Consider the following 276788-nt stretch of genomic DNA (forward strand, 5'->3'; position numbering starts at 1 on the left):
CCTATCATGAGGATGGACTGTCAGAAAGATATTCATCTCTGCCATTGTAACCACTCAGATCTGGAGGATATTTGGCACAGCAGCATATCCTGGCCTCTCTAAACCCATTTTAGGAGGCAAGTCCTACTATTGTTCTCCTTTTGAGGATGAGGAAACTGAAACCCAGTGATATTAAGTAACTTGCCCCAGGTTACACCACTAGTAAGCAGTGGGGTTACTTTTTGAATGCAGATGGTTTGGGAAGGAATTCATCTAACTGATCTTTCAGCAGGGGATGCTTGCCACTGCCCAGGCATCCACAGAGGTTTAGGCTGCTGCCTGTGCACAAAGTGGGTGGCTTACCACAACAGATATTTATACTCTCACGGGCTAGAAGTCCAAGATCAAGGTATCAGCAGGACCATGCTTCCTCTGCAGGTTCTAGGGGAGAATCCGTTCCTTGCCTATTCTAGCTTCTCATGGCTCCAGGGATTCCTTAACTCATGGCCACATCATTCCAATCTCTGCTTCCATTACCACATGGCCTTCTCCTCTTCTTATATGTCTCTCCTCTGTGTGTCTTTTATAAGGACACTTGTCATTGGATTTAGAGCTCACCTGAATAATCCAGTATGATGTCCTCCTCTCAAGATCTTGACTTAGGAACGTTCGCAAAGACACTATTTTCCAAAAAGGTCACATTCTGGGGTTTGGGGTAACATTAATTTGGGGATACACTATTCAAGCCATATAAGATAAGGGAAATATCAGACACCTACTCAGAACACTGCCTCTACTACCATTCCCAGAACTAAGTGGACACTGACACTAATAAAAGTTTAAACTACAAAACAATTTCAGATATTGTCAAAAGTTGTACACAGTTGGAGATGAAGGGTTGTGGGCATTGAGTGAAGAGGAAGGAGAAGAATCAGGAGTTGGGTTCTTGGTCTGGTTAAGCCTCTTCACTCTTTGAAACCATAGAGATGATGAGCTTTTGCTGCTTAGACCTCAGTTCCTTTAGATATCTTCTTGTGTTGGACAAAATTCTGCAACAATGGGCATCCACTCAATGTCATAGGCTCGTCTCCCCTTCTCACGTAGAGGGGAGAGCTGGCTCCAGTTGGTCTTCCAGTTTCCTCAGGGAGAACAAACATGAGCTCTTGCTTTATGACTGGGGAGAATGTAGCTCTTTGGTTCTGGAGATAGGAATAGAAAACTAGTGTTCTCAAAAACTTGGCCTTCAAATGTCTTGTTTGGCTAGACTCCACAGTTCTCCAGAATAGCCTTGATTCTCCACTACCCTATACACAGCCAGCTCACTCACTTATCTTACTTTCATGGCCCCCAAAGCTTTAGAGTTTAAGTCTCTCTGCAATATATAAAATCAAACACACCTCATCACAAAAATGATTAATTTCTGAAAATTCTTGTCTGGCCTACATTAAAAATTCATAATCCTGCTCCTATCATAATTGACCTCATTTCTTGGGCATGAATAACCTTAGCTTTATTATGCATTTGCTTGTCCTCATCTTCTCTGCCAACTCCACCTCCTCCTTTTTATCTTGAGTCACCTTACAATGGCTCCAACATTGAAAGACCCCATGTTCTAAGAGTTTCTCTCTAATTAGATTGTCCTACTCACTACAAGAGAGAAGATCAAAGAAGAGTTTCTGCTAGCCCCGAATGTCAGTGATTTTTGCAACCTGCTGAAATGCACCAGTACCATAGCAGGATGTCTATTGCACAGGAATAGCTAGAGGAACCAGACAGATCCAGCCTTTGTACTTGGCTTGCTGTGAAAGCTTGCACAGAGAAATCCCAAGTCTTAGTGCCTCTAAGCATCATATCTAAATGAAGATAGAAGTACTCTACTTATAAAAGTTAGATAAGATCATGAAAATAAAAGCACTTTTTATGCTGTAAAAACTATATAAATATACAAGATTACTGTTATTTTTCAATCTGTACACCTCTAGTCTCCTCCTACATGGATGACTTTTCTGTCCACATCCAGAGCTGTCAACCAACCCTTGGTTTCTTCGGTTTGCAAAAGCTGTTGACAAGCCTGTTGGAAGGCAGATGTGGATAATCAGAGACATGACTTCAAAGGGAAACACCAACACCACCATCATTATGGTCCTGGTATGATTTCAGGAGAAGGGCTTCCTTCCTGTCACATCTGCCCCCAGCAATTACTTTCAGATTCCCTTCACATAATGATTATAACTTGATCCCCAATATGACTGCTTATGTCAATGATAATAATCTCCATTGTCAGAAACCAAGATGGCAGCATAGGTAAACACCTGAAATTGCTGCCTCGCACAACCACTTTAAAAATACAACTAAAAGACAAAACAGACATCATCCAGAACCACAGGAAGGCTGGCTGAGTGGAAATTCTACAACTAGAAGGAAAGAGAAAAGCACACTGAGACTCAGAGGAGGTGCGGAAGTAAAGAGCAGAGGTACAGAGGAGTGCGCCTGCAGAAAGGGCTGGCAATGAAGGACACGGGTGTCTTTTTCAACCAGGAGGGAGTCTCAAGCTCCTGACTGCTCTGAACTCCAGTTCTGGGTGAGTCTCTGGGGACCCAGACTCATACGGGGAGAAACTGGACTGTCTGGCAGTGGGCAGAACTCGAGGGCGGCTTTCTCTCAGGTGCTTGCAGCGATTACCATGGGACACTGAGATGATTCACTGAGACTTGGGGGCCTCTTAGAGCTGGGCTGAAGATCAGCCATAGCTGTTTTCTCCACCCTGTTGATTCCCTGAGACCCCGCCCCACCCAAGCTGCTAGCAGAGGCTTTTGCATATGAATGGCTGGCCCTTTGCAATCTAAAATTACCTAACAAACTGCAGCTGGGCCAGACAGACCCAGAACATCCAAAAGAAGGCCCAAGGCCCCACAGCAGCTTGCATTGCTTCACAGCTGGGCCTCATCTGGGCACCTCCAAACCCCAAACAAAGAAAAGGAATCTGCAGATCTCTCCATAGCTCCTGCTGGGTAGCCTCAGGAAGAGGCTAAATTAGCACCTCCTTAGAGATCCAAGGGCAAGTGTACCCAGTGGTCAGAGTGGGACCATCCAGATTACAACTCCTCAGATCCATAAGGGACATACTCAAGAGGCAGACTCAGTGAACACCAAAGCCCCATTGAAGCAAGTCTTGCCCCATAAGGGTGTCTTCAGCACAGAAGTTCTCCCACTGTAGACACAGCTGATTCTCACAGACAATTGGCTTGGAGGTCAATTCCTCCCAGTGATACCAACAACAATCAAGGCTTAACTACAAAAGGCTGTGCACACAGCCCACAAAGGAGTGCACCAAGATTTTATACCTCAGGTAATTGGGGAGGTTGAGCCACTGGGCCCTATAGGACACCTAGCACACAAAGCCACTCTATCAACACAGGGAAGCAGCCAAAATGCGGAGACAAAGAAACAGATCACAAATGACAGAAATGGAAGGAAGCAAACTACTGGATATAGATTTCAAAACCACAGTTATAAGGTTTCTCAAGAATTTTCTAGAAACCGCCAATAAATTTAGTGAGACCTTCGAGGATATGAAAAAGGACCAACTAGAAATTAAGCATACACTGACTGAAATAAAGAATAATATGCAGAGATCCAACAGCAGACAAGAGGATCCCAAGAATCAAGTCAAGGATTTGAAATACGAAGAAGCAAAAAACACCGAACTGGAAAAGCAAAAAGAAAAAAGAATCTAAAAATATGAAGATAGTATAAGGAGCCCCTGGGACAACTTCAAGTGTACCAACATCCAAACTATAGGGGTGCCAGAAGAAGAGAGAGAGCAAGATATTGAAAACCTATTTGAAGAAATAATGACAGAAAACTTCCCCTACGTGGTGAAAGAAATAGACTTACAAGTCCAGGAAGTGCAGAGAACCCCAAACAAAAGGAATCCAAAGAGGACCACACCAAGACACATCATAATTAAAATGCCAAGGGCAAAAGACAAAGAGAGAATCTTAAAAGCAGCAAGAGAAAAACAGTCAGTTACCTACAAGGGAGTACCCATACGACTGTCAGCTGATTTCTCAACAGAAACTTTGCAGGCCAGAAGGGAGTGGCAAGAAATATTCAAAGTGATGAATACCAAGAACCTACAACCAAGACTACTTTATCCAGCAAAGCTATCATTCAGAATTGAAGGTCAGATAAAGTGCTTCACTGATAAGAAAAAGCTAAAGGAGTTCATCACCACCAAACCAGTATTATATGAAATGCTGAAAGGTATTCTTTAAGAAGAGGAAGAAGAAAAAGGTAAAGATAAAAATTATGAACAACAAATACATATCTATCAGCAAGTGAATCTAAAAATCAAGTTAATAAAAAATCTGATGAACAGAATAAACTGGTGAATATAATAGAATCAGGGGCATAGAAAGGGAGTGGACTAACTATTCTCGGAGGGGGGAAAGGGGTGCGGGGGGTGCGGGAAGAGACCGGACAAAAATCGTGCACCTATGCATGAGGACAGTGGGGGTGGTAAGGGCAGAGGGTGGGGTGGGAACCGGGCGGAGAGGAGCTATGTGGGGGGGGGGGGGGAGGGAAGAGGAACAACTGTAATAATCTGAACAATAAATATTAAAAATAAATAAAAAAACTAATCTCCATTGTCTGTAATTATTGAAAATGATCTCCACCACCACCCACCCTTGGAATAGGAAAAAGAATTAACCACATCACCAACAGATGTGACCAAATGAGGGGGAAAAATATGGAAATCCAAAATAAACTCTTCCTGTCATACATCCCTCCATCTGTTTTACTGATACATGAGCAGATACAAATTAAAAACAATAATAAACATTTACTCATGCCACCAATGTGCCATTATGTTTCTTAATCCCTGTGGATTAGTCAGGGTTCTCTAGAGAAGCAGAACCAAAAGATATCTACTAGTATATCTATATTGATGTACATAAACCCTTGAAGGATGCTGGGGTTAGCCTACAGTTGACCAGAAGCCTTACCAATAATATAGTCAATTAATACATAGTTTATGTTATATATATATATATATATATATATATATATATATATATATATATAATATTCTTATATGAAAGTAAGCTACAGAAATATGTTTTTAAGAAAATGATCAGGAAGAGAAAATATATTTACAGTATTTACTGAAAATAATCTGCATAAGTGGACCCACACAGTTCAAACCCATTGTTCAAGGGTCAACTGTGTGCATGTGTATATATATATACACACACACACATACATGCACATATATACATATATACATGCATATATACATATATACATACATACACATATATACACATATATACATATATACATATATTAGTGTATGTACATATACTAGTATGTACATATATACACACATGTATATACATATATGTACATACTAGTAGCCCTGCACACAAATCCGTCTGCCAGTAGCTCACAAGTAGCTTGCTGCCAGCCTCTGATAGCTCTCTGCCCACTGCCCCGCCCTCCTGTAACTCCCCCAACCCCCCTCCCACCTGCCCCCCCATAGCTTGCTGCCCTGCCCCCTCCTGTAGCTCTCTGCCACCCTCTTGTAGCTCGCTGCCTTACTCTCCTGCTGATTCGTGATCCTGTCGTTACATGGTCAGTCATTATGCTTCATTTGCATATTACATCTTTATTATATAGGATCATTATCCTATATAATAAAGATGACCCTAATATGCAAATCAACTGAACCGAAAGACCAGTGGAACGACTAGTCGCTATGATGCACACTGCCCACCAAGAGGGAAGTGACCAGTGGCAGCAACCAGAGGGCAGGGCCAGCCAGCGGGTGGTGCCAGGCTGCCAGCCAAGGCTGGTGCCAGCAGGGGCCCCAATCACCCCACCCGCCGGTTGCCCCACAGATGGCCCTGATCGCCAGCCAGGCCTAGAGACCCTACCCTATATATTGGGAATAGTCACTTAGACTTAAAAATTAAAACCTGGCAAGGTTACTCTAACACTGAAAAAACAGGATGATGCAGCAATGACACGTATGGACTCTGGCTTGCACATTTTGTGGTCAGCTCTGATTCTGACACTTATAACTGTATGACAAAGCCAATTACTTAACTTCTCTCTGCTTCAGTTTTTCCACCCATAAGATGGGGAAAATGGTTCCACTGCCTCAGAAGAATCATGTTATGTACTACTTTTTAAAATCAGGGCAAAAAAATGTAGCTGCCCATACAACAGCAGGGTGCCTTTCACCTGTATGAAAAGTATGGTCACTGGTGCATGTAGCATCCAGGATTGCGAGGGCGTGTCTGACTGCTAGTTTAGGCCCAACATCCCCTGAGGGGCCCCGAATTGTGAGAGGGTGCAGGCTGGGCTGAGGGACCCCCTACCCCATGCATGAATTTCATGCACCTGGCCTCTAGTATATGTATATACAAATATACAATGATTGTTTCCTATATATTTGTATGTATCTAGATCTATATATCTATATATAGATTTAAATAGATCTATAGATTATAGAGATATAGATATAGATATAGATATAGATATAGATATAGATATAGATATAGATATAGATATTTGTTTTGTTTCTAAGGAATTGGCTTATGGGCCCAGGAATTGGCTCACAGGAATTGGAGACTGCCAATCCCAAAATCTATAGGGCAGCCCAGAAAGCTGGAAAATCTGTCAGGATTTCTGTATTACAGTCTTGAGGCAGAATTCCTTCTTCTCTAGTAAACTTCAATTTTTGCATTTAAGGCCTTCAACTGATTGGATGAGAGCCACTCACATTATAGAAGCTAGTCTCCCTTATGTACAGTCAACTAATTATAGATGTTAGTCCATGTACAAAACACCTTTCCAGCAACATCTAAACTGGTGTTTGATAAAACAACTGCATCATAGCCCAGTCAAACTGAGAAATAAGAGTGACCATCATCCCTGTGAGGAAGGCTGTCATGGGCCCATTAGTGTGGGGAGTGGGGATAGGAAGCTCCTGGACATTAGACAATTTATCCAAGGTTACACCACCAATAAAAATAGGAGACAGAATCTGACCCTGGATAGAGCCACTCAAAGTCCTTGCTATCTTCTCCATGTCAGCACATTATGTCCTGGAGAGACGACTAGATTTTTTAAAAAAAAGAAACCTACAGAAATGATCTTAGGAAAAGGATCATAAGGAAAAGAGTATGGCTAATAATAAAAATCATTTTTTTTAGATGGCATAATATAGGTGGAAAAAAAGAGTTTGATCAACTTTACTGGAATGCTATGTTTGTTAGATTCTTGCTGCCCAACGTTTACTCTCCACCCAGCAGCCCTCAGATCACCTGGAAGCTTGTGAGAAATGCAGAATCCCATAGCAGACCTGAGAAATCAGATTTTTTACATAACAAATCACCACAAACTTAGGGACTGGAAACAACACCCTTTTATTAGTTCACAGTTCTATAGATCAGAACTTGGGATAGGTGGGGTGGTGAGTCAGCTGGATTTCATAGTCAGAGTCTTATAGGCCCCCAAATCAAGGTATTAGTCTTGTGGTTCCTGAGGAAGAATCTGCATCAAGCTCATTCAAAATTGTCATGATGTATTGCCATACTGTTGTAAGACTGATATCCTAGCTTCTTCACTGGCTAGGAGCTGGGGTCCACACTCTGCTCCTACAGATTGCCTGAATTTGCATCCCTTCTCAGATAGCACCCTCTAAATCCAAGCAGCAATAGCAAATTGAATCCTTCATCACACACATACTTTGAATCAACACATCCTATGGTGCCACCAAGCAGCCAGAAGAAGCTCTCTGCTTCTCAGGTCTCCTGTGATCAGATGAGGCCCACCTAGATAACTTCCTTCTCTGAGGTCGTTTGTGCCATATCATAAAACACAAGCACTGAAATGATAGCTCATCACATTCACAGGCTCCAGGGATTCAGGTGTCAGATGGGTGTTTTTTTCAATGCCACCAAGCAAATTTCCACTTCTCAGTGAACACTGGCTACATGTTCCACAAATTTAACTTAATTCTGACACTATCTACCAAGAAATAGGGGCAGATCCCATAGGCTCAGGGCTCAGCCTCACAAGACTCTTCCTACCCCCTTCAGATACCAATTGTTAATGCAGGTTGTTACCTGGGCTTCTGACAGACTGGCTACAAATCAGAGGTTCCCATGGTCTCCTCTTCCTCAGGTCCCATTAATTTGTCAGAGCAGTTCACAGAACTCAGAGAAATATTTTACTTATTAAATTACCAGTTTGTTGTGAAAGAAAGGACATAACTCGGAAACAGCCAGATGGAAGAGATTTGTAAGACAAGTTATGTGGGAAGGGTACAGAGCTTCCATAACTTCTCCAGGTGTGCATCAGTCTGGAAGCTCTCTGAAGTCCATCCTTTTGGGCTTCATTACATAGACATAATCAATTAAATCATTGGCCATTAGATATTCATTTAACCTACAGCCCCTTTCCCCTCCCTAGGAGTAGGGGTGTCACTGAAAGTTTCAACTGCCTGATCACGTGGCTGTTTCTCCAGACAACCAGCCCCCATCCTTAGAAAATTCTCAGGGTTTTAAGAGTTCTGTGTTTAGAAATGGGGGCAAGATCACACATATATTTCTTATTATACATCACGATTATGACAAGCTGGGACACCTTTGGGAGGCTGGGAGTTCATCTTGGAATTCTGCCTACCGTGCCATGATTCCCATGAATAACATTAAAACTTGAGAAGTATCATTTTAGATTGTTTAGAATTGTGATTCACACTGTCCATTCTTAAAATGAATGGCCCAAGAGGCCATATATAGCTTGTTTTAGATTGCACGTGCATTCTCTCATTTAATTTTTCCACAGTTTATGTAGAGTAATGGACACTTCACTCCTGAGAATGAAGAAACCAAGACTCAGAGAGCCTCAGTATTCTGTGAAGGTTACTCAAGTGCACAGAAATGCTGATATTTGAACCTGAACTCCTGCTTAAATGTCAATCCTGCTTCCTCCCTTTCTCCTTCCTCCAAATAATAATTCCCTATACTCAGGCTAGTTTTTATCTATTATTAGAAAAATAACTCTAGTATTAAGCTCATTTTTGCTAAAGCACAAAAGACTGATAGAATGATGCCGGAAGCCGGTCCATCCTTGCTGCTTGACACAGTCGCTGCAGGAAAGAAACATCTGCACAGCATATGTTTCAAGGGACCTGGCGAATATAGCATACTGTTCTTAATATGTTTGCTCCCCTTAGCGCTGTGTGTTTTAACCAAGGTCACCTCTCCGAGAAAGGTTGTTTCCCCACGTAGGAATTTTTCCCTGAAGTCAGGGAGGGGATGCCTCTCCTAGAAAGGTTGTTTCCCCAGGTAGGGATTTTTCCCTGAAGTCAGGGAGGGGATGAAACTCCTTAACTAAGTGCCAGGCAGGTAGTTAATCACTACAATCATGCTTAAGCTAAATAATCTTTACTCCCTGGAATGGAGATAAGAAACGCCCTAACCTTTGTAATAGAAATTGACAGGATTAAAATCAACTGGGATAAATACGGATGTAACAAGACAATAAACAGCAGAACCTCTCTGGAGATCCAGACCAGAACTTGGCTGAAGATCCTGGCTGGAGATCCTGGCTAGGCTGCTGATCAACTGAACACTGTCTCCTTGTCCTTCCTTCTTCGCCGACTCCGTCTACGCCTTTGGGAACCCCTGGACCTGCTGGGGTTGGACCCCGGCAGAATGATTAATTAGTTCAGTATTTAGTGAGTGACTTGCTAGTGTGTGACACACTTGTTCTTTGGTGGACAAGGCTGATAATATCTGTCTTCACTGGAGTAGGATGTCATCAGTTTTCAGACAGGGTACTCTGGGAGCTAATGGCCAGGGTGATAGTGAGAGATTCTAACCTAATTTAGGAGACTCAGGAAATCCTTCCAGAATGCCTTGCAAATTATGATTATGCAATTCAAAAAGAGAGACCCAAATAGCATTTTTGAGGAGATATTTTTAGATCAAGGACTTTTCCTCTGAAATTCTTCCAACTACACACACCCTGGGGGTGATGTAGGCATACTGTGTGTAAGGTAATGAACTTTGGAGGAAAGTTTGGGATTTGAATGACAGGCCTTTAACCTGGTATCAGCAGCTGCCTTTGGGGGTCTCATGTATTAGCTCTGAGCCTCAGTTTTTGGAAAACCTTGATGGATAAAATAACTCTATGATTCTTCTGTTCAAAGACGATGCCCTAGAGACAATGGGGTATAATGGGAAGCCTTTGAAAGGAGAGGACTAAATACCTAGAAACCATGTATTGGAAATCAGGCCAGCCCCGGGGGCCCCAGCCTCTACTCTCAACCCACAGGGCTGGGTGGAGAACTGGATCTAAGTCACTGAGCAAAAGCCAGGACAGATGGTGGCATCTGAGTGAGCCAAGAAGAGTGGCCTGGGGGAACTCTGCTGTTGACAACTTTCTACATGGTCCCACCACATGCCTGTAGGGCAGCTGGGTTCGGTAATGGTATGGATCTCTTCCAGCTATTGGACTGGAGTCCTTCTGAAAACTCTGAACCAGGTCCTCCGTGCCCACCATCAGCCACTTTCTCCCTTGACATTTTAACAGCTTAAATGGAAACTCTTGGGGACCCATTTTCTGAAGCAGATGAGTCATGCTGTCAAGTTAAGTGATGCCACCTGCAAGCTTTGTTTCCTCTGGAAGACTTTTAAAGTCTGTTTTTGTAAAGAGTCTGCACAGCTGGCCACCAGATGCCAGTCCCCAGCCCTTGAGTTGTGTTGGCAGCTTAGAGCTGGGATAATTTCATGACCCATCCTCACTTAAGTTGGTGCATGGTTATTTCCATGTGGGACTTTTATTATTACATGGCATTTAAATCCATGTTACCTGGGCTTCTGGAGGCTTAATGAAAGAGGACTATGGGAGGCTTAATGAAAGAAGGTAAATTGTTCAAAAGTTGTACAATTTTTATTTTAGAGCCTTGTGCCTAGGTAAGTAAACAAATGGCAATAAATATATAAAAATAAGATCAGCTTTCAGATAATAACTCAAAACAAGTACCAAATTACAGTACATTTCAAGACTCTCTAACATTTATCAGATTTATATCTATGGTACAATGAACTGAAGACAACTCAAGGCATGTTTGAACATCAACAGATAGTCATAATTTTTGCCTTACTACTGCATCATTCAATGTTCTAAAAAGAATATGGAAGCTGAAGGGAAGAGTCAACATTCTCAAAATAATTGCAGAAGTTATTTTTAGTCTTTTTAAATCAACTTTATTTAGGTATAATTTAAATATAACAAAATGCAACCATTTTAGGGGAATGGTTCAATGAGTTGCAACAACTGTCTATCATTGTAACCACCACCAAATTTCCTTGGAGGTCTTCTCTGCAGCCCCTTTGCTTTCAGTTCCCACTATCACCCCAGTCCAGTCCAGACAACTACTGCTCTGCTTTGTCCCTATAGATTGGTTTCCCTGCTCTAGAATTTCTTATAAATGGAATTACACAGTAGACATTTTTTTTGGTATATGGTTTCTTTGACTCAGCACAGTGCTTTTGAGAATGTTGTGACATTTATCAGCCCTTCATCCATTGTGTGTGTTTGGTATTCCATTGTATAAATTTACTACAATTGATTTGTTCATTCACCTATTGATAGGTACTTGGATTGTTTCCAGTTACTTTGCTGAGTAGTATTCTATCATATGTATATACTTCAAATTGTGTTTATTCATTCAATTACAAATGGATATTTTGTTTCCATTTATTGGATATCATGAAATAGGCTGCTATGAATACTTGGGCATTAATATATATTTATATATATTATTTGGGGATGATAAATAACCTAGAAATGGAATTACTGGGTTTGATAATACAGGTATTGTTAACTTTACATGAAGATGTTTGTACAGTTTTTCTCTCCCACCAGTCTTGTACAAGCATTCTAGTTGCTCTACATACTTGTTGACTCATCGCACCATTAGTGTTACACATTTTATCCATGAAAGGGGGTGTGTGGTGTTACTTTACTGTGTTTTTAATTTTTATGTCCCTGGTGGCATGAACATTTGAGACATTTTTAAGGTAGGTAGAGAGGATACTTTGGCTCAGGTACAAAGAGAAAAGGCAAATGGGCAGAGTCAACATATATTCCAGCATGCTTAGGGCAGTCGTGATTTATACCTAATGTTTTAATGTAATTACCAATAGCACACCTATTTTAATGGGTTTGGGCTACTATGACACAATACTGTAGACTGGGTGGCTTGAACAACAGAAATTTATTTCTCACAGTTCTGTAGACTAAGAAGTCCATGATCAAGGTTATGGCAAACTTGGTTTCACAATTATGCCCCTCTTACTGGCTTTTGGATGATCACCTTCTCCATGTCCTCACATGGTGGAAAGAGAGAGAGGAAGCAAGCCCTCTTAGTGTCTCTATGAGGGCACTAATCCTATCATGGGAGTACCCTCTTGACCTCATCTAAACCTAATTACCTCCTAAAGGGCCCATCTCAAAATATAATCCCATTGGGTTTAGGGTTTCAACATATAAATTTAAAAGGGGACACATTACAGCAGCCCTGTGATTTGGATTAAGTTTTACTTTTGAATGTGTGATGTACTTGTCTCCTCCAGATCTTCACAAAATCTGCAGTAAATTTCCATTTCTCAACCAAAATATTTGCAATTACATTTGTGTTTGTAAGTCAAGTATCAAGAGCAGAAGTTACTCAAAGAGACCGCATAACATTTATGCAACTATTATTATAAACTTTGATAACATTAAAATGTATGCTGTACTATATGCATCATATTATTAAACTATTAGCTTTCTTCCAGTCTAGTATTTTAAAGAATGAAGATGAAGGATGAATATCTTAGTAGAAGATATACCACTATTGTCAATGAAAATATATTACTTCAAGTTCTGGCCAATGCTAACATAAATTTGAAGATTTATCCTTTAACATTTTATTTTGACCTTTTGTGAATTGAAAGAATCACACTTCAATTCACTAGTTTATGCATGAAGGCAAAATAAAAGCTGAGCCAGGGATTCTGTCTGTCCTTGAAACCAAACCCATGCACAAATGTTTTCTTGACTTCACTCCCATTTTCCTTCTTCATCCTGGCAATAAACTACCATCAGAATAAAATATTTTTATGTTCTCATAGTCTACCCTTTTCCTTGTTAGGATTCACAATATGATAACATCAAGTTCTAAGCATTATATCTGATAACTAGCCCTTCATGACTGTTTGAAAATGGCGGAAAGCATTCATGCATACCTTAATTTGCTTCATGACTCTGAACACATTTTCACAACATAAATTTTCAAGTGGTTTTATCTTTATGTGGTTTCATTTGGCAATTTTTTTAGTATATACATAACCACAGGATATTCTATGAAGCACCATGGATAATAAAAAGTTACAACAAAGTTTAGACATGATTCCAGCCTTTGAGAAACTTAAACTTTAGTATGAAAAAAGGCTCTCATATAAAGAATGACATAAAAGGGATTGTGATAAGTACCCTGTGAGTAACATAACAGACTACAGCTTGAAAGCACTGAGTGTTCTTGTAGGCAGGGATTTTCCCTGCCAAGAGAACCATGCATGCAAGAATTAGTAGCAAAGTGGAGGATAAAGTGATGTTTAATAGCTTTGCAAGTGCCTATTCATACCAATCCCTGTTTGGGGAGAATAGCACTGATCTTTTCTGATTCTTAGTGTGGAGGCACAGGTTTATGCCTCAATACAAAATGACCTTTGCTACACCCCATTCCCACCTGCAAATCTACTTGCCTGTTACTACACAGAAATTTGAAAGTCATGTACCTCACCAGAGCACAGGAGTGAAAGGGTAGACAAGAGAATTGTCCTTACCTAGCTCTGAGGAAATAGGTCATTCCTTGGTCTGCCCCAAAATCAGAAGAGGCTCAGCCAGAAAAGTAACAGGCTGTCAAGGTTGTATCTCTACCCGCTAGTGAAACTGTGGCCAGTAAATTTCAGTCTTGGCTCAAGCAGATTATAACTCTCCATCAGAGAGAAACTAGACAAGTAAAGGGAAGGCAATAGCATTATCCCTTTCTCTCCTGTGGGCTAAAGATGAGATGTGAGCAGAGGGATAGAAAACTTCTCCCTCTCCCCACATGTGTTATTACCTTAGAATAGCCTCTTCCTGAATGTGCTTTAGACCATGTTTGTACCATAATTTTTTCCTCAAAATAAAACTTGCTTGAATCAAGTATTTCTTTGGAAAACACAGAATATTTTACCCCTTAGTGGAAGATTGATTGCACCCATGGTACAGATTGCTCATACTTTCTTGTATTCATGTCTCTTGTATCTCACACTAACCCTGGACTTGATTGAGCATGTGACTTGCTTTGGTCGGCGGGCCAGTAGCAAACTTGATCCAAGCAAAAACTTAAAAAAAAAACACTTGAATATTTCCACTACTCTTGAACTCTTACAATTGCCTGAGGACACAACCAGACTATCCTTGTGGAGAATGAGATACATAGAACAGAGTCAGGTGCTTCAGCTAAGGCCATCCCAGATCAGCCAACAGTCAGCAGATTGCAAGATATATGTATCACCTACTGCCAAGACCAGAAGAGGTGCCTGGCCCAGCATAGCCAAGATCAATGGTACTGCCCCGTCAAACCATATATTCTTGGGGAATAATATTTGGCTGTTGTTTTAAGCCACTAAGTTTTGTTTTTTTAAGCATAGAAAAAGCTAAGTGAACTACCCTTCTTAGAGATTGCTATGGACTAAATTATGTCACCCCAGAATTTGTATGTTGAAGCCCTCCTGTGGGAAACTGTTTATTGCCTTCACTATCTAATAAGCATAGACAGAGACCCCCCCCCCCCCCCCCAAGGCTGGGTGCCTTTGAAGCCCTAGCAAAGGTCGGAGCTAGGCGCCACCTCTGTTTGTCCAGACAGTGGTAGCTGAAACTACTCCCCCATTTATTATTATGTAAATCCTTGCTGATGGGCTAGTCTGCCTGTTGCAGGGGGTCACCTGCCTAAGGGCTATGCTATGGGTGCATCCCAGATCAATAAAAGCTTGGTGAGGCCTGAGCAGGAAAGAAGTCCTTCGGGACCCCAATATTGCAAAATTATCTTGTGTCTTTTTCTCTCATTTGTTGTGTGGCTCCTCTTTCAGATACCGAGCCCTACTCCACGCAGAACGTGGAGGGAGTCTTACTCGACACCCTCCCCCACCCCAATGTGACAGTATTTGAAGATGGAAGCCTTTGGGAGATAATTAAGTGTAAATGAGTTCATGAGAATGGGGACTTCATAATGGAATTAGGGTCCTTGAGAAGAGGAGGAAAGATCAGAGTTCTCTCGCACCAAGTGAGTACACAGTGAGAAGGTAGTCATCTAAAAGCCAAGAAGAGAGCTCTCACCAGAGCATGGCAATACTGGTCCCAATCTCAGATATGCAGCCTACAAAACTGTGAGAAAATAAATGTCTGTTGCTTAAGCTATTAGTTTATGGTATTTTGTATGGCAGCTCGAGCAGATTAAGATTAAAATTGCCATATATAACTAGTATCATCCAAAATTACATACTATTATATACTTATTCTCTTTCCATGGAACATTTCAGAATACAATTTCAAAAACAGTCTGGGGAGATGCTGGGGTAAATAAATTGTGATAATATAAGTGCCCCAGGATGCCAGATTTTAGAGACATGACGAAAAGATAATCAGAATTTGATGGTGAAAAGTTTTAGGGAAGTAGAAGAGGAGGGAGTAAAAGTAATGACATATGTTTAAAGTCCTAAGATTCTGAGAGGACTATGGGATTATTAGGCAACTCAGGGAAAGTGGGGTTGAGGAAAAGTAGTTTTGCTTTAGAAATATTAAACCTGATGGGAACATGCTATCTCTAGAAAGTGAAATCCAGCAGGCACCAGAATGATGCCAGGAAAGGGGAGAGAGTAGATCTGTTCTGTAGGTTTTGTGAGTTGATGAATGATAACTCATGAAGGAGAATCCTACAGAGGGAGGAGAGTCCAGAGCTAAGTGAGGGACCCCCACAATGCTCTGACGGAGGTGGGCCATGCACACAGAGACCAAGAGTTGAGAAATAACTTCATAAGCCCAATAGCAGAGTTGAGACTGTAACTCAAACTGTTGACTTCTCGGTAACCTTACCACAGTGCCTATGAGTCACCCAGCCATTAACTGAATAGTAGTTCACGGGAGGGCAACCAACCACAATGACAATCTAATTGAAATCATGTTGCATGAAGAACAGTTGAAAGAGCCAGACACATTGAACTTGGAAAAAGGAAGATGAATTTGTGGGGGAAGAGGAAGTCTAAGCATTGCCTTCAGATATTGTAAAGACTCTTTTGTGTGAAAAATGGAGCAGGAATATTCACTGTTGCTCAGAAAGTTCTTCTGTGTTTTGTGAAGTTGCGGCTCCCTCTTTCCCTGGGAGCCACAAGCAGGAGTGGAGTAGCCATCTGTCTGGGCTGTGCAGATAGATTTTGAATAGAGTGAGAGAGTGAATAATAAAACTCACAAGTCTTCTTCCAAATCTAAGATCTGGAGATCTACTAATAGGTCATTACCTTTTCCAGTTTTGACTATTTTCAATAAGTTGATTTGTTTCCCTAAATTACCAAGAAAGTAAAAAAGGGCCTTCAGATCTTCTCAGCATGACCAAAATCCAAGAGAGGTGAACCAGAGACTGCAAACTTAAAGAAATGGCTTCTGCCCCTTTGCATCCTTGGTGCCCAACCGTGAGGAGCACACAGTAGGCATCTTTATACCATCTGAGAATTTAAAGGAGGGTCAATACTTTATGTGTGGCTTCACTTTGAAGGTGGATTGGATTATTTCCTGCCACTCTCAATAAAGAACATTTTATTTGATCTCTAAACATTGTTAAAAATTGAACTATAGTTGACATACAATATTATATTAGTTTCAGGTATACAAATTAGTGATTTGATATTTTTATATCTTTAATAACCTCTCCCAATAGGAGGATAAAGTTTCCCAACTAGGGTCATTTCTCCTTTGGCCTCTTTCTTGATGTTGTCACATGTTTGATAGAATTCAGAGAAGGCTGTGTTATAAATTCCAGATGAAGCCACCTGGGTTTCAGGATATAATTTGAAACTTGGCTGCTTCATGCATGCAAAGGAGAAGAAATAAAGTCAACTAGAAGAACACAAAGCTTAAAAATGAAAAATGTTCAAATTTAATCATTGCACTCAGAAAGGGGAAGTGCATATTTTCCAAGAAAAACAATCTGCTGTCCATAAGAGTTTAGAGTGTGTTTCAGAAGTAATCTGTAATAATCTCAAATTCAATGATGATAAGGTAAACTACACAGTGTAAGCATGTTCTCTTCATTTGGCATGGAGAACATGTTTTAACCACCTTTTAACTGTTCAGGTACTAGAACCACACAAATAGGCTTATATCCTAGCTTTGCTACTTACTGGCTGTGTGACCTTGAGCTAGTCCCTTAACCTCTCTGTGCTTCAGATTCCCCATCTGTAAAATGATGATAATGTTAGTGTCTACCTCATCGGATTTTTGAAAAGATAAGATAGTTAATATATTTATACAGCACATAAAATGGTGCCTAGTAAATAGTTCATGCTCAACAAATGTTTTTAATTATTATCATTGCTGCTTTAAACTGGTAGAAAAGAGTATGAACCCTTTAAAAGGGTTTGTGGAATGAAGGAAGCCACATTTCTAGTAGGAGGTGCCCGAAATACCTGCGGTAGAAACAAAATGTATGAACTAGAACCTTCTGTATCTGTGTTTAGAGCAGTTCAAAGCCAGTAGGAAAAACATACAGTCTGAATAGAGAACAATTTTTCGAAAAATTAGTGTTCAACTAGTATTAATGAGATGTTTACCCCGTTTGTACTGAGCAGCTTGGACCAGTCAATGTCAGGACCATGGCTTTCTTCTGCACACACAGTACAACAAACATTTGGGTAAGTGGAGTTTACACTCATTAAATGCTAAGCCAAGTGCTTCACTTGGACTTTGAAGTTTATAACTTCCTTTAGCCCCTGCTTTGCAGGTTGCTTGTAAAATTTGACAATAACCCATTGGACAATTTTCTTAATAAATGCATGTATTTTGAGAGATGGGTAATAAATTTTGCTTTCAAAATCTATTTCTGTCACTAAGATTTCCATGGTTTCAAATTTAGTTAGTCAGGTAGCACACAATTTATACACCTTAAATTTATAGAAGTACTCACAACTTTTTTTGCTACAGAACAAAAAGTTGGAATTTATGGTTAGTATAAAAATAACTACCATTTCTGAGCACTTATTGTGTCAGGTCTGTTCTGCATTCTTTCCATATAACTTAATCTTCCAATTATAGGTAGCTATCTATAGTGGAGTAATTGACTTAGCTGTGACAAATACACCCCCACACTCAGTGGAGGGACACAATATAAATTTATATATTAGTCAACAATGTCTGATTCTTATCCTTTAGGGTTTGGGGTTCTTTCTATTACGGGGCTCCAGCGCCTCTTTTGCTTCCTGCCACATGAACAGAGGAGAGAGACAGAATGTGAAGTGGGTATACCAGTTCTTCATCTCCTCAGCTCAGAATTAACCCTATGTAACTTCTGATTACATCCCATTGGCCAGAAATCAGTCACAAGGTCAAATGAACTGCAAGGGAAGCTGGGAAATGGTGGGGACAATGTAGACATCAGTAAACACTAAAACGCACCTGTCATAGTTTACCTTTCTGGCCACCAAATATCTATCTCCTTCCCTCTTTCCAAACACTGAGCACACTGATCCCTCCCCAAAGGAAATAATGTCAAATTCCATGCAGTGGCTGCGAGCAACTCAAAGTGCAGGAATTCTGGCTATGTGGGGTTTTCCTTGTAAGTCTGATTTGGCATCTCTTGACCCAGTGACCTATGAACTAGAAGGAAAATAAGGTATAAAGCAAAGGACAAGTCCCTCTCTCTCTCCCCCCCTCTCTCTCTCTCTCTCTCTCTCTCTCTCTCTCTCACACACACACACACACACACACAATATAAATGGTGCAACAGTGGTAAGATAACCACAAAAAAATTCCCATTCAGAAAATGAAAAGAAAGAATGAGAGCTACACAGCCACCATTGATTTCATGCAATGCTCCCGTTAAAAATTTAAAATTAGTATACATTATATTTTCATAAAAGGGGAAAATACCTAAACTGGTGTTATTGGTCTTATTTTAACCTTCATCCTGCTTGCCAATCACCATCCCCAGAAAGGTTGCTTGCTTTGCAGAATTCGTCCACGCAGCTGAATACATTTTCTGACATTTAGTTTGTAACTGGTGATACCAGTTTTACTGAAAGCACCCTTCCCTAACTGACATATCCATCTCTCTCTCTCTCTCTCTCTCTCTCTCTCTCTCTCTCTCTCTCTCTCCCTCCCTCCCTCCCTCCCTCACACACACACATACACACACACTTGTGAATTAAAATTATAGCCAACTTAAAGTGTGGTCAACTGAAATTGGTGATTTAAAATGTTTATAGTATATCTTCAAAAAAATTTTCAACTACAATCTACATTTAATACTATTCTGCATCCGTCTCAGATGCACAGCACAGTGGCCAGTCACACACTCTACAGTGTGGTCCGGTCCCCAACATACCAAGCAGCCACCTGGCCCCATACATAAGTCATTACCATATTATTGAATACCTTCACTATGCTGTAATTTACATTTCTGTGACTATTCTGTAACTACCAATTTGTAATTCTTAATTCCTTCATCTTTTCTACCCAGTCCCTCAACCTCCCTCCCCTCTGTCAAATGTTAACCTGTCCTGCTTTTTAATTTTATTCTTTAGGTTTCATATGTAAAGTGAAATCATATGGTATTTGTCTTTCTATATCTTAAATCAGGGATTGCTCAGTACATGATAAATAGTAAGTGCTCAATAAACACTTACTGAATGAATAAAACAGTGCATAGGTCCAGACCAATCAACTGTTTTGACGATCTTGGTTTTCAGATCTTGGTTCCCATCAGGCAAGGTTAATATGACAAAGCTTCTACAGATAGTAAAGGTCAGATAATGTATGCCCTTGTTAGACTTAATGAATGGTTATAATATAATGAAATCCCCTAAATGACTATAGAAAACATCTATTAAATAAATGAAACCATTTGGTGGAGAAAGTAAATGTTGACACAGGCACAATCTATTAGGTATTCTCACTGTGTAAATTTATGCAAACAAGTTATAGCACAAAAAGTCTCATTCATCAATTAAAAAGCTATAGATTATTTTTTACTGTGATTTCTGAAGTCACCCAAAGTAACTATTATTCTATGGCCAGAAGATAACACTTCTGATTGAAATGGTGCAAAGAGAAAGAATCTCACACCACAGGGAGGGGTCAGGTTTCAGACTTAATGTGCTGTGAAGGCAGAGACAAAGGTGGAGTTGATTTTTGCTCTGGCTTCTCCTGGGGAGATGTCTGGAGACACAAGCACACATAGTGTCCTAGACACGGATCCACCATGCTCCAGTTGTATGACTTCCGATGTGTTACTTCATTTCTGTAAGTGTTGGTTTCCTTAGTGATGAAATATTTAATGTAGGTATGTTAAAACAACCTATTTACATATACACAGAACACTGCATTTATTCAACACAGTAGAGGTGTACTGCCCTGTGGGAGGAGGAGGTTCTGGGTAGGGCGCTGGCTCCGCCCTCTGGGAAACTCCCTTTTCCATCATCTCTATGGCCACCAGGTCCTCCTCCTGAGAGGCTCCCCTGGCCCACCTCTGAGGTGCGTGTTGAGGAGCCGGCCCTTTGTGCAGCCAACGGTCCACTTCCTTAATCTAGAGGAAGACGTTATTTTCAGTCTTGAAAGACATATTTAGCACAGGCTTACAGTTATTTTAGCAATGTAAGTCCTGCCAAAAATTAGTAGGCTTCTGCAAGCCATCAAATGTAATTTAGACATATTTCTTCTAGGCTCATCTCATTCTTGAAAGACCTTGTCAAGTGCTGTTGATAGTAGCCAACACACACCACTATTTCTTCCCCATCCTCCTCTCTTAGACCTACAATGTTACGTGGCACATGTGGCCTTTCAAGTTGTCACAGATGTCAGTTTCACTGAATGTTTCACCATTGCAAAGCATGCTTTTCACCTTTCCAGCCTCTGGTCTCAGTTTCCTTAGCACTCACCTCCTATTAGGCCAGCGCCACTGAGTTGAAGTTAGTGTTAGAGCAGGATCCCATGTCCATGACCAATCACAATGTTCATCATGTGACTCATAAATAGGTCTTTCAAAATACCAGGTACACAATGAGGTGCTTAATTAATATTTGTTGAATAAATGCAATATTATGTATATATGTAAATAGGTTGTTTTAACATACCTACATTAAATCTTTCACTACTAAGGAAACCAACACTTACAGAAATGAAGTAACACATCGGAAGTCATACAACTGGAGCATGGTGGATCCGTGTCTAGGACACTATGTGTGCTTGTGTCTCCAGACATCTCCCCAGGAGAAGCCAGAGCAAAAATCAACTCCACCTTTGTCTCTGCCTTCACAGCACATTAAGTCTGAAACCTGACCCCTCCCTGTAGTGTGAGATTCTTTCTCTTTGCACTATTTCAATCAGAAGTGTTATCTTCTGGCCATAGAATAATAGTTACTTTGGGTGACTTCAGAAATCACAGTAAAAAATAATCTATAGCTTTTTAATTGATGAATGAGACTTTTTGTGCTATAACTTGTTTGCATAAATTTACACAGTGAGAATACCTAATAGATTGTGCCTGTGTCAACATTTACTTTCTCCACCAAATGGTTTCATTTATTTAATAGATGTTCTCTATAGTCATTTAGGGGATTTCATTATATTATAACCATTCATTAAGTCTAACAAGGGCATACATTATCTGACCTTTACTATCTGTAGAAGCTTTGTCATATTAACCTTGCCTGATGGGAACCAAGATCTGAAAACCAAGATCGTCAAAACAGTTGATTGGTCTGGACCTATGCACTGTTTTATTCATTCAGTAAGTGTTTATTGAGCACTTACTATTTATCATGTACTGAGCAATCCCTGATTTAAGATATAGAAAGACAAATACCATATGATTTCACTTTACATATGAAACCTAAAGAATAAAATTAAAAAGTAGAACAGATTAACATTTGACAGAGGGGAGAGAGGTTGGGGGACCGGGTAGAAAAGATGAAGGAATTAAGAATTACAAATTGGTAGTTACAGAATAGTCACAGAAATGTAAATTACAGCATAGTGAAGGTATTAAATAATATGGTAATGACTTATGTATGGGGCCAGGTGGCTGCTTGGTATGTCGGGGACCGGACCACACTGTAGAGTGTGTGACTGGCCACTGTGCTGTGCATCTGAGATGGATGCAGAATAGCATTGAATGTAGATTGTAGTTGAAAATTTTATTAAAAGACATACTATAAAAATTTTAAAACACCAATTTCAGTTGGCCACACTTTAAGTTGGCTATAATTTTAATTCACAAGTGTGTGTGTGTGTGAGAGAGAGAGAGAGGAGAGGGAGAGAGAGAGAGAGAGAGAGAGAGAGAGAGAGAGAGAGAGAGAGAGAGATGGATATGTCAGTTAGGGAAGGGTGCTTTCAGTAAAACTGGTAACACCAGTTACAAACTAAATGTCAGAAAATGTATTCAGCTGCGTGGACGAACTCTGCAAAGCAAGTAACCTTTCTGGGGATGGTGATTTGCAAACAGGATGAAGGTTAAAATAAGACCAATAATACCAGTTTAGGTATTTCCCCCTTTTATGAAAATATAATGTATACTAATTTTAAAATTTCAAACAGGAGCATTTCATGAAATCATTGTGATAGCGAAGAGCTGTTTTAACACAATTTCACCAGCATCATCGTTCCCTGAGTTGGGACGTAAACTTTCCTATGTACTTTTTGCTCCCAGTGAAGTGATGCCATTCATTCTCAAGGCACCACTTGAAAAGGCAACAGCAACTGGAAGTAACAGGGTAAGAAGATCCAAGGATAAAAGAGGGAAACAGAAGGGTTTAGACACCTGAAACCCTTGCTGCTCATTTGCCTCCATCTGGGTTTGTGGAGGAACGTCACCCACTTGTATTCATTCCTAACGAGAGTATATACTGAGCTCTTTGAAATGTGAGTATTATGGGAAGGATCGCAGTTGCTTTAAATTACAGGAGCTGGCAAGTGCCTGGGAGGAGCAGGAGGTTGTTTAAACTGAGGAAGACAGTTGCAAAACCTCCTACAACAGCATGAACTCCGAGCTTCAAACGCGTTCTCATGCTCAGACGAGCGCTTCATTTTTCATCAAGTTATTTTTTATATTGTTTTGAAGCAGCTTTGGATAATAAACACGTATGCTCTACATTTTTTTAATGGTTTCTAACTTCATGGGACAACCAAAGCCAGAAAGCTTCATGTTTAGGGGGAACGTGTGATGTCAGCAATGCCTAAACAAGGTAAGCTACCATCTTCACTGTGGCCTTTGTCAAAAATATTTATTAGAGGAACTTAAGACAGCTACTTATAAAGAAATGAGGGGCTTGTAGAAAGTATATCAATAAATGAATCAGAGGGTGGAAAACTCAGCGGTGGTGCTTTCTCCTACTTTCTATTCTGCTTGACGCACGAACCTCTGTGAAGTATCTTTTGACTGCATGAAAAATGCCATTTCCTTTAGAACCTGTGTGCGGCTCTTCAAAATATCTATTCTGGTGCACTTGGCATTTGCTAGTGTGGCGATGGGCTAACATACTGCCGAGGTCAGAGTATCTACATTTTCTCATTCGGTTATATGCAGCTCAACTTCCTGCACTATAATCTTGCTATTAACTCAGAAATCTTTCCCATGGACGTTTTTAATAACGTTCCAAAAATCCTCTAAATACGGTTTCTATGGCTTCTTATAAACTTGTTTTGCAGGATGTGTTTTCAAAAGTTAAATAAATCATTTGATTTTTCCCTTTGTAACCACATGGAGGAGGTTGCAGTTATTATGTCTTGGGGAGAAAAAAAGTTCAACTCCAAGTTTATTCAATCAAGTTGACTGACGGTGCTATTATCTGAATGGGGTGGCTTTGTCTTCTTGATTGTGCCTCAGAAGCAGGTAGCGAGCAGAGAGGAGAAACTGTTCTTTGTTTTGCCATGCGTTGACCAGATAAGTTTCTTGTGGTTTTAAGAGGAAGGGCACGTAAATGTGTGATGTGTTCTTTCAATTTCTCTGAAAAAGTATGTTATCAGTGTTCCCATCTTTTCGAGGCAGACTTCCAGGTGCAAAAAAAAAAACCCTAGATATTTGTGGAGGTCTGCAAATTCTTCCAGCAGGCTGCAATTTAGCAGAGCCCGTATTCATTCCTTTACGCACACATATGGACTCACAAGCAGAAACTCACAAGCAGCAACTTAAAAGCCCTGTGGGTTTGACCAAGCATTTGAGTGGCTTGGGACATCTAAGCAACCTCAGCCTGCAAACCCCGCCGATCTAGAAACACTGGCAGACACTCCTGTTAGGCCTGGGTGAGAACATGGATGCTCCCCCGGGGCGCTGGGCTTGGGTTGAGAAGGACTCTGTCTTTGCTGTAGCAACTGCTGTTCTGTAACTGGGATAGGTTCCCCTTCTGTGTTAAATTCTGATTACTTTTGGTGGATGATCGTGACTTCCCCTGCCTTTTGTAGTCTCCGTGAAAGGAAAGCGATAAGATAGAGAAAGGACGTTATTGTAGAAAAGGGAGAAGGCAGTTCCATCAGCTCATTGCGAGGTGGTCAAGAGCAACTGTGAGTTCCTTTCTCCATCCGTCATTGGTAATGGAGGAACTGAGGGACCCGTGCCTACCAGGTCCTTGTCCTTCTCCTGTCCGTATCTTCTCTCGTCTCCCTTTGTCTCTCTCCATGCCGGCCATACGGCATCAAGAGAGGCAGCAGTGGGTTGGACATTCGAGAGTAATATCATCTCCTCCTTCTCGTCCTCTCGGCCATTCCCAAGCCAGTTGAGGAAGCCCCCACCCCATTTGGAGGGGGTCTCCGGGACCCCACCCCATGACCTCATCACAGGCAGCTGGAGGGCTGGGATGGCCAGCGGTTACGTGGCGCCTGAGTGCGCCCTGGGGAAGGGTGCGGCCAAGAAAAGCGCACTGTGGCATGACGTGACTGCTGCGGAGCCCAGCGAGGACTTTCCATCCCGGGTTCCCACGGAGGCTGGCGGCCTCTCTGGAAGCCAGACCGGCCAGGCCCCGCCTCTGGGACCTTCAGAGGCCCCAATGAGGAAGAAAACAAAAGGCAATTAGAGTTGCTAATGAAACCCAAGCCAGCTGACTCATCTGAGGCGCAGCCACTGGGGGGTTAGGTGATGAAACCTGGACAGCGCCCTGGAAAGGACAGGTCAGGGTTGTCCCAAAAAGGACGGTGATGAGAGGGCCCATGCGACCTAATCATGTCTGTTCACCTCGAAGAGGCTGGGAGAGAGGACGGAGGGAGGAGAGTATTAACCGATGAGCTGCCAGGGAGTGTGGGAGCCATGCTGTCTGAACTGGAAAGGATTTTAGTTTAAACCCCTTAGTCCAGTGGTCAGCAAACTCATTAGTCAACAGAGCCAAATATCAACAGTACAATGATTGAAATTTCTTTTGAGAGCCAAATTTTTTAAACTTAAACTATATAAGTAGGTACATTGTTATTGACTTAATTAGGGCACTCCTAAGCTGGCCTTTGCTAAAAACATCCTCCAATCTGATTGAGGCACGTTCGCTGAGGTTGACCCCTTTCAACTCTCCCATCCACATTCATCTTGTATACTTGTTTCGTTCATCCTCTCTATATGTCCAAACCATCTCAACATATCTTCCTCAATCCTCGACACTACATCTTCTTTCACTCCACAGTGTTCCCTGTACGTGGGCGCCCGCACGTGGTATTTTGTGGAAGAGTCACACTCAAGGGGCCAAAGAGCTGCATGTGGCTCACGAGCTATGGTTTGCCGACCACTGCCTTAGCCCATCTTGCCTGCTACTGCCACACACCCCAGATCTGTGAACCAGGACCTGTGAACCATGACCAGGCTCAGGAATCACACCCTGGAGAGACTAGGAAAGAGATACCCTTACCTGGGTGTCCACTCTGTGCCAAAACCTCAACAAGGTTCTGAACTTGGCCCTTGACAGAGAGAAGGAAGGCACTCAACCCTGTAGGAAGTAGATGGAGAAGAGTTTAGAGAGAGGCTTTAGAAATCAGCCTGCTGACCTCAAAGACAGCTTCTCATAGCATGCTTTTGAATAGACCTTAGAGGAGGATTGAAATATTGTGAGAGAAGCAAGACGGGCAAGAAAGTGCAAGCAGAGGCCAGTGAGCAAAAGCACAGAGGTGGGAAACATGGCTGCTCCCATGAACCAAGCAGACTGAGGGAATCAAGACTCTACTTCCCAAAATGCATCCCAAGGCACACCCGTGGCCTGGGTCATTAGTGAGAGGATGACCAAAGGTGTGATGAGGAAAGCTGGGCACCTTGTGAAACAGAACTTAGGTCTGGGGTCACAGACATCCTACTTCAAACACAGCTCCACCTTTAACTGCCCTGAGTGCCCAGAACCATTCAAGCATCAGTTTCTTCATCTGTTAAACGAAGATAATAACTCTACCTATTCTTTTAGGGGCATCTTGAGGATTAAATTAGAAATTCATGCAAAGGGTCTGCTATCAGAGTATCTGGCATATAAGAGATCAATGAATATGAGCTCTTATTAGCTATTAAATGCTGCTTTCTTCACTGCAGGGCTTCTCACACATTTTAGCTTTTCATTTTATTTTTTGAATACTCTATTTGCAAGTATTTGTACTAATAAAAACATATTAATTTATAACCTTTTATTGACTACTTATTTTGCATCAAGCATTATTCTAGGCACTTTATTTGATAGTTTCATTTAAAATGCACAACCTATTGGTGATATTCTACTGTCATCTTTACTTTATAATTTGAGAAAATTGTAGTTCAGAAAGGTTAAATAATTTGCTCAAATTTATCTCAGTAACTTCATATGGAGCTCTAGTAATCAAAACTTTTTGATCGTCACACATGCTAGAAATTTTATCTGTTCTCCCATGTTTTTGTTTTTTAATGTGTCCTCTATCTCTTTAGGAGTGGGTCATTAGAATCTAATGTTTCACAAACACAGTAGAACATGAAACCAATTTTTCCCAAGGAGTGGCACACAGCACATGGAATGTGGAATGTGTGCTGAAAAATGGTGAGATTGAGTTCAAGAAACATGGCCTTCAAGAGTGTGAAGTTTCCCAAGATTTAATTAAAATTTATTAATCTCCATGAGCCACTTCATGAATTGACTTTCCAGATTTCTCTGAAACAGGAGCCCAGCAACTAGGATTCTCATATCTAAGCAAAATTAACTTTTAAAAATATTGCCAATTTTTAGAAGAAATAATGAGAGGGAAGCAAATTCTCATTAGCAGTTTCACACCCGAAAGGTCAGCCTTCGCTTATGGTTCAGAGGCCTGCTGTATAGAGGGCATTGCAAAGGACGTCAGAATAAAACATGATCCCACCTTCAAGGAGTTATCATTCCAATGGGGAAAATAAAACACGTGTTCCAACATGTAAAATGCAAAATCAGATTTACAAGAAAGAATATAAGAGAGGCTCAAGGTGAGTGGGAATTCAGAGAAAAGGAGACCTCGGGTCCATGGAAAAAATCAGAGTAATGTGTAACATTCTTTGCTATTTACCATGTACAAGGAACTGTGCTAAGTACTTTACAACATGACTAACCCATGTGTACTTTACAAGGCTGCAAGGTGGGTGTTAACTTACCCATTTCACAGATGAGAAAACTGAGCCCTAAAGAAATGCAGTAACCACCTGAAGTCTTTTAAGAAGTAAGTCGATGAGTATGATCTCAAACTCGGGTCCATCTGATGCTCAGGGAAGACTCCTCAGAGGAGGTCACATGCAATCTGACCTTGACAGATGGATAAGGATTGGTGGTAGGAGCATTCCAGGCAGTGAGAAAATATTAGGAAAACCATGAAAGATACCAGAGTTGAGAGGAACAGGAAAGCTTCCCTGGCAGAACAAGTACAGCATGGAGAGCAAAGGTAATAAGCTCAAAAGGCTTGATTGGGGGAGCAGTGGCAGGGGGGTGGGGGGTAGTTGATTGAAATCATGTCATAAGGAAGCCTTGAATGCCAAACCACAAAATTTGGATTTTTTTAAAGCTGTGATTATTGAAGTTTGTAAACAAGAAAGTAACGCCCTAGCAGTTCAGTAGTAAAATGATTTAAGATGATTAATCAGTATTTAGAAGGGACAGAGACTAAACCTCCAGTTAGGAAGTGATATTTGTCCAGGTTTTTATTCACATGGCAATTAAGGGATGGAGATAAATATTGGGCCCAGTCTCCTAAACCTGCTACACCAAGACCCTGACCATCACAGTGGTCTTTCAAACAACAACTTTGAGGTCATGCTCAAGTTGATTTGACCCTGGGAAATAAGAGGGGTTGGGGAATGGAAGGGACAGGAGGAGCTAGCTGTCCTCCAGGGGCCTTCTCAGCTCCCAGACTCCATGAAGACAAACCTGTGAGCAATTTTATGGAAATCATTAACTCTACAGTTTCTTATTCCATCACCAGTTTCTGGACTTCTCCTTCATATCAAGTGGGCATATTTCCAAAAACACATTAGCGTCTATAAAATTTTATGAGTTTACAGCTATGGCAATTAGAAATTGTGATATTGGCATGCAGTGATAGAGAGTGTATTTTAATATATCCCTTCAGGAGAAATTCTTATCCATCAATCTGCCTGGCTGCCTTTTGCATCTTTCAACTGTCTGCCTCTTTTGACTGAGAATTCTTACACACCATGGAGGGTCTTGCCAGGCTCTGAGTTATTTATGAGGTGTCATATGACATCCTCCAGCTCCCAAATAGGTGGAAAGCTTCTAAAGAGTAGACATGAATTAATCTTTAGCTCTCCAATGGCTTACAGCTATAGCAAGTGCCAATCTAATAACACGGGTCTGTAAGAAATGTCACTTTTCTTTCTTTTCTTTCACTCAACTTGACTTGATTCAGATTCCAAGAGTCTATGTCTACAGGAAACGCAGTTTTAGAAATGATTAGGCTCTTACCCCCACCACCGCCAACACCAGTGAGATCTTCCTTCACCACCTTTGACAGTTCTTATAAATTGCCTGTCCCTGATGTCTGTGGAATCTCCTGTTTAGGATCTGAGAATCACCATCCAGGCCAGGCACCCTGTGTCTGAGCCACACAGGGAGTGTTTCTGCCGGGGTGTTATCCTGAATCTACTAGGATTCAGGAATCTGGAGAAGGGGCTGCGAGTAAATTAAATAAACTAGACATGAAATATAAATTTGGGAGGCATTTTGGGGGAGCCAGGGAAGGCTTAGCTTGAGACGCTGAGCTCTCTGAATCTCTGGACCCCTCGCTTTTTATTAACACACTAGAGGTCCGGTACATGAAATTCATGCACGGGGCGGTAGGGGGGGGGGGGGGCGGGGGGCGGGGTTGTCTCTCAGCCCAGCCTGCACCCTCTCCAATCTGGGATCCCTCTCACAATCCAGGACTGCTAGCTCCCAACCGCTCGCCTGCCTGCCTGCCTGATTGCCCCTAACTGCTTCTTCCTGCCAGCCTGATTGCCCCTAACTGCCCTCCTCTGCTGGCCTGGTCATCACTAACTGCCCTCCCCTGCCAGCCTGGTCACCCCTAACTGCCCTCCCCTGCAGGTCTGATCACTCCCAACTGCCCTCCCTTGCAGGCCTGGTCCCTCCCAACTGCCCTCTCTTGCTGGCCTGATTGCCCACAACTGCCTTCCCCTCCTGGCCATCTTGTGGCAGCCATCTTGTTTCCACATGGGGGTGGCCATCTTGTGTGTTGGAGTGATGGTCAATTTGCATATTACCTCTTTATTATATAGGATTTTGCCCTATAGCAAAGCAGATATACATATCAAAGGTAAGGCTTGGTAAACAGTAAGATTATCAGATTGGGGAAATTGCCCTCAGCTGTCTGGCAGCAGGCAATAATATATGCAGACTTTCAGCCCTGCTAAAAGAGTCCATTAAACCTTTTGAGGACTTCTCACATTTATTATGACCCTGCTGGAATTAGCTTCCAGCATGTTTCCATTTCTCCCAAGTGCACTGATCGCCGACCACCAATCACTGCAGGTCTGGTGGGAAACGTCCCATCAGAGATCTCTTATTCCCCCTCTTCCATGGACTCATGGACTTGAACTTTCAGGGGGAAAAAAAAAGGGAAATGTGTTTTCAAGAAACTTCTGCTTCCTGGTCTGCACAACTCTGAAACATATACACACAAGGGATCAGACAACATTCTTGGAAGCATTTGGGGATGAAGAACACACAAAGTTATCTCTCACACACCCAGTAGGTATTCAATAATTGTCAGTGAAAGGTGGGCCCCAGTAACTGATGAAATGGCTCCTCCAAAGTTGCTCAGTTGGCCAGAGGAAGTGTTTTATGACCAGCTTAATAGACTATTTTTATTAAGCACCTAGCCTGTGCCAATATTTCATGTATACTTGCTCCATATCACCATTTTGTAGATGAGAAGTGGTGAGTAACTTACCTAAGATCTGACAAGTGCTAGGAGATGGAGCATGTATTTAAACTCAAAGTGTCCCAGTCTCAATAACCCACACTCTTTCCACCTGCCACATGGACCCTGGAAGGATTCCTTACTTTCTGCCTAGCAGTCCAGAGGTCTTGACTAGTCTTTCAGTTCTACATAGAGATTTTTTTCACTATGAACATAGTGTGCCTCTGCTCTGTATCATAATAATCCCATAGGATGGTTTATTACCCCATCTTATCATTCATCTGGAAGGGAGCAGGGAGGAAGATTTAATCCTATTTAAAAGAGGAGAGCGAGGTAAAGTGACTTGTCCAAGGCCACAGAGCTAGACAGGAGCTCAAATGCCAACACGTTTGTCTGTTTGTCTGTCTCTGCCTCAAAATCAAGAGGATGGAGTTAGTCCTAATTAATGAAAGACTAATTATAGAATAGTATTAAATATTTGCATTTTCAGAGCCTTTTCTACAAATAACAGCAAAACAGAGCTCATGTAGCTGCCCTAAAATGCCCCCTACAAAGTGTACTCTACCAGCATTTGAGAGTTTTCACTAAGACATTCTTGGTATCCTTGCCAGTTGCTAACATTCCTGAAACAGCTTATTCTCTTAAATTGGTCAAGTGATTTTTATTTCAGTTTCATTTTTGGACCATTAATTTTTTTTTTAGAAAATAAAATGTTATTGGATTTATTGGGGTGACATTTAATAAAAGCATACCATTTTCAGGTGTTCAATTCTACTAGTATGATACATCATCTGTTATTATATTGTGTGTTCATCACCCCAAGTCAAGTCTCCTTCCATCACCTCTCTTTCCTCTTTTAAATAGGATTAAGTCTCCCTCCATACTACCTCCCAGATGAATGATAAGATGGGGTAATAAACCATCCTATTCTACCTCCCTCTACCCCCTTTCCTTCTGGTAATCACTAGACTGTTGTCTGTCTGTGAGGGATTTTTTTCTTTCCTTGTTTAATCCCATCACCTTTTTCACCAAGCCCCCCTACCTCCTCTCCTCTGACAGTTGTCAGTCTGTTTTCTGTATCTGTATGTTTCTATTTTGTTAGTTTATTTTGTACATTAGATTCCACATTAAAGTGAGATCATATTATATTTGTCTTGTTCTGACTGACTTATCTCACTTAGCATAATCCATGCTGTTTCAAAAAGCTGTGGTACATTTACACAATGGAATACTACTCAGCCATAAAAAGTCGGAAATCTTACCTTTTGTGACAAAAATAAATTTATGAAGTAATAATTTGTATCCCATTTCACTCTAAAATCTAATTTGACATCAATAGAATTCTAGTTAAGGGATTGGATTCTTTAAATTTATCAACCCATTTTACCTATGATATAAATATCATAGGTATTTATATCAATTTCTCAGATCATTAACATCTTCTCTTTTCCTTCACAACTGAAACCATATTCCTTGGCATGGTCTTCAGGTGACTTTGAAAATCTGTCTCGTCAGAGCCCTCTTTGTCCATCTTTACCCCTATAGTCATCCTCCATATACCATAGACTCATGCATTCCAAATACCACAGATTGGGTGGCTTAAACAACATATACTAATTTTCTCACAGTTCCAGAGGCTAGAAGTCCAAGACCAGTGATGGCGAACCTTATGACACTCGTGTCAGAGGTGACACGCGAACTCATTTTTTTTGTTGATTTTTCTTTGTTAAATGGCATTTAAGTATATAAAATAAATATCAAAAATATAAATCTTCGTTTTACTATGGTTGCAAATATCAAAAAATTTCTATATGTGACACGGCATCAGAGTTAAGTTAGGGTTTTTCAAAATGCTGACATGCCGAGCTCAAAAGGTTTGCCATCACTGTCCAAGACTAAGGTGTTGATTGATTTGGTTCTTTCCAAGGCCATTCCCCTTAGTGTGTGTAGATGGTTGCCTTCTTGCTGTGTCCTCACATGGCCTTTTCTCTTGCAGACACCCTGGTTTCTCCTTGTGTGTCAAAATCTCTTCTTATAAGGGCACCAGTCTAATTGGATTAGGGCCCACCCTCAGGGCCTCACTTTAACTTCATCACCTCTTTAAAGGCCTTATCTTCAAACGTAGTCATATGCTGAAGTACTAAAACTTTGAACTTGGCGGCTGGGGGACATAATTCAACCCAGAACAGTGCAATACCTATGCACAGTGACCTCCGCACAGTTTCTTGGGCATCTTTTCTCTGTGTAACCCAGGTCTAAAGAATCAAGTCTATTCCTTTGCCTTTATATGAATTACACTGAACTATATAAAACTGCTGACCTTCAACCATTTTATTACCTACAAAATGGCAATTTTATGTGATTCCAATATAGTGTGGATATTTCACAAAAACTCTCATTTCCTGAAGACAACTTATATGACAGGCCCTTAAAATGTCACAGAAATTGTTGATCATATTCATGTTTGTCCCTGACGCTGAGATGGGATGCTATTCAAACAGGCTTTTATTTTTTTTAATATATTTTATTGATTTTTTTATAGAGAGGAAAAGAGAGGGATAGAGAGTTAGAAACATCGATGAGAGAGAAACATCAATCAGCTGCCTCCTGCACGCCTCCCACTGGGGATGTGCCTGCAACCAAGGTACATGCCCTTGACCAGAATCGAACCTGGGACCCTTCAGTCCGCAGGCTAACGCTCTATCCACTGAGCCAAACCGGTTAGGGCGAAAAAGGCTTGTAGAATTTATCTACATGTCAGATCTCACATCCAGCCTCAATGCCAACAGTACTAAAATGCTCATACTGATCAAGGTAACCTCTTCCATTAAAACAGCACTGGCCATCAGAATCTTGCCATTCTTAATGTCTTTCCATTGGTCCTTATTCTTCTTTCAAAGGTAGCATGAAGTCCATCTCTTTTTTCTTGTGTTTTAAATATTAGAAGACTGTCACCCTCTACCCTCCCAAAGCCCCCCAGGGTCTCCCTGCACTGGCAGGGAGGAATTTTCCCTGGGTACCGTGTGGTCCACCAAGAATAGCCAGACCCTTCTTGAAATGGACATCAGACCTGGACACCAGATTCCAGATGATTTCACCACTACTGCTTATTCCATGTCAGTTTCCTGGGATGAATAGTAACACCCTTATTGAGAAAGAATCTGAACCCAACCTCTGGTTAGTAGAAAAGAAGGTAGAGTTCAATTAGTGATACCTAAGGAAAACCAGGTCTTTTCCAGGGTTGCTCTCACTGCTAATCTGGATTCTGTCTGACACCCAGACTACAGGGAAACTATTATTCTCTCTGATTTAAGTACTTCTTTTCCCTTAATGCGAACTTTTCATTGCCAGTAAGCTCATCTCATAAAAAGGCCAACTAAGACACTCAGATTTTTAAAACAAGACTTAGTTACAACGAAGCCTATTTTCACCCATGCTATGATGCTGCTTTTCTTTGTAATTAACTAAAAAGAAAGAAGAATCTGGAATTATGATCTATTTGTGTGCCAGTTCCAACCCTAACCCTTCCTGGCTGTATGAGTGTGGGAAAGTTATTTGAATTCTCTGAGCCTTTGGAGTCCATCATTGAAATGGGAATGATTTGTTCCTAGTGCAGTGGACACATTGGTAACATTTATTTTATTGTTATTAATCCTCACCTGAGGATATTTTCCATTGATTTTTAGGTAGAGTGGAAGAGAGAGGGAATGACAAAGAGAAACATTAATGTGAGAGAAACACATCGATTGGTTGCCTCCAACATTAGCCCCGACCTGGGCCAAGGCACAGGAGGAGCCTGCAAATAATGTGTGTGCCCTTGACCAGATTGAACCTGGGACCCTTTGTTCTGCAGGCTGATGCTCTATCCACTGAGCCAAACCATCTAGGGCCCCATTGGTAGTATTACTGAGCCAAACCATTGGTATTAAATGAGATACTAGGTAAGATAAAACATGCAGTCCAGAAGGTAAAATACACATGCCAGTTGTGAAGGACCTGATGTTTTTGGACAGCCAGCTAATATTTCCATAGACCTCTTTGTTTTAGATGTGGTCGGCAAACTGCGGCTCGCGAGCCACATGGGGCTCTTTGGCCCCTTGAGTGTGGCTCTTCCTAAGCCTTAGAAGTATCCTAATTAAGTTGATAACAATGCACCTACCTATAGAGTTTAAGTTTAAAAAATTTGGCTCTCAAAAGAAATTTCAATCATTGTACTGTTGACATTTGGCTCTGTTGGCTAATGAGTTTGCCGACCACTGTTTTAGGGGATTTCTTCTCACTGGACAAATTGACATCTGGTAGATGATTTAAAAGAAAAGCACAAGCAAGAGAAAAGAACACACATAGATGCTCAGGGAAGGGACTTGCATGTGAATGTAAACAAATCCAAGGAAACGATTTCATCCCATATGGAATTGTTTCTGTGATGCCTCAAAGGAGTGACAAGCAAATTCCATAATGGCTTTCCCTGGTTTACTTTAATTATCCTGGGCCTCAGATGTTGGATTTGAGATGATTTTGCTTGCCATTTGCTAACTCAAATCTACATTGCTGTTTTAATGCTAATGCCTCTAAATGTATATAGCCATTTCTCAGGGTACATCATCAGCAACACCATAGATCCAGGCTATAACTCTCATCCTATAGGACCTAACAGGATCCTATAGGACCTAACAGGGTGTGGCTGAGACCCTGGGGGCCTGGGGTAGAGTGTTCCACCTCAAGTGGCCATCAGCACTTGCTCCAGTGAGTGCTGTCCAGGGAAATGTGGCCCAATAGTGTCGTATCTTAAGATTTTGAAATAAAATCCATGTATCTGGATTTTTATGTGAAATGTTCCTATTTTTAAAATACTTGTATATTTTGCACCTATAGAAATGGCGATTTCATGTGGTTCAACTCAATACAATCTGTGGACAGACATAGAGTTCAAATTTTCTTGCTGTGTGGGAAATCTCAAGAGACCTTCCCCTTCCAAAAATGTCCTAAATAAACATGGCAAGCACATGCACACACAGTATTAACAGCAAAAGCTCACAGAGCACCCTCCCTACACAGAAGGTATGTGTGTAGGCAAACCCTCATTTAATTCTCCCAATGCCCCTATAAAGGTTGTACTGTGTTTATCCCTACTTTACAAATGAGACCTGAAGCCTCACCTTCAGTTACTAGTGACACACCTGTACATGTTATATTAGCCCCTTGCCAAGAGATCCAGTGCCTTCATGTCTATTAGATTAAAGGAAGAAAGTTGGGATGCATATTACTGCCCACTCTCCCCCCCCCCCCCCCGAAAAATGGTCTTCCTGGATCCTTTTGGTTACTTTATATCTTCATATCACTTGTATTGGCTCGCTCAGGCAGCCATAACAGAATAATAACAGAGACTGAATGGTTTAAGCAATGGAAGTTTATTTTCTCACTGTTCTGAGGCTGTGAGTCCAAGATCAAGTTGTCTGTAGAATTGGTTCCTGGTAAAAATGCCTTTCTTGGTTTGCAGATGGCGACCTTGTAGCTATACCTTGACATGAGATGAGAGAGAGAGAGAGAGAGAGAGAGAGAGAGAGAGAGAGAGAGAGAGAGAGAAAGAAATGGTGTTTCTTTCTCTTCTTATAAGGACACCGGTCCTATTGGATAGGGCACCACCCTCATGACCTCATTTAACCTCAATTACCTCCTTGAAGGTCCTATCTCCAAATATAGTCACAATGAGGTTTAGAGCTTTAACATATGAATTGAGGGGGACACAGTTAAGTGTCCATAACCCCATAGCCCTTCTATAGAGAATCAGCCTCTCCTACCTTTTTCTTCTTTTCCAGTCTTTGCCCTTAGTCCTCTTCCTTCCCGGCCCATTTCATTCAGCCATTTCCTGCTTTTCACCCCAATCTTTGTTGCCTGAAGTTCTTTCATTGTCCACAACCTCTCCTGTGTCACTTTCTATAACCTCCTCTCTTCACACATTCTCCTTTCTCTCTTCCTCTGCTTCTCTTTCCTGCACCTTCACTCCAACCATCCTCTTCTCCAAAGTCTTTTCCTCTCCCCTCCTTCCTTTCTTGCCCTCTTCTCCACCACAAGCCTTCGCATCATAATACTCTTTCTGTTTATATTTAAGCTTTATTCCCTGCAGTGTAGATGCCCCTGATAACTGAGGCACCACACACAGTGCCTCCTCCACAGTAAAAGCCCCATGCATGTCAGCGCGCCCCTCTACACAGGGTTCCAGGCAAGTTCAAAGGAATGTGCAAGATGAAGCAGTAGAAATGGAAAAAAAAAATCAAAGCCTTGAGATGGAGGAGGAACAAAATATGTGAACCACAACGCCCCATCTAGTTACTATGATTGAGTGTGAAATTTCGTCTCCTGGCAGCCAGACCCAGAGCCTTTCAGATTTAAAGTGACCCGTGTGTTCTCTGATATGCTCAGGGTGAAGGGCTGGAGGACTGGAAATGAATTCCTTATCTTTTTTCTTTTGATTTATCTAACATACATTTTTTATTATTTTTTATTTTTATTATATATTTTTTTAATTCTCACCCTAGGACATTTTTCTATTACATTTTTTAATTTTATTGTTTAAGGTATTACAAATAGTAATACATATGTCTCCCCTCCCCCACCTCCCCAACCCCCAGCACTTGCCCTCACCACCCCCGCCACCAGTGTCTTGCGTCCATTGGTTATGCTTACATGCATGCATACAAGTCCTTTCCTGTGATTTCCTTTTCTTTTGCCCCACCCCAGGTCCTGCTTTAAACAACTGTTTCCCCCCTCCTCCCCCGCATCTAGCAGCATATTTTTTCAGCTTTGCATTGCTTTCTCCCTGGCTAGCGAGGGCTGCACTAAAATCTCACTCAGATCCTATTTAGAACATTGTTTTGTGCAGTAGAGAATGCAAATCTTATAATTAAGGCAATTTGTAGTTGGTGTTGTTTCTATGGTGTTGTTCAAGGAAATCTGAAATTTTGATTAATCAGAAAGTTTACTGAATGCAGGTTCAAGTGAAAGCTAGGTGATTTGGGTTGGAAGGTAGCAGATAACATCTTTTCCTCATCTTTCCTTGCACTGTGCTCTTCCGGCTTTCCCGTCACCTTCCCCCTGAGCCCTGCAGAGAAACCCACATCTCCATCTCCAGCCACTCCTTTTCAATGAAAACCTAGCCTTTTATTTCCAACATCTTCTCTTGAACATAGAAATCTAGCCACCATCACAAATACTGTTCTGTTACTGACCCAGCCATCCTCCCAGAATGCACTTGATAACTGGTCAGTGCCCAACACTCTCACTGTTATCTCAGTCTGGATACCCACATCAATAGGGACCTTGTCAAGCTGAACTAGAGGTGGCTCAGGTAACCAGAAATGAAAAGTATTAAACCAAAGCACAGGAAGAAAGAGTTCAGGGTCCTGCCCTAGGGAGAGGAATACTTGAAGGGAGTTACAAGACTGATTTCGAGTATTTCAATATCTCCCTCAAATATGACTTCTGGAGAAATTCCCCAACATTTGGCATCAATTACTTAAGATTCTAATCCAGAGAGGATCTGACCTGAGTTAAAACCACAGCTCTGTCATTTTGTAGGCTTGTGTCCCTGGACAACTAACTCTCCCATCTCCATTATTTCTGTGCTGTAAAATGAGGCTAATAGTTTCCATCTCATTGCAGTTATAATGTATGCATGTGATACATCCATGTGAGGTTATAACATGGTGCTCAATCAACCATCACTAAGATGAATATTCCTGATACTTCTGATGAAACACAATGGAAGAGAAAGCATTAGACATACAGGGTTATTAAGTTGTTTGGATAAAAAAACATCAGATCCTTCCTTCTTTTCCCATACCCACCCAGTCAGCCCTACCTTGAACCTGCATTCAGTTAGCTTTCTTATTAACCAAGAATTGCAGAATTCCTTTAACAATACCATAGCAACAACTCCAACTATAACTTACTTTAATTGCAACGCTTGCATCCTTTACTACATAAAACTACATTCTAAGCAGGATTTGACTACAACTCCAAAAGAGAGTCAGATGTGTTTGGCACGTGGGAGAAACAAGACTTTGCAATATTATATAAACCAAGGAGAGAGAGAGTCTTAGTAGAAGTTGTCAATCTTAGCTGCTCTTAAATCAGCAATGAGGGGGCTTTGAAAAATCTCAAAGCCCAGGTTGCACCCTGGACCATTACATCAGACTTTCTGGTGGTGGGGTCCAAGCATAAATAATTTTATAAAAACCCCACATCATTCTAACATGCAGTGGTTGAGAATTGCTGTTTTAGAGGAAGTGGTGGCTAATGGGGTGAAAAGCCACAGACTTGACAAGGCCATATGCCTTATGGCAGTCTGGAGCATGTTGATGGCTTTCTAGACTCCAGAGCAGCAATTTTCAACCTTTTTTATCTTGTGGAACATCAACTAATTACTAAAGTTCTGCAGCACATCAAAAAATATATCCTATTTTTTTGCCCATCTGACAAAAAGAAAGAGGCATACGTTTTTATTCATTCACACTGGATAGCTACTATTGTGTTGGCTGTTGTCATTTTTTATTTGACAATCTAAGGGAAAACAGGTCAGTGCCCCTGACTATAGAGCCAGGTATTGCATGTTTTAAAAATTCTTGCGGCACACCAGTGTTTTTGCTGCTCTAGGAGGATTTTCAGGAGACTTGTGAAACAGAAATTAGGCTGTGAAAGGATGGATGGATTGCTAGGATGAATCCACAGCAGGCATGGCTGAATCCTTCAACAAATGTAGAGCCTGGAAGGGGAGAGTGAGGAAGGCAGCTTGAGGGGTTAGCAAAAGCACAATAATATATTTATAGAATGTGGGAGACCTAAACATATTTGAACCAAAGGTGAGCCCACCATATCCTGTATACTTGCAATTTAAATGTTGGAAAATAGTGAGAAATGTATCTTGATGATGTCCGATCCATGACAGTATCTTGACCAAATACCCCCTCTGTTTTACATCTCACTTCTCATTTTAACTGCCATTTGTTAAATTTTCTGCTCTGTGTCAAATATGTCATTTGATTACCTCTCTTAATCCTCACAAAATCCTATAAAATGGGCGAGAAAACTTTTCAGATGAGAAGAGATTTACAGAGGTTTGGTGGTTTGCTCAGTGTCAGTAGCGGCAAAACTAGGATTCAGATCTGGACCTGTATGACCCCAAACCCACAGTCTTTTCACCTTGCCAAGGTGCCTCCAGATAAAGCACAAATTGAATCCTTAGAGATCTGCATGCTTCCATCAAATCCTGCTGAATGACAAAAACTGTGCCCTGAAAAGTCATGTCCCAGCACCAGGGCCTGAAATGAAATGAATGAAAAAGTAAAAATGTACCAAAGGTTACAGCTCCTACTTTGGGTTGCAAAGGCTTCAGCAAGGTGCAAAGCATTTTTTAAAGGAATGGGCCTGGCTGGCATGGCTCAGTGGTTGACCTTTGGCAAAAGAACTAGGAGGGCATGGTTCAGTCCCTGGTTGGGGCATATGCCTGGGTTGCAGGCTCTATCCTCAGTGGGGGACATGCAGGAAGCAGCCGATCAATGATTCTCTCTCATCATTGATATTTCTAGCTCTCTCTCCTTCTCCCTTCCTCTCTGGAATCAATAAAAATATTTTGAAAAGGGTGGGCATGAGGTCTTTGTCATCATTGCCACCGATGCCCAGGAAGGTGGTGGAGGAGAAGCCAGAATTGGGATTGCCCACACTGGCACTAATTTGAAAACACTGTGTCCTGAGCTGCACACTCAGGTGCAGTGGAGTTTGGACAAGACCAGCCACTCTCCACTCTGTCCCACTCCACCATCTGCCCACTCCTTCCTCCTTCCCTGGACACGCGGTCCTTGCTGACCTCTGCCTGTCCTGTCATATGGCCAGCTCCAGTTCATTTGGCCTTCTTATCTTCCTGAAACTGGTTTTCCACATCCCTTGATTGCCCCTGAAAACTGATTAGTATCCATTTGCAAGCATATTTTCCTCCTAGTACATCCAGGTCCAGAGGGCTGCTTTGATTTCTAGAATATTAGCTTAGAGGAGAATAAAATCTAATAAAAAACATTAAAATCAGTGTCAAAGAGATGATTTCCATTTGGGCTTCTATCTGTAGATATTATTACTAGTTATTCTTTGCACCCAGATAAGGGAGTGAGCAAAACACTGCTTTCCCTCACAATCAAAAGGCTTAGAAATTGCTGATGCAATGTCTGCATGAAAGAGCCAGTGACATTTTCTGTTGCTGCTTAAAAAAATATTTTAAAAATTTATCTTAAAAGAAACTGGCCAGTAAGTTCACTCTAGGACAAGGTTTTGATTTTTTGAGAATAAACTTGGGTAAGACCATAACAGAGACTGTTTAGTTTGGACAGACAAATTGCCAACATGCCCATAAAAAGGAGAATCAGCTGAGTATTTTTCTTTCAGCTCTTAGTTTTAGATTTTTTTTTCAAAAGATAGTCACACAAACAGTTTGAAAGAATCCATGTGATGTGCTGATAAGACAGGAACACCTCAAAGACATTTTGTGTCTCTGACTGAAATGGTCCAGGGAGTTTGCAGTGACAGATGCATGCATGGTGGCTCTAATTGATTACAAACATCCTCAGAAGATAGGACAGGTGAGGCATTTGCTGAGCACCCTCTGTGTCTGCTATGTGCCAAATGTCCTATCTAGGGAGTGGACACTCATGATCTCATTCAGTCCTCCAATCGCCCCTTGAGGTAGGTATAATCTCCATTCACCAAGAAAGGAAGAGGGGCTGAGGACGATGAATGAACAGGACAGCAGGGCAAGGGGCAGGGTGAGATACCTGTTGGAGAATGAGGCTGAAACTACTCTTTGTCCAAAATGCATTTGAGTCAATGAATAAACGAATCTTGGAACATAATAAGAGAAGAAGTAGATTATATAAGGACTCTATGGGCCCTGTATCCATTCCCACCCTAGGAAATTGGAAGCTGATGTTTCATGTGAGTCTAAAGCTTCAGTCAAGGTCCATCCCAATATCTGAGGATCTGGTGAAGAAGTATCATCACCCCCTCTTCCTCCACAGCTGTTCGTAGAAAGCTGGGTATGTGCACTTAATCCTCATTGAAATCCCTTCATCCAGGGAGATTGCGGCCCAGAAGTCTCAGACTTCAAAAGAGAGAAACTTGGACAGAAATCTCTAAGGAATGCAAGGACCCATATCCAGTGGGGAGAACAAAAGGAAAAGATTCACATATGGAGTCCTCAGTGAAGGCTCAGCATCCCCACTTGCTCAGAGAAGAATGTTCTGGAATGAAAGCAATAAAAAGTTAGGTGAGGGTTGGATAAGAGTTCAAACTGCGAAGAACTCAGAAAACAGGGGAGGTGATTTTTACTTTCTTTTCAAGGAAAGGGAAAGCCATCAAAGGCTCTAAGTGAGAGAGCCATTGGAAACAGAATTTCAGAAGGATGAAGCTGGCCAAAGTGTGGGGGAGGGACTGGAAGTGAGGGCACTAGGGGACTTTCCTCCCTGGAATTCCAGTACATCACGAAGGCCACTCTCGTCGCGGTTCCGTGTGTTACTTGGGCTCTGCTGGATCCTGTTTGGATGAAGCAGGCATCTTTGGGTTGCTTGTGCTATGCATAATGGGTTCATTTTTAATATGTAAATCCAGTGGCCTTTGAGTGAATTCCAGGAAATCTTTCAGCAGAGACTGAGCCCACAGATAAGGAAGTCCCCCTCCCCTGCTACAGGCATATAGACCTTAGGAACTAGGAGATGAGGGGAAAGCACTAGGGAAATGAATGTGCTTGCCTCTTAAGAAATTGTTTCCATGCTGTGGATGCAAATTTAAATGGTAGCTCTTAAGCAGAAATGATAGAATATGAAGGGCTCAATTAGACTCTGTTTGTACTTAAGGAAAGATTTCCTATAGAAATATTGTCTCCTGCCCCTGACCCAACTCATGTCTGGCCTCCCCGCACCCCTGGATTCTTGCTTTCCTCAAAAATCAGTGCCTGAGAAATGTCCTAACCAGGCCTTGCTTTGTGGAGGTAAAAGTTTACAGGCTGTAAAATTTCCAGGAGGCTGTGTGGAAAAGGGGCTGGAGAACTGCATTGAATCTCAGTTCACTTAGCCGTATGGTGTTGAGTAAATTCATTCAGTAACAGAATAGTAATAAAACCATGAGGATCAGGTGAACTTATGTAGATGACAGGATCATACTCAAAAAAAGGAGCTTACACAGTGCAGAATAAGATCAAATCAATGTCTCCAGAGCCAAGCAGGCAATGCAGAGGTTGCAACGGACTGGAGGAAGCCCTAAGACAGAGAGAAACATTGATTGGCCACCTCCTGTACACCCCCTTCTGAGGACTGAGCCTGAAATCTGGACATGTGCACTGACCTGGAATCAAACCTGTGACCTCCTGGTTCATGGGTCTACACTCAACCACTGAGCCACACCAGCAGGGCTATGATAGTTACTGTTCAGGCTCAACTAAGGTTCCTTTTTTTTGCCTGCTCCTTACCATCCAGAATGGTTTTCATGCCACTCAAAACTGTGCTCCATGTTTAGAAGGATAAAATATAAAAAAAGGCGGGTCTTGACTATTAGAGGATATATGACGTTTAAATGACCCATCACAAGATAGGGCAATGTGGTTAGACACGACTCATCTCTACAGCCAATGGAACCCTGACATTCTTGGGTTTGGCCTCGTTCATCAAGGATCTGGCTGGTAAAAGCAATGGTCTGGCCTGCTGCATAGGCCTTCAGGTGGTCCCCACTTTTAGGGTCAGTCATCCTTTGAATAGCCAGTGCTTTGGGATCAAGGCAGGTGACCAGGCATTTGAGAGTTGGGTTCCATGGGCAAAAGTAATCCATCCGTCATTTCAAAGTACATACAGTCAATTCTGTTCTATTTAGTCATTCCAAAGAGTGAAGGAACACTGATCCATTGTTCCTAAGAAAAGTACAGGATCAGGGTCCTGCAAGCCTCTGGTGACAGCACTTTCAACAATTGTTCATTATATAACTTTGTTTTACATGTATTTCTGTTTAAAGACACTTTATTTCATGCACATTGTTGACTCAGTAACATTAAACTCATGTCCAGCAGCACTAGAACTCATATCTGAATGAAGCTTACCTAATACACCTAGTTTTCTCCATAAGGAACAGCACACAGTCTCACAGCCTTCTCACATGTAGGACCTCTAGATACCACTTCTATGGTTGGGGGCCACTTTAAAAAGCAAAATCACCAACCAAATCCAAAGAGTGCAAAACACATGGCACTACACAGACTGTAAAAAGGATACTTGTTTGTACCCTGAGAGCTGAAAGAAGGCAAAGCATTGCCGTGTTTGACCTCAACTAGAACTGTGCACGGCGGCCACCCACATTTTTTGCAATTCTGTGCTTACCCTCAAATGACTGAGAAAGTACCATGGATATTGATTTGGGGGTTTCAAATACAGATCAGAAAATGGGTGAATTTGCAAATGCAGAATCTGCAAATGACAAGTACTGACTGCATCTAAAAGTCATCCATGCACTTATGTATCAGACCCAAAATGTGCACTTGAACTCGGCCTGTAAGGGCTCCTGTCAATTCTCATCAGCTTGGTTTATATCTAAAAACCACAAGTATTAACTAGCCCAGACGACACCATGGTTTCAAAGAAAATAAAATGTTTTATTGTAGAGTTATTGTTTTTTCCACCTCTAAAGGACACAGATCCCAAATAGAGACATCTTTCCAAGATTAGTCACTGTATATTTTAGCGTTAAATTGATATGAAGGCAGACTTGTTTCTAGAACTTATACTCATTGGGGATTACGCAGAACAAGGTCAGCCCTTCTTCCACATGATGGTTTCTTGAATATTTGAAGATGCTACCATCCCCTCCTCTAAGATGGCAATTGTCCACATTTGACATCCCCATTCCTCATAATCTCACCATCTTTGTCACTTTCTTGGAACAATGTTGTAATCTATCAGAAATTAACTGCCATCTCCTGCTTAGGCTCTAGAATAAAATAAGTAGGACAGTTAATTTAGACAATTTTACTGGGGAGTAATTTGGCAATATACATGAAATTCCTTAAAGAAAGTATATCCTTCCATGTCTCAAAATGTATTTTAAGGAAATATTCATGCAAAGATGTGGTGAGGAGAATGTTCCTCCAATGGGTTCATTATAATTCCAGCATGTGGAAGCAATTGAAACACCAAAGGATCAAACACTATTAAAGAAATGATGGCACATCCATACAGCCACTAAGTACCATGTGGCCATTAAAATGACAAAAAGGGGGTAAGAGATCAACCGAAGGACTTGTATGCATGCATATAAGCATAACCAATGGACATAAGACACTGGGGGGTAGGGGAGTCCAGGGTATTGTCAAGGGCGGGGGGAAAAAGGACACATATGTAATACCCTTTGTAATACCTTAAGCAATAAAAAAAAAAGAAAATGGCAAAAAAATAAAAATTAAAAAAATGACAAAAAGCACACCTCTATACTGACTTACATCTGTATTTCTATAATCAGAACACAAAAGAAAATTATAAAAGAGTGGGAACAATCTGACTAGAGTTTTTATTAAAATGTCTGACTACAAAAAAAATCCAACTACAAGAAAGAACTACATTCTCAAGAAGTTAACAATCTCTTGAAGTATGATTCACTTTCAAGTGTTTCCCTTCTTCTTCATCATTTTTTTTCTACAATAACCCATTAAATTAGTAATAGGGAAAAGTAATTCTGTTTGGTGCCTAAAAAATTAAAAGGAAAACAACCCTTTGGTAGTTCCCTATTGCTTTCAGGAAAGAGTCCAAACACCCTGGTTTGGAGCACAAGACCTTTTATGATATTACCCTCTTGGCTTTCATCCCTACCAGTCCTCACAAGCACTTTCCACTTTGGCCATAAGGAACCATTAAAAATTCCCCAGAGTTGTTTCACGGCTTTCCCCCTTCTGCTAGAGACGGCCTCTCGGTTCAGAAACTGGATTGGGGAGCTTGTCTGAAATTATACAACTCACAAAATGGCAAAGCCAGTCCAGGTTATCTGTCCCTGAATCCCATGGTGTCCCCCCAGGATCACAATGACAAACTGGGACTGTCACCATAAGATCTTTGTATCATATTTAATCTCAGTACAGGCAAGTTAACCGCTTATGCTGTTTAAAGCATTATCTGGGGAAAAGAAAGCCCTGAAATGTAGTCCTTTCTATTGTCTTACACACAGAGCATCGAGATAACTCCAGTGAGGTGTCTTTCCCTTTTGAGAGGCATGATCCAGGGTGTTTGGAGCAATATTTTAGCCAGACATTAAAGCCCGGTTTGCAAACTCATGCCCTGAATAGTCAGGTTTTGCTAATATGATCTACTCTGACTTCTTTGTCTCTTTCATTATAAAACTTTAATATTGAATTTTAAACCCCAAATTCCATAAATAGATTCCAGATGTCTCCCAAATCCCTAAATCCCCCATTAAAGTAAGGAGAGACATTGCTATTTGTGAATAGAGGGTTACATTTTCATTCACTAAAACACCAAAAGGATCTCTTGGGCAGGTCTGCAGCCTTTCTTCCCTGAAGAAAACACATGAGCTCTTCCGTGTTTGTCAAGGAGCTGAGTCCTCAGGATTCATAGCCCAGCTGTCTCACATATGTTCTTCTTTATTTATTTCTCCCCCTCAAAGGGTGAAATCACATCATCACGAATGCAGGGCCTTGGGGCCAGACTGCCTCGATTCCAGTCCTATGAGATGTCTGTGGGCAAGTCACTTAACCTCTGTATTCCTCAGTTTTCTCATCTATAAAATGAGGATAATCATAGTACTTACTTAGGGTTGTTGTGAGGGGATGAATGAGTTAATTATTTGAAGAATTTAGTACAATGCCAGCCACCCAGCAAAATGTTTGCACTAATTATTTCCTGAGAAGTGTGTCTATAAAGAGCTGATGTAAGAGGTCTCCATGTCTAGAAATTTCATTCCCCTTTTCCCTCCAGATATACAAAGCTAAGTCTCTTTAACCTTGCATTAAGAAGAATTTCATCTTTCTGAGAGTGAATAATAAGCTAACTCCATGAAAGGCCTTCATTGCTAACCTTCGATATTCTGTTTCACACCTGTATACCATGCATCTGGATCAGATGGTCCACTAGACAAACGTGGCTCTACTTCACACTTGATTTACCTTTTCACTTCTCCATAGCAATGAAAGCATGTGTAATATTTACAGATCCCTTATACATATGTCACCTTACTTACTCTTCGTATCAACTCTGTAAGTAGGTATTATTATGTTGTTTCTGTTATTATCATCATGATTTTGCTGTAAAAAACTAAAACCTGACATATTTTTAAAACTTAACCAGAATTATGCATCTGGTAAATGACTCAGTGGGGATTTGAACCTGGATTCTCTGCCTTGAAATTCTGCACTTTTTTCCTACCCAACATCACTGCTAAAGGTATAGAATTAAAGCGTGAAGACCTTAAAATAAGCTTCACTAATTCTTTGCTTACATCACTTCCATTGGATTTCTTTTTTCATTTTAAGCTTTGATTTTTCTGTTTCCTCTGATGTTGCCATGGTTGGTAAGATATAGCCCAGCAGAGCCATACTGCCAGGTTGAAGCTATTGCTGTAGGCTGTAATGATTGTGTGTTGGTTTATTTAAAACAAAAGAAGAAAAAGCAAAAGGCATGTTTAATTGGGGTTTACTTTCAAGCAGAACTTTGTTATAATATAGCCAAATAATGCCTCATCTAGTAAGAAAAATGAGCTATTTTAGAAAATTTGTTCAGAAAGAAGCCAAATCTTTTGCAACAGTGAAGTATTATATACAAATCTGAAAATCTTCCATATTGAGACTGGGGTAGAGATGTGGGGTAGAGCTGTGTCAGTTAAGGAATATGTTTGATTCATGCAACAGAAACCCAGCTTTAGTGAGCTGGTCAAACCAAGGTGTCTTGATATGTTTTCATCTGAAAAGAAGTTGGTTTGAAGATATGCAGTCATGGGTGGGTTCAATGGCTTATCATTGTCATCAGAGACCCAGGTTCCTTCTACCTTCCTGCTCTCCTTTATGAAGATTACAATATGTCTACACCACATTAATGTCATGACTGCATTCTTGGTAAATGGCAAAATCTAAGAACAAAACCTGAAGAGGTGGCACCAGCTATCTTTCCCTTGTAGGATGTATTACCAGCAACCTCTTCATTTGATCTCTACTTAAATATTGTCCAGACTGGGGAGGTTACATGGTCTTTCCTGGCCACAGGGAGTAGAGAAAGGGGGGTACTCACCAGTTACATTAGCTCCCCAAAGGAACAAGGCCTCCGTTAGTAAGAAAGAAGGGCAAAATGAACATTTGAAAGCAACTAACTGAATCTGCCAAGAGAATTACCATTCACTGAGGGTCTGCAATGTGTTAGGTGTGAACTGAGTCAAAGCTAAGAAAGAAATAATACTATCCTTGCATTAGACATAAAGAAAATGATATCCAGAGAGTTGTAAAGTATGAAATGAAGTGTACTTTTTGAAGAAGATCCACACATAGATTCTTCTCATGGGCCACTGCCTGGCACTGAGAAGACACCCCCCCCCCCAAAAAAAAAAAATGATTTCAAATGTTTCTCCTCTCCTGTTCCCTCTCTTAAATAAAATTAGAGATACAACATCAACTTCCACTGAGAATGCCTTTATATCTACATTGTTTAATTAATCTTGTTATGATCTAATTATGGTCCATGTCTTTCCAACCCATGGCAACCATGTCATTGTTGACTTTATGAGATCCTGCCAAGTATTTCCTGCTTGATATGTTCTTTCTTTCCGATAGACTCTCCAGAGCTATAATGAGATTGTTTTCCCTTTTATGTTCATCAGCTAAGACCTAAATAGTCTTTGGTTTGGTGGTTTATCAACCTTTCTATAATGCTTGGCACTCAGTAGGAGCTCAGTGGTATCTTTTAAATGAATAATACTCAGCTTCATCGTTCACCAGCATTGTGAGCTTGGGCACATTTCATAACCTATCACGGGGGGTGTGGGGAGATAAATGTTTGGTGTTACTAGCCACTGAAATTTGAGAGTTGTTTATTATTATAGTGCAGTATTAGAGCTGCAATAGCTGATAGCCACAGCCTGTCACCATGTCATGGGGGAGGGAAATTCAAGGAAAAAAGATGCTCATCAGATAATGCCTAAGGCAAAGACGATAGAAGAGCATCCACGCAGTAGGACACCTTGTTTCTCTAGAATGCACTAAAATTAACAACCTTAAATTTCAGTAACTTCACATATAATAAATACTAGTAAAATAACACACAAATCTTCCCAAATCATATTCTGAGGGGTTTAGAGCATGTATAGAAACCATCATGGAAAAGAAGAAATGTTTTCTGGCCAAGCATTATTTTGTTTCATCAGTGGGCAAGCACATGGGATGGCGATAATAGACAATAGCCTGAATGCTCATCTTGCCAACACAGCTGCGTTATAAATGAATTAGGTTTGAGTTATGGGAAACAATTGAACAATCTTTCTGTACCAAGAGTAGAATGAATAATAAATCTTTCCCTTGTGAGGTGAAAATCACATCTTTTGATTGTCAGTAAAAACCAAAGCTGGGTAAATTTGGAAACCCAACATCGCCCACCCAGAGCTTTATCCCTACCGAAATGTAAATACTCAGCAGATTAGAGGGCAGATTCCCTTCTTGCTTGACACACTCAAGTATCTGATTTCCTTTTGTGAAATGGGAATTTGGGGATCAACAATCAGGTGTTTGGCACCACATCTAAGTCCATACATAGTGTGTGAATCACAAACTAGTGTCATTTCAAAGCATTTGCCAGATAGCAAAAGATAGCTCTCAAGAGATTTCTTTTTCTCAAGCAACATAAGCAACTAGAAATCTATGTATTTGTGTTCCTTAGACTCAGACAGACGTGGATTTGATTCCTAGGACTGCTGTCTAGTAAATGTACATTAGTACACATACTGCTTATCACCAGTGAGTTCTCTCCTCATCTGTAAAATGGAAATACTATTTAAATAGAACCAAGTGAAATTACCACATATAAAGTCAAAAGAAGTTGAATATTGGTGATTTTATATCGTTCAACCTATCTCTGTTTCATAAGACTGAATTCAGAATAGAAAACTAAGTCCATATATGTCTACTGGTCACAACTCCTTTGTTACACATGACAGACTCAAAACTCAAGATAGCTTAAGAAAAAAAAATGCAGTAGCTCAGGTAACTGGTCAATCTATGAATGGTATTATCTTCCTCTTGGCAGGATCCAGGGACTCAAGTGATCTTTTTCTCTCTCTCTTTCTCTCTCTCCCTCCCTCCCTCCTGCCCCACTTTTTCCTGTGTCTGTTGAGTGTGTCATACATAATGACCAAGATGACCAATGGCAGTCTTCACTAGAAGCAAAGCAGACATTTCTTTCCCAAAGCCTGTCTTTCTTGAGCTACATGCTCACCCCTCAAATACCCACTGCTTCCAGGTGCATCAGATGGCTACTATGCTTGGCTCACCTAAAGAAAGTTGGCACAAATAAAGGGCACTATACATGAAAGACTAATTAGAATCACCTAAGACAGGGAAAGAGTTACCCAAGGATATCAGGGTACCAGGTAGGCAGAAAATAATAATGTCTACTACATTGTGTACAACACTTAGCACAGATTCTGGCTCACAGAAGATGTGCTAAAATTAGCTGGTTTCTTACTAGTACACAACACTCAAACATAACAGGTCAGATTTACTGTTTCATCCAAAGATAACATGACCAACTTTTCTCAATTTGCCCGGGACTTTCCAGGTATTAACACTATAAGTCTCTTGCCCTGGAAAACTCCTTGTCATAAGCAAACTATCTTGGTTTGTCTGAACTGTCCTCGTTCTAAAACTGAAAGTTTCCACATCTGGGGAATGCCCTCAGTCCCCAGCAAACCAGGAAAGCTGGTCACCCTGTCCAAAGAAGGCACTTCTAAGTGTAAATCTTAGCTGCAGTTGAAGTCTTGTTAAGTCAGTTTATGAGTCACTACATCGATAAAGAATGAAGTGGTATGGTACATCCAAAACCATAGAGCTGCATGGAAAATGCACCGACCATGTCTGTTTTATTTGCAGTTACCGGATCTGTCCCTTTGCTTTGCCTTTCTCCTGCTTTCTTTGTTTTTCTTTCATGGTGTCTTTCTCCTTTTCCCATTTTCTTTCTTCCTTCTTTCCTTCCTCCATTCCTTCCTTCTTTCTTCCCTCCCTTCCTTCCTTCTCTCTATTTTCTTCTTTCTTTTCTACTTTCTTTTTTGGCAACATATTTACATTTCAAATAGCATCTAACTTAGATCTCATTTGTGATCGTCCAAGGATCTTCCAAACAAGCTGTCTTGTTTGACTAAAATAATCCAGCTTCAGTAAATACATTTATCCTGGATAATCCACCAAGTAAGTGGACACTTTGTTGTTAATTAAGACAAGAAATGTATGTGCAATAATTATGGTTTCTAAGACAGCACAGTCATGATTCTGGACATAAAAAATGAAAAAATGGAGGGAGGGGCAAAAAAGCTGATGATAGTTAAATGAGGAGCTTGGAAGGGCTAGAGATTTAGTTGTTTTGAGGGTCATTTTGGTTTAACTGTTTACATAGAAGTTGCATCTACTAACAATGAAAATTCTTGAGATTTGGAAACTCTTTCCTCTTTTGAATCAGTATCATTATTAATTCAACAATGTAAACCAGAAAATTCTTTTTAGTTACAAACTATGCTTTGAAGTCAGGCCTGCGTTTTAATGTTTTCAATCAAAATCTTAAAATAAGAGTTGAAAGAAAAACAATTTTTAGTCTTCAAGGGAGTGCTATCATTGGGGAAACAAAGACTCTTGAATTATACTTTTGACAAAGATGTAAATTTTATTGCCCTTATTAAAAGTGCTAAAGAATTAACTCCACTTAGGAGACAAATCAAATGCTCCCACATGGCAAGGTTTCCATCTACAAGTCAGGGTCATTACTTGGTACTTCTCCTACATTTGGGTTTTCCAAATATTACCATTTGTATTATATTGGGGGGGGGGGATTAAATTTGTAGGAAAATATTAGGTAAATACATCTCACATTTCTTGTCATTACAGATTATCACCTGTGCCATGTATTTACCTAATATTTTCCTACAAATTTACTTTTCTTAATTAGATAGTCTAAACTGGTACAGGCAGTGCAGCTAATGGGGCTGTTGTTTAACCCATAAGTCTATATTTTGTTATAGCAACCCAAGCCAACTATGACAACGCTGAATTAGAAAACTGCTCTTATAGATAATAAAGTTCAAATCTTAACTGCAATGACATTTAATGAATGAATTTTTAAAAGGGCAAAGGAAGTGAATGGAATATTTAAATATGAGCTGGATTTGGAGCTCGAGCATTCTCAAAAATGAGGCTGACTTTGATTCACTCGGTGCTTGGTTGTGGCTATTTCCAGGGTAAACTCTGCAGATGCTTCTCTATGTGGCTGAGCAAATGTTTTCTCTCTTTTTTTCATTCTTACTGTTGCATGAGAAATAGAAGGACATTTAAACTCTACGAAAGGAAACCAGTAATGGGAAAGAAGTGCCAAGAGATGGGATGACAGGGAAGAAAGGTGAAATGTACTCCTTAAAAGGAGGGGGGAAAGGCCAAGAACCCAGGAGCTCTGGCACTCAGGGAAGTTAGCCAGCATCACAGATGAAATGGAAAATGGCCGTGGCACATCACATCAACAGTGTTTTCTGTGTGAAATTCTGTGCTGGATGCTGGAAAGTACTACTTTACAATGGCTAAGCCTGCCGTTGCTGATAAGCACTATCTCAATGAAGACCTTATTGGAATCTCACTCCAGCAAAATGAGCTAAGCACAGCAGACAGGGATTATGTCCCTAGTAAGGACACTGTGGTTTGGTATGTTTACATGGGATCCCTTTCCTTGGCTGGTGTCAGAAGCAGTGGTAAGCCTTGATTTTCTGGTGTCAGACCCATTGTCATTGCCATGGCAAATGTCAAAACATACCTTTTCATCTGGTCTTGATCTGGTTTTCCAAGGTCAAAGTTTATCCATATCCAATCCCATTCCCTGACCAATATTTTCCTCCCCCCAAAATCACCTGATGGCTTCTTGCAACAATGACAACAACAGCAACAGCAACATTATATGAGAGTCTAAAGGAGAAGAGAAGCATGTAGATTGGGACCTGTTGAAAAAATTTCCTCACATAACACAATCGGTTTCATCCTCGGCAGAGCTCTTTCCCAGTGATCACAATGTATGACCAAACAGAAGTAACTTTTATAATCCCCATTTTGCAGCTGTGAGAACTCAAATATTAAGGACCTCAACCAGTGCCAGGGAGCCTAAAGATCCAGAGTCAGATCTCAAACCTTTGTGTCTGTATCCACCTCCATGGAGGGGACAAAACCTTGGTGTGGCCACCAGGAAGCTCTTTGGTTCCCATCCTTCCTCTCATTTCCTGTGTGAACCTGCTCCAGACAGGTAGCCCCGGGCTTCATTTCCTTCCACTATAAACTGAAGGGGCTGAACTGCAGGGTCTCTAGGAACATTCTGTCCAGTGGCTGGTAATAAAGCAATCACAACGTGCCTTGAAGACCAAAGGTGCCTTGATTTCCCCCAACAACAAGAAAAATGAGAAAACATTCAACTTGAATTTTATACTTAAAACAAATATCATCCAGACTCTTTGTGCTGTGTTTCAAATATGATCTGGGGAGCGAGCCAACAGAGGAGGCTATTTATTTTTGTTCGTGAGATCAAAAATACGTCTTTGGGGCTCCATCAAACACATAGGAGGTCTGTGTAGGCCACAGCGTCCCTTCATTGTATGCTGAGGGCTTTGCGTGCTGTTGCCTCTCTCCCTGCCACTGCCCAAAGCTTGGGAGAATGCTTTTGAAACAAATCAGGAAATTACTTATCAGTCTGAAGCCCCAAAGAGTAATGAGCATGCCTTGCTGCCAAAGGGAAGGGGATTTCAAGAGAAAGCTCCACAGCTGTGCAAAGATTCCAGCTGTTGGAAGGTCTTGCAAGCAATGTAAGTAAAGAGCCCGCCGTCCCGATTGAAGTGAGCTTCTTTGGGCTTTTCTTCGTCGAGAGATGAGTCTTTTGGCTCAGGTTGGTGTTACTCTTTCTCTGTTCTTCTCTGAGGTTTGGGGGTGTGTACTGGCTGGGGCTTACTCACTAAAACATCTCCTCTGAGGCTTCTGCTGAACAGAAGAGAGAAAGCGAAAGCCGTCAGCTTCGGCTTTGCTTGGGAAGAGGTAGTTCTGACAACAGCCCTCGGCGATAATGCTCCTTAATGGCTATAAATCCATATTCAAGAGAATAAGGCTGACAGGGACACTTGTGGGAGCAAACAGAAATGGCTCTATAGCCTCACCAAGAAGAAACAGAATTGTCATCAAGTCCGCGCCTACGTAATTAAAGTTTAAGGTGTTTCAAGTTGATAGACTGTGTAGGCTATTAATAGAGGAAAAGAACACATTAAGGCTAATATTGTTCCTTGGAGATTTCCCTGTTGTAGTATAAATCTCAGGCTCAATTTATTTTTAGTTAAGTGTGCTGATTTATTTACTGTTTATTTTTTAAAACAAGTGTGCTCATCACTCCATATGGCTATGGGGGTGGAAATGCATTCCTTGCAATGTAGGATTGTAAACATCTAGACTTAGTAAAACAATGGGTTTGTATTAATTGTAATTATATTAATGAATTGCATAATTTCATAAATAATGCATTGTGCTAGTGTATGTTTCTTTCACGGGTATTTCAAATCACTGGGAAGTGATTGTGGAGATATAGCTAATTTAAAGGAAATGGGTTTTTTTAATGAGCCTTTGTTCTGTGAAACCCTAAATCTTGCCTGGGAACTCCAGTGTCCTTTTCCAGGGTTCTTCATTCTAAGTGAGCCCTTAAAACTACAGGAAACTCCACCCATCATCACACTATGCCTCTCCCAGTATGGCCTGATTTTAGTAAGAAGGCCTTGCCTCCTTGGGCTGCAGGCTGTGCTGTCTTCTCCTGACACCCTAGAAAGATCCCAAAATGAGAATGTTGCCCTTAACTCTAGTTGAGATTTGACTTCTTTTCTTCTCTTTGAATAACTTCGGTTCCCACTCTGACATCTTGTGAGGATAAGACTGGTCTTGCTGGTCTTGTTGCTGATTATGTGGGTAATGGTCAGTCCATATGTAAGGTGATCTCTAACCTTTATTTAACAAATATATATTTTATGTCCAATGCTCTGAAAGCAATAAAGACCAACAATACTCCCCTCCCAGCATAAATGCATCTGTAGTTTACACAGCCCAAGTGAGCTTTTCTTCTCATGGGCAATAACTATGTAAGTCTGGGTACTGGCTGTGTGGTGCAATGGATCATAAATTGGAGGGATGCACATTTGGAATGTGAAAGGAACTTATTAAAATGTTAGGAAACGTTACTGAGCACTGGCCATCGGCTCAGCCCTCTGCTCCCTATGTCTCATAGGGTCTTCAGAGCTGGCAGCTCACTGGTTAGAAGTGGTGGCTCTGCACCCAGAGCACCTGAGGACATGTCCTAAATGGGTCTTTGTGTGGTTTAGAGTTAATGACTTAACCCTTGTGTGTCTTGGTTTCCTTACTATGAAATAAAGGCAATGACAGCAGGATTTGTGTGAAGCTTGAGAATTAATGCAGGTAAAGGATTGGTTTTGTCTCTCTCACGTATGAGAAACTGAGGCTAGGGATAACTAAGTAACTTCCCCGCTGCCACACAGGTGATGGCTGGCTGGCAGGGTGAGATTTGGAAGTAAAAGACCTAGCTTTATGGCCCCACTGGTGTGGCTCAGTGGTTGAGCATTGACCCCTGAACCAGGATGTAATGGTTCAATTCCTGGTCAGGGCACATGCTTGGGTTGTGGGCTCTATTCCCAGTGGGGGATATGCAGGAGGAAGCCAATCAATGATTCTCTCTCATCATTGATGTTTCTATCTCTCTCTCCCTCCCCCTTCCTCCCTCTGAAATAAATAAAAAACATATTTTTTAAAAAGCTATCCTTGGACCCAATATTTTTTTAAAAAAAAGATCTAATTTATCATTTTATTATAACAGAAAAAGTCCACATTTTAAACCACCACCTCCTTCCCTTCCCTTGCATTTAGTTCTTTCACATGCATTCCTTTATCCAATCCTCACAATGGCCAGTAACCATGCAGGTTTCAGGCAAGAAAACTGAAGCTCAAAGACATGAAGTAACTCAACGGAAGTCACACACCTAGGAATTAGTGCAGAGAGCTAAGCACAGGTTTTCAAAACCCATTTCCCGTGCTCTTTTCCTGACCCTATGCTTTTGAAAGGGTCAGCCCACACTGGCCCCTGCAGGGCAAAGTGAGCTAGTGAAGGCTGATAACGCCCACCATCTTAAGCCCCCAGTGCTTGGAATCCAGCCTCATTAAAGCAGGTACCAAGGCCCATTTGTTAATAATTCTCCAGAATCAGGATTCAGATGTGCATCAAAGTTTGACCATCACTTTCCTCAGCCTGTTCTGCAATCGAGGAAAAAATGGATTGATGTATCCCATATGACCTTCACCTGGAAAAGGTGACAATTTTGTTAAAGACAAGAGCTTGGGCATTTTCCCCAATTCTAATTTTTGGATTACCCTGTGGTTGGAATCAAGACTGTTTCATTTTTTTTTTTTAGTGTCTTGTTTATAACCCAGTGCTTTCTTCATCTTTTGGCACATGTCACTTTCTAAGCCCTCTGACCTTCTGAACTTTTTGACACCAACCCCTTTGATTGCATTAGGCTTCAATGATCAGTAGATGGGTAGATTTCTTCCCTTTGTAGGCTTTTTATTATAAATCAGTACAACTGTGTGGAATTCACCATATTAGAGTAACATGAATGATATCTATAATATGAGCAATGTACCCAATAAACTTTACAGAGAGAAACCAGCAATGCAGTCTTTCCTGTGCTGCATAAAATATAATCAGATTGATTTCTCTGAAGACTGCTGCATCAGAGGTAGATTACCAGCCAACAGGAGGATGCCAAAACACATACTGGGAACTGTAGATGCCTTGGAAAGAGGTCATGGAGGGCGTAATAGAATAGGAACTATCAAACAATGGAAATAATTTCTTATGGTGACAAATGTCAGGATTTGAAGTGAAATATCCCTGGCTTTGGGGTTCTGGCTTCACCACTTTCTAACTGCAAGACTCCAATAAGGTGCCTACCTCTCAAGCACATGTTACAGACATAAACAACTCAGCATTCAATCCACAAATATTTACTGAGCACCTACTATGTGCCAGGCATAGAGCAGTGAAACGAGCCAACGTTTCTGCCATCAGACCTCTAACGGGGGAGACAACTGAATCGTAAATCAGAATATAACTTTGGAGACTGCTAAGTGCCCAGAAGAAAATAGACTATGGTAATGAGATAGAGTGACTGGCAGGTGCAGGTAAGGGAATACTTCTTCAGCTAAGGTGCTCAGGGACAACCTCATTGAGAAAGTGGTATTTAGCACAGACTCCAGTAATAAGAAAACCATAAAAGCCATAGTTAAGCAACTAACTAACCATGTGTACACTAGACTAGCCATTGAAACTTTTTAGGCCTCAGTTTCATCACCTCAAAACTACAGAGCTGGAGTGAATCTATGGGGCTCCATTTATCCCTGAAACTGTCATTTTCTTCCCTTGGCTTAGCATCGTATGCTATGTGTATAAAAAAAAAGAAAGAAAGAAAAAAACATCTCTGATCTAAAGTATACTGCAGTTATTTTATTCTTTTATTCTACTTTCTGGATTGTTTTCAGAATGCTCTTCATTATCAAAGATAAATTAGGAGGTTCTGAGTAAAGGAAGATGAATTAATAGTTCTTCTTTGAGAGCTCAAATCATCACAACTCCTAGAGATGACACCGTTGGAGAAGACAAGAACCACCACACAGCAGATGTTTAGGATGATCTGTGCAGCCTCACAATGACTTCATGTGTGGCTTCAAGTCTGAAATTGTCCATATGTTAGTGGAGCCAGCAGGCAAAGCTGCCAAATTCGGCCGATCCAACACTCTATTAGCCAAGATTCATGTGCATGGCTTAAAAAAACAAACCCCGGTCTGAAATATTTCCTTTCTTAAAATGGTGCAGCAGACTTCACTTGGGTCTGAGACAACATCCAAAGTTAAGGTCATAATGCAGATAACTTGTACTGGAAGAGTCTTTGTCTTTCAATCTGCCACATATTTGTGGTCAGAATATTCTTGGCTGTAACGATCCAGATAATGGCCTTCTTCCTCCATGTTCCCTTTATCACCATAGTGTAAACCTCAGTGGTGGATCCACAACCCAGAAGGAGAATTCTGTGTGCACTGCAACAGAAAATGTACAGGTTAATGTTTTCAATTTTCAAATGCTGATTTTTTTTGCTTAATTTTTAAAAATGTGATCTCTCCAAGTTGCAAACATATTTTTAAAATCATTTTTAAAACAAAGTCCAAAGTTGAGATCCAAGGAACTGAAAAATCTAAGCAAAGAGAATGAGCTTAGAACATTGGAGTTAATTAACCCGTAGGAGAGAGAGTTTTGGGGCAATCCAATGATTATCCTTGGGACTCTGAAAAAAACTTCACCCAGAGAATGGTGGTGAGTGCTGTCCAGTGGGGAGAGTAGGAGTAAGGGTAGTATAATTCTGCCCTTACTTTTATGGCAAATAATATTCTCAGCATTTTTAAGACATTAGCTCCTCACCACACCTAAGTGTAGTATGCCTATAACTCTGCTTATTTGACAGATGAGCAACTGAGACTTGGTGCAGTTAAGTAATGGGAGCTCTGAGGCTAGAAATGCCAGAACTACAATTTGAACCCAGGACTGCCCTCCTCCACCACCCAGAAATGTTCCATTCTACCACTCTGCCTCAGAAAGATAACAGGCTTTTTTTTTCTTTTTCGCATGCAATAGACATTCTGCTTAAGTTAAAAACAAAGAATCTACTGCAAGTTTTTAAGTGTTGAAATGGCCTCCTGAGAGAAGAGGCTGAGAAATGTCTTCTCTGGAGGTGAATTAAAACCAGATTGGTTATTATATGTGTCTAATATGACTTTAGGCTGGTCCTCCCCAAGGTAAAAAGATAGACAAAACAATTCCGCAAGTTCCTTTCTAGTTCTCCCAACCAAAGGCCAAGTCTACATCCAGGCAAAGTGGTGGTGACATGTCAAGTTTAGCCATCCTACTCTCCCTCCCCAACTCTGTGCCCATCACTCTGGCTGAAGTGATGTCTGGACTTTCTGGAAGAACCATAGTCTCTCAGATCACAAGCTCTGCTGGCCATTTTGCCCACAACCAGGAAGGGGATCCAACTCTGTTCTAGTTTGTGCCCAACCAAATGAACACCATTCCAATGACTATTATCTAATTTGATGACTGTACTTCCAATGTTTCAGAACGACGTATTGGGAAGAAAACAGCATAAAATAGATGTTTTTAAATTTCTGGCTATTATGTGTATCAGGATTACATTTTTATCAGAAAGCCTAGTTTCTTTCATATGTAAGGGGTCTATCTCTCCCACAGAACAAGAAGCCCAGAGATAGGTGATCCAAAGATGTCACCAGGAAACTAGGCTTTTCTATGTTCCTGCTTCACCAGCATTAGCTGTGGCTTTGTCCTTATTATGACAAGACAGCTGCTGCACCTCCAGGGGTCGAGTTCATATTCCAGGCAGGCAGGCAAAATCCTTCTCCTTGTCAAATTTTGTCTTTTTTTTTTTTAGAGGTGGGGGAGGAAGCCCTGTTCTGGGACTTCCCAGGTGCATCTCATTGGCCAAACTGTCACATGGCCACACTTAGCTGCAAAGGAATCTAGAAGTTAGTATATTCAGCTTTTCAGTCTTTAATATAGAAAAGAGCAAGGGAGAAGTGTATTGGGGTAGGTTTTGAGTAAATAAACCCACAGTACTTGTCAAAATATGCCAGAGATTCCAATCTGAAAGCAATACATTTGGAATCTGACACATGCATGACTATTTTGCAGACATTTGCTGGCTGCATCTATTTTAATACTTAACTGTGAACAGAAAAAAAATACTTTTAAATCAAGTATTAAGGAGTAGGTAGGAATAGCATTCTGCCTGAAGTACCACAGGGCAATGGAAATAAATGGGCTTGAATGTCAGATCAAAGTCTGAATTCCAACTCTATACCTAATTAGGTGTGGGATGTCTCTGGACCTCAATTTCTTTATATTTAAAATAGGAGTAATAAAGCTACTCATAGAATTGCTTTAGAATTAAATTCTATAGAAAGAGTTTGACACATTATAGGTATTCAAGAAATAGTAGTTCTCTTCTTTTTGCTTTGCACCTTCTAGTCAGCAAGTGCATAAATCTTCATGAAATTCAGCTCAGCTAGAGCCAACAGTTGAAGAATCCGCTCTTTGATTGAAAAAAGAAATTAGAGCAAAAGCCTCCGAATGGTGTGTAGTTTCTCTATCCATGCATGCCAAGAACCTTTCCTGTGGGGCTTCAGCACATTATCTGAGCAAGCCAGACAAAAATGTCTAAGTGATTTTGTTTTCTAAACTGCGTTGTGTGCTTCAAAGTGCCATCTGCTTGTGACTTGTTACAAAACAGGATCGATGAAGCCATTTGGTGACATTTTACAAAGTGACTTCAGTGTTTGTTACCAAGGGATATAATTCCTAGAATTTGTGCAATTTGTTCTGTGTTGTTGAGATGTGAAATGAAGCCGACACAGAGATTTCAGCTGTTTCAATACATGATCCTCATCTTAACTGGTGAAGCCAGGTTTTAAATTGGGTTTCTTTCCATTTTCATTATCTTCCCATGTCCCTCTGACCTTTTCAGTCCAAGACGGATGTTTAAAGTTTATCACCTCATATTCACCACCTCAAAATTTAAAAGAGGAAACAAAACAAAAAGAGTTTGCAGATTTGCAGAGTTCAAATCTATTCATCAGCCAAAATCTCATTTCTTCACAATGGTAAGGTGGGAAAAAATGATGGAATCCAATGAAAAGCCATGAGTTCTTCTTTATATATGAATTTTGTGACCTTCAGCAAACTATTCTCTGTTCTCACCTGGGAAAAACGAATGCATATACCTGCCCCTCCTATTTCACCTAATTGATATGAAGATCATTGAGATATGTACTAAATATGCCATTCAAAATAATCCATAATATACTGAAGCCTATTATGGTATTTCCCATTGATTATAGTACAGTTTGTACCATGTTATCCCACACAATGAATCCCAAAACCTTCTCAGATTTCCATCTGAACTCTCCCCTTATCTTTACAGCTAAACCTTCTTGACAAGAATCCATAGCTCTTCCTTCACTTTCTCTTCCATGCCCTTCATCTAAATTTAGCCAATTCTTCCTGGATGCTACCCAATTCTAGCTTTTCAGACTAAATATTCAGCTCTCTGCAGGCTGACTACCTTTTCCTGACAGAAATGCAGCCAGATTTATCTCAAGATCATTAAATATACATTTTTTATTGGATCAGAAGTGATCCAAATACACAAAAATTCCTGCCCTCCTAGAGATTACATTTCTGCCCTCTGGCCTCACTAGCCAGGGCATACTGATAAGGACATCCAAACATCAACAAACCAATGTTATGCTCTCTCCTGTCACTGAGATCCCCCATGTGTTTCTATGCTGTGCCCACATATGTTCATGAATTTTTACGCAACACTCACTATGTAAATCATGATTCAAATCCCAGTCCTCTATGCAAATCATGGACCTTAATGGTGTCCATCTTGGGAATGGTAACATTCACATGAACAATGTAATCTCCTGGCTCCTCCAAAGTTGATCATCTTTAAGCAGTAGGAGTATTGCTAAATTTCAGGCAGAGAGAGAGAGAAAGTCACCTCCCATATTGAGTCACCCTGGACCCAAAATCATTGTGTTCTACCCAGAGACTCAAGTCTTGACTGGAAATGTCTTCCTGAAAAGTTTTCCTGGAAGAGTTTCTTTTAGCAGCTGACATAAACAAATTTCTTCATAAAGCCTTAAAACCAATCCCTCGCCAGAGACTAGAAACTATTTATACCCTCTACTGACTGTTCCTTATCTATCCACTTTTTGATTCAGATACTTGTGCATACTCATTCCCCACACTTCTCACCTTTAATGGTCAATCTCCAACTTCTAGCTGGCTTTAGATGGAACACTATAGAGACCAATAAAATTTAGCCAATCTATCTAAAATTTAGTCCCTTTTATGGTCAATTAATATTTGACAAAGAAGGTAAAACATGCGATGGGGTAAAGATAGTCTATCCAATAAGTGGTATTAGGAAAATTGGACAGATGGGTGCAAAAAAAAACTAGACCGCCTTCTTACATGCACACAAGACTAAATTCAAAATGAATTAAAGAGTAAGATGTAATACTTGAAATCATTAAAATTCTAGAAGAAACATAGGCAGTAAAATCTCAGACATTTCTAGTAGCAAATGTTTTCTGATATATTGTCTTAGGCAAGGGAAACAAAAGAAAAATAAACAAATTGGACTACATCAAACTAAAAAGTTTTTGCACAGCAAAGAAAACCATCAATAAATTGAAAAGGTAACCCTCTGAATGGAAGTACAAAATATTCGCTAATGATACATCTGATAAGGGGTTGATATTCAAAACTTATAAAGAAAACTCAACACACACACACACAAACACAAAACAATCCCATTAAAAAAACATGGACAAAGGACCTGAATAGACACTTCTCCAAAGAAGACAAAGAGATGGCCAATAGACATATAAAAAGATGCTCAACATCACTAATCATCATAGAAATGTAAATTAAAGCCACAATGAGATATCACCTTACATCTGGCAGAATGTCTATCATCAATAGATCAACAAAAAACAAGTGTTGGTGAGGATTCGAAGAAAAGGGAACCCTTGTGCACTGTTGGTGGGAATGCAGGTTGGTACATCCACTGTGGAAAGCAGTATGGAGTTACCTCAATAAATTAAAATGGAACTGCATTATGACCCAGTAATTCCACTTCTGGGAATACATCCGAAGAAACCCGAAATTACTAATTCAAAAGAATATATGTACTCCTACGTTCATTGCGGTGTTATTTACAATAGCCAAGATTTGGAAGCAGCCCAAGTACCCATCAGTGGTTGAGTGAATAAAAAAAGCTGTGGTACATTTACACAATGGAATACTACTCAGCCATAAAAACTAAGGAAATATGATCCCTTGTGACAACATAATTGGACCTGGAGAATAATATGCTAAGTGAAGTAAGTTAGTTTGATAAAGACAAGTACCATTATTTCATATATATATATTCTAATGAACAAAATATGCTAGCAAACAAAACAGGCTCATAGAGACAGAACAAACTAACAGCTGTCAGAGTGAAAAGGGTGAAGGCATTAAGCAAAGGGAAAAAACTTATAGATAGCAGTATGGTGATTACCAGAGGGGTGTGGTGGGGAAGTAGAAGAGGGTAACGGTGGGATAAATGTTGATGGAAGGAGACTTGACTTAGATTGGTGAACACATAATACAATATACCAATAAATGATGTATTATATAATTGTACACCTGAAACCTATATAATTTTATTAACCAATGTTACCCCCAATAAGTTCAATAACATTTTTTTAAATGAGTATAATTTGGACATGATTATGACCATCTATTTCCAAGCACAGCATGGCCAGACACACCTATGCTTTCATATAGTGGCTTCTGAAGCATCCTTGGGGAAAGCTGACTTCTTTCCCCCAAGTATTGGTTCTGCAAGATGCTTTAACCTACCAGGTCCACTTTCTTGGAAAGGACAGGGTTGCATAGTAGTTAAAGGTGGGTCAGGGGAGCCAACTCAAGGTTATTTCAGAATGGAAAAGACTTGAACATTTGTACAGGTTGAGAGCAACTAGCCATTGATCTCTCAGGCAATCTAGAAGGGAAAAGAAGTTGGTCAAAGCATCCAGCAGTGGGAGTGGGTGGTCTTGAATGAGCCTGGATTCTGACTCACACCTGTGTTCATTGAGATAGACAGAAGGCAAGTGAGGATGGGTAGGGATGGGGATAAATTAGGGATGTGGAGAAATTGAGAGGAGCATAATGATGCTCTCTGTTTTTCTCTAGGAGGTTGGAACTGGGATCATTGCATAAGATAAGGACAGTGAGCTGATGAGACGTGTGCCTCAAGCACCCAGCCCATTCTTGTCATAGAGTAAACACTAAGGAAAATTATATTCACTTCCCCCCACCCGACATATTGAAATGTGTAGCAAATGTTTATCTCCAAGAGATCTCATATAAAATTAGCCACAATGACACTCACCATATATTTTGCGTAAATGAAATATATGAGCCTTCCAGAAAATTTTCATTTTAACCCTGACCCCTAATGACCTCTCTAAACTCATCTCAGTTTTGAAAATAACTTGGTCCAGGTGCAGACTGTCAGAGAAGCCCTCTGACTACCCATTGCCCCTTCTGTGACCACAAGCCTGGAGAATGTCCTGGAACCTTGCCAGCAGAGAGGTGTTTGCAGAAAGAACACGGGACTCTTGGAGCTTTTGATTTCAGGGTTGTAAGAATGGTTCCAGATATGACAAATGTTTGGGAGATAATCTAAAACATGGATTGTTTGTGACTTCCTTTGAAGATTTTAATAACCATCAGCTTTCCTGGGCTAAATCAGGATCTTAGCTTCCAAATGTTTCAGATTTAGACTGTCTTCCTTTGTTTGTTTGAAATCATAAGGGTCGGTGTGGGGAGGCTTTATGCTCAGACTTGAGAGCAGCTGACAGGCAAACTACAGCAGGTAGTGGCCTCTGGGGGGAACTCAGGCCTCTCCTTCCCCTTAACCACGAATACCGATTGACCAGGCCCAGGCTCAGCCAGTGCTTTGGGGCTCCCAAGAGGAGAGTTCTCATGCAAGAACAAGGGTTTAGAGTTTCTTACTCTCTCTCTCTCTCTCTCTCTCTCTCTCTCTCTCTCTCTCTCTCTCTCTCACACACACACACACACACACACACACACACACATAAACACACACATCTCTTGTAAGTACTGGTCTCTTAGGAAGTTAGGAATTCTGGTCACCCACAGGACAAGTATGATCGTAGGGAGCCAGGATTAAGTACCCACAAAGTGCCTGGCACTATTCTAGGCTCTTGAGACACAGTTGTAATCAAAACAGACAAACTCTTTCCTGCCAGGCCCCTGCAGTCCAGTGCGGGGCAGATAATCGAAGCTAACACAAAGATGTGTGTCTTAGGAGGTAAGGAAGACCATGAGGAAGGAAGTGGAATAAGTGAGCAGGTTGTGCTTTAAACAGGTGTGTCAGAAAAGGCTGGGGCCATGGAAGGCCAACATTCGAGCAGGTTTTTGAAGGTAGAGAGGATGAGCCATGACAGCATCTTGAAGAAGAGCATTCCAGATTGAGCCGTTACAAGCAGGAGAGAAGGCAGGATTGGTGGTGCTTGAGTAACTGCAGGGACACAAGGATGCCTGAGGGCTGGGGCGCATGCATGAGGTGGAGAGAGGATAGCAGAAGGGAGTGGGCATAAGAGCATCTCCAGTCTTGCAAAGGATCTGAGCTTTACCCCAAGGCATGTGGAAGGTTGTTGCAGGGTTTTGAGCAAGCGAGTGACTGGCAGGTTCTAACTTTAATTCTGAAAGATGATTCCGACTGATGTTTAGAAAATGGATTGTCAGGAGACAAGGCTAGATAAGTTATGTCATCCCCGCTTAGCTCTCAGTAGGCTTGCCAGGCCTATTGTTTCAACAACAATAGCAGGCTCATGTGATAAAGGATTCTCATGCAGAATAAAAGGGGCATGAATAAAAAGTTTGACAACAATCCACCTTACAGCTTATATTTTACATTCCATGGCTCAGTTTGAAGACAGACAAACCCCATCACAGAACAGTAATAAAATGTAATCAATTGGCCTAACAACATTTCTATTTGTGGCATTTTATTTCATCAGCCAGAAAAGCTCAAATACCAGACTGTTGTGTTCAAAACTAGACCTGGAAGGCAAAGAAAAGAGGAAGGCAAAGAACAAAAATGTCTGTTACTGCTGTTTTCCCTGAACCTGCCTTTCCTGGCAGTCATAGGGACATTCCCCAGCAAGTGAGGAGGACCACTGTTGAGTGGGCTGCAGGGACAGAGAGGCCCTCAGGGGACAGCCCAGCTTCAGTCAGAATGAGAGAGTGAAAGAACATTCAGAAAGGAGGATGAAGATAGAGAACTTTGCTGATGAGTGACCTAGAGTTTTAAGAAACACCAGGAAAGGACTTCTGAAGTCAGGAAGGGGTGGGAGATGGGTCACGAAAGGGACCACAGGGATGAGAGTCCATGGGATAAGTGATGTCCTGGAGCTTGAAGGACATGAACTGAAATGAAGGGTGTGATAAGACTCCTGATGGTCTCAAGGCAGAGAGGGTGGTAGTGAGGTTGTAAGTGGGAGGGAGGAGCCAGGCAGGGTCTATAAGAATCTTGACAGGTCCTTGGAGGCTGGGAGGTAGGAGAGTGAACAGCCTTATTTGGAGCACCCAGAAAGCTCTGTTTTCATGCACTATCTTGAGAGACCCAGGTGCACTGATAATCCTGGATGATAAAATGTGAGGAGGATGAGGAGGATGAGGTGGTCAGCGGGGGCAGGTTATAGAGAACTGTATTGAAGATATCAGTCTTCACCCAACAGACCAGGGTTTTCAGTCTTTGGGCTGTGACAGTGAACTAGTGAACCATGAAGATTGTGGTCTATTTCAACTCCCACATAACCCTACATATCCATTGTGTCTACAATTCAAGAAGTTTAGAAGTTGTCAGTTGTAGATGTCAGTGTTCAACCCAGGAAACAGAACCAGTGGGAAGTAATACACATTAAGAGATGTACTGTAGGTGGAGGAGTGGTGGGGGAGAGGTCAATGGGAGTAAAAAGAAGACTCATGTAATATTTTAAACAATAAAGAATTTTTTTTTTTTAAAAAAAAGAGATGTACTATAAGGAATTGGACTGTGCAATTGTAAGGATTCTCTAGAGCAGTGGTCGCCAACCTTTCGGACCTCACAGACCACCAGTCGTCCGCAGACCACCAGTTGGCAAGCACTGCTCTAGAGAGTCTGAAATCTATAGGGGAGACCTCCAAGGAAGGATATACTGGAATGCTTAGGCATGGGCTAATGCCAAAGTGCATAGGTGAGCTTTCTTCTATTTTAGGGAAGACTTAGCTACTACCTAAAACCTTTAAACTGATGAAATCATGCCCACTCCAAATATCTAGAAAAACCTCCCTTACTTATAGTCAACTGGTTATAGACTGTAATCACAGCTAAAAAATACCTTCTAGGCAAAACCTAGATGAGTGCTTGGTGAAAAACTGGGGATTGATAGATAAAAGTTAAGTTGATATATAAAAGTTAAGTTGATATATAAAGCTGAACATGTCAGCGTGTTCCCTAAAACCTAGTGATCCATTGCTGGCAAGAAGGAGTCCATGATGCTTTATAGGGAAAGGAGGAATATTGATCACCTTGGGTTTCTGAAAGATTAGCTCATGCTTAAGTGGTAAAAAAAATTCACAGAAAATTCCAGTGAACAGTACTAAAAATAAAATATGACTTTTTCCAGTGAAAATCCGTGTGAATTACAGTTGGTCTCAGTGGGAAGTAAAGCAAGTTGGAAATAACCGCAAAGAAAAGTTATTCCAAGCTTCCCTGCCTGTTTCAAGAAAGAAAATATTTGTCCAGTGTACAAGGATGGTTAAGTAATAGTTCAAAATTCCCAGTAACTATCCCATCTTCCACTGAATTTATGATTAATGAATTGGAAATATTTATGGGCACCTAATTAGCACCCAGTATTCTCATAAAAAATAGAAAAAAATAGCTCATCGTTCCTGCTCCTCCCCGGGAAGCACTCAGGAGCCCATCTTTTCCATTCTTTTCATTGAAAGTGACAGAACACCCAACTCAAGATGCTTCAAAGAAAAGCAAAACAAAAAAGGGGGGTGGCGTGGGGGGAAGGGACCTATTAATGCACAGAACTAAAGTTGGGATAGCTGGCTTCAGTTTCTGTTGCATCTAGGGACTCTAAGAATATAGTCAGGACTCTCGTCTCCCTACATCTTTCGGTTCTGCTTTTCTCTGAGTTGGCTTTGCTATGGGTCTGGTATCTCCTTGCATTGGCAAAGAAGGTCACCAACATAATCAATGCAGGTGATCCTTCCTTTATTCAGAATTCTCATCTGTTAAGGATGAATTGAGCTCTGGCCACTGTGGTTCTATTGGCTGAGTGTTGCCCTGTGCACTAAAGGGTTGCCGGTTTGATTCCTGGTCAGGTTACATGCCTAGGTTGTGGGTTCGGTCCCCAGTATGGGAGGTGGCTGATGTTTATTTCTCACATTGATATTTATCTCTCTCCCTCCATTTCCCTCCTCTCTCTTTAAAATCAATTTTTAAAAAATTTTTGAAGAATGAATTGAAATAAGAGTAGTGAGAGTTATAGATGTGTTCCTTACTAGCTGTGTAACTTTGGGCAAGTTCCTTAACCTCTCACTGTGTCAGTTTCCTCAACTGTAAAGGGGGATAATAATATAGTGCTTACCTCATAGGATTAAATGTCTTAATATAGATGAAGTGTTAGGCATACACTAAGTGTTCTATAAATAATGACTATTGTATTGGACTTCAAAATCATCTGGATTTGAAGATATTCTTATCATCATGTTTTTTTCTGGATTAAAAAACTGATGAATAAAGGAATTACATAGGTAAGAGAAGGTCTGATGGACTCGAAATCTCAGGTTCTTTGTTGCAACAAGGACCTCATAAACACAGGTGGGCAGGGAAGGAGGTCAGGAGTGTGAAGAGAAGGAGACAGAGAAGGAAGGAGGCAGGAAAAAAGCATTCCTGAGTATTCAGGTCCTTAACCTGGATTTACTTTACACAGGAATCAATCATGTATTCTAGAATAGTCCTTTAGCATCAGATTCAGTGATAGTGATTTGAATGGATTTGTTAGAGGGAGTTTTAGCCAGCACTAAAAGAACTGAATATTTTTAAAATGTGCCATAGACACAATCATGTTCATCTGGCCCCAGCTTGGCCTCTTCAGGGATGCTTCCCTACATCCTTCCTTCTCAGGGCTAGACTGATGCCAGGAGGCTCAAGGAGAGTGGAGGGTGTAACAGGCCAGGGCATTAAGCCAGGAATTCCCTGGGAGTCCTCTTTGCCTCTCTGTAGGCTTATTTCCTTTCTCTATCTTCAACAATAAACAGCAATAATTACCATAGAAGGAAAAAAGGAAGGAAGGAAGGAAGGAAGGAAGGAAGGAAGGAAGGAAGGAAGGAAGGAAGGAAGGAAGGAAGGAAGGAAATAGCAGTTGAATTGGCACAAAACTAAAGATCACTTACGGTAAATGCCCATTATTGGGAGAATGCCAAAAAACCTCATATCCACTCAACTACGGAAAACCCTGGGCAGAGACAGATATTCCCAAATATTGTTGAATGAAAAAAAGTATGTTGCAGAAAATAGTTATGTTTGGATCCCATTTTTAAAAGAAATTTATTTCCATATGTGTTTATACACGTTGTGTAAAGTAAAAAAGTATGAAAGAGTGTGCACACAGGACGGTGAGTGGAAATCTTTGAGGATTAGCATTCAAAGAAGGATATTTTCAGAGAGAGACTCATTTTACTTAATGCACGTCTATATCATTTTAATTTTTACAGAAAATATAAGGTGTCCCAAAAAATGTATACATATACATTTTTCATAGCTCAATTGATGTTCTTTTTTTTCAGATTTAACCCATGGGAATTAATAATTATTCAAAGTGAGTATACATTTTTGGAATACCCTAAATATATATTTTATAAATTTCAAAAAACACAAAATATGTGTTGATCCAAACTGAATTGTAATCTACTTTTCACAGTTCAGGGATGACAGATGAGATCATGGGAAGGCTCATGGAACATGAGCCATAAAACATGGCTCTGGCATTTTTTTTTACCAAGGTGTCTTAGCTAAGAAATCTGCACCCAATCATATTAGACTCATGCTTAACATCAATCACTGTTCCAAGCTCCTTTATTTGACATCTAAGCCTCTTGATCAGACTCAGGTTTTGCCTCCAATGTTGCCCCTCACCGATGCTTGCAGTATTGTCTGGGCCAGGGGTGGGCAAACTTTTTGACTCGAGGGCCACAATGGGTTCTTAAACTGGACCTGAACTGGAACAAAAGCATGGATGGAGTGTTTGTGTGAACTAATATAAATTCAAAGTAAACATCATTACATAAAAGGGTACGGTCTTTTTTTTTTTTTTAGTTTTATTCATTTCAAATGGGCCGGATCCGGCCCACGGGCCGTAGTTTGCCCACAGCTGGTCTGGGCCAATTGGTGTTCCTGTTCAGGTCTCCTCTGAGTGGGACCCCTATTCAGATGTCAGGGCTGAACTCAAACATTCTTTTTTCCAAATGGCCTTTTCAACCCTCCACCCTGAGGCAGCAGTCCACTCCTGGCCCCTGTGGCTACCTCTACAGGTGCTTTACCTAGGTGTTGCTCACATGCCTCTGATTCACACTGCCTAAAGTCCCAGTTTCAACTCTGCTCTGACACCTGAGGCAGGTCACTCACAGCTGGAAGCCTGCTTCCTTGCAGGGGTAATGTTATAATATATGTAGAGTTGTTGTACGAAGTCAATGAGATGGCTCATGTCAACACTTAGCCCAGTGCTTGAGCATATAGTAGCTAACTCAAATGTTAGCTACTGTCATCTCGAAAGATGGATGACACTTGGTTACAGCTGTTGCCTTCATTTCGCTGTCACCTCCTTATAGGGAGGGGGGAAGGAAGGAAGTTTTGACATGCGCTATCTCATTGAATTCATACAACTCTACATATATTATAGCATTATCCCCATAAGGAAATGGGCTTTCATAACTGTAGTAACTACATGGGTGTTGAGTACATAGATAAATGAAGTGATATGTCACTTGCAAGATTCACAAGGTGCTTGTGTGTAACGTGTACTGAGCACTCTCATGGGACCAGCCACCACTCTGGAGGCTTTCGCATGTATTAGCTCATCAGCTGGTCCCAATAGTTCTGTGAGATTAAAATGTCTACTGCTATTATCACATTTTCACAGATGAGAAAATGAGCTCCAAAAGTTTATGCAATTTTTTCCGAGGCCATTGCCATTGAAGACTGGCAAGGCGGAGATTTGAGGCTGGGTTGTTAGGTTCTGGGAAAGAAACATCACTGGTGCTAACATGCATGCTGGATTTTAGGGAAACCAGACTAGAGTGATGATATTTTCAGTTGTAGCTAGGTAAATGGCAATTCAAAGATGCAAGATTTGATTTTGAGACAATGTCTAGGATTGTACACACATTTTTTCCCTAATTATAGAGAAGAGAAATAACAAACAAACAACCAAAAAGAAAAAACATTTCCAGGCTATAAACCACAAGAAGATCTGAAGGCAGCAGCTCCCATGGCTCTTTGAGGGAAGATGATCAGTGAAACTCATCAGAACTCCACCAAACTTGTTCAGAGGTAGTAAATAATGCTGTTGATAGCACTGAGTTCCATACAAAGGAAGAAATATGAAAGGAAGCAGAGAGAGGCAGAAAGGGATTAAGTTCCATTGTTTTGTTTCCTGGTGAACACAAGAAATCTGAAACCCTCTGCAACAAGACACCTTAACTTTGCAGATTCTATAAGATTTCCTCTACAACATTCAGGGAAGCCATTGAAGTTAGTCCGTTTCCTGGACAGGTGATACGTGATCTGCTCTGAGGCACAGCTTCCAGCCAGCCCTCACCTGTTCACCTTAATGTCCATGCTTCCTCATCTTTGATGCAGAAATAGGTGGCTTTTCTTGCCTTGTACTAGCCAAAGAAGCGAGGCTAGACAGGAGTAACAAGCAAATCCTGACTCTCAAAGGCTTAAAACAGCAAGTTTATGCATTTTTTAAAAAATGTATCTTTATTGTTGAAAATGTTACAGATGTGCCTTTTTTTTCCCTATTGACCCCCTCCACCTTGTACCCACCCCTCCCAGCCTTCACCATACTATTGTCTGTGTCCATGGGTTATGCATATATGCATATAAATTCTTCCGTTAATCTCTTCCCACCCACCACCCACCCCCACCTTTCCTCAGATTTGTCAGTCTGTTCCATGTTTCTCTGTCATTGGACCTATTTTGTTCATCAGTTTATTGTTCATTAGAATCCACATATGAGTGAGATCTTATGATACTTGTCTTTCTCTGACTTACTTATTTACTTAACATGATACTCTCCAAGTCCCTCCATGCTGTCTCAAAGGGTAAGAGATCCTTCTTTTTTACAGCTGCATATTATTCCATGGTGTAAATTATGTTGCTATGAACATTGGGGTGCATATATTCTTTCTGATTGGTGTTTTGGGTTTCTTAGGATTTATTTTTAGAAGTGGGGTTACTGAGACAAATGGTAGTCCCATTTTTTTATTTTTTGAGGAAACTCCAACTGTTTTCCATAGTGGCTGCCCCAGTCTGTAGTACCACCAGCAGTGTACTAGGATTCCCTTTTCTCTACATCCTTGCCAGCACTTGTCATTTGTTGATTTGTTGACGGTAGCCATTCTGACAGGTGTGAGGTGATACCTCATTGTCATTTATCATTATTACTGCTACATATTGTTGTTGCTACAATATTGTTATTACAACATGTTCAATGTGGCCAACTTTGCCAGCTTCCTATGCCACCATCATTACATGAGGCTTCCTTGTTCATCATGAAAAGGGAAGAGAGCATGTAGGTAACTCAGGTTACTTCCACTCACATTTGCTGTGGAAGGTGGGCAGGTTTCAGAAGAGGACAGAACCAGAAACACTGGTGTATATCAGGGCTGTGTACCTCACATAGGATGTCAGAATGTTTCCACATTGCAGATAGGTCGGGGGGAGAGGGGGGGCCATGAATGGCAAATAAATGAAGAGGAACCAGGAAGACACGCCATGTTTGCTGTTGAGGAAGAGTCTCTGGTTGGGAGAGCCTAACTGGTGGGAAAAGGGATGTATAGGGCTTGGGAGGGGCAACCCATAACTTCATGGATTGGAGCCAAGCTGACCTCCTGGAGACCAAATTCTGAGGGAGACATTTCATGGTTGATAGGATGGCAGAGACCACAACCTACTTTGGAGCCCAATTAAGCAAGCCTCTCTGCCTCCTCTGCACAGTTGTTGGTCAAGCAGCTGGATGCACCTGTTCATATTGAAATAATACCACAAAAGGAATCAGGCTGTGAGGGCCCCAGCATATTGCAAGAGGGGGGGAAATAGGAAGATAAACAAGTGCCTATGGCAGATTAAAAAAATATAGATCATAAATAATCCATTCCTGAGAACAAAGAGATTAGGCTCTTCAATCTTAAATGAATCAACAACATGGTTTTGCAGTAAAGTTCAAAGAAGAAATATGGGATCAAAAAAGAAATAAGAAGAAAACTCGTTAAAAAGTAAACTGGCAGAGCTCAGAAAATAAATAAAAGATAAAAAATAAAGCAATTATAGAGATGAAAGTCAACTCAGAAGCAACAGAAAATAGGTAAGTACTGTTGAAAGCACAAGCCAAGCTTAAGAAATCATACAAAATAGAAAGGAACAATGAGCTAAAAGTGATTACAGACAAGACAAAAACGAACTGAAGCAAAGGAAGCTGATATGCACAAATTCGTATCCTGAACAGAGGAACAAAAGGGAATAGGAAAAAACTTAAGCAAATTCAGAAAAGTTTCTTGAAGTAAAGGAAGCTAGGTAACTCTAGATTGAAGGGGCACACCATATGCCAGGAAAAATAAGCAAAATTGGCAACATCAGTAAACGTACTGTGAAGAGACTGAAATTCAATGGCAATTGTCCAGTTTGTTTTGTGAGGGAGCATAAATTATATAATCCCTCTCTCTTAATACAATCCTTAGCACTACAACAACAGAATAACATTGACCAAGTTCCAAGGGAAAAAAATGGTGGCTCAAGAGTTTCCTACGCAGCCAAATTATACTGTGACTATGAAAGAAAGAGACAAACATTCTTAAACACACAAAAAGTCAAGGACTATAATAACAAAGCTCTTCTTGAAAAATGTTTGATGATAAAATCCATCATAACAAGACATGAATCAAAATTAAACACCCAGCACTAGGGACATCACCATAAAGGACAATAGTCAGAATTGGATCCATTTAAACATAGAACCAAGACTAAGTAACAGTGGAAATGAGTTGACAGGACAGAATATAAATATTACAGTTCCAGGCAATCCAAAAATAATAATGTAACTAAACAAAAATTGGGAGGCTGAGGGTGGAAGGGAAAAAGGAAGTGCATAAAATCTTCTTTCATGACAGAAAGTAAATGCATATCATATTAAGCAAAAGCATGCAGAGTTTTTAAAAAGTGAAATACTGCCAAACTCTTAATATTTTTTTTTTATAATTACCTTTTAACCTCAAATACATCTCTTCTGAACTAATATCTCTCATTTTGAACAAATATTTATCTGATGTTTAACAACTCTTTCAGTTTGATTCTCATTTATTTCAATTCTGGTAAACTCAGGTAGACTTATGTTTAATAGTTCTTATAAAAATAGCATGCATAATCTGAATCTATTTTTGTAAAATTATATCTACCAAGGCTTCTGGCTAAATATGTGCCTCGAGGGAAGTCTGGGGTAATGTTCATCAATGTTGGCAAAATCATTTCTGAGAGATGGAGGTTATGGTTTGCTTTGTTTTTCCTTTGCTCTTTTCTGAAATTCTTTGAAATTTTTATAACAAGCAGACACATTTTCACACAGATTACCCCAGTCTCAAACAAGTCAGAAGTCATCTACTTACCTACCTCCAGAAGTCCCCCAAACCCTATACAAGACTAGAAGTCCACTCAGCTCAGGGAGAATGCCTCGCCAGCATAGCTCTTCCTTACTGTAGTCAGCAACAACTTAGCTCTGTGGTCCTTATTTCAGACACTGAGTGTTGGTCTCATTCTGTCTCATCCTCTTATATTAGTAATGAGTAATGTGATATTTGTTTCCTGTGGCTGCCATAACAAATGACCACATCCTTGGTGTTCAAAACAACACAAATTTATTCTATCACAGTTCTGTAGACCAGAAGTCTAAAACCAAGGTTTTGGCTTGATTTGGATCTTCCTTGAGCCTCTGAGGAAGAATCCATTCTATGCCTCTCTCCTAGCCTCTGGGAGCCACCACCAGTCTCTGGCCTATAGACACATCCCTCCAATCTCTACCTCCATCTTCAGGTCATCGTCTACCATTCTCTTCTAAGCACACATTGGGTTTTAGGGACACCCTAAACCAGGAAAATCTCATCTGAAGATTCTTAACTTAATTCTATTTGCAAAATCCCTTTTCCACACTCACAGACTTTGGGTGGATATGCCTTTTGGGAGCCACCATTCAACCCTCTACCAATGCTTTCTGAATGATGGGAAAACCAAGCTGTGTGCTACTGCCTCTGTGGTTCATGGAAGCCACGAGCAACCCCCCTAGATGAGAGTTTCACACAACGCACAAGGCCCAATGATCTCTAACAAGCACAAACATTGGTACCTGGTCTGAGTACAAGCTCCTTTTGTCCACTTAATTAGCTATAGGAGTTTGGGAAAAGTAACAACTTTTTTGAGTCTTGATTTTTACCAGGAAAATCATCTCTAGTCTACAAATCATGGTGAAGATTAAATGAGAGTTAGAGTCTTTCAACCAGAACCATCATCTTCCAGTAATTTGCCAAAATGACTAACACAAAGGGAAAAAGGAGAGGCACCCACTATATGTTCTCTAGGCCTTTAGAAAACATGGAGTTGTTTCTTTGGCCACATACATGCAAATGTAAAAGGAAGGTGACATTGTGGACATCAAGGGAATGGACACTGTTCAAACAGTAATGCCCCACAAATGTTAGCATGGCAAAACTGGAAGAGTCCACAATACCGTGGGCATTGTTACGAACAAGCAAGTTAAGGGCAAGATTCTTGCCAAGAGAATTAACGTACATATTGAGCATATTAAGCACTCTAAGAGCCAAGATAGCTTCCTAAAACATCTGAAGGGAAATAATCAGAAAAAGAAGGAAGCCAGAGAGAAAGGTACTTGGGTTCAACTGAAGCGTCAGCCTGCTCTACCCAGAGAAGCACACTTTGTGAGAACCAATGGAAAAGATCCTGAGCTGCTGGAACCCATTCCCTATGAATTCATGGCATGATAAGTGAATTTTTTTTTTTTTAAAAAAAGAGCTCTGTGCTGATAAAAATGTTTCTCTTAATTGAGTGGATGTGTGGCGTTCTTTCCCCCCCAAAAAATAATTAAAGAAAATTTTGTGTCCTAAAAAAAAATGAGGTTTAGAGATAATGTTTATAAAATGCTTCATGAAGTGCCTAGAATACAGTAGGTACTTCTGATGCTCATGTTGTAAATTCTACTTTAGAGGGATTACCCAGGGAGACCCACTTCAGTAATTGTACCAATGAAAAGGGGATGGCTCTGACTCAAAGGCATTGGAATGAATCAGCTCTGAGATCAGGATCAGTTAAAAGTGTGTTCTCTGGATCTGTTTTTGTTCATCAGTTTATGTTGTTCATTATATTCCATAAATGAGTGAGATCATGTGGTATTTATCTTTCTCTGACTGGCTTATTTCACTTAACATAATGCTCTCCAGTTCCATCCATGCTGTTGCAAATGGTAAGAACTCCTTCTTTTTTACCGCAGCATAGTATTCCATTGTGTAGATGTACCACAGTTTTTTAATCCACTCATCTACTGATGGGCATTTAGGCTGTTTCCAGAGAAGCATCAATCAGACCATCAAACTTCAGAGGGAAGGTAGAGGAGGGTGGGGGTAAGGGAGAAAGGTCAACCAAGGACTTATATGCAAGCATCTAGGCCTAACCAATGGACACAGACAACTGGGAGGTGAGGGCATGAGTGGCAGAGGGGGAAATAGGGGGTAACGTGGGGATAAGGACACATGTGTAATAACTTAATAAAAAATTTAAAAAATTAAAAATAATATAAAAAACAACAAAAAAGTGTGTTCTCTGATCTGAGATACACACTTGGGACTTTAAATGGCATAGTCAGGGCAGGCCTGCCTGGGGCAAGGGTGTTGTTTCATCTTTCATAGGAACTGAGATAATGGGAACCAAACAATCTGAGAGAGAAAGAAATCCCAACCATCTTTGCAGCAAAACCTTTGGCAGGAGTCACCTCTTAGGTAAAGGATGTGTACAGAGCATTACAGAAATCTTTCTTATATTGCATGACCATTGACTAGCACATTCCCATATCATCGAGATCATGAGCCCTAATCCACAACACCCAAGCTTCCCATGCGAGGTTCAGTAATCATTTCAATTTAAATATACACTGGGATTTTCAGAATTTTTATGATTTGCCTAATATTCTGTGGAATTACTAATGGAATCAGTTCCCACTTTCCCTCAATGATAAGCATTAGTTGGGAATGCTTTGGCTGCAATCAACAGAATGCCTGAGTAATAGCAGCTTGAACTAGTAGGGTTTCTTTATTTCTTCACAACAAAAAGTCAGGGGGGTGCTGGCATTGGTTCAGCTGCTCACTAAAGCCACAGAGACCCAAGCTGCTTCTCTCTTCCCACTCTTTCATTCTTACTATGGTATCTTTCATCCTCACGCTTTTCATTGAAGGATAGCAAGATGGCTCTGTGCTTTGAGATATCACCTCTGTGTTAGTCAGTTGTGTCTGTGTCCTTCCATCAGGAAAGTAAGAACCTTTCCAGGATTCTTCACACCATATTTTCTTATACCTGATTGGCTATAATTATGTCACAGGCCTCCCAAGGCCACCCACAAAGGAGTCTGGAAAGTGGGCATATATGGCCACCTGACAAAACCAGAACTCTGGTATTAAAGGTAAAGGGGGAATGGGAATCAATTTAATAACAGCATCTGCTGAATTGAGAAACCTGAAAAGCTCAGGAAGCTAAAATTCCAAAAACCATGTTCCGTCTTCCTAGTCAGTATCTCTTGAGAAGCTATCGCTTTCCCTGATGCGGGTCTATAATCTGGATAATTTTGTCTTAGTATAAAATTTGAGTAGAGTGATTTTTTAAAAAATGAAAACCAGATCAAGTTCCTCTCTTGCTTCCTTCAGAGCTTCCTGCTGAACTTCAAATAACATCTAAACTCCTCCCCACAGCTCTTGAGATCCAGCATGATCTAGCCCCTCTCCAGCCCCTCGGGGCTCATCCTAACACCCTTGCTCCCTCCTGACCGACTCATCTCCTTCTTGCTGCTTTGGGAACAGCCTGGATTGTTCCTGCTGTAGTGTCCTCTGTGGAGACCTCTTGTCCTTCCATAGCCACACCTTCTTTGAGAAACCTCCTCTGATCTCCTCCCCAAGAGTCACCATCTGCTAACTGTATTCCAGTCTTCTAGGCACTTACCTTTATTGGAAATGATCACTGCATTGGTTCCCTTGGTTGACGTCTGCCCATCACTCTACACTCCCAGGGGCAGGACTGCTTTCTGTCTTACTTGTTCTCTGTTTCCCCAGTGCCTGTATCTGGGCTTTGCACATCATAGGTACTGGATAGACCTCTGTTGAATGACTGAGAAATGGACCAGAGTTAGGAAATCAGACATCAAATATCCGAGAAGAACCATAAACAGGGATGCAAGTTCAGGGTTACAGGCTGAGAGTAGAAACACACAGAGGGCCCTCTACATATTGGAGAGGAGATGAAGGTAAATACTTCCCTCTAAGGAGCCCACAGTCCACCTAGGAACTAGTGCAAGCACAAATAATACAGGTTTTCTATAAGAAGGAAGAGGAAGAGAGGGTGTGGGCGGACTATGACAGCTGCCAGCTTCAAACTTCCAAACTGGAGAATGGTGCACAAAGATTTCAGCAGAGGGATGTGCATTGCAATGTTACTGGCAAAAGCAAAAATTAAAAGCAGCCCAACATCCTACAATAGGGAATTAGTTAAGATAACTTCAATACATCCATATAACTCAATTTAAAAGTTACATCACATAATTGTATTTTATTACATGGAAATGTGATCCTATACATAGTAATGACAATAAGATTCAAAAAAAGTAATGATAGAATAGTGCAATGGCAAAAAGGAGGAAGAGGGAGGATATGCATCTTTCCAATGTAGATCCCAAATGATAACAGGGTTATTTCTGGGTGGTCTGATTACAGCTGGTTTTTATTTTCCTTCTTTTGTCACCCATATAGTCTAATTTTTCTATGAATAGCATGCATTAATAGTGTAATTTTTTTCAATTTGGAACAACTGAACTATGATGCATGTTTATAAATTCCATCTCAACATTATGATCAAGACGCTACATATCAGATGGTCTTTCCTTGGAGCAGAAGAGCAGGCTGCTGTTAAATACCACTTCAGGCACACGCAAATGTTTAAAAGGTTAAAGGGGCGTGGAACAAGAGTATTGGGAGACCAGTACCATTGATACAGTCATGTCATGGCCTACAAAGCTCTTTGCTTGAGGGCCAGTGACACCATATGGACCTGGGAAACAGCCACTGTAGAACTCTCCTTCTGTCAAACATACTACATATTCAGAACATGCAAATTACATAGCCCTCTCCCATATTACAAATGAGAATCCTGAAGTTCAGGGAACCTCAGGTAATTTGTCTGATAACCTCCAGAAAGTAAAAGTTAGACCAGCCCTGCCTGAATCTGAAGACCTTGCTTATTCCCCTGCACCCCAGTTAATCCTCATACATCATATCAGCCTCAAGCCCAAACAAGTGGAAGACATCTAGAAAGCAGTTAATCCAGAGGATATCAAACATATATTCTTGTTATTGTTCTGGAATCATTGTTTAGAACCAAATTTTAATCAGAGGCAAAATCAAATAAGACACTAAATGCAATATGGTATACTGGATTGAGTTCTGGGACAGAGAAAGAGCATTAGTGGAAAAGCTGGTAAATCTGAACAGCCTGGAGTTAAGTACTCAAAAGATGATGATAGATATATAAGTAGGTAGATAATTAGGTAGGTAGATACATACATGATAAGTAGGTAGATAGGTAAATAGAGAGATAGATATATGGTAGATAGATGATAGATAGATAGATAGATAGATAGATAGATGATAGATAGATAGATAGATAGATAGATAGATAGATAGATAGATAGATAGATAATAGGTAGAGAGATAAATTATGGATGGATGGATAGATAGATGATTTATAGATACATGATAGATAGATAGATAGATAGATAGATAGATAGATAGATAGATAGATGATAGATGATAGATAGATAGATAGATAGATGATAGATAGATGATAGATAGATAGATAGATAGATAGATAGATAGATAGATAGATGATAGATGATATATATATATAGAGAGAGATGATAGATGGATAGGGTAGATAGATAGATAGATAGATAGATAGATAGATAGATAGATAGATAGATAATGTATAGATAGGTAGATAGATAGATGATAGATAGATAGATAGATAGATAGATAGATAGATAGATAGATAATGTATAGATAGGTAGATAGATAGATGATAGATAGATAGATAGATAGATAGATAGATAGATAGATAGATAGATAGAAGATTCTTGCAGAATGATGATGGTGAGGGGTGAGCTGATAACCTCCATAAAGAAGTAAAGGTTAGACCAGCCCTATCTGAATCTGAAGGTAGAAACCTGCTAGCTCAGTCACCAACACTTCATTCCATCTCATTCATTCCATCTTCATTCCATCTTCATTCCATTTAAAACTAAATTAAATTTAAAAATCCCCATGCACAGCCGCAGTAGGGAGCTACACATATAGTGACGCATTGTTGGATATCTTAAAAGGAGAATTGGCTGAGGGTCTCAGGGCAGCCTGGTGAGCTAGAGTTCCAGTTGAGGTAATGAGCAGTGGAGTCCGACAGCCCAGGGTCTGAGCTGCCTCTACCCCAATGACTTATGTTCACTTTTCTGAGCATCTCTCATATGTAACATTCTCACAATAGGACCTGCCTAACAGACCTGCTAGGACAATAAATGTAAAGCACTTAGCACAGATCTTGGCACCGAGTGAGCCCTCAATAAATAATAAATATTCTGCTGTTTTTTCCTCCACAGCCCCTGTGCTGGAAGGGAGGTTACTGATGCAATCAGAACTGAATTATTTTGGAAAGCAAAACTCTTTTTTGTTTCATGAAGCCAAGAAAGTGTATGTGCTAAAAAGGTCTCCACATGTCCTGCTAAGTGCTATTGGCCAGGATTTCCCACCCTGTTTTTTTTGGCTTCAGCACGGATCTAGGAAATTAGAATTCCTTAGGCAGTTTCATTAAGTTGTAACTGTGTACATTCATAATTTTCTTGGACCTTTTCCACACTATTTGGAAACTTTGGCTTATTGCTTTATGTTTTTTAAACTATTTTTCCTTAGATATATAAATAACAATAGTATATCACAAAATATTTGGAGAATAAAGAGGAAAAAATTTCATAATTCCACCACCTTAACACAATGGATGTCAGTATTTTGGTATATTTTCTTCTGGGCTGTTAACATGTGAATGATAATCATTATAAACATTATGCTTACACCAAACACAATTTTGTCTCTGTTTTTCTCTTAAAAGTGAATTGCAAATATTTCCCTTATTATAGTAAAATAATTATAACCATTGAGTGACAGTTCCATAATATATTTAACAATTCCTCTATTGTCTAACTTTTTGGTTTATTCCATTTTTTTAAACATCTTTGAATGTAAATATTTTTATTAAATTAAAAACTATTTTATTAGGCAAAATTCATACAATTGCAAGCCTTCTGGTTTTCAAATGTAAAATTATATTAGAGAACAGAATTGCCCTAACCAGATAGACGGAGACGAGTCACAACAATTTCATGTGAACATGGCTTTTCCCGGGTTTTCAGAATTTATCAGAGGAATAACTCTTAGCAAAGCAGAAACAAGTTAGCTTGTGGTCTACCAGGGACAGAGTTGCAAAAAGTTCAGAGGATGCCATCTATTCACCTGCTACAGCTTCAACGCCAATTATGAATTATAACCAAGAGACAAAGCAGAGTTTTGAGAAATATCCATGCCTGTCACCCAATTTGCATCTCTTTTCCCACATGTGAACAGGAAGGGAAAGAAACTGCCATTGGCCCCTATGGAAGGAAAGTCTCTGTGGAAATGAATATGTATACTAACTAAACTAATCCTTTGATATCCCTCCACCACTACCTGGTAAATTTCTACCAGTACATTGATGGCAACAATTCACTCATCTTGCATTATTCCAGGGAGACAGTAATTCATTTCAGCAAGAACTCATTTTTATTAATGACAATTTGCATTTCTTGAGCACTTACCACATGCCAATTTTCTAATATATAGGGTGTCCCCAAAATATTTATATACCCACTTTGAATAATTATAAAAGCAGTGTTTATTAAAATACATTTCATTTTCAAACTTGAGCTATCAACTGTTACAGTATGTATACTTTTGGGGGGAACACCCTGTATATCCTAAATGTATGCTAACTTTCATCCCATTTTATAGAAGACACACACTGAGGCAAAGAGAGATTGTCATTTTCTCAAAATCAACAATTAGTAGGTGGGAGAGTTGAGCTGCAAACCCAGAAATCATTGAGGGTTTTGTTTGTTTGTTTGACTTTTTAATTTTTAAATCTTTTCTGTCTAAAGAATTACATATGTTCCCCCTATTTCCCCCATAAGAAATCACTGTTAATCAGCCCCAGAGATCCCCCTACCCTCATTCTTACTGTCACCTAGGGCTCAGGCAGGGTCTCCTGGTTTCACCTGTATTACTTTCTTATCACTGCTGTAACAAATAACCACAAATAACACAACACAGTTTTTATCCTACAGTTCTGGAGGTCCAAAGCATAAAATGGGTGCACAGGGCTGGGTTCCCTTGGGGAAGACGTTTCCTTGCCTTTTCTATCTTGTAGAGGCTGCCTACATTTCTTGCCTCATGGACCTCCATACAAAGTCATCAGATAGCATATTCTCTCTCTGGTTCTGTTTCCCTCTGCTTCTACCCTCACATCTGCTTTCTCCCTATAATCCTGACCCTCCTGTCTCCCTCTTATAAGATCAGTGTGCCACCTGGATAAGCCAGGACAGTCTCCCTGTCTCAAGATCTTTGCCTTCATCACATTTGCAAAGCCCTATTGCCATGTAAGGTAACATATTCACAGATCCTGGCGGTTAGGTCATGGACATTATTCAGCTTACTATGTCTCGGAAGTAAATAAAGCTAAAAGACAACTTGAAAAGACATAGTATACCTGCACAGCTACTTTTCCGGAGATAATACAGGAGGAGGAGGAGACTATTATATTTAGAATCCCAGCAATCCCCACAGAGCCAACAATAGGAATCAGAGATAGCATTTAAAAAAAATCATGCACCAACCCTCAGTTTTGAGTACCTAAAATGTTCCTCATACTTCACCCACCTGAACTCATTTCATCTTCACAACAAATCTGGCAGAGGGCATGCTTACCTGCAAAACAGAGATGAGAAAACGGAGGTTCAGATTAGTGATGTGACTCTCTTGAGGTCACATAGCAGTGCTGGGGGGCACCAGGCCTGTGATAGGACCCAGGTAGCTCTGACTCCAAAGCCCAGGTGTCCACCCTACCCAGACAAACCAAAAAAAGGATCAAATGAACAGCAGCATTGCTGGGCATTTACAATAAGAGGAGGCAGCCCAATGCATACTACCCCTCCATCACCATCGCTTTCACAGCATTTTAGCACTGATTTCCTTAGTTATTTATTTGTCTACATGTTTATTATCAATCTCTCCATGAAGGTAGAATCTTGCCTGCTGCTGACTGTTACCCCTCCAGCTCTGAGAACAGGCCAGGCACATAGTAGATACTAAATAAATGTTTGTGTAAGAAATGAAGAACACACCTTTAACCCGCAGATAACCCATGTGAGCAAACTCAACCACTTACAACATGGATGGAACACTGAAAATGAACAAACACCCCAAAAAGACATCTCAACAGCCAACATAAACAACTCTAAGTCCAAGCGAATGCACTGTCTCTTTGAAAAACCCCTGGAGACCTAGTCTCTTTTCTCTTTTTTCTTTTTTAACCAATTTGTTGAGCTCTTTATCACTCAGCTTCCTGCTAAAATGGATACCTGTCAGCTATAGTTAAAATTATTGAAGAAGATTACCTAAAACACATGATCTGAGGCAGCGAGGTAATAACACATAAATATTATAGAACTCAAGGAATGTGTCGGTAAAGTTAGAGCTGCCATAAAGGGAGACAGGATTCAGAGAGACTGATTGGTTACCTTTCTAAAACTGACAAGTTGCAAAGCCCTAACTCCTGTGCTTCTCACTCAGCCCCTACAAAATGGGTCATCTTCAGTCTTAGGCCCCATCCTCGAATGAAATGAAACAGAACAACCTAGACTCTAAGAGATGATATTCTTTCAGGCACACAGGACCTTGGTATTGTGGTCATGTGTGCTTAATTATTTTTAAATTTTGACTCTGCACATAAAAATAATAGCCACTGCTTTTTTGATTCACACTCTGACCTCAAATGTACTTCCCCCATGGCAACCATTCACTTTCAACTATTTGTCACTCTCCCCAAGAATGCTAAAGGTTTTTTCATGACAGATAAGTGGCTACATCATCTTTGAATCTTTAACCTTACTGATTGGCATCTGCATGTTGGATGAATGAATAAGTCTTTTATTATAAAACAAGTGCATGATTATTAAAATTTCATAAAATAGAGAAAGGTAGAGAACAACAAATATTTTTATGACCATAAAAAAATCATCCTATCTAATAAAAGAGTAATATGCAAATTGACCATCACTCCAACACACAAGATGGCCGCCCCCATGTGGACGCCAGATGGCCAACATAAGATGGCTGGCAGGGGAGGGCAGTTGGGAGGGACCAGGCCTGCAGGGGAGGGCAGTTGGGCGTGACCAGGACTGCAGGGGAGGGCAGTTGGGGGGGACCAGGCCTGCAGTGGAGGGCAGTTAGGGTAAATCAGGCTGGCAGGAGAGCAGTTAAGCATCGATCAGGCTGACAGGGGAGTGGTTTAGGGGTGATCAGGCTGGCAGGCAGAAGCGGTTAGGGGCAATCAGGCAGGCAAGTGACCAGTTGGGAGCCAGCAGTCCTGGATTGTGAGAGGGATGTCTGACTGCCTGTCTAGGATTGGAGACGGTGCAGGCTGGGCTGAGGAACACACACACACACACACACACACACACACACACACACAAACCATGCATGAATTTTGTGCACCGGGCCTCTAGCTTAATTATATTTCTCTCTGTTCTTTTTTTAAAATGTAGAATTTTCTTTTTCTTTTCTCCTTACAAAATCTTATGCCACATTTGTGTGTTGGGACATTTTCACTCAACATTATAACTTAGCTTTGCCCCATCTCCTAATTTTGAAGCTGATTGAAGATGAAGAAGTTTCTAACATGATTCTTGGAAGTACAAACAAATTTTATGCCCTTATGTGCATTATTAATCTCAACTTTGCTATAACCTGAAGAGAATTCCACCTGCATCTCAGCTATTATAAATCAGGCTTCAGTTCCCTGACTCTACTAGAAAATCCCTTTGTTTTCCCTCCTTTACCTTTTAGAATCTGAGACCTCAGTGTGATAAACAGCAACAGGCATCCAAATCTATCCCTAACACCCTCCAGTGGGAGTCTTTTGGCAAAACATGATGTTGGACATTCTGGTTGTAGTGCTGTTCTATTGGGGATTTTGATTAAAATAAATGTTTTTATGAACTCACAAAATGTGTTAGTCATAACCATCACAGAGTTCCAGTTGGTGATTCAAAACCAAACCAGGTTTGGGGAAAAAACAAGATGCCGTCCATACTCCAAATTTGTTCCCCGTCAACAGAGAACAGGGGCCAATGCCTTGAAACCAAACATATTTTTATGAAATCAAACATCATAAAACATGAGCGAGCATACCCTGACTTCACTCAGACCACTAAGATTAATAGACACGCTGAAAGCTTTTGTTTCACACTTGCTCAATTGACCAAATACATCTTTTCACAAAACAAATCCAAAGACTTGGCCATTCCCAGATGTCTAATATCCAAGACTGTTTGCTTTCAAATCCCTTAATGAGAAGGTGGAGGAGAAGAAAATTTGGGACAGTAACCAAATGTTTAAATCTGGCACCAGGAATAGGAGCTAAAACTATACATTGAAGAGCAAAAAAAAAAAAAAAAAGAAGAAAGAAAGAAAGAAAAGAAAGAAAGAAAGAAAGAAAGAAAGAAAGAAGAAAGAGGACATACACTGAGATAAATATCCACAAATAATCTTTTATATTACCAATGTTTTATTCTTTGAATAAAAGTTTTTTTTTTTCATTTACACAGGATATTTTTCATCGGGTGGGTAGAGTGACATTTTTTGTTTGTTTGCTTTTATGTAGCATTTATTGATTTTTCCAAACCAAAAGAAATATGCTTATAGTCCCTTGCAGAAAATTAAAAAACAATAGAAATGAAAATAGAAAATATAAATGATCCATCACCCTTCATATAGTGAAAGAGCCACATTAATATCTTGGTATTAAGGCTTCTCATCATTTTTTTTAAAAAGTATATTTTTATTGAATTTTTACAGAGAGGAAAGGAGAGGGATAGAGAGTTAGAAACATCAATGGGAGAGAAACATCGATCAGCTGCCTCCTGCATGCTCCCTACTGAGGATGTGCCGCAACCAAGGTACATGCCCTTGACCAGAATCGAACCTGGGACCCTTGAGTCTGCAGGCCGACGCTCTATCCACCAAGCCAAACAGGCTAGGGCAAGGCATCTCATCTTTTTGATATATATTATATTTAAGCCAGAATGAATGTTGCAACACTAGAAACCTTGTTTGATAGCCTACTTTTTTCTTTAATATATTATAGACATTTGCCTTTGTCATTAAATGTTCTTACAGAATATAAATTGTAATGGCTGCAAAGTAATCCTTTTGTTGATGTGCCATTGACTTAACCAATCTATAATTATAGAACAAATCATTTATAATGTCAAAAATGGTAGGTTATGCTGTGATCATCATCATTGTGCGTATGGCTTTGCCTACATTTTTTTTTTTTACTTCAAATTAAATTTTAAGAGTGGAATTGTTGAGACAAAGGGTAGTGCAATTTTCAGACTCTTCATACATATTTGTCAATATAAATTTTGCACTCCTAAAAGATCATGTCACTTTGTGTTTGCATAAATAGCCTGTGAACATGCCTGTCTCCTACCCAGTTTGAAATCTGTGCGTCTTTATCCAACTACTAAGCAATTAAAAAATATTTTTTATTTTGCTACATTCATTTATTCACTGAGCAAGTGCTTCCCCAGCACATTCTATGTGCCAGGTCCATTCTTGGGCTGGAGGCACTGCAGTGAACACAGGCTCTGGCACCAGGCAGACCAGGTTGGAATCCAAACTCTGTCTTAGTCCCTCTGTCATCTTGGGCATGTTCCTCATCTGAGCCTATATCTTCTCAGCTACAAAACATCCACCAGAAAGGTGATTCTGAGAGTTAGCCATGTTGATATGCACAGTGGTGGGACCCAGGGAGGGTTCAGGGCCTCTCAGTAAGTGCTGATGCCTGAGCTCCACTTCCCTGTAAGCCTGAGCAATGACTCCATCACGGCACCAGCTCGTTCCACGACATTAAATTCAACCTCAACTGAGAAGACTCAGCCCTCCACCCTGATGGGCCCTGGTGTCTCAGATGACTCCTTTTCCATCTGAGGGAAGAGAGACTAATTATGGAAAGCTGGTATCTGCAGCTTGTTAGAGGTCACACTGACATGGCCTTATTCTAAGATAGGAAGTGTGGCCACAACACAACACACCTGGTCTCATGACTTTGATGTCCCTCCTTTTAATGCCACAGGTTTTACTGGAAACAGAATTTGGCTGAAATATGACCAACTTGGCCTTCACAGTCACTGATTACACCCTGTTCCTTTTTAGCTAGTTTTTTCTATACAAAAAATTTCTAGCGATAATCCAAGTAATGGTAGGTTTGGATATTTTTTCTTCCAATCTTTCATATATTTTTTAAATAGTTACTTTTATTTCTTTATTTATTTATAAATAAAAAATATATATAGGTTTCCTTTCCTTTCTCCTCAGCCACTACTACGAACCTAGTGCATTTGATTTCAATGCTTTATTTTTTATTCAGGTGAAACATAACAGAAAACTCACCACCTTAAAGTGAATACTCCAGAGACATTTAGTACATTAACAATTTTGAACAACCACCACCTCCATCAAGTTCCAAAACATTTTCATCACCCCCAAAAGAACATCCCATACCCATTAAGCAGTCACTCCCATTCCTTACGCCCACTGCCAAGCCTTGGCAACTACCAACCTGCTTTCTGTCTCTATAAATTCACCCGATGTGGGTCTTTCACACAAATGGACTCATTCAATATGTGGCCTTCTGTGTCTGGCTTCCTTTATTCAGAACAATGTTTTCGAGGTTCGTGCGTGCTGTAATTTGTATGAGTATCCTGTTTGTTTTTATGGCAGAACAGTATTCCATTGTATGTCTCTGCTGTCTGATACAGTTTGGTGGTGTTCCCTGAACACCTACTTACTGGCTGCCTGCATTGTGCCAGGATTTTAAATTCAGTGATAATCTACACCAAGGCCCTGCTCCTCGAATGTGCAAGCTGGTGGGAGGTGCAGACAGAACACTCAAGGTCTTTTGTCACCATCGGCAAGCAGGTTGCTGGTTGCCAAGGTTTGGCGGTCGGAGTGAGGAATGGGGAGTGACTGATTAATGGGTACAGGGTTTTCTTTGGGGATGATGAAAATGTTTGGAACTGGATTCAAGCCATGCCTTTCGCACTTTATAGTTACATGAGTGAGACAAAGGCAACTGGCCCTTCATGCCTTTGTTTCTTCATCTGTGAAATGAGGATCAAACCTCATATGAGGTTGCTGAGTGCAGTACACAAGAGGATGCACATAATACTTTGCACAGTGACTGGCACAATGACCAACTCAATAAAATTTAAAAACATCTATCAAGCACCTATCAAGGGGCAGGTACTGTTCTAGTGATAGAGTACATCAGCAAGCAAACAATGAACAACAGATAGCTCACAGTCCAGGAAGTTAGCAAATGAAATAAATGGAGATCGTCACCCATGAGATAATAGGGTGGGGGGCCACGGGAACAGAGAAAAGGTGCTATGGACCTGGCTGGTGTTGATGAGTGCAGAAGCAGCTTCCCATAGGAAACTATGTCTGATCCATCAGAACTTAAACAAAAATACGTTCAGAATCTCTAGATGTCTCTCTTTATCTCCTGACACCACAGTGGCCATGGCCAGCCATGATCATCTCCTGTCTGCTTGGCTGCCTCAGCCTCCCCAGCCCTCTCTAATCCACTCTCTGCACAGCAGCCAGAACACCATTTTAATCATAAGGAAAATGATGGTTTCCCTTCCCATTGCTCTTAAGATAAAATCTACACTCTTCAAAGCCCTGAAATGACCCCACCTTGCCTATTTCTCTGACCACCTCTGCTATGTAGGTCACCTTGTCATATACACTGAGTGGCCAGATTATTATGACCACCTGATTTTTGTAGGCAAATTAGCTATAATTTTGCGCTGAAGTTGCTAGAGGGCCAGACCATTATACACAGGGAAGCAGGTTGTTTACCATGACAGTAGAAGTGATTTTATTCTGAAGATATGGGTAAACAACGTGATTTAACAGCCTTTGAATGTAGATGATTGTTGGCCCTCGGAGCCATGGAGCGAGTATCAGCAAAACAGCCAAAGGCCTATTCAAACACCTTTGTTGTCTGCAGTTACCAAGATAAAATGTCTCCAATTTGCACAGGAACACGAGGACTGGACAATCGAGCATTGGAAAAAAGTCATGTGGTCTGATGAATTACATTTCCAGTTGCATCATGCAGATGGAGTGAGAATTTGGCAGAAACAGCATGAAAGCATGCACGCCACATGCATGAGTACAATCCTTCAAGCTGGTGGGGGCAGTGTTATGGTTTGGGGCATGTTTTCCTGGCATGATTTGGGTCCTTTAATTCATGTGGAACAACGTCTGAATAGCACAACTTACCTAAGTATCGTTGCTGATCAAGTTCATCCTATCATGTAGATGGCATATCCCAATGGAGATGGCTTCTTCCAACAAGACAATGCGCCATGCTATGGTGCTCGTATTGGGCAGGAGTGGTTTCAAGAACATGAGGGAGACTTTACCTTGCTTAGGTGGCCCCCACAATCACCAGATCTCTATCCAATTGAGCATTTGTGGGACGACATCACAAGAGCCATCAGGCAGCTGGTTCCACAACCAACAAATCTCACAGAACTGGACAGTGCTATTCATCAGGCATGGTGTCAGATCCCTCCCATCACCTTTCAACATCTCGTGGAGTCAATGCCAAGAAGAATCACCGCAGTATTGAAGGCAAAATGTGGCCCAACGAAGTACTGATGGGGTGGTCATAATAATCTGGCCACTCAGTGTAAATGCCAACCCACCTTGCTTTCATTTTCTAGAATTCCCAAAACCCTCTCCTGCCCCAGAACTTTACATGTCTCTTCTTCTGTCTTCACCTGGCTAAGTCATCCTCAGGAATCCTCTTAAATGCTCCTTCCTTTGAATGGCCTTCCCTAGTCCCTTGAATTAAATTAGGTCCCCTTTTTAGTCTGTCTCCAACCCCTCTTCTTTTTCACTGTAGCACTTGTTGTCCTTAATGTGTATAAAGTTACTGAAAAGAGGTCATAACATGTAGTGGTTAAGAGTCTAAGACTGTGTGGTCTCAGACAAGATACTACTTGTGCCTCAATTTTTTCCATGTATAAAATTAAACCAGTAATAGTGAAAATCCTGACTGTTGTTTAGCTCTCTAGCCCTTTCTAACTCTGAGGCCTCATCGAGTCTGCTCAAAGGTGTTGACCAATGCCTGTTGAAGATTAATGGTGATTTTTAAAATGAGTGTGGGATTGAACCAAGTGAAGAAACAGGAAGAAAGATCATGCAGGTTGAAAGAGAGCAACACCACCTAAAATCAGAGTGCTCCTAGTAAATGAAGTGTGTATGAGGACCAGAATGGTCTTGTTTAATGCATAGCCAGTGCCTGGGACAGGGGGATGCTGGATAAACCTGCGTGGGGTGAATAAACCACCTTGAGTTAACAGAGCTGGTGTTCAGCTGGACCTGGAAAGGTGGGAGGTTTTAGACAGCCTAAGAAGCAAAGGAAGTTCAGACTGCAGCAAATGACCAGGGCAAAGGTCACCAGTAGGTCTGGGCCAGTGCAGAGCCTTGAGGGGAGGACTAGCAGGGCTGACAGCTTGGGTGTGGAAGAGATATAAATGGATTCTCTACCTCCTCCCTGATCATGTGACTCTTTGATCCTTGAGCGAGGACTCTTAGAAAGCTTTATAAGGAAGTCCCACTCTTCAAAGACTCCTTAGAAGAAGAGCCTGGTGACTAAAGGCCTCTGATGTCCTTGAGCCCCAGCCATACCAGGGGGGGTGATAGTTCTGTTCCAACACAAAGCTGCCTCTCGTGTCCTCCTGAGCTATCTACCCAGGGAAATAATGAGATAACTTCAACCTAGGCAGTGTGTCTCACCACCTATATCCAATCTGACAAGGGGTTTGAGCATTTTAACGTTCCCAGCACAAAACTAGTTCTGTGAAATTATTAATGAACAGGGCTTAACCCCTGGCTGAAGGTGTGTAGGGAATTTGGAACCATCCAACCCAGAGACAGTACAATTTGCAATACTGCTGGGAACAAGCTTTGATGTTCTCTCCACAAAACACACATCTATGGTCAAGCATCAGTGGAGGTCAGCTCTGCCAACCTCTGAAGTTACTTCCAAATCAGACATTCCATGGCAGTCTGTGTTCCAGAGACTAAGGTGCCTGACCATTGTAGAGCTTACTTTCCCCTGGATTTTGTTGTCATACAGTAGTGGGCATTGTAAATGCAACCCAAGAGGTTGTACACCTGAAACTAATGTAATATTATGTCAATTATATCTCAATTTAAAACACACACACACACACACACACACACACACACACACACACACACACAATAAAGCTATCTCTCAATGCCAAACATTTCTCAGGAAAATGTTGCTGTTAGCTTTCCAATTCCAAGACTCCAGGATTACCTAACATTTTAAAGACAGCCCCACTTCTCTAGTGTTTCCTAAAGAATCTTGATGGTATGGCAGGTTTTGTCAGTGAGAGCCAGCAACTGGAACACCTGGTCCCAGCCCCACCCATCTCCATGCATGGCTACATTAAAGACCTCTCTGTAATCTTCTTTCCCAGAATCCAAGTCTTCTTGGAATTTCTGTAGCAAGCCATTGGAGAACTCCCCCTGCTCTCTGAAAACTTCACTGAAAAATCTTGACAACTACATAAAATTACATTTAAAACATTTAGTATAAAATATAGCAGTTTGTGTGTTAAAGTGCTTTTAAGACATCTTTTACTGATCTAAAGTATGCTCATTTTTGGTTAAAAGGCCTCAAGGGCTGATGGAGATGCATGGTGTCAATCTGTTATATTACCCAAGATGATAAAAATGTCTAGGTTTTCCCAAAATAGTTATGGAATAAATGATGCCATGTATGGGATTTGGGGGCAAAGTGAGGACAAGTGAATGGGTGTGTTCATGAAATAGGATTCCCCGTGGGTGATTGTTAAGCTGGGTGGTGGGTTCATGGGACCAAGGCATCCATTTGACCTCTATTTTCATATATGTTTGTAATTTTTTAAAATATATTTTATTGATCTTTTACAGAGAGGAAGGGAGTGGGATAGAGAGTTAGAAATATCGACAAGAGAGAAACATCGATCAGCTGCCTCCTGCACACCCCCTACTGGGGATGTGCCCACAACCAAGGTGCATGCCCTTGACTGGAATCGAACCTGGGACCCTTCAGTCTGCAGGCCAACGCTCTATCCACTCAGCCAAACCAGTTAGGGCTCTAAGTTTGTAATTTTTTAAAAAAATTTTTATGAGTTGTAAGATTAGAAGTGATGTTTTGGGCACAAAGATAAGTATCAAGTATCATGATCTGATATAATACTATACTGTTAATTCCCAATTATCCATAATAATGGATATTTTTGTCTTTAAAAAAATAGTGTATGTGTCTTCTCCATGTGAAGTTAGGAATCAGGTCTTGTGAGAGGCTCTGCTATGCAGAGGAATACTACCTAATAAAGAAGAAATATGCAAATTAACCATCATGCTGTCACAAAGATGGTGGTGCCCATAGCCACAAGATGGTGGCACACAGTCCCCTTAGCCCTGCCAGAGTCCCCTAGTCCTATCAGCCCAGCCAGGGGAGTGGCAGGCACAAGGTGCGGCCAGACCCACCCTCAGCCCCCCAGCTGCCCAGGGCCGGCCCAAGGTGCAGGTAAGCCTTGGATGTCGACTGCCCGACCGATGCCCGGGGCACAGGCAAGCTCAAATGTCAGCTGCCCAGCTGCCTAGGGCTGACCCGAGGCACAGGCAAGCCTCGGATGTTTGCTGCCCAGCCGCTCAGGGCAGGCCCAAGGTGCAGGCAAGCCTCAGATGTCAGCTGCCCAGCTGCCCAGGGCCTCCCAAGACTCAGGTAACCCAGGCCAGCCAAGGCTTGTGCTGCTGGCAGTGGCAGCAGCAGAGGTGTGATGGGGGTGTTGCCTTCCACTGATCGCCTGGTTGCCTCCTGCCTCTGAAGGCTCCCAGGCTGTGAGAGAGGGCCAGGCTGGGCTGAGAAACCCCCCCTGAAGTGCATGAATTTTCATGCACTGGGCCTCTAGTCTTGGAAATAATAGAAGAGACCCAAGATCTAATTATGGTGTTGTTTATAAATTGGCCTTTAGGCAAATAATTCTCACTGGAATCTGTTTTCCCATGTACATAATGGAAAATCAGGCTGATGACTCTGAGGTTTCCTCTTTCCCTAAGGATGTAAAATCCCCCTGGCATGGGAGCCCCAGGTGCCTGGGGAGACTCTCTTCCTCTTTGAACTTTTTATCTCCAGGGCCTAGGCAGGATCTGGCATATAGTAGGGAAATATGACATTTGTTCATGTGATGAATGGGTGAATTTTCTTTTTTTAAAAATACACCAACTACTTTTCTCATAAGGACTCACATCTTGCCCTACGATGAAAGCAGATGCTGTTCAGAAACCAAACTGAGTCTTTATATCTTATTGAACTCACCTTGAAAAGCCAGGAAAGTGGAAACATGTATCACCTCTACTTATATCATCTTCATTATTGTAAGCGAACTAGGGTTGAGGGGTAGATGACAATATGACCCATAACATCCCACTCACAGCCTTTCAGGGGGCCCTTCTGTTATTGAAGAATTGCACAGGTGGAATCTCTCTGTTGTTAGTGGGAATGGAGTTCTTACAATTACTTGAGGAAAAGAATTTTCTTAGACTGGCATGGGAGACTAAGTGATTTTTATTTGTGTAGTTATGTTCCTCCATTTATAAAGGCCCGTTTCACTTAAGCCAGTCCTGAAAAAAGGTGCAGCTGGGATACAGCAGAGCTGAAAGTGAAGCCAGTGTCCAGAATTTCCATTCCATGGTGAAACTGAGTCTAGCAGAGCACCAGGCTAGTTGTAATCCTTTAGTACACCTCCTGCAACAAATGTCCCAAGTGATCAAGAAGGCCAAGAAAGGGAACTCCGTTTGTTTAGAAACTTATGTGTCTCCGATTTCACACCCTTGCAGTGGCTATGCCTATTCTGACCAATGACCTATTCCCAGGTATGACTAACAGACAAGCACCCTCTTTACGTCATTTAGACTTTTCTGGGCATGTGTCTGTTCTTTCTTTGTCCAGTCTCTTCCCCAGGATCTTCAAGGGACCGACCTGAGGAGTGTTAAACTACAGCTTTCTGCCTATATTATTTGGGCTTTCCTTTGCTCCTTTCCTTTTAATTAATTAATAAGTTAGTTAATTACAGTGGTATCACTACTACCCACAGGATCAAAATCAGAACCTCCCATGGCCAGAAGAGTCTTGCCTGCCTGGTTCAGGCACATCTTCCTTCCAGACACATGTTCTCTTTTGCTCCTTTCAATGAAAGACCTTCTTTCAAAATCATTCTACCAAAGGGCCTTTGCATATGGCATTTCCTCAGCCTGAAGGTGTTTTCCCACCCCTCTTCCTGGTTAATGCCTATTCCTGTTTTCCTATTTCAGGTCAGATGTCTTTTCTTTAGGCAAACTCGAATCATAGTCTCAACTAAGTCTCTCCACTAAACATTCCCATAACACCCTTTATTTTACACTAGAGGCCCGGTGCACAAAAATTTGTGCACTTGGGGGGGAGAGGGGTCCCTCAGCCCAGCCTGTGCCCTCTCGCAGTCTGGGACCCCTCAGGGGATGACCACCTGCTGGCTTAGGCCTGCTCCCCGGGGGATTGGGCCTAAGATGGCAATCAGACATCCCTCTGGCAGCCCGGCAGCCCTCGGGGGATGTCCACTTGCCAGTGGGGAGCAGGCCTAAACTGCAGTCGGACATCCTTAGCGCTGCTGAGGAGGCAGGAGAAGCTCCCACCACCACCACTGTACTGGAAGCCATCAGCCTGGCTTGTGGCTGAGCAGAGCTCCTCCCATGTGAGAGCGCCCTGACCACCAGAGGGCAGCTCCTGCATTGAGCATCTGCCCCCTGGTGGTCAGTGTGTGTCACAGTGACCAGTCATTCTCAGTCCTTCTGCTGTTAGGGTCAGTTTGCATATTACCCTGTTACTATATAGGATAGAGGCCTGGTGCACAGGTGGGGGCTGGCTGGTTTGCCCTGAAGGGTGTCCCGGATCAGGGTGGGGGTCCCGCTTGGGTGCCTGGCCAGCCTGCATGAGGGGATGATGGCTGTTTGCAGCTGGTCACACACCCTTCAGGGTGGGGGTCCCCACTGGGGTGCCTGGCCAGTCTGGGTGAGGGGCTGAGGGTCGTTTTCAGGCTGGCAGGTGACTGAAGCTCCAAACCTCTCCTTTTTTTCTTTTTTCTTTTTATTCTGGGATTTATTTACCTTCTATGGCTGTCACGGAACTGAGAGCCACATTAAGCTCTGAGGCTTGGCTCCAGCTCTGAGACCTCGGCTGCTGAAAGCAGGTATCTGGGCTTTGTTTAGCTTCTATAATTGAAACATTGTTGCAACTCCAGCTCTGAGGCCCAGCTGGCTGAAAGCAGGTTTCTGGGGTTTGTTTAGCTTCTATAATTGCAACATAGTTGCTTAGAGTGCAGGTCAGAGCTGGGCGGCCGCAGGCGGGGAACTTTGGCTTCCTCCATCACTGGAGCAAGCAAGCCTCCTGTTCACTTCAGCTGCCTGGCTGCCGGCCACCATCTTGGTTGGCAGTTAATTTGCATATTGCCCTGATTAGCCAATTGGAAGCATGTCAGAGGTATGGTTAATTACTATGTTTGTCTATTATTAGATAGGATTAGAACACTCTCCAGAGTTTACTGAATTTACCAAATGGTGTCTCATCTGTCCTTAATAGGATATAAATAAGAAACAACCTCATTTTTCTCCTATCAATTCTTCTAGTCAAATTCTGTTGGGTCTTTCTTGCCTGCCCTTTCATGACATCTCAGGCAAATTCCTTACCTTTCTGGTCATTTTCAGTTACACGAACCATCTTACTAGTCAATTGTGACTTATTTTCAGATATTAAAAATATAAATATAAGTCAAAACTTCAATTTTACATCCAATATAAAGCGTGTTTCCCTTGTACTTCTTTAGCTCAGGATATGCTATGCTTTTTCAATCTTCTCCCAATCCTACCCCTCCTTCCACTTTAGGCATGTCTATAGTCAGATCAAGGAGTAGGAGAATTAGAAAAACATGACCAAAGTACTTTTACTTAATAAGTGCTCTTTTCATGGTTCTCTCCTGGCTGCCATGCCTGCTATGTGCCCCAGATCTTTAAATGCTGGCTCTCTCTGGTTGAACATACTTCAGGGGTCAGTAGAGGCTCTTCAGGTAGAAAGTGGAAAGCAAAACCTTTCATTGCCTACTCTCCCTGTTGCTTTAGCTGCCACCAAATGGTGACACTACTCATGCACAACCCAGTAGATGCTTGTCCATTGCTAGGGGATGCTCTCAATGACCCAGGATTAATCCCTTATTACCCCACTACTAATGTAATGATTTTCAATTCACCATCATGTGTTCAACCATCCTGCAAAGGACAGCTGCTATGACAGAAGATCTGAAAGCAGTTAGTTTCAGCCTCATTCATATATGTACCCAAGCTGGCCGTTCCAGATTCCTTTAGGTCTCTTTACCTCCTGGTCAGTTCCACTCTGTGCTCTATAGTGTTATACTTCACAGTAGGCTTTGAAACAGGCCAATCCTACTGTCTATTACTAATTTCCCTACATTTGCATCATGGAGAGAAAAAGTTGCACCCTGCTTTCTTTCTTTCCAAAGGTCCTAGATGCTTTAAGCAAATAATCTTAACCCCTCTCTAGCCAAGGGTACCTGAGAGGAAAAACCTTCACGGAGCCACTCCCAAGTTCCTCCTTTGATGTACAGCACGAAAAGCCATTGGTGTGACTTCTCTCAATAACAATAAAAATCTCCTTCCAGAAGACTTCTATGACTATATGCATAGAAGTGGCTGAAACCATTTTCTTAAATTCTATCCCATCTGGCACAAGCACTTTGTTAGAGACTATTAAGAATTGTGAGGAAACCTAGAAGTAATAAAAAAAAAAAAACAGTTTTATTTTGAGAATGAGGAAAAAAAAAAAAGCAGAGATTAAGGTCCTACTCTGTAGCTTACCATGGGATGAGGACACAAGGATAAGGTGGATGGTGTTTAAGGGTACTAACTTGTAATGAGTAGTGATTAGCCATAAGGACCTAATGCACAGTATAATGAATATAGATAATAATATTGTACTCTAATTGTGAAATGTGGTATAAACACTACAATGGCAATCATATTATAATATCTAATTTTTTTTCAAGGTGGTACTCTGTACAGCTTCAACTTATACGATGTTACAATGTCAATTTTACTTAATTAAGAAATAAAAAAGGTCTTACATTAATTTAGTGAAAATCTGTGCCCCACTTCTTTGTTTATGCTTTTACCACCCTATGATGGCACTCAAATTTTGAACGGCCAACAAATTCAAAAGACAGTTTCCTCAGGATGAGAGGGTGGATAGCAAAGACAAAATGAAGCTTATGGGAATGCAAAGTCCACTGAGCTTCTTGGTCAAATTCGTGGTCAGAGTGCACTTCCCTAACTATTAGAGTTTGCAGTTGCTTGAGAAGAATGATGGAGAAAGTAAGATGAAAACAAGATTTTTCAGTCACTTCATTTCCATAAATGACATCATGGATTACATAGTGCTGTTGCTAAGGAGATATAAGTACCTATCAGAAGTAAACAAAGAAATTGATTGCATCAAAGACAAGTGGTCATAGGATCTGAAGAACCATTCTGCCCATTGAGTTGTTACTGTCAGTTCTCTACAAAAACAAAGACATATTAGTCTGTTAAGAATACCCAATTATTTGTCCATTTATCAGAAAACAAAGAAAACATCAGTGCCCTACTCATAACTCTGTTGCATTTTGCAGCATGTAGAATGAGGGGCCATTTTTCTGCCATGTTTATCAGAACAGGGACAAATCTCCTTTTTGTTCCCTGAGACACCACCCCATGTCCAGAATCTGAATGCTCTACCTTAAAAATTCTCACATAGAAAGTGACACTTCTTTCTAAGTTAACAACTAATTTCCAGTCAGTGAGTAATTTTTTTTTCCCCTGAAACATCCCCACAGTGGAAAACAAATGAAGAGGGAAAAAATTAAGTAAACAAATCTGGAAAAGAGGCCATTCCACACAGAGATGGAGGCGCCTGTAAACTTTGTCAACAAAAGCAGGCTCATAAGGTTTATGTCAAAACAAAACTGTAGTTTTAACCAACCCCTGCTTGTGCCTCACTTGATGAATGACTTCCAGGGCCTCCGACTCTTTGGGACTAAAGGAGAACATTATTTTTAGCACAACTATTTGGAAATTTCTGAGAACTTGGATCTGTTTTTCTTTCTGGTACCAAAGCAAGTTTCTCACTGAGCTCTCATGAAAGATCCTCGGTCTCTTGTGGATTTAGAATCCTGGAGCAACCCACTATCCCAGAGCAAGGTATGGTGTTTACTCTTTCTTTGAGAATTTTGGCAAATGTTGGTATGATGCCCATATCATTATGGTAGCTTTTGAGTGTATTAAGCAGATAGCTCTCTAAGAGGATTCCATGAAACTGAAGACTTGGGTTCAAATCTCTGGTCTGACACTGGTGTGGTTGCCATGAAGAAGTTACCTGACTTCTCTGGACATCCGCTCCCCGTCCAACCTACCACAAAAGGGTCTTTGGGAAGACGATATGGACTTAACATTACAATATGTTTGACAAACGTCAATATTTATCACTGTTGTGCCATCATAGCACTTTACATAAGGCAGCCAAAGCTGTAGATAAAAGTAAATATTGATGAATGAATATTTTTCTTCTTTCAATTTTAGTTGAGCCTCTATTATAGACCAGTCTTTGTCTTAAATGTTGGTGATACAGAGTTTATATGTTGGTGGAGAAAAAGCAAGTAAATAGCCATAACAACCGTAGCCAGTTTTCTTAGTGGTTAGAGCATTGGCCATGAGGACTGAAGGGTCTCAGGTTTGATTCCCAGTCAAGGGCACATACCTCCCTGGCCCTGGTTGAGGTGCATGCGAGAGGCAACCAATCAATGTGTCTTTCTCACATAGATGTTTCTCTCTCTGTGCCTCTCCCCCTCCTTTCCACCCTCTCTAACAATTAATGGAAAAAATAACCTTGGGGAAAGATTAACAACAACAACAAAAATATCCATAACAGTGTGGTGTGTGGTCTTATAGGAGACTTGGTGACAGGACAAGGGAAGGTGATGCATGGCCAATGGAAGGAGCAGCTCTGGGGAGGAAAACTGGAGTCTCACAGTAAGAGGTGAGGAGCCATAGAGCAGAAGTCACGAACACCTAAGGTCTCATCCTGTCTCACTCACAGGGCCACTCCTCGTGCAGCTAGAGAAGGAAAAGCCTGCTATTGTGAAATCTCCCCTGTAGGCCAAGGATATGTCTCCTTTTGGCAGCCCCGGTTACCTATCCTCTTCCTAATGATTTCCAGGCAAAACACGTTTTCAACTTGACTTAATAATCAAGTCCAGCCCTTTGTCATGAAGCAATGTTACAGTTCACCTCACAGGATATAGGGAAGAACTCAAATGTTTGGAAACAAAAAGAGCTTGGTTCGAGTCCTGCCTGAGCCATTTTTATGGCTGTGTGGGCCTGAGCCCTCAGTCTCAATGTTCTTGTTTGTAAAATAAAAATTGTGTGGGGTTATGAATATGTTGTCTCTAAAACACCGAGCAGAGTAATAAGAAAACCACTATGTTTTCTCCATTTCAATATTTTTTATTATTTTTTATTATGGTAAAGTCTACATAACATAAAATTTACCATTTTAAGCATGCAGGTCTGTGGCATTAAGTACATCACAGTACTGTGCAACTATCACACCACCATCCATCTCCAGAACTTTCCATCTTCCCCAAATAACACTCTGTGCTCGTTAAACACTAACTCCTCTCTTCCTCCTCCCCTCAGCACTTGGCAATTGTTATTCCACTGTCTGTCTCTACAGTTTTGTAGAGACAGGAACATACAACGTTTGTCTTAGCATAAGGTCTTCAAGATTCTTTTGCAAAATAGAGACAGACTCATAGATATAGCAGGCTGACAGCTGTCATGGGGTGAATGGTAGGGGGAAGCTGAGAGTGGCTGAGGGGATTGAGCCAAAAGGAAAAAAGAAGAAAAAGAGCTAATGGACAGGGACACAAGTGTGGTGATTGCTGCGGGGAGAAGGGAGGTAGGAGCCAGTGGAAGAGGATATAAAGGGGATAAATGGACAGAGACTTGTCTTGGGGTGGCAAACACGCAATATAGTGTACAGATGATGTGTTGTAGAACTGTACACCTGAAACCTGTATAATTTTGTTAACTGGTGTCACCTCAATAAATTCAATTTAAAAAAGATTCTTCTGTGTTGTAGTTTGTGTGAAAATTTTGTTCCTTTTGAAGGTGGAGTAATATCCCATTGCATGCATGTACCATGTTTTGTTTGTCCATTCATTTGTTGATAGACACTTGGGTTGCTTCAGCTTTTGGCTGTTGTGAATAACGCTGCTGTGAACATGGGTGTTCAAATATCTTTTTTGAGTCCTGGTTTTCACTTCTTTTGGGTAAACACCCAGAAATGGAATTTCTGGATGTTACGGTAATTCTGTGTGAAATTTTTGGAGGAATTGTCATACTGTTTTGCATAGCAGCTGCACCACTGTACATTTCTCACAACTACAGATTTTTTCCCCAGTTTTACTGAGATATAATTGACATATAACATTGTGTAAGTGTAAGGGGTACAATGTGAAGATTTGATACACAGTCACATGTGGATTTATAATCCTGGTTCTTGTGAAATGATTACCACAATCAGATTAATTAACACTTTCATCCACCCCCCTAATTATCATTTTGTGTATATAGTGACAACATTTAAGATTTACTCTTAGTAATTTTCAAATATATACTACAGTATTGTTAATTATAGACACCATGATGTACGTTAGATCCCTAAAACAGATTCATCTTATAACTGGAAGTTTGACCATTTGACCACTATCTTCCCCTTCCTCCCACTCTCCGGCCCCTGAAAACCACCATTTTACTCTCTGTGTTTATGAGTTCAACTTTTTAGATTCCACATATAAGTGATATCATACAGTATTTGTCTTTTTGTCTGATTCATTTCACTTAGTATAATGCTTTCAAGGTTCATTTTGTCACAGATGACAGGATTTCCTTCTTTTTATGGCTGACTAGTATTCCTCTGTATGTATACACCACATTTTCTTTATCCATTCATCTGTCAATGGACACTTAGGTTGTTTCCACATCTGGGCTATTGTGAATAATGCTGCTATGAACATGGAAGTACAGATATCTCTTCAATATTTTGTTTTCATTTCCTTTGGACATATAACCAGAAGTGGAATGGCTGGGTCATGTGGTGGTTCTATTTTTAATGTTTTGAGTTGTTTTTGAGTTGTTATACTGTTTCCATAGTGGCCGCACAAGTGCACAAGGGTTCCCATGCCTCCGCAGCCTCACCAACACTCCTTACCTCTCTTTGATAATACCCATTCTGACAGGTGTGAGGTTCTATCACACTGTGTTTTTTATCTGCATTTCCCTGATAACCAGTGATGCTGAGCATCTTTTCATGTGCTTGTTGGCAGTTTGTATATCTAATTTGGGACGATGTCTATTCAGATCTTTTGCCCACTTTCCATCAGATTATTTGTTGTTGTTTTTTGCTATCGAGTTATATGAGTTCCTTATATAGTTGGGATATTAATGCCCTGCCGGATACATGGTTTGCAAATATTTTCTCCCATTATGTATGTTCCTTTTTCATTTTGTTGATTGTGTCTTTTGCTGTGCAGGAACCTTTTAGTATGCTGTAGTCCCACTTGTTTATTTTTGCTTTGGTGGCTGTTTTTCATGCCATATTAAAAAGAAATTGTTGCCAAAACCGATTTCAATGATTTTTTTTTCTGTTTTCATCTATAGGTTTTACAGTTTTGGGTCTTACATTTAACTTTTTAATCCCTTTCTAGTTAATCTTTTAGTGGTGGTCCAATTTCATTCTTCTGCATGTGAATATTGCTTGCCCACCACTATTTACTGAAGAGACTACTCTTTTCCCATGGAGTATTCTTGGCTCCCTTGTCAAATATGGGTTGACTGTATCTGCATGGATTTGTTTTATTTTTTAAATGAAGGGAAAAATACTATTTACAAAGGGGTCTCAATCTGTGCATACATTTTCTAGAAGTTCAATTTTTACACTGAATTATTCAGTATTTCTCCAAGTGTTTTCCATGGCTAGTTTAGCAAGAATAAAGGATTCCATCACTAAAAATATACATACAAAATACTGTATACTACATTCCTGCCTTACAGATTCAAAACACACATCAACAAAATGTCTGCTATCTCTATCCACTATAACTGAGACCTTTACCAAACATGTCTTCACAGACTGGCCCCTAACTTGTGTTTTCAGCCTCTTCATCCAAGTGTCTGAGATGCCATTGCCCAGAGCAACTTTCTCCAGATAATGTCAAGTTCCTCTTAGAAGCAGCTCCTGGCCTGAACTACGGAATCCCCCCATCGGATGTCTAATGGAGAGCCTTTTTATGACTATCCTATCTAATAAAAGAGAAACATGGTAATTGGCATACAACCGCTACCCTTCCCATTGGCTAATCAGGGCAATATGCAAATTAACTGCCAGCCAAGATGGCGGCCGACAGCCAGGCAGCTTGAAACTAACATGAGACTTGCTTGCTTCAGTGACGGAGGACTCCAACGTTCCCCGCCTGCCACTGCAGGCCTCTCAGCTGCAACTCTAAGCAACTATGTAACAAATATAGAAGCTAAACAAAACCCCAGAAACCAGCTTTAGTCCGCTGGGCTTCAGCCAGCAGGATCGCAAGATTGTAAGCAAAGGCCAGAAACCTACTTTCAGCAGCGGAGGCCTAAGAGTTGGAGCCAAGCCTCAAAGCTAAAGCTGGCCCAGAACAAAAAAAAAAAGAAAAAAAGGAGCGGTTGGGAGCTGCAGTCACCCCCAGCCTGAAAACAGCCCTCAGCCCCTCACCCAGACTGGCCAGGCACCCCAGTGGGGACCCCCACCCTGAAGGCTGTGTGACCAGCTGCAAACAGCCATCATCCCCTCACCCAGGCTGGCCAGGCACCCCAGTGGGGACCCCCACCCTGATCCAGGACACCCTTCAGGGCAAACCAGCTGGCACCCACCCATGCACCAGGCCTCTACCCTATATAGTAAAAGGGTAATATGCCTCCCAGCACCGGGATCAGCGGAGCCGTGAGGCCTCCCGGCACCAGGATCAGCGTGACAGGGGGCAGCGCCCAAACCCCCTGATTGCCCTGCAGTTCTGTGTGTGACAGGGGGCGGGGCCACAACCTCCCTATCCACCCTGCTCTGTTCGTGACAGGGGAAGGCACCCCAACCCCCTGATCAGCCCTGCTCTGTGCCTGATAGGGGGGAGCTCCCCAACCCCCTGATCGCCCTGCGGCTCTGTGTGTGACAGGGTGCGGCGCCCCAACCCCACCCCCCCACGGGCCCTGCTCTGTGTGTGACGGGGTAGAGCCATAACCTCCCCATCGGCCCTGCCCTGAGTGTGACAGTGGCAGTGCCCCAACCCCCTGATTGGCTCTGCTCTGTGAGTGACAGGGGGTGGCGCCGCAACCTCCCCATCGACCCTGCCTTGAGTGTGACAGGGGATGGTGCCCCAATCCCCCAATCAGCCCTACCCTGAGGGTGACTGGGGGTGGCATCACAACCTCCCAATAGCCCTGCTCTGTGCATGACAGGGGGCAGCGCCCCAACTCCCCAATCGGCCCTGCTCTGAGCCCGACCAGGGGCTGCACCTAGGGATTGGGCCTGCCCTCTGCCACCCAGGAGCAGGCCTAAGCCAGCAGGTAGTTATCTCCCGAGGGGTCCCAGACTGTGAGAGGGCACAGGCCCGGCTGAGGGACCCCCCCTCCCCCACGAGTGCACAAATTTTTGTGCACCGGGCCTCTAGTATTGTATACGCATCTTTTCAAATCCCTTCCCAAAACCTCCTCTGATCAGTTTTTTAGAAGAAAGAATAACTAGCAATGTAATTATTGCATCTTGTTTTAATTGTGGCAGGGGGTGTGGTTAGAAGGCTCTTTTCATTTCCTTCATCTGAGGCACATTTGAAAAGGCTGTATTTTTATCAGATCTACTAGGCTTTTCAGAAAATGCCTTAATCCCAGCTTACCCACAGGATCACTAATTTTGAGTTTGTGCCATGTGACCAGTCAAGCAGACAGAACATGGCAAAGATGTTCTCCTTGAGTCTGGGAGGGTAGGCCCATTGGTAACATGGAGATTTGGTGAAGGATACAGAGCCTATATTTGGACACGTTGCTTCAGTTTTTCACTAATAAGATTTCTAAGAATCAGATCTGTTCCAAACCATATGTGCACACTGTTTTTCTCCGTTTGTCATTCCTATGCTCTGGCAAATTTCTGGGTCTGATTCCAAGATGTTGCAATTTCCTCATGGGTACCATAAAAATGGTATAGTGTGCCTGGTTAATTTTCCGATGCCACGATAAAAAAAAACACAAAGGAACTTTATCTGATTACTTTTCTCACATTGTATAATGTTTTACTTTGTGTAAGTATATATTAGGCATCCAAGACACTGCTGATGCTAAAGGCCATTTAGCCTAGCAAATCAGGTGTCCTCAGCCTACACCACCCACCCTTCAGCCCATATGCCAAATGTCATGATCATAAATGATACATCATTCTCAGCTGCCAGGCTTATGGAGGGCAAAACCAAGTTCTATCTGATCATACCTACAGACCTATTGCCTGTTCTACTCTGAGCATGTGGCACTAGGCATGCTTTGGTTTCACTTGGCTCTTTAATTGTGTCTTTAATTGTGCTTGCTGCCAGCTTAAATGGGACACCATGGCATCATATCCTGCAGATTTTAAATTAAAGTTTGAGACCCCCTCTGAACAGGCAGAGTATTCAAATTAACACTAATTGGCATTACACATGATTATTTGGTGAAAAACATGGTTTTCCTGAAAAGAACACTTTCTTTCTCTTGCTTTACAAAGCCTAGAAATATTAAGAAAACAACTAGGGATGCATGCAAAGATTCTATATAAGGATCCTAGCATTGTGTTTACATTGGCAGAAACTTGGAAACAAACATTTTTAATGGGGAATTCTGTACTTAAAGGGTAATAGAGACCAATCCAACAATTTATTTAATGTTATAAATAATTTTTCACATGGGAAGATGCTTGTGATAAATTGTTAAGTGGAAAATGTTGAAGAATTGCAGGAATGATATGATATCACTTTTCTCTATGGCTTAGAAAAAAAGACTGGAAGGATACCAATATCAAAATGTAAATAATTACCTTTGGGTGGTGAGAATAACATTCATGTTTAAATTATTCATTTGTATCTCTAATTTTCAAAAAAATGCATTACTTTGGCAAAAAGAAATCATTATTTAGCAAAGTCTATCATTGATCCCTGCAGAAAATATGCAACAAAGGGATTTATTTTGAAATTTTTATTTTTTATATATTTTTTTAATTTTTTAAGCAAATTTTCCCTTTCCTTTATGGAGGGTAGTTTATTTTATTTTTATGTTAATCCTCACCTGAGGATACTTTTCCTTTGATTTTCAGAGAGAGTGGAAGGAAGAGGGAGAGACCGAGAAAAACATCCATCTGAGAGAGACACATCATTTGGTTGCCTCCCACATGTGCCCTGACCCGAGATACGTGTCCTTGATCAGAATCAAATGTGGGACCCTTCAGTCTTTAGGCCAAGGCTCTATCCACTGAGCCAAACAAGCTAGGGCTATTTTGAAATTTTTAAATCAATCCTTTATCTCTACCAACCCTGCGTGGTACACTGAGAATTCTCTATTAGTAATGAGTTGATAGTTTCTAATGGAATTATGAGTATGAACAGTGTGTTTTTATAGTCATGAGAAGTTGAGCACTGAAGTGACATATTGCAAATGCTCATTCTCATGTTCCATTACATCCGAAGTCCCACCTGAGAGGGTGCCTTTATATCTGTGTGTTTTTCTTGCAGAGTCAAAGATGTTTGTCTTGCTCTATGTTACAAGTTTTGCCATTTGTGTAAGTGGACAACCTCGAGGTAATCAGTTCAAAGGAGAGAGCTACGCCCCAAGATATATCTGTAGCATCCCTGGCTTACCTGGCCCTCCTGGCCCTCCTGGAGCAAGTGGCTCCCCTGGACCCCACGGTCGGATCGGTCTTCCAGGACGAGATGGGAGAGACGGCAGGAAAGGAGAGAAAGGCGAAAAGGGGGCTGCAGGTAATGAACGATGAGGCTCAAAAAGCCCCCCTCCTTCACCCTCCCTGAAAACTATTCCCTTTCTTTGTTGCTTTCTCTAAATCCCTCCTCTGTTTCACTTTCATCAAACATAACAATTTATTGCGTGTTGACTATGCTTCAGACACTGCTCTAGACTACATGCATTCTCGTTTTATTGTAATGACGACTCTTTCAGGGGGACGTCATCACATTTTATAGGTGGGAACACTGAGCAATGCCACAATCAGATGAATTACTAGCGAAGGAAGAGCAGAGCTGGATTCCAACATCAGATGCCTATGACCACTGGGGCTGGTACATCCAGCAGGTAATGCCTGCATGCAAGAGGGCGTGATGGATGGACAGAGAGATGAACAGGAGGGGAGGTAAAGCAGAGGCAGAATTAGGAGCCAAAAGCCTGATTCTCCCTGCTCTGCACTAATATCCTGAACATAAAGGGGTTCCAGAGGGTTTTTTCCAAAGATGAAATGACAGTAGTAACGTGTAGCCTACATTTCCTGGTTCATCTCTCTGTCCTGTAAAAGCGAGAAAAAATAGGTTTCTTATAGCTCTTTACAGCAACACAATGTCCCCTAGTCTTTCAGTAATTTTCACTCCCCCCCCCCCCACAAATAAGTTTTCCCAGGAAGCTTGCCAGATTTGCCAGCCCTTCAGAGTAAAATGGATTAAAATTCTAGAGAGACCGTGTTCACCCAAAAGTTGGGACAAAAGATGGGCACAAAATGTCAATAGATCTAAGAAGTGTGTCTCTCTCTAGTCATTGCACTTCACTTAGTGCTGTTATATGAAACAATATAATATATATATGCAAATTACTGGCTACTTATTCATTTCTGAATTTGTCATGTAGAAAATATTTGGCAAATCAGTAGCTACCAAGTGCATGAATATTGTCCAATATTAGATAAAGGATTTTTAGGTGAAAATTCAACATCAGATAAAGAACTGTTAATTGGGAGCTTCAATCTTATCTTTCAAACGTTTTCGTACAACAGCATGACACAACTTACTGTGTCATGATCAAGAATGTCCTTAGTAACACAAAGATCATAGTTGGGTATTACCAACACTTTTAGTTTGCTATGCCTGGAAGCAGTAATGTAGTGATTACACAAACATCCATTGGAGTCAGAAAAACTTACTAGGTATACCAGTTAATAATGCGGATTTTTTTCAATAGATGGAGTTACACATGTTGATATATACGCGATTTGATATGTATGCTATTTTGTTGTATTGACAAGCTTCAAAACTTCATATGTCAAATTTTCTGAAGGTGTTAACATCATAGATATTTTTATGCTTAAAAATGTTAAATTTATTATCCATAAATGAGTGAGATCATGTATTTTTCTTTCATTGACTGGCTTATTTCACTTAGCATAATGCTCTCCAGTTCCATCCATGCTGTTGAAATTGGTAAGAATTCCTTCTTTTAACTGATGAACAAAAATAGATACAGAGGCAGAGCAGCATTGAACAGACTGTCAAACTACAGTGGGAACCCCAGGGAGCGTTGGGGGGGGGGGGTAAGAGATCAACCGGAGGCCTTGTATGCATGCATATAAGCATAACCAATGGACACAAGACACTGGGGGGGGGGGAGGAGGGAGGCCAGGGGAATGCCAAGGGGGTGAGGAAGGAGACATATGTAATATTCTTTGTAATACTTTAAGCAATAAAACAAAATTTAAAATTAAAAATTAAAAACCAAAACAAAACAAAACAAAAAATGTTGAATTTTGTGCCAAAAAGAAGAGCATTTGCAGAAAGTTTTAATTCATTACTTTATTGTGAAGAAAAAGTTATGTATACTTCGGGAAGCTTATGGTGAACATGTTCCATCTCAAGATACTTGTGAACGCTGGTTTAAATGCTTTAAAAGTGATGATTTTGATGTGAAAGACAAAGAACATCCATGTCAACCAAAAAAGTTTGAAGACCAACAACTACAAGCATGATTGGGTGAAGATGCGTGTCAAACTCAAAAACAACTTGCAGAAAGATTAAACGTTGCTCAGCAAACAATTTTCTACTATTTACAATCCATGGGAAAGATTTTAAAGGAAGGAAAATGGGTGCCACATCAACTGAATGAAAGACAAATGGAAAACCGAAAAGTAATCAGTAAAATGTTGCTTCAACAGCATGAAAGAAAGTCTTTTTTGCCTTGAATTGTGACTGGTGATGAAAAGTGGATTTATTTTGAGAATCCCAAACTCACAGAATCCAGGTCAACCATCAACATTGACTGTATGTAAGGCCAAATTGCTTTGGAAAGAAGACAATGCTCTGCATTTTGTGGGATCAGGAAAGTGTGGTGTATTATGAGCTTCTAAAACCAGATGAAACCGTTAATACTGGTCGCTAGTGACAACAAATAATCAATTTGAACCGCACTTTGGTCGTGAAACAACCAGAATGTGCCAGAAGACACTGCAAAGTAACTTTGCTTCATGATAATGCACGATCACACACTTCAAAACCAGTTAGGGACACATTAAAAGATCTTGCCTGGGAAGTATGAACCCACCACCATATTCACCAGGCCTTGCTCCTTCAGATGACCACTTGTTCCGACCGATGGCACACGCACTTTCTGAGCAGCACTTCAAAATGTACGAAGAAGTGGAAAATTGGGTCTCTGAATGGTTTGCCTCAAAACAAAAAAAGTTCTATTGAAACGGTATCCACAAATTACCTGAAAGAAGAGAGAAATGTGTGGCTAGCGATGGATATTACTTTGAATAAAGCACTTTTGATGTTTCTCTTGAAATTATTTTGTTTTCTTTGATTACAAAATCCGCATTATTAACTGGTACACCTAGTAGGCTGAAATCTTGGCTCCTTTGGTTACTGCTTAGAATCATTGGGCAAATAGCCTCTTTGAGCCTCAGTGTTCTCATTTGTAAATAGGGGGTAGTAAGGGTGATGGTGAAGATTAAGGACAATAATACATGTAAAACATTCAATAGAATAAGTGTCATGTGGTAAGCACTCAGGAAATGTTAGCTGCTATTGCATGTGACGTCGTGATCTGCAAATATGAGTCATAGCTAAGTTTATGATTATCCAAAGCTACATAATTAATTAGAAATGAGTGATCTGTCTTATAAGCTAGTTCTATTGTTATTTAAAGATGTTTATGAATATGCATTCAGATTAAATCAAATGCTCATGATTGCTCCAATTTTAACCATGCATGTGGCCAACTACACCCCCATATTCATCAATCCATTTATTCATCCATCCACTCATGCGTTATTCACTCCACAAGCTTTTTGCATATCTATTGCTACTCAGGATTGTTCTAGACCAGTGTTTCATAACCTCCACCCTAATGACATTTTGGGCTGAATAATTACTTACTGTGGATGACTATCCTGTGCACTGTATGACCTTCAGCAGGTTCCCACTGCATACGAGGGTCACCCCCACAATTGTGATAACAAAAATGTCTCCAGACATTCCCAACGCTCCTTTGGTAGGTGATGTGAAATTGCTCCTCATTGAAAACATGGTTCCAGACACAGAGAACACAAACCTGAATATGACATTGTCCTTGCCTCAATAAGCAAACATTTGGATATGGGGGTCTAATATAGAAAAACACAATCACAATACCAGGTGGGGCAAAAGTAGGTTTACAGCTGTTTGTATAGAAAATAATGCAATAATTTAAAAAAATAATACAAGAATAAGCCATGTTTTGCATACTCACAACTGTAAACCTACTTTTACCCCAACCTGTATGTAATCATCATCATCATTATCATCATCATTATCATCATAACCATTTACTAAGAACTTACTATACCTATGTATCAGAAATTTTACATTTAATACTTACTATCCACCATAACCCTTTTAGCAATTATTGTAATCAGCAATAACAATAATGTTACAAATGGGAAAAATGGAGATTTAAAAATAAAAGTACTTTCCCAACCTGAGATTATTTCAATCCAATATCCACATGCCCGTGCATAAGGATATATGACAGCTAAGACAGGAAAAGTAAGAACACCTTTGTGATCAATGAAGAAAAGCACACCACAATGACAAATAGCAGGAACAGAGCCCTGGGGCTTTGGGGACATGTTTTCAATGTGGCTGAACAGGTCACAGCCCAGCTGGAAGCTTCTCTTCCCTCTTCCCACTTAGTGACACTATGAAGGCCTTCTCATTTATGTGCTCTTGGTGATCATCCCCACAGCATTTACCCCAACCAAGTGCATGCAGAATCAAGCATAGTTTGGGACCAATTTCCCCATCCTAAATTACAAGCACAGAGCTTATTATACTTAACTAGAGGCCCGGTGCACAAAAATTTGTGCACTGGCGGGGAGGGGGGTGTCCCTCAGCCCTACTTGTGCCCTCTCACATTCTGGGACCCCTTGGGAGATAACGACCTGCTGGCTTAGGCCCACTCCCGGGTGGCAGAGGGCAGGCCCAATCCTTAGGTGCAGCCCCTGGTCGGGCTCAGAGCAGGGCCGATTGGGGAGTTGGGGCACCGCCCCCTGTCACACTCAAGGCAGGGTCGATGGGGAGGTTGCAACACCACCCCCTGTCACACACAGAGCAGAGCTGATCAGGGAGTTGGGGCACTGCCCCCTGTCACGCACAGAACAGGGCCGATCAGGGGGTTGAGGAGCTCCCCCCTGTCACACTCAGGGCAGGGCCAATGGGGAGGTTGCAGCTCCACCTCATCATACACAGAGCAGGGCCCATGGGGGGATTGGGGAGCTGCCCCCTGTCACACACAGAGCAGGGCCGATCAGGGGGTTGGGGCGCCTTCCCCTGTCACGAACAGAGCAGGGCAGATAGGGAGGTTGTGGCCCCGCCCCCTGTCACACAGAGAGCTGAAGGGCGATCAGGGGCTTTGGGTTCTGCCCCCTGTCACGCTGCTCCAGGGGCCAGGAGGCCTCGTGGCTCCGCTGATCCCAGTGCTGGGAGGCCTCGCGGCTCCGCTTGACACCGGGGCAGTGAGGCCTCGCTGCTCTTCTGATCCTGGTGCTAGGAGGCCCCGCTGATCTTGGTGCCAGAAGGCCTCGTGGCTCCACTGATCCCAGTGCCGGGAGGCCTCTCGGCTCTGCTGATTCCGGTGCTGGGAGGCATATTACCCTTTTACTATATAGGATAGAGGCCTAGTGCATGGGTGGGGGCCGGCTGGTTTGCCCCGAAGGGTGTCCGGATCATGGTGGGGGTCCCATTTGGGTGCCTGGTTAGTCTGGATTAGGGGATGATGGCTGTTTGCAGCTGGTCACACCCCCTTCAGGGTGGGGGTCCCCACTGGGGTGCCTGGCCAGTCTGGGTGAGGGGCTGAGGGCCCTTTTCAGGCTGGCAGGTGACTGAAGCTCCCAACCTCTCCTTTTTTTCTTTTTTTTTTATTCTGGGATTTATTTACCTTCTATGGCTGTCACTGGAGCTGAGAGCCAGCTTTAGTTCTGAGGCTCGGCTCCAGCTCTGAGACCTCAGCTGCTGAAAGCAGGTATCTGGGTTTGTTTGGCTTCTATAATTGAAACACTGTTGCAACTCCAGCTAGGCCGGCTGGCTGAAAGCATGGGGTTTGTTTAGCTTCTATAATTGCAACATTGTTTCTTAGAGTGCAAGCTCAGAGCCCAGCAGCGGCAGGCGGGGAACCTTGGCTTCCTCCTTCACTGGAGCAAGCAAGCCTCCTGTTCGCTTCAGCTGCCTGGCTGCCAGCCGCCATCTTGGTTGGCAGTTAATTTGCATATCGCCCTGATTAGCCAATGGGAAGCATGTCAGAGGTATGGTTAATTACCATGTTTGTCTATTATTAGATAGGATTATACATTTTCTACTGAAATATTTGTCTCCTTCACTGGTCGATAGCAATTACTGTTGTCTCATATTATTAACATTTAATGTAATTTGAATGCACATCCACATAAATATCTTCAAATAACACTAGACACCCCTCATGAAATAGATAATTCTGGATTATTATATGGTTTTGGATATTTATGGACTTAGCTAAGACCCATATTTGCAGATCACAATATAATCTACTTATATAAAAACCATGGGTGGTATTCGTCACATACAGATGAACAGCGACCGAGCGGAAGGAAGTCAGTCCTACAGGGGTTGTCTTGGCAATGGCTGCGCCCTCCCCCAAGCTGTTTCCCGGACCTGTTTCCTTTAAGGGCAGAGTTTGAGGCAGGAACGCGCCCTGGGATGGTGGAGGCAGATCTTTCTAAAGAGTGACGCACCAGCACGGGGTGAACCTGAGTGGAGCGGCTGAAAGGCTTAGAAAAGACAGACAAGAGAATGAAAGCCAGGTCTTGGTGGGACACTGCTTCTCTGAGAGACAGCGACCACTCCCACAGCCATGCCTTTATTTTATAGCAGATGCTACGAAGCAAAGTAAGGGCATGACCAAGATGTTTACAAACATTCTCCTGGGTTTCAATCCTACTCAACTACATGCACCTGAACTCTATCAAGCCCACATCACTCAGGCACGTGGGGCCACGTGTTTGGACCATAGGTTCAAGCTTACAATTACAGCTGTTGGCTATAATTGTGCTGGGAGGGTCCTGCCCTCCAAGCTGGAACTTGCACGTGGCAATGAGAGGACTGTGCCCTCTCATCAGTCCAAGGCTTGAAACTGTCCAAAACACTGTAGCAGCTCCCCACAATAAAGTTTTAATTCTGTTTCTTTGTTACTAATGTTGTGGCCCCACCCCATAACAAAGAAACAAAGGGAAATTTCCCCATGGAATTTCTGAATAGTATTACTCCTTCGGGAATGCTGTGTCATAAATTAAAATTTAAAGTGGGTGCAATCATCATGCTATTGAGAAATCTCAATAGTAAATGGGTTCTTTGTAATGGTACCAGATTTTATTATCAAAAGATTATGACCTAACATTATCGAAGCTGAAGTATTAACAGGATCTGCAGAGGGAGAGGCTGTTCTGATTCCAAGAATTAATTTGTCCCATCTGACACTGGCCTCCCATTTAAATTGATTCGACGACAGTTTCCCGTGATGCCAGCATTTGTGATGACTATTAATAAATCACAAGGACAAACTCTAGACAGAGTAGGTATGTTCCTACCTGAACCTGTTTTTGCACATGGTCAGTTACATGTTGCTTTCTCTTGAGTTTGAAGACTATGTGATGTTACATTTAAAGTTCTAAGTACTTCAACACAAGGGAAATTAGTTAAGCACTCTGAAAGTGTTTTCACTCTTAATGTGGTGTACAGGGAGATATTAGAATAAGTTTAATCACTTTATCAGTCATTATTTGCATCACTGTTGTTTTTATATCATGCCTCTGTTGTTGTTATATCCTTTTGTTACTGTTTATTTATTAATAAATTTATATATGATTTTCATATACATTTTACTAATTTCCTTTTATCTCTCACACTTCTATTTTAAAGGGCAAATAGCAATATTAAAATATCTCTGCTAATTAATTCCCTTTTTTAAAAAATATTTTTTATTGATTTTTTACAGAGAGGAAGGAAGAGGGATAGAGAGTTAGAAACATCGATGAGAGAGAAACATCGATCAGCTGCCTCCTGCACACTCCCCACTGGGGATGTGCCCGCAACCAAGGTACATGCCCTTGACCAGAATCGAACCTGGGACCCTTGAGTCCTCAGGCTGATGCTCTATTCACTGAGCCAAATCAGTTAGGGCAATTAATTCCCGTCTAATGTGCACGAATTTTATGCACCAGGCTACTAGTATGTCATAATAGCTACCTTGAAGGTAGAGCAGGTGTCGTTCATGTCAAGGTCTCACTTAGCCCTAATACAGTGCCTGGCATGTAGTGATGGTCAATAAACATTATATGGTTCAGGTGGATGCATGCATGCATAAATCCATGGATGGGTGGGTGGGTGGGTGGATAGATGGATGGATGGATGAAAGAAAGAAAGAAAAGGCACTGAAAAAAATATTTGTAAGCCCATATCATGGAGAGTTGAGAAGAAATCCTTTCTCTCCAAGCTTTAGTACTTAAGCATAGATAATAATTTCTCCATAATTCTCTTCTCTGTACAGTCATATATCTGCCTGAATAGGGAGATGGAGAATGATCTATCCCTTCTTTCCATTCTTCATTCATTGGTCCTTAGCACAGGGGCAAATCTGTGATGTGAACAGGAAGAATTACTATAAATTATTACAGCTAGTCCCTGATTATCTAACTCCCAGCAGTTGAGAATAGTAAACAACTACAGAAAATCCAAACATTGAAATTGTGACAACCTTTTCATTGTAAAATTGCATCTTAGTATTTATGGTTTGATCTCAAAGAATTTTCAATGGGATGAAACCTCAAGTGATCTAGTCCAACACCTTCATTTCAAGGTCTGGGAAACTAAAGTCAGAGAGATGAAGCCCCTTTGTCAAATTCACCTAATTCCTGGCTGAACTAGGGTTTTATCCCTGGTCTGCTTAGACACTGTTTACTGCTTTTCCCACCAGATTTGTAGTGGATTTGGATCTAGTTTCTTCGTAGTACAAATGGAGTATTTGGAACTCAGACAAGAATTGACTTGTTCAAAAGCAAAAGAGTCAAAAGGATTTGAGTACATAATGAAATTTAATGGTCAAATAGTTACTGATGCCAAAATGTGTGGGGGGTTTTTTAATTAATGCACCAAAAGTCACTGATGAAGACAACAAAAGTTGAGCTTCTATTGAAGATAAAATAACAACTTAGAAGTTGTTGTCTTTGATTCCAAAGTTAATTTATTAACTAAATAATATTTATATTATACGTCTATCAAAAACAAGTAATCATTGAGAGGTCAAACTATTGTAGCCTTACTCAAGAAATAAATACCAGATTGTGTTCTGGCTGGAGTCAGTGGAATTTCAATTTAAAAACAAATGTCACCCTGGCCAGTGTGGCTCAATTGGTTGGAGCATCGTCTATACTGAAAGGTCACTGGTTTGATTCCTGGTCTGGCCACATGCCCAGGTTTCAGGTTTGATCCCTGGTTAGGGTGCAAACAGTGACAACAAATTGATGTTTCTCTCTCTCTCTCCCTCCTTCCCTCCCTCTCCCTCTCCTCCTCCCTCTTCCTTCCTCTCTAAAATCAATAAAAACATATCCTTGGGTATGAATTTAAAAAGAAAAGAAAAGAAAAGAAAGAAAGAAAGAAAGAAAGAAAGAAAGAAAGAAAGAAAGAAAGGAATGAAAACAAGAAAAGAAAAAAGATAACACATGTCATCTATAGCTAGAGAACACTTCTATGATCAGTAATAATGCTGGTCTCAGACACCAAAAAAATGCATTCATTTTTAGCATCTTTTGTGCACCATAAATTGTCAAACAGTGTCTTTACAAAATTATAGAAACAAAATATTTGATGTTTTAAGAGTAAAGCTTTAATTCTTTTCAAATTCACATTATCCAGAACACTTTATTGCTAAATTGCCAAATAACTGAAAATGATCAAACTCGTACACCAGTGCATATGTAATATATTGAAAAAAATGCTATCAAAGCACTATCTAGATAAAAAGGCTTAGCTTAATATAAGTTCCTGAAAATAAACTACACAGTATATCAACAATATATTTTCCCTGACTACAAAGTACATTACAAATATCCAAATAATTTGGATATTTTTGAGAATGTACCATTACATAAGCACTTTTTATGGAATGGATTTGGCTATAAAATTGAATAACCTTTTTTATGCTATTAAGTCATTGTTATTACACATACGATTTAAAAATTAATTAGATGCTGTTTATCACTTTTAAGCCATGATCACTATTTCTCTGCATTTAGCCGATGGTTGATCTGTAGACATAAAACATTGGGCAAACAGAAAATATTTCTCTATGGTGATTTTCAAGTTGTTGAAATCTTTTCACAGCTGCTATGTCTTTTCTATATGTAAGGAGCCCAGAGAAATTAAGGGACTTGCCTAAAATGATACAGCCCTTAGCTGTAGAGCCAAATCGAATTTAGGATTCTTGATTCCAGCCCCAAAGGTAAGAGGCATTTTGATGAAGGGGAAACATCAGTAGACTGAGACTAGGATTCCAGTCCTGTCCTTGCTTCATCTCTCTTGGGTTCAGTTTTCTCCTCCATAAAAGACTGGCTGCACAGTGTGGCAGTCACTGTTGTTGGGTTATTGTAGCATAGTGAGCCCTCACTATGCCTGGAGCCCTTTACAATTCACACTCTAGCCACAGAAATGCTCAGGCTTCCGAGTCAGGCAGGCATGAGTTCAGGTCATAGCTCCGTCATTCACTAGTTCTATCTCCTTGAGCAAATGAACTTCTCCATGGCTAGGTTTCTTCATCTACAATGGGAGTAATAATAATAATGCCTAGCTCATAAAACTGTTGCAAATCTTGAAGAAGATAATACATGTAAATAAAATGCTGTTCCTGATGTATAGCAAATGTTCATAAATATGAGCTAATCTCATTCGATTAATTCTTTTTCATTTATTTTTTCTGATTAATTTTTTTATTATTAATACTAATAGTAGGATGAGGCATGAGAGAGAACTGCCTCTCAGGATCCACCTGGTTCTGTCTGCCCCCATGACTTCACTATGAAGAATGATATCAACATCATTCTCCTTAAATTCCTTCTGTAGTAATGAGTACCTGTAGTGTAACTAATTTAGTGACAGGTAATCCATCATCAGAATGATAGTTAAATATTTTTAATTAGTCAGAATGAAATGATTTCTCACATAGAAAATTTACTTGAAATTATGATGAAATTTTTCTATTTCCATTGTAGTGATTCAGATTTTTTAAAAAATCGTTGTTTAGTAGTACACAGTTGAAAGCTGTCTGAAAAGATTAATGTATGGTATGCTGGGACTATGTGAGCATGCTTTTTGTCACTCTGTATTTAGAGGAACCATTAATTAAAGTTTAAACTCTTTTTAAAGGTTTGAGAGGTAAGACTGGACCGCTGGGCCTTGCTGGAGAGAAAGGGGACCAAGGAGAAGTGGGGAAGAAGGGACCCATGGGACCAGAGGGTGAGAAAGGAGAAGTCGGTCCAGCTGGGCCTGCTGGACCAAAGGGAGACAGAGGAGAGCAAGGGGACCCAGGGCTGCCTGGAGTTTGTAGATGTGGAAGCATCGTGCTCAAATCTGCCTTTTCTGTTGGCATCACCACCAGCTACCCAGAAGAGAGGCTCCCGATCATATTTAACAAGGTCCTCTTCAATGAGGGAGAACACTACAACCCTGCCACAGGGAAGTTCATCTGTGCTTTCCCGGGAATCTACTATTTTTCTTATGATATCACATTGGCAAATAAGCATCTGGCAATCGGGCTGGTGCACAACGGGCAGTACCGGATAAAGACCTTCGACGCCAACACAGGAAACCATGATGTGGCTTCAGGGTCCACAGTCATCTATCTGCAGCCGGAAGATGAAGTCTGGCTGGAGATCTTCTTCAATGACCAGAATGGCCTCTTCTCAGACCCAGGTTGGGCAGACAGCTTGTTCTCCGGATTTCTCCTGTACGTTGACACAGATTACCTAGATTCCATATCAGAAGACGATGAGCTGTGACCAGGACTGCTGACCAGCAGATTCCAGAATCCTTGTGGGAGACACTTTGATTTCATCGAGGGGCCCTGGAAGGTGGAACACACAGCAATGAGATCCAAAGACTCCGGCTCCGATTCCAGAGTATTTACAGACAGCTCTAGCGACATTTATTATTAAAACAAGATGATCCACCAAACTATTGAAACCTTACCAAGATGAATGATATAAAACAATAACCCCAGATATGAATTCTCTTGAAAGCAGTGTTCATAAATATTTAAACAAATCCAAGACAATGTTAACAATTTTTTTTTTATTAAATTCTTGAGTGATCAGACCAGACGGCAATGATAATGTCTCATTAAATCTTTATAAAATCACATTTTGGCCTGTTATTTAAGAGAATCATAACATCCCAGACAAAAATCTTTGATAATTCTCCAAACGCTATAGTCAGAAACCAAAGGTAAGTGATGCTGAGGAATGTCAAGCAATTTAAAGTGAAGTCATAATTTTCTTTTTTATTATTTCTTCCTTCGTGCTTGTACGTGAAACACAAAGTTTATTCTTGTATTATTATGTATTTATTAAGTATTGTATTCAAAAGTGGATACAACTATAAACCTACTTTTGCCCCACCCTGTATATTTACTCAACAACTCTTTTATTTTTATCTTTATTGTTGAGAGTATTACAGATGTCACCCTCTTCTCCCCCCGCCTCCCCCCTCCCCCCAGCCAATACCTCCCTCCACTCAGTTCCCACCCCACCCCAGGCATTTACCACCCTATTGTCTATGTCCATAGGTAATGCATATCTATCTATTTAAAGGCTAATATGTTAAGTGTCTTTCCCTCCATCCAGGTAATGACATCACGTAGCTACGTCCAGCTTCTTCTCCCTAGCAACGACTAGCCTCCTTGCAGTTTCTTCAGCCCAGGAACACTTTGGCCAGGTGGAAACACTTTTCACTGTAACCAAATGTCTGTGAAGCATTTTCCCTTGCTTCATCTCATTTGATCCTCACAGAAGTCCTGGAGTAGGTAGATAGGAGACTTGGTGGAATCCTATTTTCTTTTCATTAGCCAGAAAACAGAGATTTAGAAAGTTTAGAAACAAACTTACTGAAACGAAGTAAGAAATGGTGGACCTTGAAAATTACTTCAGGTTTTCTCACTGTGCAGAATACTAGTATAGTCAAACACTGCTGCAGTTACTAGTTAATATTTTGCCCTTTGTTCTCCCTGTGTGATCTACAATAATAATCTGCATTGGTTGATATTTACTGCTGTGTTGCTAACAATTACCTGAAAGAGAAGTTGGAGTGCTTCACTGGGCTGGAAAAAGTTTAGCTACATCAGAAAGCAGGTCTCATGAAGCAAGTTGGTTCTATATCCATAAAGGTAAGTTGACTCAAACATGCATGATACATATAAAGCTCTTGCTGGAGCCAATCACACACATGTGTTTCCATCTGTCATTGTCGATCATGACTTTGGTTGACACTTCTATTATAGAGAAAGGGCAAATAGTGATATTAAAATATTTCTTCTAATTAATTTTCTTTCAATGTGCATGAATTCGTGCACTGAGCCACTAGTATGAATATAAGATCTTTGGTTAATCTCTTCCCACACCCTCTTACCCCTTCCCTCTGAGATTAATCAGTCTGTTTCATGTTTCCATGGGTCTGATTTTATTTTATTCATCACTTTATTTTGTTCATTAGATTTCTTATTCATTTATTTTGATCTTTAGATTCAATTGTTGATAGATATGTATTTATTGCCATTTTATTGTTCATAATTTTAAGCTTTCTTCTTCTTCTTCCCCTTCTTCAACAACTCTTTAACTAAGCCTATATAAACCAGACACTATGATGCTGGGTCAGATGTAATAACAAGTTCAGACAAATTCCCTACTTTCATACAGGCTAGTATGTGATGAATATACTGTCACAATTCAGTGTGATGAGCACTAATGCAAACAGACTGGTTCAATGGAAACCAGAAAACATAGAGAAACATTATGCATGCTAAGGTGTGTGTGTCTTTAAGTAGATGGGAGGTATGCAAAGAAAACAAGGACTTCAGTGGTGGCATTCTTCCCATTCCATCGTCAAAACACCATTGGTTTTTGCAATCAGGAAGGGGTGAAAAACCCGGAGAGAGAGGAGGCCTGGGAGGCTTACTGGCAAAAAGAGAAGCAAGTTACTGAGACCAGCCAGTAGGTCATTCTCCTAAATCTGTTAACTTGATAGTTTCCCAAGACAAATATTTGTCTTCCTAGCTTTCACAGATAGGGAAGCTACTTTACCCAGTGGTGACAACATTGTGTCTCATGTATTTTCTAGGTACTGAATTCAGATAAAGCACAGGAAGTGTCCACTTATTTATGAGTGAGTTGATGGGAGGAGGCAGCAAGAAGAAGAGGGAGAGAGACCAGACATCTGAGCAAACAGCTTCCCTTCCAAGTCTCACACCTCCCTATCCCACACTCTCTTAGTGTCAACCTCTTGTTCCCCACTGAGCTGCAATCCCTCAGCTAATTTCACCCATAATTCTGTCCTCTTCCACTCTCTTGACTAGTAGTAATAGCCCTCTTATTCTCTCCCTTTTGGTATTCTCTAATCCTCCTTCCATGCATTCCTCTCTCTGATTATTCATTTAATAAAAAATTTTAATGCTTTCTATGTGTGAATCACCATGGTGGGCTCTTTGAAGATGAAAGAACACAAGGGTGAATGTGGCACAGCCCCAAGAAAGGAAATGGCATACATACACACACACACACATACACACACACACACACACACACACACACACACACACACTACCTAAAATTCTGAAAACAAACATGCTAAAATATGGTAAGTGCTAAACTGGAGATAGAAACAAAATGCTATGGAAGGAATTAATAGGAGATGTTTACTTCCAAATTCAGAGTTGAGAGAGGAGAGCTAGGGAAATCTCTGTGTCCTGGGCCTGAAGTGATGGATGGGACTTGGAGTAGCCAAATTGAGGGAAAGAGCACTTTAGACAGAGGTAATAATGGGACAAATAATAAAAGTGAGAATCCATGGGCCATATTTGCAAGATGGCCAACCTGTGGGTGGGGGACTTTATTCATGAGAAGATGTGGAGCCACTTTGTGTTTTCAAGCTGGGTGCAATCATTATCCGAGGTGAAATACCTAATTACCAAGAAGCTGTGTGTGAGGACAATGGTCCCATCTTCCAGATCTATCTTGCTTTCATCTTCTTCTTCTGCCTCCCATCCTTTGTTCCCTGGTTCTTCTCTTTCTGAGTCAAGACATGGGTCAAGACAAGGTCAATAACCTTTAGACAAAGAAGACTGAGCAAAAGTGATCTGAGATAGTCACCTGCCTCTAGATAATACCTGAACCTGGGATTCCAGGCTAGAAAATGTTTAAGAAAACAGCCAATAGAAGAAGCTAATCTGGGGAACATGAAAACATGGGCCCTTTGAAGACTATGAAATTTGCTGGAGAAACTGGAAATGGAGAAGTTGTTGTTGATTGTCATGATCCACATGATTATTATGTAATTTAAATATTTTTAGCATGACCCATTAATTCATTCATTTTTTTGGACACTGTTAACTTGCTCATCTTTTAAATGTTTCTTTCATTGTAAAGCCTATTTTGAGTAGCTTTTTAAACTAAAAATTCTTTAGCTGGTTCTAAGCCCAGAGATAAATTTAATTTTGAAATACCTGGTAGGATGGTGATGGGGATCAGAGAGCTACCATGGATAATGAAAGGTTATTTTAGTGTTGAAGTGATAAACTTTTAAACAAATGCAGGTGTCTTTTACTCCTTAAAAAAAGACAAATGCAATGTATCCACATTCATGGATATTTATGGAAAGGAAGTACAAGAACAATTTTGGTTTAAAATATTCCAAGCCTCATTCCAATCATTCTTTGTAAGGGCTGACTTGGAATGAATATGCATTAAGAATTATTTATTTACTAGATACCATCTCATTCCAGAATGATCTAAAGCAACTTACAAAGATAGACCGAAGACAAAAAGAGCATGTAGTCAGAACAAGTGAGAATAAAAGAGCAAAACAAACAAAAAAAAGGAAAGAGTGAGGCTAATATAAACCTGCATGTACAAGAACATGTGTAACTGTCTTACACATTCATAGGACACGTGTATTTCTGTGTACATTCCAAGGACATATCCAGATAATTTATCATTATGAATAACATTGTTTGTGGTGAAAAAAAATCCATAAGCTCTGAATATACTTTTTCTCTGCCACTCTGTGAAAGTTATCCTAGCCAGAAATTCATTTTAGATGTCAGCTATTACCATGGTAGTTGTTTTATACCTTCCTCTCACCTGCTGTAGATCCACTGTCCATAAAGGGTATCCCTATCCATATTGGCTCCAAAGCCAAAACGTAAAGCACATTCTGGAAGTCTTCCTTCCCTTCCCCAGTGAATTCACTCAGCATAAAATTTATGGTTCTAGACCTTACCTGTACATTTCTGAGTCATTGCACCTTTTCATTCCTAGTCCTAAGGTTTCACTCATATACTCATCATCACTTCCCTGGACTAGTAAAAGCCTTTTTAGCTGACCCTTTGCCTTCAGCCACAGACCTCTGATCCATACTCATTAGGTTGGTTCTCTTCTTAAATACTAATCTGGTCGTGTCACTCCATGGCTTAAAAGCCATTGGTGGCCCTCCAATCCCTACACTATAAAAGGTGTCTTGAACTTCTCTGGGTTTTTCTATCTAGTATGCATTCCATATCTTTCTTTTGGTATTCATACCCAACTCCCTTCTGAGGAACCACCCTCCTTCACATGCTAGGTCTTTGAGCTTCTAAGTGGAATTGACACTTGCAGTCTATAAATCTCAGGCCCGATCTATCAGAGTATTCCACAAAATAACTGGTTCAGATGACTTGATCAGAGCCAGTGAAACTTTGCTGGGACTTCTATAGAAGAGAACCTCACTCTTTTGACTAGACTTGAACCTGTGACCTCGGTCAGACATCCTACCATCACAAAGCATAATATCATTTGAGGATGGAGCCATGGACAGGTGAAGCAAAGAAACAGAGATAAAGTACTTGGAGTCATCATTTCAACCCTCATCTAGACATGTATGTGGCCATCTCTTCATTTAAATTTTTCAGTTATTGTAGCCATTAAGGGCCATTTTTACATTTTTTTACATAAGCTTTTTGGAGGTAGGTATTAGGTCACTTCCAAAAGATGTTATCCTACCTAATATTAACACAAGCACCCTTTGGGATCTAGCCTCTGCTTCCTTTTATAGTCACATCTCCAAAAGTCACCCACATGCAACCTATAGTCAAAGCAAATTCAGATAACTACAGTTGTAGAACTAGAAATGGAATCATTCCTCTAAATCACATGGGCTGGGGGTGAGGAAGAGGTTGTTCCCCAAAGGAAAATGCAGGTTTCAGGTCTGGAAAAAGATTGGTTGATGGGCAGTCAAAAGCAACAAGTGACCTCTGGTGATTGTTTCCATATAACATCAAAACCACATTTAATTTTGTCTGCATGACACAAAATAAACGTGTTGCTAGGGTAACTTTTCTCTGAAACACCCTACTTCTTACAGTATTTGCTCAGAATTGATTGAATATTTTGTACTACATGAACCTAGCATCTGTGATAATCTCATGCTATAGTCTGTCATATGGTAGCTCCCAATCGACACTTCTCATGCAAGAGCGTATGATTCTCAACTTAAATGCTTCCTCTCCTCCAACTTTCTGATTTTTTACATCAGTACCCTAGAACATGCAACAACTCATGCAGCTATATTTGATAATCACATAAAGGAGCATTCTTGGAGATTAGTCCTTTGCAGAATTTATAAAGGGCCAGTAAATGAAATTCATTCATTGGCCAACATAGTCACAGGTCTGAAAGAGGGGATTAGAAAACCATCTAGGCTATTAACTACACTGATGTCATGTTTTACTTTCTGGTTTCCTGAGAGCCATCAGTCAGTGCCTAGTGATACCAGCAGCGATCATTTACACTGTGCCTTCTTAGTAATTGGCACCATGTTGAGCCCTTTTAGCATGGTGCCTTATCTCAGCCTCAGGAAAAGCAGTATCTCCTCCACCTCTCTGCCCTCTAGAAGGAGAAACATCCCTGTGGACCTGTCAGCAGCCCCAGGATATCAAGCATGACAAGAAGGTCAAAGTAAAGGCCACATACCAAGGTTTGTCTCTATGTATTCTTCTCTTGGGAATGTGTCACTCAGCATCCAGCCTCAAGGCACACTCAAAAGGAGAGTTGAATGGAAGAACTTGACTTTCTGGTCATGGTGACAGAGTCTGCTCAGTGCCCACAATCTACCTGTTGGTCAACAACCATTTTCCCATCTGATTTTTCCCCCCAGACATAACCACATGGCTGGTCATCATTTCACGCAGGATATCCATCCTCTTCTAAGAACCCCTAGTTGTACAGCACCCTTCTTTGGGAATGCACTCATCCCAACTCTCTCTTCCTAGAGCAAAAATGTTTCTAATGTGTTTTGTCAAAGACATGAAAATCACGTTTTCAATTTCTAAGAATATATTCCAAGAAAATAATTAATAATGTGTGCAGAGGTTTAATTACAGAAAGAGCCTTACAGCAAAGTTGTAAGATGGAAAATTGGGAAATAGCCTAGGTGTCTGATAATAGAATATTGGGTAAATGAGCTGTGACACATTCATCCAATGGTCATTAAAAGTGATGAGAATGAAAATGCATTGCCACTAGAAGATGTTCATGGCATAGTAGCAGAACAAAATCGATTACTGAAAAACACTTTCCATAATTATCCCATATTTAAAGTGTGTTTGCATATGTGCATAAAAAATGTCTGGATAAAATTAATTTAGTAATTGGAATTTAAAAATTTCTACTCTTTGATCTTTGTTTTCACTTTTTAGAGTGAACATATTTTACATAAGCTCTTAGTCAGGGTAGTTGCACATTACTATGCTCCCAAAGGCTTGCAGAGAAAAAGTCTAAGAGAGGGGGAGGAAAAAACCCTATAAGTGTAGGTTGAAGTGAGAAAAGACATCATCCTTAAAGTTGAAAGATATCTTCCTGGATGTCTCTTCCAGAGGATTCTTTACGAGATCAACTGAAGGACTTGTATGCATGCATATAAGCATAACCAATGGACACAAGACACTGGGGGGTAGGGGAGGCCAGGGGAATGTCGGGGAAGGGGGAGGAGACATATGTAATACTCTTTGTAATACTTTAAGCAAAAAATAAATAAATAAATAAATAAATAAATAAATAAATAAATAAATAAAGTATGAAGAAAACCAAATACCACATAGCTGTATATATAATATATATATATATCCTATATAATAAAAGCCTAATATGCTAAGTGTTCACTTGTCCTGGTCAGCCATTCAACCAATCAAAGCATAATATGCTAATGATATCCGCTCAACCACTCGCTATGACATGCACTGACCACCAGGGGGCAGACAGTTGAACAGTTGACCAGTCGCTATGACATGCACTGACCACTAGGGGGTAGATGCTCCAACTGATAGGTTAGCTTGCTGCTAGGGTCCAGCAGATCAGGACTGAGCAAGATAGGCCAGACATGCCCTGGAGCCCTCTTGTGGTCCCTTCCTGGCTGGCCAACCTCCTGCATCCTTCTGCGACCCCGATTGTGCACCAGTGGGGTCCCTTGGCCTGGCCTGCACCTTCTCGCAATCCAGGACCCCTCAGGGGATGTCAGAGAGCCTGTTTCGGCCCAATCCCACAGGCCAGGCAGAGGGACCCCACTAGTGTATGAATTCGTGCACTGGGCCTCTAATACATATATACACTAGTATATATATACATATATACACTAGTATACATATACATATATATAATTATCCCACCCTCACTTACTAGTAAATAGGGAAGGAAATGAATCGTGAATTTATATCATTTTATTGAGTTTTTATTAGTCCAGAACTCTGAACCCAATGGGTTCGCCACAGGATGAAGTCATTCAGAACCAATGCATTTGTGGGATGGCAAAGGCGTTTATGAGCAGCGTGATGTAGAAGATTGAATCCAGGCTTTGCTCCAGTGCCATTGTGGAGGTGGCAGAATTTATTCAAGTTAAGGCTTGCCCAATCGGGTCAGAATTCCAGGAAATGGCCTGAAAGGAGGAAAATCATAACTGCTGAGGCATTGCATAGATGCTTTTATATCACAAAAGTGTCCCCTGTAACAAGAGGCCTATGAGATACTGCCTGGACTGAAATAAACAGGGAGGAGAGGTCTCTGTCATCTATCCCTTCTCAGCTTCAGATAACATGCTGGGCACTGCAGTGGATCCCTACTGTTACTGAAATTACTCTGGAACAAGGCTAGGGAGTTGCAAGGATTTTCTACAGAAAATACCCTGGTCTTACCACATCAGAATTCAAACTAAAGCCAAGCTACCAAGGTGTTCCAGATGGTCGGACCATTGGCAAAAAATAATTTGATGGTTGGTAGATGAGATGGTCAGGATTCAGTATGCCCATTGATATATCAAAATATTTACACAGCCCTCGCCAGTTTGGCTCAGTGGATAGAGTGTCAGCCTGCAGACTGAAAGGTCCCGGGTTCGATTCTGGTCAAGGGCACATGCCTGGGTTGCGGGCTCGATCCCCAGTGAGAGGTGTGCAGGAGGCAGCCAATCAATGATTCTCTCTCATCATTGATGTTTCTCTCTCTCTCTCTCTCTCTCTCTCTCTCTCTCTCTCTCTCTCTCTCTCAATATCTTTTTTAAAAATGCACACATGAACTGGCCCATGTTGTTCAGTGGTTAAAGGTCCACCCATGTACCAAAGGGTCTCGGGTTCAATTCCTGGACAAGGGAATTAACTGGGTTGCAGGTTCACTCCCCACCTCCAGTCAATGTGTCTCTCTCACACTGATGTTTCTCTCTCACACTCTTTCTCTCTTTCCCCATTCCTCCCTCCCTTTCCTTCCACTCCTACTGAAAAGCAATGGAAAAAATATCTTCAGGTGAAGATTAACAACAACAAAAAAGATATGCACAACAAAAAAAGTCCTTACCCACTTGAGTCCCCCTAGGCATAAAATTCAGATTAAATTCAGGACATTTAATCAAATGTGAATTTCAGATAGCACAAGCAATCATTGTTTAGTATAAGGATATCCCAAATATTTAACTGAGTGCCTTGTGTTCTTATTTGCTAAATATGGCAACTCTACTCCCCTAGAATTCACCAGCAACGACATAATGTGAATTCAGATGACCTCCAAAAGGGCTGTGCGTGTAATGTCTCATGTGAGAAGAAGCCATCTTTATTAGGACAATGCATTCTTAGCTTCCCAAAACAGCTTCAAAGAGTCCAATTTCACTGAATCAGAAAGACAGAAGAAAAGCTAAGTGGGAAGTTAGAAAACTTAAGGTCTAATCCCAGCAATTCCAGTAACCAGCCTTGTGTGGCTCTGGGACGAGTCACCCTAGTCCTGCACATCTGTGTCCACATTAGTTTTGTGGTGGGATATACCTGGTTGGAACTCACTGCAGACACTGCTAATGGGTCTCAGCATGTCCTCCCCCACTCTGCCCAGGGACGGCCTCAGGATTCTTTTCAACTAAAACTCCAGACAACTGACAATGAGATGAAATCTACGCACTTATCTTCCCTGAATTAAATGAGCCTTACGTTTCCCTTCCGACTCGAATGAAAGTTTGAAATCCTTTGGATTTCAATTCAACGCTAACAAGCAAGATCTTACCTAGCTTCACACCCTCTGTTAAATGCCTTCCCCGTCCCATGTTTACGAGAGGAGAGCTGCTCCGAAAACCTTTCCCCTGGAATCCTCGGGAACTGCGTGGGAGCAAGCCCACCACCCCATCTGCCACATCCCTTGCACTGTCTCCTTCGTCCTGTCACACAAGCATCAATGCAATGGGTCTGTCGGATCCTTCACTCGCTGGGGCTGTCTCTTCTGTTCATTCCATCTCTCCCACTAGGGTTGCTAGTAATCTCTGCAGGGAGTGTTTAGCAAAAGGAGTTTGGGGATGTCAAGACCGAGGCTCTAATATGTCAAAAGGAAAACTGTTTCCCTGGGAACGTTTCTTCCTTCTCAGAGCCAAGAATATGGTCATTTTGCTTTTGCTTCAAGGCTCACTTTGTTAGCCCTATGGAAGGTGGCCAGCTTCCTTTTTAAGGTGCTGACCTCTAGTGGCCAGCAGCAGTAACTGCTCTACTAGAGAACAAAATTGGAGTGTGAGCTTGGGGAGGCTTTAGAGATCACCTTTCTGGACTCACTTAGGTCCCAAAAGAGGAAAGAGATCCATGCAAAACGAGGAACTTCTCAGTGGTCACGAAGATGGGACTGGAGCCTGGAACTGGTTTGTTCTTTCAATCATTTAACACAAATGTACTGAGTGTTACTACGTGCCGATAATTTTTTTATTGGGGGGTGATGTCCTGTGCATTGTAGGAGGTTAGCAGCATCCTTCGTCTCTAACTACTAGGTGCCAGTAGCATGTCCTTCCACGTTGTGACAGCCAATAATGTCACCAATCTTTGCTAAATATCTCCTGGGAAGGCAAAATACACACTGGTTGAGAAGCACTGAAATAAACTGAAGAGTGTAACCTTAGAATCCCAAATAGGAGGGATCTGGGGTGAGCACGGAGACTCCTGGGCCCATCAAGGCGCCGTTTCCTCAGTAACCAGCCGGACGCCTGTCTCTCGCCATTGGCTCTGGGACGCAGGACCACCGTGTGATCTGAGTAAGCCTCTCAAGACTTATGAACAACTCCAAGTGAAAATGAGCCCTCAGGGGGAGACACCGGGTGCCCCGCTAATAAAAGCAAGCACGTTTTCAAGCAAGTAATTAGAAAATGAACGCATTGTGATGGTATTTGTACTCTATGCTGCTGAAGCAGACCACCCCAGTGAGAGACACTGACGGGGAGAAGAGAATGAAAAGCTTGTAGAAGAACCTTTTCAGCAAGAAAAATATGAGAATCCACTCCTCGAACTAGAACAGCAGTTTCCTCTGCACAAGAGAGTCTCCAGATATTTCTAATGATGACACGAGTCTCTAAAGAAAATGAATCTTACAGCATGTTATTCTCAATAGCTCAGACAGCTCTCAGAAGGCAAAAACGCTGTGAAATGAAGCAAATGAGCACCGTTGTTGCAAATGCAAACAGGTTGAAAGTCATAGGCCTGGAGCAAGAAAACTAAATGCCTTAATATGTATCAGATAAAAATAGGCTACACGGCCAATGGGTCTGAGTCAGTAAGTGTTTCTCTCCATTTGCTATAGAAACAAGAGGTGCAAATTGGCTGGAGTTCGAGTTCCACTTCAGGGGAAGATGTATATAATTCAGTAAACTAGAAGATATAAGCCAAGTATTGAAGAGCATGGTTTTATAAAATTTATGATTCAAAAGTGATTCCTCCGCTTCCAAGCTGAGCCTTATTTTAGTGATGTGCTTTTCTTTGTGATATGTTTGTTTGTTTTTTATGGAGAATGAATCAGCTACAACAAAAAATATTACAAAATCCCAAGAACCGAGTAAGAAGAACACATTTATCTAAAGCTGCAATTGTGTTTCATATGATCAGGTGTGAAAAGTATATTTAACATTTACTGCCCTAAATAACATACTATTGCAGCTTTCCTCTGAAGAGAATATAGCACGGAAGTCTCATTTCAGGTTGTATGGTTGTTCCATGTTTATTCCAGAGTCTAAATCTCCCAACGAGGCTTCAAATACATCATGTTTTTGGAACATTGCCATTGAAGGCATTAAATGCATTTGCCTATTTTTTTTAGCAATACATGTAAAAATTAATACGCCTCAGAGTCCCGTGTAAAAAAACTAATGACTATATTTTATTCATTCACATATTTATTAATTTATTTAAAATGTGACTGTTACTGTTATTATTGCTGCATAACAAATGACCCCAAAGTGCAGTGGCTTAACACAATCATTTTATTATTCACACGGATTATGTGAGTCAGGAATTTGAACAGAGCACAACTGGTTGACTGGTCTCTATTTACTAGTACAATACCTGGGGCCTCAGCTGAGAAAACCTGAACCCTGGGAGGTTCAATGCCTAGGGGCTGGAAGCATCCAAAGGTTTATTCCACACCTGTCTGGAGCCTTGGTTAGGACAACTCAAAGACAAGGACTGTGGAACAGAGCGTGTCCACTTGGCCTTTCTGAGTGGCCTGCCTCCCTCACAGTATGGCGTTCTTCAGTAGGTAAGTGGATACACGAAGGTGGTATATCCGTACAAGGAAATGATGTACCGGCACATGCTGCAAAATGCATAAACCACAAAAACATGCCGAGTGAATTAAGTCAAATACAAAAGGAAAAATATTGTATGAGTCCAGTTACATGAAATAAATAGAATAAACTAATTTATAGAGACAGAAAGTGGATTAGAGGTTGCCAGGAGCTGACCTGGGTTACCCAAGGGAAGAATGTAGAGTTACTGTTTAATGGATACAGAGTTTCTATCTGGAATGATGAAAAAGTTATGGAAATAGGTAGTAGTATGGGTTGTACAACATCGTGATTGTTCTCAGCACAAAATAAATAATTTGTAACTATGTGAGGCGACAGAGGTACTAGTAACTAAACTTATTGTGGTAATAATTTTGCAATATGTAGATAAATTAATAACTAAATATCAAATCTTTGTTGTACACCTAAAACTAATACAATGTTATATATCAATTATATCTGAAAAATTACTAAAATAGCAAATTTTATGATATATGTATACATATTTCATCACAATAAAAAAATCTCATCAAATCCACAGTTTTATAGACAAGTTCACAGTACAGATAATGTGTGAGAGAGAGAGAGAGAGAGAGAGAGAGAGAGAGAGAGAAACAGAATGACAGAGAGACAGAGGGACAGAGACATAGAGAAGGATAGAGAGAGATTAGTCTGCTTTTTGAGACTGGAAATATCCTTTATGCAGTACTAAAATAAAATAAGAGCAATACAAGACAGGAAAAAACAATAGTACAATCTCAGTTACAAGCATAAAGGCAAAAAAATCTAAATATTAATAACTAAATCCAACAATTATTTTTTAATATTTTGATCAAGTTTAGTATATTCCAGAAATGCAAAGTTTGGCATCAAGAAGCCTAATGTAATTCACCACATTAAAAGATGGAAAAAAGAAAAATCATATTTGATTCTCTCAAAGCTGCAGGGAAAAAACTTGCAGTATGTGATTCAACACTTGTTCTTCATTTAAAATTCTTTCGCCAGCTAGACACACATGCTATAAGAATGAGAATTTTGCGTTTTGATTTAAAACAAATCTGCTAGATTTCATTTATTTTGCTAGCATAAGAATTTTCACAAGAAATGATGTTTTTGAATTACGCTTTTTAATAACTTCAGAACATTATGAGGCAATGTATAATTCTTATGAGCTGGTCTAGCAAAATGTTGAAAGATAAAGGAGGTTATAATCAGAAGGTTAATTAGCACAAGAGAGGTGAACAAATTCCACCTCTTAGGACAGTTGATCACTTCAAGTGACTGATCTCTTACAATAAACACTACTATACACCGAACTGTGCCCCCGCCCCCTAAATATCACAGGTTGCTACTCTAACCCTCAATGTAACTATATTTTGAAATAGGGATTTTTATGAGGTAATTAAGGTTAATGAGGTCATAAGAGTTGAGTCCTAATCCAATTGAGAATGCCCAATAGGAAGAGTGATCTCTCTCTCTCCATCTGAATGCATCAAGCAAAGGCCATGTGAGGACACAGCAAGACAGGAAGAAAGCCCTCACCAAAAACTGAATCAACTGGCACCTTGACCTTGGATTTCCAGCCCTGCAGAAATGTGAGAAAATCATTTTATATTGTTTAAGCCATCCAGTTTATGGTATTTTATTAAAGGTGTCTGAGGTAAGACCACATTCACTTTTTTTTTTTTTTTTTTTTTTTTTTTGTAAAACCTGCATTTATTGTCTGCCAGGGCCTGATAAACATTAACTTAATAAATCAGCCTCTGTAGTAATTAGTATTTTGTTGTTGTTGTTGTTGTTGTTGTTACTCTTCACCCAAGGATATTTTTTCCATTGCTTTTTGTTTTTAGAGAGAACGGAAAAGGGTAGAGGGAGAGAGAGCTAGAGAGAGTGAGAAACACCTATGTGAGAGAGACACATTGATTGGTTGCCTCCCACACATGTCCCAACTGGGGCCAGGGATAGAACCTGCAACCCAGATACTACTACTAGTTCATGCTCTTGACCAGGAATAGAACAAGGGCAGTAATTACTATTATTAATATCATTTTATAGGTGAGAAAATTGAGACCTAGGGGAGTTAAGGAAGTTGACAAAGATCCCTCCATTTTAAGATCCAGCATTTATTTTCTTTCGCTCTTCTCTCCTCCTGAGACTCATAGATCTCCTGGATTTCTCCCCCAAGACCTTTATCCACTCTTTCCCATTTTCCATATCTGTGCCACATTTTAATTCTTTTTTAAAATATTTATTGTTGAAAGTATTACATGTTCCCCCTTTCCCCCCATTGACCATCTCCAGCCCACCCCCATCCCCGCCCCAGCCCCAGGCCCTCGATGCCCCATTGTTTGTGTCCATGGGCCATGCCATGCATATATGCATGCAAGGTTCTTGGCTGATTACTTCCCTCCCACCCACCCACCCCTGCCTTCCCTCTGAGATTCCGCACTCTTTTCCATGATTCCTTGTCTCTGGATCCACTCTTTTCTTCAGTTTATTTTGTTACTTAGATTCCACATAAGAATAAGATCATGAGATACTTGTCTTTCTCTGACTGACTTATTTCACTTAGCATGATACTCTCCAGGTCCCTCCATGCTGTATCAAAGGGTAAGAGATTCTTCTTTTTTACTGCAGCATAGTATTCCATGGTAAAATTTACCACAGCTTTTTTATCCACTCATCTACAGATCTTAGCTATTGTAAATTATGCTGCTATTAACACAGGAGTGCATACATTCTTTCTGATTGGTGTTTTGGTTTCTTAGGATATATTCCTAGAAGTGGGGTCACTGGGTCAAATGGCAGTTCCATATTCAATTTTTTGAGGAAACTCCATACTGTTTTCCATAGTGGTTGCACCAGTCTGCATTCCCACCAGCAGTGTACTAAGGTTCCCCTTTCTCCACATCCTCCCCAGCACTTATCATTTGATTATTCGTTGATGGTTGCCATTCTGACAGTTGTGAGGTGATACCTCATTGTCATTTTAATTTGCATCTCTCTGATGATCAGTGACTTTGAGCATTTTTTCATATATCTCTTGGGCATCTTTATGTCCACTTTGGAGAAGTGTCTGTGTAGGTCCTTTGCCCATATTTTACTTGGGTTGTTTGTCTTCCTTTTGTTAAGTTGTATGATTTCCTTATATATTTTGGATATTAACCCTTTATCAGATGTATCATTGCCAAATATATTCTCCCACACAGTGTGCTCCCTTTTCATTTTGTTGATGGTTTCTTTTGCTGTGCACATTTTAATTCTTTAAATCTCTTCTTTACATCATTAATTCTCTTTCTAGCTCTACCTTCAGAAATTTAACCTATGCTTTCCTTCAAAAAAAGTTCATAACTGTATTATTCATTACTGAAAGCTTTAGCTGGTTCTTTCACATTTGCCTGCTCTCGCTGATGGTACCTCACTCTTCTTTCATATTTTCAAACCCTCCTTTTAAGTTCTTTTGTGGCCGTCAGTTTTGTTACATTCTCTCTCTGATCATTGTGTTATCAGAAGTTCTTGGGTATCTAGCAGGGCCCTCCTGTGGCCTGCAGATCTGATTGTTTCCTCCTGTGCTGTCTAATTTTGGATTGTGAGCTCATCTTCAGCAAGATTAATCTTCACCCATCCTGAGCTGACTACTTGAATGTGTATCTCTCCGAAAATGTTTTGTGTCTACTCTTCCCCGGCACCCCATAGGGATACAATAACGTGAGTCCACTTTTTAAAATGTGTCACATAGGGTGTTCCTAAAAGATATAACATAAATAAGACAGTTAGACAGCGTAGTGCAAGCCATAGTTATGAATTCCCTGGAGAATATTTTTTCTCACCACATGCGGAGCACAAACTGAGACAGACAGAAATGTGTTTGTTGTCGCCTAGTGCCAGCTTTCAATCTAAAGACTTATTCTTTCACTTTTGAGACTTTTTCTTATATTACCTCTTTGATAAATTCTACCTTTTCATTTTTTGGCTCTTTCTATACCTACAAGTGTGGAATTTCTTCACCCGAAATCCCCTCGTTTTCTCTGGGATGTTCTTTTGCAAGGGTGATGCGCTAGCTTCTTTCAGTGGAGGATCCAGAAATGTCAGTATCTGGCATCTGTTCTTTGTGAACATTTAGTTTCTCCAGAAAATAATTTCCCATGTGTTCTAATTTGACGCTGGTGGAGGTGGGACAAGGGAGCCAACGGGACATTTTTGGTTGTCTTAGTCCTGTGAGGAGAGCACCCTATCCACCTCTCCACTTAGTCTTCAGTTTTCAACCCTGAAACACACCCACCCTCTGCCATTCCTGGGCCCTGGAGACCAGAGTGTCTGTGGTTCACCTTCCCGAGAAGCCTTGACTCTCCTAGGTGCCAGCAGAAGAGGGGGTGGGAGGAGACTTACCGCAGGAGTGAGGGAGGGTCCTGAGGATCTAGCCCCTCAGTAAGTAGACTTTCAACTCTCCTTGCATTTCAGCCCCATGTCTCTCCACACTCCCCTTGGTATCTGACTGTATTCGTTTCCTGAGGCTGCTGTAACAAAGTACCATACACTGAGTGGCTTAAAGCAGCAGAAATGTATTGTCCCATGATTCAGGAGGCTAGAAGAAAACGGGCATTGGCTGGGTGGTTCCTTCTGAGGGCAGTGAAGGACACTCGGTTCCCTGCCTCTCTCCAGTTTCTGGTGGCCTCAGGTGCTCTCGACCTGTAGATGCTGTTCCCACCCCGTGTCTTCTCACGGTCCTCCCTCTGCATGTGTCTGTCTCTGTGCACTGACTCCCCTTTGCCATAAGAACACAGTCATATTGGATTTGGTCTAATGACCTCGTTTTAAATTGACTCCCTCTGTCAAGTCCCACCTCTAAGTAAGGTCACATTTTGAGGGACTGGGGTTAGGACGCCTGCATATCTTTTTAGAGGGACACATTCAGCCCATCACACGACTGAGCCCAATCCTGAACTTCTGGAGTTCTGCAGTGACCAACTCATTTCCTCATTCTTATGCCTACCTGTCCCCCACACAGAGGCACATGTATGTACACAAACACACACACAAAAATAAACACACATGCAGAGATATACACTCAGATACACAGAAACACCTAGAGAGACACGCATAGACAGAGACACACACAGACACAGCTACACATACAGAGATACACTCAAACACACGCACACACACGTATATACATGTACACATGTGGAGATATATATAGATACACAGAGAGACACGCATAGACACAGGCACACAGATACACACATAAATACAAAGAGACCCACAGACACAGGTACAGACACAGAGACACATTCATGTACATGTACACATGCAGAGATACACACAGATACACAGAAACACAGAGAGATACATGTAGACACAGACACACAGAGACACACAGACATAGACACACGCACACACGCACACTCGCACACACGCACACACGCACACTCGCACACACGCACACACGCACACACGCAGATGTATACTTGGCATGTGGCTTTCTTCGGTCTGTCCTCTCCATACTCTTGCATCTGCTTTGCCTCTGCTCTCATTCTCTCTGCTTTTTTGACACATAACAGTTATATCCTCGTTCAGTGATTTCAGTGGGATTCGGAGAATACAGGGAGATTAATTTTGTACATTCACTCCCCCACATTTAACTGAACCCCCCCCCCAGCAACATTCCCTGGGGCCCGGAGCACCTCTAGGGACCTTTGGTACAAAGAAGACACCCTCACCTTGAAATGATGGCCTCTCAGGATCCTAGCCAGCTGCTCTGAGCATGGCCTGTCTGTGACCAGAAACACCTGTGACCCCAGGACACGAGGCCCTGCAGCCTGACCTAATTTCTGCCAGCTCCTCCCCCAGCTGACTTCTCTTTGTCCTTGTCCCACGGGTGTGCCTGCTGCTCAGTGTGCTTGTGTTCCACTACGAGAGGATGAACCTGTCGCTTTAAAAGAAAAAAAAGAAAGCCACCGACTGACCTTCCTTAGGAACGGGTTGCTAAGTGGGTGTTTTTGCTGGAGACTGGCTGCAGCTTCCCAGGGAGCCGCCCCGGACCGCCCCTCCGTCCAGCCTCTTCCTTCGGACCCTTAGGAGATCCACAGTAAGAAGGGCCTCCTCCACTTCCCTCCATCCCAGAGAGCAAGCGGAACCTGCCAAGTGCTCGTAAAGTTTCTTCAGGTAAATCTGTTCTCTGGGAGCAGGGCTGCAGCAGAGGGTCCTGCTCCCAGTCCCCCCCACCCCCACCCCTCCACCCCCGTGGAGTTCAGCCTCCCCACTGGGACTGAGCAGATTTAAGGAAGAGCCAGGTTAGGGGTTGTTCACATTCTACTTTCTGGAATGGAGAGCAGTGCTCTGCTGCTTTGATTAGAGCTGCTGCCTGGAGTCTGTTTGCAGAAACACTAGGTCAGCTCATCACAGCCCGGGTTACACTCCTCCCTGGGACATCCAGGTCAGCCTGTTGCTTTCCAGTCCCCGGAAACATTTGCTGCACATTGCATTTCTGGGCCTTTTTGCTCAAATTGGTTCAAAGGGCTAAATAGTTATTACTTCAAGCTTCCCTTTTCTTGGCATTAGACAGAGAAATGCCCATAGCAGACAGAGGGCTGAGGATCGCTGCTCCTCCCTCACCCTCCCCCCGCCAAAAAAAAAAAACACACACACACACACACACAAGAAAATCTGCGAGCTGCGATGTAGACGGATTGTTTCCATCCACTGCAAAGCGGTGCTGTGAAAAGCTAATAAAGCCTAATGGGAAATACATGCAGGATATTACATTTTCGGATAACTTCTGCACAGAAACTGCACCAGAAGGAAGTGTCTCTGTATGTCTCCTGGAGCTCATTAGCAGAATCATCATTCAAACATTTATTGAGCGTGCACTATGCACCAGGCAAGATGCTGAAGCTTAAAGCGCACAAAAAGGGATTCAGATCAGGTCAGAAGCACGGTTTAATAGTGCAACGAGCTAGGTGCCATGAGAGATTTGTAAAAGGGACTTATGTGCTTAAAGCCTGGCAGGGCCCCTCCAGGAAGGCCTGGGGGCACTCAGTTCATCAAGCCAGTGCACTGGGTATATATCACATAGAACAACTCAAATATGTATATGCACTCTTTGAAGGTAATATATGTTATATTGAGCTGATTAAATGATTCGCTGAAGCTATTTGTCACTAACCTTATACCCCGGGAAGCTACGGCTGGAATAACTCATAGAATTAGGTAATGAATTCAAAAAGGGTGCATGTGGCACCTACCTGCCCAGGGCTCCAGGCCACAGCTCTGACAGGATGGGACAGAAAAGGACAGCACTGTCCTCCGGGAGAAAATGCTCAGGCGTGTGAGGGCAGGGAAGGCTTCAGTCGTGCCGCCCATGGGAACAGAAAGGAAGCTGCCTGTGTCGCCGAGGCATCTTACTGCACATGCTTTACCATTTAGCCCTTATGAAATAATCTCCCATCGAGGTAGGAGTTATGGCCACATGTTCACAGACATAGAAATGCATCTCGGAGAGGCGAAGGCATTGCTCTGAGGGCACACAGCTGATGAGTGGGGCTGGACTGTGAACCCAGGCCCATGTGATGGTTTATAGAGCCCTCACTCTTCCCGTGAGCCCACATGTTCCTGTTCTGGAGCAGGATGCACGTATCAGATCATATTTTAAGCAGCCGAGGTGGAGATGCAGACAGTTCTGCCCTTTCCTTACACCTTCATCCCTTTCTCCTGCAGCTGAATGTTATGGGTCCTCTTATGACTGACCCCCTGAGGACCCTCAGAGACGGTCCATTTGCCTAGATCAGTGGTTCTCAACCTTCCTAATGCCGCGACCCTTTAAAACAGTTCCTCATGTTGAGGTGACCCCCAACCATAAAATTATTTTCGTTGCTACTTCATAACTGTAACTTTGCTACTGTTATGAATCGTAATGTAAATATCTGATATGCAGGATGTATTTTCATTGTTACAAATGGAACATAATTAAAGCATAGTGATTAATCACAAAAACAATATGTAATAATGTATGTGTTTTCCGATGGTCTTAGGCGACCCCTGTGAAAGGGTCATTCGACCCCCAAAGGAGTCGTGACCCACAGGTTGGCGACCCACAGGTTGAAAACCGCTGGTCTAGATGAAGTATCAATACTTTCCTTCAAAAATGTGTTCAGTTTTCTGCACTGAGTTAAATAAATCTTTAACCTAACATAGCCAAAGCCCTTTCTCACTGGGGCAGTGCTCCCCAGTTTTCAGTTGTAAATACTTCCAGAATCATGGACTGGCAGAACAGTTACTGATATTATTGAAAAAGTAAGAATTGCCCGACCAGTGTGGCTTAGGGTTGAGTATCGACCTAAGTTTGATTCCCAGTCAGGGCACGTGCCTGGATTTGGGGCTCGATCCCCAAAAGGGGGGCGTGTAGGAGGCAGCCAATCAATGACTCTCTCTCTCTCTCTCTCTCTCTCTCTCATTGATGTTTCTATCTCTCAATCCCTCTCCCTTCCTCTCGTTCTAAAATCAATAAAAACATATTTAAAAATAAATAAGTAAAAATAAAAAAAGAATAAATGGTGAGGCAGACAGAGACCTAGAGTAGCTGGGGGCAGGGGAGAATGGAGAGGGGGCGGCTCTGGAGTGGCCTTGGGGTCAAATTCTGAATGTGACACTTAATACCTATAATCTTGGGCAAACCAAGTAACCTGTCAGAGGTTGAGCTCAGAGGAAACCTCGGTTTCCTGACATGTAAACTGAGCCAGGTACTACTAAGCCGGGAGTGTAGTGAGGCCTAGCGATAACATGTATCCAGAGAGAGCATCCAATAAGTCTGCAGTAAGTCATGGCTCTTGTTTTGCTATTGCCAATAGAAATGTATTAATAAACAGTACGTATGCTGACAAGCTGTATATTAAAGCTGGGCAGTATTGATTTATCGTTTCTTAGCAGGAAAAGAAAAAATAAATTTTGTTGTCATCCGATTTCCTTCGAAACTCATTCAAAGGTAATGATCAGGAAAGAATGAGAAGAAAAGATCAACCCCGTTACATTTTTCATTTTCTATTCCTTTTTCACAGATAACATTTTTTAATTTATTGAGAACCTTTTCTTCGTTACCAAAATATTTCACAGTCCTTTCTTTTTTTCTTTTTCTTTTTTCTGGCTCATAATGGCCAGCGTGTTTATTAGAGCGCGTTTGTGTCCTTCAGAATTTTATTTTTATCATCTGCCCCCTTGTGCTCTCTCGATGACCTCCCCACCCTTTTATTTTCTTAACTGCTGTCATCATTCCCCTTCCTCTATTTGTTGCAGCCTGTGAGGAGGTCTGGGTGGGAGACAATCAAATTTCGGGCACTTTATTTCCCTTTAGCATGCTCATTCCCCATTAGGGTCAGTGAAACCTTGAACATCCAGATGAGCTGCTTAAATGACCGAGTCTCAGTTAGTATGTCAGGGAGGGCTTACAATTTGTCAGCCTTGATATTTCTCCCCATGTGCTCATCTAATCTTCACAGCAGCCCAAAGAGGACAATGTGTTGATGGACTCCAGAATGTGGCCATGGACACGCAGCCAGTGGTGATTTAGTCATTCATTTGAAAAATATTTATGAAGAGTCTGCTGTGTCCCATAGTCCTAGGCTCTTGGGGTAAACAAAGAACAAATGTTCCTGTAAAAATCAAGTTTTGTACTCAGACAAAAGGTAAAGAAGGAAAATTCAGCCAGCTGATTTTGTTTTTAGCTTACTGCTGTCCTGGTCAGAAGAAATTATTGGTCTGTTGTTTAAATTACTAAAGACAGCAAGATATTTGTGAATTATCTTATAATAAACAACTTACAATAAAGAAAAAAAGAACAAATGTTCCTGTCCTCTTGTGTCTGTATTCTAATGAGGAATGGGCAGACCATCACGAGTAAATATGAATGAATGTGTATGTTGACTGGTGATAAGTACCATGGGAAAATAAATCACTGTAAGGTAGTTAGCAAGTTCCAGAAGGTGAGGGTAGAAGGTTATCACTGAACTGTGAGTGTTCAGGGATGATCTCTCTGATAAAATGAAATTTGAACAGAGCCCTGAAGTAACTGAAAGAGAGAGAGCCCACAGATGTCTTGGGAAAGAGCATTCTATGCAGAGAGAATAGCATGGGCCAAGGCCCTGAGGCCAGAGGACCCAAGCACAGAGGAGACAGGGCCTTGTTGTAGGCCACTGAAAGAATTTTGGATTTTACCCTGTTGAGAAAGGGGAGTCTTTGGAGGATTTTGTGTGGAGGAATGACATGCTCTCAGCTAAATTTTACACAATTCGGTCCGGTTTCGTTGTAGAGACTAGACTGTAGATAAGTAAGGTGGGAATCAGAAAGGTTAGGAGTTTCTTGCACGAGACCACATGAGAGACAACAGTGCTCAACCAGAGTGACGTAGTGGAGGTGCACAGAGGTGGCTGAATTCTCAGTATAACGTGAAGGCAAAGCCGGCCGGATGTCTGATGGGTTGGATGTAGGGTGTCATGTGAGAGTCAGAGTGGAATCCAGAGTGACTCCAAGGTTTCAGGCTGAGCAAATCGCGTTCTGGTTATTAACAAGGTTTTTAACGAGGAAGGTTGCAGGATAGGCAGGTTGGAGGTCAGGACAGGGAGCTTCATCTGGAGCATGTTAACTGAATATCCATCTGCACTTGGACATCTGAGTCTAAAGTTCTAGGGAGACGTGCGGGCCCAGGATGTAAATGGAGAATCTGAGTAGATAGATGGTATTTAAAGGGAAACCACAGGGTGAGACCGCCAGGGTACTGGGCAGAGGCAAGGCTGAGCCCAGGCACCCACATGGAGTAGTTGGACGATGAGGAGACACCAGCCCAGGAGTTTGAGAAGCAGTAGCAGCCGGGGGGGGGGGGGGGGGGGGGGGGCGGGGGCGGGGGCGGGGGGGGGGGCGAGGAAACGGAGAAGAAACATGTCCCAGAAGACGCATGAAGAAAATATTTCAAGAGAAAGAAAGCAATGGGTCACTGTCATTACTACATGGCTCTGTCGGGTCATATAAGATAAGGACTGAGGACAGATGGTGAGATGTGGCAGCACAAGGTCATTGGAGACCCTGCAGGAGCAGTTTCAGGAAGGCTGAGCTCCAAGAACTGGTTGGAAAGAGAGGGTTTGAGGAGTGTTCCTAGAGGGTGGAAAAGTTAAGTGGTGGCTAGAAAGAAACATAAGGTCCAGAGAGCTTCTTTTTAAGGAAGGGGGTGTACACTGATAGCAATGAGACGATAGAGCAGAAAGAAGTGACTGTCCTGGTGAAAGGGAGAAATTGTCCTGATCACGGTACTGGAGGTGGGTGGGCAATGCAGGGCAGAGGCCCTGGCTCAGATGCCAGCAGGGACAGGCCACAGTAGCAAGTGGGAGCAGAGGAGGTGACAGGATTCAGTGGGGAGGGGAAGTGAGGTGGAAACCCTCTCTCAGTGAAATGAGGACCAAGGTCAAGGGTAGAGGCTGAGTGGGAAGGGGAAGGTTTGAAGGGAGAGAAGAAGCTGTGACGTAGCCTCCCAGAGCAGGATTCTAACCCGGGTCTTCTGGCTCCCAGAGCAGAACTCCCACCTGCTGCCCAGTAAAGCGGGCTCATTGCCAGGTTAATGGGGACAAAGGTCTGGCATCCCTCCTGTTACTCAAGGGCTCATTCCCACCAGTCCTGGGTCTGCAGGAACCGATTCCTTGTGAACAGGACACCTACTCAGTTCAAGGATTTCTCTAACCACGGGGGTCAGCTTCCTACTTACCAATAGCAAGAAAGCTGTTGCACTGATGTCCAGAAGCCTGACTTTTTGTTCTTTGCCTGGCAGGCAGGAGCCATTACAGCAGAATGGATCCCAAGGAAGAAAAAGTGAAAATAATTACAGAGGTGAGCGGTGGCTGAGATACCCCTGAGTCTGTGTTTGTGTGGGCCGTGCACTCACATCACCCATGTTTGGGAGCGAGGGAACTAGGCCCGCAACAAGCATGAATTGCTGGGCTACTGCACACAGAGGGGGCCATGTCAGGTGCATGATGGGGAGGGGGATGGTGAAGAAAACGCAGCTCTGAGGGCATCTACTTGTCATCTTGCCCTGAATTCTGACACAGCAGTTCTAAGGTACCACCTGCAGCTGCGTCCAGCTCGGCTGAAGCACATAGAATTCTAAAGAATTTCAGAATGAAGGTGGCAATCGTAGATTATAACCACGAATCAAATCCTCCGTCTCATGGAGTTCTGCAATTTCTAACTCATTGTGTACAAAATATCATTAACGCTGGCTAGCACACAGAAGGAAAGCTGTCTCCACCTGGGAGGCTGGAGCCCTCCAACCAGAGGAGACCTCCCTTATTCCTCCCAAACCTTGCTTCTCTCTTGGCTCCAGGACTCACTCGCTGGAGACCACAGAGGCAGAAGGAGATAGTAAGCTGTTTCCAAGAGCAATTCAAGAAGCCTGAAGGAACACCAGATAAAACCACATCCAAACACCAGATAAGACCACATCAAAACTCCAGATAAAACCACATCATGCTACATTTGCTTATGGCTTATTCACTCATGCAGCAAATATGTACTGTTCCTCTGGTCCCTGGGGATGCAGCGGTGAATAAAACCCTGTGCCCTCATGGAGTTTACATTCTGTGTAACTTGAAGTCCTACTGGGCTGCTCTTCATTGATGAAGGATCAAATCATGATTGAGAAGCCAAAAAGAACCTAGACTTCCCATAAGTCCATTGTAAGCCAATAAGAACTTAGACTTGTCTTGCCCTGGCCGGTGCTGCTCAGAGGTAAGAGCATTGGCCTGCACACTGAAGGGTTACAGTTCGCTCCCCACGTGTAGGAAGGAGCTGGAGGCAACCAGTCAATGTGGTTTTTTACATCAATGTTTCTCTCTCTTTCTCTCTCACCTGTTTCCTCCCTCACTTCCACTCTCTAATAAAGCAATGGGAAAATATAGGCTCAGGTGACAATTAACAAAAAAACTTAGGCTTATTTTAAGGACCATGCTTGCACACCTCAATGATATCAGCATTGTGTATCTAAGTTGGTGACTTTTTGAGCTAAGAGCGCTACCTACCTGGTGGGCACCTGAAGCACAAAGTCTAAGTGCACCCAGAGTATGAGTCAGAGAAGAGAGATCCGTTGTGTGGACTAAGGAAAAGCCGGCACCACACCCATCCCCTGGTTGGGACCTCTGACCTCTTCTATAATCAAGTTCCTGTCTTCTCTACCCCAAACAGCCAAGGGCACTGATGTGTAACTGGAACCCAGCCCAGCAACCTCATGGCATTCCTTTGAACTCTTCTATCATTAAAATCCATGCTTTGAGTTCCAGGTTTGTTTCTGTATAAGCATTTTTAAATTCCCAATTTTAGAGGAAAATTCTAATAAATTTGGTATACCAGGGAGAGGTTCTGACTTTATCTTGCAATTAGTTTTACACCCAGAGGTGTTTGCTCCCCAGGTTGAAAAATTTTAGGACTAGAAAAGTTGAAAGCTTGACATTTGAGAGCATTCAGCTCTCACAATTTATGACTAAAACTTTAGAAAATGTAATATGGAAGAAAAAAAACAAAGTTTGCCATGTTAACGGATATGTCACTTTTCAAAGAGATCTGCTGAATTTTTCTTTAAGTCAAAACTTTCATGATGATTTAACATGTATCTTTGTTATTCTCTGCTTGATGGTAAGACTGGGAGCAAAGAAGCGAAACCCTCGGTATGGCCCTGAGGTCATCCTGTGCTGGGGTCCTGCCTCTGGGCCAGGCCGCCTGTCTTGGCAGATTCGCTCCTCAGCTGCTTTCTTTAGATTGCAACAGGGAGTATCCTTGTGCCTCCAGGGCCTGGAACACAGTAAGTGCTCAATAAATGTCCTAGGCATGAAGGAGCACTCGGGACAATGGAAGCGCCATCATCTCATTTACAGTGTTTCCCTATGGACACAACTTCTGAAGGACATACCTAGTTTGAGAAGGGTGGATGAGGATGGCTACTTTGATTCTGTTCACTCACACTCAAAATCAGGACAAGATGGTGATTTTAACAACTAAAAATCACAGCCCTATTTCTTTTAATGACAACTCTTCCATTGCATTTTAATAAAGGAGTTCATTGAAAATTATGAGGATGCAGATGTAGGAAGAAAGAAGAAGACTTCAAAGACTCAAAGGAAAAAAGGAAAGAAACAGGTAGGGAGTGACAAGAAACACAACACGGGTCTGTCTACAACGACCAGCACCCACAGGGACCACACATCCTACGGGAGAGGCAGGGATGGGGTGAGTGGTCCTGGTGTAGCACCTTGTGTGGGACAGATGCCCTTTGCAATGAGAGCCTGGTTGGATGGGGACATTTTTCCTGTAAAGGTTTCTCCTGTCCCCTGGGAGAGGAGTCTAGAAATGATGGAAAGAGCCCCTTTAGTGCTGTCATCCAAGGTTATAAGCTAAGACCAGCGATAGATGGCAGTGCAGGATTACAAATTGTAGGGAACCCCCCTTCTTTCTCCAATTCCCAGCCCCAGTCCTGCTTCAGCCCAAGCAGCAGGCAGACTCCTGTCTCCCCGGCTGCTAGCAGTCCCTCCCGCTCTCCTCTCCCTGGAGTGGCTCTGCTTCCCTGGGAGCTTTCTCGAAAGATCAGCTGCTCAAGGTAAATAGACTCCCTGGGTAAGAGTCCTTGCCCATGGAGGGAGGATTTGTTTGGAAGACTCAGATGTCAGCTAGGAGGGAGGGGCAGGAGCGCCATTTTGAGCCAGCAGCCACGTGAAGGGGCCCTGCAGGAGGGTGGCAGGGGAGGTGGGGAGATGGGAGGGTTCCCCCCCCCCCCCGCCCCCCGCCCCCGCCAGAGCCCAAGGCTGGAAGAAACCCTCCTCTCAGTTCCCCCCTCCCCAGCACACTCCAGTTGGGATGAGCTGGACCCAGGAGCAGCCTTCCGGCTTCTGCAGTTGAGATGGAGCCGCCCAGGGGAGGGCCCAGGGGATGGGAGGTGCTGCCCAGCCACGTGGCTGGTCCCTCTGGCCACTCCAGAGTTTTAACCCCTTCCTGCAGGGTGAGCGATGGCTCTGAGACCTGGGCAGGGGAACCCATGGAGGCAGCAAAGGCTGGAGCAGATAGAAAAAGTGCAGGTCTTTAGATCATTGGCCACCTAAAGTGGTGAGCAAGGCTAGGGGGGTGTGAGATGGAGAATAGAATCCAGTGTCAGGCATCACACTTCCTAGGCATCATCTCATTAATTTAACGGGTACCAGGGCTCTGATCACCTGATCACAGATGGCACAGCAGTCTTGGGGTGTTGCAGAAACCTAGCGTAACATTTGCTAACCCCGTGACACTTCAGGATGGCTGGGGATTTATTTTTAAGTTGATGCCTCAGATATCCCCAGGCCATGCATTTAAGCCAGAATCTGTGCTTTGCATAGTGATTGATACAGATCGGCATCCCAGTGAATTTTAATTTCCTTTCCTTCAGAGATGAGGAGGGACGGAAGTTAGGAAGTCCCATAGCCCTCCCACGTCTCATGGTAAATCTGAGTTCCGAGGCCAGCCTTTGTCTGACCTTATAGGCTGTCACTGGACCATGGCTGCCCCTGCCACTCTGCTCACCTCCCTCCCCTGAGAGTTTGGGGAAGAAACCCGAGGCTGTTCTTTGCCCTGGATTATCCAGGGACATGGAACAGCTGTTTCCAAGAGTTGGAGTTGGGCTCAAATAGTTTGGTTGTGACTTTCCTGTTTCCCTTTCTCTGCAGAGCTCTGTACATTATACCTAGAAGAAGTGAAAATATTCACTTGTTTTGGGGTGACTTAGTGATTTCCTGAGACACCGCAGAGAAACTCAGGGTTGGCACTGCTTCCCTGGGGGGTGACCACAGTGGCATAGATAGTGGGGTCCCAGGTTATCTAGATCTGAATACTTTAGGGTCTAGTCTCTGTTTAAGTGACACTCCTCATCCTGAGATAGGATCTGGGTCAAATGACGCCCTGAGAATCACAACCTCCCACCCTCACCTGCAGCTCCGCACTGCTGGCCCCAAGGAAATGGTGTCCGGGAAGCCCCACAGTGGCAGCCAGCAGGAGCCTGCGCAGGAGGATCAGGACCCTGACACCCACCTTCTGAGCATGCCCACCCAACGAGGCCCGCGGAGTAAGTGTCTCTGGGTTCCATTCTCTAAAAATTAGTGATGCTCGGCATTTTGCCCTATGCTTGTTGACCATTCATATATGATGTTTGGAGAAATGTGTATCCTTTGTCCAGTTTCTAATCCAGTTACTTGTGTTGTTGCTGTTGTTGTTGAGTTGTAGAAGTTCTTTATATATTCTGGACCATGACCCCTCGTCAGATGTGTGATTTGCGTTATTTTCTCCTATTTCGTGGTTTGCCTTTTCCCACTACTGACGTTGTCCTTGGATGCACCGAGGTTTTTACGTTGGAGGTGGTCCCTTTTGTACCTTTTTGCTTTTGCTGCCTGTGCTTTTGGTGTCGTGTTCAAGAAACTACTGCCAAACTCAGTGTCATGAAGATTTCCTCGAAGTTTTCTTCTAGGAGTTTTCTGATTTTAGGTCTTACAATTAGGTCTGTAATCCATTTTGAGTTGATGTTTCTATATGGTGTAAGGTAAGGGACCAACTTTATGCTATTGCATGTGGATGGCCAGTTTCCCAGCACCATGTGTTGAAGAGACTGTCCTTTTCCCATTGAGTGGTCTTGGCATCCTTGTTGAAGATCATTTGACCAAACACGTGAGTATTTCAGGACTCCTGGCCATGGGGCCTTGGGCAACTACCAAATCCACCTGCCCCACAAGAGCCACCTTTATAAAATGGGGATGACAAACACCTTGCTGTGTGCAGCTGTTGCGACAATGAAATCAGGTGAGATGCCGAAAGCTTCCCTCTGAAAGTCTGGCACGTACCTGGTAGCCTCCTCCAGGTGAAAGAGAAACTTGGTGCTAAATAACTAACAAAAATAATTACCTTCCCCTTACCGGTTTGGCTCAGTGGATAGAGCGTCTGCTTGTGGACTCAAGGGTCCCAGGTTCGATTCCGGCCAAGGGCATGTAACTTGGTTGCAGGCACATCCCAGTGGGGAGTGTGCAGGAGGCAGCTGATAGCTGTTTCTCTCTCATCGATGTTTCTAACTCTCTATTCCTCTCCCTTCCTCTCTGTAAAAAATCAATAAAATATATATTTTTAAAAAAATAAATAATTACCTTTTACGTGGCTAGGACACGGCAGGCACCATGCTAAGGTTTCTACATGCACTACATTTCTCACTTCCCAGAACAGTCCTATCATCTGGCATTGCTCTAGATTAGGAAACAATGGTTCAGAGAAAACCAACAGCTAGTGCTGGGCCCTGAGCACAGACTCCGGTCTGCAGGCTCCGATGCTACAACCAGCCCTGTCCACAGTGGCTCCCACGGCCACAAGGACTCTTCAGATAAGGCACAGAGCCAGCTCAGAGTCTTCACAAGGTTGAGAGCCTGCTGTGGCACTCTCTTTTACCCAAAGCCTATCACTCAGGTAAATCACACATCTTCCTCTCCCAACCTAGACTAACCCCTTCTCTATTTGGGGTTTTTGTGTGTCATTCTAGCTCCTTACCTTTCAAAAATTAGGACACAGCACAGCTGGTATGGCTCAGTGGCTGAGCATCCACCCATGAACCAAGAGGTCGCTGCTTCAATTCCAGGTCAGGGCACATGCCCGGGTTGTGAGCTCCATCCCTAGTAGCAGGTGTGCAGAAAGGAGCTGATTGATGTTTCTCTCACATGTATGTTTCTATTTCTCTATACCAACCTCTTCCTATCTTTCTAAAAATCAATAAAAAAATATTTTTTAAAAAATCAGGATACATATCATCCCCTTTGGGAAGGCTCTCCCTCTCCCTCTGTGTGGCCCCTGTGCCCATGTGTCTGATGTCTCTTTTTATTGGTATGCAGCTCCCCTGTCCACTGAACTATGGATCTCTGAGGGCAGAGGCTGACTTCTAGCTGTGGGTAGCACATGCTGGTATACAGGTGGCACTCAGCAGTGCTCACTGACTGAGTGAGCAGCTGTCTCAGGCTGGCCTTTCTGCCTTGGACTGGAGGCTGTGCTCTGGCTGAGGTGTGCTCACTCACCACACCCACCTCCATGCCCACCATGCCCTTTCCCACAAGTCTGCCTACCTGGGTGCAAAACTGACTTCCCAAGCCTCTCAGGGATCTGGCCTCCCCACGGAGCTACCACACCAGCTCCTCACCTTGAACCTGCAACCTACTCTGTGGCATTCCTATATGGCTCCAAAAGTTGTCAAGGTCAGATGAGGTTCAGACACTCAGATACCAGCACCCTGATTCCATGGCCGCCCCCACTGCACCGGGCACATGTCCGGAGGTGCTACGTCCCTGATGTACAGCAGCACAAATCTATGCAGTGAATGCTTTGGCTTCTAATTTGCTGTTCAAACATATACATAGTCAGGACATTCTGAACAAAGAAAGTGCTCCACTGAGCAGGCACTCGTTCCAAATCAAATAAACATAGAACAAAAGTACACTCATTCCCCCAGGATTCCAACTCGCATCCCCTCTTCAGGGAGTGACTATCACATGTTCCTATGAACATAAGTTTCTTCATTGCTGGCATCTGTTTTCCATTCATTCATGTTAGTTTCTCTGATTAAAGCATCATTTCAGAGCCAACTTCTCGGTATTGACTGAAAAGGAAGTTTGGAATCTGATGAAATTCGATGCAAGTGAAAGGAAACATCATTTAAGTCAGGCTCGCTTTTTTAAAGCCATTGAGGCCTATAGAGACTGACCCAGGAAACAGATGTTAAAGGGACAGTACGAGACAGAAGGGAGAGCTGCCCAAAGGAGCTGGGTGTTGGGAGTTACATCTGAGCCCAGCAGCTGGAAAAGGGAAAGAACATTCTAGTCAGAGGATGCATATTGGGGATGCAGGCTTGCCAAACAGTTCTGGAGACTCTACCTCACATGGTGCTGAAGAGACAAGTATAAGTAAATAGTACACTGTATTCTAAAGTATTTTTTATTTTCTGAATATTATGATGGAATGACTTGAATATCTCATCCATAAGTTCTTGCATAGCCTCAAATCAAGTCTTTAATAATTTTAAAAATTGCTCAGCCAGTGTGGCGCAGTGATTGAGCATCGACCTATGCACTGGGAGGTCCCCGGTTGATTCCTTGTCAGGGCACATGCCCAGGTTGCAGGCTTGATCCCCAGCAGGGGTGTGCAGGAGGCAGCTGGTCTATGTTTTCTTTTTATTGTTTATTTTAATATATTTTTATTGATTTCAGAAAGAAAGCAAAGGGAGAGAGAGATAGAAACATCAATGATGAGAGAGAATCATTGATCAGCTGCCTCCTGCACGCCCCCCACTGGGGATCAAGCCTGCAACCTGGGCATGTGCCCTTGCCTAGAACCGAACCCAGGATTCTTCAGTCCTCAGTCTGACACTCTAACCACTGAGCCAAACCAGCCAGGGTTTTCATTTTATTCTTAGTTACCCAATGTGAAGCTCCTGGCAGGACCAAGGCTTTCGCAGTTAAGCTCAAAGAAGTCCAGACAAATGGAGGACTGTCAGCAGCCTTTCCTGTTTGTTTATGCAAAGTTCCAAATCTGCAAAATAAAACTGCATTCTCTTGTTATTTTAATCTAATCTTTCCTTTGGAGGTTGGGGAGTATTGTTTTAAAGTAAATGTCTTATATTTTTTTAGGCTTACCTCCACTTCCTTCAGCTTCTAGAACGGGCTTTGCAGAATTTTCCATGAGGGAGCGCATGAGGGAGAAATTAAAAGCTGCGAGGGTAAGAGGACCGCGTGAATGCTTTGTTCAGTCCTCAGGGCAGCTCTCTGGGTCTTGTCTCTAACTTGCTTTGTTTGTTCAAAACTGTGGGATCTGAATAGCGGTAAATGTTTTTCACATGTTGAATGCTAATGTAGTATTTAACATTGGCGCAGACAAAAATTAGCCTTGAGAAGTGTTCATTGTTGTTCTTCTAAACCACCTTGCTTGCTCTCATCGCTTACGGAGGTAAAGCGTGTATCTTTCACTGATTGTACTCCCCGAGAGGATGGCTGCGGTTTTCATAGCGTCACTGAGCCCATGTAGCAGTAATTTTCTGTTTGACTTTTTAGTCCAAAGCAGAAAGTGCGTTGCTCCAGGAAATTCCCACCCCTCGGCCCAGGCGCTTACGAAGCCCCAGTGAGAAAGAACTGGAGACTGGATTTGGTGCGGAGGTGAGAAACAGGCCATCTCTGCTTTATGATCGAAGACAGTGAAACAGAACGTAAAAGTTCCAGCAGAAGTTCTAGAACAGAGCTCTGCACAGAGGAGGTGTTAAGTGCTTATTAGTAATTGTAATAGCTACTACTTACAGAGTGCTACTCGGTGCCAGGCATTGTGCCAAGTCTTGAACCCGTGTTATCCCATGTCATTACCCAACACCCCTAGGGGGTGGGTGCTATTTTTTTCACTCACATTTGACAGATGAAGAAACTGAGGTTCAAAACGGCTGCAAAACCCTCCCCAGGTCATAGAGCACGTAGGTGGAAGTGCCAGGATCTGATCCCAGCTCTGTCTCATCCCCAATCTGTCTTATGGGTCAGAGTTGCTGGATCCATGGATCTTGCTGGGAAACAGAGAGAGATAAGAGCAGGTTCAGATGGTGGGGGACCTTGAACATCACACTGAGGAGCCTCGGTGGTTCTCTACAAGCCATGGGAATCTGTTGATGATAGGATGGGGCATGGTGTGAATACACTGGGGTGATTTTGTTCCACTCTGAGGAGCATCTCCATGGGTGCTCTTCTAGAGAGGTCTGTAGGGGAGGGACCACGCCTGGAGAAACACATTTAGGAAGCATTGCTACTGAGTTTTGAAGGTTTGAGATGCCTTTGCTTGCTGGAGGAAAGAAGCCTGGAAGAGGAGGGTCTTGCCACTTGGAGAAAAACTTACAGTAAAGGCCTATGAGGCAAAGAGGAAGCCAGTAAAAGATAGAAATACTTGGCAAGGATGTGGATGAAGGACAAGCTGTAGGAGGGTAGAAGAAGGAATGGACAAAACAACAGAGCAAATGGTTCAATGAAGTGTGTTTGCAAGTCTGATCTAACCGTTTGTTGTTGGTGATGATGATGCTTTGGTTGTTCTTCACCATGGAGACGAAGAAGCACAGGCTTTGGGAATGTTTCCGTAGCATAACCACTGATTTCTTATATGTTCCTTTCCTTTTTCTGTGATGAAAAGTTATAAACATTTAATCTTCATCCATCCCAAGCAAACCAAAGGTTCCATGATCATCAGGAAAGTTTCAACCCTGCTCGTGTGCTGTGGTCCAGGGTTCTTTAGTAGAAACATTCAGTGGACCTATGAAGTGACTTTTTGACACTTTTCTACTGCATTCTACTGAGCAGACATTTCTTTTTCATTCATTCTAATTTATTTATTTTTTCCTTGTAAGAGCCACCATTTTTTTAAATATTAGAAAAGTCAGAAAAACTACCTAAATTCCCATCAGCTTGGGACAAACACTTCAATTATTTTGGTAGGTGTGTGTGTGTCTCCACATTTGGGCAAGTGGGTTAAGTGATAGGAGGATCTGATCTCTTCTATCTGGTCTTGTCTATACCTTCTGATTGGTGCTCAGCTTTCACTTGTCCATGGGCCATGACTATGATATCCCAAAAAAGCTGGAGGTTCTGGAAGTACAAATATATTCCCTTGGTGTACGAGGTACTTATTTCTCCTTGTGAATAGATCCCGACTCACATGTCTATTATATTCCCCACCCCCTAAAAACCACTCCATGGAGTTCAGACAAACATCAACTACCTTGTCCTTAGACCAGATCCCGGATTCCTAATGGAACATCTCGCCCATGAACATATCTCTTCATATATACCTCAACCCAGAAGGAATATCTAAAAAGTGGCCCATTTCCATCCTATGGAGCAAAGGGTACAGCACACAAAGAACCCAGCTGCCCAGTGCTAAATACTGACAGGCTCACTCATCAGCTGTATGAGCTTGGACAAGTAACTTTCCACCTCTGTAAAACGGGGATATACCAGAACCTAATTCTTGACATTGTATTGAGTATTCGAAGTGTTCACACATGTTACAGTGTTCCTAACAGTCCTGGCACACAGAAAGCCCTCTCTAAGTATGAGCTCGTGTTAGAGGCTGTAGAGTCGGAGAGAAGAGCAGAAACCAGTTGGGAATACTTCGGTCAGTATCTAAATTCACCAACACAGACCTGTGCTTACTCTCATCTGCATTTCATTTCACTTTATTCTCAGTGACTTCTGATAAAGCAAAGCTAAACACAAATCTCCAAGAACCCTTTAACACTGAGGTGGAAATAACACAGAACATTTGAATACTTGGGCTCCACTAAACAGGACCAAAATTTCTCTATTTGGGGACCTGGGTCAGTGTCCCAGATTACCCAGGATCTGATCCTTTGACACACTCTCCCTGGTGTCCAGCCAGCATTTATGGAGACTCATTCCTGCCAGATGTCCAATGGGCTCTGAACTCACAGTGGTGACAACAGCCCGCCCTTGAGGAGCCCTGGGGATTCAGACATGTTCACGGACAGTGGAGGTATAGGGTGGTTAAGCTCGGCGATGGCTGCTAGGTGGAGTAGCAGGGCTCTAGAAGGGGTGGGTTTGAAGAGAGATGAAGATAAAGTGGGAACAACACCTGGTCGATTGGCTAGCAGAGGGAAGAAAGAACACCCATGATGAGTGTTAGCACAGTATAGATAGAAGGCTCCGCTTCCAGCAGACAGGGTCCCAAGGCTCACGAGAAGGCCAGGCCCTGTGCCCTGAAGGGTATATGCCAGACTTATTTACATTCAGACATTACTGATACTTTTCTTCATAGACTGTTTGGAAATGATCTCTTGGAAGGATATCTATTGATCTGAGAAGTGACTCTTTTTATTTTAAGGTTTATGGAATATAAAATTTTAGATTTGTTTGGTCCTGAGAGAGACAGAGCTGAGTAAGACAATATTCAGCAACCTTAGCCTTCAAATATTTTTGACATTTACCAGCATTTCATTTCTCAGGAATGGTGGTCTGCATTAATGGTCACAAGATATGCCTTGGGAGGGTTAATGCTTGTTTTACAACATTCTTGTGTTATTTTATTTAAATGGTGTATCTATCATTTTCGACTCATCCAGCCAGGGAGAGAGACCCAAAGGACTGCACAAGACGATGACTCCCAAAGTTATTCAAGAGTCAAGTTCCGTGACTGTGTCCGAAAAATCAAGTCTAAACCCCCGGTGAGAAATCCTGTCTTTAAATCGTGCTTGTTTTCAATCACACATATTTTAAATCATGTGGGGTTTTTTTGTTAATTTCTATTTTCCAAAAATATCCAATGCGAGTTGGCAATATACATGACCTGCCTCCTATTGCTGTGGAGAATGCAATAAAAAGTATGAGAAACAATTCGTACTTTCAAAATCCTAGAAGCTAGCTCGATTTGGGGCAGGGAAATGCATTAAGGGCAGGGACGACTATTTGTTCAGCTCTGACGTTGCACCCGCTTTCAATATGCGGAAAAGGGGACACTAACTCAAGATGAACCAGAGCCTTACCCCCCCTCCCCCCAAAAAAATGGTCTTAAAAAAAAAGGCTAACAAATCTTGTATTGCTCATGATTAAATAAAACCATCTCAGCATTGGCCTATAAAACAATGAATCCACTTTTTGGCATTTTAATCATCCTTCCTAAAGCTTTTACTGCTATTGATAATATATGTATGTGCTTGTGGGAGTGTAAATAAGAGCCCGTTTACACAAAATAACTCGTTAAAGGTACCTATTAAAGGAGGCTACCAACTGCCTGTTGCCCTTGTTACAGCTCATTACCAGTAGTCTCGGACCTTCAACAGAGGTAATGTGCCTGATGCCATTAGCATGGAGCCCACTCCCAGCGAACAGTGCACAGCTCACTCCAGCTTATAAACCCTGACCTTCTGTTGCTCTCTGCTTCTCCTCAGCTTCCGCCTGGCTTCCCTTCTGCCGAAGAAGCCTATAACTTCTTCACCTTCACCTTTGATCCCGAACCAGAGGAACTGGAGGAAAAACCAAAAGCGAAACATACAGAGGGAGCCAGTCAAGAGGAGGCGGAAGGAGAGGAAGAAGGGCCACCTGTTCAAGGAGTAAACAAAACGGTATTTATGAGACTGACGTGCTGCCTACTGCGCTAAGAGGGCCACCTAACAAAACGGTATTTAATATTTTGATGGTGATGATGATGATGGTAATGACAATGAGGACCACAATGATGATGAAGAGGATGATGAGGATGATGAGGATGATGAGGATGATGAGGATGAGGATGATGATGCTAATAAGGAGGAAGAGGAGGAAGTGGATGACGATGATACCCTAGCCAGGAAGAAAGTGGCTGAAGGCAAAACTGCCACCGCCACACAGAACAGCTCATCCATGTCTTGGGTGAAAGAAAAAGGGTATTAGCTTCACATAACCCCACAATTTGGGTAGTCAGGGCCTTGAATTAAATCTGTCCATCTTCTGTGGAGAAAGAAAAAAAAGCAGAACAATGTGGCTTGCAGAGTTTTCTTGCCCCCACAACCTTACAGGCAAGCAGCTTTTTGTGCCCCGTGCCACACCCAAGCTCCAACTCAGATTCCCTAATTGTGAGTGGTATGTGTTCGATAAAAGAGAGCATGCCTGTAAAAGTGTGTAAAGGACTTACCCGGGTGGTGTGGCTCCGTGGTTGAGCGTCAACCTATGAACCAGGAGGTCACAGTTCAATTCCCCAACAGGGCACACGCCCGGGTTGTGGGCGTGAGATCCCCAGTGTGGGGCATGACCTCCTGGTTCACAGGTCAATGCTCAACCACTGAGCTACACTGGCCGGGCAAAACATGCCCTTTGAAGTCATCTGTACGTGAAGCCCTCTCCTGTAGTCCACGCTCTGGCCTGCCCAGACCTTTGTTCATATTTTCATACTGAAAGTGGACTTAGTCTTCCTGGCGGGAGCTTTAGATCATCTAGAGGCCCTTTCACTCACTTCCTTTTTCTGTCTTTGCTGCAGTTTTTCCCAGTCTTTGGTCTTTGCTCGTCACAAGCGGAGGTAGAGCAGAAGCAAGAAACAGCCTTCCGTTTTTGAGGTGTTTGGCATTCTCTGCCTTCAAGTTATGCTGAGAGCTTAGTTACCACGTAGATTTACTTTTCCTCTCTTATTGTTTTGTATGTTTGGGGAGGAAATATTAGGAGGCTGGTAGCTGGGCAGCAGCAGTGTCTTCAGCTCCCTGCACGACTCCACAGGATTTTAAAAGGTGTTGCTGTTTTGTTTTGTTTTAAAGCCTTGATTTTTATAAAGGAGAAAGTAAGGGGAAAAGGAGAAGAGGAAGAAAGAGAACGAAAAGGAGAACACGTGTGAAAAATCCTCAATTATGCAAAATTAACATGCTTCCACTAATATTTATAATTGCAGGTCCTGTGCTTAAGATTTTTAAATGGGTCATTTAATTCTATCCTCACAAAACCCTAAGAAGTCATCTCTATTAATGCACCCATTTTACAACTGAGAAAACCGAGGGTCAGTAAAGTAGACAAGATCCCTGTGGCTGGGACTCCAGGTAGTCTGAGCAGAGTGTGTGGACCCTACACTTGTGCATTTGCCTGGGGTGGGTGCCAGGTGGAAGCTTAAAATGCTACATAACTTGTGAGCACATGTTCTTTAAATAAGTGTCAACCTTCCAAGGAGGCCAGAGTTGTTGAGGTTTCATAGATTCCCTTAGCACATCTCTTCTGACTTCAGCCGGATCTGATTTTGACATTTGCCAAGTATAGGAAATAGTGAGAAACAAATAAAATCTGCTTGGTAAATATGAAAGGCCATGTAGCTTTATGCTTTTGTTTAAATAAATAAACAAACAAACAAGCAAATAGATAAGTAGGTAATACTATTGTAGGTTGTGTTGTTTGGTGACTTGAATATCATAGATTATTTTTTTCTATATAAACTGATCATCTTAGCATGATTTTTGTTGTCATTTTCTTAACGCCATGTAGGATGAGGAAGAGCTGCTTAATGGCAGAGGTGCTGAGGATTTCCTGTTGGGCTTACATCACGGGGCTGATGATTTCGTGGCGGTGAGACCTGCCTATTATGAAAGTGTCCACATTCGGCTGCAGAAGGAGAAAGAAGTCCTATTCATACCCAGTAGGCTGACAGGTACTGGCTCTTTCTGTCTTCCCGCTCACCTTCCTTTTCCTTCAGGGAGAAAGAATTCCTATTCATACCCAGTAGGCTGACAGGTACTGGCTCTTTCTGTCTTCCCACTCACCTTCCTTTTCCTTCAGTGACAAAAGGATGATGGTGTCTAAGGACGCCAGATCTCCATCACTGATCCCAGGTTCTAATCTGATTTCATAATCAAGAAATAGCTCCACACAAACACACCAAAAAAAAAAAAAGTAGAACATGGAAAAATATCCACTGAACAAGCTATTATGGACAGAATCACAGAAGAAATCCCGGAATGCCATGGGAGCCCCATCATCAGATCAGTGACCATCCCTGGGAGCTCTGAGAGTCAGGCTGTGAAAAGGAACAACTGTGTTTCACCCTCTACTCACACTCAGTGCTTCTAGAACAGTCCTGTGACCAGGTGTGTAGGTTTTTACTTACACCAACCAATCCTTCCATGCTGGCAAGGTGTCCTACAATTCAATACTGCTCTACCTACCAGTGGTGCGTGCAGACCCCACACAGTAAGGGCTCAGTCCCACAAGACTACCCACTACTTCAGACAGCAATTGCCAAATAGCATGTCCCCAGGCTACACACACTTTTACTCGACTTTGCTGAAATTCAGGAGTTCCCCTGACTCCCTCTTCAGGTTTGATAACTAGATAGCGCATAGAACTCAAGGGAGCACTTCTATTTATTGGTTTATCTATAATAATAAAAGCATAATATGCTAATTAGACAGGACAGCCAAAAGACCTTCCAGACGACCTTCTGGACAAAGCTGGGGCTGCGAGGGCCGAGGCAAGCCATTGCGGCTATGAGGGCCGAGCCCCTTGCACAGATTTCATGCATCAGGTCTCTAGTTATAAAGAACATAGAGCTCACAGGTGAAGAGATGCAGGGGGCAAAGGGTGTGTGTCACCAACCAGGAAGCTCTCCAAAACTGATTAATTACATCACTGCCATCAGTGATTAATTCTATCTTTGGTCCCTCTGTCCCTTTTTTCTCCCAGAGGTGGGAGTGGAGGGAGTGGGTGATGAAAGCCCCACTGTCTTCTCACATGATTGGTTCCCTGGACACTGCACTAATCCTGAGACCATTCAGGAGTCTTCTCATTAGCATACAAAAGGGTGGACAGTTAGCACTTTGGAGATTCCAAGAGTTTGAGCAGCTGTGTGTTTGGAAGCAGACTGGGGGCGTTCCTTGAGGTGGGGAGTGGCCAGGGTGCTGGAGCAGACCCTCTGATTAACCCCTCGTTACTGCTCCTTTCGCATACTAGTAGGTATTGAATGTTTTCATCTCTACAACATGGTATTGCAAGGAAACGCATTCGTCTTCTCCTTTGTTCTGCTTTGAGAAATTAATTTGGAAAACAGGCCTTTTTCCAAGAACAGAAAGGAAATCTTTGTTGGGGAGGTTTGCTTTCTCACAAGGCATTTGGAAACGTTAGGTGGGCACTAAAGTGGCTGCATTTCTCTATGGACTGTCTAGTGCCCACATATAAGAAGCTTCCTGAGAACGTGCAGCCCAGGTTCCTGGAGGATGAAGGACTATACGTTGGAACCAGGCCTGAGGTGCCGCGGGCCACGCAGAATATCATGGAGAACAGGCTGCTGGTGCAGGAGTCCGTAAGCACACCCCCCTCCCAGCGTCGCCCCGAGTGACCCAGGGGATCCCTTTTTCCACAGGGCAGTCACTGCACCACCCAACTCATTTCCCCTTGGGGGTGTCCGTACACAGCCGGACACAAAAAACATTCTGAGTTTTTTGTAACTTGTCTCAGAATGTTTCATGATCTCAAGCGGCACACACTCACTGCTGAAAAAATATCTTCTGCCAGCTGCATTCCGGCTTCTGTAAATCAGATGTTGGCAACAATTTCCCAATTTATAGAAATAAATGTTCAAAGATCCAGGATAGAATGTTCTCTATTGCTTTTCTCCTTTTTTTAAATTTTTAATGAATAGGATACAAAATTTTCCATAGCAATTATTACAGCTTTTTCTTTAGGTTTTTTTTATTTTTATTTTTTGCAGGTGGGATGGTGGTGAGGACTATATCTTAAATTAATTGTAGGGGGCATTAGTGAAGACTCAATTTCTAATGGAAACAGAGACTGGAGAAGATCTATTGGGGAAGAGGGAAGGTACATAGATGTGTATGTGGACCTGGAATTTCCCTGCAAATATTATTTATTTTGTAAACCATTTCTGTCCAATGAGAAGAAAATGTTCTTCCCTCTGCCTGCTCCCCAGGACAGAAGGTGGTTCGGAGATGATGGCAGAATCCTAGCCCTGCCAAACCCCATCAGGCCTTCCCCTTCCCGGCCACCAGCCTTGACCCAGGAGCAAGACATTCATGCAGAGCTCGAAACACTATATAAGAAGGTAAACCTTCCTCTCATTTTTAATAGGTGCCTTTGCTTAAAAGTGCTTTGCTGCTTGAATCACTTGGAGTACTAAATTCGTGGTATTCTACTTTGATTTATTTTTTAAATAATTTACATCTTACACATAAAGAACAGACAGCAGGCCTATTTACAAGGGAGTCCACTGTGCTCACCTAATCCCTTCTTTAACCAGGAGCGAGCTTACCAGGTGGGGTAGCTGAGTCAGTGTCTTATTTGCATATCCAGGTTCGCTCTTATTTTCCTTCTTTCCTTTCTGTCATCTTACTTCAGTTGCTACTATTTTTCCAGGACAAATATGGACACTTGGATTTTAATCCCACCAATGATTATTCTTTTTCTGTACAACTTTGTTTTTTTCTCCATGGGCATGCATCTCTACTCATGCTGAGACTGTCAGCAGATGGTCCATATGCACCATTGCTGATAGTTCTGGTTTTCAGTTTTCAATTCAAGACTGAAAGGATTAAATCAATTTCAAAATTAAAAGAATAGGCCCTATCAATGTTATTTATTTTGGGGAGAAATTGTAGCAAACAGAAAGAAAGACAACAAACCAGGGGGTCTTGCTCCCCAATAGGAAGAGAGTTGGGGTCTTTTGAGTGGTCTTGCCCAATGACTACCAAGAGTTCTGGGAGCTATTTTTATTTAGTTGAGCTCAGCTTACAGCAAAGGCCACCAATAATCACTTGAACATGAGCTAATGCAGATCTGGGGAAGGAGACACAAAGTACAGGTGCCCCAGGTAATATTTTAAGTAACTGAAACTATGCTGCCAACGTTACTTATTCATCAAGAAGAGTACAAGATGGAACCTGAGAGCCACACCTGAGTGATCTCATACCCCATGTAAAAGGAAAGGCAAGGCAAGACCCAGCCAGAGCCAAGCAATTAGGAAGGAATGTTCTTTTAAGTCTGTGGAACGATGTTCAGTTGTACTAGTACATGTCTTTGTGAGGTGGGAATGTTCTAAGTCACCCAGGTAGTCTGGGTGCTCACAAGACAAATCATGACCACACAGAGTAAAAACTTCTAACGTGAATGCAGGTGCTAACTTAATACTTTTACTGAAATAAAAGAGGAAAGAAATGGGTCTCCACTGTTGCCATTTAAAGTGTAAGGATCTTAATGACCAGAACTAGGGCTTTCATAACATACAAATTATTGGTGGAGTAAGACCCATGCAGGATGGGCTTTCTGCTCTATAATCCAAAGGGAGATGCAGTTTAGCCTGTTTTGGAAGGGACTGAGACATGGTCAATCCTTCCCTATTTATAAACACATCCTGGTTTACAAGGACTTTTTTTAAAACAAAATATCTACCAGTCTTCTCATTAAAGACATTTTTAATACTTTTTTCAACATGGTATTTTTAAATGCTATTTTTTGGAGAAAATGTGTTGTTTTATTAAAATAAAAGTAGGATACATTCTATTGAACTCTTGCAGAAAATCATATGTCCTAAATATACATTAATAGTCTACTAATCTGGCAGAGGACAAAGTATGAGATTAAATGGCTAAAAAGAAATAAACTCATATATTCTTACCAGTGCAAAGCAGACAGCAACACCAAACCAGGACAAATTTACCGGTAAATGAAGGCTCATATGTACATGCTTTGTTATAAGTGTGAATACCAGTACTATTTTGATGACTAATAGTAACTGAAAAGCAGATCACACTATATAACCTGTGGGAGTATATTTCTGTACATACTTACATGTATTCTCACACACACACACACACACACACACAAACAATCTGGACCTCCCTTTCCTATTCTTAGTCTGAGACGGGAGAAAGTTAGAATCTTATAATCATAGGAGTCCCCTCTACTGGGCTTTCCAACCTCCCTGTGCACACCCCAGGCCTTATCTTCCCCACCTCCTGTAATAAAGGTCAGCTCCCAGTCCTCCTCCTAATGCAGTGGCTGCTTGGAGACAGGCCCAGCACATCGCAGACATCCACTCCTCTTTGTGGAAGAAATGAGGTGGTATATGTGAAATAATTGATATGCTGCCTAGTGATCTACAAAATGCTAATCTTTTCTCAGTCTCCCATTCCTACAGATGAAGAAATAGGCTCAGGGATGTGTAGTAACCTCGCCAAGGTTCCAGAGCAAATCAGAGTTAGAACCAGAGCTGGAATCCAAGGCTTCCCCCAGCCCAGTCTCTTTAGATATTACCATGAAGAGGAATTAAGTAAAGAGATTATTGAACATTACCCACAACTGATGAAAGATAGATGCTTCAGTTCTCACTACAGTTTCTACAACTTCCATTTAACTTCATAACTAATAAATAATACATTTATGTCACATAAGCTTACCATTTTCCAGATAACATAAGTAGGTTCCAAAAAGTTCCATTCTGCAAAAACAGAGGATCGAGAGATGTGTCTCAATGCCCACTTCCCGATCACAGTAGTGTCTACCTAAATGAAGACACAGAATCAGAAAGGTCTCTCCACCTTGGACCTTCCAACCTTAAAAGCAGTGGGGATCTGTGGGGCATATTTAAAGATTTTATGGGATAAACACAGAGGGATTTATTGGGCTCGCTATGCATGAAGCGATCCATGGACGTCCCAGTGGAAATTTCCATTCCTGTTTCCACATCCTCAGCTGCTCCATCTCCCTCTTCCACTGTTACTTTGTACATGGAGAATATATCTATGATCCCAATAATGATCAGTTTGGACCAGAATCTATGCATCTCTGGTCAAAAGAATTTCAAGGTCACCAGAGACAAAACCTAAGAAACAAGATAGTCTGCGGGACAAAGATTAGGACTGACTTGGGAGAGAGAAAAATCTAAAAAACCTTGGAGACAAGATTAAAATGGTTTCCTTTCTCGCTCTTGTCTTTCATTTTTACCTTTCGACTATTCAGAAAAGAGCAGGCCCCTAAAACCACCAGGAAAGGGGATGGAGCATCAATCTGGCTTGACCAGGGTAGGAGGTATTTTGCATCTGAATATCTTTCCATTGCTTATTAGGTCATTATCTAGTAAGTGCCTTAACTTTGTTCCCCCCAACACTCTGCTCTCTTTGGCAGGCGGTCAGATATGTGCAGAAAACTCAACATATGATTGGATCTGGAGATCTTCCTGAAAATTTCCAATTGGACATTGATATTTCAGGGTTAATCTTTACCCATCATCCCTGTTTTAGCCGAGAGCATGTTTTGGCAGCCAAGCTGGCCCAGTTATATGACCAGTACCTTGCAAGACGCCAGAGAAACAAGGCACAATTTCTTACTGATAAGGTACACTCTTCCACACTTATTGTTGGAGGGGTGGGTTCTTCTGATGAGCCCAAGCAACAGAAACATGTCCAGCAGCAAGTGTCCATGTGGCTCCTCTTTCTAGGATGTATGGCATGTTGTTATACTGGAAACAAAAGGAAGGATATGATTACGTACTTGAACGTGTGCAAATTCAATGGCACACACTTGGCTAAAAGAGAAAGATTTGTGCGAACAGTGCAAGCGATCTCACCTACCAGGGGTGGGTATTAGATGAAAGATGCTTGGCTGTGTCTTGCTTATGTGACCTCAGATGCTGAGGCTGTTCAAGGCTAGAGAATCTCTCTGTCCTTAGAAACATTCTCATTTTACATATAATTTCCCATAACCTGGCACCTGAACACAAGTCAGTTGTTTCAACTGATGCTCAAAGACATGGCCATCCATTTCAGAATGGTTTCCAATGTAATCCCACCCTGTGTAATTTTCATGGATAATTATGACTATGGGGAATTTTAGTCTTCTACCCTGATATTAAAACATACTACCTCCAAAAAGAGATAACTCCATGGTACCTTCTCTTATAAATCTATTATTTTATGTTCTCTTCACATCACAAAAATATCAGTGTAAGACCAAGATCCAGAAGGACCCACTTTTAGCCTTGGAAAAACCTTGTGTCTGAGACACGCACATAAAAGCAGCATCTCTCATGAGCCTCTTGATTTTCTGGGCCACAGAGCAAGGACAGACATGCAGTGTTCTTTAGTATTCCTTTTTTTTTTTCAAGAATAGAAGAAGGAGTCCATCCCTTCGATAGCTCAGCTGGTAGAGCAGAGGACTGTGGTTGATTCCCAAGAATAGAAGAAACAGCTCTTTCTAAAAGTTCATTTTGGCAAAAGCCTGAAGACAGCTAGATGCTTGGACATCCATTTACATGATGGGTCCTTGGGTCATTTTATGGGTAGGTCCAGGCAAGTAGCCTGCAGTAGGGAGGACAATGTCTAACTCAAAACATGTATCCATGTCTTTTTAAGCTCCAAGCTTTAAGAAATGCTGTTCAGATGGGCCTTGATCCAGAAAAATCTCATAAGTCTGTTGATATAACCCCAAAAGCCATCAATGAGTATAAATCTGAAATTCGGTGAGTTAAAGTCTATAATTTAACTTCTTTTTTTCCCCAGTTTGCTGTGCAGTTGTTGAGAGCTCAGTTTTTTTCAGTTTTTCTGAATGCACTGAATACGTGTGAAATTAAGCCAAAAGAAGCAATGAGATATAGCCATCATTTTAACACCAAACTGGAAGCCCAATAAAGGGATGAAGATGTAGGATGTTGTGACTCGCACACTCTACTGGTGGAAACAAATACTGCTGCAGTCACCCCTTCAGGGAACAGCCTGGCCAGAGACAAGCAAAGTGAGGAAATACCCTTCAGCTAAGACCCAGAAATTCTGCTTCAGACGTGTTCCCTCCAAGGAGCCATGCACACATGCACCTGGAGGTGCCTGCAAGGATATCACAGCATCATTTACAAAGTCAGAAACTAGAAATGACCCCATAGCACTGAACATATCTGCTAGAGTCACATGAACTGTCTCTACCATGGTCAAAATGACTGAATTAGCTCTGCATGTATCGATATGGATAAAATAATGTTGAATTTAAAAATCCAGGTGTAAGAGGCTGCTTGCTATGTGATACCATTTACTAACCCTACAGAACACCTGACACAGTACTCATTTGTCCTAGGTACACACGTGTGGGACACATGGACAGAAAACACACATGCCAGCTAGTAAACGATAGAAGCAGGATTTACATCTGGGGAGTGAGGCCCACATTTGTGTCCTTAACCATAATGCCTTGCTGCTCCTCAAGAAGAATGCTTCTTATTCTAGTTCACTGCATTCTTGCTTTTCCACCACTTGCAGAGGGTCCAGAATCATGGCCACCCAACCACTAGTTGGCTGTCGTCTTCCTTTTCCACGGATACCAGTTGAATGATTAGAAAACCAGCCCTCTGTGCTTCTCTGTATCTTCTCCTGAGGCTTGACTAACACAAGGAAAACTCCAGGCTAAGGCCTGCCTTCTGGGGGGTCAAGCTATCTTAGGCCAAGCTCACATTGTATGTTACAGTCATTTATCTATGTGCCTATCTCCTGAGCTAAACTTTCTGACCACAGGGACACCTCCTATCTTCTAGACACTTCTGAATCCCCTGACATGTCACATGTACTTGCTCAAGGAAAAAATCCTGTCTAATTAATTAATTAATGGCATAATAGAGTGCATTTGGGTTCTGGATTAGGCTATTAGTCCTAGAAAGCTTAAAGTAGGGCACTAGGTAATTGGCAAACACTTTAAATAATGGAAATGAAAACAGAAGCATTTTTCAAGGATACCTCCTTCATATCAGGCCAAAATTATCGTTCCTCTAGATAGCACTGAAAACTCACCAAGGCACCCACTAACATCACTTCGTCTCCTAAAGGGAGCACTGTGATTTGTGCTAACACAGACTTGAAAATATTTGTTGATCACTGGGACAGCAATAAACCCCCCTATGTTAACAATACTTTAGTCCATGAGAACTGCATATATTTGGCTGTTTATTTTTATAGTGTCTATGGTGGTGATTTGTTGAAGGTACATTGTATTAATAATAATTTTAAAAGTTAATTTAGTTAAGTTGAAGTCAAATTCATCTAGCAAAAAAAAAGAGAAAATAACCTCTCAAAATATATCAACATCCTATTGTATTCAAATTTTCATTCATAGTTTTGGCTTTCTATATTATAGCTCTTAAATATGCAATCACTATAGCATTAGTAATTCTTTGTAATTTGCAAACACAGCTAAATAACTTTGTGTGTGTGTGTGTGTGTGTGTGTGTGTGTGTGTATTATATCTTGTAGGCAAACAAGAAAACTTCGTGATGCTGAACAAGAAACAGATCGAACATTGCTTAAGACCATCATAAAAGTCTGGAAAGAAATGAAGTCCCTGCGAGAGTTCCAGAGGTTTACAAACACGCCCTTGAAACTTGTTTTGAGAAAGTAGGCTTTTTTCAAAAATTGTTTTATTGGGTTATATCATAGAGAAAAATGTATAAAACATAGGTACAGTTTTAAAAATAATCACAAAAAATACTTACAAATGAATAACCATGTAACCACTCCCCAGGTTCAGAAATAGAACATAACCTGGCAGCCCCATGTTCCTAACCCCAACTCGACCCCCCTCGTCCCAGAAGTAATCATTTTCTGGACTTTTATGATCAGTGTTTCCTTGATTTTATTTATAGGTTTGCCATTAATGTATAATCCCTGGAAACATATAGTTTTTGACTTTTCCATAAATGAAAGTATTTTGTGTGTATTCTTTAGTGAATACACACTTGTTTCTTTTCTTTAATACTATGTGAGAACCATCTACCTTATGGCACATAGCTGCAGTTTCCTTGCTTTATAATTCTTCATTATATGAATATCACAGGATTTCTCCATTTTATTGTTGGTGGACATTGAGTTGATCCCATTTTTCAATTGTTATAAACAGCACTCCTGTGGACATGTCTTTTAGGGTTTGTGTGCTACACCTTCCAGAAATATACCTGGAAGTGAAATTGTTGAGTCTTAAGGGAGGCATTTTGCCAAGAATTTACATTTTCGTGCTGAATACAGACATTTTTGCAGAGTGACTGAGCTGATTTGTACTCTGACCAGTGTCCCCGTAGGTCCAGATCACCCATATCCATCTCGCCGGATGTTGCCCAACATGAACATTGTACTAATCTAATGATGGCCTGTTTTAATTTTTATTTCCCAGACATGAGTTGGCCACCTTGGTTTCCTCTTCTCTGAGGTGTCTGTTCAAGGCTTTTGTTGATTTTTGACCTGGATTGATTGTCCTTTTACCGTTTTCATAATTCGTAGGCGTTCGGCATACACCCGCTCACGAGACCTTTGTGGATGGTGCCTGTCGCAGTGGCCTCTCCCATCTGAACCTGTCTTTTTACTCTCTTTCTGCTGCTTTTTGGTGAATAGTTCTTAACTTTAAAAAGAATATTTTAGACTTTTCTTTTGTGATTGGTGCTTTTCATATCTGCTGAAGAAAACCTCTGAGTCATGTAGATAGTCCATGTGGTCTGTATATTGTCTCCTGCAGTCTTTACAGCTTTATCTTTCACATCAGTCTCCAACCCACTTGGAGCTGACCAGGGCCTGGTGTGGGAAGGTATGCTTTGATAGCACTTATGCTAAGGAGGCCTCATTCACTAGGCTTTGATCCATGAGCAAGAGCACAGTTAACAAGCAGAGCCTTGTTCTGTGTATTGATTCAAGAGTGTCTCTGCTGGTGTTGGTCCTCTCCGGATGGTTTCTTCTGAGTGAGTGTTGTGTCCGTATACCAACACGAAAGTGACAAGTGTGGGCAATGAGCTGGTGCTTGGCTTTGAAATCAGCCATGTTTTAGCCAAAGAGAGCTGTGGCTGGTGATTTTGGGGCGTTGTAATCATCAGAGGCGGAGACGACATCCTCCCAATGTAAACTGTGCTCTGTGAGGTCAGGGACCTTGTTGCCACTGGAACTCTGGTCCCCAACAGAGCACCTGCCACTGGGTGTGTGCTCATTGAATGTTAGTTCATGAAAAACAAATTCAAAGAGTTTCTCCCACAGAAACCATGGATGTTTCCCAGAAATTCCGGTGTTTCTACTTCTAAATTCTGTCTCCCAGGCTACCCTTCTAACCTCAATAGAGAATGTAAATATTTATAAGATTGTTTTCTCCTTCCTTCCTTCTTTCCTTCCTTCCTTCCTTCCTACTTCCTAAGTTTAGGATTGTGAGAGTCCACGGCCAGCATGGCTTTTGTGGGTTCAAAGACTTGGAGGGAGGGCTGACGCACAAATGATACACAAGATGGAATATTAATTTTTAATTACTGGGGGAACCAGAGGACAGCCTAACCATAGTGGTCAAGCTCTCTCCAGTTGCTCCATTCCCAACTGCTTTTATTAGCTAGAATACACAATTGCCTTTAGGAATGCAAACAGACATATCAATGGTAATGTTTAGCAAACAATAAGATTGTCAGGTCTTGGGGGAGTTTGCTTTAGGCCACTGAGTCAGCAGCAGGTAATAAAATGTAGATATTCACCTTGTGAATATCAAAAGGAGTCCTGGTCAGCCTTCTGCCAGACTCCTCACATTTATATCAATTACTGTTGATCTTGGTCACCAGCATAGGATAAACTGAATTTTATAGGAGATTTACCCTTCAGGTCACCTCTAGGTTGTCACTTTCATAAAACTTAGGCCCTGTTTTTCCCTAAGTGCTTCTTCCTAACTTCTTCTGGAATGCCCTTCGTTTACATTCGTGGTTCCTCAAGCCACCTTATGATATAGCATAATTTTTTTTCCTGCACAAGTTCCCCAATTTCCACCAGCTCATTTGTGTTTCTAAATAACAAGGAGGAAGTGAATGCTTCCTTATATATCAGAGATGGAACTAAATTTTTGAGCCAGACTTCCCCAATGTTTATAAATGTGAGGTGTCACTGCTTCCAAAGGGGTTTCTTAGGTAAAATCCTAGAAATCTGTAAATGTCTGTGCCTTGGGGGACTGCTAATTGCCTAAGCACCAGGCTACACATGTACATAGCAAACATTTGTCAGCTCTGGGCACCTGACTAAGTTTATCTAAAGGGATGAGGCGCTTTAAGAGGACAGATGGCATTGACCTGACCAGACCACATTAGGAGATAAGCACAGGTGATGAGTGGCAACAGCTCTAAGTGCTGGGTGGGACATGCTGGGTGGGACGCACTGGGTAGGCATGTTGGCCATCTCCCTCCTAAAGAGTCACACTGCCCACTAACAGATAAAGGGCCCTGCAAAGATGAGCAAGAGGCCGCTCCCATTTGTTGAACCTCAGGTTGACTTGGGCATTCGCAGAACTAGTGTTCTACAGAACATACCTTGGGAAGCACTGCCTTGGGTTGAGCCGAACTCCTGATGGAGTGTCCGCAGAATCTTCCAAGAAAAACTCAAATTGTCAATCCCAAGTCAAAAAGTGGCTTTAGCGACTGGGTAGCAACATGATGAAGTGAGTCGTCAGAGACTTGAAGGATTAATAAGATAACTATAGGGACCTTCTACCGCTACAGGTGGAGAGTTTACTGGCACCATGTCAGTATGCCATCTGGGTCACTTAGAGTGGCATTGTTGTTTAGCAGTAAATATTCCAGCTTCTCTACCACCAGCTGGTGTTCTTGGGCAAGTGACTTACCCTCTCTGTGCCTGTCTTCTCATGTATAAAACGTGATGATCAGTCTCTGCATCGCGGGAATGTGAGCTGACATGTGCAGGGCTTTTAGAGGAGTTCCTGCCACAAATCAAGCCTGGTGCAGGTGGTTGCTGTTATTATTACTCTATTACTTCATTTCAGGAAATAACCAAGGTACTATGAATTATTTTAAAGGGAAAAAGTGGACCAGAAAGCAGACGAAGAAGCATATGAAGCAGAAATTCAAGCTGAAATAAGCGAGTTGTTGGAAGAACACTCAGAAGAGTACGAGCAGAAGATGGAAGAATACAGAACCGAGTATCAGCAGTGGAAAGCCTGGAGGAAAGCCCAGGTTCGCACAGGAGCCTCAGCCTTGAACTGGGCTGATGTGGGGGAAGGGAAGGGTCTAGAGGGCACCCCATGAGACAGAAGGAGGGAAACTGCTGGCTCTGCTCTGTCTCTCTCCTTGCCCCCTCGCCAGAGAACTAAAGAATGAGTGAATGAACTGGCTAATGAATGCACTTGTTTAAAAAGCTGCAGTGCTAGCTGAAACCAGAGCCAGGGTTCTCCAACTGTGTGTTCTTGGGCAAGTTACTCTTGCTATCACTGTTAGCTCTGTTACCACTCTGTGGCTATCTGAGTGAACCAACAAGTCATAACAGTACTTGTTCATGTCTGTGTCAGGCATGTTGTATGCATCGTCCTGTTGAATGGAGGGCATTGATTCTCCTGGTTCTCCCTCAGAAAACTACATAACTTTGTACACATGATCTGCAAAATTGAATCCAAGGGCAATAAGTAATAGATGAGGGGGACCTGCAGTGCCAGTCCTGCTCACAGCCTTACTGTATATATATTTTTTTTATTTTATAGGAAAACATTGTTATTGTTATTTTAGCAGGTGATTTAAGGTATACTATTCCTTGTTTCTGAAATTCAAGTCTTATTACTCCGCTCATTGAGCCTAGCAAAAAATGTTACAGGTCTCATTGTCACCACTGTAATAAGATTACTGTGATGGAAGCGTAACCTGTGTCTCAAGTAGCCACATTTGTATATTTATTTTTATTGATTTAAGAGAGGGAGAGGGAGAGGGAGAGAGAGATAGAAACATCAATGATGAGAGAGAATCATTGATAGGCTGCCTCCTGCACACCCCACACCAGGGATCGAGCCTGAAACCCAGGCATATGCCCCCACTGGGAATGGAGCTATGACCTCTCAGTTCATAGGTCCCTGCTCAGCCACTGAGCCACGCCGGCCCGGCCACAGCCTCACTTTAATTTCAAGATGTGTCCTTGGCCTTGAGAATCTATATTAATAATCATATAAATAGCTAATGTTTTTTAAGCTCTTTCTAGGGGCCAGGCACTGTGATGAGTGCTTTACAGGCATTAATTACCCCATTTCATCAGCCCTGAAGGAGTTTCCCATGATTGTCCCCATTTTGAAGAAGAGAAAACCGAGGCATGGAGAGGCCAGGTAGCTTTGTAACCTGCCTGCGTGCGCACAGTTATCTGAGGGGTCGCTGGGTTTGCATCCAGGTCTGTCTGATTCTGAAGGCTGTGCTCTTCAATGAAATCCTAACATTTCCGTCTGACATAAGGTTGCCTCTCACCCAACAGAGGGCCAAGAAAAAGAAAAAGAAACAAGCAGCCGAAGAACACCCTGATGAGGAGGTGGAGGAGCCATCTCCTGGGGAGGGTCCCGTGAAACCCATCCCCCCGGAGCCCACCCGGCAGGCAGTGCTAGAGCAGCAGGTGCGGGAGAGAGCAGCCCGGAGCAGGAGGAGGCCCGGGGAGCCCACGCTGGTCCCAGACCTGAGCCTGGCCGGGAGTGTGACACCCAACGACCAGTGTCCCAGGTGAGATTGACAGGTGATGCACAGACATACCCACGCACATGCACACACATACACCCGCTGTGGAATGTGCAGCTCCTGTACACCCCCTGACCAACACCATGCAGTCAGGAGAATCATTAACTTTCTACAGACATATATTTGATTGAACCACATAAAATTGCCGATATTTGTCCATAATTTGGTGACTCCCTGTGGTTCACCTCCCGAGTTAATGCATCCCCGCTGGCTTCCCTTTTGTTTGGGGTTCTCCCCGGCGTGGCTTTTGACCTGGAGCCTTTACCTGTAACTTCACTATGTGTTTTCTGTCCACCGGTAGCACCCCTCTCCTGGGCACAGACACCCAGGTCTCCCCTCAGCCCTTGATTTCAGCTGCTCCAGAGGCCAGCTTCGCCTTCTGCTGGTCTTGCAGAGCCTCCCAAGGGAGTTGTGGATACTAAGTCAGCCATCTGAAGCCTACCCTTTCCTTAACAAGCTTGAGTTGCCATTGACTTAACCAACAATCGGAGTTTTGGGTGGACATCTTTGCACATATACATAGTAAAATTAACGGCCACTCTTGTTGCTTTTGATTTTTTTTTAACTTCCTGGCTTTAAGAATAATATACTTCTAAAGAATACATTTTGGGGGGATTCAAATGACCTTTAAAAATAAGGGACGTTTCTCAATTCCCTGCAGGCAGTGAGCCGTCACTCACTCTTGGAAAGTGTTAAGAAACAAAGCAAACTAAGCAAAAGAAACAAGCAAACAAAACCAGCTTGAATCTCAGAGAAGCCAACGTGGCCTAAGCGCTACGATATGCTGTTATATTTTTAGGATAAAATGTCCCCCCAAATATAAATCACTACTGCCCTTATGGTTTGGCTTCTCTCCATTTAAGAGTTGATGTTTCTGTTTGCTTAAAGCTTTGGGACACAAATGTAAGGCTTGTTTGAAAAACTTTAAGGAAACTGTTGTACAGCGATGTTTGGACCCTGTTCTTAAATCCCAATGGGCTTTCCGGCCTCCTCCTCCCTATCACAATCACAATGCTTTATTATAGAAGCTCAGCGAGACCTGGAGTCCTTTGCGTTCAGTGAGGGCTAACGTGACTGGCAGCACCGCCTCAGCATATCTTGTCCTGTTCGGTGTCCATCCGCCAAGCACTCCCATTATCCTCAGTCCACGAACACCAGCCTCACCTGCCAACGTCTCCCTTTGCAGGGCGGAGGTCTTACGAAGGGAAGATGTCAAGAGGCGCTCGGTGTATTTAAAGGTGATCTTCAACGGCAAGGAGGTGTCCAGGACCGAAGGGCGGCCACTCGGGGCAGACTTCCGAGTTCACTTTGGACAGATTTTCAGTTTGCAAATAGTCAACTGGCCGGAGAGTTTAACGCTGCAGGTACGCATTGCAATGATAGTCACCGTCCTAGGAATATCTTGGTCATTGCAGGAGCAGGGCGGTTGGAAGTCACCCATTGGCTATGGCAGCCTCCTGGTAGGTTCTCAAGGGTCAGCCTCCTCCTGGACACGTCTGTGCGTAAGGTTTGGCAGAAGGAGGAGTGTTACCCCAAGTCACCTCCTCAGAATGTGTACAGAGTAATGCTGGCCACAGTGCTCAAGGGTGTGCCTCGAGAAAAGGGAGGCGTTGAGGGAGGGTGGAGGTGGGGAGAACCTCTGGCTCATTCATCAGAGGAGTGCCTCAGTCTCCCCTTCTACCAGGACCCTGGCATAATGTACCAGAGAAATCAATTATGCTATAGTCACAGGTGGTTAGGAGGGGAGTTGGTAGAGGAGTTACAGGTGTTAGGACCCCCACAGCCCCCCCCCCAAAAAAAAATAAATCTCCAACTAATTTAAATCCCACCATTAGCAATATGTTTCTTTCTGTTTGTTTTAGTTTCCTAGGGCTCCCATACTAAGCAATGCAGATGTGGTGGCTTAGAACGGCAGATGTCTAGTCTCTCAATCCTGGAAGCCCTGAAGTCTGACACCCAGGGTCAGCAAGGCCACGCTCCCTCCAGGAGCTCTGAAGGGGGGGTCCTTCCTGGCCCCTTCCAGCTTCTGGTGGCTCTGGGAGTTCCTTGGCTTATGATGGCCTAACTCTGGTCTCAGCCTCCGTCTTCACATGACCTTCTCTGTAGCTTTATGTGTCCTTTTGTCTCTTACAGCGATACTTGTGTTGGACTTAGGGTGCACCCTGATCTCAGCTGCATTTTTTAAAATATATTTTTATTGATTTCAGAGAGAAAGGGAGAGGAAGAGAGAGATAGAAACATCAATGATGAAAGAGAACCATTGATTGGCTGCCTCCTGCACAACCCACAATGGGGATGGAGCCCACAATTGGGGCATATGCCCTGACCAGGAATCGAACCATGACCTCCTGGTTCATAGGTTGATGCTCAACCACTGAGCCATGCCAGCTGGGCTCAGCTGTATTTTTAATTTTTTGAGGAATTGCCATACTGCTTTCCATAGAGGCTGTACTAATTTACATTCCCAGCAACAGTGCACGAGGGTTCCCTTTTCTCCACATGCCCATCATCACTTACTTGTCGATTTATTGAGGACGGCCATTCTGATAGGTGTGAGGTGATATTTCATTGTGGTTTTTACTTGCAGTTCTCTGATGATTAGTGGCGTGGAGCATCTTTTCATGTCTGTTGGCCGTCTGTATGTCCTCTTTGAAAACACTGTCTACCCAGGCCCATTTTTTAATTGGATTGTTTGGGGGGGGGGGGTTAATGTTAAATTGTATGAATTTCTTACATATTTTGGATATCAACCCCTTAAAAGATATAACATTTGTGAATATCGTCCCATGCAGCAGGTGACCTATTGCCGCTTTTATGTGGCTGTTTCTCTTCCTCGATTTCAGGTCTATGAAACAGTGGGGCACAGTGGCACCACCTTGCTAGCAGAAGTGTTCCTGCCTATTCCTGAAACCACCGTTGTCACCGGGAGGGCTCCCATCGAAGAAGTGGAGTTCAGCAGTAGCCAGCATGTGGCCCTGGACCACGAGGGAGTTGGAAGTGGTATGGACAGTGGATTATCCTCAGGGGCTCACAGTCCTACTGTCAGATGTGAACGTATCTTTCTTTTATTTTTCATTTCCCGGTCAACCCAATAACTCTAAAATTGTTATCAAAAATTCAAATTGAAACAATAATTACATACAACTTTTTGCAAAGTTGTTTTTGATATGCTCCTGGTGACCAGTAAATTCACAGAGCTCTGCAAGTATAAAGCAGTTTGGCAGTGGGAATTAAGGGTGGTTAGAATGCCTTTGATACCTTAATTCTACTTCTAGAAATCTTTTCAAAGAAAATAATTTGAAATGAGGACAAAGTTTTGTGCATTAAAAAAAAATGTACATTGTGGTATTATTTTAAAGCTGTGAAGTTTGAAATAACTTGCATGCCTATAATAGAGAGATTATTAATTAATATTCTGTCTCATCTTTTCCTGCACTTCTGGTTAGATAAATGATGGACCAATTCACTCTTTCCACTATGTTTCTTACCCTTGATATTTTTTTTTTCTTTCACTGGTGCAGTCTGTGTAATTTCTTTATATCTGTCTTCTGACTGATGAATTCACACTTTAGCTGTGCCTAATCAATGCAACTCATTGCATTTCTCATTTCAATTTTTGTAGTATTTTTTCACCTCCAGATATTCTATCTAGTTTTTTTTCCAATAAGTCTGGTTATGTGTGATAATTTTTTGTCCTTTTTTTAAGACTCAGTCATTTTTTTATTCATTAATTGCTTTATTTTTTAAACATATTAAAATATTTTTAATATTCTATATCTATCAATTCTAATTGTTGGTCTCATTCTGTTGCCATTTGTTAAAGGTGTTTGTTTTTTTAAATATATTTTTATTAATTTCAGAGAGGGAGAGAGAAACATCAGTGATGAGAGAGAATCATTGATTGGCTGCCTCCTGCACGCCCCCCACTGGGGATCTAGCCTGCAACCCAGGAATGTGCCCCTGACCGGAATCGAACCTGGGACCCTTCAGTCCACAGGCCGACACTCCATCCACTAAGCCAAAGCAGCTAGGGCTCAAGGTGTTTTTTTATTGTGAGGTCACAGCTGGAGATCTGCAAGAACTCCAAGGCCCAAACTCACTCACTGTCTAAAAGCCTGAAGATGGAGGTTTTAGTCCTGGCTCTGATACTGAGAAGCCCTGTGACCCTAGCAGTCACATAACCTCTTTGAATATCATCTTTCTCGTTCATAAAATAGATCTAATACTACCCCCTTTATAGGCTTGATCTTCTTTTGAAGATCAAGATAGGATGTTTCATATGTAGCAGAAGTCTTGGAAAAACACAGAGACGCCTTTAGAGTTTCGTGTTAATAACATCAATTGGAAATCCCGCATGCGAAGTTGCTCTATTTAGTGCTTGAAAATCTTTTCTTCCTCTGGTTGATTGAACTTACTGCCTAGACACTTCTTACCATTCATTTCCATTCAATGGGGGCCAAATCAGGGAGGCCTTACTGGGACCACAGGGCTTAGTAAGAGCGAACGTTTGCTGAGTGGTCACCGTTTCCCAGGCACTAGCGCTTTGCCAGGGTGACCTCACTTAATCCGCTATTCTTCACCCCCCGCCTCTTACACTACCACCTCAGGCTTCTTACACTTGGTCCTTCTGCCAAGAAATGCTCTTTCCCAAGATTTCTACGTCTCACCAACTCAGCTTCTTCAGGCCTTTACTCCAAAGTCGCTTCTCCTGGAGCCTCCCCTGGCCAACCATCTGAAGCTCACCCCTGCCCATCCCCAAACACATACTTTCTCTATACCTTCCCTAATATATGCTTCACTTTTGCACTTATCACTCTGTAACATACTGTGCATTGCATTTAACTTATTGCCCGTCTTTCCTACTCAATTATAAACGGCCTGATATCAGGAATCCTCATCAGTTTGGTTTCTTTACTGTTATCTTCAGTGCCTAGAGTAGCGCCTGGCCCGAGGTAGGAGCTCAAATAAGTGTCTTCAGAGAGAATGAGTAAATGAATGTCTTCGGAATAACCCTTGGGAGGAGATGCCGTTCCTGTTCTTATTTTAGACATGAAGAGGTTAAGTCATCTGTCTACGGTCACACAGCTGCTGAGTGTCAGAACCAGAATGTGCACACAGATGGCCCCACTGCGGGTGCATCATTCATTACAACGTCTGCACTCTGTTGTCAGAGACACAGCCACATGGTGATTCTGAGCATCGTCGCCTGTCACCTGAAGAAGTTCAGTGATATTGAATTACGTGTTCCACCCCCACCGCCCTCACCCTCTCCTTTCACTGTCTACTGCCTGCTTTCTCACCAGGACTGGGCTCGCGCCCTCGTTCTAAACAACATCTTGTCTGATGTGGTGTTTCTGTAGGCGTGCCCTTGTCATTTGAAGCTGACGGCAGTAATCAGCTGATCCTGATGACCTCGGGGAAAGTGTCCCACAGTGTGGCCTGGGCGGTTGGAGAGAATGGGACACCTTTAATCCCTCCACTGTCACAGCAGAACACTGGATTCAGGAGGTAACGTGTGGCTGGTTTATCCATCCGTCTGTCACTGGACATCTAGATTGTTTCCATACTTAGCCTGATATGCAAAGTGTCCCCTTAGGAGTTCAAACAACCGGGAGTTCGATTGTTCACTATGATGTGTGCTGAACACCAGGGGCCAGTGCAGAACGAAGGAATACCCCAGCTGGCAGCCGGCAGTGGGGGAAGGGAGACCCCAGCCAGTGGCTGGCAGCTGCTAGGGACCCTACCAGTGCACTAATTTCATGCACTGGGCCTCTAGTTATAAATAATACTGCAGTGACAATGAGGGGGCGCGAAGGGGGTGCAGGTACTTCTTAGGGAGAGTGATTTCATTTTCTTCAGCTATATACCCAGAAGTGGGATTGCTGGATCACATGGTAGTTCTACTTTTAATTTCCTGAGGATTTTCCACAGTATTTCCCACGATGGCTGCACCAGTTTACATTCCTATCAATGTTTCTTCCCTTATTGATAACGGTCATCCTAATAGATGTGAGGTGATATCCTACTGTGGTTTTGATTTGCATCTGCCTGATAGTTAGTGATGGTGAGCACTCTTTCATGTACCTGCCAGCCATTTGAATATCTTCTTTGGAAAAAAAATATCTATTTAGTTCCTTTGTCCATTCTTTTATTATCTGGGTTTTTTTTACTAGTGAGTTGTATGAGTTTCTTATATATTTTGGATACTAACCCCTTATCAGGTGTGTGGTTTGCAAATATTTCCTCCCACCATTCATACTTATTTACTGCCTTATAACATATTTAATGACAGTCTTCAAGTAAAGAAAAGTGGCAGCAGTCTGTCCTAATTATCAGACTTCCTGTGGTGCAGAATAGCAGCGTCCTAAGCCATGCGTCCTGGGATTTGGTGGTCCTGATGCAAACTGCTCTGTGGTCAAGTTAAGTCCACCTCATGGAATGAACTTTTTTTCCAGCGCTTTGAAAAGAGCGGATGCCATCTCATCCATTGGCACCTCAGGACTGACGGACATAAAAAAGTTGGCCAAGTGGGCAGCAGAGTCCAAGCTGGATCCGAATGACCCCAACAACGCCCCTCTGATGCAGCTGATCTCGGTAAAGTGGCAGGAGAGCCGTGCACCACGCTGTGTCTGGATTTGATGTGAGAGGAATAGAAAGGGCTTGGCCCTTCTCACACACTGGCTCTCATACCGTGTTCTCTGCGGTGGTGCTTAAGAGCGTAAATGCTGAGAGAACGGCAAGTTTAAATTCCAGCTCTGGCCTGGCTGGTGTAGCTCAGTGGTTGAGCGTTAACCTGTGAAGGAGGAGGTCACGGTTCGATTCCAGGTCAGGGCACATGCCCAGTTTGCGGTCTCAGTCCCCAGGAGGGAGTGTGCAGGAAGCAGTCAATCCATGATTCTCTCTCATCATTGATGTTTCTCTCTCTCTCCCTCTCCTTTCCTCTCTGAAATCAATAAAATTTATTAAAAAATAAATAAATTCCAGCTCTGCACCCACTTGGCTATGCGATCCAGGCCACACCCATGTGTCTGAGCCCTGAGATGCCCTCACGGTGCTATGCTGTCGGGATCAATCAGCTGCCAGGTATCCATACTTTGCTAGGCACACAGTGGGTGTGCAGTAAATATTAGCTGCTACTTGATACTCCGACCTCAAACCTCTGTAAAACCCCTAAAGAAAGTTTTGATTTCCCTCTTAGTTCCTTGCTCAAGGTCACACAGCTAGTGAGGAATCAGATCCAAGTTCATCTGGTTTCAGAGCTCGTGCCCTTCCCATCCCACCTTGATGGACTGATGGGCCATTTTAAGAAGCAGTGGTTTTGTTTGTATTCTTGCGTTAAGATTAATTTGATTATTATTTAGGTTTCATTTTAAGTATTTATGGGATAAACTGCTTGTATCTATCATAACATTCAGAATTCTTCTTCAGTGAATTTATAAATAAAATGGGTCATTAGTCAGTAAATGATTTTTCTTGGTATCAGATATAAATGTTTTTACTTGCAAGATCATAATTCTCACAAAAACATCATAAGTGAGTAGATGATCCAGAAAGTGACAATAGCAACACATCCTATGATCATGTTTACGAGTATAAGTGGATCAGTAGGGTAACTATAACTAAGATGAAAATTTTCATTTCTCTCCTGATATTTCTAAGTCCCAAAGCAAGCTTGTGACTTTTGTCTTTATAAACTCTCCTTGCAACATGATACTTTTAGTGTGGATATGAGAAGTGTTAGAAAGAACAGATCATATTACCTAAAGCAGTGATGGCGAACCTTTTGAGCTCGGTGGGTCAGCATTTTGAAAAACCCTAACTTAACTCTGGTGCCGTGTCACATATAGAAATTTTTTGATATTTGCAACCATAGTAAAACAAAGATTTATATTTTTGATATTTATTTTATATATTTAAATGCCATTTAACAAAGAAAAATCAATGAAAAAATGAGTTCGCGTGTCACCTCTGACACGGGTGTCATAGGTTCGCCATCACTGACCTAAAGAGTAGTCTATTCCATGTAAACTTTTCAAATCACGACTTGATTACAATCTTTAAATCAGAAGTAACATAAGACACCTGTCACCTTCATTTTCCCTTTATCACTATTTGCCTTCAGAAGCACAAACACAGGGATGCCTTCCTGACTGGTCTCTTCAAGAACCAGTATTTGCACGGCAGGGTCACCTCCCATCACAAAGCCCAGCACACCCTGCGCCTGGCTCTCCTTCTGCCCCAGAGGGGGTCACAGCTGGCAAAGGCCCCCAGCAGAGGGCTCGGGACACCTGGGCAGCATCAGCCCACGCCTGCTCAGCCTGCAGAGGTACTGAAGCCAGCTTTCTGTGCCACTGTCCAGACACATGGGAGGTCCGCGCCCAGATCCCTCCCTGATTCACTCCCTGCAATGATCAAGGTTCAGGGACAGGAGGGCCTGGCCCTGGAGCTAAGCGAAGGTGATCGACTGACTCTGTGCTTGTATCTACATATGGGCATAAGACTAGTAAAAAGTTGGAAAATAAATTTAAAGCATGAGGAGGCTAAAGGGGGTCAAATATATGGTGATGCAGGAAGACTACACAGTGCAGTATAGTACAAATAATGAATTATAGAATTGTACACTTGAAACCTACACAATGATATTAACCAATGTCACCCCCATAAATTTAACTAAAAATATGTAGATATTTAAAACACATATATATGATTTTAGATACACTATGCATATGAGTAACCTTATTTGCAGTTGGCACTTAGTAATACAATTATTTAAAATCTCTCATGTTCAGTCTGTATATTTTCATAACACCTATTAGGGGAATGTACATACCAAAAATTAACCTTATAATTTCTATTTCTTTGGGAAAGTATTTGTGGTATTTTTTATAGCTACTAAGTGATTTAATAGCATCTTCCTTATTACCATCACATTGTTTTAATATATATTTTTTATTGAATTCAGAGAGGAAGGGAGAGGGAGAGACAGAAACATCAGTGATGAGAGAGAATCATTGATGGGCTTCCTCCCGCATGCCCCCCACTGGGGACCGAGCCCACAACCCAGGCATGTGCCCTTGAATGGAATCGAACCCGGGACCCTCCAGTCCGCAGGCCGACGCTCTATCCACGGAGCCACACCAGCCAGGGCTGCCATCACATTTTAATGTGCTTTGTCTTTAAGTGAAAGGCAGGACATATCCAGTCTCGCTGTCTACGTAAACCAGTTAAGCTTCCATTCCCAAACGCTCAGTGCCGGCTTTCCTTGGCTGAAACTCGACCGTTGTCTGGAATTTTGCATTCTCTGTTCTTCACAGGTTGCTACCAGTGGCGAATCCTACGTCCCCGATTTCTTTCGCCTGGAACAGCTGCAGCGGGAATTTAACTTCGTTTCAGATGAGGAACTGGATAGAGCCAAACGATTCAGGCTCCTGTGTCTCAGAAGCCAAGAGGTGCCAGAGTTCCGAAATTATAAGCCAATCCCAGCATATGACCGAGAAATCATGGAAAAGGTATTCCAGGTAAGAAATGGCTGTAATAAAATATTGCTGTGCTACTTGGTAAACCTTTCTCCATGAATCTTGCTGTTAATATGTTCTCAGTAGCAATGCCGGTTTCTCTTTTGCAGCACTTTATATAATCTTTCCATTATCTCTCTTGAATCCAATGTTTAAATTAACTCTTCTCTCAATACAGTGAATGACATAAACTAAGAAAAATTAGAATTGTAGGGTTGAGAAATATCTTACATGTTAATGTGGCAAATTATCTTGCCTTAGTCAGGAGTTCAAAGCCATTGTAATCCAACCGGTTAAGCACAAGGCCCAGTGGTGAGCACTGTGGGGAAACAGGTAGTTAGGATTAGAGCAGCCTTGGGGTGGGAGGGCCACAAAGGAAGTGGGAAGCAGGGCTGGCATCCTAGGCAAGGGTGGCAGGATGCACAGGGTGCGGGGGTTAGCAGAAGCCATCTGAGAGCCATGGGGGCGGGACCTTTGAGGGCTCACAGGTTGTAATCCTGTGTAAGTGGGGCAGGCCTGTATAGATGGGGCAGGCCAATGAATCCAGACAGGGGAGGTTGTATTTGATGAGGTAAATGGAGAGCCATTAGAAACTGGTACCAGTAGGACTTTTCATGCAGAAGCCGTTCTGGGAGAATATTTTCAGTTATTTGGTTCTTGTCTGCAGTGTCTGGACTTGTAATTGTGATAAAAACCCAACTTGAACCTGGCCAGCTCAGTGGTTGAGCATTGACCTCTGAACCTGGAGGTCACGGTTTGATTCCTGGTCAGGGCACAGTGTGGGGCATGCAGGAGGCAGCCAATCCATGATTCTCTCTCTTCATGGATGTTTCTATCTCTCTCTCCCTCTCCCTTCCTCTCTGGCATCAATAAAAATATATTTTAAAAAAACCAACTGGAGATCTCAGGCTTCAAGGGGAGTTTACTGAAAGATGAAATCCCAAATGGGGCTAAATATCTTAAGCTGTGTGAGTGGCAGGAGTTTATCTGTGCCTTGGTGACGCCTGGATACAGGGCATGAATGCCACCAGGGCCCCTCCCCATCCTGCCTAGGCTTCCCTTGCTGTGGTGGCTTCACTTCTTCCCATTGTGGATGGACTCCCTCTGCTTGGACACATGATCCCCTTCATTCAAGTTCACGTCTACCAATTTCAGCCAGAAGGGAGAGGTGTGTCCTCTTGCCCCAAGTCTAAAAATCTTGGACCAGCTTGAGTTACCCAGTGCGGGGTAGAGGCCCCTGAGCGTACAGTGTGACCAGGAGAGGACTGAAGGAGACATGGCGGCTCCATGGGCCCACATGGAATTTTATTGGTGGAAGAGAAAATGCAGCGGCCAAGGCAGAAGTACCCACTCCCAGTTGGTGACCAAGTCGGCTGTACGCAGATGCTATTTGCTGCTTTGTAATTGCTTTACTTAAGTTAGAAAAAGACAAAAATTAGCAGAGGGGCCCTGTTTGGTGTTTCTAAATGGTTAGAGCATTGGCCTTTTCCCCTAAGGGTTTGATTCCCGGGGCCTGGGTGGCAGGTTCAATCCCCAGCAACCACTCAATGTGTCTCTCATATTGTTGTTCCTTTCTTTTTCTCTCTATCCCCCTGACCCCTTCTACTCTCTCTAAGGAAAAAAAAAGGAAAAAATATCTTCAGGTGAGGATTAACAGCAACAACAACAAAATACTAAGCAGAGGCTTTGGCAAAGTTGCTGGGTGAGCTTAGTGTCTTGAACCACAGCCCGTTACTGTGTGGCCTCTAATTACAGGGTGCTCTTCTACTTCTAAGGCATCAACCAACTGTCTCCGAATTCTGGCTCCCACATCAAAGGCTAATTCTGAACCAAACGTTCAGAGGAAGGCAGAAGAAACAATTAGAACCATCATTTATGAACTTGAACCACACATGATAAATTCTCTAATCTCTGGAGGGAATGAGAAAGGACTCGTAGTTTAAAATCATAAAATTATTCTTTTTTAACCTTTAGGACTATGAGAAGCGGTTACGGGACAGGAATGTCGTTGAGACCAAGGGCCACATAGATAGGCACCGGGCCGTAGTAGCCAAGTACCTCCAGCAGGTAAGGAAACCATTGTGAACGGCCCTGACAGGGAAATGGCCAGCACCCTGAGATGGGAGAAAGGAGGTCCCCTTCTTTTCAATATCTATGTGGTGCTTAAACCCTGAAGACTGATTATCTCATAGTCACAGATATGAAATTGATTAACAGCTCTCTTCATCTTGTGAACATATGAAAACATTAGGCTGTATCTCAGCTTGTTGTCAGTGATTCTCTTAAGTGGGGTAGGATGACAAAGGACAGTATTTGACAGTATTTGAATGTTTGCATCATACTATCTTTGCAATAAAATAGAAGGTTTATAAATGACATACTTCTGCCCTAGCTGGTTTGGCTCAGTGGATAGAGAGTCAGCCTGCAGACTGAAGGGTCCCAGGTTCAGTTCCAGTCAAGGGCACATGCCGGGTTGTGGGCTCAAATCCCCAACGGGGGACATGCAGGAGGCAGCCAATCAATGATTCTCTCTCATCATTGATGTTTCTTTCTCTCTCTCTCTCCCGCTCTCTTCCTCTCTGAAATCAAAAATATATTTAAAATAAATAAATGAATAAATGAATGAATGACATACTTTCTGCCCTAGGCACTAGAAACTTAAAGTGTCATTTTGTCCTCCCTCTTTCTCTCTCATTCTTCCTTCCTTTCTTTAATAAATTTAACTTATAAGAAAGGCTACTGTGACTACAGCACATTTTTCCCATCCAGTTGATCTGCCTTATAGCTCATGTATAAAAAAACAACAACAGTTTACAACATTTAAGAGGTCTTTTATTTAAAGGAGTATTAGGAAGTAAACCAGTCTGAACAGGGGAGGACCTCAAGAATCACGTCAGAATTGCATGTGCTCCGAGACGGGGCCTGGTTTTTGTTCGTTCCTCCATTCAGCACACTTCCACTCCCTGTGTGTCAGATTTTTCCAGGTCCTGGGAATCGGGCGGTGAGCAGAGCAGAGGCCCTCTGCCTTAGGAACTTGTACTAGTGAGCAAAGCCGGGTGGTTTACAGTAAGAAGAAGTCATGCTGCGGAGAAAGTGAGGGTGCCGGCGGGGGCTGCACTAAAGTGACATTGGGGTGAAGACTCAGAGAAGTCTCGGAGGGACCTATGAAGGTCCCAGAATGAGGACATTTTAAATAAAACCTCTTTCTTTCCCCAGGTGAGGGAATCTGTGTTAAATCGTTTCCTAATTGCAAAACACCATTTTCTTCTCACGGATTTGATAGTTGAAGAAGAAGTTCCCAATATCAGGTAAAAGCAAACTTTTGCTCCTTCTAAAAATTATTTTATTGCATTATGTTAAAATTTTCATGTAAATCTAAGATGCTTATCATTGTTTAGTGTGCATTTGGGCCACAAATAACACTGGAAATGGATTAATTAACACTTGATTAATGCCTTACAATTGCATTAAGTGAGGGGTCTTTATTAGTCACACGAGATCCTCTCCATCATGGGCCCAGGAATCCTGTCTCCCCACTACTGCCATGTCAGCTTTGCCAGCCTTTGCCATTATTTTTTAATATGTTTTTATTGATTTTTAGATATTGAGGGAGGGAGAGGGAGGGAGAGGAAGAGGGAGAGGGAGAGGGAGAGGGAGAAAGAGAGAGAGAGAGAGAGAGAGAGAGAGAGAGAGAGAGAGAGAGAGAGAGAGAGACCTAGATCGGTTGCCTCCCTTAAGCACCCCCACCGGGGATCAAGCCTAGAACCTGGGCATGTGCCCTAACCGGGAATTGAACCGGTGACATTTCAGTGCATGGAACGATGGTTGAGCCTTTGCCACTTGCTCATTTCAATCCCAGTCTGACAGCATTTCCCTCCTGCACACACTCCTCCCAATGCCAACTTCCCTTACTCTCCCATCACAGTGGGGTAGCTGGGAACCAGCCACAGAGGTCTGGGAGGCCAGGAGATCTGGGAGTCTGTGAGGTCTGGTTCCAGCACTGCAGCTGGGAGGAGAGAGCTGCTGTGTTTGGTGAGGCCCAAGGGCAGCGGGGAAAATGGTGTTTACATAGAAGCTGGAAATTGACTGTGTATATGCGTGATTGTCTTACTATCACTTAGAAAAAATTTCAAATTGTCTCAACTTGGGGTGGATGCACAAAAGATGGAAGATACCTTTCTCCACTGGTGGTCTTAGGCAGTCCATTAATCCCATGACCCTTCCTGGGACTGAATCTGTTGGCCTCCTAAAAGGGTTATTTCTTATGCGTGTATTTCCTCTCCAACGTCAAGGTGGAAAGGAGACAAAACCTTGTGCTGTTCAGGGCCGCCCCTGATGTTGACCTTGCCTCCCTCCACGCACATTTGAGAGGCTGTGCCCACATCGATTCACACAAACCCCTTCTCTGTGCTCCAGGCCCACAGCCTAGTCATCAAATGTTTTATTCAGTCATGAAAATTACACTTAGACTAGATGGTGATTTTTTTTTCATGCTGTTTTTCCATTTCTTTTTCTTTTTATCTGCTTTACTTTCTGCATTAAGTTCTGAAGGCTCAGGGTATGTTCTTTCTTCTTTTAATTTTGATTTGTTCTTGGCTTTAAACTAATGTTTCTGTAATTCATGGTGCCAGTCACCAAGATGCGCCCTTGCTGACTGCCATCGAGACTTTGGGAGGCGCCCTCTCAGGGGAGGGAGGCAGTATTAACAGAGGAGGGGATGTGTCATGTTAGGGCCCCTGGCACAGGTATCCCTCTCAGGTCCCAGGTTTGGGTTAGGTAGGTCCTGGGAGAGCGAGTGCTGAAGAAGATGGTCTGTAATTTGTGACAACAGGGGTGGGCCTAGAGGGCACTGTGCAAAGAGAACTAAGCCAGACAGAGAAAGAGAAGTACCATATGATTTCACTTACATGTGGAATCGAAAAAAGGGCTGAGGTGTAGGGGAACTGGGGGGATGTTATTTCAGGGTACACATTTATAACTAGTAGATAAGTAAGTCCTGGCCATCTAATGCCCAGCATAGTGATTATAGCTAACAGTGCTGTGTTATAAACCTCAAAGTTGCTAAGAGACTAGATCTTAATTGTTCCCACCACAAAAAAAAAAAAAACCATGACAATTATGTGACGTGATAGAGATGTCAGCTGATGTTATGGTGGGAATCAGACTTAAATATATGAACCCCTAAACCCAACAGGTTGTACACCTTACACTTATACAACATTATATCCAATTTCATCTCAATAAAAATAAATTTAGAATAATAAAATGTAGGTAATCACACACACATACACACACACACACACAAAGAGATTGTTTGGAGAGGAGAGTGAGCCTTCATAGTGGTACATCATGTTAACATGGAATGAATGGGCTTGTTCTTGTTTTACGTGAGTTAATAAATAATAGATGTAAATGTTTAAAAGGAAGAAGGTGGGCTGTGAGCCAGAGTGACCCCAGGCTGAACCCCAGCTCCCTGCCCCTAGTTAGGAGCTTTGGCAAATCCTGTCACCACTCAGAGCCTCAGGTTTCTTCATATGAAAAACGGGGTAAATGTTATGCCTGTGAGGACTAGAAATATCCTATGTAAGGCGCCTAGCACTGTGCCTGACTCACAAAGCTGCTGATGAATGGTTGCTGTTCCGTGGGGCAGAGACCCTGGAAAGGACGGAACAGCAGCTCCGGGAGCCCTTGGGAGCCGCTCCTCCCCAGCTGGCTCAGGCCTCCTGGGCCGAGGGCTCCAGCCCTGCTCAGAGGGAAGCAGAAGAGCATGTGTTGCAGCCTGAGGCCAGCTCCCCACGGCCTTTGTTCTGTGCCATCTGGTGTCATCAGTCATGTCAGCTTCCAGATTCAGAGCCACATCTGGGCTTCTGTTTAGTCTCTGGGCCCCAACTTAATTACTGGCGCCAAGGCCCTTTCTCCCATAAGTCACTGAGCATGTTGCTTTCATCTTCCAGGAAGTGTTTATGTGACATCATCTCAGTGAGAGGTAGGGAGATGTGAGATCCTTAAGCTCCCCCTGCCATCTCCCTTCCTCCTCCAGCATAGTCGCTGATGTCATAACTACTGCCATCACCCCACACCTAGCACTTCACCTCTGCTTGTACTAGACCAGAGCCCCGGTGCTCCGCAGGCACCTCCTTACCTAATCCTCTCAACAACCCGGGAGATAGCATGGAACCCCATTTTACAGATGATAAAACAGAGGCTTAAAGGGGTCAAAGAGCAAGTGGAGTCAGGATTCATACCCAGTCTTGTCTAACACCAGAGAGTGAGGTATCCCAGGAAGTGCCTGGAAGGGCAGTAAAGTCAGCTGCCAGGAAGATGGGGCATCAAGAAAGTACTCAAGGGGCCCAGGAGCGGGAGCCCCTTCTAGCTGATGTGCCCGGGGCTCCGAAAGGGGAGATCCTGCTCTGAGAGGAAGGCGGAGGGAGGTGCCCCTGTGCAGGGACCAGGGACAGGCAAAGGCAGAGAGTAGGAGAGAAGGGGGTGGTTTGAGGGGCTGCAGGGTAAGCAAGAAGGAAAGCAAGGCAGGAAACTCAGGGAGGGCCCAGAATACCCTTTTCTCTCTCGGATCGGTAGCAGCTACAATAAATATTAATAATCCATACAGTAAGATCGCTCCCATCTTAGGAGAATTTCTTGATGATTTCCACGCTCTTTAGAAAGACAGTTTTCAGGGGCCTGTAGGGGACTTTGGGGCAGAGCTTGAGTTGTCTGGTGACTTTCCAGATCTTTCTTTTCCTTAGACTCCTAATTCTGTTCTGTAATCATTAGCATTTTGGGCCTAAGCCTTTTCAAGCTGGCAGAACAAAAGCGACCCCTGAGGCCCAGGAGAAAAGGTCGGAAGAAGGTGACAGCCCAAAACCTGTCCGATGGAGACATAAAGCTGCTGGTGAACATCATCCGGGCCTATGACATTCCTGTGAGGAGACCAACCACAAGGTGAGAGCCCTCAGGCAGCCCTGGGATGGACCGTGTGGGGTCCTGGCCACGCCCATCACTTCTCTATAGCACACGTGCTCCCGTTTTTAACATAGTGTTATTCTGTGGGGGCCAAAGTCAGACTCCCATTAGTTGCAAGTAATAGAACCAAGTTGGTCAGTTTAGGCTAAAGAAGGGATTATTGGGACTGTCTCACGAACACAAGGACAAGAGGTGCAGCTGAACTAAGGGTAGACTGTAAAAACTAAGATGGTTCTTCTGAGGCCCCATCGTCTCCCTTGCTTGCTTCCCTCTTTAGGTCTGCTTCCTTGTTCTCCGTGTGATGGAAATGGTCCATCCAGCCAGGGTACCACCCACCAAGCATCAGCCTCTCAGGGGAGAGGAAGGGAAAGGTACCTAGGTGTGGCTTTCTGGAGATGAGTTTCATTTCTTTAAGAATATCAGCTCTTGCCCAGCTGGCCTGGCTCAGTGGTTGAACATCAGCCTATGAACCAGGAGGTCATGGTTTGATTCCCAGTCAGGGCACATGCCCCTGCTACAGGCTCGATCCCCAGTGGGGCATGTGCAGGAGACAGCCAGTCAGTAATTCTCTCACATCATTGATGCTTGTGTCTCTCTCTCTCTCCCTCTCCCTTCCTCTCTGAAATCAATAAAAACATATTTTTTAAAAAAGAATAACAGCTCTTTAAAAGAGAAAGACGACAAGATCCCTGGTTCCTAACTCGAGCTAGGAATCCCTGACCCCTCCCCTTTCCCAGTGAGGCTTGAGAGGTCCAGAGAAGTGTTTACTTAGAATTTGTAGCTCAAGGTTCCTGGAGAAGGCAGGTTTAAAGAAAATACAGTAGGAGAGGAATTAGATCGAGGCAAAGAAGGCTGGTCAGGAAGTTTAGTATTCTGCTACCTGTGGGGGATTGAGGTTCATTTATGGGGAAAGGGCAAGTTCTCACTTAGGTACCCCCTGGCAGAGGAGAGAGAAGAGGACTCTGTCCTCCGTTCTTAGCTATACAGGTGGGTCAGGGATAGAAGTTGGGGAGTCTATAGTGATCACTGGGTGACTGGGGGTGACCAGAGCATACGAAAAGCCTTCCAAAAGGGTCAGCAAGCTTAGAGAGAATGTCTGTCACCAGAGCCATACATCTTTGGAATAACCATTTGCTTAATACATATAATTAGTCTTTCTCTGTCATTTATTTTTTCATACATTTTTCCCTCCTAGCAAATTCCAGCAGCCATCAAGGTCTTCAAGAACTTTCAGGGAAAGGCACGCTGCTTCCCCAACCACACACAGCCCAACCCACAGTGCCGACTACCCCCTCGGCCAGGTGAGATGCCCCAGTGCCGGGTCTCTGCTTAGAATCTCACCCCTTATGTTTTTAAGAATTGCCTGGAAACTTCCTGGCCTGTTTTCTGCTTCATTTTTTTGGACGTATACTATTTAGCAAACATATTCCACCTCCACAAAGAGCAAAATCATTCAACTAACTGTATGGACTCTTACTATTTGCTTTTGCTTTTAAGGTTTTAGTCCGTCCTTTTGTAGAAGTCTCTTTTCAACGAACAATTTGTCATACCACGACGGCCGAAGGACCAAACCCCAGCTGGAACGAAGAACTTGAACTTCCGTTTAGGTAAGCACTTGGTCCTCTTTAAAGCACTAGAGGATACTTTGAAGAGACGGGAAGGAAATAGAGGCTCAGTGGGAAATGGCTGAGGTGAAAGTTTGTGTAGCTAATGAGCCGAAACAAGAACCAGGAGTCCTGATACCAAGTCCCTTGGTGTCCTTCATGTGCCACAACTGACTCCAATCAAGAATAAAGTGGGGCCCTAGCCAGTTTGCTAAGTGGTTAGAGAGTCAGCCTGTAAACCGAAGGGTCAGGGATTCAATTACCAGTCAAGGTCACATACCTCGGTTGCAGGTTCCCCAGCCCTAGTAGGGGTACCTATAGGAGGCAACCAATCAACATGTCTCTCTCTATTTCTCCTCCCTCCTCCGTCCCTTCCACTCTCTCTAGAAATCAATGGGACAAATATCCTTGGGTGAGGATTTTAAAAAATAATAAAGTGAGAAAATGTCCAACTTGTGAAACTCAGGTTCACTGCGGGACACCACCCTCCTCTCCAGGCTCTGCCTACTTATCGCCCAAGCTTCCCCTCCCCTTCACCCACAGCCCCTCGCTGCTTCTCCTTTCTTCATTTTCTCCCCAACTCTGGAAGCTTTAAGTAAATTTGAGACTCTCTCGTTTTCAGAAATTATGTTTTTCTCTTACCAGAAATTCATAGGCATTTATGAAGAAGGAAATCTTACCTTTTGCAACACCATGGATGGACCTGGAGAGCATTACGCTAAGAGAAATAAGCCAGGCAGAGAAAGACAAATATCATTTGATTTCACTCCAATGTGGAATCTAATAAACAAAATAAACTAACAAAGAAAATAGAAACATACTCATAGATACAGAGAGAGCTATCAGAGGGGAGGGGGTTAGGTTGGGGGGGCTGGGTGAAAAAGGTGAAGAAATTAAGCAAAAAACAAAAACATATACAGACAACAGTATGGTGATGGAAAGCAGACAGAGGGTTTAGTCCCTTTCTGTTTGGCTATATACAGGCATTATGTTATGGTGTCCACCCTGTGCAGACAGATGCTTTAACTGAAAGCACAGCTTCCAATCTTCACATCTGTGCTCGTGTTTGAGCACTTTTTAAATGTTGACGTTTGCGTGCTCATTATTTCTATTTTTCCCATTCCCCTGTCCCCTGGTCACGTGTGCCCATCTGCAGGGCCCCCAATGGGGACTACAGCACGACCAGCTTGCAGTCAGTGAAAGACGACGTGTTCATTAACATTTTTGATGAAGTGCTGTTCGATGTCTTAGAGGTGAGTTCACCATTCCAGGAAGATGTCTGCACTCATTCTCACATCCTCCGTCCACCATATAAGACCCGAACTCGTTGTCCATCTTTCTTGTATTTTGAATGTCTGAAACTTGACATTATAAATGGGGAAAAAGAGAAAGGGCACTAGCTTTTATATTGTCGATTGAGTGTCCATTGTGTTCCAGGAATTGTACCAAGCGCTCTTCATATATCTTTTCTTATTTAACTCTAAAATAATGCTGTGACGTAGACTGTTAAACCTCCAACTTATTAGTGAGAAAACTGAGGTTCAGACTTTCTTTGGGTCACAAAACCATTAAGTATCTGAGCCAGAATGTGACTTAGGTCAGCCTAACCTAAGCCCACGTACTTCCAGTCCAAATCCTGCCGCGAAATTCACCAAATGAGCGTCTGGAGTTCTTAACCAATTATTACTACCCACTCCTCCTTTAGGATGACCGGGAAAGAGGGAGTGGAATCCACACGCGTATTGAGCGACACTGGCTGGGATGTGTGAAAATTCCATTTAGCACAATATATTGCCAAGCAAGGGTAAGCATCTGGCGTTGGAATGCCGTGGGAATGGGGAACCGCTCTGTCCATTTCCTGTTAAACTTTCTCTGTGGGTATGTACCGCCAACTCTGAGAGAGCCTGTGTGCAAAGCCCCCTGGGAAACATAAAAACCACTATATGAAGGCATTGATTTACTGTCATGTTTGTGCCACTTATTAAATATCCATCTTCGTTAGAGTTAGTTGTTAATATATGACTGATCCAATCTGAGATTTTTAAAAACATTTAAATAGAAGTGAAGGAGAAGGTGGAACAAGGTGGAAACTTGTAAAAGCAACCAAGTGTAATGGACAGATGCCGGGAAGTGACTTGAAGGAATCAGTCAGGACACTGGACGGCCCATTGAGTCAAGTGCATTTCATGAATGATTCTAGAGTCCTCACCATTTCAAAAAAGGAGAACAGTTAGTAGAGATTCGCTCAACTAAGACATCCTTCTTCACAGTTTAGCAATTTTTCTAAAGGGCTCCATTAGGTTAACAACTCTTCAATGACCTGTCACCTCCAATCTGGGACAGTTAAAGATTCTGAAGTGGCTGTAATGTCCCAGCACTGAGTCCATGGCAACAAGAGGCTTTGGGCCACGAGACTGTGGCTAATCTCGCACAGCTAAGGAAGGAGGCTTTAATTCCCCAGGCGACGAGATCGCAGAGCAATACTGCCTGGGCCACAGAGTCCAGCAAGGCCAAGACCAAGCCTCAACCCTGGGAGGCCCGGGTTGGTTTCAGTCTCACAGATCATTTGGAATTACAGTCCTCCCCGAAAATAAGGGACAGTCTACAGGTGACGCTTCCGTGACATGCTGGCCAAAAGAATTCACATTTCCTCTTCGAATATATTTTAAATTACAAAAAACATTTAAAGTCCATCATTTTGCAACCGAAATTGCCCATGTGATTGGCCAATGCCGAATTTCACATTCGGAAGAGTACTCAGAAGAGATTATGCTAACCCCTTCCTGATGGATGAATCTCCTTGACTATATCCAGGTAATGTCCCTTCCTCCCTGGAAGGCATGTCCACTTCTAGGTTAAGCCCTTTCCCTATTTCTCCTGAGACACAAATGCCATTGAAGAGTGAAACAAAAATGTGAATTCTACACCTTCACATTCCAGCCCTGAACTGGCTTTAGCACTAGATAGTCTAACAAACATACTGTCGCTTGGACAATGCAAGAGGTAAAAGTCCTGCCCCTCTGAACCTCTGCACAGTTAGGTCATGTTATAAAAGTGGCTTATAATCCATTCAGCCCACATTTACTGGGTATCCGCTGTGTACACAAAACACTGCTGTATATCGGAGAAGGGTGATACACAGGGGGTGGATTACGGATCCTGTTCACCAGGAGCAATCATCTGGAGGAGCATCGTAAACATGCTCACAACTATAAAGTCTGACAGAATGTGCCCGTGTAACAAGTGAAGAAAACAAACTACGTGTGAGGCTGGTGGAGATGACAAAATAATTCATGAAGGCGATAACATAAACTCGTTACAATTTTCCAAGGTGGAGATGGGGGGCTGGGACATCCGGAAAAGGGGGGTGGCTGCTAGCCAACACCTCCTGAGCAGTTCACCACCGGCCAGACATTCTTATCAGTGCTGTACGACTATGAAAGCATCCGGCACACACACCTGCCCTGCAGACTAGTTACTGTTATCTTTGCCATTTTACAAACGCATACACTGAGACACGGAGTTTAATTCAGGTTGTGAACCCAGGACACCCAGTGTTAGTATCAACATGCGTAACTCGTCCACACTCTGCTGAACCAAGAAAAGGTGAAGAAAAAGGCAGTGCTTTCTGTGAACGCTTAGGGAGACCGGCTGCTAGAGCGTCTCCCTGTGGACCGTAGGGTCCGGGGTTTGGTTCCGGTCAAGGGCACATATCTCGGTTGCAGGCCCTCCCTGACCTGGGCCCTGGTGGTGCAACAAATCAATGTGTTTCTCTCACATCGATGTTTCTCTCTGTCTTTCTCTCTCTCCTCCACTCTCCCTAAAAATCAATGGAAAAATATCCTCAGGTGAGGATTTAAAAAAAGAGAGAGAGAGACTGGCTGGAATGATGGGCGACCCTGAATGCCAGTCTGAGCATCCTTAGTGAGTTCATCAGACAGTGAATCGACACATGCTTTTGAGCATGTTGGCAAATGACCGGGGTGTTTACCACGTCGTGTTTTCCGCACAGATCGATGGAACATTTAAAATAGACATCCCCCCCGTTCTCCTGGGCTACAGTAAGGAGCGGAGCGTGGTCGCCGAGCGGGGCTTTGACTCTCTCCGCAGCCTGAGCGAAGGCTCCTACATCGCCCTGTTCATCACCATCGAGCCCCAGCTGGTTCCCGGGGAGTCGGTGCGAGAAAAGGTAAGTCTGGCTACAGGTCAGTCGTGTCTGACGTTGGCAACACGAGAAATGCTCACTGGGCCGTGCCGGGGTGAACTGGGACCGCAGGGCACAAGCAGAGGTTTCCTTTCTCCAAATCCACTCGGTGCTCCGTCTGCTTGGGCAGAATGAAGGGAGAGAGCCCCCGTGTGGGTCTGCATTTCCACCCAGCCAACAATCGGGTCAATCAGCAACGTCAGCTTTTAGGCCAGTGGTTCTCAGCCTTGGCTGCACATTAGAATCACCTGGGAATCTTTTTAAAATCCTGATTTCTGGGCCTCATCCTCTGGAAATTCTGTTTCTTTGTTACTAATGTTGTGGCCCCACCCCATAACAAAGAAACAGAATTTCCGGAGGATGAGGCCCAGAAATCAGGGTTTAAAAAAGATTCCCAGGTGATTCTAATGTGCAGCCAAGGTTGAGAACTACTGTTTTAGGCAAAGCAAGACGAATATAAACATGCTCCCCTTTCAGAATTTTCTCAGTGGGAGGGAGATGAAATAGGACTCTTCGTCTGGACATGTTTTGGCAAGCACGCTGACATACATCTGCGTGACCTCACATCCCTGGCTGTGCTGTGTACTGAATCGATTCATAGGATTCTCAGGCTAGGTGACCTTCAGGGGTGACCTCCATTCATTCCAGTGCCTCCGGATAGAAATAGATATGTGCACAGGCACTCTAATTTTGTACAGCTCTAGAAAAAGAAAAGAGCTTCCAGAACTTTCATTTGTTAGCAGCTGTTTCCCGCCCTTCCTAGCGGGGAGGGGGGGCGGGGTACTGTGTTCATATAGCATACCCGTGCGGCCAGGGCGTGCCACCCTCATTGGACTGGGGAGAAAATATCGACCGTAACCTCTTATCATTGTGAACTATCACAGTAATAACAACCGCCACAAACAGGGCCTGAGTTCTTCCTCTGTCCAGAGCACTAAGTCAGGCATTTGACTTACGTTCTCCCCTTTAATAGTCCCGCTGTCGTGTGAGGTGGGTCTCCAATCAGAGATGAGGAAATAAAGCTCCGCTTAACCTGGTTCACCCAGGGAGTAAGGCCACAACTGACAACAAAACGTCTGTCCCACTTGAAATCTGATCTACTCGATATTTGCAGAGAATCTTCTATGTAGCAGGTGCTTTTTAGGCACCAGAGATACAACAAACAGCCTAGAAAAGCAATTAAAATTCCTTGGAGCTTACAAGCCCAAGTTGTTAGCGGCTACGCTGTACTGCATCGATCACTATGCCGACTCTTTATCCACTGTCATTAGACTCAGATGGAGGTTTCCTTAAATGAGCACATTCCTCTCTTTCCTTTTCAGTATCACAATTTGGTTCACAGAGGAATATACTGTTATTATTTCCCATTTGTAAGGCATTTACAGAAGACATAAAGGATGATTGGGAAAAAAATCTACCGAAATTCAAATTCCTCTTATATGCTGGCCTTTATCACCAAAGTTGTAACAAGGATGTTGTCTAGAAAGCATGTTAGCATGCATTTCAAAATAGTTTAGGAAAGGAAGCATATTCAGAAAGTGTCACCTGGAGAGAATGCCAGCAGGCATGTTTACACCGTAGGATGCTCCCTTTTCAGGATGGTTTCACTCAGCTAGTCTCCCCCCCCCCCCCCCCCGCCCCGTCGTTCCCCGCCCCTCCCCCCCCCATAGGTGAGCTCTGAACTGTGTGGCCACTGTCCATCTGTGACTGTGGCTAGAAGGAGGACATCAGAGACCCCCTGGCACGTGGCTCATTCAAGGGCACTGGCCTCCTATCACAGAATGTTCCAGGCCTCGGGGCTCTGAGACCCAGTTCCCAAGCCTGCAGCCTTCCTTCCTCAAAGCAGATAACCAGGCTGTCCTCCTGCCTTTGGTAGCATTTCACTGCCCCGCTGTGGCTGCAGGCAGCATTTCTCTGAGACCTCTAAAAATGAGGCCACGAGGAACCCCTGGGAGCCCAGAGTCTCTGATGCTTTTGGCTAAGGAGGTACCTGGGCTGACAGCACCCTCACGGTCCTAAATGCACAGGCAGACAATGTCCCTCAGGGCTTCCCTGTCCATTATTCAGGAAAGAGCAGCTCTCCCTAAAATAATAGGGACCCACACCTGGAATCGTTTTCCCACTGACTGAAACTTCCAGGATTCGGGGATTAGTCTTTCTTCCACCATCACCCCATACAGAGCCTTTCTATGGGATTTTTTTAAAATTATTTACTCATGGAATTTTCAAAAAAATCAGTAGCAAATCCTGAAACTCTTATTCCAACATTGTCTTGGTAAAAACAAGTTTTTGAAAATAGATTGTTTCTGTTAATGAAGTCTTTCTGTTGTTTCTTTCCCTCTTTCTTTCTTGCCTCTGAGAGATGAGTGAGATGCTGAAAAAGGTACCAAGCCTTTTGTGTTTACCCTTCAACAGGTCCTAGGCTTTCACTTTCATTCTCTGCTTTGGTCCCTGTCCACCTTATGGAGTCTGCTGGGTCCTGACGTGTGTGTGTGTGGGGGGGGGGGGGGGGGGGGTCTCCTTAGCAATGACCTTCAGATGCCTGCAGCTCCATGGTGAATGTGCAGCTTTGTCTTTTGGCCCATTTCATTTTGTCAGGATTCTTACTTAGCTCTGAATCCAGGAAGTCATAGGTCTGAATGTCACCTGAATGCTGGGAGCTACCTATCTCCACTGTTTCCATGGCTATAAAACCCCAGAGTTGCTTCTTACAGAGACAGTGGGTCTGTGACAGTTATTTCTGATCAGTGGAGCTGTCGAACTGTAGGTATTCAAAGTTGGGGGGCGGGGGGAATAAGCCCATTCAGCTTCCTGTAAGTATATATATGAACCTCCAGGTTAAAGAATTGAGCCACTTAAGAACCTCCCAAGTTTCATGTTGAATCAAATGGTGAAGTTGTCAGCTCCACCTTAATTAGTTTCACAACAAATGACCCGAATTCTTTCAGCATGGAGCTTTTGCTTGGCACTTCTTAGGTTACCAACATAGCATCCGACTCACTCCTTCAATTACTGTTTCACGCCATGAAATGGCATCCCAGTGGCCTAAATAAGTATTAATGACCATTGATACTTATTAAGTGTTTACCTTGTACATGCTCGGTGCAGAAATGAACGAAGAATGATTCAAACGTGGGCCCCACCATCAGGAAGCACTAGTTACAGAACCAAAATATAACACGGAACATCCAGGTCCAAGTGGCAGAAAATGTTTGAAACACTTTTTTTCAACTTGGAAGCCCACAGTCCTGATTCAAGATTGTTACCTTCCTTTCTGGACAGTGCCTGTGTCTGCTTCTTCAACGCTCCCGTAGTGCATTGTTTATCCCCATAGAAGTTCTGGTCAAGTCCCCTAAGCACCTGATTGCTCATTCTAGTCCCCTGGACTAGAAGCTCCTTGAGGGGACTGTTTCAAACTCATTCACCCAGAGTGCCTGGATCCTTGCAGACTCTCAGCAAAGTGTTTCAAATAACCAGATGGATGAATAAATAAATGAATGAGTCTGAAGGAAACAGGGATGAAATTTTATAGGTGCTTTTTAAAAAATTTTTTTAATTATTTCAGAGGGGAAGGAAGGGAGAGAGAGAAACAATAATGGTGAGAGAGAATCAGCAATCGGTCACCTCCTGCATGCCATCCACTGGGGATCAAGCCCACAACCCGGGCATGTGCCCTGACCAGGAATCTAACTGCAACCTCCTGGTTCATAGGTTGACACTCAACCACTGAGCAACACTGGCCAGGCAAACTGTGTTTTTATCCACACCATCCTTGTTTCATAATTCTCCATCTTTCTAAAATTGTAATTCTTTCTGGCCTGGCAGCTCTACCATAGGAGTCCATGACACACCTATATAAAAGCCTTAGGAGCTTACCTTTTCCATTTATTTATGTATTCACCACAGCACTCATTTGATAGCTGCCATGCCTTGCCACTGTGCTGAGTTATAGGTGGTTATGCTGATGATGATGTTGTCAAGATTCCGATAGCAGGGGGATATTCTGTGGGAATATATAGGAGGCCTTTGGAAATTTCCCTGTCTTATGGAACCCCCACAACCACTACCCCAATTTCTCAGGGTACAGAGACCAAATTAGAAACAAGCCATAGCCCAGCTCCCATATAAGAGAGTCAAGAATAATCAGAATACTTGATTCTAGTTGAAGTCATAAACAGTAATGTGAGAGTTTCCATTCATTCACTGAACAATATTAGTTAAGCACTTACTATGTGCCGGGTAGCATTCAGTCCTGGAGATAAAAACCAAGATCAAAACAAAATCCCTGACTTCAGAAAACTTAAACTGTAGAGGAGACAGAGTAAATAAACATATCCTATAACTGTGATTTTAAATGCTAAAAAAATAATATAAAGAGAGATGAGGGGAATAGCAGCAAATGAGGGGGAAAGCTGGATGCATTTTCATCCTCAAAAAAGAAAACCATAAAAACAAAATAAAAAGCTTCAAGCACTGCCTAGAATCTAAATTGAACTTAAAAATTAATTTCCCTAGTAAAACTGTATTTGAGTTTGACTCAAAATTCTTTGAAGTGTAAGTAACAATGCATATATTTTTAGACTGAGCAACACATTTTTTATGAAAACATTTAAAGAGCTGCTTTTTATGCTATGTTTTTAGCAATAGCTTGAGGGGAAAAGGCAATTGAAATTTGTTCTGTTTCATTTGCTTTGAGTTATTCTCAAGTCTTGGAAATGGTAGCTCATCTTGGATCAGAGAACCACTAAAATAACTACTATACATGTGATGTTTCCAGTTCTGCTCCCTGGAAACAGTATGAGAACATATTGTTATTATATTGGTTATGGATTTGAAACTTTTTAGTACATCCATATACGTCTGTAAATTTGTTGTCCATTTAATATAAGTTGCTTAAGCTTTACATTTGAGATTTTAGACTTCTGAGCCCTTCTTGCCTCTAAAACCGACATCAAAATACACACCAAACTATTGCTTGGTCTCATCAATCATAATTAGTAACTCATCGTTTACATTGTTGAAGTTGTTTTATTAATCGCATAGGGCTGCTTGTCTGTGAACTACTTCCTTTCAATCCTGTTAAGTATGTTTTAAGTATTTAATGAATCCTTCTAATTTGAAGATTATGAAGCGTCAGGGACACAGGGCATGGTGGTGTTGGAAGGGATCACTGAATCGTAATTCCTGGAGCTCACATTTAGTTTGGGCTGACTGTGAGATCTGAGCAAGTTCTACTGCGTCTCCTGTAATCATGTGCAAACTCCATGGAGTCTTTCTCTTTGAAGTTTGATTCTCAGGAAGATGAGAAATTGCTCCAAGCAACAGAGAAGTTTCACGCTGAATGCGCCTTAAAGTTCCCAAATCGGCAGTGCCTTACCACAGTGATTGACATCAGTGGGAAGACGGTTTTTGTTACTCGTTATCTGAAGCCTTTAAACCCTCCTCAGGAGCTTCTTGATGCTTATCCCAACGACCCACAGGCCACCGCAGTAAGTATGTCATGACCAATCAAACCGGGGCTAAAAGTGGGTTAAAGTTTCAATATATTACCATCTTAACTATCATATTTCATAGTAGTTAAGAAAGTAACGGTAGCCCTGGCTGGTGTGGCTCCTTAGTTGGGCATCGTCCTGTGCACTGAAACGTCACAGGTTTGATTCCCAATCAGGGCACATGCCCAGGTTGTGGGCGTGCTCCTAGGTGTCAGTATGTGTGGGAGGCAGACCATCAATGCTTCTCTCTCCCATTGATGTTTTTCTCTCTCCCTCTCCCTTCCTCTCTAAAAAAAATCAATAAAAAAACATTTTTTAAAGAAAGTAACTAAATTAAGATCATTAGTGGTTAAAACATTTCTATGACCATGAGGCTTGTGTTCTTTAGAAAAGTTTGAAGGTTCCAGAGAGGATAATAACTTTTGGTTCTTTCTTTCAACACATATTAAGTGCTTACTGTATCCCTGACACGATACTGGTGCTGGGAAATGGATATTTGGGAGATGCTCTACACTTTCAGTGTCTTCCATAAATGTCTTCATCATGTATTCTTGGTACCTTCATAGCATCTGAACCCAGGCCCTGACTTCAGAACCCTGGCACTTCCCACTGTACCAAGACAGTGTTATACCTAACGTTACAAGCATCCCTGAATTCCAATTAAGCAAAAATGCTTTCCAGTATTTGAGTACATACAGCACATGTGCCATCAACACCAAGCACATCCAGAGTGGCCCGCTGAAAATGCACATGCCTTCCTCTGCTCACGGCTACTTAGCACAGCTCCCAGGGACAGAGCCGGTGTGGTCAGCAGGCTCTTCAGTGAGCCCTGGAACCCTGACTGTCTTTAGAGAGGGGATAGTATGGGGACTAATTTCTGCTAATAAGTTATTAATTAGTAATTTAGTAATATAGTCATTTAGGAACAGGATAATGAGATATCTATTTGCAGATATAAATAGACAAAAAAACCTTTGTATTCCACATTTCATTTACTTTTTTTATTAATCGACTTTTATTGAAAACTATAAAGGGACTTCTATTGTCTCTAGTATAGTAGAGTAGGAAGAAAACTTCTCCCAGCATAGAACATTTAAGAGTGATGAATTAAATATTGAAAACGTTTTTAAAATCATAGCTGAAATAGGAAGAGACAGGAAACAGCAAGAGAGCAAGATTCCACAAGGGTGAGGGCTTGAAATAGTGTTTGCCCTGAGGGCATCAAATAATTCCCGGTGCCTAGAGCTGGGTTTTCATGAGCCACAAGGCTGTTGGGGGGAGGGGGGGGGGGTGAGCAGGCCGAAGGCTGAAGGAGAGGCTCCACTACAATTAGAACCCTTGATAGGTGACACCAATGTGAACTAGGAGCTACCCTGCCCTGCAGGAGGAAGCCTGTCTGACTCAGCCTTGACTCTGGACAGAAGAGAAAACAAGGAACGTCTCCCCCTAGGAATTCCTAATCACAAAGCTGTATTTATTCACATTCAGTGCTGGAATTTACACAACCAGTAAGACCCAGAAAAACTCCAACTGAAAATTTAAAGGAAAGTACACCCTGTTGGTAGTACCCCTAGATCTGTCAGAAGCAACACAAATCCTTCTAGAAAAACACCCTTTAAGCTCAGCCTCAAAAAAATTCCACAGAAAAAGTTCCAAGCAACATGAACATATAAAAGAGCCTCAGTGGAGAAATAAGTCACCATGAGGAAGGGAAGAGTTAACAGAAACAGACTGTAGAATCGGGCCATAAGCACTGAAGAGATTGTAATGATCAGATTCAGAATATAAAATGGGTATGTTTAATAAGTTTCAGAAGTCTAGGGGATTGAATACATAACAAAAGAACTATAGACTATTGCCCTGGCAGGTGTGGCTCAATTGGTTGGGTGGCATCCTGTGCACTGAAAGGTTGCCAGTTCGATTCCCAGTCTGGACACATGCCCCTGTTGTGGGCTCGATCCCCAGTAGGGGACATGAAGGAGGCAGCCAATCAATGTTACATTCTCACATTGACGATTTGGGTTTTTTTTCCCTCTCTCTCTCCCTCTTTCTCTAAAAATCAACACAAATATTTTTGTAGCCCTAACCGATTGGCTCAGTGGATAGAGCGTTGGCCTGCAGACTGAAGGGTCCCAGGTTCGATTCCAGTCAAAGCCATGTACCTTGGTTGTGGGCACATCCCCAGTAGGGGGTATGCAGGAGGTAGCTGATTAGCTGATTGATGTTTCTTGCTCACTGACGTTTCTAACTCTCTATCCCTCTCCCTTCCTCTCTGTAAAAAAAAAAATCAATAAAATATATTAAAAAAATATTTTTGTAAAGAACAATAGACTATCAAAATTGGCAGTCAGATGTTAAAAGTACACTTGTAGAAATAAGACTGTATAGTAAACATTAGAAATTAAACAGGTTAAACACAACATTAAATGGAGTTAAATATAGAGTTAAGAAACATACAACTAAATACAGAGAGAATTAGTGAATTAGAGTACACATGCAAAGAAATTATTTGGTATATAGCACAGAGATTTTTTAAAATGGAAAATATAAAGGTTAGGAGACATAGATGGCAGAGGAAGGAGAACCAAATTATGTATAAAAGGAAAAAAGCAATATTCAAAGAAAAAGAGCTGAAAATTTTCAAGATTTGATGAAAGACAACAATCTAATTCAGGAAGCCCAATGAATCCTGAGTAAGATAAGTAAAAAGAGATGAAAATCTAGTCATATCAGAGGGAACTACACAGACAAGGAAGACCTTAAAAGCAGCTCAAGAGAAAAGATAATCTACAAAAGAAAGTGGTTAGACCAATAGACTTCTGAGAGGCAAAAATGAAAACCAGAACAGGAATAATATCTTCAAAACAACTGAAAAAATAGCCATCAAACTAATCTTATATAATAAAAGGCTAATATGCAAATTGACTGAATGGCAGAATGACCGATCGCTATGATGTGCACTGACCACCGGGGGGCAGACGCTCAACCCAGGAGCTGCCCCCTGGTGGTCAGTGCACCTCTCAGCCAGAAGCCCTGAGCCAGGCTCATGGCTGGCAAGCACAGTGGTGGTGGCAGGAGCCTCTCCCGCCTCCGCAGCAGCGCTAAGGATGTCCTGCAGGGAGCGGGCCTAAGCTGTCAGTTGGATATCCCCTGAGGGCACCCGGACTATGAGAGGGTGCAGGCCGGGCTGAGGGACCCCCTTCTCCCAGTGCACGAATTTCGTGCACCGTGCCTCTAGTAATTTATAGCCAGTGAAACTATCTTTCACACAAACATTGGGAGAATTTACAGCCAAAAAACCCTCACTTAGGGAATTCCTTAAAATATATACTTCAAAGAGAACAAAGGTTCTCAGAAATTCTAGATGAACCATATAATGCTAGGTAAGAAAAAAAGAAAGGAAAATTTTTAAAAAGACATTGTTTTCATAGCAATCGTAATAGCAATGTGGGTGAAATATCAGGATAGAACAAAAGTCCTGAAAATAATGCATATATGTCAAGACAGGATTGATAAAAATATTTTATTTTTTTAATTTATCCCCCCTTTACCCTCTTCTACCTCTCTTTCCCTCTAGCCATCATGTTACTGTTTGTTGTCTATTTTTTGTTTTTTGTTTTCTTAATGCTTTGAGCTTTTTCACACAGCCCCCCAATGCCCCTCCCCTCTCACAGCTGCTATCAGTCTGTTTCATGTATTCATGCCTCTGGTTCTATTTTGTTCGTCAGTGTATTTTGTTCATTAGATTCAACATATAAGTGAGAGCATATTGTGCTTGTCTTTCTCTGACTGGTTTATTTCACTTAGCATAATACTCTCCAGGACCATCCAAGCTATCACAAAAGTAACACCCTTATATATTCCAAGATGAGGACAAATATATTTATTAATTTTTGAATTCAAGTGAAACTTTCATGTTGATATTTCTATGTTAACCACTTAAAAGAATAAGAAAAGTGAATACTATAACTTCCAAAATAGCAGCAGGAAAAAAAAAATAATGAAATAGGGTAAAGAGAGTGGGGAGAGGAAATATATAGAAAAAGTGTAAGAAATAAAAAGCACAGAATAAGGTAGTAAAAAAAATAGTCTAAATATTTGCCAATAATCACAATCAAAGCTAAGGGATTAACTTTCCAGTTAAAAGACATAAACTGTTAAAATAGATTTCCAGTTTTTAGTGGGACTTGATATGCTGATTCTAATATTTCTACGGAGTGCAAAGTGTCAAAATAGCCAAGACAACCCTGCAGAGCAAGAACTCAGTGGGAAGATTTGCATCTTCATTTAAATGAATCTAATGACAAAATAAACTTATGTTCTTAAGAGGAAAAAGACAAGAAAGATTTGTGATCCCGCACATCTAGACTGCTGATGAGACCAGAGTGATTGAGGGGAAATGGTATTGACACATTTAGAACAAAGAGAAAATTAAGAGAGAATAAAAACTCCAGACTAGATCCACTCAAATATGACCCACTCACACCTGATACGTGACCAAGCTGGCACTGGAGAGGAATAAAGAAAAAATGGACTGTTACATCGATTGTACCAGGATCACTGATTTTTCATATGAAAAAATAAAAACAGATTCCTGCTTCACGTCATTCAGTTGCAGATAGATTGAGGACTCAAATATGAGAAGCATTTTCATCTTTATGATCTGAGATAGAAAGTTTTTCTTCAACAAAACAGAAAAGTACAAACTATAAAAAGAATGGTAAATTTGACCACATTAAAACTGAGAACTTGAGTTTATGAAAAGGCACCGTAAAAAACTGAAAGGACAAGTCACAGATCAGGAGGGGATATTTGCAACATGTATAACAGACAAAGGAATAGTAGCTAGAATATGTTAAAAACAAACAAACCTACAAATCAATTAAAAATATGCAGAAGTGGCCCTAGCTGGTTTGGCTCAGTGGATAGAGTGTCAGCCTGTGGACTGAAGGGTCCCGGGTTCAATTCCAGTCAAAGACACCTACCAGTTGGGGCTTGATCCCCAGCCCTGGTCAGGGTGCATATGGGAGGCAACCAATTGATGTGTGTCTCTCTCACATCAATATTTCTCTCTGTCTCTCTCCTTCTTTTCCTATCTCTCTAAAAATCAATGGACAAATATCCTGGGTGAGGATTAACAAAACAACAACAGAAATATGCAGAAGTGAAAACATGAGAGGCCATATGAAAAGATGCTCAACCTTCTTAGAAATTACATGAATCTGAGTTAAAACAAAGGTGCCCTGACCTTGGTTTCTAAATGCTATTGCCCTTTTAAAGGAGAAATGGCTGCTTTCAGGACTGAGCTAGAAAAATACAAGATGATCCCAGAAAGCCTCTTTTTAGCAGAGAGTAAGGAAGAATGTAAGGGGGGGTGGGGGGTAGGGGGGAGGGCGAGGGGGGGATGACAACGACATTTCAAAGAGACAGAGGGGCCAGTTTCTTCATCTGTAACAAATGGATAATAGCAAGGACCTTCTTCATAGGATGTTTGGAGAGGGGAAGCCCTCGGCGAGCATGAGCATTCGTTGCGTTTTGTGCACACAAGCGTTTGTGATATATGAAACTTTCTTGCAGACAATGAGGCACAGGATCCGGCCTTCTATTTGATAGAAATAATTGTTTAAAGCTAGTTTTGTTTAAACAGGAGCTGGTGGCTCGGTACGTGTCACTGATTCCCTTCCTGCCGGACGCTGTTTCGTTCGCGGGCATCTGTGACCTGTGGAGCACGTCTGATGTAAGTCCTTCTTCCTCACAGCTTACGGTTGGAGCTGACTCCTCCGACTATTGGCTAAATGCCTTGCATGACTTTCAATTGCCACATTCATTAGTCATTATCAAAATCTACTGTCGCCTGTTTCCAGGATGGGCTGAATTCTGAAGTAGTTTTTCTTTCTGGATTAATCTGCCCAAAGATCAAAAATTCACTATTTTTTTTATTTGAACAAAGAAATTTAAAAAAAAAACACACTTCAGATGCCTTAACTCTGATTTATCCTCCAAGTATTGCCTTATCAACATCCCAGTTTTATTCATTAAAAATAACAGCTACAGCCTCTGTTACATTTGGAATTGTATATTCCTTCACTTGTGGGCTTCTTAAGGCATGCCATGTCATTCTTCGTTCAGCATGCATTTCTGGGCCACCTACCAGGTATCAGACACTGTACTAAGCTCTGGCTACAAGCAAAAGAAGCGTGGCGTCTGCTCTCACAAGCTTACAGTCTGTGTGCCACTAACTTCCAACGGGATCTTCTGGAGGGTAAACAAACATGTACCGCTGGTATTCATTCTGTTTCTACATTTCGGGTTGTATTTGCATAAAAGTAAACTAGATTATGCAACGCCCTTTGAAGGATAGCACTAAGCCAAAGAAATTGAAGTGCACTTAAAATTTTTTGTTCCCCAATACATTTTGGCAACATAATGCTGACAACTGGAGAGATAAAAATTTCCACAACCTGGAGGCGTCTATACGAAGATATGCAGGAACTAGTCCATGTGCCCCAGAGCCGACTGCTTTCCCACCTCCTAGGTATTACCTCACCTCTCTCTGTCCCCACTTCCCCGCAAAGGTTTGCTCTGGGATTAAATGCAATGTGTTTAAAACTCTCTGGGGGCAGGTGGGGAGACACATATGAGTTAGTGGAGCACAGAGGATTTATAGGGAGCGAAAATGCTCTGTGCGGCATTATAGTGCGGATGCATGTCATTATACATTTGTCCAAACCCACAGACTGTACAACACCAAGCGTGAACCCTCAAGTAAACGATGGACTCTGGGTGATTATGATGTTTCAATGCAGGATCATCAGTTGTAACAAATGTACCTCTCCGCTGGGGGGATGTTGATGGGGAGACTGTGCATGTGGGGGGTCAGGGGTCATATGGGGAATTTCTGTATCTTCCTTCTGACTTCGCTGTGCACCTAGAACTGCTCTAAAAAACAGGCTTTAAAAAAGAGTGTTTGGGCCCTAGCTGGTTTGGCTCAGTGGATAGAGTGTCGGCCTGCGGATTGAGGGGTCCCAGGTTCGATTCCGGTCAAGGGAACATGCCCAGCTTGCGGGCTCAATCCCCAAGTGGGGGGTGTGCAGGAGGCAGCCAATGATGAGGAGTGATTCTCTCTCATCTTTGATGTTTCTATCTCTCTCTCCGTTCCTCTCTGAAGTCAATAAAAATGTATATATTTTTAAAAAGTGTTTGGTACACAGTGAGTTGTCACATATGAATTCAAAATGAAATGGAAAACCTTGAGATTTGTCTCCCTCGCCCCATAATGCTAATTGGTTCTAGAAATTCATGTCATTAATGTCTGAGAAAGCACCCTGCCCGCGAAAAGTGCTTTTTTCAAAAAAATGAATTTAAACATGATACCAAAATTTGAGAATAGATTTTAAAAAACAGGTCATATACTGCAAAGCACTCATTTTAACAATGGTGTTTTAAAACCCTGCACAGCCAATCCAGAATAAAGCAGTCAGTCAAGGCAACATGATTTTTTTTTCTTTTTGTCAGCAATTCCTGGATCTCCTGGCAGGAGATGAAGAAGAACATGCAGTATTACTATGCAACTATTTTCTCTCCCTGGGGAAAAAGGCCTGGCTCATGATGGGCAATGCCATTCCCGAGGTAAGACCGGTGGGCTGGCTCTGACAGAGGCGTGGCGTTGTCTAACAGGGTTGCTAAGTTCCAGATCATAAACAGGGCTGATTCTCATCACTGTCTTTTGAGTTGTAAGGAAAGTGGCCCAGAAATTCCCTAATAGGCAGAGGGGACCAGTGATAAGACACAAAATGGTTTTCAGCCGTACCGAGTACCAGGCCCTACACAAGACTTCAGATTTTTTTGGCAAATCTGCATCCTTTCCCACGCAAAGCCCCACCAAGCTCTGCCCTTTGAGTATGAGCCTCTCCTGCCCTTGTTACTAAGAATTCTGACTCCCCTGGTGACCCGGTGTTACCCACGCTGAGAGGAAAGGGGATCAGCGTGTGGCCAGGTTAGAGACCTCTCCTTCCACTCTTGCTGCTTCTACAGGCATCTGCTACTACCCACAGGCAAAGGGAGCAAGGCAGGGACCACAGGAGCAAAGAACGTGAGCAGCTATATTTTGATATTGTTGTTGTTTTTATTAGACTGGAGACTTCGTGATTATAATTTGTTTCCCCAGTCCACTGCAAATATCCCTACACTCAGAGCACACTGGGGTAATTCTGGGTACAAGTTTAGGAAATTCACAGGGATTAAAGCAGTTTATCCAAAACATGTTTCAAAAAGAAGCTCTGAGGTCTTGGGAGTCCTTTAGGAATTCGATAGCACAGGTTGCTGCTGGGCAGGTAGCATCGTGTCTGAATCCTAACCATTCCCCGTCAGTATCTTCCAGATAAGATAGCCTGGCCCTGGGCTGGGAAGTCGCAGGGCCTGGCTTCGAGGCTCTGCACTCCTCCTGGCTGTGTGGCTCTCAGCAAGTCACTTCACAACTCTGAGCTGTATAAGGAAACTGTGAGCATGAAAGGAAACCATACATGAGCTAAAAATGAATAGATGCTCATTGTAAAAAAAAATTCAGTAATAGAGATGTGTTCCAGGCTCCAACCCCCAACCCCACACCTTCTTCAGTGTAGTCACTGTTAAAGGTTTCATACTTATCTTGTCAAATTACCTTTTTGTATTTATATAATTATAAATGTGTATCTAATGTTACTTAATGTATTAGAAAGAGAAGTAGTATTCAGAATGATCAGCCTTCTAAATACTTGAAAGGCAATCTTACTGACTAAAAGGAAAATGCCGTGAGTGCTTATTTCCATGAATACTGGTTATTCAGCCAATCTAAAGCTATACTGGTTGAGCAACACAACTAATACTCTATTTGTTCACAACATTGCACTAGTAACAGGTGCAAGAATTCTGCAAAAATATGCATCCATATTATTTCTTAAATCCAGTGAAACCTAGAACTTCAAACTAATTTTTACCATTAGCCATGGATTTTAGATATAATAAATTATTTGTAGGAAGTACTCTCAACCTTAATTGCATAATTAGTGCACTCTTTTAACGGCTGTTTTCCTTTAGGGCCCAACTGCCTATGTGCTAACTCGGGAGCAAAGCCACTACTTAATATGGAACCCCTGCAGTGGACATTTTTATGGACAATTTGATACATTCTGTCCCCTAAAAAGTGTGGGCTGTTTAATAGGTCCTGATAATGTAAGTATTAACATCTCTTCTTAAACACATTTGGCTGACTGTTGCTTTATTTTTTTAATTGACCTACTTACTTAAATATTATGTATCTAAATTTATATAAACATACACATTTACCTTTATTTAATCCTCATCTGAGGATGTTTATTGATTTTAGAGAGAGAGGGAGTGGGGGGGAGAGAGAGAGAGAGAGAGAGAGAGAGAGAGAGAGAGAGAGAGAGACATTGATCAGTTGCCTCCCATATGCACTCCAATTGGGAATCGAGCCCATAACCTTTCAGTGTACAGGATGTTGCTACAACTAATTGAACCACCCAGCCAGGACTACATATATACCATTTAAAGAAATGTAGTGTCAAGCACAGTTACATAACTGTCTTAAATACAAGTTTTGGTTGAATCAGTCACCTGACCTGCAGAGAAGCAGGATGTTAAAGGAGTAATATAGGGTTCGGTTCAGAAGAGCCGAGCTTGTGTCCCAGCCCTTTTCTGTGTACTCTTCCAAAACAGAACTCACAATGCCTAACTCTTAGTGCTTTGCTTTATCATCTGAGAAAATTGAGTTTCTTTCTTTTTCTAAGAGAGGTTTCCAGGTACTATCAGGTGATTCTGGCTGCGCCCAGTTTGAGAGCCATTTAATTTTGGAGGGTACTGTATAAAGCGGGGATCTGCCTCTCTGTACATACATGCACACATACATTGTGTGCATGTGTGTGCATGTATTAATGGTGATCTTGTCTTTTTTAGATTTGGTTTAATATTCAGCGGTATGATTCCCCACTAAGGGTAAATTTTGATGTCACCAAGCCCAAGCTATGGAAATCTTTCTTTTCAAGAAGTCTTCCATACCCTGGCCTTTCCAGTGTTCAGGTATAATTCTTTTAATAACAATCAAATGTAGACAAAGAAAGTGAAAAATTTGAAGTCACTATACTAGGTAGCCAGATACTTTTTTACCCTTAATTTGACTCCTAGATATTTTTTTCTAAAATAATATTTCTTTTACAAACTTAGTTGAGCCCAACTCAAAATAAGATATATACCATCATGTCATGAACCAGTATACACTTATGTGAAAGAAAACATTTTGATGTAAGGAGTCTTGTGACATAAGAGAGTATCACAAAAGTTATTCTATGTAATTTTTAATATTCTGTTGTCAATGCACTAAATTAATTTCATAGCATGATCCACTCACAAAGTTAATAAAGAAGGGTCCTGGTAATAGACTGCAAGTAGTAAGCATGAGAATTGTTTACCACCACTTTTGTTTGAGAGCTAGGTATGTATGTGTATACTGGGTATATAACAGCAAATGTATTTTTTACTGTGATCAAACCTTTAAAAAAAAGATTTAATAAACCCTGCCTTGAGAAATTCTCCCATGTGTACCAAGTGACATACACAAGACTTTTCATAGAAGCAATGTTTGCAATAGCCTAAGAATTGGAACAGCATAAAGATAAATTATGGTACACAATGGAATAGTTTATCATTGTTACACAAATGAATCAATATTAATTTTAGTAAGCATTCTAAAAATGTGTGTTTGCTATTATTACTAAATATTATGTTGAGAGAGAAGAAGCAAGTTGCATACTCACAGCATAAAATTATCACATAGTTTAAAAGCCATGCAAAACAATACAATATCTAATTTAGGGATCTGTATGTCTGTAGTAAAATCATGCACACATTTTATTAACTTGCCTATCTCTACTATATAAATATCGTGGGGACAGAAATGTTTATTCACAGCTATATGCCCATCACCTACAAAAGTGCCTAACACACAGTAGGTACTTTAAGTATGTGGAATGAAAGTGTTAGAAAACAAATTTCAAGTCATGGTTAGTTCTGTGATGAGAGAGAAAAGAAACTGAGGATGAACGATCATTTATTGGTGATGCTTTACTTAAGATGGGCCATGCATACATTGGCATTGGTTATGCTCTATCTGATTGATTGTCTAAGATTTTATAATTTTTTTAAAAAAAGGAGTTAGAAAAGGATATGGAGTATTCAAATTAGGTGTACAAGATTTCTAGAATTTCTGAACTTTATCTTTTACAGCCGGAAGAGCTTGTTTACCAACGCACAGACAAGGCGGCCGCAGCCGAGCTACAGGACAGGTCACGTGGTGCCGTACATTCACATGCACTCTGTCCCTGGGCGTGTAATCCCAAACTAGATGATCCTCAGCCTGGGGCCATGTGAAATAATTTGGGCAATTACATTGTAATCCCTGTTTATAGACCCCAAGTACAGATGTGATCTCTAAATCCCCTGGCTCAAAGGAGGCTTTAGCATCAGCATGGTGTGGGACAAACAGAAGTGAACTCCGGGACGCTAGGCAGGCCTCCAAAATTCAGCCTCAGATTAGAGTTCAACATCATGTCGTTATGGGTCTTGTTCAGACAGATCATAATCCCCAGTTTACATGCCTCTTTTGTCCAATTAGTGGCTTACTGAACTTCAACCAGTTTATAAACCTAAATCATGGCCTGTAAGAACCTATTTGAGTCCCTATAATCCTTATAATCATGCAAAATAGAACATACTCTCTCAGTTTCACAAATGTGGAAACTGAGGCTCAGAGAGGTCCACATGCTGTTAAGTGTTCAGGGGGCTAGAGATCTGCCAGATGTTCTGACTTCAAAGCCTGTGTGCCCTTTCTATGTATCAAGCTCTGAGCAGCAGCATGTCAAATCACACAAGACTAAACGTGGCCTGGTTTCAGGTATTACTACTAGAAAACACCAATTCACTCTCAAGTTCAAATTTAGATAAAGTCTTGTTTGGGATCCCCACATAGAACAGCTAAGTGCCAAGAAGTTCCTTATCTCTTCTAATAGCTTCAGGGTACTGCAGATTAGCCTCCCACCATCTGTTTCTGCAGGATTGATGAGAAGTACAAGGCAGTTCTTGCTCAGACCATCTTGAAACCCAACCTAGAGGTCGTGTTTTGTGCCAAAATAGAAAGGGATCCCAGAGTTCTGAGCAGCAGGAAGCCAGCAGGGTCCTCACACCTGTGTCTGGTTAGGGGAGCACAAGGGACTTTAGAACTGGCGAGGCCTCAACTCAAATCCCAGCTCCCCTGCCATCATCCTCCTTTATCCTATCTCATTGATCCCTCATAGGTAAGATTGTGACAGTATTGCCCTCCCTCATAGGGTTATTGTTAGGAGTACATAAAAATGTATAAAATGCACTAGCACAGTATCTAGTGAATAAGGGATTTACAAGTGGTAGCTATTTTCTTTCATTCTGTGTTTAAGCTTCACATCCTTTGAACCCAATATCCATCACATCTATACTAATAAAAGGGTAATATACTAATTAGACCAGACATCCATCTGGACATCCTTCCGGACAAAGCCATGGTAGCAGGGGCCGAGGCAGAGGTGGTTAGGGGTGATCAGGGCAGCAGGGAGGGCAGTTAGGGGCAGCCAGGCTGGCAGGCAGAGGCGGTTAGGTGCGGTCAGGCAGTCAGGCAGAGAGGTTAGGGGCGATCAGGCAGGCAGGCAGAGTGGTTAGGGGTTATCAGGCAGGCAGGTGAGCAGTTAGGGGCCAGTGATCCCAGATTGCAAGAGGGATGTCCAACTGCCAGTCATCCGGACATCCCCCGAGGGGTCCCGGATTGGAGAGGGTGCAGGTCGGGCTGAAGGGACCCCACCCCATGCACGAATTTCATGCACCGGGCCTCTAGTTAACTATAAAAAGGGTATGAAACTTAAGTTGCAATGATGATGGGTATTTTAAAGGCAGTTTTAAGGCAGTTTAGAAAAATAAACCTCATGACTTGAAGGCACTGGGAAGCAATCAATATGGGGCATACACAGCCTACTTGAAGCTCTCAGCATAAACCCCACCCCTTATGCCTAGGTCTAAGTTGTTTGTACATACGTTACCAATGAACGAAGTGATAGAACACTGCATGAAAAATCTTTCGCTGACTGTACTGAATTTAGCTGTCCCCCTTAGTCAGTGCTCCCTTTTTTGTGTTCCGGTTCAAGCATCTGTTATGGCCCTTAGAATATCATCCCAAAGTCTACTCCCCATCCCAACCATATACGACCCGTAAGGGCAAGGATCACTGGTTTTAATTTCTGAATCCTCAGGGATTAGCCCCTATTAGGCACCAACTACTCCTAGTGAACAACTCCACCTACAAAAATGTGATTATGTAATCACCTGAATCCCCACTGCGTGCAAACTGGATTTTTGTCTAAAACGGAAAAGTCAAATCAGCAAAAAAAAAAAAAAAAAAAAAAAAAAAATGAAGTTTATGTTTTATAAACAGGATTGAAAAAATACTAAAAGAAAAAGTCATGGACTGGAGGCCACGGCATCTGACACGGTGGAACAGGTACTGCACCTCCACGCTGCGCCACTTCCTGCCTCTGTTGGAAAGCAGCCGAGGGGAGGAAGCAGAAGAGGACCACAGAGCGGAGCTGCTGAGACAGCTGGGGGACTACAGGGTAAGCACACAGTTCTCAACTGAGCCTGTGGATTCCCCGGTTTCAAATGGGAAATTGCTCCTTAACAGGTTTTTGTCATCAAAATTCCTACAATGGCCCATCAGATGAGTGGACAAACAGCTGTGGGACATTTTTTTTTTTTTTTTTAATTTCAGGGAGAAAGGGAGAGGGAGAGAGAGATACAAACATTAATGATGAGAATCATTGATGGCTGCCTCCAGCATGCCCCCTACTGGGACCACAACTGCAACCAGGGCATGTGCTCTGGCCTGGAATCAAACAGTGACCTCCTGGTTCATAGGTAGAGATAAATGGGCATGGGGCCAGGTGGGTGCTTGGGGAAGTGGAGGGACCACTGTGGGGTGCATTTTCTGACCACTTTACTGTGCATCTGGAGCTGGTACAGAATGGTATTAAATGTAGACTAGAATTGAAAAGTAAAAAAAAAAAAAATCCTACATTGCTCTACAAAGTATATGAAGTAGCACAGACTAAAAAATATCATTAACAGTTCAAATCTCAGTAACCTATCATTAAGTAGCAGAATACTTTTCAAATAAAAAATACCATTTTATAAGATGATCCTATAAAAAATAACATAAAATACATTGCCAGCAAAATAAAATGAAATCATCTGGCTAGTTCATGTTAGACTCAACTATGCATTAAAGGTGAAACCAACCACTCTCAATCAGGTTTCTTAAAACGGTATGATTTTATCCTAATTGTTTTTCATTGCTAATGAAAGTCCTCATTAATAGACAATTTATCTTCTCTACTGCCAGTTGGTAGTGCTGAGTGTTCACAGCTGAGTAAGAAAAACTAGCAAGCAGTCTCAAATGGAGGCAGTATGCCTTGCTGGACACACAGGGTGAAGCTGGACGTTTAATTCTAGTCACTGACTTTAACATATCCTTTAACTTTTAAGGCCAGGTTTTCAGTCAGATGTTCTCAAGTAACAGAAAACTTACTTCAAGCATCATTTGGCAATAAAAATAAGTTATTGGCTTATTTAAGTAGAAGAGTCCTCCTCCCTGTGATGGCATCATCCTCAAGCTGGCTTTTCTCATGGGAGCACTTGGTTGGAAAGTTCCAGGCAGGGCTCACACCTATTGACAACATGCACATATACTGACAAAGCAGGAGAGTGCGTTTGAGGGCCAGTATTCCTGGCAAGTTTCCTAAAACTCACGTGGAGAGTCACTGATTGACCACTCAGAGAATCACTGTGGCCAGGGGGATGGAATGCAGTGATTAGCTTAACCTGGGCCCCTGGAATTGCATGGGTTACTGGGCAAACCAGGGGATATCAGGAAGAGGGAAGGGAACAGCAGAGGGTGACCAATAGGTGTGTTATATACCAAGTCAACATGCTAGCAACTCACAACAAAAAATACATTTAGCCCCACTCCGTTTTCTCTGGTGCTAATATATAGCTGAACAGAAAGACAGAAATAAATGACTTTGTGATCCAGAGGAAGACTTCTTATTAAGAATATTAAGAATTGCATATTAAGAGGGAAAAAAAATAAAATCTTTAAACTTCACTAATGTGTACAAACCTTGTTTTTTCCCTTCAGTTCTCCGGATTTCCTCTTCACATGCCCTATTCTGAACTGAAGCCTTTAATTGAAGCTGTGTATAGCACTGGAGTGCATAATATTGATGTTCCTAATGTTGAATTTGCTTTAGCTGTATATATCCACCCATATCCCAGAAATGTTTTGTCTGTTTGGATCTATGTTGCCTCCCTTATACGTAACAGGTAATTTTTTAATTGTATACTTTTTATATCATGTAAAACTGTAATTAGGATATGAGAATATTTTTAACTGATATTGTTCAATCACATCAGAAGAAAATATAATTTGCAAATGAAATAAAAAATTTAAACTGTACCCCCCAAAAAGTGTTATTCATTAGTCAGCCTTGTCTCTGACACTTTGACTCTAAATTCAGTAACTATCACTGTAGGGAGTGGCTATAGAGTTAAGCCTCGGATTGACCTGTGGCAGAGCCACAAACAAGTCCCAGCTTAGAGGGAAGAGCTCTCCTAGCATAAACTTGACCTTATAGCGCTCCCTAGATCCTTCCTAGGTAGCTAATGGGCTGTGGGAGATACAGCAAGTACTGCCAAAATAAGTGAAACTCACAAGAACATTGTAACTATGTTGACCTTGTTTATCTCTGACTATAAAATAAAGCCTCAGCTCGCCAGCTGGATCTTTTCTGTGTCCTCATCCAGGCATGGGAGATCTGCCAAGCCCCAGCTATATTCTCTTTGTCTGTCTTCTTTAATCCTTCACCACCCCTCCTCATGTTCACCCTTTGCCATGCTGGCATGGCACATATCACAGTTCCCCCCTTACACTGTGAGCTTCAGACCACCATGCTTTTGTGCTTGCTCACCTCCTACTTGCCCTTCTTTGCCTGTCCAAGAGACTATCAATCATACTTTTAAGACCCAGTAAAACAACACAACTTTCCTGATGGAAGGAGGAACAACATTGCAATATATTATTTTTAACGCTGAATACATTGTAAGACCATACCCTACAGAAATACTGAGCAACTAGACACATGCACATACACACACACACATACACCCAGTGGTTAAAGTAATATAGTATCTTATGGGAGAAAGGGGAATATTTTTAAATATTTAACAAAAGGGAAGTAGTTTTAAAAATTAAGACTTGCAATTTCTTAAAAGGGTATGATTTTATCCTAATTGTTTTTCATTGCTAAGAAAAGTCCTCATTAATAGACAGTATATCTTCTCTTACTGCCTGTTGGTAGTGCTGAGTGTTCACAGCTGAGTAAGAAAACCCTTGACTTCCAAAAACCTTAGTTGTTTCTCGGTATTCCTGGGGGATTGGTTTGAGGACTACCCCACAAACACGTAAGTCCAAATGCTCAAGTCCCCTATACAAAATGGGGTACATCAATGCACAATTGGCATCCATAGACTCCCAAATGGGGATCAAAAATAGTAGAGGAATTTATTGAAAACAATCCATGTATAAGTAGACCCCTGCAGTTGAAACCCAAGATGCTCAAGGGTCAACTGTCCTTAGGGCACTGCCCAGCACTGAGCCTGATGTTTGTCAGAAACCACAAGGTACTTTACATTGTATTCTAAGAATGAAGTTTCAATAGTTCATGAAATCATTCATAAAACCCAAGATAAATTTAAACCAAGTGTATATAGTGTATCATTATTAACCATCCCCTTAAGTTAATTATGCAACAGTGACAATGTATAAAAATTAAATGCAGACTGCTATCTCCCCATGCAATTGGAGGGAAGGTGGACAGTAGAAAAACAGTTCCCACATGACTAGTGCTGACTTGAAGTCAGTTCGGTTCAAGCTTGCCAAGTCCTACTGAATGGTTTGCTAACATCAAGCAACATAGGCCAAAGCAAAAGGGAGGCACCTCAATTACCTGGACCCCTGGGGAAATTAGCTGCTCAAATTAATTAATTTAAAAGGATAACAATTAGAGCCAAGTCCTGCAACACCATTTAATCATGATTTTAACTATTTCTCATAATTCTCTCCCCCCCCCACCCCCCACCCCCCAAAAAACAGTATACTGTCTTCTGCTTATATGGGAGAGAAACTTTAGTGCTATCTTGGTGACCCAGAGCATGGTTATAGATGAGTAATTTTACCATGCAGTTCATATAACTACAGATAAGTCCAAGTACAGGGTTGGATGGCACTTACTGAAGAAAAATTCTTGTAGTCTGTTTTCTTGAAATAGTCCCTGATGTCAACTATTCAAATAAATTTTATTAAACATTTAGAGAAATAAAAATATAGTAACTATAAAAGTCAACCTTACAAAATAAAACTTCGGACCCTGTAACTGTTCAATAAGCTCAGATTTCAAGTCCTCTAAGGGAATCAAGAAGTAGCTTAGGCCAGACTAAAGGACAAAGCAAGGCATAAGCAGTACCACGTAACTACTTAAGTTTGAGCTACAAACTCAAAAAGAAAGATGGTCACCTTACACTAAGCTGCCCAGCAAGTAACTAGAGGTGGGTCCATCATTTATTTTGCAATTGTTAACAGGAATGGAATCAAAATGAGAAACCTCTTAAAGAAAGAAAGGTAAAATTTCGGAGAGTCATTAGATATCCACCCTTTAGAGCTGATCTTCCCTCGGGTATTTAATTCAAATGTTAGTGAAATTTACAAGCATGTGTGAATTCTCCTTATTTGTATGCCCATCAAATGATTCTTCTTTCACCTTTAGAAAACATTATCTAAGATAAAGTTTTCTCTTAGCCTGAACTGAAACCTGTCTTCCTACAGTTTGTTTCTCTCCTACACCTCCTATCCCCCAATAAAACAATACCTGGGACCACAAACAGGACTGCAAGACTATTTCCTCTTTCATAGCTTTGCACGTATTTTGATGGCATGCCGCCTACTCTTCTCTTCTTGACATAGGATTTCATACAGCATTAGATATATAAAAGGACTCCGCATGCACCTTTCTGAATTGCAGGTCTCCACTCCCGTTACCTTTTCACATAGCAATTCAAATTTTGACTACTGCATAATTAATTAAAAATAAAAACACCGATTCAGCTCAACAAAATTAGGTATCTGTCTAAAACTGCTTATCAAGGTCAGGATTTCATGAGAGCTAAAATACTTAGTTCTCTTTTACCTTCAAGTAAACCTGCACTGAGGTTTATAATGAAATCAAAACACAAAAGACACTTGGTAAAGTCCTCAAAGTAGATTTTATTTATACATTTCTTCAAATGATTGTAGAATTTTTAAAAATCCCTCCCAAATTTGACAATTTAGGAACAGTGGTGGAAACTGGGGTTCTTTGAAGAAAGCAAATACAAATAAATTGGTGCTTTGCTAGCTCACTGAGCAACTGCCAAGAAGCCAATTTATTCTATAAACTTAAGAAACTTATATGTGGGTATGTTTGAATTGGCCTTCTAAGAATTGTTCAAATAAAGGAAACATTATGGAAAACAGGTTGGTTTCCAAAAAGTGCTGTCTTTGAAAATAAAACTTCAGAAGTGTATGTTTGAAAGATCGGCAAAGCTTGGTACAGTGTTTATATAGAAAGAGAACCAATAACCCCCACTGACTTTGAAACTCAAAATAATCTAAAAAATACTTTGAATGGCAAGGCATTAGTGACATTATTTTCCAAGCATTCAATTTAAAAGAAATCTGATAAAACTGTTCTCATCCTCATGAAAAGACCTAATCCCTTTCTAAAACAAAAATATGATTTGCAAGAGAAACAACACTGTACAGTTCACTGGTAAATTTTAAGATTTCTGAGGCTGTAAGGATGAGGCCAAAACAAGTCACACTCAAAAAGGATGGTTAACACAAGAAATGTGCTACAAGTAAAGTGCATGAAAGGAAGCCTGCTCAGCTAAATGAAGTAGACAAAGGTCAGAAGTCAAGGGTCATTCGCCAGAGCGGCAGCAGGCTCGAAAACCACACTGCAAATTCTGGCATCCGCTGGCGGTATCAGCATGAGGACCTGTATAAAAACAGAAAAGTGTGAAAGGAGGAATTTCTTAGGGATCACATAAAAATAATCTAGCTTTTATGAGAAAGCTTAAAACATTGATTTTTTTTTTTACCAGCAAGCAATGCATTTATAACAAGTAAAATCTCACAATAGGTGTATAAAAATTCATTCTGACATAAACATTGCCAATAGTTTGACTTTAATTAATGTATCCTTCATGGTCCAAAAGCTAAAGGAAAGAAGAAAAATAATATTTTGTCAATATTCTTACAAAATAAAAATCTAAGAAGAAAAAGAGTAACCCACAGACAAGGCTGATAGGCTAGCTTAACAGCTTTCTTATACTCTGAACATCCTTCCAGGAAATATAATAAAGGCAAACACAGCCTTATCTGTAACAGATCAGCTAAAGAATCTAATATTAAACAATTATAATAAACACTAGAGGCCCAATGTACAAAATTTGTGCAAGGGGCTCGCCCTCGCAGCCGCGGCTGCCTGGGCCCGAAGGTCATCCAGATAGTCGTTCTGCTGTTTGGTCTAATTAGCATATTAGCTCTTTATTATATAAGATTATATTCAAAAATTTTAAAAACTGTGTAAACATAGGCTTAACATATTTGTCATATTTTTATCTAACATCTGCAGCCAAAATAAATCATATGATTGGGTTAAGTGAAATTATCTTCCAGAATTAAGTACAAAATGAGTGGTTAACTAAATAAACATATTAACACATAAAAAATGTGATTCAATTACAAAGAACAGTAAAACACTTGTGGTATAGCTGACATTTTATCACAGTCACATTATGCTATCCAGACACTAGATAAAAAGACCATTAGGAAACATAGCTGTGAATTAGGAAATATCAAAAAGAGGTACCATGGCACATATTCAAATGTTAATTACTTTGAATGAATCAGTTTTATAAAGGCAGAAAAATGTGGAAAAGCAGGTCTTAATTATATTGAAGCCTTTCAGTATATCTGCACTATGAACAAATAAAGAGTAGTTAACAGTTCTTTAATCATCAATCAGAACCAAAAATATTTGCAATTGTGCTATGTAAGGATCATAGGAAAAGTACATGAAATGTAATTTTATTATAGACTTTGTCAAAGGGTTATAATTGAAATATTTCAGTACTCTGGATTGACAACTAGCTTAACCAGAAACATATTTTAAATTAGTTTTGTTTTGTTTTTTAAAAGAGCAACCTATTGTGAATGGCCAGTATGCTAATACCAACCTAAGAAAATAACTACTTGCAACTGGACAAGCAGCACACACTTATTTCCCAGAATTTAACTTTTCCTTGTATCCCTGAAATGGCATACACAAAATACAAAGGGCAAATTTCTTAGGATATACAATCAATGAAGCATACCAGTAATGTTCATATATTTGACTATTGAAATGATAATGTACTAGTATCTTTAAGTAAAAAAAAAAAAACAAGTAATGAACTTTACAAACATGTGGAATTGCAACGGTTTATCATTTCATTTACTTTCACTTATGTTTAACTTTAGAATGGATGTAGTGCCTGGGGCATGGGGAGCAGGTATAAAAATATACCATTGTATATGAAAGATATTGGGCACAGTTTTATAATTGTTGAAGTCAGTGATACACAAATGCTCATTATATTAGTCCATATTCATAGGTTTAAATTTTTCTAAATCTAAAATTTCTTAAAATCTAAAATTATTTCAAATATAAAACTGAATTACCACAAGCCCATTTTCATTTAACCAAAATTAAAATCTGTTCTATTTTTAAAATGAGAAGCTGAATGTGTCAAATATTTACAATTCACAAAGTAGCATTTTTGTTAGGATTAGCTTCCCTTAAAATAAGACATAAGGTTAGTCATCTTAACCAAAATCAAATTTCTTAGTACATATTACCAGGTATTAGAAATGCCCAGATAAGGAATCCTATAGTTTGAAATCCTTCTCCCACTGTCAATCTTTGACCTGGTTTTCCAGAAGCTGATACGTTTTCAGCTTCTCTATTTTCAACACCACCCAACCCGCCATGCCACCCCTTCTTGTCTTGCCTCACTACCCTCACCCTCGTCTGGTTACTTCCCTGCCTACCAATCACCCAGTGCCTTTCTTCAAGATCCAATCCCTGGTTAGGGCACATGCCTGGGTTGCAGGCTGGATACCTGCAAGGGGGGTGGAGACAACCAATTGAAGTTTCTCTCTCATTGATGTTTCTCTCTCTCCCCTCTCTCTGAAATCAATAAAAACATATTAAAAAAAAAAAAAAAGATCCAATCCATCGTCCTGCTCTGACACTTAGTACTTGTGATGAAATGCTTGAACTGATGGGTTTTGCAAAAACATATCTGATTATCATTTTCTCAGTATGTAATTCTACTCCAAATTTCTAAAAGAGGAGAAATAAGAGGAAAGAAACATGGAAACTTCATATAATTCTCCAAACTAAAATTCTTCCTAAAATACTTCACCACGATGCCTTTAGAGTGAATTCAACAGTGGCCTAGAAAAAACATCATAAGCAATGACTGAAAGCAATGAAAAATGAGGTCTGCTATGGTTTTCAAGGGAGAAATAAAGGGGAGCCTTCAAAGGAGCTAATTGGACTGGGGAAGCTATTCTAAAGATCCCTATCTTTCCAAAAACCACACAGGTTTTTACCATCCACCCCAAAAGACAGAGGGGCCCAGCATCCTGTCTCCACGCTGGGTCACTCTTTGCTCTCAAAGGCTACGGGATTGGTAATAGGGATAGTAGTGAAAGAAAAAATTAGCTAGACAGTAATCCAATCCTATTGTCAACTTCTCCTTATTCATCACAAAACAAAGTTCTCACTCACACTGGTGTAAAATGTGCCCCTCCCTCAAATACTTTCACTAGAATATCGGTGTTTCAGTGGGATTCTAAGTGAATACTAGAGTAAACAGAGGGAATTAATATGTCAGTGTTTTCAATGTGAAGGTAGGAAGCATATGGGTATGTAAACAATAACTGTAACAGTAACAGCAATCCCATCATAAGGTCAATAACAGAGCAGGTGTCTGGTCCTAACAATCCATCAAAGCGATGCCATCCATGAAGAGACTGTACACTGTTGATGGCCTAGGGCAAAAATAAGTGAAGACAACCACCATCTTTAACTTGGATTAGTCTCATATTGTAGGAAAATGGGAGAGTAACAATTTCCAAAGCCTGGAAATAGTAAGCAATGTTAACAGTAAGACCTTTAAAGATCACAGAAGGACTGTTCAGAAAGGGAATAAATGGACAACAGAAAAAGTGCAGCAGCATTGGGAAAAAATATGACTAAGATATGTTATGTTATGTTATGTTATCTGTAGTTATTTACCCAAACTTTTTATTGAATGATTTGTTTTTCCTTGATATTAAATATCTTACTTATACTCTATATCTGCACTTACCTTCACTTACCTTTAATTCCTCTTTAACTTAAATTAGAAACATAAGAGCAAATCATCTGAGACTGTCATCTCCAAAACTATAATCTAATCTATCTTAATTCATAAATTACACATATATTGAAATGCAAATCAGTATAAAAAGTTTATTTACTGTCATTGTTCAGAGTTCTAAAACTATGCAACACTTCCATTTAACACTTCTTAAATGACATCTTTTAAATATTATGGCTAAGAAGCCTTCTTTTATATTTAAATCTTAACTTCATCAATCAAATAAATTTAAATGTTATGAAGAATCATTCAGAAGAATAAAAAATGGCATTTTATAGCAATGTTTAGTACAGTGTCTGTCTCCCAGTAGGTATTGTTTAAATATTTGATTACTAGCCCTGACTGGTTTGGCTCAGTGGATAGAGCGTTGGCCTGCGGACTGAAGGGTTCCAGGTTCGATTCCGGTCAAGGGCATGTACCTTGGTTGCGGGCACATCCTCAGTGGGGAGTGTGTGGGAGGCAGCTGATCAATGTTTCTCTCTCATCAATGTTTCTAACTCTCTATCCCTCTCCCTCTCTGTAAAAAAATCAATAAAATGTATTTTAAAAAAATAAATATTTGATTACTAAATTACCTTCTGCAAAATCTCTGCCTGTGTTTCTGAAACAGATCGTTCTGTCTTATGCATCACTTATTATTTAGATAATGAATATCATTTATTAGTATTTACTTCTTTTACTTAGTAACCTGGTATTTATGTAAACTTTCTTTTGACAAAAAACATAAATGTTGCTCTCAAATATTTAAAACATTTGTCATCTAAGTATGCTCCTTATTGTTCTAAGATCATGTATAAGCATATTAGCTACTTTGAAAAATTATAAAAATAATAATAAAAAGAGGCCCCCTAAGCAGTCACTATTTACTGTACAAGTTGGGCTATAGTGAAAGATACTGGACCATCGTGTCATCCTGCAATACTGGATGCAATGTAACTTTATTCTAACACTTTCTAGGCTGTCCATGTCTAATTTTTAAGAAAAAGATTACTTCAGAGCAGCTGGCTGGAATTCTGGAATACAAGTTAACATGACAAGTCACCCTATTATCTTTAAAAGGTTTCAATTTCCCCACATCATGCTCCTTTTAAGAAGCTGTAAAAAGATACTTAATATTAGATTATATAAGCACTGTTAATTTCCTTCCACATTTTTCAAAGTCAGATGTCTTCAATAAATTTCATTTATTGAAAATTACCACTCACTTATCAAAAAAAAAGAAAATCTAAAATTCAACAAAGAATGTAGCAGCTCCTTCAGAACACTTTAAAATGTATATATTCAAACCCAGTTGAGATTAAAGGAATTTTAACATCCTAACAAAGTGCAAAAGATTTTAAATATCTTATCCCATCATATAAATTATTTCAAAAAGTTTATAAAATTACACACAAGGAACAAGTAGGCAGATCATAAAAATGAACCGAGACCAATCTACCCTACCCCATAACTTCTACATACCCAAAAATAAATATAATAAATTAGGTTGTGATTATTCCCACAAGCATAACCTATGCTGAAATCATTATGGACAATTCAAGTGCAACATACATATGTTTTTCTTATAAAAATAATTGTTTTTATATTTCACAGTATACTATGTACTTTAGGAAGTATAATACTGTACCTACAATAACATAACTGTACATTTAAAAAATATCTCCCTTCTCAAACTCACTGCATCCATACAAGAGGCAAGTCTTTCACTTTAGCAATCATGCTTTGTTTTTGTACACTTGGCAGGTTGCAACTAAAATTTTTACCATTCCTTGATTATACACCAATGGCAACAAAGAGTCAAGAAATGCTCCAACTTAGTGTTGCTATTTCAAGACATGAAAGGTCATCTCCTGCATCACCAATGTAATTCCAGAAATAAGAGAGCTGCTATCTCCTGTCTCTTCATATATATTTTAAGGAAAATAGCAGATTTACTAACTTCTCTACCTACTGGTATGTAATTAAAGAAGAGACCACTCCTCTAGCCTTCCTAGCTCCTGTCCATTGTTCTGCCTGAAAGAAACTCAGTTGATGTTCCCATCATCTTAAGACGAAACAGGCTCAAACAACAGTATATGGTGTAAAAGACAGGTGCATAGGAGATTTGAATCATCTAAATTTTTTCCAGTTATAAATACAGAAAGTTGAAATGTTTACTAATACTTGAAGAGCAGCTTTGTATGCTTTTGGGAATTTTAGTCTCTACGAGTGAATATCATCAAATGCTCAAAAGGGCACTGACTATATTTTGCAAAAGCATAGGGAACAAGCCCACTGCAGGGTAGGGATAGGCTTAAAAATCAAAACAAAAATTAAGAAGTGTTTACCTGATGATTCTTAAAAGTAGATTTAGGAATCAATCTTAAAAATACTATGAGAATAGATCCCTGAGGAATTCACTTTACCAATGTCCTTTTCCTACTGCATTTTATAAACTTGTCCCACTAGAAAACTGTCTATCATGCCTAAGAAGTCAATATATCTAGACCATCAATACATCCAAATTGTTAATGAGTGCTATATCATTCTAGAAGAAGTGCCCAAAACTTTATATGACTAAACTACTACATATCTCAAAAATATGCCAGAATGGATATTTGAAATATCTGTAAAAACAAGTTACTTTTAGAGGACCTAATTAAGGAAAACATGTGATTTTTAAAATTTTATCAAATATAAAGGACTAAATCTGAAAATAAAACAGTTTGGGAATTAGAATCTAGAAAACTAAACAGAAACCCTAAGAAAGATCCACATTATTAAAAATTTTTAAATCAATTCCTTCAAAATTATCTCATTGATAAAAAAGCATTACCGTTAATGTTGTCACAGTAGTAAAAGTATTCATCATTTAGAGAAGGACATGCTGAAACCAAATCCTGCAGGCCTGCACCAGTTACAGTAAGACAACCAGAGAGATTTAGGTGCTCCAAATAAGGCAGCCCTCCTCCCAGAGTCAAAACCCTGCAAGAGAATCAATCCAGCAATTACAATATGTTAATCTATGTAAACTAAGTATTCCATTCCAATGGCACACTAGGCCTCTATCAATAGACCATTTCATTTGGTAATGAGAAAAATTAAAAATTTCCATAAAGCATAACTACCCTCATTCCTTAGACAGGGATACATTGAACTGTGTAAATGTTTGTTTATAATTGAAATTAAATTGGTTATCAAAGTAGGCTGTTTTAAGTTCTGTTAACTACATTCCCAAGGTAACAACTAAGAAAATAACTATAAAAAAAATACAGAGAAGGGGAAAAACGGGAATCAAATGGTACATTATATACATAATTTTAAATGTAAACCAAACACTTCTATTAAAATGCAGAGATTAGCAGACTGGATTAAAAAAATATGATGCATCTATATGCTCTCTATAAGAGACCTCACTTTAAATGCAAAAACACAAAAAGAGGTTAAATGTAAAAACATGAGAAAACATAATCCATACAAAAAGTAACCAAAAGAGAGCCAGGTGGCTATCCTATTGTCAAACAAGAGACCTTAAATTTTTAAAAAAGGTTACGAGAGACAAAGAAAAATATTATATATTGATATAAGGTTCACTAAACCAAGAAGATATAACAATTATAACCCCCCCCCCACACACACACACACACACACACAAAACTGAGATGAATAAAAACAAAAACACAACAAACCAAAGCTGCTGGGATGCACCAAAAAGAGGGCCAAGAGCAAAATTTACTGCTGTAAACACCAACATTAAATATGAAGATCTTAAACCTAACTAAACACCTTAACGAATTAGAAAAAGACCAAGCATAAGCTAGTAAAGGAAAGAAATAATAAAGACTACAGGAAAAAATTTCTTAAATAGAGAATTTATATATATATAAAAGCCTAAGCAACTGAATGAACGACCAGTTGCTATGACGCGCACTGACCACCAGGGAGCAGATGCTCAATGCAGCAATTCTGCTGGTAGTAAGTGTGCTCCCACAGCCAACCTCCCGCGTCCCTCCCCCTGGCCAGCCCCAATCGGCCCCTATTATCGGCCAGGCTGAGGGACCCCACTTGTGCACGAATTTATGCACCAGGCCTCGAGTACAAAAATAATAAAGAAAAATCAATGAGACAAAAAATTGGTTCTTTGAAAAGGTCAATAAAATTGACAAAAATTTTGCTAGATTGCCTAAGAAAAAAAGAAAGAGGGCTCAAATTATCAGTCAGAAATGAGAATTGGGACATTACTACCAATTTTACAGAAATAGAAAAGATTATGAACAGCACCATAAAAAATTATATGCCAACAAATTGTATAACCTGAATGAAATAGACAAATTCCCTAAAAACACAAAAAGCAAACTGAGTTAAAAAAAGAAAATCAGAATAGACCTATATAACAAGGAGATTGAATATGGTAGATATATTTTCTTCTCTGTTATAAGTAAAAATTCTTATCTTATTCATGTTTATATCCACTAAAACATCACAGAAAATGTGTTGTAGGCATTTGCTAAGTATTTATAAAACTTTTTAATTTATGTGCTTCCAATATATCACAAAGTATTTGAACTGACTGACATGAAACTTCATGCTGAAGTTACAATGTTCCAACACTTCAAAGTAAGACAAATCTTGGTTAACTCTTTTGGATAAATAAATCAGCGAAAAGCATGACACTTAAGATTCAAAATTTCTATTTCATTTGAGAATGAGAACATGTCCATTTCCTAATACTTTGCAATTGATTACTTACCTGAGACCATGGTCTGTGATCTGATAACACCCAGACAGACTGAGAAACAGAAGTACACGTCCAGTCTCTTGATCAGATTTTTCACTCCCAGAGTAGATTAAGTCCTTTTCCCTAAGCAAGCTAGTCCTTGATGCCTTTCCACACAATGCAGAAGACTCCGGGAGTGCTGACATAGTTCTTAGAGCTGTTCCTGTACAACAAAATGAATGACCACAATATGCAAAGGCTGGAGAAGCACAATGCTGCTGCCAACAGACACTAGTCCTTAGTCCAACAATATCTTTACTGTAACAGCCAGAGGAGGAACAACTCAAGTTGGATGCTGTCTCCATTACACAAAGACTTTCCACATTTCTATGTCTCCATTCAACAGCATCTTCAATATCGGCCAGGTCTTCAGCATCCAACATCCACACATAAGGAGAAGTGAAATTCTCAGAAGAAACAGGCTTAGTCCAGGGGTTTTCATTATCTATTTCTTCTCCAATAGCCTTGTTAGTTAAATCTTGCAAACAAGCATACTGTTTGGTGGACTGCATGTTAATGTCTTTATTTTTCCATGTAGTCGAAGTAATTTTGCTTGTAGACAAAAGGCCATTCTGATGAGATGTCAGAATTCCAAGAGCTCTAGAAATCTTCTCTAGAGCCACATCTGTGATTTTTTCACATCCAGACAGATCAAGATGCCGAAGACTCTGGCAGCATCCAAGCCAAGACCAACTATAATTAAGAGGTTACAAGACTATTAGTGGATATTGTTAAATTCTTCAAAAGCATTTGACTATTACGTAAGTATATAAAAAACAAAAGAATATGTAATAACTTAATCAATAAAAAAACTTTAAAAAATACGAAAAAAAAGAGAAAGACTTTAATATAATCAAACATTTACTGAATGTATACTGTCAGGCACTATTTTAGATGCTAGAGATACAAAAACACAATAAGAGAAATTAGGAAATAAGAATATTTAACCTAAGAGAAGGTTAGGAGAGGAGAAGACCTAGTTTATTTTACTGAAAAGTAACCAGTAAAGGAGAGCCTGTATACACATTAAAAAAAAAAGAGAGAGAGAGAGAAACTAATGATTAATGCAGGAAGATCCAGAAGAAACAAGCTCTAGGAAATGGTAGAGCATTAGCTTTAGCCAGAGAAGAATACACATCTCCCTCTGCAATGGAGAGAGAGGTGCTGATATAAATGCTAGGATAAAAAAAAGGAAAGTGAGATAGAGGGAGAAGGAAATTGGAAGCATCCAAAGAAGTAAAATCTGTGAAAGTGTACCTTGAAGGAAGTGTTACAATTTCAGAATAAATATGAAGAATTGTATGAGGGAGCCTTGCCAAATGTTACTAGGAACCAACTAAAATAGAAAACATCTTAAAAACAATAGTGCACGGCAAGGCTCAGAAGCCTAGACAAAGTGCAGGTTTATAAAAATGACAGGATGATGCAGATTGGAGTTTTGGATCAACTGGGACCTGACAAGAGGCAAAGAACTGGAGGTGCTATCAAATTACAACCACTCATGACTCAGAGTTGACAATAAAAAATAATAGTATGGCCGAAACCGGTTTGGCTCAGTGGATAGAGCGTCGGCCTGCAGGCTGAAAGGTCCCAGGTTCGATTCCAGTCAAGGGCATATACCTGGGTTGCGGGCACATCCCCAGTGGGGGATGTGCAGGAGGCAGCTGATCGATGTTTCTCTCTCATCGATGTTTCTGACTATCTCTCTCCCTTCCTCCCTGTAAAAAATCAATAAAATATATTTTAAAAAATAGTATGATTAAACTATAATTATGCAAATAAGGAACTACAGAACAATTCTACAAATTCATAGTTATAAATCATATTTAAATATTTAAAAACAACTAACCTGTCAAATGCAGAATCTGAAATGTCAGTTTGGGTAAGATCAAGATGCTCCAGATTAGGACAGAGCTCTAAAATCTGCCTCACCTAAAGGGGGGAAAAAGTCACTATGAAGATCTACACACTTTTCATTAGACAAGAGGCAGGTGACTTTTAGTGACATAATCCAAAGGTTCTCAAACATTTGTGCATGGAAAAATCACTTCAAATCTGCATTGCCTGTTCATGGTGACCAGTGTCACCCCAATCAACTTAATAAATTTTTTTTAAAAATCTGCATTGCCAATATATATGTTGGCTCAAACCCCAGAAAATCTATTTTAGTAGCTGTGAGTTTAGACCCAGGAAATTTACATTTTTAAGGAATATCCAAGGAGATTTTGATGTAGGATGTCACAAAATACATTTTTATAAAACAGAGATTTAATATCCTTTGCCCACCTGATCATGCCTCACATACTATCTATATATATAAAAGGCTAACATGCAAAGTGTCCCCTCAGGAGTTTGACCGGGAGACTGGGAGTTCGATTGCTCGCTAAGATGTGTGCTGACCACCAGGGGGCGGCATGAAATGAAGATAGGCCCTGGCCAGTAGCCAGGGAAGGAAGGAGGAAGGCCCTGGCCAGCAGCCAGAAGGCCCCAATCAGCCCTGATCGCCAGCCAGGCCTAGGTACCCTACCAGTGCCATGAATTTCGTGCACCAGACCTCTAGTAATCATATAAAATTGGACTTCATCACTTAACATTTGTAAAACTAAATAAACTGTTTAACCTCTCCTAGTCTCTGCATCCTTTTGTAGAATGTGTAGACAATGATATCTATATACAAAGATTAATGTGAGAACTGAAATGAAATCATGTAAACATCAGCAGTATATGCCTACTCATGGGAAGGAACTCTCATGGGTAAAGTGTATTTTTTCCTTAATTAAACTCAGGAATAAGCAAACCAAATTTAGATCATTGCTAGTTTTTATTAATACCCAATTAGTGCTAATTTATACATACCATTTTGCTGGAAACTGCAGAGCTGTATGCTAATACTAGAGTTTTTACAGAAGTACCAACATATGGCAGAACATTATGAATTAAGCCATGGAGTAAACGTTTTTCCGTTTGTGCAATGCTGATAGCAATCGATTCCCCTGCAGACTCTTCTGTAAAATAAATTCAAAAGTCTAAGAACTTGATATACTAATTATAATTAGGCTACTCATGGAATCACCAACATTAAATATTAAATACTCTTTGCTATCCTTAAACTCCCCTATGTATGCAAAGCAAGTTAAATGGACAAAGTCTCACTCCCCAGGACTTAAATGTTTAACTGGTCCGGCTTCAATTAAAAATAGGTGAAAGAAGAAAAATAAAAGGTTTACAATGAGAATAAAGAGAAGGTGTGTTTTTTTCATATACGGTATTTCAAGATTGAAGGTAATTTTGATATCAAGATAGGCAGCAAAGGAAACAAAAAAATAACTCCAGTTTCAGGCACTGAAAACAGCTTTAGGAAAAAAACTTTGAATACTTGAAGAATATTAGGAGTTCTTTAAGAGAATATAGGACACCAAAAGAAAAACGAACCATAATAAAAGTAACATTAGTTATTTTACCCAAATAAAAGGGACATAGAGCTGGAAGAGATTTGAAACAATTAAGTTAGCCTGGTCATAATAAATCAAGCAAAGTAAAGTACCTTAGGGTTTTTAAGAAGTTAAAAATGAGCATGGCTTTTGATTTTTGCTTAATAATTTCTGCAGAACTTGGATGATACAACAGGATGCACTACTGTAACAACAAACACAACAAAAAAAACTGCAAACTTCAATTTGATATAAGAAAAAAAACACTACAATAAAAAGAATGAACTAATAATTTTATCACCTTTCTCAGGGTCCTATTGTTATTATGCTTACCTGAAGACCTAACTTAAATGTCTCTAAATATAAACCAATTTATACACACACACACACACACACACACACGCGCACACACACACACACACACACACACACACATATATATATATATAAAGGAAGTATCATTAAAACAAACAAACAAAATCACTGTAGCTGACAAAAGGAATATAAGCAGAAAGAATAAATCTGAATTTGTAACTAATGGTTCCATGTTTACAGATATTATCTTAACTCTTCCTTTAGCCAGACATAATATATATGGATAAAAATGACTTTTAATTAAACCTATTTATTCTGCTATACTTTTATTCACAAATGAGTCTTCTTTCTGTTGCCCTCTCCATCTAAATGTGTTGTACTGTTTACTATGAAATCTTAAAAAAAATAAAATAAACATCCTACAAGAACATTAACTTCTATACAGCTAAGCTGAAAAAGTACTAACATAAATGGTAGTTTAGTCTTAGATCCACTAAATAACTGGACATATTATCTTAAAAAGGGCTTGACCTTATAGTCTTAATTTTTCCCTTTCAATACATAGGAAAACAACAGCCTTCACTTTAGCTATCTTCAAATGTTGAAGAGCAAACAGTTTGGTAAAGCCTTTAAAACTAAACATAGATATTATGAATTAATTTTCTAGGACAGATAAATCAAGTTTTCCCTAATGTGACATCTGCGTAAAGACCTTACCTGCTTGAGATCTTTGCTCAAATTTCTCAGGGGACCGGACCTTAATTAATCACTTTATTTAAAATCATAATTTCTTTTCTCTCTTCCTGGCATTCTTGCCTTTTTATTTTTCTCCACAGCATTCAACACTATCTAGTATAGAATATATTTTTGCCTGCATTTATTATCTGCCTACCCTCTCCAAATTTTATCCTAAACAAGGCCAGAGATTCCACCCTCCTCCATTTTGTTCACTATTAACCCCATGCTCAGAAAGTACCTGCAACGGGATAAGCACATCACCAAATCTAACTGGAATAGACCTCTTTCTCCCTTGTTCCTTATGTCGTATCTTGCAAATGCTCAAAACTATACCAAAAAGGGGCACCTTCATTTCATAAAAATAAACTTGCTGCTGAAAGAATAACCTTTAACTTTATAGTCCTTACTTTCCATATTTAGTTCTTTTGCCAGACCAGCTTACTACTTTTTAAGTGGACAACTTACAAATAAAAATTTCCTACAGGTCCAGTTTTACCAAGTAGAACAGTATCTTATCTGTTATTTTTTTACTATTTCATCATCTTTTAGTAATTATTATCTGAATAATATCTAAGACAAACTTTATGTTTTTCTCCTTTCCCAAATAGCATATTTCTGCACCTCTATTAAAATGCATTTTTCATTATTTACAGTGAATTAAGAATCATGTATTCTAAGTTCTCACCTGTGAGTACTTTAAGGGTAGAAAATAAAGTCTTATTCACCCATGAATTCTTTCACAGTGCTTAATGAATGGCTACACTAGTTAGTCCCTTACCATTTGCAAAGAATTTTTACAGATTACTTCACAATTCTACAGCCATGTGAGGCAAGCAGCATAACTATTTACAAATGAAAAAACAGGTTCATATAGGCTGGATAAACAGTGATGGAAGGAGACTTGACTTGGGGTGGTAAACATACAATATACAGATGATGTATTATAGAATTAATAATATAGTTATGTTAACCAATGTCACCCCAATAAAGTAAAAAAAAAAAAAAAAAAAAAGAAAAAACAGATTCGACAGCTTCATGCTCCTTCCTCTGGGCCACAGATGACTCAATAAATACTACGGAATGACCAAATGAGCACATTTAAAAACACACATTGTAAACTTCAAAGCATTATCATGAATGTACATTATTTAAATAAGAAGAATAACCAGCATTTTCTGATTAAGGTATTTAAATATAAAAACATATGTAACACAATCTTATACACACTAAAAAAATTACTTCAAACAGAATACATTTTAAATTTGATTATTCCTTCAAATTTTAAAAAGTAGTAGGCTTAAAAATATGTTTCTTTAGAAAACACTAAATACGTAAATATTATCATGGAAATTTACATTTGAATGTAATATTTAATAGATTGATTTAATATAACATTAATTTACTCATTTAATATAATATGAATTATTAAAGCACCATGTAATAATTTTATTTCCAAACAGAGCTTACCAGATTCATCTATATCGGCATCTTCGTCCCATTCCTGAAAAGCACGACTTTCATCCTTTCTACTTTTCACCCATTCCTCATCAGGTTCAGTATCAAGTTCAGTTGCAGGGCCACTATACCAGTCACCTATTCAACAAATAAACAAGAACAAAATAAGATTAGATTGACTACCATTACAAAAAAAGTAACCTATTTATAATAAAAATCTCTACACACACGAGCCCCAGGCAATGGGCCAGCTATTGTTAGAAATATTCAGTTATGGTTAAAAAAAATTACACTTAAATAAGCAAAGAATTCAATTTCAGACATGCTAAAAAGAACAATGAAAAATAATTATCAATAATCTTACGGGCAATTTTAGAAATCACTGAAAACCACCTAACTTTTTCCCCTACAGAGGCTTCACACTGGCTCTGGCAATATCTCCATTATAACGACAGCTAATAAACAAAAGGAAGCAAGACTTTCTGCTGAGTAGTGGATTAGTCAGCAATTCAGAAGGAGGTAGGAACAGAAGTAAACAGGTCAGATTAAGGTAAAGTAAGCCATAAATTTAAAGATCCTGAGGATATACTGCATTTAAACCACATGATTGTGAAGTGAGAGACAGAGACTGAACTCCCAACATTACATCTAAATTAGGGTTTCTCAACCTCGACACTACTGATATCCTGGCCTAGGGAATTCTTGGTTGTGGGGGGTCTGTTCTATGCATTGTAGGGTGTTTAAGAGCAACCCTGGCCTCCATCCACTGAAGACCAGTATGTAAATTCCCCCAGACTGAACAAAAATGTCTCTACAGACATACCAAAATGTCCCTCAAGGTGGGTAAAATCAGTTCTGAGTGAGAACTACTGGAAACAAATACTATAAACACATAAAAACCATTTCTATTGGAACTTTTTAAGCATACTGAAACAGGAAAAAAAAAAGAAACATTAATATCCACTTAACTTCACAGAAGTCTAGCATATCATCATCACATCTGATCTTTCATTAAACAGTACCTACATTATATATCAATTCCTAATAATTATTCATAATTAAAAACATAGCTAGGCAAAAACAGCATTTAAAACATCCATATTTGTCTTGCTTGACTTCTTGACTTTCATTATACTACAACTAATAGAAAAAGTTATTCCATATAAAAATACCAATTCTAGATCATTTGGATCATACAAGCCCACCCACTACTCAAAAAATGGTAAATATAGCCCTAACCGGTTTGGCTCAGTGGATAGAGCATCGGCCTGCGGACTCAAGGGTCCCAGGTTCGATTCCGGTCAAGGGCATGTACCTTGGTTGCGGGCACATCCCCAGTGGGGAGTGTGCAGGAGGCAGCTGATAGATGTTTCTCTCTCATCGATGTTTCTAACTCTATGTTCCTCTCCCTTCCTCTCTGTAAAAAATCAATAAAATATATTTTTTAAAAATGGTAAATATAAAACTTTTTACAATCATGTTCATAATTTAATTATGTGAGAAATATGTATTTCCATGTCAAAGTGACAAATTATAGGAAACTCAGAATAACTTAATGTGAATTTTGAGGTTAACATTCATCTAGAAATTATTTTAATTCAGTGACAAAAAAAATTACATGCAATAGAGCTGCATTTACCCCATGACTACATTATATGCTCATGAAAAGAAATTTTCTTTAATTGTTCACATGTAAAAAAGTATCTTAACACATGAATTAATATAAATTTTTGATTTACTGAGTGAGGCATTACTAATCACACAAAAAAATCAAAAAATATGCTGGAGACAAAAATAGATTCAGTTATTTTGAGCTACTACCAAAAGGCAACCATAATAGCACCTCATCTTTATATTTAATTAAATTTATTCTGTATTTCTTAAATATGTAAATAATCTAATTATTTAAAGCAGTTCTGACATCCTATTAATTTGATTTCTAACTTTTTGTTATTGAAAATTCCAAAAATAATTTTAAAATAGGAAGAAATTGCATTAAAAAAGTAGCACAATGAATACCCATGTACTCATCACCTATCTTCAACAATGATCAACATTTTGCCAATTATTTTGCATTCTCTCCCCAACAATTTTCTCCTGATTATTTTAAAGGAAATGGCACACATCACATAACTCACTCTAAAATGCATACAAAGAACACTAACTATGACATCTACTTTTTACTTAACCTCTCAGTTTCCCAATAATTTCTAAATGAGTGCTAAACTCACTGGCCTTACTTATTAATGTCTATGAGTATTTCTTTTAAAACACAAACAAAAAACCAGACTGAAATATTTGTAAACAAACTAAAAGTCCCCTTTACCTACCTCTGGCCCAGTGAACGGGGTAAAGATGCTTCCAAAGCGATCCAGTCTTCGCCAGCTGAGACCATTTGGGGCTTACTTGACTGCAGCGACATAACTCTTGAGGATTAAGATAACTGAAAATTGACAGCATTACCTCAGGAGGAAGATGGGTTATACCTGTGGATCGGTCTGACACCTCTGCTTCTGAAATAAAAAAAGAAAGTTTTACCATTAGATGATATAAGAGCAAAAGCACTAAGAAATGACAATCACATTTCTATAAATAAAATCAAGTGCCTAAAGTCCACTCCTTCCTGCTTGCAAGATGTGAAAAGGAAGTAACATGGATTAGAGGTAACATAAGGATGTTAAACGTGTTAAGAATCCGTAGGGTTAAACTATCATGGCTCAAATCATACTTCATCAGTGGGAGCTACAATAGCAAACACAGAATCGACTTCCTCTTACAAACGCGTCACAGAAAAAACAATACTCACTTTGTAGCATAAGCAGCATCATTTGAAAAAGAAATCCAACAGGTTATACAGCTTTAAATCAACAAGTGTGGAGTCGACTAGATTATGAGATCTCCTAGGCATTTTTAATGACACACACAAATCTCTCAACAGTTTCCATTCATGCATTATGACTCCTGTGAGTATCTTCCGAGTTTCCCCTCTTTTCACATTTCATATAAGAGTCTGTGAAATCTGAATTCTTTAACCTATAAATAATACCCTAACCTACTTATATGTCTATATTTATGAGCCAGTTGAGACAATATAATAAATATTTCTAATGCTGGCATACATTTATCAGGAATCTTTGGTCAGCAACTATTGTAGAAATTAGTCATTGGATGTCTAATTTCCTATAACATTAATTCAGTAGCAATTTTCTGGGGTGAGAGCAAATTAGGTATACAATAAGGAATATAAAATATAAAAGATTCATTGTTGAAGTACTAGGAAGAATTTGAGGACTTTGTATGATTTGTTTTCACAAAAATATTGTAATGCTATGAACAAATTACTTACTCCAACCCTTTTTAAGTAACAAATATTTTTAAAATAAAGCAGCTATAATTTGCTTTGAAGGAGTGGGAAAATTAAATGTAATAAGTGTGATGCTTTTAAATCCCATGTTATATACTACAATTAAACCAGACACAACAGGCCTTGGCTTGGTGTTAAAGGCCCAAGTTGAATTTCAGAGTGAAGCACACAAGTTTTATAAGTTTAATTATAGCTTAACCTACAAAAACATTTTTGTTTCAACATGCATCTCACCTACTTTGTTAAATAAAAACAGAAAAGGACAAATTTCAAAAAACTTTTTATGCTATTTTAACAGAAGTGTCACTGCTACTGCCCACCTAGAAGAATCAAAGAAATTTTTACTAACCTAAGGATGCCAATATTTTAAAACAATGTTTTAAATGGCAAAGCTATCAAAGACAAATAAAAATAAAAAGGAGGAAGTAGTCTAAGAAAAAAGTAGGCATATTTTGCCCTGGCTGGTGTGGCTTAGTTGGGTGTTGTCCTGTGCATTGAAAGGTTGCCTTGAACCCAGTCAGGACACATGCCCAGGTTGCAGGCTCGATCCCCGGTGTGGGGCACAAGGCAGCCAATCAATGATTCTCTCTTATCTTTGATGTTTCTATCTCTCTCTCCCTCTCCCTTTCTCTCTGAAATCAATACAAATATATATATATGAAAGTTGGATACTGCAAACGTGCTCTGTATATGAGTTTTCAGCAATTTTGATAGGCCAATTATTAGTTTGTGTATATATCAATCCCTTTAAGAAATACAACATTCATGTGGCCCAAGTATGAGATGCTAAATTATCAAACACTAAGTTCTAAGATAGAAACTAATGTCAATTAAATTTATACTTGAAATTAAATGACTTAAATTATTCCTCAAACAAAATCTAAAGTTCATATCAACAAAAGCAAATAGCCTTGAAACTAATAAATCACTTGCTATCTCACCTTTATCTGACTTTTCATCCACAGAATATTTAAAAAACTTCTGTCGCTCTTCAGCTTGATTCCACAGGCTAAGACCTCTAAGGAGTTCTGCAGTATCCTTTTGAGAGCAATGTTGTGCAATCACTTTCTTTTTAATATCCTTAAGCTCTTCATAGGTAAAATATTCCATTAACATGGGCTGAAAAACCTAAATTAAACAAAATAGTCATAAGGAAATATGCTTAATTATTTTATTTTACTCTACACCCTTTAAATTATTAATGGCTATAGTATTATGATCACCTATTTCAAAGAGATAAAAATTTTAGTTGTTACCACCAAGTTAGTATATCCAAAAATTATAGAGAAGAATATCACCAAAAAGATCCTTCTCTCTATGAATTCTCTGGCTAAGTCAATCCCTAAACAATTTCAAAGCATCAGAACGAGGTCTTCCTGTACAGAGCTTGTCCAACACTCTTCACTCTTCTCTAGAGTTAGACAGTTAGGTCAGTTAACTGCCTTCTGCTAATACAGTAACTGGCCTCTACCCACCCAAACAAGGCTCTAAATCAGGGGTGGGCAAACTTTTTGACTCGAGGGCCACAATGGGTTCTTAAACTGGACCGGAGGGCCGGAACAAAAGCATAGATGGAGTGTTTGTGTAAACTAATATAAATTCAAAGTAAACATCATTACATAAAAGGGTCTTTTTTTTTTTTAGTTTTATTCATTTCAAATGGGCCGGATCCGACCAGTGGGCCATAGTTTGCCCACGGCTGCTCTAAATCCTAGGAGAATGGGGCCCAGCTCTACTGAGACTTTCAACCATTCAACATTACCTAGATTTCTTCTTCAAAATAGATGCTTAGTCTCAACTGCTCATTTATACAGTTAGAACCTTTAGAGATGGCAGGTTTTTTTATGGTGCTACAGATAATTTTGATGTGCATCACAGGTTAAAAAACACTGCTCTAGTAACTCTGTGGTTTCAGTGCTGGTTGCTTATGATGATAACTTGGGGAATCTTTTAAATATACCCATACTGACATCCCACCTGATTTAACTGGTCTAAAAAGGGCTTTAAAGTATTTTGGTTTTGTTTTTAAATACCAATCCAATCTAATAAAAGACAAAAAGGGTAATTAACTGTACCTCCGCTATGCTTCCCATTGGCTAATCAGGGCGATATGCAAATTAACTGCCAACAAAGATGGCAGCCAGAAGCCACACAGCTGAAGTGAACATGAGGCTTGCTTGCTCCAGTGATGGAGGAAGCCAAGGTTCCCCGCCTGCCGCGGCCCGGCTCTGAGCCCGAAAGCAACAATGTTTCAATTGTAAAAGCTAAACAAACCCCAGATACCTGCTTTCAGCCGGCTGGCCGTGGCCTCAGAGCTGGAAGCGCCAGTGACAGCAACAATGTTTCAATTATAGAAGGTAAATAAATCTCAGAATAAAAAAAGGAGAGGCTGGGAGCTTCAGTCGCTGGCCAGCCTGAAAATGGCCCTCAGCCCCTCACCCAGACTGGCCAGGCACCCCAGTGGGGACCCTCACCCTAAAGGGGGTGTGGCCAGCCTGAAAACAGCCATCAGTTCCTCATCCAGGCTGGCCAGGCACCCCAGTGGGGACCCCCAACCTGAAGGGGGTGTGACCAGCTGCAAACACCCATCAGCCCCTCACCCAGGCTGGCCAGGCACCCCAGCGGGACTCCCACCCTGATCCGGGACACCCTTCAAGGCAAACCAGCCGGCCCCCACCCGTGCACCAGGCTTCTATCCTATATAGTAAAAGGGTAATATGCAAACTGACCCTAACAGCAGAAAGACTGGGAGTGACTGGTCACTATGACACACGCTGACCACCAGGGGCAGACGCTCAATGCAGGAGCTGCCCTCTGGTGGTCAGTGCACTCCCACATGGGGGAACTCTGCTCAGCCACAAGCCAGGCTGATGGCTGCCAGTACAGCAGTGGTGGTGGGAGCCTCTCCTGCCTCCTCAGCAGCGCTAAGGATGTCCAACTGCAGCTTAGGCCTGCTCCCCGCTGGCAAGTACACATCCCCCGAGGGCTGCCGGGCTGCCAGAGGGATGTCTGATTGCCATCTTCGGCCCAATCTCCCAGGGAGCAGGCCTAAGCCAGCAGGTGGTCATCCCCCAAGGGGTCCCAGACTGTGAGAGGGCACAGGCTGGGCTGAGGGACCCCCCACCCCCACCCCCAAGTGCACAAATTTTTGTGCACCGGGCCTCTAGTCTGATTATAAGGTGAAGCTATAGTTAAGAATCACCATAATAACTAATTTACAGATGAGTAAGAAGCCAGTTCTTTATCAAATATTTTCTCTATTCCTTACCCTGATATTCATTCCACTTTGGTTGTTTTTTGTTTTTGTTTTTGTTTTTAAGTAAGAGTAAGTTTATCAAAGCTTGAAACAGTGAGGCAAAGGAAGGGCCCCTGGAGACAGGATCGGAGGGTAAGCCCAAAACCAGCTGCCACCGCCCAGTGCTTCCCTGGGTGCAGGCTCGTCAGGATCCTTACAGCTTAGGCTAGAAAAAGCAAAGCGCACGCCTAAGGAAAGTGGGGCGAGGGTGTGCTCAAAGAAGAGTGTGCCCATCTCACTTCAGAGAAAGAAGAGAATGAGAAAATATTTTGCTCTTCCATTCAGTGATATCCTAATACATGTACACGAGGCATAAAAGATTGATAAGTTTAACACCATCTTTTAATTACTAAAATCCACTACTAAAAAAAAAACCCTAAAAATTCTTTATTAGCCTGGAAATACAGGAAGAGTTTAAAGAATCCTCTAAAGGTTCTGAAAATACATTAGGGTGACAAAAAAAAGTTATGAACATTCAATATAGTGTCATCTGCATAAGAAAATAAATATTGAATAAATGAATTAAATAATTCATTTAATGAAAAGCAACAACCTTTCTGAGGTTTAAGAAAAAAACTGCCTTTTTCTCTAGTGTTCTAATGTATTATTTTGAAGAATCAAAGGCAAAATAACATTTATTTATTTATTTATTTATTTCTCTATCTATCTATCTTTCAAAATATAAGAGAAAGTTTATTTGGAAAATCACAGAAGTAATAGAAGTGAGCCAGCAGGAATGCGTAGGCTCCGGAAACAAGTTACAGAGACAGAATAAGAGTCCTAGGAGCTTAGGAGAGGGAAAGGCAAAGGTTCACCCCTGAAAGAAGAAAAGGTGGAAGAAAAGGCATACGCGTGCTCTGAGAGGTAGAACAAGCCCAAAATAACATTTTTAAAATTTATAAATCAAAATCACAAGGAGGAAAAATTATGTTTACCTCCTCTTCTTCTTTCATATGAGGAAGAAAATCTCTTGTAAATGCCTCCAATCTCTCTTTCAGCTGTTTCTCATAATTCAACTGCTCATATTCATTCTAGAAACAAACAAAATAAGGAATCTGCAAAAATTCTGCTTCATTATTTCCACTGTACCTGGTCCTAAGAAGTCAGTTTAAAATGCAATATAAAACCTTTAAAAAAAGTTTTAAAAAGCACAAACAAATAGCAAAGTGGTCTCTGTACTTTCTTAGTATAAAAGATGTCTTAAGGCCATCCTGAACCTTGAATTCCTTTAGTAATGGGATCTCATATTTCTTCTTTTAAATGCCATAAAAGGTCTAAAAATAGCAAGTATTTGCTCAAAACTTCTATTGATTTCTAATGTATATATTTATATAATTTCTGTGTCAGTTTTCTTAATATATCTCCAAGTAGTCTATAGGAGCCTTCAGGACTCTTGCCATTACAGAATCCCTTTAAGACAGTAATTTTCAACTGGTATGCCCCAACAATTTTTAAACCATGCAATACCTGACTATTTAGTCAGAGGCACTGACCTCTTTTCCCTTAGATCATTGGTTCTCAACCTTCAGGCCCTTTAAATACAGTTCCTCATGTTGTGACCCAACCATAAAATTATTTTTGTTGCTACTTCATAACTGTAATGTTGCTACTGTTATGAATTGTAATGTAAATATTCTGAAATGTAGGATTGTCTTAGGCAACCCCTGTGAAAGGGTCGTTCGACAGCCAAAGGGGTCGTGACCCACAGGTTGAGAACCACTGCCTTAGATTGTTAAATAAAAAATAACAATAGCCAACACAAATAAGATCCATCCAGTATGAATGAATCAAACTTATACCTATTTTATATTTTTTGGTGTGCCACAGAATTTTAGTAATTAGTTTATGTGTGCCAGGAGATGAAAAAGGTTGAATAAGGTCATCTAGTGTATCTTCCACTAAGCAATTCAAAATACATGCTACATTATCCTACAGAAGACCATATATATTTCCAAAGACAGGTATCAACTACTAAAGGCAAGGAGAGTTCACTACATCTTTCACTACAGTAAATCATTGTAAGTCCAGACAATTGCTAAAAAGTTCCTCCTCATATGAATTAAGATCACATCCCCCTGTAACTTATCTATCACTTCTATATCAGCCCTCTAAACTTAAAATGTGAAAAATTTATAAAATAATGAACTTTCAAAATGTGGGCATATTTTATCCCTTTGGTGTTCTCTCTATTCTCTTTTTTTTTTTTTTTTCAACTAATTTATTCAATTGCTTCCTAATATTCTACCCAATGTATTATTCTCTTAAAACTTTATACATTTTCCTGCCCCCACACTGCTTTTAGCTATAAAGGTCCACTTGTTCATGTTATATTCAGAGTTGAAACCCACTACAATAACCCCGAGTAAAGTCTTCCTTACAGTTATTAACAAGTGTCAAAATTTTTATTTTCTGTAACAAAACATCATTTACTATAAAATGCTAACAATTTTTACCAATGACATACCAGAAGATGACACAAGTTGTGATAGTAAAATATCCATTTTTACAACTCACCTTAACGTTCTTCAGTCCCTTTTCAAAGAGGCTAAGCATCTCAGAGAGTTTGTTGTCAGAATGTACATTATAAATGGTCTGGCTGCGTTGTTGAAGCAAACCAATAATGTATTCATTTTCAATCTGCTCATGCATTTTGAACTCCTTAAAAGTAGCATACAGAGACTGCAGAAGAGCACGGAAATCATTGTTGTTGGAAAAGTTGGTTTTAGAAAGCTGAATAAAATTTAAAAAGAAAGGCATAATAAATACATGTAAATATGCACCAATAAGAAATATTGAAATGCATTCTTATGTAGTTTGTACATAGCAAAATAGCTCTCTTATACTTGGTTAACTTGATTAAATTTAGTTTCTTTAAATAAAAGGGATTAGACTAGATTCCCGCCAAACCCAAAATTCCATCAGTCTATACATATGCTAAATACAAATACTCCTATACACAAGAGAATTAATTTAGCTTCTGTAAAAGGAATTATGGGTTAGGTATTAAGAGTAATTTATAGAAAACCAGACCTATGGTCAGTCTAAGATCGGATCCCAGTTCTACCATTTATTTAGCCGGATAACTGTAAGTTAATTTTCTCCCTCCATGTTTTAGTGTCTTTTTGGTGTTAAATGATAATAATAATGACACATATACTTCACAAGTGAAACTAAAATGAATTAGTGCTTAGTAAATGTTAGCTATCATTATTTTGAAAATTAATCATTCAACTTTATAAATTCATGCATTTTTTCACTCTAGTCAGACATTTAATGAGGAGCTACCATGAGCCAGCTATTATTTCTGATCCTTGGGATACATCAGTTAACACAAAACGACATCTCTGCCTTAATAGGGCTCACATTCTATAATGTATGTGAAGGGAAATAAGACAATGAATAGTAGCCACAATAAGTAAGTAAATTATCTAGAAAAGGGGTTGGCAACTTTTTTTGTGAAGGGCCAAGCAGCAAATATTTTAAGTTTTGCAAAGCAATTCAGCTGTTGTAATACAAAAATAGTCATACAAATGAATGTGGCTGTATTCCAAAAGAACTTTATTTATGGACTTAATTTAATTTTCATATAATTTTCACATCCTAAAATATTATTTTAATTTTTTCAAACAATACCTTCTGAGCCACACAAAAACAACTGCAGACTTTTATCCCAAGAAATGTCGCATAAGATGACTACAAAATTCACTAGTGTCTAATTTCAGCAAATACTATCATGTGTCACTTTATTTTTTAAAAATTTAAAATAAGTTAGTAGAAATAAGAGATAAATCAAAAGAAAACATTAATAATGGCTATAAAAGTTTTAAAAATAAGAAAAGCATGGCAAAAAAAAAGGTAAAAAATGCCCCACCGGTGTGGCTCAGTGGTTGAGCGTCGACCTATGAACCAGGAAGTCACAGTTTATTTAATTCTTGGGCAGGGCACATGCCTGGGTTGCCCTCTTGACCCCCAGCGGGGGGCATGCAGAAGGCAGCCAATCAATGATTCTCATTGTTGAGTTCCTCTCTCTCCCTCTCTCTTCCTCTCTAAAATCAATAAAAATATATATATATTTTTTTTTTTAAAAAAAAAGGTAAAAAATGTCCTAGGCCCTGGCCAGGTAGGTCCGTTGGTTAGAGTGTCATCCTGATATGCAGGGTTGCGGGTTCAATCCCAGGTCAGGGCACATACAAGAATCAACCAATGAAAGCATAAATAAGTGGAACAACAAATCCATGTTTCTCTTTCACTCCCCTAGCCCCCACGACATTCCCCTCTCTCTCAACTCAATTAAGGAAAAAAAAAGTCCTCATGTGAGTTAAGAAGAGTAATATCTTAAAAAGACATGCAGGAATTCTGCATATATTCTCAGTGACCTATTAGAAAATCTTTCAGATTTAAACACCAGCTAAGGTAAAGCCCAGGTGCAGGATCCAGACTGAAACCAAGTCACATATATAAAAGTACTTTATTTTATATGTAGAGTCAATCCAGCATAGTGGTTAAAGTGCTGACTCTGGAGCAGCGATTCTCAACCTGTGGGTCGAGAACAATGAAAATACATCCTGCATATCAGATATTTACATGACGATTCATAACAGTAGCAAAATTACAGTTATGAAATAGCAACGAAAATAATTTTATGGTTGGGGGTCACCACAACATGAGGAACTGTATTAAAGGGTCGCGGCATTAGGAAGGTTGAGAACCACTGCTGGAGCCAGATTGCTTAAGTATGAATCCATCTCTGTCAGCAAAAGCCATCAAATTGCTCTGTGCCTCGGTTTCTTCATCTGTAAAATAAGGCTAATAATATTAACTACCACATAGGGTTCTTGTGAAATTTAATAATATATTTAAAGAACACAGACTGTAATATATGTAAGCCTTACTTGGGCTTTTCTGTTATTTCTATAGTTAGTTCAAAACTATTATTAAAACTACTCGTTAGTTTTTCTCCACTTGAAAATAACTTTTAAAACTGATACTAAAGTCAGTAAATTTAGCACTTAAAAAAATAACCAGTACATAAATGATTTAACTTTTATAAAATTGTTTATGAGTTGTTGTTTTTTTAAATTTTGTTTGCCTCTGTAAAGTTATTCAAGCATATAGGCTTGATTGAGAAAAAAAATAACCCATACACTAATAACATCTGGGACATATTGAGGCCTATGCTGTGCTAAATATTATACAAAGTACTTTTAGGTATTATCTTAAAACAATCATAGAAAGTTATATTTCCCATTGTATAAGTGAAAAACCTGAGGCTCTGAGAAAATAACTTAACCCAAACCAGACAGGTAGTAGACAACAAAACAGAGATAAATCTCTATTATTCTAAAATCTATGTTCTTTCCACAAGATACAATGTTAGTCCCAATCATAAAGCTATCTCTTCAGATCCAATAGTTAAAAAGAATGCCAGCTCTAAAGCAAAAGTTCTCCCTAGGGAATTGACTTTGCCTCCCAGGAGCTACGGGCAAAGTCCAGAGACATTTCTGGATTGTCACCATTGCAGAAGTGATACTGACCTCTAGTGGGTAAAAGTCTGGGATAGGGCTAAACATCTACAGGACAGCCCCCACAACAAAGAATCATCTGGCCCAAAACGTCAATAATGCTACATTTGAGAAATGCTGCTTTAAAGTAGTGTTTTTTAAATGTTTAATTATTATCCTTAGTATGAAATACACTGCAATCTACACACACACACATCACAAACATTTCAAAAAATTTCAGCAAACAGTATTTCCCTAACCTGTGATGTACTCTAATATTTACTTTTCCATTTCATGTTTTAATGCTGTTTCTGACCCACAAAATTGACTTAATGACCCACAAACGGGTCATAGGATACACTTTGAAAAACAATGTTCTATAGTAGGCTATAAAAGTTCCTAAGTGACCTATAAACTTGTATACTCTGATGCCTAGCAAATTCAACAAAGAACCCTTGTAGAACACAATACACATAAATAAACAAATAGTAACAACCAGTAACATGGTATCTCCCTTATTTTAAAAATTGAGAACTGACTCTGTCTCAGGCACTCTACAACCTAAAAATCTTAGAGCCTGGCTTCAAATTGATTTGAAAAGTGTGTCACTTAAATACTAGATAATAAGTTCAAAAATAGATATGAAAATAACAACAAAACCCGAACACTATTATTACCCCAAATTAGGTTTTACTTTTTGTCTACTCAGCCATACAATGCTTACTTTTAGTCAAGGGAGATTTACATGTAATGAAGAAACCCAACTATCTCTGGTCAAACTAACTCTACAAATAGAAAAAAAAAACTGGTTCACCAGGAAAATGTTTTGCATAAAACCATACAGCTCATAATAAACAGCAGAATCAGTAAGGTAATGCAAAAAAACATGGGCTTCAGAAGGGAGAGAAATCCTAAGATTAAAATCCAGGCTCCCCTAATTACTAGTTGAGTGAGTTGGGCAAGTTACTTAACCACTAAGTCCATTTCTTCATCTTTAAATGAGGGATAATGCTTGTCTCACAGAGCTCTTGTGAGGATTTAAAGAAATAACATAAGCATGTAGTAAGAACTCCCTGAATACCCTTTTCCTTCCTCTCCTAGCTCTTAATTCAACATTCTCTCAAGAAGCCAATCTTCTCAATGCCAGTCAATAAGTTTTTACAAGTATGCAAAGAAATAGAAAAACAAGGAAAACTAAAGGAATTCTTCATAAAGCTATACTAGTATTCGTTTAATTTTAAAAAATAATCTGTTCAAATTATTCTGAGCTTACTTCCTCCTTAGTTGCTTTGGTCATAAATTGTCCTTTCTTTATAAAATGATAAAGTAAATGACACTTTTAATATTCATACCTGAAAAACTTGGGCACTCCATAAAGCCTCCACTTGAATTTTTTATAACTGGCTTATGTGTAAGCCTGGGAATCTCTGTTCCATGCATATCCTAAACCACCACCTACTTTGTTCTCAGAAACCAGTCTGAAGAGACTCTAAGACCAGTCCCAACACTTTAATATACCTCTTGGCTCCCTCTATTCTGCATTTGGATTTCCATCCTACCATAGAGGTTTGAGTGTAAATTCCTTAAGAATTAGGACCTCATCTCACATCGCCAACACAAGTTACTATACATCCAACTGACAGAAGAAACTCAACGCTCACTGGTAGAATTAATGTTGTTAAATTCTGAGGATTAGAGGAAAGACTGAAGAATTGGAATAAACTGGAAAAAGAATGTCAGTCGATGCAAATGTTCACTAAAATTATCCCAATTGGGAAGGTCAGTAAATTTGCAAAAAGATTTCATAAAAAAACTGTTGCCAAAAATATTTTCCAGGAACTACTCTGATTTCACACACAGAAAATTAAACTAGGACTCGTGATCCTGACTTGGGTTCTCATTTGGATCTATCACTAGATGCTTATGTACGCTTGGTCTAGCTAACCTAGGCCTACAAGTCCAACCTAGCTGCTTCTTTATAATTACTGGGCAGAGTCAACATTAAGAATACAGTGAAAGCCCAAGCTGGTTTGGCTCAATGGATAGAGCATCAGCCTGTGGTCTGAAGGGTCCCAGGTTCGATTCCGGTCAGGGGCACATGCCTGGGTTGCAGGCTCAGTCCTCAGTAGGGGATGTGCGAGAGGCAGCCGATCGATGATTCTCTCTCATCATTGATGTTTCAATCTCTCTCTCCCTCTCCCTTCCTCTCTGAAATCAATAAAAATATACTAAAAAAAAAAAATACAGTGAAATAACATGCTTTGTATCTTTTTAGTTTGAGTATAAAAACTAGTTCTCATTTTGTAAAGTTTTAATGTAGGCTGTTTGGGTTGGATATCCCTGGTCTATGAAACCAAAAGACGGTGAAGGCAAAACTTGGGTTTGCAAATGAGTAAAAACAAATAGTCTATTCAGCCATTATAAAAAACTTATTTTTTTCCAAGATAGTTCCCAAAAAACGTCCTAGGAGAGTTCCATTAACTATTAGCATCAAGAAGAAATCCGGATGTAGAATTCTTATGTAGCCACCCCTCCTCTCTCCCCAAATCACCTTGGTCTCTGATCCATAGGTCAGAAAATTGTACCATTAATCTTCTTGATGACTATATACAGCAATCTCATTAACTACCTGTAATTAGTTTGGAATTGGTGATGATTTTCACTTATGCTATATCAAATTGAAAATGCTTCCACCCTAGCCAGTTTGGCTCAGTAGATAGAGCACTGGCCTGCAGACTGAAGGGTCGCAGGTTTGATTCCAGTAAAGAGCACATACCTATGTGTCGCAGGCTTGATCCCTGGCCCCCGGCACGTGCAGGAGGCAACCAATTTATGTGTCTCTCTCACATCGATGTCTCTCTCTGTGTCTCCCTCTCCCTTCCACTCTCTCTAAAAATCAATGGAAATAATATGCTTGGGTCAGGATTAACAAAAAAGAAAATGCTTTTTAGTTATTGCAAGAGGAACATTTAATTAAAAAGAATCTTATTTGACTCAAATATTGTTTTTAGAAATGGCTCTGTAATTTTCAAATTTGTTCTAGTGTTCTCAATCACCAGGTAATGACATACAAAACTAGTGATTAACTTTTTAAAATTTTAAAATAAGGCTGGTTAGTCTAGTATATAATTAAATAAATTTGGGATTCCTAATTATTTTAGTAGAGTAGCAAGCATTTAGAAATCCAATGAAGGCCACAAACCTCCGAGGGAAATGTACACATGCACAAAAATTTTCATCACCATTTCTGGTGATCCCTGGACTACATCTCCCCAAATCTAAAACGGAGAAGACTTCAGAATCCACTAGTCCTCACTAACTTTTCCTTTTTGATTTTGAGAAAGTAAAAAACTCCCCATTTTTTTTTTCTTTGTTGCAATTAAAGGATACTGTCAGAGAAGCTAAAAACACTAAGTAAGCTAACTCAAAAAAATCAGGGGTTTGTTACTCAGCTTACCTACCGACTGGCTAACTAACCCATTCTTGATGCCTCTCCTGGATAAGCAGTTCTCACCCTTGGCTACACACTGGGCTCACCTAGCTTGACATATACAATCACATGCCCCTTAACGACTGGGCTACATTCTGAGAACTTCGTCGTTAAGCGGTTTCATTGTTGTGGGAACACCAAGCTAGATACCATCTAAGTATAGCCTACTAGACACCGAGGCTACATGGCATGTAGCCTATTATTGCTCCTGGGCTACAAACCTGTACAGCATGTTACTGTACAAAACCGAAGATTAAATCAAGCACAAGAGAAAATAATGCAGTCAAGAGATGTGCCATGACATGACATACAGCAAACTTTCTTTACAAGCAGAAAAAGGACACTCGAGAGAGAAAAAAAAACAAAACAACAAAAAGTACAGTATAATAAATACAGAAACCAGCAACGGAGCCGCCTGTTATCATCAAGTACTATGTACTGCGCGGAATTCCACGCGCCATACTTTCACTCAACTGGCCGGGCTTCACCACCAACGCGTGAGTCATGCGCTGGGGACACAGGCTGCAACGTCACTGGGCCACAGGAGTCTTTCAGTTACACTATCATCGTACGGGACCCAGGTGGCATATGCGGTTCCCCTGCTAGAACACGGAAGTCATTCCGTGCACATGACTGTACCTGGATCCTGATTTTACTGGTTTAGGCATCAGAATTTTTAGCAGCTTTTGGGGTGGTCCTCACAAGCAACCAAGGTTGACAAGCACTGTCCCAGAATACCTTGGTGTTCATACCTATATCTGAATCAGGTGGTTTTTTTGTTTTTGTTTTTTTAATTTTCAAAATGAAGGGAAGGGAAGGATGGTTGCGGGCGCCCTTGAAGTGGTTGGTTTGAGCGTGGCCTAGCGAGGAACACGCTGGCATCCTCCAACCGCTTCACGGGGCTGCGAGAACGCCTCTCGTAACGGGCTTCTGCTTCATGCTACGCAACTTCTGAACATCCGTAAGAGTTGATTTCTGTGCTTAAACAATCGTTGAAATAGTTTGTTTGTTTTTTAATTTGGTTCATTTCTAGGCGAAACGTAACTGCCCCCACGTTTTCAGGATATCCACATGGACTTTGCCCAATGTAAATTGACAAAAACAAAAACCGAGGATTCTTACTATTGTTTTAAAATCATTAGCAAAAGGCCCTGAACCACCTCCACAAAAGTGCTTGCTCAGTTGTGCTCACCCCATTAAGAGTCCAAAAACCAACTTTTTCCGAGGCCCCTTACACCCGAGCCCACGTCAAGAATTCCAACACCTACAAGGCGTAAGACCTCGGGGCAATAAAAAGTTGCAACGAAAAAATAACCACCGACCAAGAGGGGAAGGCTCGCTCGTTCCTAAGCCGGGAAACCTGGGTGTTCTCCCCCATCCAACCAGTGAGAAGCTGGGGCTTAGCTGAACCGGGGTGCTTGGAGAAGCGTCCCCCGGAGCCAGGAAGCAAGCGGGAGGTTCGGGAGATGGATGGCTGGGTGGGTGTTTGCAAAGGACCGGGGAGCCCCCTAACCGGCCGCGGACATTGCGGGGCAGTTGATGGGAGGCGGGACAGCGGCGGAAGCGGCCTGCCCCCCGGGCTGCTGGGAAGCCCACCGCAGGCGGCCGCCCCGGAGTCCCCGGAGATCGGTGCCCCGCGCTCTCCGGGCGCAGGAGCCGGAGGCAGGCGCGGCCGCGGGAAGCCGCCCCCGGCCGGGAGGACCCTGCCGCCAGCCCCGAGGGCACGTCCCAGGCGGCGGGGTGGGCGGGGGCGCGGGCCCCCGGGGAAGGTGCGGGGCGGCGAGCGCGGCGCTGACAGCTACGCAGGCGGCGAGCGGCGATCGGGGCGGCGCGGCCCGGGGGGGCGGCGGGCGCGACGCAGGCCAGGCCGCCAGGGACCGGCCCGCTCCTCCCCGCCGCCCGCGCCGCCCGGAGCAAGAGGCCCCGCACGCACGCCGTTACCTTGTCGCAGTACAGCCCCACCAGCTGCTTCATCCGCCAGTGCGGGGCGGTGAACACGTCCACCTCTTCGGGGAAGGGCGCCATCGCCGCTGCCTCAGCCTCCGCCTCAGCAGCCGCGGCCGCCGCCTCTCCATAGACTCCCTCGCCGCGGGGCAGAGGCGGCGCGCCCCCCTGCGCATGCGCCCGCCCCGTCGGCGCGCGCACCCGGGCAGCCCGGCCGGTGGCGCGCGGGCCGCCGCCATGCGGTGCCCCCCCCGCCCACGTGACCCGGCGCCTGGCGCAGGCTGAGCTCCCACCTCCGTCCTTCACTCTGTGCGTTCCTTACCCTCTTCGCGTGTCGCGCAGAGGAACCCAGGCTTATTCTTGTTTGTTATGCAACGTAAAACGCATTATCTGTGGAGACGGGGTGTCGTTCCAGGGGCGCTCTCGGCGCATCTCTGTCCCATACGCCCACCAGACCTTGAGGCCAAGGCAGCCATGCACAATGGTCGCCGCAGGACAGGGAGCGCTGCCTGCCCGCCTGGGCCCTGATGCCCGTGTGCCAGGGCGACTGTGCTGTGCGTGGCCCTGCCCTCCTGAGCCGCCCTTTGCCTCCTGCCATTCCCCTTTGTGCGTCTCCACCAGCCAGGGCTGACCTCCCAGCGGCTGGTCACAGACCCCAGTGACCCCAGCAGGCAGCCCTGGGCAGGCGCCTGGGTCTACTAGGGGCAGGGCAGGGATCAAGATGCTCGCTGGGCATCTCCTACCATCTCTGGGGCAGGAGGGAGGGACGGGCCTTGGAATTCTGGAGGCTCCAAGAAGGGGGAAATTTCAGGGCATCGAGGAGCTGGGAAGGCGCCTCGATCACTGGAATGGCAGGTCAGGGATGTCAGAGAGGCCTGGGCGGTGGGGGACCGGTGAGTAGTCACAGAAGAGTAGTGTGGTTGAGTACCTTGAGGCATGTCCACTTTAAACAGCCCAGAAAGAAAGGAGCCTTAAGGAGATCACTGTTGTCAACCTAAGAAACATTCAGATCTGTGAAGAAGTTCTGTGAGTTTATTTGAGTCAAACTGTGGACAAATGCTGGAAAGCAGAATATCAACAGTTTGAGATAATGCTGGAGGGTGGCAGGTTTGCACCTGTTTTATGCAGTGCGATCAAAAGAGGAGATGGAAGTGGGTTACAGGAAACCCACTGGCCATAGATTAGGGAGGTGGAAGAAAGCAAAACCGGGAAACCTCTGGGATTGGATAAAAAGTGAAATGATAGGCACATACTTCTTTTACTTAGGTGGGTGCAGGGTACTTAATTAACAGTCAACAATTAACAATGAGGGGATTTGTGGTCTCTGCAAGAGTAGTGCCTGTGCTTTGAGGGGTCCGGAGAAAAGGGAAATTACTTTCACATTCCAAAAATACGCAAGTGTGGATGCAAAATGACAATAGACAGGCTCAGTTAAGGTAAAGATTGACCTTTGTCAGAGAAGATACCAGCCTAGGACATAACTACCCACCATAAACTGCTTTTAGATTTACAAAGTTTTCATTTCAGACCATCCTTTGGGTTTACTTTAGATCTCTGAGTTTGCAAGCCTGCCATGCAGCCTTCCCTGAGCTAGTCAGGTTAGCATATGGCCCATTCTCACCCACATTGCCAAAAGAAACATTTATGTCTGTCTCCCACAGGTCACCTGGTCCCTACCCCAGCCCTCCAGACCAGGGAGCCCATTTTATGGGCACCATTTCTTACCTGAAAAGGGGACCTGGCCCAGACAAGGTCTGCCTAGTGCTACTGGTAGTGTGTGGGTTCTTGACTTCCTGCAGGAAAATTTCACAACACAAGTCCTGGTGATGTTGAGAGGAAGTTTATTAAAGCTGGGGACAGTGAAACAAGGAAGGGTGTAGGATAGAAGAAGCAACAGGAGAGCGACTAGTGAGGCTGCTTTGTCTAGAAATGTTACAGCAAAGAAATGAGCAGAGGAGGGGCTGCTTTAGCTCCCTGGGAAGTCAGAGAAAAGGAACTTTGGGGGCAGGTTTAGGGGGTTAGCTAGGGACCAGCTGCCACTGCTCATTGCTCTCCTAGTTGCAAGTCTCATGGGGTCCCTTAAAGTTTAAGAGATGCCCCTTGGGGTGGGAGGAGGGAAGGGGAAGCATAAGGACACATATGTAATACCTTAATCAATAAAGAAAATTTAAAAAAAGAGAGATGCATGCTTGTGGGAGAAGATGAGGGGGGAAGGGAAAGGTTCGAGCCCTTTGTCTTGAGGGCTTTTATCTCTCTTTTGCAGGGGAGTGGGAATCCTAGGGGAGGTCTCAAGAGGGTTTCAGCAGAATATTCATCAGTTTTCCTGATGTGCCTTTAAGGGTTGTGGTCTCTACTGATTGGTCAGCGTCATTGCAGCTAGTCCTGGCATGGTCCACCTGGTTTTGCTGCTTTTCTGGGCCTGGAGCTGAAATATAACTGAGGCCTAGATGTTATCTCTAGGGACGTGACCTTCTGTATCTGGCTGTAAATTGTTCGGACAGTGTGTTCAGCTGTCTGTTTCCCCATTTTACTTGCCAAGGAATTTTTCTAGCTTCTTACTATCCTGCCTCACATTTACCCTGATCAACTCTCCACTGGTTGGCTGGAGGACCAATGTACACACATACACACAGACACAAAGTGTGGGGGGGTGGCGGGGGGGGACAGGAAAGGCTGAGAACCTGGGAAGGGTTATGTTACTTGCTTAATGGTGAGTAAAGAGTGAAAAAAATAAAATGGAGTCACTATATTCAAGTGTGACTCTGTGTGTTCGGTTGACAATGACCATAAACTTGAGGAGGGCAAGAACCAGACATGTTCTGTTCACCTCTTATATGCCTATTACCCATCACAGTTCCATGACACCATTGGCAGTAGTTCTCAACCTTCTGGCCCTTTAAATACAGTTCCTCATGTTGTGACCCAACCATAAAATTATTTTCGTTGCTACTTCATAACTGTAATGTTGCTACTGTTATGAATCATAATGTAAATATCTGATATGCAGGATGGTCTTAGGCGACCCCTGTGAAAGGGTCATTCGACCGCCAAAGGGGTCGCGGCCCACAGGTTGAGAATCGCTGCCATAGGGGTTTGATAAATATTCTGGTTTTGCCAGATACTACTTGTATGACCTTCGGTAAGCTACATGACTTCTCTGGGCCTCATGCATAAAATAATTGCTATGGACTAACTCTAAAGAGGGCCCTCACCATGCTGGCATCCTGATCTTGGACTTTAAACATCCAGAACTATAAGAAATAAATTTCAGTTGTTTATGAGCTCCCCAGTCTATAATATTTTTATATAGCAGTCTGAGCTAAGACAAATTCTTACCTTATAGGATTGTTGTGAGGATGAAGAGAGTGCATATATTTGAACTGCTTATACTAGTACCTGGGACATAGTAAGTACTGTCTGTCAGCTCTCATTATTTATTTTTACTTTATTTTATTGATTTTTAGAGAAAGAGGAAGGGAGAGAGAGATGTCAATTTCAGAGCAAGACATCGTCAGCTGCCTCTGTACTCTCCCTACCTGAGATTGAGCTTGCAACCCAGGCATGTGCCCTGACCAGGAATCAAACCAGCAACCTTTCAGTACATGGGATGATGCCCAACCAACTGAGCCACACTGGCAAGGGCCAACTAACTTTAAATACACCATGTTTTATTTCCCAATGCCTGTCTGTGTCTGTGCTGTTTGTCTGTGTATCCCCTAGAACCAGGCACATGAAATAGGCATTGAACAACCAAAAAATCCATGAACACAGTTTCATTGTAACCCAGAATTTGAAGTTGTGTAGTCAGCTAAACAATAAAAACAGCCACTTTGGACTCTGGCCATTTCAGGGAATTAGTATAAAATGACAAAATGAAAAAATAATACTGAAGTAATTAATGATAAGTCCTGTGGGTCATTCTTCCCTTTGAAAGAAGCTGTTAACATCACTTCCATATGCTGAGTAATGTAGCAATTAATAACCTGATATATCCAGACAAATGATTGATTTACATTAAACTTTAGCCCCAGAAAGAAGACATTGATCAATTTAGCATTGTTATTGTAGGATATTGCAACTACAGCAGATCAGGAACTCTTATTGAGGCCAAGGTTGTTGGTTTAATCACCTCCCTAGGATTCCTTCTGGTATAGGACAGCAAAGAAATTCTAACTGACCACCTAGCTCCTGGCCGAGGAGACTGGGTACACATATAAACGGGGCAGTGAAAATCTGCACTGTATAGTGAGTGTTTGGAGGACATGTGGTTTCTTCTTTCTCATTCTCTCGGAAAAACTGCATGCTACCAGGAAAACAAAAGATGCCAAATCATTCCCTTGTGACCTAAAAATATGACACCGGTTCACTTCTTTAGTGTTTTTGAATCCTAGCTTGAGGGCAGTGGAAAGGGTACTGGTCAGGGAAAGTCAACTCCAAGACATTTAACTCTTGTTTATTTGAGTGTGTGACTCAGCACTTTCCCCAACAGGGGGTTAGTTGTGAAAACAAGCAATGAAAGAATGTTGCTATTGTAAAACAGCTGGAATTCCATTCCTAACTCCTACCAGAGTTAATCCTCCCGGTCAGTCAAAAGAGCCAATCAACAACTGTTACAGCATTAACAAGAAAGCTGTGAGTAGGGATGATGGCATTATGAAAATAAAAGATAGGCACTGAGTTAAAATGAAAAGCCAGATGCTACTTTTTTTTTCCATTTCCCTTTAAGTTACTTTATATGCAAATGAATCTAGAATCTGAAATATGTAGTTTGCAGTTTGCCCCAAATCCTTACCCCTTTTTTTCACTGAAATAGTGAAAATATAATAAAACCTTTCACAACATGAACAAAAATATTGGAAACAACTTTTTGTGAACAAATCAAGAGGATACCAGATATTAGATAAATAAATTATAGCAATTGTAGCACATTCATTCAATGACAAATAGGCTTGTTAAAAAGCCTAAGATAAACCTATGATCCCTGTGAAACCAATATTCACTAAGTTAAAAAAAAACAATGTAGAGAATATTAATATTCTTTCATTTCTGTTTTTTAAAAATAGATACATTTCTAGAATAACAGCAGAAACTTGTGAGCAAGGTTCTAGGATGTAAAGCAGTTAAATGTCTTTTAAATATGTGCCCTTTGGTACAGTTTTAGTATTTTGCTATGTTCACTTCATGCTCTTATAGTTATAAAAATTGATAAGAAGAATGCATTTTTAAAAAAATTTGGTCAATAATTTCTAAATCTTTAGAAATGCTATTAAAGAAAAATGTTTAATTATATATAATCAGTAGGAACAGTGTTAATTGCAGGTAGAACCATTTTATATTTATCCCCAAATTTTATTCTCACCTGTATTGTGCATCTGCTTTGCCTCTGGCTTTTCTGTTTACAGTGCCGTTTGGTCCACATCCACCTCCTCCTTGGGCCTGGGAGCATCTTGAGGGTAGGTACAGTGTTTTTAATCACATCGGGGAAATGGGTATGATAGAATGTAAACTGAAAAAAGTGGGATCAAAATTGTTCCTACAGTATAATCCACGTTTACGAAAATGCATAAGACTGGAAATGAAGTCTTAACAAGTCTCCTTTGGGTGATATTTTTCTCTTCTTTCCAATGTTTTAAATGAGCATATTTTACTTTTAATGTCAGAAATGCAGAAATGAACACATTACAAACAATCTCATGACAACCATATTCGATAAATACATCTAAAAGAGGTTAAAAGGAAGTATATCAAAATGTTGACAATGGCTATCCTTGGTGGTGAGACTGTGGCTGATTTGGGGACAGGGAGAGCTACGTTTTTCTCAAATTTTTAACAAAAATTTTTCCAAAATTCTGTAGTTGAAAAACAAAAGAATTTTTTTAAGATTTCAGTGTTATGCCCAGCCAGTGTAGCTCAGTGGTTGAGCGTTGACCTATGAACCAGGAGGTTACGGTTCAATTCCCAATCAAGGCTGGATCCCTGGTAGAGGGTGGTGCAGGAGGCAGCCCATCAATGTTTCTCTCTCGCCATTAATGTTTCTATCTCTCCCCCTCTCTATTCCTCTTTGAAATCAATAAAAATATATTATTTTTTTAAAAAGAAAGATTCTAGCCCTAGCTGGTTTGGCTCAGTGGATAGAGCATTGGCCTGTGGACCAAAGGGTCCTGGGTTTGATTCAGGTCAAAAGCTTGTATTTTGGTCGCAGGCTCCTCGCAGGCCCAGGCCCTGGTCAGGGCTCGTGAGGGAGGCAACCAATCAATTTGTTTCTCTCACATTGATATTTCTCTCTGTCTTTCCCCCTCTCTTCCGCTCTCTCTAAAAATCAATGGAAAAAAATATCCTCAGGTGAGGATTTAAAAAAAGAAAACAGAAAAAAGAAAGGTTCTAATTAAAAAAAAAAATCAGTTTTATTGACATTAACCACCATAAGATCTATAACACAGGTACTCTCTCCAGTCCTGTGACGGCCATTCTACCTCACAGGCATCTAAAGAGAGTCCTAGGATGCTTCTTGTACCTGTGCCTAGAGGCCTTTGCCTTCGTCTCCTGCCACATGGCCCCATCCTTCTGGCATGGCACTTTCTCAGCTTGTCAGTAGGAGGCCATTCCAGCAAGTTCTAGCTGAGTTCTGTTCCTGAGACCACCAAGCTCCTGGGGCACTTCCTACGTGACACAGACAGGACCCTTCATCGTGGCTGGGCCTCCCTCGCCTGCCAAGGTTGCCACCAGCTCTTTTAAAAGTCCACATAGTGGCTAGAAAGTTGGGGGAGGGGTATCTATCACATTGGGCATTTCCCGGCTCAGTGTCCCCCTGTATTCACAATGAGTCTCAGTGCCCCTTCCTAGAATTCAAGGTTGCATTTTTGGAGCACATGCTTCCCATTTGTGACTAACAGGATAGGTCATCAGATTGGAGTGCAGGTGCTACTTACTGTGCCTGTTTGCAAGGTGTGAAGCTCTTGCCCCTACAGGTGGCTCATCGATGCCTCACACAGGAAAAGAAGAAATGCTTGGACATATGCAAAGGCAGAGGATAACGGAAGAGCCAAGGCAAGGAAGAGGCATAAAAGAAAAAGGAAAAGATAGGACAGAAATAAAAAGATGAGGAAAAACAGAGTGGGGAAAGGAAAAAAGGAAAGAAAAAGGATACAGGTAGAAGTAGAGAAAAGAACATAATAATTATAATGTATTAAAGGTCTTGCCATGCACCAAGCACTATAAATGCTTTCCGTGGAGTATCGTGTGTAAGCCTCACAATTACTATATGTGGAAGGTTCTACTTTTCTCACTTGGCAAAAAGGGAAATGATGTTTGGACAGAGTTATTGATTTGTCCAAGGTCTAGAGCTAGTTAATGGAAAATCAGGGAGATAAAATCTGTCTTTCTCAGCCTAGAACAGGTACTTAACCCTACACTGAAAGACAATTCTGTGTCATTAATTTTTATCCACAAACTATATACCTAATATGTGCTACTAACTGTTGAGCTGCTGCAGTCAAAGGTGACTGGGAAGAATATAGGTCACACCACAAGCTACATTAGTGTCCAAATACATAGTCCCATTCCTTAGATTACCTTTTGAAGAGAAGTAGTTTAGATAATGCTAAGACCATAGTTTACTTCATTACAAATATGGAGTTATAATGTGCCAAGTGCTTCATAATGTTTCTGTGCAAAAATTCCAAACAGAAGAGAGTCTTTTACTTCCTAAGCATGCCAGTGTGTTGCTTATCTTATTTTTAATAAATATTGCCAAGTCCATACCAACTTCTGACTTCCCATCAAAGGCTCTATTGTGGGCTGACTTGCATGGAACGAGATGGTACAGTGTCGGTGTATGTGGCCTGAGGGGAAGGTGGCTATTCCCAAGGCAACTTGCCTGAGCTGTTCACACCATGTATCAAGGAAAACTATCACAAGTTGGAACAGAAATAAACGATAAGCTTCCTGTAAAGTGTCGGCTTGCATTCACTGCAGTGATGAAATCTGGCAGGTGGTTGCTTAATTCCTGCCTACAGAAAGGGAAAAGCAGTGTTCAGGGAAGTATCAGCTCTGTTTCCTTCCTCCCAACCCCTGACATTAAACAAACAAAACAAAAAAGCACCCTCAGAAACTCAAAACACAGTACAAAACACATCCCTGGTTCCATAAGGTTACTCCCAGAAAATTTTAAAATTCTGAGAGCTTCGTAGGCAGAAAGAAATAGGAGTTTCTTGCACACCTTTGATTCCCATTTTTGGGAGGGAACAGGAGCGGGGAACAGCCTGGTTACAGAAAACATTGACCTGAGTTCTAATTCTACCTCCGCCACTACCACCTACCCAAGGGGCCATGGGCAAATCTCTTGCACATTCTGGAGTTTGTTTCCTCACTTGTGCAATAGGTGAGGTCAGGGGGCCTTTCAGAGTGATAATACATGTTAATTAATCTACAACACATGTAAACAGGACGGTCCCAGGCAAGAGCTTAGCTATTATGGGACATCAGTCACCAACCATCTAGATAAGGCCATCAAGGGCTACTTGCCCTTCAACCAACCATTATTTTCTTTGTGTAACTATTTAACTGTGATTTGATCCACTCACTCTTCCTCAAATGTCTCTACCATGGTGATTATTTGGATACTACAGGTCGTTTCCCTCATGTGCAAGATTGTATTAAAACATTGACATATGCTTCTAATGGAACTGCTTGAAAAGTATTCTGTAACAGCAGAGAGGCAGTAAAGGAAAGTGGTTGAAGTGTTGGCCTGGCTTACTCATCTATAAAATGAGTCAGTGAGTGTCTACCTCGCAGGATGTCCTGAGAATTACATGTTTTGTGGAACACAGTCGAGCCTGGCATAGGAAGCTCTTAAGTATTAGCTTTCACATTTTCACTGTGAAATGAGGAGATTGGGCAAGATTCTCTCTCTGGTCTCCTCTGGTTCTCAGTTTCTGGAACCTACACACAGCTCCTTAAAAACTGGCTTGTTGGTTGGTTGTGTGTGTGTGTGTGTGTGTGTGTGTGTGTGTGTGTGTGTTAGGTTAATTCTACACCTTAACTGGAGAAGGGAGGGTCTCAGAGTTAGATTTGGCTGTTATGTGACAGAAAACACAAAATGTCACTGACTAAAAGAAGAAGGTTGTTGTTTTTTCCTTCTTCTTCTCATGACATTATGTATCTAGTGTTGCATAACAAATTACCCCAAAACGTAGTGTCTTAAAGCGTTCACTGTTTCACAGTTCCTGGGGACCAGGAATTCTGGAGTGTCTTAGCTGAGTCTGTCTAGCTCAGTCAAGCTGTACCCTCAGGTACAGCCCATTGAGGGGAAAAGTTAGCCGTCTAGCCCATTGAGGGGAAAAGTTAGTCATGTTGATCTAGTCTGCAGGATGAGCAGTGAATGAGATGGTTGTGAAATATGTACCGAATGGAAACGTCCAATTGGAGTTTAGGGTCGGTTGAAAAAAAAGAAGTGTTATTATTCATAGGGAATTACATACTTACACATGTTTAATCTTGCCAGTCTCTAACGGAACATTCCTAAGAAATGCTATGCCTCCTTTTACATGCAGCAAAATACTTCTGTGATCTCCCTCTGAATTGAAGGGTGGATTATGCATTGATGATAGCCTTCAATGACTGCAGCTCGAAGACTAACTACATGCATTACCTCACAACATTGTGAAGCAGGTGCTGTCAACCCGGTTTCACAGATGAATGAACCAAAGCTCCAAGAAGCTCACGCAGGATTTGAAGTCGGATATCTTGTTTTCACTGCCCTGCAATGCTCTCTCCCTCCTGTATGTCTATCTCACTTGACTTTCCACTAAACACCTGTCCTACCAGGTAGCCTTGCTAGGAGCTCCATCAATGCAAAGGGCTGCAGAGTGGGAAACAGGATACGGGCAAACAGGAGGCAGGGAATACACTACTTCAAGGGTCTTAGCTAAGTGCTTCTCTCAGCTACATTAATGATAGGTCAGAAATAATCATCAAGAAGCAATAAACTATGGCCCGACAATGGAAATGCAGTGACTTCCACCAGAGAGTGCAGAGGCCCAGGGTACCTGAACTAGCCCCTCCCTTACAGTGTTCTTCAAAAATGTTCCTCAGGGAAGCCGATAAATGTCACATCAGGTCCTTTTGAAGATAAGCTGCTTTCTGAGACTCACCCTTGGAAATTTCATTATTCACCCTTCACTTGGGGCAAGTTCTCATGATTCATATGTAACTAATATTTGACAAATACTATTCTGGCTACTAACTTGGTAAGTTGATTGTAGAATTCATGAAACTCATCATTTATAAAACACAATGATGCAATACACTAAATGTAATACAGCTAAATTTGGAAGCTAGATTACTGTAGAAAGTGTATAGACTTTGGAAATAAACAGACCTGTACTAAAATCTCTCTCTGCTGCTTAGTAATTATGCTACTATGGGGAAGTTTTTGAACATCTCTGAGCCTTGGTTTCCACTGCTGTAAAATATTGATTATGATACCTTGATGGGTTTTTGTGAAGACTGAAGATAAAATATGTATAATATCTGGCACACAGTAGCCATTCAATAAGTGATAGTATTGTTATTACTAAATATCAAGCACTATAAAATAGGGTACCATATCTTACAGATATGGTATTAAGAGATATTAGGGGACAGAGGTTTCAAAGCACTTCATTATCTGAGTTCAAATTCCAGCTGGCCTACTTTCTCACTTTCCACCAGCAGAGTAAATCAGAACTTTGTTCACCTTCTAGGTAGGAATGAAGCCTTTGTCAGTATTGTTAGGCCACAAACCTGTTCACTATTAGGCTAAAGAAACTGTGAAATGGAAATAGTACTACCTATTTGGCAGTGTTATATGAAGGTTAAATGAGATGATACAGGGAAGGAGTTTATGACAGTGCCTGGAAGGTGATCAAAGTGCTTTTAAAAAGAATCTGCCTGTTTCTATTATTATTTAGCAAACTCTGTGTGACTACCATGTACCAGAAATTCCAGATTCAGTGTTTCTAAAAGTCAATTCACTATTTTCTCAGCCACTGAGATTGCCAAGGCTGTATCCTCACCTGATTTTTATCACTGTCCATCGAGTTACCCTCGACGGAACAATGATAGCAAACAAACTTGAGTACAAGACACTTCTAAGCACTTTTTGGTACTAAGTTATATCTATTCACAGAAAAACTGTATGAAGTGTAGATATGATCATCATCCCTACTTTACAGATGAAAAAAAACTGAGAAGGAGAAGATAGGCTATCCCGTGAATAACAGAGCCAAGATTCCAATCTAGGCAGTCCACCCCCAGAGTCTATATCTTCTAGTGGACACGATATTGCCTCTAGAGATTTTGGAGTTATTTTAAAAGCTTTTGCTCTCCATCACTTCAATATTTAATAAGATACACAGTCCTCTTAAGTATTTCTAGTCCAACCCCTCTTCGCTGCTCATGCCGTTGTCGACCCAGTTTAGGCCCTACTTGACTCCTGCTTGGTCTCCCTGATTTTAACATCTCCTTCAATCCTCTACCAGACTAACTAGTCAGACATGTTCCTAAAACATAGATCTGATAAATGACTCTCCTTTAGTTACAAACATTTAATGGGCCCTGGTCAGTTTGGCTCAGTGGATAGAGCATCGGCCTGTGCACTGAAGGGTCCCGGGTTTGATTCCAGGTCAAGGGCATGTATCTCAATTGCAGGCCAAATCCCTGGCCCTGGTTGTGGCGTGTGCAGAAGGCAACCAATTTATGTGTCTCTCTCACATTGATGTTTCTCTCTCTCTGTCTTTTTCCCTCCCTTCCACTCTCTAAAAATCAATGGGAAAAAATATCCTCAGGTGAGGGTTAACAAACAAAAAAACACATTTAATGGTGCCCCGATTCCTCAAGAATGGAACCTAAACACTCTTATGTGTCATTCAATGAGGCAGCTAGTGCAGTACCTCAGCTCACAATGAGTGTGTTGCATTTTCTTTTCATTGATATGAACATGTCCTTTTCCTCACTAACATGGACCCTTTTGGAAAGTAGGGACACTGTTTGGTTAATCTTTATAGAACCCATATTTCTCCAGGTCCCACCAGTCCCCAGATACAAATGAGGTCACAATAGCATTAATGTGTGAACCTTAATGATTGGTCCACCAGCAAGCGCAGAACCTGAGGCATCAGCACATTTCTATGAAGCGCTTGGGAGTCCCCAGGGGTGTTTCTCACATGCTCAGTTACAAATTCATTATAACTATGCTGCTACTCCAGGTGACAAGTGATCCACTGGGTCTCTTCCATTCCTCCTCTGGGTCCTGTATTTTCAGATCATGAGCTTAGGTGCAAAGGTAGTGAAGAACGGCTTTCTTCTTTGTGACATGTTAAGGAGTCTCAAAGGAGAGTTGTTTCAGCCTCATGTGCCCTAGGAAGTAGCTTCCAAATGTATTCACTTAAGTCCTGTAGCAGCGGATATACTCTCAGGGGTGTGAGGCAGGGCAAAGGTGAGGTACAGCCATACCATCATGTTCAGAATCCCGCCTTCCTTCCAACCATGGTTTTTGTGCTGGTCCAGCTCATTCCTCTTCCCCTCAGGATGACCTGTCTTTGTAAGCTACCTCAGTAAATCAGGTAAAACTTTTATGGCCCACACTACAAGGTTATCAGATGCATCTAAAATGATCTGAACTCCAGAGTGCCCATAGGTAGTACCCAAGTATACACTCCAGCTATTTGTCTCCTCCTGCTGCTCCCCTCACCAACTCCACTGCCTACTTGGAGCTTTGTGTACACTGGAGCCTTAATAAATGGTTTTAAACATGTACTAAAAAAATAACACTTTATGCCACTTGAGCAGAGCTAAAGTTTACCCGAGGAAAGGAAGACAAACTTAGAATGAGACTACCTGGCCCTCAGTTCAAAACTATACAGAAATCCTGACATTTGAAGAAGAAAAAATAAATAAAACCACCCCACACCCATGGGCTCTCAGTTGAGATGGATTTAGATGTTCCTAGGACCCTGAAGACTACACACCTGTGTTCTCTAAAGGAGCCCTCCAATGAATCTGGGTCACAGGGAACTGTTCAAGGCCATATGCCACACCCTTGGAATGAAGCAAGAGGAAGCTGAGTCACGTTCCTTACGGTCAATGCAGGCAGATTGCCTCAAGCTCTATTGACACATTTGTTGTTGTTTTTTTAAGTGCAATTTCTTTTTTTCTTTTTTTCTGAAGAACTTTTCTCAGTCCTTAAGGACTTAGCTCCTGACATGGGCTCTGGTGGAGGTCATGGGGCAGCCCCTGAAGGTCTAAATCAGGGTGAGGGTGTTCAGTCCTTCCTGCTTCCCAAGAACGATTCCTGACCACCTTGCTGTGAATGGCACAATTCACACAGCAGTGGAGTTTCACATACAGCTTGGGAAGCACATAGGCGTAGAAGACACTTGGGAAATATCTCTAAGGGCTACAGTCTCTCCTATGTTTCGAATGACCAGCTTCTTAATGGCCTTGTCCTTGGGTGCACATCGGGCACAGCTGCTGCAGTGAACAGGCTGTACCCGGCCACAGTCCTTTTTTGGGGGGGCACAACCATTGTTCTGTCTTTTCTTAGTCATCTTGGAAGAGAGAACCGAGAACCCAAGATAGGATCTGGTATGGAATCTGGCCTGTCTCTCTTATATATTATTAACACATTCTTTAACACACACACACACACACACACACACACACACACACACACACCCCACACCATTTAGTTATCTTTTTTAAGTAATGCAAACCTTTTAGGCTGATTTGACTTTTCAAATTTATAATACATGTTTGTTGCTGTTTTGATGAAACTCAGCCTATAGGTTAATGTGGTATTCATGGAGAGAATTCATCCAATTGCTAAGTAAATTAATGTTTTAAACATTGGTATTGTATCAGTTCACTGGTAGTAAATAAGCTTCATTTCAGAAGAAATTACTAGAGCCCTCGCTGATGTGGCTCAGTTGGTTGAGCCTTGTCCCATGCACTGGGAGGTTGCCAATTCGATTCCCAGTCAGAGCACATGCCTGGGTTGCGGGCTCGATCCCCAGTAGGAGGCAGCTGATCAATGTTTCTCTCTCTCCCTCTCCTTTCCTCTCTCTCTAAAAATAAATAAAAAATATGTTTTAAAAAATAAATTAATAGATGTTGAATACTTTCTAGTTTAATGTGAACCTTATAAACCATACTAGTACTATTATAAATTGCAACTATTAATCATAAAAATTTCACCCTATGCTTCTTTTTTAATATGTTCTTATTGATTTCAGAAAGAGGAAGAGAGGATAGAGAGAAACATCAATGACCAAGAAACATCAATCCTATTGGGGATCCAGCCCACAAGCCGGCATGTGCCCTCACTGGGAATCTTACCTGCAACCTCTTGGTGCAGGGACGACGCTCAACCAGCTGAGCCACACTGGCCAGGCACATCCCACTCTTAATGATCTGAATCATGGCATAGTGCAAAGGCACTTTTTGTTACTGTACGTAGGTTCCATTCTTTGATTCCTTCCCTAAAAATCTCCATGATCATGGGCAAGCTCTTTCACCTTTATGGCAATCTATAAGAAAACTTATGCAAAAGTTCTTAGCACAACAGTTGGCATATTTGTATAAGTATTCAATATTGATTAAAATGGAAGTTCTAACACATATTAAACAACATATGTCTTTATGAGTTACATGCTAAGTAGTAGTACACTCCTATTTGACATGTAGATCTAGAAAGACTCATCATGACATTCAAATGAGACTAAATAAAATCTCACGTTGCCTCTAAACACAAATCAAATGGCATAGTATAGTGCTTTTGTAAACAGCAGGTCACAAGCTAATCCTGGATGGAAACCGGCAAATTTTTTAATAGAAAACGCCGGAGTAGCTTACTCTGAGCAAGGACTGTGCCTGCTGCCACAACTGTGGCCACTGTTAATTTCTAACAAATAAAACAGAAATTGGCTAGGAAATTCTGATTTCTCTCTTTTCATTTGGCATATTGTGAGACAGAAGAGAAAACAACTCACATATTTTTCTTCCAGCATGTTTAGATATGGTGTGTATAAATTTAAGTCTCAGCTAATTAATTAAAAGCTGTACCGAGTGACAGCACAGTACCTTGTTTGTTCACTATTGCAAAACATTTAGAAGCAATACTTAGCACAAATCTATAGATATATCAAAAGGCAATCTGATGAGAACAAGCTGCATAACACTTTCAGTTTGTTGGGTATGTGCAGCAAGATCAGGTAGTGTATGTTATGTTATGTTGTTTAAACATAACTTCACACAAAATTGAATTAGATATACTATTTACAGTAGATTCTATATTGCTGGGTGATATTAATTGTAAAAATGCTTTATGATGGAAAATTTCAAACAAACACAAGACTAGAGACAATGGTATACTGAATACTGCCATGTACTTGAATCTAATAATTATCAACTAACATAAAATATAACAAGTCTGCCAAACACATTTCACTGCTTTCACTGAGGTATTGAAAAACACAGTGAAAAGTTATTTTTAATAAACATTTAACAATACTTGCCCAGCCGGTCAGTGTAACTCAGTGGTTGAGCATCAACCTATGAACCAGGAGATCATGGTTCAATTCCCGGTCAAGGCATATGATCTGGTTGTGGGCTCCATCCCCAATATGGGATGTGCAGGAGGCAGCCAATCAATGATTCTCTGTCATCATTGATTATATATAAATACTAGAGGCCCAGTGCACAAAAATTTGTGCACTCGGGGGGGAAGGGGGGGTCCCTCAGCCCGGCCTGTGCCCTCTCGCAGTCTGGGACCCCTCGGGAGATAACGGCCTGCTGGCTTAGGCCTGCTCCTGGGTGGCAGAGGGCAGGCCCAATCCCTAGGTGCAGCCCCTGGTCGGGCTCAGAGCAGGGTCGATTGGGGTGTTGGGGCACCGCCCCCTGTCATGCACAGAGCAGGGCGGATTGGGAGGTTGCGATGCCACCCCCAGTCACGCTCAGGGTAGGGCTGATTGGGGGGTTGGGGCACCGCCCCCTGTCACACTCAAGGCAGGGTCGATGGGGAGGTTGCAGCGCCACCCCTTGTCACGCACAGAGCAGGGCCAATCCGGGGATTGGGGCGCTGCCCCCTGTCACGCACAGAGCAGGGCCCATCAGGGGGGTTGGGGCGCTGCCCCTGTCACGCACAGAGCAGGGCCCATCAGGGGGGTTGGGGCTCCTTACCCTGTCACGCACAGAGCAGGGCCCATCAGGGGGGTTGGGGCTCCTTACCCTGTCACGCACAGAGCAGGGCCCATCAGGGGGGTTGGGGCTCCTTACCCTGTCACACACAGAGCAGGGCGGATCAGGGGGTTGGGACGCCGGCCGCCACTGTCACACTCAGGGCAGGGCCTATGTGGAGATTATGGCCCTACCCCATCACACACAGAGCAGGGCCCGTGGGGGGGAGGGGCGGGTTGGGGCGCCGCACCCTGTCACACACAGAGCCTCAGGGCGATCAGAGGTTGGGAAGCTCCCCCCTATCAGGCACAGAGCAGGGCTGATCAGGAGGTTGGGGCGCATTCCCCTGTCACAAACAGAGCAGGGCGGATAGGGAGGTTGTGGCCCCGCCCCCGTCACACACAGAGCTGCAGGGCGATCAGGGGGTTTGGGCGCTGCCCCCTGTCACGCTGATCCCGGTGCTGGGAGGCATATTACCCTTTTACTATATAGGGTAGAGGCCTGGTGCATGGGTGGGGCTGGCTGGTTTGCCCTGAAGGGTGTCCTGGATCAGGGTGGGGGTCCCCACTGGGGTGCCTGGCCAGCCTGGGTGAGGGGCTGAGGGCTGCAGCTGGTCACACACCCTTCAGGGTGGGGGTCCCCACTGGAGTGCCTGGCCAGTCTGGGTGAGGGCCTGAGGGTTGTTTTCAGGCTGGCGGGTGACGGACGCTCCCAACCGCTCCTTTTTTTCTTTTTTTCTTTTTTAAATTCTGGGCCAGCTTTAGCTCTGAGGCTCCAGCTCTTAGGCCTCCGCTGCTGAAAGTAGGTATCTGGTTTGTTTCGGTTCGAAACAATGTATAACTCCAGCTCTGACTCCAGCTCTGAGATCCCAGCTCGCTGAAAGCTGGTTTCTGGGGTTTTTCTTAGCTTCTATATTTGTTAAAATGTTTCAAACTGCAGGCTCAGAGGCCTGCAAGGCAGGTGGGGAACGTTGGTTTCCTCTGTCACTGAAGCAAGCAAGCCTCATGTTAGTTTCAAGCTGCCTGGCTGCCGGCCGCCATCTTGGCTGACAGTTAATTTGCCTATCACCCTGATTAGCCAATGGGAAGGGTAGCGGTCGTATGCCAATTACCATGTTTCTCTTTTATTAGATAGGAGATATATATATATATATATATATATATATATATATATATATATGTGTGTGTATATATATACTTTCCCTCTCCCTTCTTCTCTCCGAACTCAATAAAAATAGATTTTTAAAAAATTTAAAAGAAAAACAAAAACTAATACTTTCAACTATATTTTTTCTAGTTGAAAAGCAATTATTATTTGGGCAAACATTTCCAAAGAAAATATCTAATTAATAACATCACATATTTAATTAATATCTTCAGCATTCCTGATGAACCACTTTTACAACTACAGGGATTTACTTCAACATCAAACATATCCAGAAGTTCCAAAAGGCATTACTGTCATGGCAATAATCACCCTGGCTATTACATGCTCTCTGAATGGTCGCAACATATGGAAGAGAACATTAAGACATTTTGAAAGAAATAAAATGAAAGGTTGTTACATCTCACTTTTTTATATAACCTTTTATAAAAGCTTTATGGAATAGAAATGACATACAATGAACTACACATATTTGAAATGTAGGATTTGATGTTTGACAAAGGCAAACACAAGAAACTCATCTGAATCAAGATAGTGCCACTATCCCTAAGCCTTACGATACCCTTGACGAGCCCTCCCTCCTGCAATGTCAAACTTGCCATTAATCCCATGGCATTCTATATTTCACACATTATAGTTTTCATCCCTAGAGTTTGTTGTCTGTCTCCTATGTTCTACTTAACTTTTTAAACATATGGAATAGTTATAATATGTGCCTATTCTAGTTTCAGTTGTCTCCTCATAATGAGTCCTTTTCCTACTTATTTGCATTTTTGGTAAACTTTGGATGCCAGACATTGAGAATTTTACCCTTCTGGGTACTAGCTATTTTTGTTTTCCTATAAATCTCTGTTCTGGACTAGTTACTTGGAAACAATTTTATGCTTTCAGGTTTTGCTTTAAACACAGGTAAGATAGAACAGTGCTCAGCCTAGGTCTAATTATTCCCAACAACTGAGGAAAGATCCTCCTATGTACTCTACCTAATGTTGTAAATAATGTTTTCCAGTCTGTTTGTGGGAACAGCCATTATCCCCAGCCCTCTCTGAGCTGGACTCTATTACTTCTAATACTTTTGACCTCAGATAATTTCCTCACCTGCACTCATTAATCAGTACTCACCTGAAAACTCAAGGAAAAATTAAGGGAGATTCTTTCCAGATTTTTAGAGTCCTCTGTTCAGCTCTCTCCTCCGTAGTGCTCTTGCTGCCAATGCTAGCTACCATGGTTTCACCAGACTGTCATAATCAAATCAGGGATCCCACCAGGCTCACCAGTGTTCCTGCTCCTTGTGGTATGACCTGGAAACACTCTCTAGGCAGTAAGTTGGAACAATCAGAAGTCACAAACATCATGGATCAGCTGCCTCCTGCACGCCCCATGCTGGAGATTGTGCCTGCAATCCAAGCATGGGCCTTGACCTGGAATCGAAGCATGACCTCCTGGTTAAGAGGTCTACAATCAATACTGTGTGGCTAGGGTTCACATTTTTAATTTCAGTGTCCTTAAAAACATTGTTTTATATATTTTGTCTATTTTTTAATTGTTTCTGGGCTGTCTCAAATGTTTAACCATTATGTCCCAGAAAAATTAATTGATGCATTCAAAGAAAAATATCAGGAGGTTCATTTGCTTTCTAAAACTCTGAATCAAAAGTTGAGTTACACTTGGTAATTAGGAATATAAATTATAGCTTACTTTCCGTAAACAATAAGGAATGACAATGAGACATTAAAGTTATGATACTTTTTTTTTCTTTTTTTTAAATTAAATCTTTATTGTTCAGATTATTACAGTTGTTCCTCTTTTTTCCTCCCCCATGGCTCTCCTCCACCCAGTTCCCACCCCACCCTCTGCCCTTACCCCTCTCACTGTCCTCATCCATAGGTGTACAATTTTTGTCCAGTCTCTTCCTGCACCCCCACACCCCTTTCCCCCCAAGAATTGTCAGTCCACTCCTTTTCCATGCCCCTGGTTCTATTATATTCACCAGTTTACTCTGTTCATCATTTTTTTTATTCACTTGATTTTTAGATTCACTTGTTTATAGATATGTATTTGCTGTTCATAATTTTTATCTTTACCTTTTTCTTCTTCCTCTTCTTAAAGAATACCTTTCAGCATTTCATATAATACTGGTTTGGTGGTGATGAACTCCTTTAACTTTTTCTTATCTGTGAAGCTCTTTATCTGACCTTCAATTCTGAATGATAGCTTTGCTGGATAAAGTAATTTTGGTTGTAGGTTCTTGCTATTCATCACTTTGAATATTTCTTGCCAGTCTCTTCTGGCCTGTATAGTTTCTGCTGAGAAATCAGCTGACAGTCGTATGGGTACTCCCTTGTAGGTAACTGACTTTCTTTCTCTTGCTGCTTTTAAGATTCTCTCTTTGTCTTTTGCCCTTGGCATTTTAATTATGATGTGTCTTGGTGTGGTCCTCTTTGGATTTCTTTTGTTTGGGGTTCTCTGCGCTTCCTGGACTTGTAAGTCTATTTCTTTCACCAGGTAGGGGAAGTTTTCTGTCATTATTTCTTCAAATAGGTTTCCAATATCTTGCTCTCTCTCTTCTTCTGGCACCCCCATAATTTGGATGTTGGTACGCTTGAAGTTGTCCCAGGGGCTCCTTACACTATCTTCATATTTTTGGATCCTTTTTTCTTTTTGCTTTTCCAGTTGGGTATTTTTTGTTTCTTCGTATTTCAAATCTTTGACTTGATCTTGGGATCCTCTTGTCTGCTGTTGGATCTCTGTATATTATTCTTTATTTCAGTCAGTGTATGCTTAATTTCTAGTTGGTCTTTTTTCATATCCTCCAGGGTCTCACTAAATTTATCGGTGGTTTCTAGAAAATTCTTGAAAAACCTTATAACTGTGGTTTTGAACTCTATATCCAGTCATTTTCTTTCCTCCACTTCTGTCCTTTGTGACCTGTTTCTTTGTCTCCGCATTTTTTTATGCTTCCCTGTGTTGGTAGAGTGGCTTTGTGTGCTAGGTGTCCTATAGGGCCCAGTGGCTCAGCCTCCCCAATTACCTGAGGTGGACACTCTTGGTGCACCCCCCTGTGGGCTTTGTGCACAGTCTTTTTGTAGCTAAGCCTTGACTGTTGTAGGATCACTGGGAGGAGTTGACCTCCAGGCCAATTGGCTGTGAGAATCAGCTGTGTCTGAAGTGGGAGAACTTCTGTGCTGAAGACACCATTCTAGGGCAAGACTTGCTTCATTGGGGCTTTGGTGCTCACTGAGTCTTCCCCCTGAGTGTGTCCCTTATGGATCTGAGGAGTTGTCATCTGGATGGTCCCACTCTGACCACTGGGTACACTGGCTCTTGGGTTTAAGGAGGTGCTAATTTAGCCTCTGCCTGAGGCTACCCAGCAGGAGCTATGGAGAGATCTGCAGATTCCCTTTCCTTTTTTGGGGTTTGGAGGTGCCCAGATGAGGCCTAGCTGTGAAGCAATGCAAGCTGCTGTGGGGTCTTGGGCCTTCTCTTGAAAGTTCTGGGTCTGTCTGGCCCAGCTGCAGTTTGTTAGGTACTTTTCAGATTGCAAAGGGCCAGGGCATTCATATGCAAAAGCCTCTGCTGCAGCCTGGGTGGGGCAGGGTCTCAGGGAATCAACGGGGTGGAGCAAGCAGCTATGGCTGATCCTCAGCCCTGCCCTAAGGGGCCGCGCATCTCAGTGTCCCGGTAATTGCTGCAAGCACCTTTGAGAGAAAGCCCCCCGCAAGTTCCGAGTTCTGCCCACTGCCAGACAGTCCAGTTTCTCCCCATATGAGTCCTGGGTCCCCAGAGACCTCCCAGAACTGGAGTTCAGAGCAGTCTGGAGCTTGTGACTACCTCCCGATTCAAAAAGACAGCCGTGTCCTCTGGTGCCAGCCCCTTGCTGCGTGCGCTGGAGCCTCCGTACCTCTGCATTTCCACAGTTCCTCTGAGTCTCAGTGTGCTTTTCTCTTTCCTTGTAGTTGTAGAATTTCCACTCAGCCAGCCTTCCTGTAGTTCTGGATGATATCCGTTTTGTCTTTTAGTTGTATTTTTGAAGTTGTTGTGGGAGGCAGCAATTTCCGTTGTTTCCCTATGCTGCCACCTTGGTCTCTTATGATTCTTTTGGATGAAATAAAACTTCCCATTACAAAGAAGAATGCAGCACTAATTACTAGTACTTGTACTATTTAATCCAATTAAAAACAAAGGAAACAGGGTTACTCTTGTATCAAATACGTGAGAATTGCCCTAGACTGGAATAAACTTATGAACAGAAAGCACACTAATCACATTAAATATTCCTCAATTGTTATTTATATTGTGTTTAGTTGGGATTATTTCTCCACGTTGCATTTAAGTATTAGTAAAATTGTATGTGATCACTTTCTTCTTCTTTCAAAGGTAAAGTTTCATGAAACTTTTACTTCAGTCATAAATCTTTCCCTTCTCCCATTGGCCAACTCATTTCTATTGTTAGAAAATGATCAAGATAAAGGCTTTTAAAATAATTTGTCATAGCCTGGCTGTCATGACTCAGAGGTTGAGTGTCAACCTATGAACCAGGAGGTCACCACTGGATTCCAGGTGAGGGCACATGCAGGCTCCATCCCCAGTAGGGGGCATGCAGGAGGCAACTGATCAATGATTCTCTCTCATCATTGATGTTTCTATCTCTCTACCTCTCCTCTTTAAAATCAATAAAAAGTATATTTTTAAAAAAGGTTTTTTTTAAAGATAATTTGTCATATGCCAATAATCATTGTTTTTGCAAATTCCTATCAGTGCAGTGGGAGTCACTGAAAAAGAAAGCAGTGAACCTACCACTAAAGACTACATTTATACATCAGATAAAACAACTCCGAGATATTTCAGTGAAGTGTAACCAGGCTGTAGATAACTTTTTCGCATCACTGATTTTACAGCATCTGCTCAGTTATGTAATCAGTAGAGGAATGTAACTTCCCTCTAGTGTTCACTATCTATATTTTGTTACATAATTTATTTTATTCAAATTAACATTAACTCGGTTATTTATAAGACAAGCAGGGACTAAAATGGGAAAAAGCAGACCAGTATAAAAATAAATGAGGTGAACAAATACCACAAATAAAAATTATTTAGGACTAAATAACTGACTACTATTGTAGCCTATAAAGATTTCTTTGCATTCTTCCATTCCTGGATTTACCAGGCTTCAGGCTTAGTCCTACCTAAGGCCTCTCTCTCTGACTTCCAAACTCAAGTCTTAGCTATCACACTGGCAATGCAAAACACCGGACTGCTCAAAGGGTGTTGAAAGTTTACAATGTACAATGTTTTACCTTTTCAGTCACAAAAGCTAGCTGGACAGGCAGAAATGCCATCCCGACTGCCTCTTCTTTTTGGATGCACAAATACCTTCAGATTATGGCATATGCAAGTGAGGCAAATTTTTAAAAGTAGTTTAAGGTGAAGAAGAGCCATACCTTCCATTAAATTAGCTGCTTTGGCCTTTGGCAGATATTTAACTCTCTGGGCCTTATTTTCCACATCTGTAAAAACAGGGAGGTTGGAGGTGATAAGACTACAGAGGAATATAGCTTACGGGAGTCATATTATTGCTTCATAATTCTTAATTCATATGTATCAGGACACCATTTCAAAATACTATTGAAGCCTTTCACCTCCTGATATGTATGTAGTAGTGTTTATAAACTACCACATAAGAACTTTTTTTTGTCTCCCCCACAAAAAAGTCAAACTTTAACTTAGTCATCTACTCTTAAAGGGAGAGCTTGTTATATATTAAAAGAGATACCCCAAAAAATCAACCAAATGAAATGTATAGACACAGTATAGATCTTAATTCAAAGAACCAAGTGTGAAAAATCATTTTTTGAAAAAAATTTAAAAATCCAAATACTAGTTATTAGATGAAATGTTATGATGATCAAGATTCTTTAAAACAATTCTGGTTGGGAGTGGGGTGTGTGTTTGATGGGGGGTGGGGGCGGTGTGCTTGAAATGTTTTTGTGGTGAGAAGGGAGAGGATAAAGGAATAGAAAATTTGGCCAAATATTATTAATGCTTAAAGCTAGGTGTTAGGTTGTTGGGTTCATTTTACTATTCTCTATGTTGAAATTCTTTCCCTGTGATTTTAGAGAGAGAAACATTAATTTGTTGTTCTACTTATTTATGCATTTGTTGGTTGATCGTTGTATGTGCAGTGACTGGGGCTTTAACCCTGAAACCTTGTTGTATCAGGATGACACTCTAACCAACTGAGCTACCCAGGCAGTGCAAAAATTTTCATAATAGTAGATAAAAAAAGTTTGACTTTCCAGTCTATTAATTTTCTGTACGTTACCTGATATATCACCACTCCTGTTGAACAAATGGAATTCTAAGTACAAAATCTTAACACACACACACAAAAGTAGTCACTATAGGCCCAATTATCTAAATGATGTAATCTGCATGTATTAACAAAATAACCCAAAACCTGTAAAATTAATATACCCAATCAGATTCAACAATTGCCAACTCACAGTACAGCTTTTTTCCAAGATATCCCAAACCCCTATTCCAAATTATAAATGACTTCTTAAAAAGCTCATTAGTTTGGTTTTTATTGAATTGCTTTGAAAGGAATTTTTTTTAGTGTTTGGGGCAAAAACCATTTCCTATGCTTAACTACACTTTATTTTCACATCTGACAGGTTCAGGATCATGCACATATTTATCGTTAAATAAAGTAAAACATTCATTAAAAATATGAGAATATATTTTTTACTCTGAAAACTGGGAAGAATTTCTTAAATGAGATATAAAAGAGGACAGTCCGTTAACAGATACATCTTACTTTCATTTAATTCTTATCCATCTGTAAGAAAAACAACAACAACAAATAGCGCAACAGAAAAGTGCACAAAGATATAGAAGGCATTTTATTGATGTAGGAACAAGAAACATGAAGATATTCAACTCTTAGTTATCAAGAAAATACAATTAACATGAGAAAAATATTCCATTCTTTTTCCACCAGACTGGAACAAGTAGAGTCTGATAATTAGATATTAGGTATGTGTGTTTATTTTATTACTTTTGTGGTATAATAAAAATATATTTAATCATTGTCTGTTTCCTGTTACATAACTCCTGAACCCTTGGAATTTCCTGATAGCAGTGTCTTCTATTATTCATGAGTTCCTTTCCACTAGGGCTGAGTCTTGGCATGGTTGGGAGATACTATATAGCCTCCAGAAACAGGGTGGTCACCAGAAACACCAGCGAGTGATTAGAGGCAGGGATTTTCAGGCCCATCCACTGATTCCCAGAAAGGGGAGAGGGACTAGAGATTTGAGTTCAAATAGCCGGTGATATAATCAATCATGCCAGCTCAATGACATCTCATAAAAAATCCTAAACAATCAGGCTCAAGAGGCTTCCAAGATGGTGAATACACCAAGGTGCTGAGAGGGTGGCACACCCAGATCTGCACTCCTTGTCCCCTATACTTGCTTTATGTATCTCTTCCATTTGACTGTTTCTCAGTTGTACTCTTTATAATAAAACTAGAGGCCCAGTGCACGAAATTCTGCAGGGGGGAGGGGGTCCCCCTTAGCCCGGCCTGCATCCTCTCGCAATCTGGGACTCTTTGGGGATGTCTGACTGCCAGAATTGGGCCTAAACTGGCAGTTGGACATCCCTCTCACAATCCGGGACTGCTGGCTCCTAACCGCTCGCCTGCCTGCCTGCTTGATTGCCCCTAACCACTCGCCTGCCTGCCTGATCACCCCTAACTGCCTCTGCATCAGCCCCCACTGCCACAGCTTCATCCAAAATGACATCCGGAAGGTCATTTGGCTGTCCAGTCTAGTTAGCATATTACGCTTTTATTATTCTAGATTATAATAGTAAGTATAGCACTTTCTTGAATAGTCCGTCATTCTAAAGATTTATCACTCCTGTCACCCAGCCAGTGTGGTTCAGTGGTTGAGTGTCAACCTATGAACCATGATGAACCAGGAGGTCATGGGTTCAATACCCAGTCAGGGCACATGCCTGGGTTGCAGGCTCATCCCCGGGAGGGGGTGTGCAGGAGGCAACTGATCAATGATTCTCTCTCATCATTGCTGTTTCAATCTCTCTCCCTCTTTTCCTCTCTTCAATTAATTAAAAAAGAAAAAGAATGATCATCCCTGTGGAAGAGGGTGGATAGTTGTGGAAATCCCTGAACTTATAGTCAGCTGGGTAGCGTGGGGATGGAATATGTGTAAATGAAGAAATGACAGGTATAAATGTAGAGAATAGTGAAGGTGGGATGGAGGGAAATAAGTACATGTATTCGCATTTGCTTATATTTACAGAAGGACTGGAAGGATAAGCAGGAAACTAATGAAAGGTGGTTATCGATAGGAGACCACGAGGACCTGCACTGGACAGGGACTAGGGACCCAGCGAGTTTCTCAGTGTATGGCTTTTTATGTACTTTGTATGTGGTTCTTTTTATGTAGCTTCATGTAGCTCAAGTCTGTGTGTTGGACTGAGCCATATAAAAAAATATTTGCTAATCAAATGTTTTGTAAAAACCTCTTTGTGTAATCTTGTTAGTAAAAGAAGGGGTAACTTAAAGTAAAGAAATGCTGACAAAGTCATGTGAAGTCTTAGAGTTGAAAATTTCTGTATCTAACTTTGTTCTCTTTCTTAAACTATACTTTATTATAATTTATTTCAAAAGAGTTGGCTTGTAACCAGGGTCACTTGTTTGCACCGACTTAATTTTAATAATTAAGAATTGAGAGGGCGTGAAGGTGCTGGCAATGGCCTCGCGATGAGTGGGACGAGGAGCGAACGCCTGGGAGGAGCGAGAGGAGGCAGACACCCCCCCCTCTCCAGGCTTCGTGGGGCAAGAGGAGGGCGTGGCCTCTAGGCCAGACCCCCTTGATGTGAAGATACAGTGAGAGGTGGTCATCTGCAAGCCAGGAGAGAGCCTTCACCAGAACCAGACCAGCCTCCAAAACTGTAAGAAAATTAACTTCTGTCATTTAAGCTACCCAATCTATGGCATTTCATTATGTCAGCCTGATATTTAATATAGTCTAATTATAAAAATGAAATCATTAAGAATTAAGTGAACATCCCTACCAATTCTGCTTTATCTTACACCTCCCAGTCTCTAGTTCAAATCATAGCAACCCTTAGAGCTTTTCATTTTCTTGAATACATCTGATGCTTACCGCATGGCCTTTTCTCATGTTTTTTGCTATTCTTGGGGCATGATTTATTTAGTTGCCCCATTCTCCTACTTCACAGTTCAACTTAAACATCACGTTCTGACAGTGCCTGTCTTGACTCTGATCCCACCTGACTTCTACCCACAGTATCCCCTCATATGCCTTCAGTGCTCATTTATTTACCAATAAAGTACTTTCTATGGCTTGTTAAAAAAAAAAAAAAAGAATTGAGTTGTTAAAATCTTTACAGGGCAGAAACAGAAATATACATATATATTTAATATTACATTTAAAATATACTTAGTGAAATGCAGATGCATGTTAAAAAACCAGTCACTGATTTTTAATATTTAAGACTGACAAAGATAGAGATAAAACTATATTACATGTGTATGTGATTAATAAATACAACACGGCTCTCTAAATAAGGAAACAGGTAAAATGATATTAAAATGATGAATTCTTTAAAATTCTCTTACAAAGACAGTCAAATTACTTCCGAGTGCGCTCGCAGTTGCACTAGCGGGACCTGGAGGAGGGGGGAG

At 41.4% G+C, this 276788-nt stretch overlaps 3 protein-coding genes, 1 long non-coding RNA gene, 1 other non-coding gene and 2 pseudogenes across 20 annotated transcripts; 4 read left to right on the forward strand and 3 right to left on the reverse strand.

Moving 5' to 3' along the window:
- Nucleotides 1-23128: 23128 nt before the first annotated feature.
- Nucleotides 23129-118919, forward strand: C1QTNF7 (C1q and TNF related 7). Of its 3 annotated transcripts, none has more exons than XM_036329114.1 (3): nucleotides 23129-23540; nucleotides 106760-107005; nucleotides 117944-118919. In XM_036329114.1, the coding sequence occupies exons 1-3, from the start codon at nucleotides 23519-23521 to the stop codon at nucleotides 118573-118575; spliced, it is 900 nt and encodes a 299-aa protein (XP_036185007.1). In that variant the 5' UTR covers nucleotides 23129-23518; the 3' UTR covers nucleotides 118576-118919. The 3 variants fall into 3 exon arrangements, with proteins under 3 accessions (XP_036185007.1, XP_036185017.1, XP_036185011.1); XM_036329124.1 differs by lacking the exon at nucleotides 23129-23540 and adding an exon at nucleotides 53747-53861; XM_036329118.1 differs by lacking the exon at nucleotides 23129-23540 and adding an exon at nucleotides 98925-99122.
- Nucleotides 75583-76061, forward strand: LOC118666817 (annotated as a pseudogene).
- Nucleotides 118920-136864: 17945 nt separating the features above from the next.
- LOC118666905 lies at nucleotides 136865-144159 on the forward strand. Its single transcript, XR_004971100.1, has 3 exons — nucleotides 136865-137041; nucleotides 142683-142741; nucleotides 143238-144159. It is a non-coding gene; the product is annotated as an uncharacterized LOC118666905 (long non-coding RNA).
- An 803-nt stretch (nucleotides 144160-144962) lies between these two features.
- CC2D2A (coiled-coil and C2 domain containing 2A) lies at nucleotides 144963-214278 on the forward strand. Of its 12 annotated transcripts, none has more exons than XM_036329134.1 (35): nucleotides 144963-145042; nucleotides 146861-146990; nucleotides 150574-150662; nucleotides 150994-151095; nucleotides 154047-154148; nucleotides 154872-155045; nucleotides 156919-157081; nucleotides 158592-158728; nucleotides 159356-159487; nucleotides 162565-162774; nucleotides 163791-163897; nucleotides 165669-165809; nucleotides 169231-169387; nucleotides 170661-170899; nucleotides 172101-172278; nucleotides 173758-173914; nucleotides 176275-176422; nucleotides 177370-177508; nucleotides 180229-180432; nucleotides 182404-182496; nucleotides 183646-183737; nucleotides 187204-187371; nucleotides 188588-188693; nucleotides 188890-188999; nucleotides 190153-190249; nucleotides 190702-190800; nucleotides 193009-193185; nucleotides 198486-198689; nucleotides 204340-204429; nucleotides 206208-206321; nucleotides 207768-207902; nucleotides 208647-208769; nucleotides 209973-210031; nucleotides 212203-212380; nucleotides 213961-214278. In XM_036329134.1, the coding sequence occupies exons 2-35, from the start codon at nucleotides 146885-146887 to the stop codon at nucleotides 214147-214149; spliced, it is 4719 nt and encodes a 1572-aa protein (XP_036185027.1). In that variant the 5' UTR covers nucleotides 144963-145042; nucleotides 146861-146884; the 3' UTR covers nucleotides 214150-214278. The 12 variants fall into 12 exon arrangements, with proteins under 12 accessions (XP_036185027.1, XP_036185026.1, XP_036185032.1 ...); XM_036329133.1 differs by lacking the exon at nucleotides 144963-145042 and adding an exon at nucleotides 145375-145499; XM_036329139.1 differs by lacking the exons at nucleotides 144963-145042; nucleotides 208647-208769 and adding an exon at nucleotides 145375-145499.
- LOC118661918 lies at nucleotides 170008-170162 on the reverse strand. Its single transcript, XR_004969530.1, has one exon. It is a non-coding gene; the product is annotated as a small nucleolar RNA SNORA1 (small nucleolar RNA).
- A 2842-nt stretch (nucleotides 214279-217120) lies between the features above and the next one.
- Nucleotides 217121-249843, reverse strand: FBXL5 (F-box and leucine rich repeat protein 5). 3 transcript variants are annotated; one of them, XM_036329228.1, is made up of 11 exons: nucleotides 249674-249843; nucleotides 241256-241471; nucleotides 239677-239772; nucleotides 236388-236574; nucleotides 234413-234595; nucleotides 232095-232220; nucleotides 229000-229148; nucleotides 227993-228075; nucleotides 226117-226836; nucleotides 224203-224351; nucleotides 217121-217912 (listed from the first exon to the last, which is right to left on the reverse strand). In XM_036329228.1, the coding sequence occupies exons 1-11, from the start codon at nucleotides 249755-249757 to the stop codon at nucleotides 217836-217838; spliced, it is 2070 nt and encodes a 689-aa protein (XP_036185121.1). In that variant the 5' UTR covers nucleotides 249758-249843; the 3' UTR covers nucleotides 217121-217835. The 3 variants fall into 3 exon arrangements, with proteins under 3 accessions (XP_036185121.1, XP_036185102.1, XP_036185110.1); XM_036329209.1 differs by having other exon boundaries at nucleotides 229000-229145; nucleotides 249674-249842; XM_036329217.1 differs by lacking the exon at nucleotides 224203-224351.
- Nucleotides 249844-257573: 7730 nt separating this feature from the next.
- Nucleotides 257574-263262, reverse strand: LOC118660514 (annotated as a pseudogene).
- Between the last annotated feature and the right edge of the window lie 13526 nt (nucleotides 263263-276788).

Source organism: Myotis myotis, unplaced genomic scaffold (assembly GCF_014108235.1).
Source record: "Myotis myotis isolate mMyoMyo1 unplaced genomic scaffold, mMyoMyo1.p scaffold_m19_p_1, whole genome shotgun sequence".
Taxonomy (NCBI): domain Eukaryota; kingdom Metazoa; phylum Chordata; class Mammalia; order Chiroptera; family Vespertilionidae; genus Myotis; species Myotis myotis.

Coding starts and splice junctions, on each gene's coding strand:
- FBXL5 (XM_036329228.1), bottom strand. CDS start 249,757: ATGGCGCCCTTCCCCGAAGAGGTGGACGTGTTCACCGCCCCGCACTGG. Junction 241,472..249,673: donor TGGGGCTGTACTGCGACAAG/GTAACGGCGTGC, acceptor AATTTTATTCAG/CTTTCTAAAACCAACTTTTC. Junction 229,149..232,094: donor TGCCGATATAGATGAATCTG/GTAAGCTCTGTT, acceptor TTTATTTTACAG/AAGAGTCTGCAGGGGAATCG.
- C1QTNF7 (XM_036329114.1), top strand. CDS start 23,519: ATGTCAGCAATGCCTAAACAAG. Junction 23,541..106,759: donor GTCAGCAATGCCTAAACAAG/GTAAGCTACCAT, acceptor TTTTTCTTGCAG/AGTCAAAGATGTTTGTCTTG. Junction 107,006..117,943: donor AGGCGAAAAGGGGGCTGCAG/GTAATGAACGAT, acceptor CTCTTTTTAAAG/GTTTGAGAGGTAAGACTGGA.
- CC2D2A (XM_036329134.1), top strand. CDS start 146,885: ATGGTGTCCGGGAAGCCCCACAGTGGCAGCCAGCAGGAGCCTGCGCAG. Junction 151,096..154,046: donor AGACTGGATTTGGTGCGGAG/GTGAGAAACAGG, acceptor CGACTCATCCAG/CCAGGGAGAGAGACCCAAAG. Junction 173,915..176,274: donor CCACGAGGGAGTTGGAAGTG/GTATGGACAGTG, acceptor GTGTTTCTGTAG/GCGTGCCCTTGTCATTTGAA.